Source organism: Natator depressus, chromosome 3 (assembly GCF_965152275.1).
Source record: "Natator depressus isolate rNatDep1 chromosome 3, rNatDep2.hap1, whole genome shotgun sequence".
Taxonomy (NCBI): Eukaryota; Metazoa; Chordata; order Testudines; family Cheloniidae; genus Natator; species Natator depressus.
Genome location: NC_134236.1, coordinates 42,142,924 through 42,402,633, shown reverse-complemented (window position 1 = coordinate 42,402,633; position 259,710 = coordinate 42,142,924). Strand labels below are relative to the sequence as shown.

At 42.2% G+C, this 259,710-nt stretch overlaps 2 protein-coding genes across 2 annotated transcripts; both read right to left on the bottom strand.

Annotated features, from left to right (window-relative positions):
- Positions 1–33,015: 33,015 nt before the first annotated feature.
- Positions 33,016–61,109, bottom strand: KBTBD11 (kelch repeat and BTB domain containing 11). Its single transcript, XM_074947780.1, has 2 exons — positions 60,559–61,109; positions 33,016–40,963 (listed from the first exon to the last, which is right to left on the bottom strand). The coding sequence occupies exon 2, from the start codon at positions 39,951–39,953 to the stop codon at positions 37,968–37,970; it is 1,986 nt and encodes a 661-aa protein (XP_074803881.1). The 5' UTR covers positions 39,954–40,963; positions 60,559–61,109; the 3' UTR covers positions 33,016–37,967.
- Positions 61,110–77,762: 16,653 nt separating this feature from the next.
- Positions 77,763–254,692, bottom strand: ARHGEF10 (Rho guanine nucleotide exchange factor 10). Its single transcript, XM_074947778.1, has 29 exons — positions 254,478–254,692; positions 230,152–230,235; positions 186,663–186,824; positions 184,621–184,911; positions 183,434–183,500; positions 182,787–182,866; positions 180,477–180,533; positions 177,061–177,224; positions 173,020–173,136; positions 171,660–171,774; positions 169,622–169,734; positions 165,740–165,817; positions 165,329–165,508; positions 164,152–164,268; positions 162,492–162,584; positions 160,199–160,369; positions 158,387–158,532; positions 154,992–155,167; positions 134,475–134,590; positions 132,600–132,727; positions 132,313–132,413; positions 130,077–130,198; positions 127,793–127,879; positions 125,408–125,631; positions 124,045–124,202; positions 111,226–111,368; positions 102,757–102,931; positions 88,499–88,621; positions 77,763–79,669 (listed from the first exon to the last, which is right to left on the bottom strand). The coding sequence occupies exons 2-29, from the start codon at positions 230,186–230,188 to the stop codon at positions 79,155–79,157; spliced, it is 4,056 nt and encodes a 1,351-aa protein (XP_074803879.1). The 5' UTR covers positions 230,189–230,235; positions 254,478–254,692; the 3' UTR covers positions 77,763–79,154.
- Between the last annotated feature and the right edge of the window lie 5,018 nt (positions 254,693–259,710).

Here is a 259,710-nt window from a genome sequence, read left to right as displayed (position 1 = left end):
GCCACCCTCTTGCTATAGGCCTCTTCCCTCAGCATTCTCCCTTCTTCTCTGCATCTTGCCAGCCCACTACTTCTCCTGTTATGACAGGTTTCATAATCACTTGAAAGCCCTGCCCATGTCACTGGACCACTTTACTGGTTCTGAGCCATGTTTGCAAAACTGGATGAGCACACCCATACTTGCACTTTGGATTAGAGCTTCTGACCCATTGCCTGGAAGGGCAGTGACTTGTGGTAGTCCAGATAATGTTTGCCGTGTGCACCAGGCTTAAGCACAATTCGGTACCCTGCTTTTCCAACTGTTTTAATGCTAAGTTCCTTTTTTTTAATATGGATAGGGCTATATGCAGCTATTTCATCTTTTAATTACTGATCAGAGAAATAAGGATGTGCTAGATTGTACCTTTAAGTACTTACCTGTGTAGGGTTGGTCCAAACATGTGCTGTCCCAAAGGAAGCCCTGACACCAAATGCACATCATGAGCCTAATCCTTCCCCAAGGATGGTGCAACTTGTTCCCTGTGTTGCCAGCCAGCTCCCTGGGTCAGTATGGTAGGGGTGCTGGTTTATAACTCCACCTCCCCACATTTACCTGTCATCTTTATGGTGATATGCATCCACACAGGGCCTATGAATAAGGGTAGGATTCTTTCACAGAGGTCACGGATTCTTGGACTTTCCGGGACTTCTTCTGGGGCAGAGCTGAAGCAACTGTCAGCCCTGGGCTGCCAGAGCAGCGACCCCCAAGGCTGGAGCAGCAGCCAGGGTTGGGTTAGCCCCTACTGCAGGAGCAGCAGCGGAACTGGAACAACTGCCAGAGGTCAGCCCCCAGCAGTGCTCTGACTATCACTCCCAATCCCCAGGGTATTTTTAGTAAAAGTCAGAGACAGGTTGTAGGCTTCCGTGAATTTTTGTTTATTGCCCGCAACCTGTCATTGCTTGAGACTTATTCCTGACTTTTACTAAAAATATCCTTGACAGAATCTTAACCTTAACTATGACTGAGCAATCTCTGTACTCCACCAATAGCAAGCACTGTTAGTTTGCCTGGCACTTGCATGGGAGTACTAGATGGGCAGGGCTTGTAGGGACTTTTGTTCTTCCTAGCAATCAGTGTTTGTGTGGCTATTAAGGATAGGCAGAAAATGGTTTTCTAATCCTGGAAAATTTTCAAGATTTTGAAATATTTCCTATCCCAAATTGGGATAAGAAGAAATCTTGAAACTTTTCAAGACTCGACAACCAGAAAAAAACCCGTAGTTTGGGTCAATCTAAATGCTTTATTTCAATAATTTTGAAATATTTGGTTTCAATTTTGACCTTTTTTAATTATAATTAGCTTATACTTCAAAACAAAATCTTTTTGACCAGCAAAATTGATTTTTTTTTCGTTTTGAAAATGTCAAAGCTTTTCAAAAGTTTTTTTAAAAAGCAGTTTGGCAAAACCTACTCTTTCCCACAAGAAGTTCCATTTTCAATTAATTGACACTTTCCAATGAAAAATATTTTGTCAGAAGATTCCAGACATCCATAATGGCTATGGATAAATGCTAATTAAACCCTTACAAGGCAGCAGTTCCATTTTGCTGGGATAGTCTTTTCCAGCATGAGAATGGATCGCAGGCAATTTCACCACCAGTTTCCATGTTTTCTCTCCCAAACAAAAGCACCGTTAAAATTACATCTTTTTTTAAGCTAAATTTGAAGCAATTTTCCTCTTCCCTTTCTTTCTATGATTCAGCCCAAAGAACAAAAAATAAAAACTGAAACACTGGGATAGGTATAAAAGAGCATTATAGAAACTAATAGCTGACCAGCACCTTGAATTTTAAAGTTGATAGTTTGTATTATTTGGTATTTTAAAAATAATGAGATCACAATTCCCTACTCTGATATCACAACCATGAATGACAAGTGTAAACTATAGATTAGAATTATTTTACAGTAGCTGGCCATGAATTACAAAGTAAATTAGATAGAGTTAGAGCAATTGTGACAATCTGGGGAATTTGTCTATGTACAATTTATGAATTCTATTTGATATTATCAAGTTGTTAGTATGAAATTGCTGTATCATGGAATGCTTTGATGTGGATGTGGAATCCACCATTTGCTGACAGGGCTGTAGCTTATTTCTCCCAGACCAGATACAGTGGTGGGTCATTAGACCTTTAAATGGTCATTTTTTTAGGTGGAAAAGCTAGAGAAACCTTGAAGGCTAGAGAAACCAGTTCAACCAAGTTTCTCTGCAGGGGAATAGAGAAATAGAGTGAGAAAAATTCCCAGCAGCAGAATAAGGAACCAGGTATTGTTGGTGAGACATAAACTCAAGAGATTCACTGAGACAGGACGCTTTGGGGAGGAATTTTGTAGCAGGAGGGTTTGGTTTGACTGTGGGACTGACCAAGGGCAGAGAAAGTAGCTGACCTAGAGAGGTACTGTGATTCTGAAGAGAAACCACCAACTTCAAGAAAAGGATCCTGTCCTAAATTCAAGAACTGTCTGGAGTGGGGAGGAACCTGAGGCAGGGAAATGCCTATAGGTGTGTTTATTGTTTTGTATAGGTCTGTGTATTTCTCGTGCTACCTAAGTAAACAGTAATGATGTTTTACAAAGTTTATCTGTTTGTTCTCACTTCTGCGTCCCCCTGAAGAGGCAAACTGTAACGCAGAACGCTCCCACCTTTGTTGGGATTCTGGGAAACATGCAAGAGGTGCTGGAGAGGGTTGGGAAGATGGCAATAGTTTCATGGCCTTGGCAATTGGACTATAGTGTGCCCACTGCCAAGAGGGGTGTCAGATCTGGAGTGTGTGCTTAGAGGCCCAAAGCCAGGGACAGTGTCTATACCCTGCCCAGCACCAGCAGATATGTGGGATTCAGCATTGGGAAACTCTTTCAGCAGTTTGGCAACTGTCCAGCAGAGGGAGCTCAACGAAATCTGTTACATCTCTATAGGCAGATGAGGTGGTATGAGTGCATATGCAATGAATGTAGGTTGTTGCCACAGAGACAGCTGTTAGAGTAATTAACATGTAATATATAAGAGCAAGAGCTCACCCGTGGCTCCCTCTTGTCTCCTGTTGTATTTTTGGGTGGGGGTGTTGGTTTTCAGGGGTACTGTTAAGTTCTGATTACACCCTCTGCCTTTTAGTGCCTTGTTGTATATTTACTGTCTTTAAAAATCTGACCATAGGAATGTACAGCCTGCCCTGTCTTGGATTACACTCAGGATCTCTTCAACTGCAGGCCCTTTATTCAGGGTGTAGTAGGAGATGTCAGTTGTGTGCAAACATGCCCACAGAGCTGTGGCTTCTGGGCTGCAACAAAGGACCAGAGTCCAAAGGACACAACATGCAGCTAGGCAGGCCTGATCCAACTCCTGTTGAAGGCAGAGGAAAGAGACCCCTTGTCCTCAGTGGGTATTCAATCAGGTCCAATGTGAAGCGGCAGACAAGCAAAGAACATAAGCTAGAAGGCATTGAAAGAGTGAGGGCTAGATTCACACAGCTGACACAGGCATCCAATGCCCAGAGGTCCAATGCCTAAATGCGAGGCACCCTGCTGCCCAGTGGAATTCACAGTCCCAAGTTCAGTGCATAGGCTCCCCATGTCTTGTGTGGGTAGAGTTAAGCATCTGAGAAAGGGATTCACAAAAATCAGCGAGCTGAGAAGGAACTCACCTAAAGTAGCCAGGGGTAAAATGCAGAGGAAAGGGGTGGGACTTAAGGCCCACATCCACAAAGGGCTTGAGGTACCTGACTGATGGGCTGGAGGGAAGCACCTTCTCTGCTGGGGATTCTTAGCTGAGAACATCTCCTGGAAGTAGGCACCTAGGTCATGTCAGCCCTGTCCTGTCCTGTGAAAAAGCAAAGAGACTCTATAGTCTAGTGGACATGGCACAAGTCCCTGCCCCAATGAATAGCTAATTTTACAAAGTGGAACAGGTTCAACAGGAGAGATTGAGGGAGCTCTACCCCATAACACCCACTAGCTTGGTGGGGTTAGGGCGCTCACTGGGAATGTGGGAACCATGACTTCAAGTCCCGGCTCCAAAGGAGATAATTCAAATCTGGATCTTCCACATCTCAGGGGAATGTCCTATCTGTGAGGCTTTTGGGAATCCTGGGGAACATGCTTTTGGGTATCCTGGAGAAAATTCCTGACCTGCTTGTTCCCAGCTGTCTTCTGTGAAGATTAGGTGTGCTGTGAGCATGCCTACTAGATTGGGCCCTGCAGGCAAGATAAACTGGGGAACACATGGTTTGAGAATCCCACTGGGGTTTAGGCATGAGCTTAGGCACCAAGCAGTTTTGCATATGCCTACCGGCAGAAACTTTTGCACCCACAGGGTTAGGTGGCAGCTGAATGGTGGTTTCGTGAATATCAGTGGTGCCTAAATGTTAGCCTTAGGTGCCTTAAGAATACGGCTGGCTGTCACCTCCTGGTTATCACTACAAAAGTACTATCCACTGTTGTGACCTCACTTATTTTCTGTGTTCCTGGCTGTACATCAACATGACACTAGGAACAGGGTGTGGGGCAGAAAAACAATATGGGAAGCTCATGGGGAGGGATGCGGCATGTGGCATAACAGGGATATTGGCAGCTACAGAAGGGGATGGCAAGGAAACAGCATTTGTAATAATGGTGGTGTCAAGGTTCCTCCCCACTCTGAACTCATGATTCAGATGTGGGGACCTCCATGAAAGACCCTCTAAGCTTATTCTTACCAGCTTAGGTTAAAAACTTCCCAAAGGTACAAACTTTGCCTTGTCCTTGAACCTTATGCTGCCACCACCAAGCCTTTTTATCAAAGAACAGGGGAAGAGACCACTTGGAGACATCTTCCCCCAAAATATCCCCCCAAGCCCTACACCCCCTTTCCTGGGGAAGGCTTGATAAGAATCCTCACCGATTTGTACAGGTGAACACAGACCCAAACCCTTGGATCTTAAGAACAATGAAAAATCAATCAGGTTATTAAAAGAAGAATTTTAATTAAAGAAAAGGTAAAAGAATCACCTCTGTAAAATCAGGATGGTAAATACCTTACATGGTAATCAGATTCAAAACATAGAGAATCCCTCTAGGCAAAAGCTTAAGTCACAAAAAGACACAAAAACAGGAATATACATTCCATCCAGCACAGCTTATTTTACCAGCCATTAAACAAAAGGAAATCTAACGCATTTCTAGCTAGATTACTTACTAATTTAACAGGAGTTGTAAGGCTGCATTCCTGATCTGTTCCCGGCAAAAGCATCACACAGACAGACAAACCCTTTGTTCCCCCGCCCTCCAGACTTGAATGTATCTTGTCCCCTCATTGGTCATTTTGGGTCAGGTGCCAGTGAGGTTATTTTAGCTTCTTAACCCTTTACAGGTGAAAGGGTTTTGCCTCTGGCCAGGAGGGATTTTATAGCACTGTATACAGAAAAGTGGTTACCCTTCCCTTTATTTTTATGACAGGTGGTGATAAACTTTAAGCACGGGAAGTGCCTGCTATCCAGAAAGAATCCAGACTGGTATCATCAAATGTGATACCAAAAGGAGATTACTGTCTCAAATATACCAGGCTTCCTCTGAAAACTCAAGGTTGCTTCCACCCAGATCCCTGGCCCTCAGAAATGTAGAAATTCATCTTCTTCCCCAGGATGCACTTTCTTTGGCCTGCATTCAACAAGGTAACAATAGAATTATTCCGGTGCTTGAAGTTGAGCATGTGCTTAAGTACCTTGCAAAACCTGGGCCTTTGTAATTACCTTTGCACCACTGATCTCTATGAAGACCTTCCAAGCTGTACCGGGTAGAAAGATTTTTAGTTCTGGGATGGTTAAGCAGTGGTAACCTTAACCAATGGTGAAACCACACATGAAAATCTGGATGGTGAGGACAGGGAAGAAACCAGGAGAGAGAACATATTAGCCCTGCAGGGGCTTAGTAGGGGACATCAACAGGATAATAAAAATTTGGCAAGGAAGGGGAAAGTGTCCCTGTCACCCCACAGTGTTTGCACCAATTATCCCAAGGTGATCATTGGGCATCTGAACGCTGCTAGGTGCACCTTCAGCTGGTTTTTCAGGTCTTTATATATATCCCTTGGTTTACGTCTCTCCTGTTCCTAAGGAAGCGACGCATCCTCCCAGATTATAAATGGATTTTAAAATTCTATCTTTTAACTCTTGATTTCTTCAAATGTTCCTAGCATATTGACAGTTTTCTATGATTTGGGGGATGAAGTATTTGAAAATACATTTCAAACTGTGCAGTAATACTAGTTATTCATGTGGTCATTGGATAAGGTTTTTGGGGTCCATTTTATGATAGTGGGTGTTGTGCACTGAAAAATCATGGAAAATCCACTTGGATTTCCTTCACAGCTGCTTAGCTTGTAGTAATTCCCTTGGTGTGAATGTGACAGGGAAAAGTGACTGCAAAGTTCATTACATAGTCAATAAATCAGGCTCTTCTCTTCTCCTCTCCCTCAATCTGCAACTCAGTATTATTATTAAATCTGGGGTCCAGGTGGAGAGCCAGAGAGAATGTTCTATCTTATTTGAAAGAGGAGAGGGAAAGGTTAAGTTTCCTAGGACTGATTACCTCCTGCTGTGTCTGTCACCCTCCCTCTATGAGACATTCAGTTCCCTGCAGTTTCCTTAGGCACTGTTCCTGTTTATAAAGGTTATCTAGGCAGCAAGCAGCAACCACCCCCATGTGACTTAGGTGACAGCAGTGCACAGCAAATACGTTAGCAGATTAGCACTGGGTAGGAATCCTGGTGAGGAAACACTCCTCATCACCACATAAGGAAAAAGGAAAAAATGAACAGGGAGTTTAGAGAGTGGACCTTTCACTCACGCCACCCATCTCTTTGGAAGTTCTCACACACGCTCCACCACCTCCTTGCTGCCACTGCTGCTCATTTGTATTTTGTTTACAGCCATTCTCCTCCTCATCTAAAACTAGCCTCTTTCCTCTTCACCTCCTCACTCTGCAAGAGGGTTTCGGGACGGTGACGCAGACACTACCACTGCAAATACAAAAGTGTACTGAATATACAAAATGCTTTTTCTTTCTGTGAATTGGATCACGCTCATACAAATGTTCATGACGAATGAAGGGGCTAGTGAATTTTATCAAGGTCAATTTCAATTTAGAACACAGTGAATGTTCACAAATACATTTTCCCAGATCTGATACTTACCGAACTCATTCATGTGTGCGTAAAGTGCCTCCAGACCACCAATTAAATGCAAAATATGATAACTACTGTATCCCTTATGTCCGATGCCCATATTCTCTGTGGATTGGGCACAGAGGAGAACCTGTAATACTCACTAACCAGTTTACACAAGCATAGGCCAATTATTTTTAGATAAATATATGTTAAACTCTCAATTGCCATTCTGCTATCTAAGGACCTAATCCAAAACCCACTGAAATTAGTGGGAAAACTACCACTGACATACCTAGGGCTTCTGTTTTTGGGGGTTGATTAATTTCATTTGTCTGGGTGTATTTTTAGCAATTTGAGTTTTAGATAGATATCCAAAAATTGAAAGCAGAGTGTGGGATTGGTGTTTTCTCTTTGTATATATTATAATGAGTAATGTATATACCTTACTTATTACGGTAGTATACACTATAATGCATAATCGGCTTGGAATGTTTCCTAGTGCACTTCAACGTAGTACAGTTTCAGACAGCACTATGTTAAAGCACAGTAGGCAACCTTTAGTGCACACAAGCAGGTTCTACACAGACAACTTATTAGGCTATGTCTACACTAGAGAGCTTCCAGCGGCACAGCTGTACTGATGCAGCTGCGCTGCTGTAAGATCTCTTGTGTAGCCGCTCTATGCCAATAGGAGAGAGCTCTCCCGTCAGTATAATTAATCCACCCCAAATGAGCAGCTGTAGCTATGTCAGCAGGAGAAGCTGTGCACACTAGCACTTATGCCAGCGTAATTTAGGTCGCTCGGGGGATGAAATATTCACACCCCTGAGCGACATAAGTTTTGAAGAGGGGTGAGGAGGAAGTTGAAAAGCTGGACTCAAATAAGATGTATTTTGACTCAAAAAACTTCACAACCTGAAGTGTCTGACAATAAAGGTCAGAATTTTGACTAGATACTGTAGGGCATTATGCAGGTTTAATCATATTCCCATTATTCAGGTCCATTCAGGTAGAGCCCTGCAGCGGGAGTTGGAGCCCACAGGCCCCACAAGACCCACTTCCATAATAGCAGGCGAGGGTAAAATGTACTTTGTTTTAGGCAGGGTGGGCAAAAAAGACAGACCGCAGTAATTTGTGGAAAAACACTAAATCTTTTTTTTTTTTAAATAAAGGTTTTAGAACTTAAATTTAAATGAGGGATAGAAAGAGATTTGATGTCTATTATAACAGGAGTTAAAGTATTTTTACATGGTTTAAGCAAGATTTGTTTTATTCTTTTAGTGGTAAAAATTGTGTCTGAAAAAATTGTGGTTTTTTGTTTTTTGATTTTGTTTTGGGTTGGTTTTTTTTTTTTAATTAGAATGGGGGAATCTCTCTCTCTTATAGGATTTGCGAGATCTAAGGTTTTTGCAGGTGGGAGGAAAATAAAAATGCAACAAACAATGCAGGAGTGGGTGGGCGTCAGAGTGGGTATTGCAGGGCAGGATGGGAGCAAAATTAAAAAAATAGTTCCATGCAGGGCTCTACATTCAGGTTTCGTTTAGCATGTACATCAGTGCATGTCATTTACAGCATGTGGATAGTCCAATAAATTACCTCACACACTTTCGCCATATTTGGGCTCAGGAAGGAATTTTCTTCCAGGGCAGATTGGCAGAGGCCCTGGGGGGTTTTCCCCTTCGTCTGCAGCGTGGGGCACGGGTCACTTGCTGGAGGATTCTCTGCACCTTGAAGTCTTTAAACCATGATTTGAGGATTTCAATAGCTCAGACATAGGTTAGGGGTTTGTTACAGGAGTGGGTGGGTGAGATTCTGGGGCCTGCGTTGTACAGGAGGTCAGACTAGATGATCATAATGGTCCCTTCTGACCTTAAAGTCTATGATTCTATGATTCAGCACTGGATGAGCTTACAGACATACACAAATGTGCTCTAGAATAATGAACTGTTAGTATGCAGCCAGCAGCTAGTAGCTCTCCCCAGGACAACTGGGTATGATGCAATTCTGCAGAGTCACCTTTGGTTCAGGGACTAAATGATTTCTGTCCATAAATGTCTGAAGGAATAAGGTGGAAGCAAAAGTTTAACTCATCAGGATTTCTTAATATCTGGACAAGATCTTCAGCCCAGAACAGACTCCTTAGACCAGTTTAGGAATCGCAACAGCTGGAACCCTTAATTCCTACTCTTTGCTACTGCTGCAATTCTTTAGAATAGCTTATTGCCACTGGCCAGCTGAGTTCAGACCAAGAATGAGACAGGAAGTGAGCTCAGGTCCCTGGCACACAAGCTACTCCATTTTAACTGGATAACATTTCTACTTCCATGCTACCATATCAAGGAGGTAGAGTAGTCTCACACTGACCTGGCCCACACAGTGCCTTTGGCTTTGAGTCAAACTTCTGATTCTTCTCTTCTCTTCCATCCTGCAGCTTTTTTTCACTGACCTCCCTTCATAGGCCAGGTCCTCTTCCAATTCACATGCAGCCACTTCATGCAGAAATTGAAATCTCTGTCCATATCATCACATGCATGTCCATCTGCACGGATCCCCACATGACTTAACAGGTAACAACTATACAACTGGTTTCACGCCATTAGTTAAAATGCCTTTCAATCACAGACACAAGGTGGATGAAATAATGTATTTTATTGGACCAGCTTGTCTCCAGTAAAAGATATTACAGTCGAACCTCAGAGTTACAAACACCTCAGGAATGGAGGTTGTTTGTAACTCTTAAGTATCTGTAACTCTGAACAAAACATTGTGGTCGATCTTTCAAAAGTTCACAATTGAACGTTGACTTAATACAGCTTTGAAACTTTATGCAGAAGAAAAATGCTGCTTTTAACCATCTTAATTTAAATGAAACAAGGACAGAAACAGTTTCCTTACCTCGTCAAATCTTTTTTAAAATTTTCCTTTTTTTAAAAAGAAGTAGTTATGTTTAACACAACTCTACACTGCACAGTGTTTGCTCTTTTTGTCTCGGCTGCCGGAATGTATACTTCTGGGTCCAAATGAGGTACGTGGTTGACCGGTCAGTTTGTAACTCCGGTGTTTGTAATTGAGTTTCTAATGTACTTACTTATCTTGTCTCTCTATGATTCAAAAGCATCTCTAATATCGAGGGACCAACACGGCTACACCACCACAAATAAATTTGAATCATAGAGGCAAATTCTGCCATGAATTCACACCTCAATCAACTCCTTGAAGTGGCATGGGGTGTAAATAAGGGCAAAAATTGGCTAGTTTTCTAGCTCCCAGGTAATGAGCTACCATTTTGCAATTATTCCACAATGTTCTACTATAGCTGTCCATGTCAGAAAGCTTTTGCTAATTCTTCTTTCCTTGCTATTTAACTGTTAATTATTCTCCCTCTCAGGGTCTATCCCAAATGGTTATGTTCAGCCACCATCAACCACTCTGTGGTCTTTAGTCTCCTTTCAAGAAAAGAAGCAATGATTTCAGTGGGAGTTTTACCCAAATATGGACTGTAGAATTTTGCCCCCCATCGGTGGCTTAGCCATGTTATCCATATTTCATTGTTTTAATCTTTCCTCATAAGTCACCTCTCCAGCTTCTTAATCATTTATGTAGTGCCCGTTTGAATATTCATCCAAATCTGTCTGTATTTTCCTGACACTTCGACCAGAATTGAAGGTGGTGTTCTAGATGCTGACTTAAATCCTTTCTCAAATTAAAAATGCAACATTTTAAACAAAACTTTATCAATGACAGGACAATCTACAGGCAAACATGACTTGAGCAATGCCCCTCAGCTATCTTAATTCTAAACTGCAGAATGCACACAGACAGCTTGATGTTATTGTACTAGAGTGTAGCTATTAAAAGTACTTTTGTGCCAAAAAACAGGGGTAGTATGATTCTCATATGTTATATTTCTATTGTCTTAACACAGCAGTATCAATTTGGTACCACGCTTCAGGATATTACAGCAGAGTACCTGTTAAATGATAAGACAGGCAGAGTAAGCAAGCTTCAAAACCAAAAAAGGCTTCCTTCCAACATAATAAATGTCTCGAGGCCTTGATCACATCACAGCTATGTAGAATGTAACACTCTGAATGCTTAGAACAGCTGTTCCTCTCCCCTCACCCCCTTCGAGTGGCCTGTCTGGTTACACTTGTACCTGATCTTATGCACTGGCAGTGTTCCCCAAGTGATGCAAATACTCTAGGAGTAGAGAGGGAAAGTGTTGAGCCTAGAGAGGCCCTCTTGATGTCTGAGTACTTATGGGGGATGACAATTACATCATAAATCCAGCTAGGTACCTAGAAAATCACTGTGACTCACAAAGCCTGAGTTAGGTGCCTTGGCTCCGTATACAATGAGCGGGGAGAGATGGGTGCCTTGGAATGGAATTCGCATGAGTCAGTATACTAGGAAGGGAGACACCTAAGCTAGAAGACAGAGGGCCTGGCTTTATTCCACCCACTCACTTCCTTAGCATAGGGGGCATTTCAGAGGGAGGGGAAAGCAGAACCAGAGCACTCAGCAGTCCATGGCCAGCAAAGCAGGCCCTGTGGAACCACTCCAGCTGCTGTAAGTGCAGCCCTCGACTGCAACAAATTATGCTGGAGGCGATTTTGGACACCAGGATCAGTGGAGCACAGAAAGGTGGCTTAGAGCTCCATCCACCCAGATGAGCATAAGCTCATCACAGCTAAGGATCTGGCCCAGAATTTCCAACCACCATGCCTCTCCAGACACACAAGAAAAAACCAAAACAGGAGATCGAGTTGTTAGCGTGCTGCAGCTGATAAGATCAACAGGGACATCTACTATAGATGCCACACACCACAATATAGAAGTGAGAACAGAAGCTGCTAAAGAACCCGGGAATTAGAAAATGTTAAAATAGAAAACAAAAATATAAATGAATGTATAACTCAGCCCTGAGGCATGGCTGTAGCCTTCTCCCTTTTCTCCTCAGGGGTTTGGGTCCTGGCTTCACCTCTAAAGGTGCATGGTCCCTCCACCCAAGGAAACCCTTCCTATGGCAGAGAACATAGAGGGCCTGCCCCTTGGGAAAATATTCAACACCAATCTTATACAGAGGAGTGTCAGTCAGACCACACCAAAACGAAATAGCTACCACAATTGCCAGAGTAATAAAACAGTACCTGGGCCTTTAATAGTTATGGCAAACTCAGAATAGCGAACAGTGGAAAAGGGGATCAGGAAAATAAAATAAAAAACACTAATACATAAACTCTGTCTTGCCAACATTTACAGCCAATACAAACCATGCTGTGCTCCCTCTCAGCACCTTCAAAGGCAACTAACAAATTTAGGCTCAGTCTTTGACAGGTGGTGCAGTGCTGAAGATGGGTGGATGGTAAAATTGTCCTTCTTGCCCTGTGGTCTGGATTCAAATGTGCAATTAGACTGATTCTTGGTACCCTGACTGTGACTCTCTCCTCAGCCTCCCGGGTTTCTGGTCTCTGCTGAGATGACACTGTCCAATGTCCCAGAAATCCCAAAATGACTCAAAAAGAAAAGGAGTACTTGTGGAAAATACAGTGGGGAGATTTTCCACTGCATGCATCTGATGAAGTGAGCTGTAACTCACGAAAGCTTATGCTCAGATAAATTTGTTAGTCTCTATGGTGCCACAAATACTCCTTTTCTTTTTTGCGGATACAGACGAACACGGCTGCTACTCTGAAACCTGTCAAAATGACTCAGTCTCCTTTGGGTAAGAATGTGGAGGGTAGAAGGGTCTTCCCTGGTTGTGATGTTTCTTGCTCTGCTCTGCTCTGCTCCAAACACAGCCAAAACCAAGAGTAAAACCAAACCCTTTGCCTCTGAGTTCTGGCTTATGGTTGGTTCTGGGAGTGTTGCTAGCTGGTTCTATCTCCATTCTGGACCCTAGGCAATCTGGGAAACAGAGTCCTCAGCCTCTGTAGCCATTGCTGGTGTAATCCAGGAGTAAATCCCCGGGCCTAGAGGCTCACTGTGGTATTTGAGGAGCACCCCCTTTAATGGGGTTATATAGAACTCACAAGACGCAGAATACACATCACTGCACAATCACTTGCTTTTCGATTGCTCCCCTTCCCCCTCCATCCAGGCAATAAACTGCCTGTTTATATTGTAAGCTCTTCAGGGCAGGGAGCTTCTCCTGGTACCTGTTTATAAAGAGTTTACCAAATTTTTGGCACAAAATTAAATTATAAATAGAAAAGGAAACACACAGTGAAGCTAGGAGGAAGGTAGAGTGAAGAGAGATCACACACCTAGACATGGCACAACAGTCAAAAAGTTAAAAAAAATTCTACCCCTTTTCTTCAAGTCTTCCAATATCTTTTCCTTTGTGAATTTCATGTTTGCTAGATACATATTGTATGCTGTTAAAAGAAAACAGCCCACACTGTGGAACAACTTCTTGTCCTGTTGTGTATAGATATTTACATATACTTTAAGTTTATACAAGTCTACTTCCCCTCTGTGATTCTATCTTAGGCCATGGGGATATAAATACATGTCAGAAAATGCTTAACACATGGCTTATATTTATATAGTTTACATCTCCCCAGTACAATGTTACAGGTACTGACTTGAAAAATACTACTTTAGTAAGGCATTTCTGAGAGCAACTTTACTTTTACAAATGTTTAGCTATACTGTCCAAAGATTTCTGTTTTGAACCATTAGAGCATTGGGGTCATATTGTCCTTTTCCTTCCTCCACACCATCCCTCCTGGAGTTACTCTGAAATTGCTCCAGTGTGAGAGATCAGTCATCAAACAGAAGATCTGGAAATGTGACTTGAAAGGTGATGTGTCTAGCAATTAAATCAAAGTTTATTTTTCTATTTTAAAAAAATGCAGTACAGCAGACCATAAGCCTTCACTGAACATGGTTACAATCTCAGGAAACAGAATTCAGAGGTTATAACTAATTCTGTTCAACATATAAGTCAGGACTGTGAGTATTTGGTTCAGAAGGAGCTACAATTCCACCAGTTCTCTTGAAGTTCTACCTGCTTATACCAAGTCTGAATCTGACCTAGGAGGTGCTAAGTACAGCATTAATAAGTTTGATAAATGGAATCTGGGTAAATTCGAAGTCTCCCCATGAGTCTCCTGTTTTGCAGGTACCTTTTCTATGGATGGTACATCTATTAACCATTTACCTACCATTGTGGGACTCTCAGATTTCCAAATAATGCATCCATTCACAAGGAACAATGTAACATGCACAGGCTTATGGTATGTTTGGAGACTTGGTTTTTTTTTCCAAAATGCTGCAGGCCTGCTCCTGCTTTCAATTTCACCAATGTGAATCAGGAGTAACAACAGAGATACACCTGTGCATAGCTGAGATAAAGCAATTGCTGTCCCATTTTCAGTTATCAGGTCAGACATTCTAAGCAGAAGTTGTCATTTCAGCTCCTGCACATCCCCTCTATTTCTCAGTCCTCAGCAAATATAAATGAAATAATGCTTTGGTTTTCATTTTTGTTATTTTCAGTAAACCACCATGTCCACTGGAGGGAGCCACAAACCATCAAAAATTTCAGAGACTGCTGAAAAGCAAGAATTTGATGCTGGTGTCAGATCCACAAGAAGAAATTGCATTTCTAGGAGTGAAACAAAGTATCAGGACAAGAAAAAAGCTATAAGAACTGATGTTCTAAGTAGAGTTTTAAAAACTTAAAGTACAAAACAAAAAGTAAGAACTATTGTGCTTTGTTCCCTTATATACTTGATAGGAAAAAAAATACATTTCCTTTGAGCTGGAGGAAGGGAGGAACTGAGAGTAGCTGGAGAGTTCAATTCTGTCCCTTCTTAATACTTGATGCAGTGAAAAAAGTTTTAATCCTTTCCGTACTAGCTGTCTAATGAGCAGAGGAGAGTAGAAATTGTTCGATTTCCCACAAAGAGCAAACATTTCACTGGGGGGCAGAAACAAAGAAAGGCCAATTCTCCATGATGAGTATGCCCCTCACTCTGTAAGATCCTCCATCTTGAATGCTTTTCATACACACACCCTGCAATTCAGAGAGGCAGATTTTTAATTTACAATTTAAATTTAATCTACTAGGAATCAGCAGGCCTAGATCATTTGAACTCATGAGTCCTGACAGCTGGGAGAGGACATCTCTGGCCCGCTGATATAAGTTTTAATAAATCTTAGAATATCAGGGAAATTCCAGAAGATTGAAAGTGTCATGTGTCAATATTCAAAAAGGACAAGCAGGCTGACCCAGGTATCTATAGACAGACTAGCTAGCTGTCCGTGCTGGGCAAAATCAAGAAAAAGCAAATATTGGATTGAATTAATTTGATGCGATTCCAAGTTTGGTTGATAAAAGTAACTGTAGATGTAATAGACTTTTGTAAGGCATTTGACTTAGTACCACGGAACATTCTGATTAAAATATTCACACTATATAATATCAATAAAGCACACGTTAAATGGATTAAGAACAGGCTAACTGACAGATCTCAAAGCATTCCACAAGGTTGATACTAAGCCTGATGCGATTCAATATTTTCATCAATGATCTGGAAATAAATTTAAAATCACTGCTGATCAAATTTTGCAGATGACAAAGATTGGCAGAATGGTAAATAACTATAAGGGCAGGGCATTTGGACCTGGATCTTTTAGTAAGCTGGGCCCATTCAAACCAAATGCATTTTCATACAGCCAAACACAGAGTTACACATCTAGAAACAAGGAACGCATGCCATCCCTCCAGAGTGGGGGACTGTATCCTGGAAAGCAGCGGCTCTGGAAAGGAGTTAGGAGTTATAGAGTAGGTCTACATTGAAGCTGGGATCATGCCTTGGGTAGACCAATACGTGCTAGCTCTGATCCAGCTAAACAAAGCAATATAGATGTTGCTGCACAGGTGCCAGCGCAGGCTAGCAGGCAAAGTACAAGCCACCTGGGTTTGAGCTCAGGAAGCTAGCCTGAGCCACCACTCATGCCGCAGTGTACTCACTCCTATCAGAGCTAGCATGTGTTTGTCTACCTGGGCTAGGAGGCACACTCCCAGCTGCAGTCTAGATTTACACATACATAGTGGACAAGCAGCTCAACATGAGCTCCAAGCACAATGCTATGGCAAAAAGGGCTAGTGTGATCCTTGGATGAATAAACAGGGGAATAGCGAGTAGGAGTAAGGACACGATTTTTATGAATGTGGCATTGGTGAGATTGATACTGGAATACCACACACGATTCTGGTGTCCACGCTTCCAAAAAGATGTTGAAAAATTGGAGAGGGAACAGAAAAGAGTCACAAAAATTATTCAAGAGCTGGAGAAAATGCCTTACAGTGAGAGACATAAAGAGCACAATCTGTGTAATTTATCAAAAAGAAGATTAAGCTGGCCAATCAGCTGCTCTGGAACTCGGCCAATAGGACCCTGGGGTGGATCCTCAACCTATGCTGGACTTCATCAGTACTAGGTAAGCAGTAGACAGGAGGCTGCCAAGTGGAGGGTTGGAGCATGGCTGCTCCTATATACCTGGGTTTGAAGCCTGTGGGTCATGACTCTACAAGTACCTCTATTTGTTTTGTCTACGTGGAATCTAGATTGCAGGTCAGGAAGAATGGCCAGAAGCCTTCTACAATACATGCCTGTCTCCTTTCCCCTCACAGCCCGTGGCTGAAGCTTGCTGCAAAAGGAACCCCAGCCAAACCTAGGCTTGGAAGACAATTAAGGCAGCCTGAAGTAGTTAATCTACTGGTTTTCCTTATTAATTGTGTAGATGTTCATTATCTAGTCAGCTTTTTGATTTTTTCTGCCTGATTGCCTCTTTCATTGTTTTCCTTTGTTAATCGTTCCCTAAGCTCTAGGGCCTTGTCTTAACTAAGCAAAGCAGCCCACTTCAGGACAGGTTTAGCTAGCACATGATCTAACCTCAACCTTCTCCTAGTCAAGGTACGATAAGAGAAAACACAAATACCTGCCTTCTAGCTTAGATTTGACATCTTCTCTCTGAGGGTATGTCCACTCTGGAGATGGAGGTATAATTTCCACATCAGGTAGACATATCCACTCTAGTTCTGAGTGCACTGGTGTGCTAAAAATAGAAGCATAGCCAGCCTCACATTTAACTGTTATTGAAATAGACTTTCTTCAGCACTCACATGGCCCTGATTCTCCTCTCACAGCAGTTTTACCCCAGTGTAAATCAGTGTTGCCAATCTCACGATTTTATCATAAGTCTTTCACAATTTGGTGCTTTACTGAAAACCCCAGGTGCTGGAGTCATGGGATTATATGAAAATCTCAGTTTTCATTTAAAAAAAAAAGAGTTTCTAGACCTGGTCATTGCAAAGAGCAGCCTGAAAATGGGAACACTAAAGGCTCATGATTCTGAGGGCCTTACACATATATTTTGAACACGTGGAATTAACAATACAAATAAATACATTTATTTGAGTGGAATTACTCCTGATTTACATCTATGTATGCACCTGATCTTGCCCCAGCGAAGTCAATGGGAATTTTTCTATTGACTCCAATAGCAGCAGGAATGGGCCATAAATGAGAGGATCAGGTTCATATTTTTTACCTATATTAATTAAATTAATTTTATAATCTATTCTGCACAATAGACAGAGTATGTTTGACCACAGAAGCATAGCGTGAACTCAACATGATGCAAGGGCTAGGACACCAAACTGGGAGTTAGGAAACCTTGGTTGTCTTGCAGCCACATTTGCTATGTGATCTTATTTAAGTCATTTATCTCCCTATATGTAGAACAGGGATAACCCTCCTTTGCAAAGTGCTTGGAGATCTATGGATGAAAAGCACTATAAATGGGCTGAATATTATTTTTATGTTATCACCTCTTTTTCTTTTCTGTTCTTCCACTATTTAGATGGCATGTTTCACAGAAAACTGTTTTTTTCTTCATTTGGCTTCTTAGGGATTCGGTATTGGTGTATGTGAATGAATGAGGAGAGACTACATTGGCTTAAAATCCAGTAGTTCTTTATTGCAGCCAGAGCCCTCACATAGCCAAGACTTGTCTCTCCAGAGCTGTCACCAGGCAGCCTCCCCCGCCCCCTCAGATATGTTCTTTTTTATATCCTGTTCTTTCAAGCAAGATCCACTCTGCAATCCAGCAACTGTGGGCAGAGAGAGACCCATTACACCATCTTCCTGTATTTGCGTAGCTTTTCTTCACTGCTTCCTACACTTCATCTGCCAGCGTTTTCATCTACCCACTCTTCCATTTTCAATTCAGTTCCTTTTCAGCTGATTTCCTTTACCTCTGGAAGGCTTTCCAGCAGATTTTTCCGTTGTCACCTGACTGCTTGGCTTTCCTCAGATCACTTTCTCACACCTGGCATAGAACTGTTCCTTTTTATCCCCGCCCACAGCGTACTTCATATAACTTCTCTTGTCAGGCCTCCTCAACAACTTACCTCAATGACTTGACCAATTATTTTCCCCACACAATGGCCTTTTGGTTATTGTTTTCTTTAAGGGCTTGTGATTTTTCAAGGAAAGATATTTTTAGTTGATTAATCGACAGTACCCCTAAGCATCCAAAGCAGTATGTGGGAATTTAATCCAATTTAATCCTCTAAGACTCCAAAGCAGCATAGCTTCTAGGCCCGAATGAGTGTGATGTCAAGCTCTCACACTGGCACTCTCAAAGCAGCCTCTAGGTACCCATAGCCATAAATGAACTGAGCAGCTAACTGTTTATTCATGCATCCTGCTACGTTTGAAAATACAGGTGCCTGTTTGCATGCAGAAATGTAAGAGTTTGGAGAGGACAACAGATGTGCATATATCACAGGCTAGCCATTATGCCTATGGCTGAAAATTAAACTCCTGTTACTGACCACCTCAGCAAAACTGAAAATGTCAGGGTCAATGGCCAGCTTTTGCATTATTACAGCTGCACTTGTATTTGGTCATCAGGGACTGAAAGGACAATTATTTTCAAGTGGTTCTTTATTTAATGGTGTTCAGAACACTAACTCCTGTGCATCCTCTACCTATCGCCCGTGTATTGGAAAGATCAGAATTCCTGTCTGAAACAACCCAGGAACAATTTTGCATAAGGGGGAGCACAAGTTGATCTGTGAATGTGCAACCCTTCTGCCAGGTGCCAATAGTAACAACAAGGGCTGAGATCAATTTGTCAAAGGCTACTTTTCTAAAAATAAAGACAGTGGCTTGAGCTCTCACCCAGAGGCATACACTTATTTGTGGCTCTGGGAAATAAAGATTCTTTACAGGCAGTTCTTTTCCCCCCGCTCATGAACACTCAGGAGTAGAGCTGAGCACATATTTTGGCTAATAGTTTCCGTTCACCAAAAAATAATTTTTTCAGCAAATTTACTATTCATTTGACACAGTCACTGAATGGTTTCAGCCAAAACCATTTGGGAGGGGAGGGGGGCAACTGAGGCACCATTCAGAGAGAAGGAAGAGCTGCCACATCACTTTTAAGGTTATCTTAGTCATTAGGGCACTCACTTGGGATGTGGGAATCTGGGTTCAGTTCTGCCTGATGTGGAGAAAGGATTTGAATTTGGGCCTCCCTCATTGCTGGAGACAGCCCTAGCCAAGAGGCTATAGGATATTCTGAGGTGATGTTTTCTCAATCTCACCTGTTGAAGCTGTTCCACTGTGTATCAATAATTAGTCATTGGGGCAGGGACATGCACCCAGGTCTCTTACGTCCCAGCTGAGTGCCCTAGTTACTGAGCTCAAACAGGAAGGCAGAAGTAGCACCACCACCCCACTACCTTCTTCTCCAGCAAGGAAAGAAAACGCCAAACCTGAGGAATCTTCATGGAAATGCTCTGGCAGCTTCATGGAAATGCTCTGGCAGCTCCCTCCTATTTAAACCGGGGAGGGGGCATCCTCAGTGTGACTGCTGATCACAATTGCTGTAACATCAACAGCAGATACCTGGAACTCCACTGGGACGCCCAGAGGGAGCCCATGCAGATCACAGAGCACTAGTGCTACATGCTCTCAGGGTGAAACTCCACTGAACAAGCAGGCAGCTGCATTCTGCATCAACTTCAGCTCCCAGGTGGTCTCAAGATGAAGCCTTGTGAAAAACGAATACAGTAGTTTGATCTTGATGTGGAAAAAGCATGATCTGTGTATCTACAAAAATGGTCACACCTGTCTCATTAGGCACAGATGGTAAAAACTAGCTACAGCTGCAACTACCTGCAAATCCAATAGTAGGCTTGAATGTAACAAGACCCCTATGTTGGAAATCTGCGTCACAATGGTTGGTCATATTCACTTATTCAGGGCATACCCTAGTTCTTCCACTTTTTCCATCCAGCCTACAAAACATCATCTCCACCTTGTTTCTGTAGAGTCACAGTCTGTTAGTATGTGCAGGTAATAGGGGATTGAATGTGGGCTAAGGAAACAAGCAAAAGACACAAAACTGATTCACTCACTCCTAATCTGTTAATGAACCAAATGAGTATTCCAGAAGAGAAGAGTCATTAAAATATTACCAGTCATTTGAACTAGCTAGTCTCCCTGTGATATTTCTTTCCATCTGAGCCTAAGGTAATAACTGTTAGCCAATATGGTGCCAAGCCTGCAAATACTTATACCATACTTAGCTTTACAGATGAAAGTAATCCCACTGAACACATCTGGTGAAATCCTGGCCCCACTGGAGTACAGAGAATTTTGCTATTGACTTCCCTTCGGCCAAGATTTCACCCAATGGGACTATTTATGCACATAAAGTTAAGCAGGTGTGTTTACAGGATCAGAGCCTATATCAGTCAAAGGATATTTTTATCTATTTGTAAAAAAGATAATGCACATGTATGGCGCTGTACAAATAATAACTGTAAGGATGTTCCCAATGGTTAGATCTATTCGACCTGGGCGGAGGGAGCCTAAATGTGGTAAAAGGAATAATTATCACCTGATGAATCAAATATGGGTTTAAAGAGTTAATGTACTTTATGTAAGCTGCAATGACTTCTTTGAGGTCACAGCAGAGGACACTTGGTTATCCCAATTTGTTCCTTGAATGGCATCCAGAGAGAAAAACATTGGGCACAGTGAGGAAATTCAGCTTCAAGGACTACCAAAGAGAAAGAGCCTTTTGTCAAGCTGAATAGATGGAATTCCACACACATTTTCACACACACAAAGGAGGAAGAAGAGCACTTATCGCTTCTGTTTTCCTCTTTTTTCAAGGTCTGCAGCGCAAAATCTCTCACAAGCAAGTTGTCAGCAAGGAGAAAGCATTTGGTGTACAGAATCTCTGCTGAGAGATTAGTGTTATCATGTACCGCAACACTATCATAGCAAGAGAAATGCCTCTGAGAAAGACACAGTGGAAGAGAGGGCATGAGAATAAAACAAGCAAACAGTACAGTAGCGAAGGGAGCGAATTTATGTATTTATTAAGTAACCACCTAGGGGCCTGATTCCCCACCCTGTTAATCCAGCCTAAAACCTGTGTAACTCCTCTGCAGTCTATGGGGAAACAACAGTACTAATTTGGTGTAACAAAGTTACATATGGGCCTGAGCCTTCTTTCACTTCCTCTACTTTTACTCCAATTTGACCCCAGACTTCACTGGAGTTACTCTGGGTTTACACTAGTTAAGTGAGGATGTGTCTTCACTACACATTTAACCCAGATGATTGGCACTTGGATCTGAGCATCCCCACAGCAAAGCCCTACCCGTTACTGTGCCCTCACTGTTTCTGCACTTGCCCGTGTGTGTCTGGGGGCATAGCCCATGGTGGTCTGTGCTGAGTTGTTCTAGATTTCTTTCCCAGTTAGTTGCGTCAGTTGTGGGAGAATGTGGCTGTCCTTTGCGGGGATTGTGGGAAAGGCATTGGCGGACTGTCAACACTCAAGTGATTTTGTCTGCATCCTCAGTGCAAAGTGGGTAGGTTCCAGTCTGAGTTAAACTGGAATCTATATCCACAGCCAGGTAAGATAGCCTAGGCTTAAAGTAACTCCAAACCTGTCTCAGAGCTTTTTCTGTGTGGATGGTGGGGGAGAGAAGTTGGGCTAAAACCTAGGTAGGAGCCTGGGTTAACTGTGCAGTGAAGACATACCCAGAGAGAGACTCAGGCTCTACATATGCAGTTAGAGAAAGAGGTGGGGGAGAGAAGTTGGGCTAAAACCTAGGTAGGAGCCTGGGTTAACTGTGCAGTGAAGACATACCCAGAGAGAGACTCAGGCTCTACATATGCAGCCAAACAAATGTAGCTCAAAAGTTTTGATGGACACAACCAGCCACCTCCACAATCTCAACCCATTAGCACCATTCTTGGAGTGGCCACGGGCTGAGTGGACCTGGCAAATGAACTACCCTCTCACTCCTTGAGGGCCATCTAGAAGATCAAGGGTAAAGCAGCTTCGTGGCATAGTGAGGTGCAGCCCATGCTGGTGCTGCTTGTTTTATTTTAGGGACAACTAAAAGACAGCACCCTTCAGGGCTATCACTCAGATACCTTTTGCTAGCACTAAATTAAGCTTCAGCACCTAGTCTGAACGTTGGGCTGTTCACACTGAGGTACTGGGCAGGTATGACTGGGAGCTAGCTCCAATGGCCCATCTTAACTAGTCCTGTAGGAGTTTATCTTAACTCAACACCCTGGGGCCAAGCTTACAATCCATAAACACTCCAAACTCCTGTTCTCTTCAAGGGATGCTTTGGTACATAAGGAATGCAGGATCAGGACCTTTGTGATTCCCCATCAAGTGACCTCTCTAAGGTCCTGATCCAAGGCCTGCCTGTTGCAGTTAGTGGGAGTCTTTCTGTTGACTTTAGAGGCTTTGGAAAAGAGACTAAGGCCTTGTCTATGTTGGAAATGGTTTGCCAGCATAGCTATACTGGTATAACTATACCAGCAAACCATTCTTGTAGAGATTCAGCTTACACCAACGAGTTCTTTTACCAGAATCCCATGGGGTTCCCTGAACAAAATAAGCTATATTGGCAAGAGGACTCTTTGGCCAGAATAATTGCATCCACGCCAGGGCTTTCATGGACATAGCTCTGTTGGTTAAGGGAGCGAGTCTTTTCACACTCCTAACTGACATAGCTATGCTGGCAGAACTTGTTAAATGTAGATAGGGCCTAAGACTTTCCAGCTCTGCCTAGAACTATTTGAATCCGCTTCAGCCAAACATCAATGATAAAAGAAAACGTTACAAAAAAATCCTCCAAAACTTTAGAAAAAACATTTCCAAAGGATTTGTACATAATGCATTTCAGTTATTGTTGTTTCTGGATCTGAAACCACAGAAGAAAAATGTTTTGCCTTGTTTTGATGTAACAAAACATTTTAAGGGAACAGTGCCAGGGATAGCTAACCAACACATGACCTCCAAGCTGTTTCAGTTTTCAGACATGACTTCTGAATGCAGCTTTGAAATACAACACACAATGACCCTAAGGCGTTTATCTAGTCTGCCAAGTCATTTCATTTCTCTGCTTTATTTACTTTGTAAGAATTAGCCCGTCGATGTAGCAGATAGCAGTACTGAAGAAGGAAACTTAACATTGTGAATGGGAACAGTCCCCTCTAAACAGAGTTGCCGGCCCTTGGATGTTAGGTTCTATTAATGCAACAGGAGATCTGGTTATCCCCTCGTAGTGCTCAAATCCACTTCTGCACTGGCAGCATCACTTAATTTTTTTGGTTGTCTCATTTATAGGCTGATAGGTTTATGCACATCTCTGCTGCCTTTTCATAAAATATGCTTTGTTCTTGCTTGCTTGGTTGATTGAGTTTTACAGCCCACAGGGTATCAGTATGGCAATACCCATGTTGTTTGCTTTCATAATTCATTTGCATTTTGAAAAAAAAAAGAATGAGGGACAGGAGTTCTAGTTCTCTTAGCAGTGATGGGACCATCTGCCAGAAGACCCAGATGGTTTTCTGTGTATCGGGAAATTTTTGCTACTGTCCCTCCTGCTCCATCAGGGCTAGTGTAGAGAAGGGACCGGCAGCAACCTACATTTTGCAGTTGCCTTGTGGACCTTTTCTGAGCCTGGTTAGAGAACACACTGCTTAAAATGCCAGCAGTGGTCTGCAGCCCTATCTAGCCAGTGTTGCCACAACTGGTGTCGGTGAACCACTGGCAGTAATACAGAGACATTTTAGCAACAAAAATCCGAGCATAGATGCAGGTTTTGTTTCCTGGGAGATTGGGAGTGTATGTGGGTGGACCAGTAGAATTTGGCACATCATATTTTGCAGCATGAATCCACTGAAGAGTGAGAGGAGCTTCCTTGTTAGTGTGCTTTTTGCAATATTGAACATTGGTAATAGATTTCTTCTTGAAAAAATGCTGGTTTAGGTGACACTCATCTTTATTAAGTGTGTGCTTTATAAATAATAAGAGTTGATGTGAACAATTTGGAAGTGAGGGGAAATTCAAAGGGTCTATAGAAAATGACTGGGTATCACACCTGCCTAACCTCAGATTTGGGGCTGGAGAATCAAGCTTGTGTGTGATTTCTCAAGATCTTGAGAATGCCTCCAAAAATCTCAGGACTTTTGGAAGCATAACATTCATGAGTACCATAGTCACTGGTGCTACGCCCATGAAAATGATACTGAATAGGATAAAGGAAGAGAAAGATTAGTTATCCCAAATCTAGATAGGCAATAGAGAAGATAGCTCTTGAATAATTGAGTACTATTGTCAGGCTCTGGGTCAGGCTGTCAGGCCTGGTGGTTGAAGCAGTGGTCGAAGCTGGACATAGAATCAGGACCGGGCCAACAGCAATGCTGAAACCGGAGTCCAGGGACAGCTGTGAGTCAGAACTGAGGTCAGAGTCTGTAGGCAAGTCAAATTAGTATCATAGTCAAAGTCCAGCTGCAGGTCATAGGTCAAAGCCAGGTTGAAGTCAGTCTGAGGGTAGGAGCAGATGTAGGGTTGGAGCAAGCTCAGAGTAGGGGATGGACAATGCTGAAGTGGGCTGGAACAAGGCTGGAGCAAGAATGGGAACCAGATCAAAGGCAGGTTGGAAGCCTAGGACAGTGACTCTCAACCTTTCCAGACTACTGTAGCCCTTTCAGGAGTCTGATTTGTCTTGTGTACCCCACGTTAAACCTCACTTAAAAACTACTTGCTTACAAAACAGACAAAAAAATACAAAAGTGTCACAGCACACACTTACTGAAAAATTGCTTACTTTCCCATTTTTCCCATATAATTATAAAATAAATCAATGGGGATATAAATATTGTACTTACATTTCAGTGTGTAGTATATAGAGCAATATAAACAAGTCATTGTCTGTATGACATTTTAGGTTGTATTGACTTCGCTAGTGCTTTTTATGTAGCCTGTTGTAAAACTAGACAAATATCTAGATGAGTTGATGTGACCCTGGTTGAGAACCACTGGCCTAGGGAGTCTGTTACTTTGAAAGGCAGCAGGAGGGTCCTGGCCAGGTAGTGCTGTTACACAGACTAACTTGCCTGTATCTGGAGGTCATCTGACCGGGGCCCCGCTCAGGAATAGGCTTCCACAGCATGCCTGAGGGCTGAGTCACTGCAGGCTCTGTTGGAGGTTGGGAGTTATGGCACCTGTTTGAGCAGCCCTAGTCTGGCTACAGGTTTGCCTCACAACTATCATCCACGTAAAGCAGGGAATATATTATTTTATTTAAAACTACATAGTGTCCTTTTCAAATGGCAGAAAGAAACCCAGAGGAGCAGGGACCCCTTATTTCTGTTTGATATGTGTCAATGTCGACATAAATCACTGCTCTGTAGACCAACCTTTGTACTTTGAACCTGATAAGGAGAACTCCTTCAATTTTCCTAGATCAAAAAGGAGCCAGCAAGGAAGACAAATACATAGCAGAGAGGGTGAGAGGGAAATAATATGGTCTTTGTTTCCTCAATAAAATACCCTAGGAAAACCACAATCAGGACCAGAAGACTTTTCTATTTACAGATGCAAAACTGAAGATGCTGCATCAAATGCTGTCCTCGGTTACCTGATTTTGTATAGTTACATATGTATAAATGAGAATAGAATTAGGTCAGTGGAAAGCTTAATGAGTCTATGGTAAATACTGTTTACAATCACATCCCTGGATCAATAGGTTCTTTTCTGTATCTCTTATAGTCTATCCCAGCAGAAAAATCGCTTGTTTGCTGCATAACTCCTGAAAGAATATGCCTTAGCATGGATATGTGTTGCTCCAGTTTTTGCATAATCCATCTGATTCAGGAGAAATAACTGGAAAATGGGGCATAATAAAAGAAATCAATGTGATTTTTTTCTACCCTCCTCCCCCCACACACTTTATACTATATTTTTTTCAGACAACTTGTGGTTGTGAATTATACAGAAAGAAGGGTGGGTAGAAAATTAAGTCGTAAATTTTGGCTCTCTTTACAATGTCAACTCCTGTTCCACATGAAAGCAACTGTTGATAGTGAAGATTTAAAGTTTGGGGGGTGGAGGGTGGCAGATCTTCAGCTGGTATAAATTTTCAGTTTACGCCAGCTGAGAATCTGGACCTTGGCATCAAAACTGCCTTTAATGGACTTAAATAAAAGCTAATTGCAAGAATTAACATTATTATATTAGTGACACCTTAAGAAATAAGATTTAAATTTAGGAGAAGGAAACCCATCCTTTAAAAGTTGTAATCTCATGAATTTATAGCAACTTTGAGTCAAGCACCCACTCCACTTTGTGCTAAGATTACATCAGGTATCAAAAGCTTAGCTGGGTCAGTCTTTCAATGAGACAGCAATGGTGGGGATTCATGAGATGACCGCCTTTCTTCTGGGTTCAGCATGGTGAGAGGGACTGCTAGAGACAACAGTGCTCAGACTATCTTTATGAGAAGTCCTACAGAATATGGTTCTGTGCTTTTTCAACAGCTTTGTATGGGAAACATGCTAAACAATTTAGAGGGCTGAATCCACTGATTTCAGTGGAGCTACTCTGATTAACCAGCTGCCAATCTGGCCCATAGAACGTAGGAAAGACTAGAGGGTTGGCTGGCTGGCTTGTTTGTTAAACCATCCTGTAGAGTTATATATCAGGCTTTTAACTCTAGTAAATTCCACAGGATGGTAAAATAACACATATCAAGGTTATAAGGCTATCAGAATTTTTTAGAAGGGATACAACTGAGGTCCTGACTATTTGTGGTCTTTAAAGAACCCTTCGTAGGCATATAGTTTGTTTAATACATTTGGCTGTGTGAGTTGTATGGAAGTATAGGTACCTCTACAGCTGTGTCGCAAACTAGGTGTTGCAAAAGGACTGTAAAAGGTAGGTATTTAATAGAAAATTAACATTCACACTAAAAATTATATGCCATCTCTTCTTCTCCAAAAGTATCCAGCATAACCCAACCCAAGGAAAAAGAGAGAGAGTACCAACTGAGCTTCATTCTTCAGCTTTTCCCCCAAACCCTTCTAAGCCCCTCTGTGAGTACAAGCTGAATGGCTAGAGGAGACAAAAGCCATGGACATGCACTATGCACCCAGAAACCCCTGGGTTATTTCCAGGTTTTATGTGTGTGTTAGCATTACCTGGTTCCCTCTCCACAGAAATTGCATTGTCAAGAAGCTGGAGGGGACTAGTGGAAGCTGGGAGTCAGTATGGAGGCACAGAGAACCCTCTGCCTCTTCAGATCTCAGGTCTGAGGGGCAAATGATGACAGGAGAACCCCCAGATTTGCCAGCCTCCAACATGGGTAATGCCAATAAAGCAAATAATATGGCCTTCTTTCAGATCTGTGATAAGGAAAGCTGCTGTTGACATGATATAGACTCTTACCAATGTAACAGTGGAGTGCTTTTTTTCTGGGGAGGAGGGAGAGTTGTTTTTTACAAACTGAAATTGCTCATGACTGTCTATCCCAATGTAAATTGCTATTTGAGTACCATTTTGTGTGAGATATTGAGTACATTACTCTTATATGGTATTTTCCATCCAAAGAGCCCAAAGTATTTTACCAATCAGAGGACAAATTCATGAATAACACCTCTGTGAAATAGAGAAGTATTATCATCCTAATTCTGCAGAGGAATTGAGGCTCAGAGAAGTTAAATGACCTGTCCCTGATCACACAGGAAGTCTGTTGTAGAACCAGGAATAGAACCCACATTGCTTTAGCCACAAGACCAACCTTTCCCTTTTAAAATATTTCATATAGGAAAATATTGAAAACTATCTGTGCTTCATTTGCTCAATAATTTCCATTATTTACCTTCAGATTTTAGATCTTGTATATGTATGTGTGGGAGCAACAAAAATTGAAATAGCTGCAGCATACAAGGAAAACAGTTTGCAAAGATTTCCCTTCAGTGATGCTCACTTTCCATATTCCTTCTTCTCAATTCTTCCCTTCCCCTTTTTATCCCTGTTACTCTTTCTCCTCCATTGATGTCAGCCAAGATGTGTGAAATAAGTGCTCTGTGTGTGTCTGGATCTCTGTATATCTCTCTATGCAAGGTAAACTAGCACTAAGGCCTGAGAGGCTGGGGCAAGTTTTCAAAGAAAAACAACAAAGAGTGGGCATAACTAGTCAAAGATGTACTGAGCTCTATAGAAAGAGCTGTGAAGGCAGCAACAGATGAACTCAAGCAAATCTCCTCAGGTAGGGGGTACTTAAATTGAGAAGGTCTTTTCCCAGTGGCACCTTGGCATGGAGAGCCAGGACAACCCTAACAACTTTAACTGCTTTGGAAGGAGACATGGAGGTGAGGCAGGAATTCAAGTACAGCACCTCTGGAATGGATTATTAAGCTGAGCAACAGATATTGAAGTTAAATGCTGACTCAGACCTCACCATTTAGTTAAAAAATAGACAAGAGCATCTGAGAACTGCATGACCAATTCACAGGAAGATGTGAAATTTTTGTTTTGAATTAGATTGTCTGGATTTGTATAAAGCACCACTCCACTTCCATGGTGAAATGACTCTGCAGGGTTCTCAGAATTTTAGGATTTTAAATGATATTTTATAGGGGTCTCACCTACAATGTGTATTTCATGTACTATCTATTGACCTAGCATAATTGCCACCATGATTTATACAATAAACACAAAACAAAACCTCCTGACCCTCAGCTGGTGTAAATTGGCATAGCTCCACTGACTTCAATGGGCCTGTATGATAAAACATGCATTGTAATTGTAGATGACCTCAAGATGAAAAATGTGGATCTCTCTCTGTCACCCTTCTCCATTCCTTCACTACCTCCCATAAACAATGTTTGGACCTAGAGTCTTGGTGTGGTCCATGACAAAGATAGGAGGCAGCTGTGAAATTCAATGTCATATCTGAGACAACCCTCCCAAAGTTCAGGAGGTGTCTCTAATTCTAAGCAAACACTTCCCCTTCTTCCTCTATCAGGGTTGGGTGGGATATCTGATCCACCTCTGTACCTGGAATAGTCATTGACCTGTGACCTGTACGGACTGGGTGTAAAACGCTACCAGAACAGAATTTTCCACTTGCTCATTTTGCACTTACTTTTCACATGTGCAAATGGCTGCAAAGCTAAAGGGAATCAAATCCGGAGCAGATAGATAATCTGCTGCTACTGACTAAGCTCTTGAACAGTGAGATAATGCTTTCTAAAGTGTGTGGGAAAGAATCTAATACTATGAGAGCATGTGTTCTTCCTTCCTTCCCTGCTCAGTAGCTTCCTGCATAGTCTCTGCAGCATCCTGTAGTTATCTTGCCCCTCCCTGCAAAGCCCTCGTTGACCACCTTTTTAATGAATAAAAGCATAGGTTCACTAAATGGCATCATCAAAAAAGACATTAGTTGATACCACCCTGAGTCTGCACTACGATCAATTTGATTTCCTTTCATGCTTTTTTCAAGCAAGCACACTAAACAGCCCCTATTTTTATTTAGCATACCCTTATGCTGGAGGAAAAGATAAACCAATACTCTTCTTCATCTCACCTAGAAAGTAAGTTTTGTTGTTGTTGTTTGTAGGTTAGCATGTATTCCTTTTCTTTCTTTTCTGTAGAACAAAAAAACAGGCGAGGGGAAGAAGAAGTCCCTGGCAGAAAAGGAAAGTTACTGGATTCTCATGGTAATTGAAGGATGTTACTGAGTCAGCAGAGTCCCTTCACCTTCCTAGTGACCTACTGGAAGAATTGTGCAGAAACAGAAATACAATCTAACCTGCAAAGGAAAAGACAAACATCATTTTAAAAATACCTCTGGGTATGCCAGACGATTGGGGGACTACATTCAGAATTGTAAACTGTTAGCACACTCAAAGGGCAAAGTTTTGCGTGGGGAGAAGGTGGATGTAAGACCAGTATACGTATATATTTTCCTCCTCCTTTCCATGGCCTTTTTGTCACCCCAACCACCTTGATGAATTTAAAACTCAGCATCTTCCATAAATTGTAATCCCACTCCAAACTGACAAGCAGGTGTCACTGCTGAGCCACACCTACTTCACCCTCCCCTGAAAAGCTAAGAATATTAATAACTGTTTCTGGTGGCTATCCACAATGTGCTAGACTGCACAAACCTTTTATTCTATCATGATTAGACATTAGAAAAAGTTCCTGTCAGGGTGGTTAAGCACTGGAATAAATTGTCTAGGGAGGTTGTGGAATCTCCATCATTGGAGACTTTTAAGAGCAGGTTAGACAAACACCTGTCAAGAATGGTCTAGATAATTAGTCCTGCCACGGGTGCTCGGGACTGGATTAAATGACTTCTCGAGGTCCCTTCCAGTTCTGTGATTCCAATAAAAAAACCTGCAAACTGATAGTGTCACGCTTACAGACTAATATGGATATAATTGTCATGTTCTATTTATAATATGCATTTGTAAACACAACAGTTTAACTCAGCTGTAAACTGGTTGGGGGTAGGGACCACCTTTTACGCCTGTGCTTATAGAGCACCTAGCACAATGGGATCCTTGTAGACCTTACCACAGTACAAAATGAATAATCAAGAATAATAATGTGTTGTTCCCTTTCTCCCCATCCACTGGGCTTTTTGTTTGTCTCTCCTTAGGGCCTGTCTACACTATGCAGCTTTTAGCGACAAGGCTTTGTCAACACAGCCTTGCCACTAAAAGTCAGCGTGTGTAAACACTCTTTGTCGGTACTTTGTTGTCACTTTTGCTGACAAAATACTTCCAGCCCCGCGAGTAGCATTAGCTTTGGCGGCTGGAGAGCGCTCCTGCCGACAAAGCCACGTTCACGCTGCTGCAGGGGGGCTTTTTAAAGTACCTGTGAAAGACAAAAGTTTTGTCGACAACTTCACAGCATAGACATACCCTTAGATTATAAACTCCTCGGGGAAAAGATTGTGCCTTCTTATATGCTTGATATGTGCTCAGAGGAGCATTGGAGCTGTCAGAAATAAGTAATAATTTACTTCACTTGTAGCCAAGAAACTGATTGACATTCCTCTTATTTGGGTTCTCAGCAAAGTTTCTCTCTCTTGAAGTGACTACAAAGCACACACTATAGGTGTAACCCACACACCTCCTGTGTGTGGTGTTCTGTCCCATCAGTGGCACTGAGACCACTTAGAGATTAATGAGTCTGCTCTACAGTCTTCACTAAGGGCCATATGGCTTTTAGCTCATCCAGTAGAGGATCATGTATTAAGCTTCAGAGGTCCCAGGTTTGATCCCGCTCATCAATGACCGGGCACAAACTACGTTTGGAGCCAGTCATCATTAATTGACTGTAAACACAGCTGAAATTTGACCCTATGGGCCTAATCATACAGGGAGATGGGTGAACACAATTTCCACTAAACTCAATGTAATTTGCATGCATACATCTCCTAGGATAAGGCTTGATGTCAGCACTATATTCCCTGATACTTAATTAGGCTCCAACAGACTTACTTAAACCCACACCGGATGTGAGAGTGGAAACTGGAAAGTGTGTACATTTAAACTGGGTGGAGGAGGGGAAGGTGTCCACTGAACTTATATATTCTTACCCTATTCAGTTAAGTGCTTTTCTTGCTGCATTCTTCTCTTCTGGCTTCTCAGTAAGTTACAGCAGATGAACCACACTTGCAAACCGTGGGCCAAACTCAGTGATGAGGTGTAAGAGTAAGGGAAAGGGCAAACTGCACAGTGGCAAGGTGTGTGTGAGGACAGTTGAGTTATTCCATATTTACACTGGTGCAACTGACAGCAGAATTTGGCCCTAATTAGGTAAACATAAGGGAGTCTAAACTGGTATAGTCTGCCCATTAGGGTAGCTTAGGAAGAGTTAAATTTACACCATCTTTGAATCCATCTCATCTTGCCTGTGAGTTTGGCCCCCTAGATCTCTTTCAGTCTGGCTGTGTTTTAACTTCAATAGAACTGGACTCCAACTTATTCACAAGAAAAACAGCAGCTGGAGACAAAGTAGTAAATTTGAACTATAGGCTTGATTGTGCTCACACTTGTGCCAATCTGCAGTAACTCCACAGAAGTCAAAGGAGTGGCAATAAACTGGTGTAAGTGGAGAATCAGGCCCTATGCCTCCCTTAGATTTGCCAACTATCAGGAATCTGACATATTAAATATCAGAATACACTCAGGCAAACTTAACTGTAACTTTAGATACAGTTAATTAATGTATTTTAGCTTCTTTATGGAAGCAACAGTAAGTGGAAATTAACTGTGCTGTAGCCCCCAAAACTTGTCTCCAGGTTTGGGAGTGATATCACTTCCCCAACCTAGTACCACCATTGCACTTACATAGCAGTCAATTAATTGGGCTTTTTAATAGCAAAAAGTGTATTTCAACCTTGTAGTACAAACACATTACAAAAAGAAAATGTGGTCTTTCAGCTGGAGTAGCAACTGTTTTCAAAGCACGGTGCATTTTTTTCAAACTTTTGTAGCATGATCATGAATACCATTAAAATGTATGTGCCAATTACACTGTACTTAGAACTTCGATCCCCTGCTGTATGTTAAGAATGTACACAACACTGTTTAAGTATTGTAAACGATATAGATTACTGTATATAAAATAATTTCATAAAGAAAGGACACTGACTACCCGCAAAGCCCTAAGGGGAGCTTTTGCGTTTGCATGTATTTATTCCATTACAGCATAAATTAGACTACATAAAAAGCTTTACAGTGATTTTTGCCTAGATATTTAAAACTGAAAGGTTAATAAATACATCAGTTACAAATGTAATTCACCTGAATTGTACACAGTGTCTGAAGCATTTGCATTCGTTAGTCTGTGATAAATGACTGTATCAACGTGGTCATTTTATAGTTTCACAAATTTGTCTAGGGTTTATTCATCACTAACATTAATGCTTAAGAGCAAAGCATGAGCAAATAAACTAGCTCACTGAAAAATACTGTATTTGTTTGAAATGTGCTCCAGTTATGGAAAAAATATAAATAGGAAAATGTGTTTACTGAACTATTTTAAGACGACTGGCCATGTATTCTACACTGGCTAAAATACTACTTTTGGCTCCCCCATTGCTCTCCCCCAACCATTATTTTGTTTGCTTTGGCTAAATATATGGTAATTCAAAATAAACAAACAGAACAGAAGACAAATTCACATTTTCTCCTATCCGCTGGATAAATGCTGGTAACTAGTGAAACTGGGAGTGCCTCTAAAACACAAAATAGAATACTGATTCCTAATTCTGGTAAATTTACTGTAGCGGCTCCTACGACAATACTTTTCTTGGGCCAAAATGAATGGTGTGACATCAGCGGGATTGGACATTTCTGAGTGCAGAATGTGACTCAAACAGTTTGTGGGCCAAATTCTGTTCTCAGTCGTACTGGTGTAAATTAGTGGAATTATTCTATATTTACACTGATTTAACTGAGAGCAGAATTTGGCCCTCTAAGTGTACATAAGACCCTAGCCTCCTACCTTTGGGTATTATGCAACAGGATCTGCCCAGCCTTAGATTAAAAGGTACTTTTCTTAGAAATTACTTAGATCTACATTCTGCTATCACACCACACATAAAAGGCCTTTCAATCCACTGTGAGTTCAGTGCACAGAACAAAGGCAGGATATTATCCCTTACAGACAGATTCATTAAATGACTCACTACAGTTACTTTAATGGTACCTTTCGGATATGATATTAAGTAAGAGTTTCTCCTCTTTTCTTATGCTTTAATAACTGTACCAAAATCAATGTCATTGATAAAAACTGAAACTTAGAAAGAAAGAACTCACTATAGAACTTCTGGTGTTTGTTCAAGTAACAAATGCTAGGTGTCACTACAGAGACACAAAGCAAATCAACGCAGTTTAAGCTCTGTGCTTGTAAAATGGAAAGAATCTGTGGAGCAGTCACTGGAATCAATGCTGTTAAAGCATGAAAAGCAATAAGCTACTCATGAACAATAAATAACCAAAGGTACTGAGAGCAACCACTTTGATACCTAACCAAACAGCACAGGAGAAGTACAGCTTTCATGTGAATAATTTATTCTTTTTGCAGTTGAAATTCTATCAGCTGTTTATTTACAAGGGATTTCATTGTGCATGGAATTCACATTAGCTACTGCACAACAGATTTATTGATTAAACAGCTATGATTAGCATCATTCCCATATGGTTTAGCAATTCTTGGGTTGAGCAAATAGGGATATTCTTTTGAAAATTATTCCTTTTAACTGGTTTCAAGGTATAAACAGGAGTTTTATAAACTGTGTTGCAGGAATTAAGGTTCTTTCTCATGTCATTGCTTAGTAGCTCTCCGTCTCTTGCTAACTTTGCTAGTAAGGCTTGCATTTCATTTCACTTGGTACATTCATAACTGAATTTAGTACTGAATATATAATGGGGGGAAAAATCACAGATCTACTTAGGAAACATGGGACAGAGAATAGGAAACCAGCTAGAAATGTCTTTAAGTTACCAGAAAAATCAGTCATCTGGCTGTGATTATGCAACTAGGGTATAAAGGAAATTCTATTTGACTGACTACTACTAATTAAAACCAGATTGTGCTCTCACTTTCACAGGGTAAATAGTGAGAGAACATTTTGGCCCAATACTATCATTCTTAATCTGAATGAAATAGTGAAAATGTCTTCATGGTGTCTGTAGTACTTTTGATTTAATCTTGTTTGTTTATTTTTGGTTGGTTTTGTTGTAAAGTGTATTTGCAAACATGTTTTCTAGTTATAGACAGAAACAAATATCTTAATTATGATAAAGGTAAATTTCAAACCTTTGCTGGATGTTTGTGGAATATCTTTATACATTTAAGGTCACAGTGGTTTCCCAAAACTAATCAAGCAGCATTTTCATGAAATACCACCAAATTAAAATGCAAAGGGGAAAAAAATTACAAACCTGATTAGCTTCCTCACTAGAAAAGTAGTATAAATACTGTACTAGATAAGGTATTCAAATACATAAACAATTGTATAATTGTACTATGAGATAAAACTGACATTTCAATATGTGCATTTGGTCCTTATACTGGTTCAGGCTCTGTTTCAGCAATACTTGCACGCTGCTTAGCTTTAAGGGTTTGCACTTACAGAACCGTAAGCATTACCTGTGCTACAATGATATGAAAAATAATTCTAATGCACACAAATCATTTTTTCGTTAGCCTCACAGCTCTTCTGATACTTAGAAGGCAATAATATAATTAGGAGCAAAATGCAAAATTGTATTTGTCCAGCTGAGGAATTAACTAATCTGTTACATGTATCAGGAAGTAAAAGATCAATATCTAACTTTTGCATGTATGCGCAACATAAATTCTAACTGCAGTGTTAAATCCTATTTAACCAACTAGCATGCTGACTAGGCTAAAATGTATATAGCCCAGTCATAAAGTCCTTGTTCAGACAACACTTACAGTGAATTCATTGGGGGAGATTATTTGACTAAAGGCTTCATGATTGCACCACTGGTTTCTAAATAGTATTCTAATCAGATCAACTACATAAAACATCAATAAATCATAAAGATAAACTCTGTGGCTTCTGTCTGTCAAAATGATGTCTCATGGTAGAATCTGCTGCCTTTCTTTAGAACTAGCAATGAGATATAAGAACTTTACTGTTAGCACTCTGCTAAAAATAAGATATTTTAATAAAACAAAGATTCTTCTACTGCAGTTCTTTGATGTGAAGTTGCTATGTCTTTCTAGAATGATGAATACTCATAAACAATTTTTTTCCATTATCAAGTGACAATTCCAGGCTGAATTAACAACAGCAAAAACACTGGGTCTATTTTAAGAAAATGGTTTCTCATTAATTACTGTAAAGCTAAACAGATTTGCTGTATCCTTCTATTGGATGTCTACATATAAAATGTATAAAATAAATGCAAGTGTGCTTTTTAATACAGCATGCCTGTCCAGAAGGTCTACACTTTTTTTCTGAATAACATGATAAAAAGTATGCTTCAACTTCCCATTATATCATTTTTCTTCTCTCTATATGCTGCTTCCTAAAAAATTATTCTCAAAAGATTCAGAATCCAAATGAAAGTATATGGCATCAGTAAGAACTATAATTGACAAGTGAATTATTAATTACAACACTCATTTACCTCAAATAAATAAATCAGCCTCTCAATTAAAAGATAGGGAAATCTTAACATTATGCTAGTACGTAAGTATAATCAGCTTCTCTAGCAAACTCTTGTTTTTCTTGTTCTCCCATGATAGCCTTGTTCTATGCTGGAATAGTCTCTTACCACAGGCTACTGGACATAAAGTGTAATATGTAAACTGAATGCAATCAGTTTCAACGAATTCACATTTAGTTTAGGTTCATTTTCATTGATTTGCAGGTAATTAAAGAGCAGTGAAATACAAAATGTTTCCCCCAACACTCAGTGGCATCCACAGTCATTTCAATCTGCCATGAACTGAACAGCTTTGCTTCCTGTTTACTATGATTTAACACTTCTGATAAAAAAGTAAAGCATTGTCTTTTACAGAAATTATCATTTCTTTCAGCCACAATTCTGCTGTGCTATGGTAAACTGACTTTTCCTCTGTATTCCAAATCTGAACATGTGGCAGGCATTTGTGTTGCTTAAAAACTTTAAATCTGGTCTCTGTTAAATCATTCGTTGTGGTTGCAGATTCTTGGGGCTACAGTACCATGTCTTCCTTAAAGAATCTATTGAACCAAAAATGAAAGAATGCAATTCAGATGATCTCCTTACACTTTTCTAACATATGAGCTGTTGAGTAAATTGGATTCCTTTATGTAGCCAGCAGTATTCACAACTGATATCCAAAGGAGAGAAGAAAACGAAAGGCAGAAGAAGCAGCCCCTCTTGTGTATATATACAAGAGCAACACTATTATTAAATATTCCATTATAAGCTTCTGTTTTCAGGGATTTATATAACTCCAGGAGGAAAGGTCTTCTCCAGATTGGGAACTGGCCCACATTATCCCAAAGATTATCCTATTTTAGCAGCTTTTCTTTAATTTGCTTGGCTGCTCACCAGCGCCAAGGAGTGAATTCTTCCCGCATGAAGCAAAGTAAAGATTAGAGTGGTTATAACCAGCACCGGCCCTAGATCAACACTTCAAGAGGGGCACCCCAGCCCTCTAATGCATGCATACCTTCTGAAGGTGCCCCTAGTCAGGGGCTGTGGCTGTCGGGCAGGCTGCTGAGCTAGGGGCAAGCCCAGCTCCCTCTAATCCTGCCAGCTGGTGCGGGCCCCTGGCTGGATGTTTGCTGTACAGTAGTGGAGAGGCCCCAGACCAGCTGATCAGAGCACCACGCGGAAACCAAGCACAGCCCCTTCCCGCAGTTGATCTGGCTGCCCTCACGCCAGGCCCACTCAGAACACCAGGGGGCTCTCCGGCTCCCCAGCTTTGTCTGGCTTCTCTGGCAGGGTGAGCACAAAGGGCAGGAGGACACCTTTGGCCTCGAAGGGGGCCTTCAGCAGCTCTGCGTCGAAGCTGCCCGGCAGCCCCCCGTCGGCCTCCACCTCGCCGTCCTGGGCCAGATTGAAACGTAGGGTGCCGGCCCGGCTGACACAGTAGATGGTGCTGCCCAAGGCGGCGCAGCGGAAGGGCTGCAGGGGGCCGCTGCTGGGCCTCAGGGAGGCGCACTGGCTCCAGCGCTTGGCCACGGTGTTGTAGCGGAAGACCTCGACCCCGCCGGCCTGCCCCTGCTCGCCGCGGCTGCCGCTCAGGTCAAAGCGGTAGATGAAGCTCTTGAAGGCCACCATGTCGGCGGAGCGGCGGCGGCTGCTGTTGTAGGGGCACTCCTGCCACTCGTCCCGCCGGGGGTCGTACTTGAGCAGGCGGTAGAAGAGGGAGCCGCCGGACACGTAGATCTCCCCGTTGCAGGTGGTGGCTTCGTGCGCCACGGCGAAGGCGCCCTTGGGCAGCGGGGCCACCGGGCTCCAGCGGTCGGCCCGCGGGTCGTACCTTTCCACCGTGAAGAGGCACTCGCCCCCCACGGCGTAGAGGTAGCCGTCCAAGGCCAGCAGCTTGAGCTGCGAGCGGGGCTGGCCCAGAGGCCGCACCTGGCTCCACGTGTCGGTGAGCGGGTTGTAGCAGAAGACTTTGTCGGAGAGGCGGGCCCGCTGCTCGCCCGGAGCCACCGCGATGCCCCCAGCCAGGAAGAGGTAGTTGTAGAGGACGCACATGGCGCAGCCCTTGGCGTTGGCCTCCTCAGGCAGGCGGGTCAGCACCCTCCACTCCTTGGCCGCCTCCTGGTAGCAGTAGATCAGGTAGCTGCTCTCCTCCAGCGACACCACGGAGGAGGGGCTCTGCGGCCGGCTGCTCTCCCGGCTCTGCGGCCTGCTGCCCGCGCTCAGCCTCTCGAAGGCGTCGCTGACCTCGGCCACCAGCAGGCTCCGCTTGCCGGCCTCCAGGCGGCGCTGCAGGATGAGGTCCCGCTCGGCGCCGCTCAGGCGCCCGTAGACGGCGGGCTCCCGCAGCACCTGCAGGTAGTGGTCGCTCATGAAGCGGTAGGCGGCCTCCCGCAGCTCCGCCAGCCGCTGCTTCTTGGCCAGGCACAGCAGCTGGTAGCAGTTGTCGAGGCGCAGCTGGGCCCGCATGGCCTCGGCCGCGCAGTGCAGGGCGCAGGGCATCTGCAGCACGCGGGCGCCGCTCACCACCTCGGCCAGGTTGTCGTGGCGCACCTCGCCCATGCGGGCCGTGTAGACGTAGTCGATGAGCAGGCGCAGCGCCCCGTAGCTCACCCCCTTCACCCGCAGGATGTCCCGGGACGAGCGCGCGCGGAAATAGTCGCTCTTGGCCGCCAGCACCGACTTGTGGGCTCGGATCCGCCGGCCGGACACCTCGATCACCAGGTCCGGCTCCTCCGAGACCGGCTGCTGCGGGCTCCTGGGCTGCGCTCCAGCCTGGGGACAGTAAGTGCCAGGCGGCGGCCGGGCGATGTCGCCTCCTCCCGCTTCCCCCTCCTCCTCGGACTCGGACGCCGCGTTGTTAATCTCCCACTGGCTCTTCACCACCCGGCTGCAGGAGGCGGCTGCTCCGGGATCCTGCTGCGGGGCTTTGTCCCCCGCCCCGGGCGAGCTGAAGCACAAGGAGGAGCTGAAACCGCAGGGGGCTTGCAAAGGGAGCGCGCCGCTTTCCCCACCCCCGCGCTCCTCTTCCCCCGCTGCTGCGCTCCCTTCCATGGAGCCGGGCTGCGGCTGGCCGCCGTTGCTGCTCTCCGCTTCCCCCAGCGCTTTTCCAGGTGGCCCTAGCTGCTGCTCCGCTTCTCCGCAGAGCCTCTTTGGACAGGTCTTTGCCTCACTGATATTCCCATCACCTGGATAAAGGACACAGGATAGGACTGGGCTCTCCATGGCTCTAGCAGAGGCTGGGCCCGGCTAATGTCCCCACACACACACACACACACTCCCAGCAGCACAGTCAGCCACCCCTTCGCCTTCCGCTTCTCCCCTCTCCCTTTTTACTTTTTTTCCCTTTGTGGTTTAAGGTTGAATGTTACTGTGGGTTTTTCTTGCTCAACTCTCCTTCTTGGCACATGGTCAATTTCAGCCTTGTTTCCAAGCCTGGACTCCTCTCACATGCTGACAGCAGAAAGGGGTGTGGCGGCAGCCGTCCCTGCAGCCACTCGCTGCTGAACTTTTGAACTTGACTAATTTCAACATTGTATAGATATCTGTAACCATAATGTGTTTGCTACAGCTTGATTGCTCAGAGTTTCCGTGAGTGGCATTGACAGATCAATGAAAAATAATAAAGTATCTCACTGCCTGTACCTTGGAGGATTTTGATTTTTTTTTCCTCGCGCAATTTAGCTTTCTATGAGCTTTTTTCCTATTTTTTCTTCTTCTTCAGAGTAAGGGGTATATGTTCTTTAACAAGTCAAAGATCATTCCGTTTTAACAGTTTTGATTTACCTAGATGTTCATCTCAGCCTACATGCATTTCCCAAGATCAGTTTGACTAATTGCACTGTTTTATTTCAGCTCAAAGAGGAGCTAAAGATTTTCCTCGGACTTTCAGCTCTGATATTTGCAGCAACAGAGTCAACTAAATACACGGATGTGTGATTGTATTCTGCGATTATTGCCCCACCCTCGGAAGCTGTCGTGCTCGATGGCATCCTTTTGTGTTGTTTTTTCAATTGACTGTGCTGAGGAAATTTGATCCTTTAAGATTAGAGTCTTAACTATAGTTATGTCCATAATTTATTTACCTTAAGCAACTATTTTAATAGGAGAAACTAACTGCAGTTATGAACAGTTTTTAAACCAGTCAAGATTTCCTTGGAATTATAGGCTCCTTGAGATTCAAGGTGGTTTCTTCAGTTCACTGTTTCTTACAGGATTCTATGCATTTCTCGTTCCTGTTTAAAAGAAAATGTAAAAAAGTTGATCAGTTTAAAACAAAATAATCTTCAGTTTGTGGTTGTTATTAGAGTTTATTCCAGAGGAGTTTTGTACGAGTATAACTGAATGTTTTTTAATGGTGGATATTGCATCCTGAAATTTGATTATGAAATTGACTAAAATGAGGTTAATGCAAACCACAGTTGTTACAAAATACATACTAGAGAATTGCTTGATACAGTTATGAAAACAAACAAAAAAAAGTAAACTGACAAATGTGTCACTGACTGATCTGGGTTGCTGTGTAGTCCCATATATGGATACATGAAGTGTTATAGTCTCCAGCTCATTCTAGGAGGGTTTAGGCCTCTTGCTCATAAGAATAAGAAGTGGGTAGATTCACAGTATATAGGTCAGTACATGAAGTTTTCACTGGGAAACTGGAGGTCTGTGTGCCATCGTTGAAAGTTAGATTAGATTTCCGAACAACAGTACCACAACCAAGGAGTTTTTTTAAAATCTTTGTTACATAAATGTAGAATTTTAGTAACAGCTTAACCGAGACTTTTTTAAAAAAGGATTTTCCTAGGTTTTGTTTAAGTTCCAATCACTGATAATGATCATATTGTCAATAAATTGTCTGTGTTTAATTTCATATTATATGGAGCTGCAGTACTGACTCCACAGTTTGTAACTAACTATTTATTATAATTTTAACTTGACCACTTTCTACTTCCTCAATCATACACACTAATTTCTGCCCAAAATGTTCCATATGGGACATTGGACTAGATGACTAGATGACCTTCTGGGGTCCCTTCCAACCCTGATATTCTATGATTCTATGATATGGTTTCTTGCCAGTAGGGATTATTTATTTATGGATTTAGTAAAATTTGAGGTAACTCAAACAAGGCATTTTGGAATGTTAGACAAGCCTAACTTACTTTGACTTTCTTTCTTGAAAATATAACTCAAACACCACTTTGCCTGGAAACTCCAAATGTGAGGCTGCAGCTGGCAAACACAGGCTGGCATGGATAATCCTTGTTTACATGACTAGCCTCATTTATTTTAACAAGATGTGTGTTAATAAAGACTATCATGTTTATAAGGGCTTGAAGGACTGGGCTTTCATTTTATTCTGTCCTCACCAAGGATTTGTGTTGCCTTTGAAGGCTGCTTAGAAAGATGGGAGATTAATATTGGAATTATTTGCTATGAATATTTGAACCTGTGAGAACTCCACAAGGTTTTAATGTAACTTGTACATTTTGATAGAATTTACAGATTTCAGAATCTCTGCATTTCTAGTATGGGTATTTTGAAGTCTAGAGCTGAATTGGCCAGGCTCATGGACTTTATGAACATAGTTTGCAGATTCCTTAAATCCAGAGTTGAACCAGTTAGACTGGACTTTATTGCCTTCTGAAGTTTAGCTAAGCAACTCATCTTCTCTGTAGCTTTAATTAAAGAAGAGGAGCTTCTGCTGATCCCCAAATCCCTGGGGAGAGAAGCAGATTTTTTCTTCTTCCCTCTCTGCTCAACAACACACTAGATGCTCCCCTTCACTACCCTAAGCAGCAGCTGATCCATTACACATCTTTGTAACCTGGAGTGCAAATGAAGATTTGCTCTGATCCTCTTCATCCATTGAGAAATCTGGGGAACAGCAACAGACCCCAGTGGACCTGGGCTTCTGCTGTTTCTCCTCAGGTTTTCCCCACACTGGAGAAGTGACACTGGTGAATAAATATAAGATACGTTGACACATTCATAATTCATTGTGAGCAGGGCATTTGATAACATGCTTCTATATACTCTTCAGTCTTCACAATATTAAATTCACTAGGTAGTTGTTTTGCTTTCTAACCCATCCCAACATAGCCATGATGCTAAATCAAGTTACACCCTAAATACGGCAAAGATCATACAGCAATTATGCTGTTAAAAAACTCTGAAAAGCATAGTCTTGAATGTAAGAAGGTTTTCAGATTTTTTTAAGCTAACAACGTAACTGTCAATGGAGTACAATGAACAATCTAAATAAATGAGTGGAGCATTTTGCCTTGGATATGCATTGTCAATACTGCCCCTTTATAGGTCCCTGCAGACCTCTGGGACATCAGCCCTTGGGCACCTTGGCTTAGGCATGCATTGTAGGTTCCTGAGTTGCTAAGGATGCAATGGCCTTAACACCTTGCTGGGTCCCAGTACACACACTACTAATTGCCTTCAATATCACAATCTGATATCAGGCTCCCTGCCTTTGTGATCCACTCCTCCTAACTTCCCACCTCTTGACCTACATCTGCCCTCAGCAGGATGGAAAACGCAGTCAAAGATTGACCCTTAGCAGATTCCTCACACTATTACTGCTTAGTAGATTCATCACAACAGACTCCTTCAAAAAAGCTTTACAGTCACAAGTCTACTACTAGTTGCAAGTAAATAAAGAGAGGGGAAGTTAAAGGAAGAACTAAAATAATTAATATTGACTTTGATGCATGATTATGGGTTGAGTTTAAGAAGTGACTAGATAATGGTTACAAGCATCTACATATGGAAAAATGTGTTCCTGCTTGATACAACATCCAAATATTGTGTCCAAGTTGTAGAAGATGCCATTCAGAGAAAATTATGACAGAAGTCTAATGTCGCTTACTGAGCCCTAAACCTTTCACATATTCACATACGTTTAGCTGGGATGTTCAGCTTACCATTGAAACCTTGTTAAGCAAGAGGTAGAACCTAACACAGTCCTAGCAAACATTGTGAGAGTTTAAAAAAACTAAAATCTTCAGTCACCAAACTGAAAGGATTGATGCCCCACCTTCCCAATGACCACTCGGTGAAACTTTCAGAAAAATTGTCTCTAGATTTATTTTAATTGAATGACTATCAGTATACTGAAATTTGTACTGAGCATGAGGAGGATTTAATCAATCATAGCATACATTTTACATAACAAAGGACACACTAAACTAAAAACTTAAGTAAGAGATTTTGGATGGGCTTGACAGATTAGGCTGATGACAGCTGTTGCAGTGGAAATCTGGTCTAATTAAAAACAAACTTGGAATCACACAAAGATAAAATTGGAAAACAATTCAGAGAAGCTATAGAACTTTTCCCTTAGCCAGCATGAGGGATCCCAAAATCATAGGTCGAGCATAGAACAAGAGGAAGCTGAAAAGCTGATGGAATGTAAAAGTGTATTCTATCCTTGTCTTCCAGCATATAGTTTTGAAATCCAACTTTTTATGTCACATCATAAGTGATGAAGGAGGGTTTTTCATTTCAACAAAATCACCAAGAATTATGGAAATAATAGAAGATAGCTGAGTTCATAATTTTGTCAACTTTTAAAAGATCACCTTGGCTTCAATCAAATGTGTTTTTAGCACTTTTGGATTAGTTTGGTCAAAGCTTTCAAATGGGATAGGTGCTGGAAAAGAAAGAAAGTTGTTTAGAAGTATTTTGGTATCTATGGGCTGATACAGGAGTAGTAGGCCTATCTCAGTAGTAGGCTGGGGCCTCTAATATAGGAATTATATTAAATGGACTCAAACCAGTATTTATTAGGTTGGGTTTGGCCTAGGGTGATGTAATGACAGCATGTTAATGGACACTGGAACTGCCAACAACCATGAACTGAATCCACATGCTTGGCAGTGATACACTTGCGACTTCCTGGATGTGTACCCATCAGTCTAGCAAACAGAGATAAGATAGCTTGATTAAAGACACTTAGACTGCAAGAGGCAGTTTTTTGACAGAGGGAGAGGCCTTGTTCTAAGAGAGAGATGCTATAAGAACATATTATGGGTAATATTTCTTTGTACTGAACCCACATAGCTGTTCTTTCATAACATCCAACTAGATGAATGTTTCCAATTACCTTTTCTTTTCTCTACTTTTTGAGCTGTGCCAATGAACTTTGATTCAGGTTACCTCTTACATCAAGATCCCCTCTATGCCAAGGAGCTGGTTACAGTTTTCTGATTCACAACCCGAATCAGCTTCAGCCCATCCCCAGAATAAATTAGAGCAGCATTTGCGCTTCTTAAGCTGCTCTATTTTACATTGGCTGGCTGTGGTCCACAATGGACCATACAGAGAATTGGAAGAGTGTACATGCTGTCTACCCCGCCCCCACATATCTTTAATGCCAGGATGGGGAACAGTGAGTGATTGGCATAGCATCTTGCTATGCCAGCTTTATACCAGCTGAATGCTGTTCTAGGCTGGGGGAATTCTCAGTTAGATAGTTTGGGCCAGATTCTGGCCACCTAAACAACCCAAAGTGTCCTGAACTGGAGGAGAGAATCTGTCTCTCGTATTTATTTAAAAAAACTAGACTTAAGGAGACCATTAAATTGAGAATAGCCAGTATATGGACTCTTTGGAGTGAAGGAACCTGACTCTAATCTAAGAGAAGGGTGAATCAGGAGAAAAGTGACTGCTTGAAAGGCTGATGTAGGGCAAAGAGCTTTACAGATCTCCTTCCCCAAGCTGTTTTGCAGGAAAGCTAATGAAAGCTAGTGTGGCCACAGGGAGAGCTAAAGGGTGCTAGGCCATTGTACGCTAACTACAGTAGTCGGTCTTGTAAGTTCCATGATCTGCTTCTCATGGAACCAACAAGCTCTGCAGATATGCTCCATGTTATTCCTAACTTGTATGAGTCCTCTCAGAGAAATTATAATATTTGCAAACCTCTCTGTGAAGTTCAACTCTAGCCTCTAACTTATAACTCCTGAATTTTCCATTCAGACTTATTAAAAGTAGTCCTATGCATTAGTGCTTATTGAGGGCTATTGTATAAAACAAACTTGATGTTGTCCATGCAAACCACTTCAAACAAACAAACAGAAAAAGAAAAACAACTATTGTTTTTAAGTTTATATCCTAAAAAATTGTTTGTTTGATTAACCTCAAACTTTTGGGGAAAAAAAACAATTTGTCCTCTAGTGACAGACCCATGAGAAATTTCAGGACGAAAGGAGCTTTTTTTTTTGAAAATTGGGGGTGCTCAAAATTGGGCTTATAATGGAAATTTACTAATTTGCCCTTACTACAGGATGTGTTTCATAGAGTTCACAGCATCGTATCCTCTCTCAAGTTGCTTATAAAGCTTCTTCATGACCTCTCCCAGTTTTATACTTTCAGAGCTCTTAATAGAAATGCATTCTTTCATCTAACAACTCATTTTTTCCATACAACCTTAATAAAGAAAATAAACTTTCATAAAAAATTCTCCTCTGCCTAGAAGACAACACATGATCAATTTCATATAGCTAGGAGCGCTTCCTCAGAAATTCAAGAGGAAAGGGTAGGGGTTATGGCAAAAACTGGTCTTATAATAGAAATATTGTCAAAAATGTAACTATGGAATCACTAATATGGCTGCACTATGAAAGAAAAAAAATATTGACCATTCATAGTGGCCATAAAAAATACAGGCTTTCCTAAATACCATGTTAATAGGGATAAAAATTCTTACAAGGAAGATATTTTATTGAGTTCCTTTTCATACAAACTCTTCAAAAAGTGCGTAGGAAGGAAAAACATCTCTTAAGAGCTCTCACACCATATGGGAAATAATACACCTACGGAACTGAAAAGCTAACAATTTTAAATGTAAATACTGTCTTAATATAATTTAAAAGAAAAAATGTCTAACACAAAGAGCATATGCAGAAACAAGATTTTTTTAAAAGACTACAGCATGTGATGGGAAAACCCTAGAGCTGCCATTTGTGTCACAAAAATAATAAAGAGCAGAATACGAAGGCAGAGCAATAGGACACTGAATATGTTAAAGAGCCTCTTATCTGAAATCATTGCAAGCTCCAGGAGTGACTGCCTTGCAGTTCTACATGTACAATATGGTTACACATAGATAAATTTAAGTCTGGTCATTATTACTTTTTAACCATGTCTGCACATGGTTACCAAAAATCATTTTAGATGACACAAAGCTGGATACGCTATAGTGACATTATAGGGTCATAGTGGATAAGCAACTCAACATGAGCACCCAGTGCAATGCTGTGGCAAAAAGGGCTAATGTGAGCTATGGATGTATAAACAGGATATAATGAGTAGGAGTATGGAGGTGATTTTACCTCTGTTCAGAGGTAAAATCCAGCATTGGTGAGACTGATAATGGGCTACTGCATCCAGTTCTGGTGCCTGTATTTTAAAAAAAAAAGGAGTTGAAAAATTGAAGAGGTTTCAGAAAAGAGCCACAAAAATGATTCAAGGTGCTGGAGAAAATGCTTTACAGTGATAGACTTAGTGATCCATCTGTTTAGTTTATCAGAAAGAAGACTGAGAGGTGACTTGATTACTTTGTACAACTACTTTAATGGGTATAAAATATTGGGCATTAGGGTTTTTTTTATAATCTGGGCCTAACAAGAACCCATTGTTCAGCTGGAAGCTGAAGCCAAAACAAATTCAAATGAGAAACTAGGCATAACGTTCTAATCGTGAGGGAACAAATTACCAAGGAAGTGGTGACTTCTCCATCTCTTGATGTCTTCAAATCAAAACAGGTCCTTTTTTGGAATGCATGATTTAGGCAGAGACAAGCTATTAGGCTCAATCCAGGGGAAAAGGTAAAATTTAATGGCCTGTGCTATCAGACTAGATGAGCTAGCGATTTAAACTCTATGAATCTATGTAGATCAGAAGAGTCTATGTTTGGTGTAAGTATCAGCTAACTGTGATGGAACAGTCAACTTTGGAGTTTAAATCACAGCTGACATGAAACTGAGTACATAACGTTCTGGTCAACACTGTCCATTAAACAGTGTTAATACCTAACTAGGTGTTACCATATTTGAACTAGGATTCAAACTAGGGTTACCATATCTGAACATTCAAAAAAGACGACACTCCATGGGGGGGGGAGGGAATTTGCTCATGCCGCCCCCGCCCCCATTCCAACCACCCCTTCCCCAATGTCCCTGCCCCAACCCCGCCCCCTCCCTGCCCCATTGGACCCCTTCCCCAAATCCCCCCCGGCCCCGCCTCCTCCCCTGAGCGTGCCGCGTTCCCCCTCCTCCCCCCTCCCTCCCAGCCATGCGAAACAGCTATTTCGCAGCGCAAGCACTGGAAGCTAGGGAGAAAAGCAGGCACTCTCTCGAGTGATCCACATTCGCCTTCTTTCTTGAATGATCAACTCTTCTTTGGGGAAGAATAATAATGGCAAAATCCTGGACGTTTTTAGATATTTAAAAATTCCTCTCAGACAGCGATTTAAGAACCAAAAAGTCGGATATAGCCGGGAAAATTTGGACATATGGTAATCCTAGTTCAGACAGGGTAAAATTTCACAGTATAGACAAGGTCTAAGAGAGCCATTTTGATAAAGTTAGGACCACAATACAGCAGGAACAGAATTTTTCACTAAAATGTGTGAAAGAGAAATCCAGCAAATCAGCAGATTTCTTGCAGCCTTCAAAAAAAAAAAATTCATAGATTCTGGAAACTCAAGTAAGAACCGGGCGATTGGTTGTGCTTCCTAGGACTGAAGGAGCAACCAAACTTATTGCATTCTTGAAAAAGTAGACCCCTACGCCCTCATATAGCAGATAAGCCAGTGGTCTAGAGAACTGTACTCCATAGTTACTGTTAAGGCAAGATTTTCCCCTTGACATACCTATAGAAAGAGTACAGATTAAAAAGGTGAGCAGAATCTGAGAACTCTGACAAAGCACAGGAAGAACTATGATATTTACTGTCACAGAAATGCATAACAAAGAGACAATCTGGGCAGGTGCTAAGAAAATGAAAGATATTCCTCAAGAAAACCTACAAAATTTGGTGCTTCCCAGCCTTAAGAGCAGGAACATAGGCTAAAAGGAAAGATGTTGTTCCTAATACAAAAGCTTTTGAAGAAGGGGACAGTGAAGCAGCAATAATCTTCCCAGCCAAACTCTGGGACTCAGAAAAGGAACTTGTTTTTTAAATTGGATACTGATTGGCTCAGTGATTTCTGGGAAAACAAAATGAGGGATGCCAAACCAGGACAGAAATCACAGAGACCTATAGTCTTGTATCTTCTGTCCCCTTCTCTGAGATCATGGGTTCATTCTGTGCTATTTTTACAGAAATATTTTTCAAACACAAGGTTTACAAGCTTTTTTCGCTGCAGTTAAAATAATCTGTGGGTTCTAATTAAGTTTACATAATAATTCCAGATTTTTCCCCTCCAAGAATTTTAGCTCTGAAGAAAGCTGTACTGATTTAGATGGAAAACGGAAAAACAAAGGGCATTCAGTAAATAAAGTTTTGGGGAAGGCTGAACGGTAGGCTTTGGGGGTGGCGAGTGAAAGTGTTTTTTTATTCTTTGATTTAATGGCTGAGCTAACTTGTTACCTGTATAAGATTTTTTTTTCCCCTGATGGGTGGGGGGTTTTTTAAGTGGTGTAAGTCTAACTCTTAGGGTACCTAGATCTTTCATATGAGGATTTTTGTATTGTTGTTTAAATAAATGAATAAATAAAAATAAATAAGAGCTCAGCATTAACGCTGCACAGAGAGGGGAGAATTAGTTGGGCTGTGGCCCCTTTGTGGTGGTAAAGGAGCCACAAAGAGGACATGAGCCTCTCGAGGGGGCTCACTACAGCTATCCCAGAGCAGCTATACCACCAATCATAGACTCATAGGACTGGAAGGGACCTCGAGAGGTCATCTAGTCCAGTCCCCTGCAGTCATGGCAGGACTAAGTATTATCTAGACCAGTGGTGGGCAACCTGCGGCCCGTCAGGGTAATCCGCTGGCGGGCCGCGAGATAGTTCGTTTACATTGACCATCCGCAGGCATGGCCGCCCGCAGTTCCCAGTGGCACTGATCTAGACAATTCCTGACAGGTGTTTATCTAACCTTCTCTTAAAAATTACCAATGATGGAGATTCCACAACCTCCCTAGGTAATTTATTCCAGCACTGACAGTTAGGAAGTTTTTCCTAATGTCCACTCTAAACCTCCCTTGCTGCAATTTAAGCCCGTTGCTTCTTGTCCTATCCTCAGCAGTTAAGAAGAACAATTTTTCTCCCTCCTCCTTGTAACAACCGTTTATGTACTTGAAAACCGTTATCACGTCCCCTCTCAATCTTCTCATTTCCAGTCTAAACAAACCCAATTTTTTAAATCTGCCCTCATAGGTCATGTTTTCTAGACCTTTAATCATTTCTGTTGCTCTTCTCTGGACTTTCTCCAATTTGTCCACATTTTTCCTGAAATGTGACGCCCAGAACTGGACACAATACTCCAGTTGAGGCCTAATCGTGGCGGAGTAGAGCAGAAGAATTACTTCTTGTGTCTTGCTTACAACACTCCTGCTAACACATCCCAGAATGATGTTCGGGTTTTTGCAACAAGGTTACACTGTTGACTCATACTTAGCTTGTGGTCCACTATGACCCTCAGATCCCTTTCCGCAGTACTCCTTTCTAGGCAGTCATTTACCATTTTGTACGTGTGCAACTGATTGTTCCTTCCAAATGCAAAGTGGAGTACTTTGCATTTGTCCTTATTGAATTTCATCCTATTTACTTCAGACCATTTCTCCGGATCATTTTGAATTATAATCCTATCCTCAAAAGCACTTGCAACCCCCCCACAGTTTATTATCGTCCGCAAACTTTATAAGTGTACTCTCTAAGCCATTATCTAAATCATTTATGAAGATATTGAACAGAACCAGATCCAGAACTGATCCCTGTGGGACCCCACTCGTTATAGCCTTCCAACATGACTGTGAACCACTGATAACTACTCTCGGGGAACGATTTTTCAACCAGTTTTGCACCCCACCTTATAATAGCTCCATCTAGGTTACATTTCCCTAGTTTGTTTATGAGAAGGTCATGCGAGACAGTATCAAAAGCTTTATATTAAAGTCAAGATATACCACGTCTACCACTTCCCGCCCCCCGCATCCACAAGGCTTGTTATTCTGTCAAAGAAAGCTATCAGGTTGGTTTGACACAATTTGTTCTTGACAAATCCATGCTGACTGTTACTTATCACCTTATTATCTTCTAGATGTTTGCAAATTGATTGCTTTATTACTTGCTCCATTATCTTTCCGGGTACAGAAGTTAAGCTGACTGGCCTGTAATTTCCAGGATTGCCCTTATTTCCTTTTTTATAGATTGGCACTATATTTGCCCTTTTCTATCTTCTGGAATCTCTCCTGTCTTCCATGACTTTTCACAGATAATCACTAACAGCTCGGAAATCTCCTCAGTCAGCTGATCCTAACTCATTTTCACTGGCATTCACTATGTTAGACGTCCAATCACCACCAACATTCTTGGTGAAAACCGAAACAAAGAAGTCATTAAGCACCTCTGCCATTTCCACATTTTCTGTTGTTGTTTTCTCCCCTTATTGAGTAACGGACCTACCCTATCCTTGGCCTTCCTCTTGCTTCTAATGTATTTGTAGAATGTTTTCTTGTTACCCTTTATGTATCTAGCTAGTTTCATCTTGTTTTGTGCCTTGGCCTTTCTAATTTTGTCCCTACATACTTGTGTCATTTGTTTATATTCATTCTTTGTAGTTTGACCTAGTTTCCACTTTTTGTAGGACTCTTTTTTGAGTTTCAGATCATTGAAGATCTCCTTGTTAAGCCAGGGTGGTCTCTTGCCACACTTCCTATAAGGTGGATAGAAAGCTGGCTAGATTGTCGGGCTCAACGGGTAGTGATCAATGGTTCCATGTCTAGTTGGCAGCCGGTATCAAGTGGAGTGCCCCAAGGGTCGGTCCTCGGGCCGGTTTTGTTCAATATCTTCATTAATGATCTGGAGGATGGCATGAACTTCACCCTCAGCAAGTTTGCAGATGACACTAAATTGGGAGGAGAGGTAGATACGCTGGAGGGTAGGGATAGGATACAGAGGGCCCTAGACAAATTAGAGGATTGGGCCAAAAGAAATCTGATGAGGTTCAACAAGGATAAGTGCAGAGTCCTGCACTTAGGACGGAAGAATCCCATGCACCGCTACAGACTAGGGACCAAATGGCTCGGCAGCAGTTCTGCAGAAAAGGACTTAGGGGTTACAGTGGACGAGAAGCTGGATATGAGTCAACAGTGTGCCCTTGTTGCCAAGAAGGCCAATGGCATTTTGGGCTGTATAAGTAGGGGCACTGCCAGCAGATCGAGGGACGTGATTGTTCCCCTCTATTCAACATTGGCGAGGCCTCATCTGGAGTACTGTGTCCAGTTTGGGACCCCACACTACAAGAAGGATGTGGAAAAATTGGAAAACTTACAGCAGAGGGCAACAAAAATGATTAGGGGACTGGAACACATGACTTATGAGGAGAGGCTGAGGGAACTGGGATTGTTTAGTCTGCGGAAGAGAAGAATGAGGGGGGATTTGATAGCTGCTTTCAACTACCTGAAAGGGGGTTCCAAAGAGGATGGATCTAGACTGTTCTCTGTGCTAGCAGATGACAGAACGAGGAGTAATGGTCTCAAGTTGCAGTGGGGGAGGTTTAGGTTGGATAGTAGGAAAAACTTTTTCACTAGGAGGGTGGTGAAACACTGGAATGCGTTACCTAGGGAGGTGGTGGAATCTCCTTCCTTGGACGTTTTTAAGGTCAGGCTTGACAAAGCCCTGGCTGGGATGATTTAGTTGGGGATTGGTCCTGCTTTGAGCAGGGGGTTGGACTAGATGACCTCCTGAGGTCCCTTCCAACCCTGATATTCTATGATTCTATCTTTCCTGCACAGTGGGGTAGGTTGGTCTTGTGCCCTTAACAAGGTCTCTTTAAAAAACTGCCAACTGTCTTCAATTGTTTCAATGTGTGGCCTCAGCTAACCTCCAGAGGAGGCATTAGTGCAGGACACATTCTGAGGTGGGTCATAGGTAAACTTTGGAGTGGTTAGGGCATTTATAAGGGCTATTGCAACAGGGGTGCAAATTAAACTGGCCTAATTGCACTGGGTGCCTAACTAGTCCCCAAATCAACTGCTCTCAATACCTGTGTTAGCTTTAGTTCTAGTTTAGAGGTGAATCTGGGCCTAAGGGACCAATCCCACACTTGGAAAATTAAAGGGTCTTCTTACCATGTGTTAAAAAAATCTTATGACTAACAGAACCCCAGAGTTTACTCGTCATCCTGAGCTTTAGAAATTCTAGATCTGTGTTTAATATCTCACTATCGGAAGGTATTCTATGCATGGGAATATACATAGTCTTCCAGCATGTAGTACATTTTGTACCACTCTAAGCCTCATATCTAGGCCAGGGATCATGACTTCTTATGTGTTTGCTCAGTGTCTAGTACAATAGTGTTCTGATCCCAATTGGGTCCTATAGGTCCCACTGCAATACAAACAATAAGTAACAATACATAATGAACAATAAAAATAAGGAAATTTACCAGTATGAAATGCTACAACATGTCCATTTTTTCTTGCCTTATGAACATAGGGCATCATGTCATTTTGTTATAAATGTACTAAACCAGTAATACTCAGACTGCGGCTCACGAGCTGCCAGTGGCTCTTTGCAGCACACGATATTAAAACACTGTGTGATTTAATTATTGATCAGTCTAAGTTATTAACCCTTCAGGATGCTTTTACTATGTTATTAACCAATTGTAGTTGATAAAATAATAAATATATGAATTCATACTACTGTCACTCTTTTGGGTAATGTTGATCACTAATTTGGCTCTCGAACCACTGAGGTCTGAGTAACACTATATTAAACAAACAAAAAATATACAGGAAAAGTCAACGTTTTTTTAAAAAGATATAAATGGGAATACTATATATATAATTCCTTAATGTACAAACCTAAATTAAACTAATAATTTGCTTCTGACATAGCACTTCAATTACATTCCCAACAGCCGTAAGTGTCTTACTGATCAGGGGATTGGGGAGGTCTGTTATTTTTGTAATTCTTTAATGTTCGAGACTCTGTTGGGTCATTTGCTTTGTTTGGATTTTTCTTTCTGCTGACTTTGCAGCATTGTGCTTTTCCAAAATGCTCTTCACTTTCCTTTGGCTGAACCCACAGGTGGTAAAAACAACAACGTGCCTAATGTGTATGCAACTTTTAAGAAAAATTAGTGCCAGAGCAGCTTAACAGTTTATTGTTCTTGCCCACTGCACTCCCCAGCTGCAGGGAGTGTCTTCTGAAGACACTGGGCCAGATCCAAAGCTGCAGTAAATTGGCATCACTCCATTGACTTCAGGGGAGTTATGCTGATTTACACCAGCTGAGGGCTGGCCCATGACATCTTGCGCAAGGATGGGAAAAAAAATCACATTTGTTGACCTCAGAACAGCAACACATGGTGAAGTCAGAGGCAGTCTGGTGGCCCAAATTCAAGGGTGTCTGAGAAACCTGCAGGCTGTCAGCTCTGTTCTCAACAGGAGATGGGACTGTATTCAACAGCAACTATATAAGTGAGATTTAACAAAATATGAGCCTAGTCCATCTGGGCAACACAACTGCAGAAGTGGGGAAAAAACATCATAAACATTGTATTGAAATCGATGTTGTTTACATTACAGTGAAAGTTTACCACATATTAAGAAGACAGTCGTAGGCTGGGCTGAGGTGGAAAATCGAGTCTTCCATGAAAATGCTAATATTTACAGGGTCTGATCCTGTGAGTACTTGGGCCCAGATCCTGAAAGGTATTTAAGCACCTAGAGTTAGATACAAAACACCTTTGAGGAGCTGGGCCTTGATGAGGATCATTCCCACTGACTTTAATGGGAATTCCATATGCTGGATATAAATGGTCAAGAAAAGGGTATTTTGTCTATATTACCTTTATTTTTCTTTAAAAATGATTTTAATCCCTGTTTAGATTATGATTTACTGCTACTTATTTAACTGCTGGCCTGATTAAAAAAATACACTCAATTTTCATGGAAGGAGCCAGATTGACAGCACCAAAGACCCATGAATATATAGATTTAAAGGTCAGAAGCGACCACTGTGATCATCTAATCTGATCCCTGCATGACACAGGCCATAGAATTTCACTCCGTACTTCCTATATCAAGCCAGTCACTCCTGGATGAACTAACCGAAAAAGTTCTCTCTTTATCTAGTGGTGTACAGGCCATCTCTCTTGATTCCTAGCTGAACTAATGAACTTTCTGTCAAGTCTAGTCCAGGCGTTATCAAGAGGCAGCATTGTCTAGTGGCTAAATTACTAGACAGTGACTCAGGAAACATGGGTTCTATTCCTGGCTCTGGCCTGCCTGGTGACCTTGGGCTTCCCCTCTTTCTGCCTCAGTTTCCCCAGCTGTAAAAATGGAGATAATGACACTGACCTCCATTGTAAAGCACTTTGACATCTACTGATGAAGTGCCATGTAAGAGCTAACTGCTGTTAAGATTCATCATCATGGCGATCTTGTATTCAATATATTTTCAAGGGATCGAATGTCAATCAGAGCTACCCTGGAATTGTCCCTGGTTAGGACCCAAACACACATCAAACTTATACATAGACTGTGGGTACATAGCAGACACTCCCCTTTCCCACTCTATCACTTCCTTAAAGCAGTGGAAGTTATGGCTTTCAGACAGTCCCCTCTGAGAGGTAGTCTGACTTTGGTAGAATATCCCAAATGACTTGTGTATCTAGTGAGTTTCCATAACACCCTAGTGAAGAATTCACCGTGGAATTAAAGCCGTGGTTCTTAGCCAGGGAGACACATACCCCTGGGGGTACACAGAAGTCTTCCAGGGGGTACATCAACTCATCTAGATATTTGCCTAGTTTTACAACAGGCTACATAAAAAGCACTGGCGAAGTTGGCACAAACTAAAATTTCATACAGACAATGACTTGTTTTATATTGTTCTATTTACTATACGCTGAAATTAAGTAGAATATTTATATTCCAATTGATTTATTTTACAACTATATGGTAAAAATGAGAAAGTCAGCCATTTTTCAGTAATACTGTGCTGGGACACTTTTGTATCTGATTTTGTAAGCAAGTTGTTTTTAAGTGAGGTGAAACTTGGGGGTTCGCAAGACACATCAGACTCCTAAAAGGGGTACAGTAGTCTGTAAAGGTTGAGAGCCACTGGATCAAAGTGTGAACATTCTGGTATGTTTGAAACAAATTGTGACTTTGAGTGATTGAGAGCTATTGTTGAAAATAGTTATACTGCTTCATGCTCTCTTAATGCCAAAGAGTTGGTCCTCAGTTTTTAGTATCCTCCATATTAATAATACAGATCACAAAAAGAGGAACAGTTTAGCTCCAATGGTTAATCCTTGTTGTTCCATTGTGTGTGTGGGGGAGGGGGGCGGGCACAATGGGAGGAAGACAACTCTCAAGGTAATTTATTGAGCAACTTCATTTCAGACCTTCGCTAGAATTGCTTGTCTGAGAAGGCTGATATCCTGAATGGTTCAAGAGCCCATCACGTTCCAGAAGTTTTACCTATTTCATGGATACAAATGCAAAGTCCAGCAGTCAGCTACATGATGTGGATTTGAGACACTCCCTGGAAGATTTGGTGACCAGAAACCAATAAACAGATTAAACTAATCTGAAAATACATAGCTTTGTATCTGTAAAATAATATTGATAATGTCCTTTGTGGCTAATTACCACGTGTGAGTCAACATAACAGAATAGAAATTGCTTGTATAAAGTATGTGTGTATATATGAGGGGAAGTTGCTGTATGTGGCATGTTTCTTTGTGAAAGGCTTGACAGGTGCTGTCCCTTTGCCTAAAACTACTAGCTTGTGGAATGTCACACTGCAAAAACTAACACACGACTGTCCTTTTGTTTCTCGCAAGGCAAAATTTGTAACTCTACAGCAGTTTTTTGCTGTTTGTGCAGTATTGATTATGTGCTGTGTACTGATGGACAGTAGATATATGTTATAAACTTAATTGTGATCATTAGGGTCTGATAATTTAGAATATATAATGTATAACGTTATGTGTATGTTGCATAAGATATTTGGACAACACTTTTCGACAATAATTGTTTGGTTATTACCATATTATACTGGCCCCATCCTGTAGTCCTTACAAAGGCAAAATTACCCATAATATCCAAGGACCATTCCTGAGAAAGGACTGCAGGATCATCCATTATGTCTACAAAAAAATTACTAAGGATCCAATCCTGCAAAGATAAACACATGTATAACTTTGCACACATGCATAGTCCTATTAATTTCAATAGAACTGAACTACTCACACATGTAAAGTTACACATTTGCTCATGCCTTTGCAGGATTGGAGCATAAAAAGTCCATTTTGAATTGGTCATTCACAATGAGACATCTGGTACATACGAAAATGCTTAATTGTAGTCCCATTTATGGGAAAGAGACCTTTATGTACATGTGACACAACTAGGCCAACGGTGAAACTTTGCCTCTTGCTATTGTCTCTTTAAATTAAGCACTAGAACCAAATTCTGCTCTCAGATATGCATCTGTCAATGGGAGTTGTGCAAGGGCAGAAGTTGCCTTATATGTAGCAGATTTTCTTCAATTTAAGTTATTAAAAACATTTTCACATCTCTTTCATGCACCTTAAAGTGACAGAAAGCAGGATTTACGTTTCTAATGTTGGCCTCTTGTGCCAAAGCTAAATGTTGGTCTTGTCATTACACTATTTGTAAGTCATTTTTGAACTGGGATTTTGATTTTCTGTTTCTAACTATCAGATCCCAGGAAAAAATGCACCATGGACTGTGAAAATAATTATTTTTCAAAAAAGAGAACTAGGGATGTTTGTTCTCTGACAAGAACAAATTGTGAGAAAAATTGATGCAGAGAACCCTAAACATGTTGATGGTACTATTTAAAAAAAAAAGACATAGAAACTGTGATGTTCCAATATGGCTAATCAGACTAAATAAAATGAAAAATTAGCTGATATTTCGAAATGAAAATTTCCATGGATCTAGGTATATAAATTTCTGTTCATTGAAAAGAAATAGCTTCCTTGACTGCACTGCTGCAGAATCTCCATAGGCATAAATGGCATCAGTTTCTGATTCAATATCATAAGAAAAAAATTTGCTTGATGGTGCTCTACATGAAAAAAAAAAAAGCTACTGACTTCTATGGGAGTAGGACTGGCCCCAGTCTTGGCCTCTCACCCCAATTCTTAGGAGCCAGCTACCACTAATGAAATGCCCTATTGCAAAAGACAAGCCTGGGAGCTTAAATTCATAACTTTTGTTAGACACTAAAAATCATGGACTCAATAAAGACACTGGACTTAAGGCTCATTACAATGATCTATAACCCACTAACCCTCTTCTGTCCTCTGACTGCAGAGGTGTTATCTGCCCACTTCACCTTGAATGGTCTCTTACATGTTAACTCCTTATGCTAAACAATCTGTTCCCCCTTGGATTTAGCTGTGATGCTCTCAGTACCTTTCCCAGACCTGAAGTAGAGCTCTGTGTAAGTCTGAAATCTTGTCTCTCTCACCAACAGAAGTTGGCCCAACAAAGGATTACCTCACCCACCTTGTTTCTGAATGCAACAGGACCATTTAGAATGTTAGATACTCTACTGAGCATGCTCAGCAGCTTTCATGGATTTGGGCTCTCTACTTTAACTGGATCCCTCTCTCTGTAAACCGAGGACAGTTCTAAACACTATAATCTTACCTTATTATAGGGATTGTTAAAGGCTTTCATTAAATACGCCTGCCAAATACTTGGGACCTAATGTTTATGCAAGTTTTAAATCTATCTACACTAAAAGCTTAAAAGGTTTTGGGTTGTAGAAAAAATGGCTATTTTTATTTGAAGAACAGGAGTCCTTGTGGCATCTTAGAGACTAACAAATTTATTTGAGCATAAGCTTTCGTTAGTCTCTAAGGTGCCACAAGGACTCCTGTTCTTTTTGCGGAGACAGACTAACACGGCTGCTGCTCTGAAACCTATTTTTATTTGGTTTTTGTTGTTGTTTTTATATGGGAAAGTCATGTGAATAATAAACTTGCAGAAGAAAAGGGTTTGTTAAAGGAACCCATATTTTCACAATGCCAAGACCCAGTTCCACCACCCGTACCCATTAACTCACGAGTGTAACCATTGCCTTCAGTAGCACTATTCACAGTAGGAACATTTATTTACATCAGAGAGGGCTGGCAAGATGGGGTTCCAATACCTTTTGTCTTATGAGGGCTTCCTATCATAGGACACCATTAGTATTGGACAGCTGGAGGGCCCCATTGACATGCATTAGGATTTCCTAATTAAAGAATGAATAAATGCTATCTGAGAAGGCAAGGGAAGAATTGGAAGAATTTTACTGGCAGGAAGAGGGATATACTGGCCACCTAAACCATGGAATAAATATGTCTTAATAAATGCCAATGAAGATTTTGTTACAGTAAATATTTCATTTATTTCTTTTGGGACATTGTCAATTTGTGAAATAGCAAGAGTCCTTTAGCTTTGTAGACAGATGAGACAGAGAAAAGGATATATACATTGATCTATATTACTGCCTTTGCATGCCACTGTGGAAAAGCCCTACTGAATTAAGTTACAATCATAACCTTTCTGTAGTTTTAAAGACTCCTAATATTAGTTTAATTTATAATTTAATAAAGTGTATTGCTTTTTGTTCTGTTCTATATGTTTTTAAGAGTAAAATTTAGAAAACCCAATGGGTTTCAACTCTATTAAATTCTGTAGAATTCTTCCTGAGGCGTTACCTGCCATGATGTTAAGTAACATGTGTACGCATACCGAAGGCTTGTACCATTCATGTGATTTTTAGTAGGTTGGGCAAGTGTTCAGTAAAAATGAATGAGGGAATCTACTATTATGCTGCTGTTAAACAGGCTTAAACATGACCGTAAAGGTGCTGAGTCATTCAGATTTCTAATAGGTCAGCAGGAGTAAAGGCAAAAAGGAAAAGGGGGGGGGGGGGGGAAGCCGGATCTTAATGTGGCTTACTACGGGAGAGCCGGAGAAGAGACAAGAAAATATGCCTCTCCATATGGGAGCATGCTCAGTGCTGCTGCGGCCGTGCTATACACGGTAGGCAGTGAACTGGATTAATCAGGATTGACAGAAGAGAAAAGCATGATTAAAACGGACAGAGTTCCAAATCTCCATTAATAAACACACTTAGCTTGTTGTCGGGTGCTTTAAAAAAAAAAACAAATTTAGGAACAAAGTCACAAGGTTGTCTCTCAATTAACTGTTGCGTTGTGATGGATTTTTTTTAAATAAAAAGTCTCAGAGGATCCTGCACAGCAGACTTAGAGGACATGCCTTTAATTCACACTCCGTGAACGGTTTGCTCCTACCTGAGATCCTTAGCGCAAGTGCACCATTAACACTTCGCGGGGAATTAAGTTCTCCATCCAGCCTCAAGAAATCCGCTGGACGGAGGGGGGGGGGGGCAGAGAACCAGGGCCGAGAAGCTGCCAAACCCAGCCCCAGGGGACTGCATTTCCATTCCTTAGGACAACCAGTAGGTTTGCCTCGCCAGCAAGGGCCGCTTGGGCTCTACACCTGAACGGGGCAGCTGCCATGGCCTGGGGATGGGACGCCTTTGCGTGGCGGGGCTGTGCAACACAGGGCTAGCCAAGCGCTTACCTCTGGGCAGCGGGGAGAGTGTCACGTTAGCGCCTCCGCTCTCCGGGAAGGTTGGTTCCGCGTGTCCAGTGCCTTGGCTGGGGTGGGGAACTGGGGTGGGGGGGAGCCTGCCTCGACCCGGTCCCAGCTGCAGCAGCGGATCTGGTCAGTTTCAGCGGCGGGACAAGGCGCTTCCTGAGGCCCTGCGCCAGTCAGTCCCAACCGCACCTCCACCTCTCCTCGCTTTAGTGAGCCAGACAACGGCGCGGGCCGGCCGAGTGCCAGGCCGTGGCAGGAGGCATCGCTGCGCCCTCCCTGCGGTGTCCTGCTCCGGCCGCGGCTGGGGGGCGGCGGCGGCGGCGGGGGTCGAATTTGCAGGCGCCCGGGGAATAGACACGGCAGCCGGCTCTCCGCTGCGCTCCCCGCGCTCTGGAGCTAGCCGCCGGCAGGGCCGGGAGCGGGTCGGGTCGGTGGCTGAGGTGCCGCTGCCGCTCCGGCCCCGTGTGCACACACCGCGGGTCTGCACGTCTCCGCCCGGCTGGGGCTGCCTGCGCGCGCGGCTCTGCCCGTGTGCGGGAGTGTGTGTGTGTGCGGGGCGGGAGCGCCGGGGTGCGGGGCGCGCCGTGCAAATGGCTGCACGGCCACCAGCCGGCATGATCGCCCCGTTCGCGGGAGGGTCAGAGGTTTGGATTCAAAAGGGGCTGGGGAGTCCTTTGTGTGAGCCCACCTACACGCCCCGTGCACACAAAGAGCGGCGCTCGGGGCCCCGGCTGCAGCCCTCTGCTTCGGCCTATTTATCTTCTTGATGCGCCTTTGTTCGGCTGCCCGGCTGGACAGGTCTGCTTTGCTAGGGAGCGATTAGGCGTTTGCTTACATTTCCAGTGTCCCCTCCCGCTAAATCATGGCTCATTCATCTTCAGTGGCCTATAACCCCGGCATTGTGGCTAATCTACACTTTAAATCTAATGGTTACAAGTGACCCCCGCCCTGCACCTATTTGTTCTCATTAGTGGTCAGAAAACAAAGGAACCTGTTGCTGCAGAGTGGAGTGATTCAAGTGTCAACCGCTCTTTCGGTATGTAACCTTAATGGGGGCTGAGCATAAGATCAGGCTGGCAAAGTGCGGCTGCAATGCAGTGGCTTCTCAGCAGCAGCTGGACACCCTCGTGGTCCAGTGGTAGGGTTCCCATGCATTTATCAAACGACTGTATTATCCTCAGTTTCCTCCTGGTGCCAGGATGCTGATCCTGGAAGTGTTGAGGGACCTTCCTTCATGGCCAAATTGTGCTTCCAGCTGCATTCATCCAAAAGACAGCTTCAGTCAACCTAACTGTTAGCATCTACACTAATGCAGCATCTACGCAGCTCCCACCGATGTAACTTGCCCACTACACCGGCTTAACTCCACCTCTTAACTCCACCACAGTGTGATGGTAGACTGTGTTGCTAAGCCCTGGTCTACACTAGGACTTTAGGTTGAATTTAGCAGCGTTAAATCGATGTAAACCTGCACCCGTCCACACGATGAAGCCCTTTTTTTCGACTTAAAGGGCTCTTAAAATCGATTTCCTTACTCCACCCCTGACAAGTGGATTAGCGCTTAAATCGGCCTTGCCGGGTCGAATTTGGGGTACTGTGGACACAATTCGATGGTATTGGCCTCCGGGAGCTATCCCAGGGTGCTCCATTGTGACCACTCTGGACAGTACTCTCAACTCAGATGCACTGGCCAGGTAGACAGGAAAAGAACTGCGAACTTTTGAATCTCATTTCCAGAGACTGCGGGAACTGTGGGATAGCTACCCACAGTGCAACACTCCGGAAGTCAACGCTTGCCTCGGTACTGTGGAAGCACTCCGCCGAGTTAATGCACTTAGAGCATTTTCTGTGGGGACACACACACTCGAATATATAAAAACGATTTCTAAAAAAACGACTTCTATAAATTCGACCTAATTTTGTAGTGTAGACATACCCTTACATTGAGTGTTGCTACCTTTCAGAAGCTGTCCCACAATGCCCCACACTGACAGTGCTCCTAGTAGGGGTGCACACCGTCAACACAAGGAGCATAGCGTGGACTTGCAAAAGCGATTTCATTACTGTGGTGGCTGTACATTGACATAATTTAGGCTGACTTAATTTGTAGTGTAGACTTGCTCTTAGAGGAGCTGTATGGATCCTCCAGTATTCATACAAATACACTATTATGGATCCTCAAATTTCCCCAACCATATTACCCTGAAGTGTAAAAAATAAAATTTTATACAGGCAACCTGTCCTGCGAACTTCCCTTAAAACTTTAGATTAGATATTCAGTACACAAATACTTGCAAAACTTCTTCTGAAAGACATGTAAGTGATCTCCCATTTATCTGAAAGTGACCTAGTCAAAGAGAAGGTAAGTTGGGGTGATGAGAGAATTAACAAAGGGCCTAATACATGTACATAGCTTCTAGCACAGGTGGATGATGCAGTCTATGAAAGATGATGTTTGAGATTACATGACACAACAGATAATTTTGTGGACAAAATACAGGATTTAGCCCTCTGTGAATATATCAATGGGGAGAGAAAATGGCTTCCTGAAACCAAAATGCAAAATGGATTCTCCACATGCCCCTGTTTAGTCACCTCCATTTTTCATTTATTTTAATGTCAACATTTATATAACATATCCTGACCTGTATGTTATATAAAAATAGGAGGAAACACCCTTTGGGTGCATTGGTGGTGTCTACGAGCCCAAGGTGTCTACAGCACTGGAGAAATGTCTTAAATTTGTGCCAGATGGTGTCCCTAGATCTACCCACTCCCAGGCTGGTAGGGAGGACAGCCACTTCTGTGGTACCGTTCCCCCCTTTCTACAAAAAACAAATACGAAAGACTTCAACCCAGATCTTTTAGGCTACTCCGACTTACGCCAGCTGAGAATGTATTTACTTAAGAGCTTGGCAAAAGCCTGGTGTTTTTGATTTTGCTCTGATTTGGATCTGGGTCCAATTTTATCCAAGTCTCCAAAGTTGAAACTAGTAATCAGGGCTTCAGATCTGACTCATCTCTAACTTTTTCCTGTTTCCTACTAAAATCCAATTAGACATCCAATTAGACATTGAGGCTCAGCCTCCTCCCAATGAAGTCAGTGTTACTTACATAGATGGCACTCTATTGCAAGGGCTAACGTGACTCCTATCAAGACAGTGCACAGTGCTACACACACGACTACAATGATTTTGTTTTCAGAAACCTGCTGATCCATGAATGATGTCTAGATATTTTAGAATAATACCAATATCATCGTGTATCCTGCTGGCTTTCTCTCTTATTACTTTTGTTTCTCACCCACTCAGCTCCAAAAGTGACACTACCCTGGTTTGTCTGTTTCTCCCACAACTGCCTATGATGCTGTTCCTTTCCCCTGGAAGGCCCTTCAGGAGCTGATTTTCAAAGCTACTATATTCCCCTCTCTTAAATCCCTCCTGGAGACTCACTTCCTCCATTCTATCAATTGATATAATTTTTTAGCTCCATCATGCTGTATGGTGGCTTAGTAGCAATATCCTCTTAGTCATGTTGCCCCATCTTCCCTACCTCTCCACTACCCACTGTCTTTTACAACCTTTATTGTGTCATGTCTGATATTAGGCCGTAGTCCAGAAAAGCACTTACATGTATGTATGACTTTAAGCCCTTGAAATCAATGGCACTGCTCCTGTTCGTGTTTAAAGTTATGCATGTACTTAAGTGCTTTGCTGGACTGGAACATTACTTGTAGGCAGAGATCTTACCTTTCATCTGTACTAGGAGACACTAAGCACACTTTTCAATGCCACTAAAATAAATAATAATATGCCATGGAAAGTCCCCTGCAATAATTTAATATAATAGGATGTGGAGATGGTTAGAGTTTTGAGCCAAATTCTTAATGTTCTGGTTTTTGTCTAATCCAGATCCTTACTTTATTTAAGTGTTGCAGTTTATTCCCAGCTCACTGAAAGATGCTTCCATATAACATAAACAGATGCATAAAAGCCTGCCAAAAATAATTCTTGTCACTTGACGTCATGAACTAATCTCCTTCCTGATATTGTTCAGTGGTGTATATCTCACGTTCAGACTGAAACCCAATAAGTAATGCAAAAACTCAGACACTCGGGAGTTATTTTCTTTTTTATAAACCTTACCACACTTTTCATATATGGAGTGTTGCCTTCCCTCGATATATATGTTTGACTCCCCTTCCCACTAAGAGTTATGTGACTGTACCAACCAGATCACATATGATCCATCTGGCTCATGCTTGTCACGTACATGATGTTTTAAGCAATGCTGTGTACACTGAGCTTCTCTTCAGGTACAACGGTTACACCATGTTCCAGTGTGTCACTGCGCACATAGGTCTGAGCTACGATTCTCACATACTTAAGAGGTGCATAGACTTTGTGCTGCCCCTCTGTACAGGGGAGAATGTCACCCTATGTAAATTCGGTAACAGGTCGCAGTTCTGCCTTGTGGAAGGTTACCTCAGAGGAAAAGGCTGACCCACTAACCAACCTTTTCTTTTCAATAGAACTGGGGGTGATGTTGGAGACCTTGGGCACCAGTGGATGGGCACACTTCCAGGATCAGCATCCTTGCACCAGAAGGAAACCGAGGATAATACAGTAGATTGATAAATGTACTGGAAGCCTACCACTGAGGCCATGAGGGTTTCCAGCTGCTGCACTGCAGCTGCACTTTTCCAACATGATATTAGCACCGATTAAGGTTATTTGCCCAAACAGCGGTTGATATTTCAGTCATTCCACCCTGCAGCAATACGTTTGTTTGTTTCTTTATTTTTGACCACTACACTGCATATAAGGGTTGCCAAGTATCACACAGTTCATATGACACACATGCATGTAATAGCTCTGTCATGTCATCATGTAGCCCAGCTGGGGTAGGTCAAGCATTCAGTGGGGCTGCAGGAATGACTTGAAACTGCTGGCCACCTGGAACTACTTTGGGGACTGCTGGATCTGCATAGGGAAGGAGCAATCAGACAGCAGCCATAAAGGCAAGCAGAAGAGGAGGCAGCAGTGGTGATAGAGACAGTCGGTTAGGAGCCAAGTACTAGCTTTTGTCTCCCCCACAAGTCCCCCACCCTGCTTCCCTCCAGACACCCACTACCCGCACCCTCTAGCACCTATTGATCCCAGCCATAGGCACTGATTCCGTGGGTGCTCTGGGGCTGGAACACCCACAGAAAAAGCATAGTGGATGCTCAGCACTCACCGGGGGGCCCCACCAATCCGCTCCTACCCTCAGGTAGGATCAGCTGTTCAGCAGCAGGCAGGAAGCGCTGGGGAAGGGGAAGAGTGGGGGCAGGAAGAGGCAGAGGAGGGCGGTGTGCACTCGGGGGAAGGGGCAGAATGGGATGGGAAGAGGCGGGGCAGGGGCAGAGTGGGAGCAGGAAGAGGAGGGTGAGGGCAGAGCAGGGATGGGTAGAGGTGGGGCAGGGGTGGGTCTTGGGGGAAGGGGTGGGGTGGGGGCCGGGCCTGGGGTGAAGCGGGGGTCCAGCACCCCCGGGGAAATCAGAAAGTTGGTGCCTGTGGTCCCAGACACACTACCAAGCACTCACTCATCTACCCTGACACCCTCCAGCATGCATCCAGGCTCCATAGCTGCCAAGTTTCATACAGTTTCATGCCTATGTCTACTGCTGCTTGTATTGACCATAAGCTGATATTTATGCTCATGTCACACATGGAGTAGTGCAAAATTTGGTGCCTGTGCATGAGGATCATATGCAGGTGAACCAAGTAACTTTGGGCCCAGTTCTGCAAGGTACTTGGTGAGTAACTTGGAATCTTAAACTCCCACATAGCATCTCCCAGAGGTACCCAGTCCCAGATGCTCATAAGTATTTATGCAACCTAACTCCTGTTGACATTACTGCGAGTTACATACCTAAATATTTGTGAGGATCTGGGCCTCTGTACATAGCCAGATCAAGCCCTGAAAAATAAATGAATGAATACAATGGGCTCAGAAAACCCTTAGTATCGGAACATGTCCCTAGTATAAAGACACATTTCAGGTGAGAAATGGAAGAAAATGTATCCGCCTTGTGGTGCTTTCTCAGGGCATCCGGAACTGTAAGTCACCTTGTTAACCCCTTGGCCTCAGGGAGAGAGAGGTTTGCTGCTGCTAAACGGTGTGTCAGAGAGACAGTGCTCACGCCAGCCTGTTAGCTCAGCTGAGGATGCATGCTTTAATATATTGCACTGCGAGGAATTCATAGTAAACCCAAGAATGAGCTTATTAATAAAGAACAGAGATTCAAGTGATACGAAGCAAGGATAATAGAAACAGAAATAAAATAAAAGTACAACACATATCCTAGTGACTAAAACTTAACAGGCTACAGTCCTTGTCTCAGGCAGTTTCTCATCAAAAGCCTCCGCTCAGCCTCATAAGCCCCCTATGCCAGGATCCATCTTAATAGGTATTATCTCCTCTATTTGTGAGGTGAAATGTGTTTCCTGGGAGATACAAGCTCTATAACACCTATGTAACAAACGGGCAAGAGAATTCATACAAAGCTGCTGCTAAGCACAATTGTTAGCTGGTGTATCTAAATATTAGACATTTACCGCTCATCAGACAGACTTACAGCAGCTGTAGGCTGCTCTTTGGTATTTCAGGTACCTAAATGTACAACCTACATTAACATATCAGCATTTTGACCCTCTTCATGCTTCATAATTCTGGAACTGACAGAGGTGAATCAAACACATTTTCCTTGTACACACATATAGGAGTAGGCGCGGGATAATGGTGACAAGATGTGACAATGCTGGCCTCTGAGGTGTCTGCTCCACTGCCAGGAGCCAAAATGAAAGTTAAAATAAACAATTCCATATTCTTTCTTTTCTTCTAACAATTTGAAAGCTGTAGACCCTTGTCTGAAAAGCTCCAAGATGTTCTAACGCAACACCATCCAGGGTTTGCCATGCTTTTTTCCATTACTGAGCATCACAAGTGTAATGTTGCCAGACACAAAGAATCGGCTTGTTCTATTTCTGTTGCACAGCTAAATTAAAATCTTAAATCTCTTTGCAAAATTCATACATCTTCTAGATCATATAGGTAAGTGACGTGATTATATTTTCAGAAGTCTACACTTCATACCCACCTCAGCTGATCTGCTTTTTAGCCTTCTGGTTTACTGAATTTCATGCAGCCATGTGACAGACCTAAATTAGCGGAACGAAAAGACAAGGGCGAGTGTTGTGTGTACAAGCATTAGCATCCTGTGACAGATCTAGCTCCAACAGATGGTGGGGAAATGTAGCTCAAGAAAGACTTTTTCCAATGGTGGGTTTCATATTTTTTGTGAAACCAAAACCAGAGAATGCTACAGACGTGGACATTAATATTGATTTAAGAAAAAACATGCATGACATGAGACTGGAACGCCATGTTGGGTTATATAACTACCACCCCTCATTAACCTAAAAAATAAAACAGGTAGAACATATTTTAATTAATACAGTTATAACCTTTGAGATATAAATTGCCAGGCGAAAGACAAGTGGAGGGTATTATTTTCTACAGTTGACTGAATCAGGTAAAATACATCTCAAACCCAACCTGCCAACTTTTATTTTCAAATCATTCCAAAGCTTATTTAAAAAATTAAAAATAACCACCTGCCCTCCTTTCTTCCTCTTCCCCACTTTTCAATATGAAATTATCCATCCAAGATTCCTCCCCAATCATAACTGTCCCTGGAATCCTTTTCTACTCATTTCTCCTACAAAAATCCATAACTATAATTTCCTTCTCCAAGAAAACCAACCTGGTTGTGAATATATATAAGTTAATTGTCTAATGAAACTTCGTCTTCATGAATAGCTTGGTAGGTAATCACCAAGGGCCAGACTGAGAGATCCTTACTCAGACTCATTTCAGTGGCAGCAACTCATGGTGTAAATTGCTCTTCATTGGAATTAAGGGTTTCAGAATCTGCCCCCAAGAGTGTTAATGGCAAAGTTGTTGCACATACCAGTCTTGGTCAGTCCATGATGAGGAATCATCCTCAATGGTACACACAAGCCTGTGCAAAAGTCTTTTTGGAAAGAAAACATGAAAAAAAATTACCTTAAAAAGGCATCTGAGTTGGATTGTAAGGACTGTTCTGTGACCTGCAGTGCAGGCAAAAAAATGGGAACAGTGGGAATCAATGGTAAAGCCTTTTATAACTACCACTGGGAGGTTTGGATCTGTGGGTCAGTGTGCATTCACCCCAGGTGTACTGACATTTAAGATGGCTCGGATACTCGAGGTGCAAAGGCATAGACTCCTAGAGTCAGGATCTGCAGTGACAGTTCTCTGAAAGACAGAGTGTAAGTTAGTTAACCCTATAACTAAGTTGTATCTTGAGAAGGATTTAAAGACTTAGGGTCAGATTTTAAAAGGTATTTATGCACTTAAAGATGCAGACCCAAATGGGAATTAGGCACCTAGGCACGTTTGAAAATCCCAAGAGGTATTTAGTAGTCTAAATACCTTAAAATTCTGGCCTCCCTAATGAATTATCTCACAATTCTCTTCACCTCAAAGGTTTGAGTTTACCTTAATGTCTTCTTCCTCATCTTTAGGGCTAGCAGATGTATTAAGAAAGGTCATGATTACCTCTGGGATATCAGAGGCCACATTCCATAGGAGCGTAGGCCTGCAGCTCTGCAATCGAGGCACCTTTTGCTGGAGGAAAGGGTTCTCTTTATATATACCTTTTGAAGGTCATGCCACGTATGCCTAAGCTCATGGAGTCTGGCCAAGGCACTTAACAGTGCCTCAGGTTTAGTCATAGATTCCAAGGCCAGAAGGGACCATTGTGATCATCTAGTCTGACCTCCTGGATAACAAGGGCAATGGGACTTCCCCAAAACAATTCCAAGAGCATAGCTTCTAGAAAACCACCCAGTCTTGGTTTTAAAATTGATGGAGAATTGACCACATCATAAAAGCGATGGAGAATTGACCACAACCCTTGGTAAATTATTCCTCACTGTCAAAAATGTATGCATTTCCAGTCTGAATTTGTTTTGCTTCAGCTTCTAGCCATTGGATCGTATATATCTTTGTCAGTTAGATTGAAGAGTCCATTATCAATCATTTTTTCCCCATGTAGGTACTTGTAGACTGATCAAATCACTCCATAACCTTCTCTTTGTTAAGTTAAATAGATTGAGCTCCTTGGGTCTATAACTACAAAGCATGTTTTATAATCCTTTAATCATTCTCCTGGTGCTTCTCTGAACCCTGTCAAATTTATCAACATCCTTCTTGAATTGTGGATACCAAAATTCGACACAACATTTCAGCAGTGGTCACACCAGTGCCAACACATAGGCAAAATAACCTCTCTGCTCTTACTCAAGATTCCCCTGCATATGTATTCAACCCTTTTGGCCATGATGTTGAACTAGGAGCTCATGTTCATCTGATTATCCACCATGACCCTCAAATCTTTTTCAGAGTCACTGCTTTCCAGGATAGAGTCCCCCATTCTATAAGAATTGCCTACATTTTCTGTTCCTACATAGGTACATTTAACTGTATTAAAATGCATGATTGTTCACTTGAACCCAGTTTACCAAGCAATCCAGATCACTCTGAATCAATGACCTGTCCTCCTCATTATTTACCCACTCCCCAATTTTTGTGTCATCTGCAAACTTTACCGTTGATAATATTATGTTTTCTTCCAGATCATTGTTAAAATGTTAACTAGCACACGGCCAAGAAATGATCTCTGCAGAATCCCACTACAAACAACCATTCAATGATGATTCCCCATTTACAATTACATTTTAAGATTTATCAGTTAGCCAACTTTTAATCCATATAATGTGTGTCATGTTAATTTTATATTGTTCTAGATTTTTAATCAAAATGTCATGTGGCACCAAGTCAAATGCCTTACAAAAGTCCAAGTATTATTACAAAAGCCTTACAAAAGTCCAGCATTATTACCTTTATCAACCAAACTTGTAAACTCATCAAAAAATATATCAGGTTAGTTTGCCAAGAGCTATTTTCCATACATCCATGTTGATATGTATTTATTATATTATCCTCCTTTAATTCTTTATTAACAAGTTCCATATCAGCCGCTTCATTATCTTGCCTGGGATCAACATCAGGCCTATAATTAACCAGGTCACCCCATTTACCTTTTTAAAATATTGGCACAGCACTAGCTTTTTTCCAGTCTTCTGGAGCTTCCCCAGTGTTCCAAGATTTATTGAAAATCAACAGTCTAATGAGGTCTGGCCAGCACTTTTCAAACTCTTGGATGCAAGTTATCGAGACTTGCTGATTTAAAAATGTTTAACTTTATTAGTTGCTGTTGAACAGTATCCTGAGATACTAGTGCATATCACATCATCTTTTCCCTCCAAATACACAAATATTTATTGAACACATATACCTTTTCTGCATTATTATTGATAATTCTACAATTTTTATTTAGTAATGGACCAATGCCATTGTTAGGATTTTTGGTTTGTTTGTTTGTTCCTAATATACTTAAAAATGCTTACTTATTGTCCTTAACTCTGCTGGTCAGAGACATTTCTCCATATGTTCCTTTACTTCCCTTATCAATGTTCTACAATTCTTAACTTCTGATTTATATTCATTATTATCAACTTCCCCTTTTTTCCATTTGTTAGGGTGGTGTTTTTTGGTTTTTTTTTTTTTGGGTTTTTTTTTTAAATAGATGTTTTTTAAATAAACTTCCTCTTTAAACAAGGTCATTTTTTAAACCACTGTGGCTTTCTTTCTGGATTGTGGCTTTTAGGGCAAATGAGACAGGGCTGCATCCAACTCCTGTCTCTTTTCTAGCCTCAGACTCCTCAGAGACCGTCTCTTTCTCAAACACCTTGTGTAATTTATTTATAGTGTTCTCCCCACCACCTTTACAATCTTGTGCTGCTCAGTATTTACAATAGCATACACTTCCTATCTCTCTCTGCCAAGGATGGGGGAGACAGCCCATATCTTCTCTCTGAGAAATCTCTCCTGGTTCTGGCTCTGAATCACAAAAGCCTGCCTCCTCCAAGCACTTCTTCCCTGTGCCTTTCAGCTTTCTGGGGTAATAGATTTGTTAGCCTTGTATCTCTTCAGTCTATCTGCTAAAAAAACAAAAAAACTCCTCTTGTTATCGGTGACATTAGCTCATGGCAAAAGGTAGAGAATTCCTTGAGAAAGAGGTAATGCAATGAAATTATTCGTGTAATTGATTAGCATACTAGTTTAAAATGAAGAATAAAGATAACTTTTTTTTTTTATTTTAAAAAAAAATCTCTTCAGTCTATCCCCAATCTATCAGTCAGGCACAACATTGCCCCTCCGGTTAACTCTGGGCTGATTTAATTGGTGGTCCAGTGATCAGAGTGCTGGTACAGCTGCTGTTGCCCAGCACTCTATCACAGCATCTAATAAAATGTTCTTTAAAAACTCCCAGTTATTACTCACATTTTTTGGATTAAATTCTTCCTCTCAGGTGTTTTGGCTCATAATTGTTTTCAGCTTTGTGAAATTGGACCTTTTAAAGCACCAAGTATATATATTACTGGTCTGGACTTGACTGTATTTTCATATTATAAATGTGATCAAGCCATAATCACTTGTACCTAAATGATCATTAAAACTTTTAGTTCTGTGATCAGTTCCTTTTTATCTGTCAAGACAAGAGCTAATATCAAATTCCCCTGTGTTGTACGCAACTTTTTGAGCTAGGAATTCATCATGTATAATATTTAGAAAGTCCAGGGATGTTTTAGTAACAGCAGCAAGAGGTCTCCAGCGTAGGTCATCCAAATTGACATCCCCCACGATCACAGAGCTTTCCCCCCCTACACTTTATAGATAGGTCAACCTGTTCCCTAGTGTGATTTGGTGGTTTGTAGTAGACACCAACACCCTATCTTGTGCTTTATCTGTTAGCATATTGACCCATATGATTTCAAGATAATTTCCTTCTTAGCTATCAGTGATTCAGAAACAGGTAATGGCGTTTTTGATGGCATTTGACGTTTTTGAGAGAGAGAGAGCCACTCCCCCTCCCCTTTTGCCCACTCAATCCTTTCTAAATAGGTTGCAACCATTAATTTTAACATTCTAAGCTTGGGAATCATCCCACTAGGTTTCAGTAATACCAACTAGATTGAATTTATGCTCAGAATTGAACAATTCCAATCCCTCTTGGATTTTGTGTGTGTGTGTGTGCGTCCACCTTGTTGATTTCGAAATGGAGTCAGTTATTAAGACTTCAGATGCCTAGTCAGTACTGAGATGCCTTAATCTGAGGCCTGAATTTCATTGCCATCATTACAGTATTTTGATTTTCTCCTCCTGTTGGGTACCAAAAACACTAGCTAGCTAGCCTCCAAGGGACAAGACAAGAAGTGAAAGGAGGATATTGCTGGCAGAGGCAGTTCTCTGGTTGCTAAGCACGCCTTTGAAGAAAATGCTATATTCAGCAAGTCTAAATAAGAGGGAGCAGAAGAAACTGAAGCCACCTGAAGATCTCAAGCTAGTTCTCTCGCATCAAATAGCGGACAAACTGATCACAGATACGTGTTTCACATTTGAGGGAGGCAGGATTAACCAGTACAGCTGCTGAAAACTCCTAATCATGGATGATGAAGTGACTTAATGCTAGCATTTTGTGCTATGGCATAAGATGCCCGGGTTCCTCAGACCCTAGGTGATGTACACTATCTTAAGCTCCTATCAACAGTCAGGTCGAGTTTTAGAAACAGAATCTACATGATGCCTGGGAAGGTGAGGTACTTTTACAGCCATGTAGGCAGCTTGGTCTAGAGGGCTAATCATGGACCCGGGAGTCAGGCCTGGGTTTTAATCTGCATTCACTGTCTGACACACTGTGTAGCTTTGGGTAAGTAATTTAAGCTCTTGGTAACTCGGGTTCTTCATCTGTAAAACAAAGATAATACTAACATACCTCCCTCACTGGGGTGGCATTATACAAATGTACTGAACATGTAAAGCTCCATATAAACACTGAATCAATGCCATAGACAAAGTCACATGCTGCAATTCAAACTAATTCTTGTACAGCATTTGAATTAACTGTCCGTTTCAAACCTATGTGTACTTTGCATACACCCAAATGCACTTTGCTCACAGTAGTGTGTTCATTTAAGAAAAGAAAACCAGATTGGAAGGGAAGAAAGGAACAATGGTCTTGTGAATAGGGCTCAGAAGATGTGGTTCAATTTTGTGCTCTGCTACAGACTTCTTATGTGACCATGGGCAAATCTCTTATTCTTTCTGTGTCTCCGTGCCCCATCTACAATGAGTTTACAACTGTAGATATATGGGGCATTGAGACAAAGATAGAATAAAGGACTTGCCCACGGTCACATATGTCTACAGTTGAAAACTCTTAGGAACAGAGTCTGTCTCTTGCTATGTGTATCTATGGTGCGTATCACTACTGGGCCCTGATTTTGTTTGGGGTCTATTGTTTCTACTGTAACAATAGCAATGATAGGAAAATGTACACAGAAAACTATCAGTGATACCTACAGCCCTTGGAGAGAGAGGAGGGAAAAGCAAGTAAGAAAAAAGCTCAGCACTGTCACAACTGCAAAGAGAATAGTATAACAATAATGAAAAGATAAGCTTTAGTTATAATTCATTGTGGCAAAGAATCAATAGCTCATTGTAGTATTATTTATTATTTGTTCATGGTAGTGCACATACAGACAAAAGGGACTAAGTCTCTTAGGCTCAGTCCCAGGTACCACAAAGTTATGCATGCTAGATGCAAGCCTCATGGCTGAATCTAAATACTATAATCATGAACAGGGCCAGATGAACTCTCCTGTGGGTCCGGGGGCGATTAGATTTTGTGGGGCCCCTGTATACAAGTCTTTTTCCTAATTTAAAACAAAATGATCACAATTATGGCATCGAGGCTATTAACGCTATACTAAACTTGCCTTTTAATTAACATGAAGCCATTCTGTGGTTACATTTCAGTCTTAAAGCATGTAGAATATAGTTAAGTTAATTCAAAATAGCCTACTTCTTAACTTAGAACAGCTGTTATATTAGTTTCTTTCTGGGAGGGAGTTTGGGTGCAGGAGGGGACTCCAGGCTAGGGCAGAGTGTTGGGGTGCAGGGGAGGGTGAGGGATGCAGGCTCTGGGAGGGAGTTTGGTGCAGGAGTGGATTCAGACCTGGGGCAGGGAGTTGGGGTGCAGGGTCTGGGAAGGAGTTTGGGTGCAGGAGGAGATTCTGACCTGGGGCAGGGGGTTGGGGTGCAGGAGGGTGGTGCGAGGTTCAGGCTCCGGCTGGGAGGTGCTTAGCACAGGCGGCTCCCAGCCAGCAGCTCAGCAGGGCTCAGGCAGGCTGCCTGCATGCCATGGCCCCACGTCGCTCACAGAAGTGGCCAGCTGCTGGCACATCTCTGCACGCCCCTGTGGTGAGGGGGACGTGTCTCTATGCGCTGCCCGTGCCCGCAAGTGCTGCCCCCAAAGTTCCCGTTGGATGGTTCCCGGCCAATGGGGAAGCTGCGGGGACGGTGCTGGGGGCGGGAGCAGCACACGGAGCCACCTCCCTCACCCCACCAGGGGCTGCAGAGACGTGCCAGCAGCTGGCCGCTTCCGGGAGCAGCATGGGGCCACAGCATGCAGGCAGCCTGCCTGAGCCCTGCTGCGCCGGGGCTCCCCTTAGCCTGAGCCTCCTAAAGCCCCCTTAACCTGCTGCAGCCCCTAAAGCCCCTGCGTTAATCCAGCCCTGATCATGAACTCCTCTATCTACCATTTAGGGCTGATTAACTGCAATAGAATTATCAGGCAGCCTCTGAAAACTCATTTCCTGTATTAACATGAATTGACTCTCTCCCCATGCTCATTTCCCTCATTAATGGATTTCACTTTTTATGCTCTGTCACAAATGCTCTACAGACTTGGACATTTTATTCCATGGGGACAGTGTGGTGGAAATTTTACTGTGGATCAGCATTAGGGTCCAGACACACTGTGCCAAGTTTTGAAAGCCCACGGGGCCTTCAGTATCTGGCATCCAGAGAAAATGTATTTGGTGGGGACTAGATTCCTAGAGCTGGAATACATTCAAAAATAATCTCTTTGGTCTTTTAGGTATATGTTCTACTTTCCCCTCCATATATCCATTTGAAAAGAATGCACATTCTTCTTGATGTATATTTCTGTACACCACAAATTGTAGCCCTCAGGTTTTCCATTGGTAAAATGATTAACAAAGAAATATATTTTTGAAGTTTAATTTTTTTTATTCACAGTTTTTTTTTGTAATTAAACATTTTGCTGAGTTTACTTTGGACATAAATACACAGTTATGGCTCACATTAGAACATAGATATTATTTGTTAAAAACATAACATGTAATGTATTGTAGTGGTTACACTATTTCCCCTTTCCTCTTAAGTTTTTTCCATCTCTTAAAGTGACATTAGATGCCAAATCTGACCTACCTAGCAACACAGTCAAATGTATCTATTAAGTTTTCTTATCGACTGTAAAAGTACCTTTGGCTTGCATTTGGTGTTAACGTAATACAAGTTAGCAGTATATCACAAAGCACATTGGACATACAGTTTGGTCACTGGCTAGAACTTTGATGTATAGTTTTATAACATGCTGTAAAAGCTTCTCTCTGCCTCATAGCCTAGTAATACTTATATAGTGCTTAGTTGCAAAAAGTTATAATTAAAGAAAGATAAATCATGGGCCCAGTCCTGTTACTATCGAAGTCAGGAGCAAAACTCCCATTGACTTTCATAGGAGCATGACTGTGCTGTGTCTCTACTGTTTATAAACAAAAGAAAAGTATATTTTGGCTAGAATATAAGGGGGTTGTCTCCTAAAATGTTAAAATATATAGTTGTGTAGTTGTGGTGGCGGATCCTGGAAATCTTCCAGGCATGGAATTCCAGTTCAACATGGCGGGGGCTTGTGGACTCAGCCCACTGTTACCAATAATAAAGAGCTGTGTAACAGCGGGTGCAATCCTTCATGCCATGCATGCTTGGCAATGGAATTCCAAACATGGACACCAGGCAGAATCAGAACTGGTTTCTTCTCTTTGCGGAGAAGCAGAAGGACAAGGGTTACATATAGTTTATGAATAAAAGCCTGTCAACATTTGTTTTTTATCCTGAAGTTAAATTTTAATCACAATTTAATACTTTAATAAAATAAGCAAGGGACAACACCCAACTGAAAGAATCAGATACCTTGGCGATGGGCATGGAATAAGAATTTAGGCCCTCACCCTGCATCAGATTTGCACAGGTGGATCATTATGCTTGTGGAGAATTCCACTGAAGTCAGTGGGATTCTGCGCTGGCACAAGGGTCTGCCCACACAGATCTAACTAGTGAGATTAAGCAGTTTACATCAGAGGTGATGGACGTCATTTGAAATATGTGGAAACCTTTTTTTCCAAGCTGGAATAAAAATAGTCCCAAAGTATATGTACTTTATTTAGGTAATCAAAACCCTATGTTGTGTACTTGATTCTAGCCAATGCAAACATTTGGCATTTATTCTGCTTTAGGAAATGTTTTGCTCATATTTTATGCTTACATTCTGCTGATGGTCATGCACTGTAGAGTTTACTACATCCAAATGAAGCTTGATAGGCATAGATTTACATGGCCTCTTATGTTTTCTAGTACTCAGGCTATCCCCTAGTTAGACCCCAGTTCCGGAAAGCATCCATATTCAAGATAAACATGCTTCAGTACAGTCCTTTTCTGAATTGGAGGCTTTGTTTCATTGTCACACCCAATGAGGTGGCTACGCCCTCCCTTAAAGTAATTTGACATATAGCACCCTAAATTCTAATAAAATTCCCACTGCACTCTAACTTAATGAGGCAACATAGAATTCTACTTGATAAATGAGAATATATGGTCAGGTTCTCTTTTGCAATTTGGCCCCTTGCCACTATCGGAGTGGCATAAACTGGCTGGAAAATGCCTGGATCTTTCCAGTTGAGAATTCCCCCAGAATAGTTCTCTTCCACGCTGGCCCTGGACATGGAAGTGGATGAGACAGGATATGCCAGAAGGGTGGACGGGCAGGTGGCCAAAGATCCAGACATTCTCAGCTGGTGGACAGTCCCTTGGGGTTAGTTACCAGCTGATGTAGTCTAGAGAAGCCCCCAGCTAATCCATTTGAACCCTCCCTGCCCTATGACCATCAGCAAAGACTGGGTGCAGCAGAGAATCTGACTCTGTCTTTACAGTACGGCATTCATTTTAGGAAAAGAAGCTATTCATCTGAAATTCTGGTAGGCTTAGGAGGGGTGACTACTGCTGAGAGATGGCCATGTCCCTGCTGCTTGCAGATGAGCACTAGAGCGCCCTTCTATGTACCGACATTACGTAGTGGATTTTAGCCTGTAGTCATGCCTAAAGTGCACATTCATTGATTTCAGATGAATGCCTGCATTAGTATGTGTGCTTCCTGTAGATATTGATATATTCAGATGAATTTATGCTCAGTATTTATTCCCTGCATTACTCACTGTGTAACCATGTACCGCTTCATGTTTTAATTGCTTCACTGCCATTACAGAATGCAAATTTATGTATTGTTAAAACTAGCATTTTTAACATACCCTAGATGCTAGAAGTACACCCCATTGCCAGAAACAGAATGCACGGCCAGCACTGGCACCAAGAAGTTAACCAGAATGCACATCTGTTTTGTATCTTCAACCTGTAGTGTATTTTCTGTTTGTTCCAAATCATCATGTGCAAGGGCCTCCACTAAAGAGTAAAGGTAAACAACACAGATAGATATCACATCTTCCAGTGCTGTTAACACACTTTTTTCCCCCTCCAACATTCTTTTTTAATAATATTGAGCATTAGAAATTAACAACGTATTTTTTGCTTTGAAAGATACAAAACAATTAGCCTATCTGACTGTTAAGTTTTTTGGTCGAAGCCATACACTTTCTTGTGGAATTATATTATATAGTGATTACTGAATTAACCTGTTACCCTTTATTAGTATATTTATTGCTCAAAATATTTGCTACTTTGTTAAAATGTACAGTACATGCAAGAATCACTTTTGAAAAAAGTGCTGACTTAAGAAAGCAAAAAACAGCATGTGAAATGGTATATCTTCCCTGCCTCTCCTAAGTGCTACAGATCATAATAATGACAGATATAAACTTGAATATAAATAAAGTGGAGATTCTAAAACCATTTAAAAGGGTCTGATATATCCCCAATATTTTAACTAGCAGAGCCCTCAGCAGCAGCTAAATATTTTCAATATTGTAATAAGGTAGGATGTTCTAAATAGGTTAGGAATCTATCTTGCAGCCCTTACCCAAGTGATCAATCCCATTGAATTAAACAGGACTGCTCATATGAATAATGGCTGCAGGGTTTGATCCTTGGCATTCACTGTAGTAAGATTACATCAGAAATCCCGTTAAAAGACAAACCATCGTAACAAATTTAGAGTTTAGGAATGAAATCGAATGACTTTGTAAAAAGTCACCATTTAACATGGTTTTAGTCACTTAGATGTTTAATAGCGGAATCTGCCAAACCATCACAGAAGATACCAGTTCATCCTGTCGCTGCGGCTTGGACTTCTTGTTCACCCTTCTATGTCCTTGTCCTCCAGAGATGACTAATACTGAACTTGCTTTCGTTTTCCTGGATCGCTGCCTTTTATTTTTAAGTGAGATGTTTTGATCCTTCAAGAGCTCATAAATGGTGCTGTCCTCCGGCCTACGTTCTAGGGAATTTGATCCATGAGACAATGTTAGGGACCCAGAAGATGAAGACATGTCACTTCTTTGTGCAATGGATCCTACTGAACCGCCTAGCCACACTGCAGTGTCCTGAGTGTTACTTAGGGAAGAGCTTGGTCTGTCATTGTGCAAGACATTTTTCTGGTCATCTTCTTTAGATTCGGAGTTAGGAGGCAGGCTGTTTCTGGACTTGCTTTTGTTTTTCTTGTTTACAGCTGTGACCATTACGAGGAATTTGACTGGGCCATTATGTGCATGATAGGATACCATTCCCCTTCCTGAAGCCAAAGGAAAAAGAAAAGATTATGTAATATTAATCTCACTCATTTTGGATCACTGTTTTACACCTCAACTACCTCATTCTCACAACAAATCATTTCAGATAGACTTGCATAACCCTGTCAAAAGAAACACAGCACGTAACAGGCTTTTCATATATTTACTGAACTGAAACATGGAATAATTTACAAAAAAATCTACAGTACATTGAAGATGCATTCGGGTTAGAACAGAAATCTGCTAAAAGCAGGACATGCAGAGTAAGCTGACATTTAGTTCATACTTTTGTACTCTGTTTTCACAACAGCAAGAATAGAGAAATCCTCAGCTGACTTGTTTTAACTGGCATTGTCACTACCTTAACGTTACATACTTTCTCCAAGACTCCACAACAAAATGAAAGGTTTTCAGTTAATCCTACTCCTCCCCTCTTGAATAGTATAAACACATCAATTCCAGTGCAGGAGTGGAGTGCACTTTACACCCACAGAGGAGGGGGTAGGATTTGCCCTTAAGCACTGATCTCTAGTTGCAGTGGTGCATTCATAGGACAAATGATGAATGAACAATATCAATTTAATTTTTTTAAAAAGGATTTAGGCTGTGGGACATTGGAGGAGAAAAGAAGGATTTAAACTGTCAGTCAAAAGATGGCACAAAAAGCAAACTGTTAGGGCTAAATTCAGAAGATCTTTAATAACTTGAATATATGTGGATCTTTCTACAGAGGGGAGAAAAGATGCAACATTCTGCCATACACACTCCCACCTGGGTGGAGGGATGTGACCATGAGATGTGCCTGTACCTCAGACCAGATCACTGGCCCCAGGAAGAACCAGGCATAATTTGGAATGAGAGAATGCTGTGAGATACCCAAAGATAGATTATGTCAATCTGTGACAAATGCATATATAGTAAATCAAGATTCCAAATAGACACAGGTGGATGTATCTCAGATCAGTAAGCTGTAAAGAGAAACAGAGTTAACATATCTACACAAGGCTTTTAAAGAAGATCAAACCCAGCTGATTCAGTTTGAAAATGGTTGCATACACTGATGTAGATCATCACCATGCACTAACTCCAGATTTGCTGCTAACTCTGGGATTTGCTGCAAATTGAATTAGTGTGGTCTATATTGTTTATGTGGATGCAATTGCTGCACACCACTTTCTCCATGCTTCCAATGGTTATCCCACTGTGCCTTGTGGGTCGACAATTACTGATCTATCTGTTCACCTGTGTGCCTTCCCACGCTCTGGTGTCAAGTTCCCAGGTCATCCCCCCCACCCCTTCTTTAAAAGCTGACACAGAGCCAGAATTTGCCAATTTGCATGTCCATTCCGCCCCCCCGTTATTGAGTGTTTCAATATTCTGCCATACAACTGCGATTGCACTCCAGAAGCCCAACAACATGCCTTGCACAGCTGCTTGGAGATGTGCTGAGACCCTGGATCTCATCACTATCTGGGGAGAAGCCTCAGTGTATGCCGCTTTTGTGGCCAGCCAGAAGAATAAAGACCTTTCTGTGGACATTGCCAAGCAGATGTCCACAAGGTGTCATGCCTGAGATGCTGACCCATGCTGGATAAAGAGCAAGCCATTCAAGAGTAAGTAAATTGAAATGAGGGACAGAAGGAGGCAATCTGACAGGAGCCATGTGACCTGTCCATTTTATGATAAACTGGATAGGATTCTACATAAGTATAGCACAACCCTTTCAAGACACCATGTGGAGCCCACTGGCCGCAATCTCCCCCACCTTGAGGATGACCAGCAAGGTCCAGTAAAGGTTGAGTGGGAAGATGCTGGAGAGGAGCTGTCCCCTGAGAACCAGGATCCTTTTTGAGACCCAGGACCCTGATGCAGATCAGCTGGAACACCAGCCGCAGTCATGCCCTGCTGCAGTGTACTCTGACTACTGCCCGGCATATGCCGAGTTTGAGTCCTAGCCAGAAACCCAGGCTTTACAATTTATTATTTATTTATTTATTATGCTATACTATCATTCTACCTTCTGTTTGGGATGACCCATCGCTGCAGCCGCTGTAGCAGATGTGAGTTAGGAGCCCTTCCAGATATCCAGACCCCACGTCCCACCCTCTTTCCATCAGTCCATGCTGCCCGTTTGCCCCCCACATACATGTCTGCCTGGGTGAAGCAGCCACCATTTTATAATCAGCCTGTCTCATGCTAAAGCCACAACTATCGACCATTTTCAGGGCCATGGCACAGAGGGCACTTGCCCATCTGCCTATTTTCCTTTCCCCTTCCCTCCTCTGTCCTGCCTGGCACACCCCCACCCCGCATCCTGATCTCCACCCCAAAATGGCACCAGTAGCATGCTGCAGAATCCACCTCTAGCCCACTCCTCTCCTGTGGCACATTCAAATAACAACATTCATTTGTGAAAAAAGCAACAGTTTATTGAGACAGTGGTTACAGGAAAAGAAGTTTGGTTAGTGTTCATAGTTTACATGAGGTAGACATGGATACTGCATGACTGGTAAAAGTACAAACAGTACTGTTTCCTGCTGACGTTTAAATGTCCTGTAACACACATTCTAGCTGACAATCATTGCAGGAATTTATCTATTTTTCTCTGCAGGGGATATAAAGCGGAACTTAAGAGCAAGGAATTCCTCAATTTTGGTTTGCACATTATAGGGAACAGCTTGCACACCCCCTTATAGCTCACAAGCCCCTTCCACTCCTGCAGCACTCCTGGGGGATCATCCTGGTGAATAACTTCACAGAGTATCTCTCACTGGTTTGCCCTTTTCCTTTTTGAATAAGACCATTCTCTGCCTTTGTGGCACCCGCCCCAATGTGACATTATTATGAATCAGGACAGTCTAATGTGAATCACTATCTGGTTTGGTCCCACTATTGCCCAATCCCTCCGACACCACAGAAGTGCCTCAAATACACAAACAAAACTGCAAAACAAAACCAGCAGCATTATTCCAACCCATCCTACACCCCAACTTGCTAAGGCACAGCGGCAAATAGCACACACAGCAGACAGATATCTCAATTGCTCCAGTGCTTCCTCACACACAGACAGAGCGACCACATAGCAAGTATGAAAAATTGAGACTTTTTTTTTTCAGGTGCAGGTATAGTCGCATGTATAAGACAAAGCCTCTAATATCAGGGTATCTGGTCACTCTAAGACCCCACTAACCATCTCTGAGGATCCCCCAAGACTGGGAGAGTCTCAGGGAGGTGAAGTCACATATGCATACTAAAAAAATATGATCATGGCTTGTCTGGAATAGGAACAATAAGCAACTGGTTTTTGTTCACACGCCCACAGCCACAGTGCTTGCAACAGTCAGACTGTCAGGGACAGGGCCTCCATCTACTGCTGAGAGGCTGGCCAACCTGAGGGGGTGAAACAGGCAGACTTGGGAGGAAATGTTTGGAGAACTTATGGCAGACTCTTAGAGAAAAACCAAACTGGCTGAGAGGTGGAGACAGTATGTGATGACCCCAAGGGCGAAAGAAATGGAGCTCTCCCAGCAGGGTATGGCAGTGGCCAAGAGAAGTGTGGCTGGAGACAAGGACGGCATTGCCATGACCAGGGACAGCATGGAAAAAGACAGGGAGATGCAGAGACAACTCATGGACGCTATCCTGAGCCAGAGGCCTCTCCTACAAAACATGCTCCTGCTAGGTCAGCAGGTCCTGCAGTTCCATAAACCAGGACCCAGCTGCATCCTTCAGTCTCTGGACAATACTGGCTACGGAAACTAGAAGCGACTCCTCTCCTCTGTACCCACACAGTGCACGTACTAGAGACCATTCCTCTTTCAGGCACAACATCTGCTTACCGAGAACACTGGCTTCTGGGAGCCCAGCACTTTTGAGCCCTCCAATGCACTTGACAATTTTGAGCCATGTACCGCAGTACCTCCGTGTACATGAAGAAGCAGAGGGGTCCTATATGCACCTGTAACTTTAAGACCCCCACCTTCAGCCTTGTTATTTCTAAACTCTTTGCACTGTTGCACTTTCAGTTTGGTTCACACTAATGTTTTATTTAAAGGGTTTCTTTTTTTGGTGAGTCAGTAGATTATTTTGGTAAATGTATTTTCAGATTAAATGTATGGTTATTTATCCACTAGTTCAATGAAAACTTGATTTTTGGCTTTGTTACTGTTGTTTCATAATAAAAACCATTTGAAATCAATTTTGGTCCATTATGACTCATCACTGCATGTAACACGTACAATTAGCTAAATAAAGCTAAAGTAATTCATACAGTTTTACAAAGGTATATGGGCAATGCCCCGCTTCCACCACCCATAAACACTATTACACCGCTCACAGACTATCCCAACCCCGCCTCCATGGATTAGCAGCCGGATGTCCACCTACACATGTACAAGCACGAGACTCAAAACACAAACAATAGGCATCCCTGACAATATTCCCCAGAGGTTAACATTCTCGATGGGATGCTTTACTGGCTGCTCAAACCACCGAGCAAGTCTCTGCACCTCAGTCTCCTGCTCATCACTAAGGCTTTCCTGCTCGGTCTCTCAAATACTGGGGAGAACACAGCACCCAGCTATAACAGTTGGGACTTTATCTGATGCTTCCAAACAATTCCATAAGAAGCACCATCTGCCTTTCAAACAGCCAAATGCATGCTCGACCACCATTCTGCAACTACTCAGGCGGGAGCTGAAATGTTCTCTCTTTCTGTCCAAGTGGCCTGTGTGTGGCTTCCTTGGCCAGGGCATCAAAGGGTAAACTGGATCCCTCAGAATAACCTGACCAATCTCCACACCATTAATGTCCACAGTGTTCCTGGGGGCAAATAGTCCTTTCTCCGTTAATGTAAAGAGAACTGAGTTCCGAAAGATCCTCACATCATGGACCCTTTCAGACCACCCTTCATTTATGTCTGTACACCTGCCATGGCAGTCAACCAGCCCTTGGAGCAGCAGAGAAAAATACCCCCTTCTGTTATAAATTCTGCACCCTGGTAGGGGTCCAATGTTCAGCATAGGTTCCATTAATGGCCCCAATACAGTCCCATGCCTACAAACCCATCAATAATCTCCTGAGCATTATCCAGCTTTGTGACCCAGTTAGACAGCATCTTATCAACAACATAGCAGAGCTGCATGAGAATGGCCCCAACAGTTGATCTCCCCATGCCAAACTGATTGGTTACAAACTGGTAACGTTATGGGATGGCCAACTTTCAGATAGCAAAGGCAACCAGCTCCTCTATGGGTGTGAGGCAGCGCATGTTGGTATGCTGTCACTCTAGCTCTGGCATCAGTTCGTCACAGCTCTCAAAAAAGGTAGCTCTCCCCATCCTGAAGTTCTCTCACCTCTGCTGGTCATCCCAGGTCTGCAGAATGATCCTCTCCCACCAATCCATGCTGATTTGCTGGGCCCAGAAATGGTGCTGCAGTCTATGTAGCTGATGCAGGAACTGGTTCCCTAGCTCCAACTGCTCAGTGTCAGTGCCCTCATCCTGCTGCAACAGCTTCACTGTGTTCTCCTGCAGCTGGGGGAGCTGCCAATGCTGGCATTAAATATCCTCATGGACCTGCACCATCTGCTCGGTGGTGCAGCAGAAAAAGTCCAGTGCCGAATGCAGCTGGCTTTTAATGCTGTAATACAGCCCAAATAGCCTCCATTTATTTGCATTTGCCAGCATAATGCATCTCTGGGTCCATGCTGGCAGAAAGCAATTGGAAAAAGGCACTAGCATGCCCAGAAAGGAAGCATGGGGCAGAGACAGTGGAAACATGGGCTTTTAAAAAAAATTGAACCTGTCTGGCTTCCACTATGTATCCGACAATTCACAGCAAAAACAATCCCATGATGCACATTTCTCAGCCATGAAGCAAAGGACCATGGGATACCCCTGAGAACTCTACTCCCTCAGTTCACTGCAAACCATCGCCATGTGTTCACCTGATGCAAGCTGAAATCAGAACAGGTGTCCCATGTGCATGCTATTGGTACGACTTGCATACTGCGAGTTACCAGACATGCATCAAAAAGCTTTGCATTATCTCCCATGTCTAGACATATCGTTAAGCTGTGATCCTGAAATTCTATCACTTAGGGCTTAGGAACGTATTACCACACAGTGAGGTAATACATTCCACAGGGGCGTGATTTCTAGAGCACACTAATGCGTTGGGCATTAATTGGTCCATGTAGACCAGGGGTTCTCAAACTGGGGGTCAGGACCTCTCAGGCGGTTGCGCAGTTATTACATGGGGGGTCACGAGCTGTCAACCTCCACCCCAAACTCTGCTTTGCCTCCAGCATTTATAATGGTATTAAATATATTAAAAAGTGTGTTTAATTGATAAGAGGGGTCACACTCAGAGGCTTGCTATGTGAAAGGGGTCACCAGTACAAAAGTTTGAAAACCACTGATGTAGACCCTACTGAGCATACATGCTGGAACTAGGAGTGCTGGGGGTGCTGCTGCACCCCGGCTTGAAGTGGTTTCCATTATATACGAGGTTTACAGTTTGGTTCAATGGCTCTCAGCACCCCCACTATACAAATTGTTCCAGCACCTCTGCTGCTGACGCGCAGTAAAGGCTCCCGAGTGTGCTTTAACACAGTACCATTTCAAACAGCGCTACGTTAAAGCGCAATATGGAACACTGAATGTGCAGCAGCACGTGGACTAATTAATGCACACCATGTTGGTGCGCTTTAGAAATCATACTCTGTAAAGCTAGAGTTGCCACCTCTCTAATTGCACAAAAACTGAACACCCTTGCCCCGCCCCTGCCCCGCCCCTTCTCTGAGGCCCCACCCACTCATTCTAGCCCCCCCCCCCCCCCCAGTTGCTCGCTCTCCCCCACCCACACTCATTTTCACTGGGCTGGGCAGGGGGTTGGCGTGCAGGAGAGGGTGAGGACTCCAGCTGGGGGTGCGGGTTCTCGGGTGAGGTTTTCAGGGTGCAGGAGGGGGCTCTGGATTGGGGCAGGGGGTTGAGGTGCGGGAGGGGTTTGGGGCACGATCTCCAGCCGGGCGGCGCTTATCTCAGGTGGCTCCTGGTCGGCAGTGCAGTGGGGCTAAGGCAGGTTCCCTGCCTGCCCCAGCTCCGCGCTGCTTCTGGAAGCGGCCGGCATGTCCAGATCTGGCCCCTAGGTGGAGGCGTGGTCAGGTGGCTCTGTGCAGTGTGCGCTGCCCGCGCCCGCAGGCACCGTCCCTGCAGCTCTTGTTGGCTGCAGTTCCCGGCCAATGGGAAGCTGCGGAGCTGGCGCTTGGGGCAGGGGCATCGTGCGGAGCTTCCCTGATCGCCCCTGCACCTAGGGGCTGCAAGGAAATGCTGGCTGTTTCCGGGCACTGAGCAAAGCCAGGGCAGGCAAGGAGCCTGCCTTAGCCCCGCTGTGCTGCCGACCAGACTTTTAATGGCCTGGTCAGTGGTGCTGACCGGAGCTGCCAGGGTCAACCAGATTGTAAAGCGCATTTCCCCAGAGAATCGCTTATATAGTAAGTGCAAAGGTGTAATGAGAAACTATCACTATTGCTATTAGAGACACACATATGAAGTGAAGCAATTATAAAAATCAGTGTTCTGAGATTCACATTCCCGATACTCAACCTGCAAACTATAAAAGTATATCTTCTCCAAATTTAATATGCTTGGAGCTTTGGACCTCTTAATGCCTATAGAAAAAGTCTCAATCCAAAAATAAATTTAAGAATATATAGTTCAGAGAAAGTAACCAAAGTGGAAATGGGAGGTTAAGAGTTAAAGATTTTTTTGCATGACTTTAACTATGATTTCCATACAATCCATCTATTTTTAAAGTTTCTCCTAAACATTAATTTTTTTAGGTTTGCCATTAAAAAGCACAATGTTGTTTTCTCTTAAGTTATTGATATTGTTATTTTTCTGAATAGTACTCAATCTTGTTTTTATTTTTGTAAAGTTACAGGAGTTTTGGTTTAAAAAAGACTATTATGGAAACTAGATATAAGTTGCTTGGCTTATAAGGTCTGCCTGCTTCCCTCCACAACTCAGAAATTTTAGGTGAAGTTCTGAAACCAAACTGTAGCTTCACATATGTCACATCCAGCACACTTTTTTGAACCTTGCTTTGTTATGATAGTGAAGAGCAGAACTGAAATGTTTCCAAAATGTTGGCAGAGTTCTGAGGTTCCTATCTCAGAAATGAATAGCTCCCAAAATAAGGTATCTTGTCTCTTCAGCAGGCCCCCAAATGCTATAGTTGTCAAAAGCTAACCAATAAGTCAAATTTTACATTTCAAGGACTCAATGTTATGCAGCGATCAGGTCACAAAAATAACCAGTCAGGAAAAACACTGAACTTTCAATACCCATCTCTCCAGATCCAGTATGCCATTTTTCTCCAAATTTGGAAATAAACACCCCCTCTGACTCTCCTCCCCTACCCACATGCCAATTTGCATTCTGATATAACATTTCCAAAAAACTGTAGAGGAGAACAACATTTCTCTTTACAGTGGAAAGGCTGTTCCAATCTTAGACACAGAGGTTTTCCCCCTCCGTAATACATGGCTTGAAGAGCTAACCTCCATCCTACTCTGCCTCAAAAGAACAACAACAGTTGTAGTCATGGATGCTGATTTAATAAAGCAAAAATAACAGAAGATAATAGAAATATGTTACAGATATACTATAAAACTAAGTAGGATCAACAAATCCTCATAAAAAAGCTCAAACCATGTCTATACAATACATAAAATTTTACATACTTACTTGATTTATTGACTAAATAATGTACTGAAAAGCCAGTCTTCAGCATACCATCATACAAAAATATATGAAAAATTTTACTCACCCGTTACTTTTGGAATTCCTTGCAAACGAGGCACTGGTAGTGCTACTATAATACCCAGATTTGTTCCAACTAACAATAACCCATGGCACACCAGCAGACTGGTCACAGAAACACGTTGCTGTCCTGTGAAATTCAGGGAGAGGTGCATTATTTAACAGATATAACCTTTGATTTGGTAAAGGTAACCTACAGTAAACTGCACATAATTACACTGTTATAGGTTCTGATTCAGCAAAACATTTAAGCAGAAGCTTAAATATTTTGCTGAAGCAAGGCCTTGAAATTTTACCTGCATGCCATATAACCCGCATGAAATGAAATTACTTCTGAAATGCTGTAATTCAACTTGTGTTTTCTTATAAAACCCTGCATTACAGTAGAAAGTAATCAGCTATATATTACTTTTACAAACAGGTTACTTTTACATATTCTTCATAGCCACACTACAATATATAATATGACATAATACACAATAGAATTACACAAGACTACAGTGTTACACTGTGTTCAAGCCTCAACCCTGTCCATATTTCCTGAGCATAATTGCATATTTTTCTACTTTTCAGTAACAACTTGGTGCATTTTGGGATTGCTCAAAATCCTCATAGCCTTTGAGGGGGAAAAAAGATAACTGATTGATTCAATGCACACGGACTTTCAAAAAGTCTTTAACAACCTCCCTCATAAATGGAAACTAAGTAGTTCAGTGACAAGAGGAGAAGTTATGTCCTAAATTAGAAACTGGCTAAGAGACAGAAACAAAGAGTTGGACTAAAGTGTTGGCCTGGGTCCCCCAAAACTCCATATTAGGTTCAGTATTGATTTATATATTCAGTGAGGTTCCGGAATAGTGGTGAAGAGTGCGATGGCAAAATCTGCAGAGGACAGGACATTTTTTAGTATGGCCATTACTTGAGAAGATTGTGAAGAACTCCAAAGAGACCTAACAACATTAGGTAAATGGACAGCATGATGCTGATGAAATTCAGCATTGACAAATGTAAAATAGCGCACATGGAAAGGAATAATGTGAACTATTCATGCACATTGCTAGGTTCCACATTAACTGTAACCACTCAGGAAGAAAGACCAGATCTTCAGTTGTGGAGTCATGCTAAAAAAATAAAAAATAAATAAAAAGCTAGGTTACATATAGAAAAGGATAGAAGATAATAATTAGAATATCAGGATGGCATTACATTACATTATTTTACATTTGACAACGTAAAAACTTTCCTCTATGGTGTCATTTCTTCAGAGTTCCCTTTCTTGGTGGTCCTTATAACTTGTATCTCTTTTGTAAAGTAATAGTATGGATTTTTCAGCTATCTGGAGTAAGAATGTATGCCAGAGCAAAATGGCTTCAGATTTATTCATTAAACCAGCAGTTTTCAAACCAGTGGTCCGCGAGCTCCATTCAGGTGGTCCACGGATAGTTCCCTCTCAGATGCACACCTGGGCGGCCGCACACAAGAGAATGAAGGGCCACCCACCTAATTAGTGAAGCCAGGCAGGTGTGGCTCCACTAATTAGGTGCCTGGACCCTGGAGAAGATGCACATGTAAGGTGAGGTGGTGGCCTTGAGGGGGGGGAAATAGGGGGTAGGTGGGAGGGGGCAGTGGGGTGAGAAGAGGGGGTGGGGGGAATTTGGAACGTGCAGGGCTGTGGCGGTCAGAGAAAGAGGCGACTTTCCCCAGCTCCAGGGCTGCGGCTGCCAGGGAGAGATGGCCCTCCTTCCCAGCCTCAGCTCTGTGGCTGCTGGGGGGGGGAGAGAACCCCCTCCCTCCCAGCCCCAGCTCGGGGGCTGCTGTGGCGGGGGAGAGAGGGCACATCCATTGCATTAGAAAGGTAAGACCACTGATATTAAAATATGAGTTGTGTGCTTTTATTTGTAGAACCAAAAAAAATTAAATTATTATTAATGGGTTTTTTATATAGTGCTTTTATCCAAAGTGCTTTACAATAGTTAACTAACAGTACAAACAACATTTGGAAAGATCATTAAGTGGCCCACCGAGACCCTCAGCAATTTTCAAGTGGTCTTCGAAAAAAAAGTTTGAGAACAATAAACAGGAGACAGAAGATTTTGATTAATTAATTGAAAGCCTGGTGAGCACTGGAGAGCAAAAGCACTAGAGAGAAAATGGCATGTTAGAATGTGTAAGGATGAAAGAGACAAAACAGTCATCAAAAAGCATGTGAGAAAAACAATATGGTCTTACAAAGCAACATTTAGCAGTGCTAGTCAAATCTACTTACAAATATAAATCAGGCATAATGAAAAAATCCATAATATTAGTTTCTCTCTTTCTCCCTCTCTGGTATAGCAAACAATAAGAAGTCATCTTAGCATACAATTAAAGTTGTATGTCTACAAGTAAATTATTATGTGTCTTGTGAAAGCTTAATATTTTCAGCTGAAATATTAAGGAGGAGATGTGCTAGGTTTCCAAAGGGGAGTATGTAAGCATGTTCCCTTCACGGCTGATCAGAGGGACACCCTTGAAGGAGACTGAAAATTCTACCCTTATAGTCAGAGGGTAGATGGCATTAAAGTGATGGCAGCTGGATGAAAATTGAGAATAGAGGACATCTATCAGAGGAAAACTCATCATAACCCAGAATGATGCCAGAGCCTACAGCCTTGATCTGTTTGTGAAAGTGAAGGCAAATAAAAACACAAACACATTTCCTTGTTGAAACAAAGAACCTACTAAGCAAAGAACAGTAAGTATTATACATGGTACCCACCAAACCAAACTCACATCTCCGACTATCAGCTTGCCTTTGATACTCAGATATTATGCAGATATTATTTCTATATACTAATTATGATTTTCAGAATTGCACAATTTCATCAGGCTTAGCTTGGGATGGACACAAACCAAAATCATTTCTAGTTATCTCTGAACTTGAGAACATCTCAAAATACACAACTGATTCCAGATGTCCAAATTTGGCAAATATCTTTAGAATAGACCAAAATGAACCAAATCCTTGGTTCCAAACACCTCTGAATTTGGGGATTTTCAAGAGCAGAATCTGAATTTTGTGGCTTAGAATCATAGACTATCGGGGTTGGAAGGGACCTCAGGAGTCCCTGCTCAAAGCAGGACCAATCCCCAACTAAATCATCCCAGCCATGGCTTTGTCAAGCCTGATCTTAAAAACTTCTAAGGAAGGAGATTCCACCACCTCCCTAGGTAACGCATTCCAGTGTTTCACCACCCTCCTAGTGAAAAAGTTTTTCCCAATATCCAACCTAAACCTCCTCCACTGCAACTTGAGACCATTACTCCTCGTTCTGTCATCTGCTAGCACAGAGAACAGTCTACATCCATCCTCTTTGGAACCCCCTTTCAGCTAGTTGAAAGCAGCTATCAAATCCCCCCTCATTCTTCTCTTCCGCAGACTAAACAATCCCAGTTCCCTCAGCCTCTCCTCATAAGTCATGTGTTCCAGTCCCCTAATCAGTTTTGTTGCCCTCCGCTGGACTCTTTCCAATTTTTCCACATCCTTCTTGTAGTGTGGGGCCCAAAACTGGACACAGTACTCCAGATGAGGCCTCACCAATGTCGAATAGAGGGAAACGATCACGTCCCTCGATCTGCTGGCAATGCCCCTACATATACATCCCAAAATGCCATTGGCCTTCTTGGCAACAAGGGCACACTGTTGACTCATATCCAGCTTCTCGTCCACTGTAACCCCTAGGTCCTTTTCTGCAGAACTGCTGCCGAGCCATTCGGTCCCCAGTCTGTAGCGGTACATGGGATTCTTCCATCCTAAGTGCAGGACTCTGCACTTGTCCTTGTTGAACCTCATCAGATTTCTTTTGGCACAATCCTCTAATTTGTCTGGGGCCCTCTGTATCCTATTTCTAACCCCCAGCGTATTTACCTCTCCTCCCAGTTTAGTGTCATCTGCAAACTTGCTGAGGGTGCAATCCACACCATCCTCCAGATCATTTATGAAGATATTGAACAAAACCAGCCCCAGGACCGACCCTTGGGGCACTCCGCTTGATACCGGCTGCCAACTAGACATGGAGCCATTGATCACTACCCGTTGAGCCCGACAATCTAGCCAACTTTCTATCCACCTTATAGTCCATTCATCCAGCCCATACTTCTTTAACTTGCTGGTAAGAATACTGTAGGAGACCGTGTCAAAAGCTTTGCTAAAGTCAAGGAACAACACGTCCACTGCTTTCCCCTCATCCACAGAGCCAGTTATCTCGTCATAGAAGGCAATTAGATTAGTCAGGCATGACTTGCCCTTGGTGAATCAATGCTGACTGTTCCTGATCACTTTCCTCTCCTCTAAGTGCTTCAGAATTGATTCCTTGAGGACCTGCTCCATGATTTTTCCAGGGACTGAGGTGAGGCTGACTGGCCTGTAGTTCCCAGGATCCTCCTTCTTCCCTTTTTTAAAGATGGGCACTACATTAGCCTTTTTCCAGTCGTCCGGGACTTCCCCCAATTGCCATAAGTTTTAAAAGATAATGGCCAATGGCTCTGCAATCACATCCGCCAACTCCTTTAGCACTCTCGGATGCAGCGCATCCGGCCCCATGGATTTGTGCTCGTTCAGCTTTTCTAAATAGTCCCAAACCACTTCTTTCTCCACAGAGGGCTGGTCACCTCCTCCCCATGCTGTGCTGCCCAGTGCAGCAGTCTGGGAGCTGACCTTGTTCGTGAAGACAGAGGCGAAAAAAGCATTGAGTACATTAGCTTTTTCCATATCCTCTGTCACTAGATTGCCTCTCTCATTCAGCAAGGGGCCCACACTTTCCTTGACTTTCTTCTTGGCTTAACTCATCCATAATGCAAACAAGCTAATGTTCCTAAATATATAACATCTTTGGGTATGTAATGTCTGCAACGCCTTTTAGGGTGTTCAACACTGGGAAAAAATTTCAATGCCTGTCTTCACACTTTAGCCTTGAAGCGAATTCCAACTGGTAATTTGCACCTGTGAAGTAACATTATTATTTCCATATGTGAAAACAGTATGTGATTTGTAGGCAACCTATAGTCCTATATATAGAACACAATCTTATGCATGAACCACTAAAAGTGAGGTCAAAAGGAAAAGTGCTTGCTTTGAAATCTTGGGAAAGCAGGAAACATCTGCATGTGAATACGTATTTTTGACATAACTTATAGTAACACGTGATGCTAAATAAAACCACTCATAAAAAGGTTTTACTTGTTTGCAAAATAAGGTTTGCAATCTTGCTATGGTGTGCAAATTTGTGATTTTTAAAGTTTATTTATTTTATCCCAGGGGGAAAGAAATGCAAACAAGTAATGGCCCCTGATTAATTTAATGTGTTCTATCTAAAAACATCTAAAACAAGAAGATATTCACCATTACAGTCTTCGAGAGGAGGTAATAAATATAAAAGCTAAATATTATTATTCCTGTTTTAAATTAAATCTTTCAGATGAAATTGCATTAATACTTAATGGTATTGTTAAACTAGTAAACTTAATAAGACTCTCATCCTGCGAAGACTTATGGCCATGCTTAATTGAGCAGGCTCATTTATTCTGTTTTTTCTGGATTCAGGCCTCCATCTATCTTCCTCAAGTATCAGCTTTTGACCCCAGTCCTGCAACTGGATATGTGTAAGTGAAACTTTTGCCCCTTCACAGAGCCCTCTGCAGTCAGTTCTATGCAAGGATGCCCCTGCACAGATTCTGCTGCAGGATCTGGCCCAACCTGCAAATTAAACTGGCTAAAAGCCTACAGTGCTGCTTATTGTATCAGACTACCCTCATGTCTCTCCCTCCTTTTACTCTTTTTTAGGATGGCAACTTGATAAAAGAAAAACCTTTAACAGCGGTGAGGGTTTATTAACTACAAATGAGTGTACTTTATTTTCTATAGAGAGGAAATGAGAAAATGTTTTTTCTTTGTCTCTCCTTCTCATCAGTTTCCAGGAAGCACACTCGGAATGTTAGAGGATAAAGAACGGAAACCACCCCTTTGTTAAATAGGTAACCTGTCATCATCCATAAGCACAAAGAAATCAGATAGTTCAGGGTCAGCAGAATCTCTCTCAAAGGACAGACCATATTATAAATTTTAAAAACACCTGGGAAACTGTTTGGTTTGAGGATATTTAAATATCAGTGTTCTTTACTGAAAAATAAAATGTGTGACCATGAAAAAAAACACAAGCTAGTTAATAAAAATGTGGCATGTGTATAGTATGACTATTAATTAGCAATACTTTTAAAACACCTTGTGAACAAGGAAGCATAGTATACATGCCTTAAGAAGATTAGATGAATTGTGACAGGGGGTGTTGCAAAGTTGCCTATTTGAACTGTGGACCAAATATACTGGGCACAAGTTTGCCCTCAAAGGAAACTTATATAACATATTGGCAAGAGGTGTATATTCATGTCACCCCTAGTGTCTTTTCTACAAAGGCTACTAGACCTCTTCTGTTGCCAGCTAAAGGGGTTCCTCCTTTGGCTATAGTGGTAGTGGGGTGTACTGAGCTGAAGATCCTGGGTTCTAATCCCTTGTGTTTGCTGGTATCTTGCAATTAAAACAATTGCTATTTTTAAACTTTCCAGTATTCTAGAAACTGACAGTTCTCCCAGCTTCATCTTTTCCCCACACCAGGACCCCCATTAGATCCCTCACCCGTTTCATCTCCTGCAACCTAATCCACTCCCATACGTTCCATTGCATTAAAAACATAGGCCCTGCAGCAGAGAAAGGGATCTATCAGGACATCATTTATAGTTCCCTGATTCCCAGGGCGAGGCTGTGTTGCACTGAGCCCCTGGATAAATCAGAGTAATCTAGGAGCTGCTCTAATTTATGTCAGCTGACTACATGTTTAAACAACAGTACACCCAGAGAACATAGATAGATTGGAGCATGCTCGAGCCACTTCCCCTCCAGAGCTGAAGTGTGCGGGTGCTCGTTTGACACCAACTGAGAACTCTCCTGCACCAGAGGAACTTTCAGCTAGCTGATTCCTGTTCCTTTTGAGTCACATAAGTAGTCTAAAGGGCCAGAATACAACCAACATCCAGCCCATAAATGGCAGTATTCAGGAGCTCCCAAGATTATGGGAGTAACTGTCTTCCACTACAGATCTCCTCTCCCCTGGCACCACCTCCCCAACCAGAAGCTATCAGATACCTCCCTGACACTGTATCAGATGGAGAAAAGCACAACAACACTATTATTGGTTCATGTTTGTTATGGGCTATGTCTGCTTTTTTATTATTCAACTCTGCCAGCTTGCAGTTATTAGGAAGACAATCCTTTCCTCTGCCATTTCCTCCACATTTCACTCTTGTCTTACCCTGCACTCTGCAGTAGGTTGCAATGTTACCTTTCCCAAGGTAGAACAGGAACATTCTTTGTGACAGGAAAGGCAGGCCATGACATTCAAAGCTGTGTTCAGATGGCAATAAAATGGTGATAACCTAATGCTAAATTACTTTGTGTTGTGTTACTTCAGCAGAGCCATATAATTCAGTGATCTTTCCCTCCTGGAGCAGTAGGAGACAGACAAAAGGATTATAATTTTCCTCTCACTCACACTGGTTCTACAGTAAATGTAATTCCATTAACCACAATGGATCTACTGAGGTAAAGAAGAGCAGAATCACAGCAAATCCCCAGGGAGCCAGTTAAGCTGGTTTTACGGCTCCTTCGTGCTCTGAGAATCTGATCCAAGGAGTCCAGATTCTTGAAAGACTTGTCATGACATTGGGTCTATTCTTCCTGTAGCAAACATTCTCTTTCATAGGCACATTAGGCGGATTTTTAGACTAACTTCTTCCCCCTGTTCTTCTCATCCCCGAGTTCAATAAACCATGAGCTTTTACTCACTCTTCTTTTTGCATGTTAATGAGCCTCTGTCAAACTGCATACAATTAACTGGGTTGTTCCATTTAAAATACAAACATTCCATCGCAGCACACATCCGAGCCCTGGATGGACAGCATGAATCAAATGCCCACACACCCCTAAGCATTTCTCAGCACAACACGTTACAATAAAAGACTTCTAAATATGCAGTCATTTCACTCCACTCCTTTTGAGCTCCTAGTATATTACACACAGTCTGACGTGATCTTTGGCTGTTTTTGTTTTTAATTGTAAAAGGCTCTGAGCAAATTTATTATGCAAACCACCTACTTCCCTCTTTTTTACCCTTTTTGGTTACAATGTTGTGGGATCATGCTCAAAGATCCAAGAACTGCTACTGAATAACTGGAATGCATTTCATGTTTCAAATGGATGCTATTGTAGCATTTTTGCTGCACAATTTCCACTCTTAAAAACCCTTTGGCTCACAGGAGAGGTTTTTGAAAGGAAAAAAAAAAACCCTAAAGTTTTGAGAATTACACCAGAGGATATTAAAAATAGTCAAAACTCTTTTACAGGAAAATGTTGGTCAATTACATCAATTACATCAGCCTATTTTATTACCATGGCAATGACAGCTTAAACTAAATATTTTCAAGATGACTTTTTTTTCCATTAGAGAACAAACATTTTCAACAAGGAATTCAACACTTTCTTTGCACCACTGTAGGAAATATTAACTTAGTGTTAATCTTCTGTTTATGCTGATCCTCATCCTTTTGCACAAATAGGACAAATTAAATGGAATGGCCCATTTAAACACAGAGCAAGAAGAAAATTCAGTAACCAGCCTTTAGCGTGGGAGTTACATACAATTTAGAATAGACTCTTAATAGAGCACTGTAAAAATGAAGAGATATTAATGACACCATTTACAGTGGAGCTTTATTTTGAAGCTAATGCAATATATAGTAGGTAGGGTGAGACAGTAAGTTGATAAGAAAGGGATTTATTTTTGAAATTAAAAATTTTATACACTATTCTGTTTAAGGAAAAAAAATACATTCAATGCCAAAAACCTGATCATTGTTCAAATCAAAGCAGGACACTGGCTTCCCCCACCCCCTTCCCCAGTGCTGGGCTAAGCTGCACTTGGGGGCACATGGGTGCAAGTGATCTGAATATCATCCTTACGTACAAATAGGGAGAATTGGAAAGAAAAATGAAACCCTATATTTTAATACCATTGAAACACTTTGGACTCAGAGAACTTTGACAAAGAGACAGACTGGAAATAAATGAATAACAGGCATGAGCCTAAATTCCACTGCAGAGAGGCATGTAGCCAGATTTCAGGCTAAATTCTATTATTCTGCTTTGGCCAATAATTGTTTCCAAACACTTAATGAACTGTGAATAATTGAGGAAATGTCAATCTCCCGACAGAAGTTTCCCCTTCCATCATAGCCAACTCTGCCATTTCCTCCCTCCTCCTCACAGCCAGGTCATGTCCAACCTCTCCTGAGCAATCCTTTCTAAGTTAGGGTTGCCAGGTGTCCTGTTTTCGACCGAAACTCCCGGTCAAAAAGAGACCAGCAGGTCAGGCTCTAGGCGGTGGGGGGAGCACGGGGCTCCGCACACTGTCCCCTCCCTGAGCACCGGCTCCGCAATCCCATTGGTTGGGAACCACGGCCAGTGGGAGTTTGGGTGGTGGTGCCTGCGGGCGAAAGCAGGGCACGGAGCCTCCTGGCCCCCATGTCTAGGAGCCAGACCTGCTGGCCGCTTCCTGGGCACAGCGCAGTGCCAGGACAGGCAGGGAGCCTGCCTTAGCCCCTCTGCACTGCTGACCGGGAGCTGCCAAGGTAAGCCTGCGTCCCAGCCCCAAGCTCTAACCCCCTGCCCCAGCCCTGAGCCCCCCGCAAACCTGGAGCTCCCTCCTGCACTCCAAACCCCTCATCCCTGGCCCCACCCCAGAGCCCATACCCCCTCCTGCAACCCAAACCCCTGCCTCAACCTTCAGTCCCCTCCCACACTCCGAATCCCTTGGCCCCGACCCCCAGCCTGGAGCCCCCTCCTACACCCCAAACCCCTCATCCCCGGTCCCACCCCAGAGCCTGCACCCCAGCTGGAGCCCTCACTCCCTCCCATACCACAACTCCCCAGCCTAGAGCCCCCTCCTGTACCCTGAACCCCTCATTTCTGGCCCCACCCTGGAGCCCGCACCCTCATTAGAGCGCTTCCCCCCCCATACCCCAACCTCCTGCCCCAGCCCAGTAAAAGTCAGTGAGGGTGGGGGAGAGTGAGCCACCGAGGGAGGGAGAATGTAGTGAGCAGGGGCGGGACCTCAGGAAGGGGCAGGGAGGGGGCGGGGCCTCAGGGTAGAGGCAGGACTAGAGTGTTCGGTTTTGTGCGATTAGAAGTTGGCAACCCTATTCTAATTGTTTCCCTCCTTCCCATTGCTTTTCCCTTTCCTGGTACTCCTGAGGCTCCCACTGTCTTTCCTAAGTGAAAGTCTCTCCCTTTTGCTTCCTTCCACGTTCCCAGCAAAAGACTCCCCTTGTCTCTTCCAAGTGTTGATCAACCGCTTGTGTCAAAACCTCCTCCTGCTTACTTTCCAAAAAGGGATGGCATGCATACCAGAGGTGTTTTTTATCAGATAAAATAATGGTTTTTACTGCCATGGGAAAAACTACCAATTCCAGTTCAAGGTATTTTCTATTTTAAAAACTTTCATTAGTGCACACCACATTACACTTCATTGTAGTTACATATTCAAATTGTGGTTACATAAGGTTGGAGATTTGGAGATTAATTTAGGGTTGTAGAAATAAAAAGTAAAACTGCAGGAGGCGTAATATTAATATATGTAATATAATACTGATCATCGGAATGTCTATACATTTTAGTTCAGTATTTTCTCAAGGAACTTTCACATATCATGACTAATATTTCAGTTTTCAATATTATTTAACTATTATATATACTGAAAAACTATTATCAAACTGCTAGATATTTCCCAGTAATTTTCACTAGTATATTCTAGTAATTATTTTATTTTTCCCCGTTTATTTACCAGTGCCCTGTCCTAAACTAGTTTTTCCCTCTTAAATTGCCAACTCTGCTACCAAAACCAGTTCCCCTCTTTCTTTTCAGGAATCCTAGACCCTTCGAAGCATTTCTATCGTCAGTACAGAGGTCACATTTCTTATTCCTAACTCATGCAATCTCTGCTTTAAAACTATTATTTTGCTATCATCTACAAACTTTACTGTTGGTAGCTGTGTAGCTGTGAATGTGAGCACATGGTTTAACACATTAACTTAATCCCATAGGGTAACAGAAAGAAACCTACATAAACAAAAGAACATTTGGAGTAAGGCCTTCAACCTTTTATTTTCTGTAGTAAAACAATTACATGTGTGCTTAAAAAAAACTAAACTGGGTTGCCACTTCAATTGTTACAGCAAAAAAACAATCTTTCTATTACAAATAATTGTTTTCAGAATAGGATTAGATGCCAAGATGTCATTGTAAGAAAAGAGAATAGCTACCTTTAATGAAATTATGATTAAGGATTAGCTGTAATTCTAGCAACCTGTTAAATAAAGAGTAGATGTTCTGTGTGCAGTGCTGCTTTTGCATGTCACGGTGTGCAGTGGGGACACCATCAAGTTATAACCAAGAAGTATTAGGAAAAGTAATCTCTAACTAATTGCCCAAATTTGGAAAGAGATGCATGCAAAAATGCATTTTTGCTTTCAGTCATTCAAGGCCCAGATATAGTGGAATGGACACACACAAATTAGGGTGCCTGTGTGTTACTTGTGCATGTGTATACATATATTTTTACATGTACCCTTTTGAAATATGTGCAAAGCTATTCTATTTTGAGAGTTTATCAGGTGGACTATTTCAGCACTGATTTTATTATTTATATCCTATTGTAGGAAAAGATTGAATGTACAGTGACATATGTAACAGTATAATTTATTGTGCTATCAACTATTCAGTTCTAACAAGAAAATTAATCCTGATTCTTAGGTGGTCAAGCTCAGCACAGGAACCCTGTGTGGTGGGTCAAAGTTGTCTGTAAGCCATTCACCACTGTAGTCCCCCAAATCCCGGGGCAAGTGAGGGCTGGTTCTGTTCCTGGTATATATTTGAGCAGACTTGTGGCTGTGCTAGCCTGCCAATTTGTAACAGCCCCTGTGCCGGGCACCTGGCAGCCAGTGGCTTTATGCCACCCTGGGATTCCCTTATATAAGGGGAATCCCTAGCTGTTCATTGGGCATAAAAGGTTGTCACAAGAAGGAGGGAGAAAAATTGGTCTTCTTAACCTCTGAGGATAGGACAAGAAGCAATGGGCTTAAATTGCAGCAAGGGATGTTTAGGTTGGACATTAGGAAAAACTTCCTAACTGTCTGGGTGGTTAAGCACTGGAATAAATTGCCTAGGAAGGCTATGGAATCTCCATCATTGGAGATTTTTAAGAGCAGGTTAGACAAACACCTGTCAGGAATGGTCTAGATAATACCTAGTACTGCCATGAGTGCAGGGAAGTGGACTAGATGACCTCAAAGGTCCCTTCCAGTTCCATGATTCCATGATATTGGAAAAGACCAACAGTCCTAGCCTGATATCCTGCCTATGACAGTCGCTGGGAACCACAGCGGGGAAAGGAGCAGAATGCCAGCAGCTCCTCTGGTGGCTGTACTGCCCCCAGCCCTGTCCACCCAGCCCTGTCCTCCGGCGGGGCTGCTGCTGTACAGACAGAGGAGATGCAGCTCCGTGGAAGAGCGTGGGTGGGGGGACAGAGGGTGGTACAGCCACGCCAGAGGAGCTGCTGGCGTGAGGCTGCTGGCTCCTCCTATGTCTTTCCGATACGCAGTACCAGCTACAAATATCTTGCTGGTACGGCGTACCGTACTACCATACTTGCACTGCTGCATATCCTCTCTTAGTTGTCTCTTATCCAAGCTGAAAAGTCCCAGTCTTTTTAATATCTTCTCATATAGAAGCTACTCCATACCGCTAATCACTTTTGTTGTCCTTCTCTATACCTTTTCCAATTCAAATCATAGGTGGAGCTAGGGGTGCTGGGGATGCAGGAGCATCCCCTGGCTTGAAGTGGTTTCCATCACATACAGGGTTTACAATTTGTTTCAATAGCTCTCAGCACCCCGGATTCTAATATATCTTTTTGGAGATGGGGTAACCAGAACTGCATGCATTATTCAAGGTATGGGTGTACTATGGATTTATATAGAGGCATTATGATATTTTCTGTCTTATTATCTATCCCTTTCTTAATGGTTCCTAACATTCTGCTAGCTTTATTTTGACTGCTGCTGCACACTGAATAGATGCTTTCAGACAACTATACACAATGACTCCACGGTTTCTTTCTTGAGTGGCAACAGCTTATTTAGACCCCATCATTTTTATGTACATTTAGGATTATGTTTTCCAGTGTGAATTACTTTGCATTTATCAACATTGAATTTCATCTGCCATTTTGTTGCCCAATCACACTGTTTTGTGAGATCCCTTTGTAACTCTTTGCAGTCTGCTTTGGACTGAACTTTCTTGAGTAGTTTTGTATCGTCTGCAAATTTTGCCACCTGACTGCTTACCCCTTTTCTTCAGATCATTTATGAATATGATGAACAGGACTGGTCCCAGTAGACCCCTAGGGGACACCACTATTTACTTCTCTCCATTCTGAAAACTGACCTTTTATTCCTACCCTTTGTTTCCTGTCTTAACCAGTTACTGATCCATCAGAGGATCTTCCCTCTTATCCTATGACTGCTTACTTTGCTTAAGAGCCTTTGGTGAGGGACATTGTCAAAGGCTTTCTGAAAGTCCAAGTACACTATATCCACTGGACTACTCTTGTCCATATGTTTGTTGTTCCACTCAAAGAATTCTAACAGATTGGCGAGGCATGATTTCCCTTTACAAAAACTGGACTGGCTCTTCCCAACAAATCTTGTTAATATATTCTTGTACAGTGCTACAAAATAGGACAAAATTGGAGCCCGCAACTGGCCTCCTATTTGCTCTTTACTATTTTCTCTATGTCTTGTAATGGGGATGGTAGATATGGAGGGAATTAATTGCATACCCTGCTCTGAAAAGCAGACAGTGAACTGAATTATACGAATCCTGCTCTTTAGTTTCTTAATAGATTGTCTTTCTGTTAATGCTCATAGTATCTCACGATCTGACAGACACACACTACCCAACTAGTCAAAAGAGATAGACTCTAGCTGCACAGCTGACATCTAGATACAATTAAAAGTATGAAACTAGGGTTCTAGTTCAGGCCCACATCTATGAGATACTGTAGAAGAACAACAGGGGAGTGACTCAGCCAAAACAAAACCGTGAGGGTAGAATGCAGTTACCTGACAACATATTGTGAACAGGAGTGGCAATGTTAATGTCCTGGAGGTGTTTCAGTGTCTCAGTGTGGAACAGGCGGAGTGTAGATCCAGATGTGAAGGCAATCCAGATTCCCACTCCTGCAACAGCCATGTGCGAAATCACCATCCCTTCTTCTTGATGAGCTTCAAAATGGCGCTATAAAGAAGACAAAGGATCTAGAACAGATTCACCAATGACAGAGCATTCATTTGTACTTATGAACTTCTCAGAGTAGGAAATGTGCCTTTATTCTCTGTGTAGAGTGCCAGGTTGCCTGATCCCATTGCTCCACTATGAGCAAGTCCTGACTCTGCTGCATATATGGTGTTAGTTTTCATTGCCACTTGTTTTGGAAGAAACTGCATAAATATTAAATAGGGAATCCCAAGCTCTTGCCACTAAAATTTTATAGCCCCTCATCTGATTACATCCTGAGAATTTAGAATTTGATAACGTTGATAACGTTGCATTTCTGTTTCGTAGCTCCAGTGGGAACACAAGTACAGACAAGGCTCCCGAGACTTATTTTCGCCATCATGTTAGTTGAATCTGCAGTACAGCGCCCACCAGTAGGGTATTTTGTACGACTCCCTAGTGTAAACATGGCCTGGGTTTGGGTGGAATGTACAGACAAACACTCACTTGGAAGGCAGAACAGAACATCACTGCAGTGAAACTGAATCAGTCACAGTAACTTCTCCTGGTGCATTTTTAACTTCGCTGGGATGGATTTTGCTTTCTGCTAGGAGTTTCTGTTGCCTTAAATCCCCTTTGGACTGGGTTTCTGTGCCTGCCCACCATTTTACCCAGTAAATGGGAAAAGACTCCCAGTCATTTTGAAGGGCCCAGGTGTCTCCACACACACACACTTGCTAATTTCTTCATCTCAATCTCTTTCATACTTCACACAGTGGCATTACTAATCTGCCAAATGGTGACTATAGTGATCCAACCATTATTGTTGTAATTATTAATAGTTATTTTTATTTGTATTACCAATGCGCCTAGGAGCCCTTAGGGCCCCCTGCACTAGGTCCAGTTCAAAGACATAATTAAAAGACAGTCTCTATGAATAATCTCTCCTATTTTAAACTTCTCTTTGAACAAACCAGTCAATTAACTTTCTTTTGAAAGAACAATTTTAAGTTTTGAATATCACCATGATGTACTGAAAATATGGCCTCAGTCTTTCATGGCCCTAAATATATATAGCAGGGAATAGCCTATTAGCGTAAGATTGGTGGCTATGACATAACCTAGCACCTAATCATAAAAATATACAACAAAATGTCCCTGTAGGTTTTGTTGTCACTGAGAAAACTCTGACCTCCCTGAGATAAGAATATCTGAACAAAAGTACACATTAAGAAGGGTCAAATTTAATATTGCCAGTCATTTCATTATGCGGAAAATTCACTCAATTTCCCCTGCTTTAGAGGACACCCTATATGGAGGAGAAGGTGAAACGGGATTAAAAAAATCCTAGAGGCTAAAATTACCTTTGATTTACAAATATTAGCCCTGGGAGGATTCAGTGGGGAACTCAATTATTCCATTTTTATTTCTTTGCCAAAGAAATAAAATACTATTAATAATATCAAGGATTTTCTTTCCGGTCTTTTATTTAATTCTGTTTCTATTGAGTAAAATGGACGACGAGATTAGGGATGAATTGATCTTTAAAAGGTAGATTATTTAAGGATCTAAAGGCATCATTACTTGCTCAATTACATATATTAATAGGTAAGTCTTATGTAATAGTATTGCTTTCTTTTTTATTAAGGTATGAGCTTTATAAATGTTGGTAATGTCTGAGCCTGGTTCTTTAAGATGATGGGTGCCTCTTGCCAGAGTGGTGAGTGCTCTCATCTTCTGTTGAAGGCAAGGCCCTGCACTGTGTCCAGCGGGTTCACAGGAGTACGTAGAAAGCCCATGTCACTCTTAAATTGATCAAAATGCAGGAGAGCTAGTTTAACTGAGATAATTTGTTTACTAGAGAATATAATTACTGTTCAAATTGTGCATGGCCACTTTAATCTGGAGTCACAGTGATTACTCCTGAAATAAGTAACCACTCTGGCCAATTACAAGAACTATCCCCTAGCTACAGCAAGGTTTCCATTATGAGGCAGGACCCGATCTGTGTCCTGCTTTAAGGTATGAGAGAGAACTCTCATGTGTAACTGAAGCCCTTCAATCATTAAAAGCAAAGTTTGGCCATAACATTTGGAACTTGTTTCCTCTTCACCATTATAAGTGAATCGTCTTTGAAGTAAGAGATTGTTGTTGTTTTTTACGTGTTGAGCCAGCAGGCTGCTTACTGGAGTGTACAGAGCTGTTCGTACAATAAAGAATCATTGTAATGCATAAATCACAAATACTTCCCCTGCATGGATTCAGCCTCAAGGATTTACAAGTATATAACTGTTCTGTGTCTCACAATACCGAGACACACTCTCAATTTTATTCTCACGTTTTAAAAATAAACGTTCCCTGTTTATGGTTCTTAACCAGATCGTATTACATTCTGGTCATTTAGCGTCAGCATCTAATCCACACCTTTCTCAAAGATCACTCACATCAGGCCAAATTCTTCTCTCAGTCTATCTTAGGTACTTTTATGGGCCCCATCACCACAGTAGCTGGGCATCTCACAATTTAAAATATCCTCATTAACACCCCTGTAAGGTAGGGAAGTTTTATTATCCCCATTTTACAGATGGGAAACTGAGCCACAGATAGTCTAAGTGACTTGCCCAGCATCACTCAGGAAGTCTGTGGGAGAATAGGGAATTGAAACTGGGTCTCCCAACTCCTCTACTAATGTCCTAACCAATGGGTCATCCTTCCTTTCAGTCACTTGTCACATTACTTGACAACATCCTTGACAACTGTAACTCCACTTATGCCAATAGAATTACTCCAGACCCACATCAGTGTAACAGAGGAGAATATAGTCTATCTTATCTTATTATTCCTATTTTCATGATTGCTCTTTAGTGGGTTTTGAGGGGGAGGTTTTTTTTCTCTTCTTTTGTTAAGGAACTGTAATATTCCTCAAGTGCACAGATTATAGTAAATGAATAGACAAGGTGTCTCTTTGCCTGTTAAGTTATGCTCACATTCTCAATTCTGGTGAGTCAAACTGTATTACCTTTTGGCCTTCACTAGTGACCACACTCTAGAAGGCACGGAGAGCATCTCTGCTGTATGCATTTATATCTACAATTTTAAAGTGACATTTTTACTCAAGTAGCATAGAAAAACTGGACACTTAATGACACATGGTATTATACATTTTCCCATTCCTTAAACTGTCTATCTTACCTCATCTCAGTTTTTCTTCAATAAGATACACAATTTAAAAATATAAATCGATCATTTGTCTAACAGAGCAAGAGTTGGAGACATTCATTTGTCACATTGCCGGCAGAGCCCCTGGGAAAGCTGCTCATCCTTCTTATGAGTGAACTTCCTGATACATCCATAGTACATGTAAAAATTTCATGACAATCATGGCTTCAAAAATAATGTGCTTTTGCTTTATAGTATCACACACAATTATTATAATGTCAAATGTGTGTTGTTAAATCCTCTTAGGGACTGATCCAAAGCCCAAAGCTCATTTCTAGACTTCTGGCTTTGGATCAGGCAGGTAATTAAACTAATGATATAAAATTTAAAAATGAACCATTTCTGAAGCGTTCTGCTCTGACCATGAGCAGGAAGATGATTCTATTAGCACAACTGCAAACAATTCACATCAGAGTCTCTAACTCATCTGTATTTACCAGTTAATTCATTAAACTACCACATAGTGTGTGCTTCTGTTTGTACAGTTATCTGAGACATTTAGGGAAAAAAAATCAATTGCCATGCACAAAAAGCCATTCTTCTCAACCAAATGGTCTTCTAATTTTGAGTAGGAGCAGGAATGTACCGAAAACCTGGACATTCTTTTGCCAGCGCATAAATCTTTTCACTGAAAGTAGCTGCTGGCATCTACATCGATTGCATTGCCCATGTAAAATACAGTAGTTGATTTTTATCTTTAAAGAATTTAGTTCATATAACAAGCAGGGCAACTATTGAGTGACAAAACCGGATCTATCCCCAATCTTTACGTAAACGATCACAAGTTCTCAGTTTAGCATTTTACTTTTTCCCCTTCTTGAGTTTTCATAAGCGCATTCCCTCTCTGCCTTCTATTCAAAGCCCAGGTTTTTTTCCCTCAGACTCTCTTGTTCCAACTCTATAGCAACAACAGAGCTGCAGAACACATTTTGGATGCCACAGTCGGTCTTTCCAACACTGGAGCCTGACATGGCCCACTATTGTTTTGACAGTGTATTGCATAGTTGAATTCTTTCTTTTCAGAGGTTGCCCACTTGCACAGTGCAAACTCAGCTGTGATTCCAGGCCTAAATAGCTGTGCCAAAAACTGAACCATGGTTTCTCAAGCATAGCAGGCTCCACATAATGGGTCTCTTTGTTCATGAAATGGTGATTGACTTTTGATAACTTTAAAAAAATTACAATATTTGGGCAACATAAACATAGGAAATTTCTGTTTGTTTAACACATTTCAGATCATTCCACTTAAATCTTCCAAACTAAAGTAGTTTGTCTATAATTAGCCAAGTCTTGAAAAATAGGATTATTTTTCATTTACACAGTGACTTTCAGCCCATAAAATACTGGGATACTTTACAAGTGAGGCCCCAATCCTGCATGAGTCTGTTTGCACAGAGATAACCACAGGGTCAGGGTCTAGATCCAAGAGCAATACTGAAATGCTGCCACCTTTTGGTGGGAGGTCTGCAGGGAAACAGGACCCAGAATGCTAAATACTACATTAGGAGGAGAGAAAGTAGTGGGCAAGGGCAAACCCCTACACTTGGGCAAAATGTGTACTGGGATCCTTAACACTATGCAACAGCAATTCCTTGCTTTCCAAAGTATCCCTGGCCAAGGGGCTCAGGGCACTGTGCCATTTCCAAAAACACACTGAAAGATTACCATTAAAACATATTATTTACATTAAAACAAAATGAATTTGAGAGAGACCAATCCATACAGAAAAAAAAGGGGGTGGGGAATGAGAGCCAACAGAAATATATAAAGGGCCAACAGTGGCGATTTAAAAAAAAAAAAACAACAGCATGAGAAATGAAGGCTTAGAGTGCTTTGAAAAAGCAGAGAGAGGTGGAGTAAGATAGATTTCAGAGGAGGGGGAGTTCCACACACACTAAAGGCATGGATTGCTGGCTGAGGCAATATATGAAAATAAGATCCCTAAAAGGCAGGCAGTGCCTCATCAGGAAGAGGTGTGGGATGAGGATTTGGCATTATCATTTCTACACATGAACTAGTGATGCACAGATGCACAGCATCCTATCCCAGGAAGTTTGGTCTCTGCCCTGGAGGAATGCTTTAACAATATTACCAGCTGAGTGCATCCAAGCTGCCTCATTCTTATCCAGCTAAAGCAGAAGCTTTGCTGCAGGGTAGAGGATGCTCATTCACGTCCCCTCTCATTGAAAGGAGTCACTCAGGGCATGTCTCAGTGAGAGACAAGGGGATTTATCAAAGCTGTTTAAGAGCTTCAGATATCCCAGGGCTTATGCCCTGTAAAGGTTCCTACCCATAGGTAGTTCACCTCAATTTCCCACCAATTCACCTTTCCCATAACCACATGGAACCATGCACACAAGCAAAAAAACATGTTAAAAGAAAGACAAAATAGAAAAAAATTGAAAAGTGGGAGCATTCACTCAGATCAAACAAGTCATCCCAGCAACTGTAGCCATAGAAAGAAGGAAGTAGAAAACTCACTATCACCCCCCCAAGCCATGAATCCTGCTACCAAGCATACCAAACAGACAACAGTGAGGAGAACTGCGATCAACAGTGAAACAAAATTTATAATAAATCACACAAGCAAGGAGACTGTGGCTCTCTCCGCAGACTCTCATCTGAAAGAATTCCATGTCGTAAAATTCATGGAACATAAAGTATCTTCCTGGCAGGGGGAAGGAAAGACTTATTCCTGTTAGGATTTAAGCCCCCTATGTTTAGGCCACTAAGCCATGCCCCCGATAGAGTGGTGAAAGATCTGGAACAGGCACAGGGTGTAAATCTCTTTGGCAAAGCAATCCTGAATAACTGCCTGGACCCTTGAAATTCCATCTGTCTTGAAAGAAGGGAGAGCTGGTTTCTACAGAAGTCAGCATGATTCACTGGAAGTCATCCTCCAGTATTCCTTTCCCTATTCTGAGTGTAAAAGAAACGTGAAAGATCCTTTCTTCTTCAGCCAGATGCTCCTGCACTAGCCACTGTACCTGTGAAGAGGAACAGCACTTTGGGACTGGGCTACCCAGTCTAACAGCTAGCTTAAGTGAACAGTCTAGAGTGAATTCTCCTCCCGGTCACACACATGCAACTCCACTGAAATCAATGATGTCAGTTTGGCTACATGCAAATCATGTAAGAATTTGGCCCAAGCAGTTCTGTGAGAGGAATGTTAATGAGCCTACTGAGGCAGCGTACAGCTGGGTCCCAGAGTGTGTGGGGATATAAACCTGCAACAAGGAAAGAGCAGTAGGGAGAAGGGAAGAAAGATATGGAGGAACATGCTGCCTGACTCCCTCCTTTCCTTTGACAGCTCTCAGGATGTGAAAAAAGCTGAAACCGTGTCCAAGGACTTTTTGGCAGATAAAAGTCTTCACTTATTGTTGCTAATTTGAACCGATCACTTGGAGAGAGCACTCCACATTGGTGCTTGGCCATTCAGCCTTGTGATGGAAGTTCCCCATACCCCACAAGTATATTCACTGCTTCAACCGGCCTGCCACAATCAGACACAGGAAGATTTTACTGGTGGCTGAGGAGAGAAGACAGGGAGGATTATGGGTGTGTTAAGAAGTCTCCATAAGGCAAAAAGCCACATCTAGCTGCACAGAAGCAGAACAGTTGCCTGGACCCAAGCTTGTCTTTCAGGGTTTGTCTGCCCAGTAGCTTTGCTTGAGCCAGTGCTTAAAGACAGCATTCGAGCCATAGCAGCAAGGGCTCTGGCTTGGGCTAGCCATACAGGGTGTTTCATAAATTCAAAGACTTTAAGGCCAGAAGGGACCATCATTATCATCTCATCTGACCTACTGCATGTTGCAGGCCACAGAACCTCACCTACTCACTCCTGAAATTGATCCCTAACCTCTGACTGAGTTACTGAAATCCTCAACTCTTCATTTAAAGACTTCAAGTCATAGAGAATCCACCATTTACTCTAGTTCACACCAGCAAGTGACCCATGCCCCATGCTGCTGAGGAAGGCAAACCCCCTTCCCCTCAGGGTCTTTGCCAGTCTGACCTGGGGGGAAATTCCTTCCCGACCCAAAATATGGTGATCAGTTAGACCCTAAGCATATGCAAAAGGTCACCCAGCTAGACACAGAGGAAAGAATTCTCTGTAGTAACTCACAGTCCTCCCCATCTAATGTCCCATCTCTGTCCATTGGAGATATTTGCTATCAGCAGTCGTGGATGGACCATATACCATTGTAGGCAATCTCATCATAGCATCCCTTCCATAAACTTAAGCTCAGTCTTAAAATGAGTTAGGTTTTTTGCCCCCACTGCTCCCCTTGGGAGACTGTTCCAGAACTTCACTCCTCTGATGATTAGACACCTTCATCTAATTTCAAGGCTAAATTTATTGATGGCCAGTTTATATCCATTTGTTCTTGTGGCAACATTGGCCCTTAAATAAAATAACTCCTCTCCATCCCTGGCATTTATCCTTCTGATGTATTTATAGAGAGCAACCCTATCTCCCCTCCGCCTTCATTTTGTTAGATTAAACAAGCCAAGCTCCTTATCTCATCTCGTTAGGGGATAGTAGTCAGGCAGCTAGCCCAAGCTACCACCTGTGCAGCTGCAGCTATAGTGCTAATTTTAGTTCTCTAGCTTGAGCAGCATTAGAATTAGCACATATATGTCCACCCAAACTGGGAAACACACCTCCCAATTACTGTATATATGTACCCCAAGAGTCCTGGTCTCCAAATTAGTAGACAACTCATGCTGATTTCCAGCACTCACTCACTCTCTCTCTCAGCTCTCTTGGGTCTAGCTTTTAGAGCTAGCCTTACACAAAATATCCTGCAGTTTCCAGAAGTTACATGACAATTTAAGGGGGTAAAAATCAGACCAAAAATCCATACAAATTATATTGGCAACAAATGCCAATATAAAAGAGAAGTTCAAAGTGCAGAGAAAGTGAAATCTAACCGAAAAAAAGTTAAACAACTCAAAACTACATCTCTTAGAGGATTCAGTGGATTTTATAGGTTCTCTGAACCAAATTTTAATGCTTAAAGTCTATCCATTGTTATTTAGAATAATAGTGTTTCATGGCACAATACGCAAATAATACTTGTAAAAGCATTTACCTCTACAGTATGTGTCTCAGTACTGATTATAAAAATTTGTCCACCAGACGCAGCCCAAATGGTATCTTCCATCATGAGTAGACTTCTAACTGGCAGAACCCCTAATTTCACTACTTTCTGGGGTTCTGAATTCCAGGCTCCATCTTTACAGAAGAAAAGAAGCAAGATGAAATGTTACACACAATAACAATGTACTTTTTGATTTTCAAATTCACTTAAGAACAAATAGTTTGGAAAGCAGTATGCCTCACCCAGCAGTGGCTGAGCTATTAGCATCTATAAAACAAAAGTAGTAACAGACAAACACAGAGACTTACTATATGACTAGCTAGCAATCAACCTGAAACTTGTAAAAGTAAAAATTATCAGTTACAAGAAAGCATTTCCCTACATGCAGGATACAAGTAGTGACACTGCAAGCTCACTTGGTTTCTTGTTGACAACTGTGTAACATCTCTGGTCCAAACTATGGCCTTAGACCTGCGTAAAATCAGTGGGTTGTGCAGGTGTAACATAGGGCACAATTTCAAGACTTTGGGGAGGCAGAAGTGCAACCGAGCATTCAACTGGCCTGCGGTATCTTTACAAATAGTGATGATGTATGAGAAGGAAAGAACACAGTTGGACTTTCAGAGTCCATGCTGAGTTTGAAGAGATGGCAGCCAGAAAAAACCCTATTCGTTTGGTATTTAAGCAAATTTTATATGGATTCAGTTGGATGCTATTAACATGGAACACCACATTGCCATTTTCAAAGTGGCGCTTTGCAGAGCAGAACCCAACTGTTCATCTCATCTAACTCTCCACTAACTGCAGTCCAAATCTCAAAGCATTCATTTATGAGAATTTCACACAACTATAGTCGTTCTCCAGGAAGAAGGAGCCCATAGCTGGCCTATTACAAGATGAATGACCTTTCGTGCAAGGCTCGAAGTCCAGATGTATGAAGCAGTCAATGACAATTTTACTACAGCTTCTACTACCATGTTAAAAGTATCTGTCTATCAGAAACTTGATGGGATGGACTTTCTGCTACTAGATTCTTAACTTTCAGAAATGCATTTTAAAAGAGATTATAGACTCATTTTGTGCCATATCTTCTGTGTATAGTTCAGTTTTATGGAGAATTCATTCTGGTTACAAACCATCCAGAAGTTGATTCAGACTGGATATAGCAGGCCAAAATTAGATTATGCCTAAATGCATGTTGTAAGATCAGGAATACAGTATCCTTCTGCTTCAGCCTCCATGCCACCACTTATCAGAGTGGCCAGACTGCTGTTTGACGTCTTTTTGAAGCAGGAGTTGAAGATTAAAGAAATCACAGCAGATTGCTTTGTCAGAGATTTTGTTTTTAGCAACATGACCTTGTTTTGAATATTTTTTGCATGCTACTTTCATACCTACATTTTGAATCGCATATAGAATTAAATAATGCATCCGATGAAGTGAGCTGTAGCTCACGAAAGCTCATGCTCAAATAAACTGGTTAGTCTCTAAGGTGCCACAAGTACTCCTTTTCTTTTTTCTTTTTGCGAATACAGACTAACACGGCTGTTACTCTGAAACAAATAATAATTTTAATAGCTTTCACATACATTAGTTTATTTCTGTTGTGAACACTCACTCAATATTAAATACCCACAATACTGCACTATCATCTATAATGTTCTCGTAGAACCATAGAATTGTAAAGCTGGAAAGGACCTTGAGAGATCATCTTGTCCAGCCCTTTGCACTGAGGCAGGGCTAAGTAAACCTAGACCATCCCTGACACGTATTTATCTAACATGTACATAAAAACCTCCCATGACAGTATTCCACAACCTCCCTTGGAAGCCTATTCCAGAGCTTAACTATTCTTATAGTTAGAAAGTTTTTTTTCTCGTATCTAACCAAAATCTACCTTACTGTAGATTAAGCTCATTCCTTCTTGTCTTTCCTTCAGTAGACATGGAGAACAATTGATCCCATAGTCCTCTTTATAACAACCCTTGACTTATTTGAAGACTTATCAGATCCCCTCCACCACCAGTCTTCTTTTCTCAAGACTTTCCTCATAGGTCAAGTTTTCTAAACCTTTTGTTGGTCTTTTTTTCCTCTCCTCTGGCCCGTCTCCAGTTTATCCACATCTTTCTTAAAGTGTGGTGCCCAAAACTGGACACAGTGCCCCTGCTGAGACCTCAGCAGGGCTGTGTAGAGCAGGACAATTACCACTCAGGCCGTACATATAACACTCCTGTTAAGACACCCAGAATGATATTTGCCTTTTTCACAGCTGCATCACACTGTTGACTCATATTCAATTTGTGACCCACTATAACCCTCATATCCCTTTCGGCAGTACTAGCGCCTAGCCAGATATTCACTATTTTGTATTTGTGTATTTGATTTTTCTTTCCTAAATGTAGTATTTTGCACATGTCTTTATTGAATTTATCTTGTTGATTTCAGACCAATGCTCCCATAAGGTAATTTTGAATTCTGATCTTGTCCTTCAAAGGGCTTGCAATCTCTCCCACCTTGGGGTCATGCACAAATTTTATAAACATACTCTCCGCTCCATCATCCAAGTCATTAATGAAAATATTGAATAGTATCAAACCTAGGAGAGACCCATGCAGGATCCCACTAGCTACATCCTCTCAGTTTGACAACAAACCATGTATAACTACTCTTTCAACAAGTTGTGCACCCATTTTATTGTAATTTCACATTTCCCTAGTTTGCTTGTGAAAATTTAATGTGGAACCATGTCAAAAGCATTACCAACTTCAAGATATATCAAGTCTACAGCTTCCTTGCTATTCACTAGGCTAGTAGTCCTGTCAAAAAAGGAAATTAGGTTGGTTTGGCATGATTTGTTTGGCTATTACTTATGTTGTGGAAAACGAGTCACACCATCTGTTTGGTTCAAACAGTCTGAGGCCTTTTATTGAATACAAGCATGCAGGGAGAGGGAGACAGAGATGGTCACACGCAGGTGCCACCTTGGTCTCTCTCTCTCTCCTGTCCCTATAAAACCAGTCTTATATAGGTCCAAATCCAAGCCACACGATGCATCTCCTTATTAGTTTTTTTTTTTGCCCCACCGCTCAAGCATTATTAATAAAGCCTTATAAGGAATAATGGAAAGACAGTTTCATAATTAGCACAGTGCTGACGCACCTTGTTATTATCCAGATCTGCGGTTTGCTGTGGCGCATTTTGACTAGGGACTTTTGCAGGGTGGAAGGTGCATATAATGGACAGCTAGGGACTTTTCCGGAGGCCCTTTGGTTCTTTTCTAGTTAGAGATTGGCCTAGTCCATTATCTGGGTCAAGTGCCATAGCCTAGCATACGTAAATGCTTTTAGCTTAAGCCAAGTCATACAGGATACAGGCCTGTAGGCCTCTTGCGTTACAGCTCTTGCATATGTTGCATACAGTGCATAGATTGTGCCGCAGAATGGGAAGGGGTTAGATCAACAGCAATTTCCCCCACACTATCACCCTATTATTCTTCAGGTGCTTACAAACTGATTGTTTAATAATTTGTTCCAATATCTTTCCAGGCATTGAAGTTAGGTTCCTGGTCTATAACTCCCCGGGTCCTCTTTGTTCCTGTTTTTAAAGATAGATACATGTTCACCCTTCCCCAGTCCTCTGGGACCTCACCAGTTTTCCATGAGTTCTTGATAATGATCACTTGATGGTTCTGAGATTGCTTCAGCTAATTCCTTAAATACTTTGAATTTGTCAGCTTCTGCCAACCTGAATACATCTAATTTATTTAAATATTCTTTAACCTGATCTTTCCCTCTTCTGGCTTGTGTTCTTTCCCCCCTGTTGTTCGTATTAATTGTGTTAAACATGTGGTCACAATTATATCTTTTAGTGAAGTCTGAAGCAAAATAGGCATTAAACACCTCAGCCTTCTTAACGCTGTCCATTGTTAGCTCTCCTTCTCCGCCACGTAGCAAACCTTCACTTTCTTTCATCTTTCTCTTGCTCATATGTATTTATAGAACCTCTTCTTATTGCCTTTTATGTTCCTTGTCTTATTAATAAGATATATAAAATTTAGTTGTTTCTAATATCTGTGTGGTTACACTGAGAAAATGTCACCTTACTTGCATACCTATCTGTCGCCTGTGTGAGCTCCAGTAACATTGCCCACTTATTGACATCAACAAAACACATAAGCATGTGCTCAATTTAAGCATATACTTACATAAACTCTTATATAGATTATATTGTCTTTGGGGCAGTGACTCTCTCTTTGCTACCTGCCTATATAGTGTTTAGAACAATGGGGTCCTAATCCCTGTCTGGGATTCCTGGACACCACTGTAATACAACAATAGTAATAATGGTAAACACATGCATAAGCGCTTTGCAGAATCAGGACCCAAACAAAATTGTGGTACTCGTAAACTGTACTGCCTCTGATATCTGCATCTATATAACTGTTCTTGACACATGCTTAGAATGTGGTTCTAATCTGAAAAGTATCTTCGTATAAAAGACACTGAGTTCCGTATTCATTGTATCACAACAATTCCATATCAAATGAATTCAGTCTACGAGTGAGAAGAGTGTTTCCAATTAATAGCCCTGCAAACTCTACCTTTGATGTAAAGCTAATCTGTGTTCCCTCTGACACAGGCATCACCACCAGTAATAACAAAATTTAGTGCCATGTGCCTTCCTCACTTCAACCACATTGTCCTCAAATTAAGCACTGAGGTGGAGATTGAATAACTGTATAATTGAGGACATAATTTGAAGATAACAGAGATGCACAAGTGCCCTACACTTGGAAGTCTATTTACGTTGATTATGTGCAAGTCAAAACAGAATCCAGTTCACTGTCCCCGAGCTATTTTGCTTCTTCAGGGGTAAGAGCAGTAAAAAATGGCATAGTTTTACTATGTCCGCTAAAGTACACAGACTTTGAATTTGCACCATGAGTAGATCTGCTGAGTAAAAAGCTGCTTTTTTTTTTTAAATATCGTCGCTTTTCAGAAATGAATCACATATTAAATTCAACTAGAGACTATCTTGTTCATTGACAACACCATTTCTTCTGAGACATAAATGCACTAGTCTGTTTATTTTCTGCATGTCTGAATTTGGTGTAAAACATAACTGAAATGTATAATGATTCCCAATGTATTCCTACCTCGTTTCTTTCAGGGTCACCATTTATTTTTAAAAGTTAGGCATTTAAGGCCTGATTCAATATAAACTGAAGACAGTGGATGTCTTTTCCACTTACTTCATTCACTGAAGGGCATGAAAAGACTCATTGATTTCAGAAAGTGTCTGGATTATGCCCTTAGTGCTCATGACGACTTCAATACAACTACTCATGTGAATAAGGGATTGCAGAATCAAGTCCTTCTTTAGTTAATTTTGATCAAATTTCATATATAGTCACTACATGTAATATGTCATATATGCATTAAAATAGAAAGGAAGATCACCAGCTGATATCCATTACAGATACTAATTTTGTTTTCAAAAATTTAAAAAACTTTAATCCAATTTGACCTAACAGAATTTGGTTTTAGTAGTCACTCTCTTCAGAAAGCTTATGCTCAAATAAATTGGTTAGTCTCTAAGGTGCCACAAGTACTCCTTTTCTTTTTGCGAATACAGACTAACATGGCTGTTACTCTGAAAACTCTCTTCAGAGACTCTTCATTTATGTGGATCAAAAATTACTTTCCAAAAGTCATTTTTTATTGGTACTGATAGCACAATGGGCCCACATCTACATTCTGTGAAAATCCAAAACTCAGCATTTCAGTGAGATTTTGGGTATGCAAAAAATGCCGGATTGGGACCTAAATGGTCTTGATGCTATAATGTGTTTGTGCAATGTGCTTGATTTTCAATATCATTCTCTAATTTTGTGTAACCCACACACCTCCTGGATGTGGTGTTCTGTCCCATCTAGTGGCACTGAGACCACTGAGAGAGAGATTAATGAGTCTCCTTTATAGCCTTAGCTAACAGCCACATAACTTTTAGCTCATGCAGTAGAGGCTCATGCATTTAGCTCCAGAGGTCACAGGTTCAATCCCGACCGCGACAACGGGGCTCTGTCAGTGTTACATTTGCACCTACAAATAATTATTTTTGCAGTTTTATGCTGCAGTAAACTGAGGATACATGTGGTAATACTTCACCTTTAACTACCTAATTGCACCTGTAAATCAGGTAGGTGGAACAAAAGGCTGGTTGCAACCCGGTGAATGGGGTTGTAACACCACTCAAATTTGGCCCAGCCACCCTTCTGTTCTGATGGAGGGGCAGCTGAGCCAAATGGTGCTGTGACCTGGTGAACAGGGAATCTACTTTTGTACAGCAGAGTCCACTGAGAACTCAACTCCTGGCATCACCAATTCATGCATTGTGTGGGTAAGAGAAGGGAAACTCCCCAGCTGAGGGAGACACGGGTCCCAGTGGATGGGTGGGGAGGGACAAGCAGGGACCAGAACAGCATTCTTGGGGCGGGGGAACATTTTTTTCCTCCATGTAATAGTCTGAAGGCAAACTGTATTATTGCATAATTTAGTTTTATTCTCGGTTCTTGGTATGATACAACATGATTTAAAAAATTACTTTCCCCATCAAAATGTCCATTTATAGCTTGCATTCATTCCACCGCCCCACTCCTGGTGCCGTCAACTGAGCTGAATTTAACATGCATCTTTTTGTTTGGTAACTTCCTGTCTTACTCAGCAGCACCATTGATGATTTCAATAATGCTGCCAGCACAACTCTGGGAATAGGGTTTGTTAGTTTATTTGTGCAGTGGAGCACACACATTTTTATATCACGTGGTATATGAACAGTGGCGAGTGATTTATTTAATTTCTTGAGGATAGGACAATGGATTTAAAAACAAAATGATGTTTGCAAATAATTGCACATTTCCCATCATCTGGGGATAACTATTTTAGGGCTCATCCCTGCTTTCCTCTGAATACAGAGTGCATCTTCATATGCCCAGGAAAACCCTTCACTGCACGTGCACATGGTGAGCACAGTAAACAGTATTTTCCAAATAGGAACCAATATTGCATATCAAATGGCAGGATTCCAGTCGAATATAAAACATCATAGACTTTTTCTGACTCCAACTTCTTTTAAGTCACCTACATAGGTGGCATTGAAAGTACCTGCCTTAAGTAAGTAAATAAGATTAGGTAACTAACTCAATATTTGCAGTATACAAGGTATTTCCTGTAGTATGGATAAGGACATAAAGCCAACACCAGGATAATAGTATTTATCTTTTTCAGTACCACTGCTAGTCCATCGCCCTTGTACAGTTAACAGTATTTTGTTCAGTCCAGGTTTAAATCTCAAACAAAGGGGGCTCCCATCACTTCCATTAGGAGACTATTCCACAGACTGAGTGGTCTCACTGTCAGGAAGTTTGTTATGAATTTAAACTGTCCCATTCCTAATTTCATCCCATTATGTTCCCCTTTAACTCTGCAGGATAATACCTCATCCTCCTTGGTGTTAATCCCCTGCAAATGTTTGCAGATTGTTATCATGGTGTTACTTAGTGGTTGTTTAGCTAAACTCTTTCACTATTTACTCATAAATCAATATTTCTAGTCTCCAGATGATTGCTGCTATTGTTCTCTGAATTCCACACACTAAGTCAACGTTTTTCTGGCAGTGAAGTGCCTAAAACTGAACACAATATTCCAGGTGCAACATACCTAAACTGTATAAAAATTGAGTGTTACTTTCCTGTCCTGAGACACAAAGCCTCTGAGAATGCAAGACAAATGTGCACTGACCCTTTTCTGCTACCATATCTCATAGCTAACACATCTGCTTGGCTGTTCAATCACTCCCAAATCTCCACTTTCCAAGTTTCTTCTGCCTGCATCCCATGAATATCTGTGTTTTGCATAATTATCTCACCAATGTATTAAGTATTTTTGTTTTCTTCCTCCCCAAGTTGGACCGTAATATTATCTTCTGGCCATGCTTCTACCTTCCTATGTATGATTTTTTTATACTGGTGTTTATAGCTTCTCTTAGTTTAGGATCATCACCGTTTCTTTAATGGGTTCTTTACTCTTCCCTGACAAGGCCTCAGTCCTGCAGCTGGATCTGCATGAGTGACCTTTGCATTTGCACCCTGTGGAGCCCTATTAGTTTAAAATCATACAGCAGGAATGGGGTCAAAGACTTGACCTAATACAGATCTCAGCAGTAACCCACTACAAATTCCACCCTTCCCTTCAACTTCCTACTTGGCCATTTATTATCTTTTGTTTATGGTCCTTCAGTCCCTTTCCTATCCACTTGAGAATTTTCATACGCAAGTGGATTTGGATTAGTTCTGATTGTAAGACTGAGATGTTGTATCAAATGCTTTATTAAAATCAAAATATGTATTTCATTTACCACTTTTTCTCCATCCACTAATTCTCATTTTGTAATTCTACCAAAAAAGCAATAATGGTTGACTGGCACATGACATTAGATGACATAAGACACATGGGCTGGTGCTACGCTACTTTACAGCATCCTTTCAATTGCAACAACGATGATACAAAGCCAATACACAAAGTAATAATACAAATGAGATTAACAATTTTGCCCTTTCATTCAATGAGGAAAAGAAAAACTAGAAAAGAGAAGCAAGTTAGCATGAATTTTAAAGCAAAATGCAAAACTTTTGCTAAGTGACTGGTGCATTTATCTCAAATATCCGAAATAACTCAAAGTAACATTGTCAACTTGAAAATCAAGACACTGTAATAGTTTTACTACCTATTACCATTAACGTGTAGAATTATGACAACTGAAAGAGGAAAAATGTTTCCTCTTCCTCCCCCGACCATTCCCAGTTCCCTTGCCCAGCCATTTCCCCCCTCCTGACTTCTCGTCCAATCTGTCTTTCCCCTCCCCACACCTCCAACCTCCAGTTAACCCCGTACTGTCCCTGTTCCCACTGGGGGTCTTTCTTATTCCCTAGGTTTCTTGTCCACCACCCTCACACTCCTTGTCCAAACTTCTGTGCCCAGAGAATCCCAGTTCTCACCCCTATACCCTGGCTCTTCTTCAGATCTGTCTTCCCTCCCCTCTCCCTATGGTTCCCAGTCTTAGTCTCTTTGCCTAGCTAATCCCAATCTCCACTCCCCAGGCTCCTTATCTGATCTCAGTCTTCTTCCTCCACCCATTGGCTTTCAGTCCCTACCACCTCATTTCTCTCCCTGGCTCCACGTCCCAGTCCCAGCTAGTCCCAATCTCTCCCCAACTCCCAGTCGCCGTTTTCCCCCTCCTCCAGCATCCAATCCCATATCCTCTTCCTGTTCCACCAGGTTCCCCCAATACATTCAAACCAGGTAGCTTCCTCCTCTAGCCTGTCTGGGCCCAGCAGGGTCAGGGTCAATGAAAGCACAAGAGAGTCAGGCTTCTTGCTCTTAGTTCCACTGCCTTTACTTGGACCTAGTATGTTCTAGAGCAGCCGGGAATTGCTATTGGATAGAAAGTCCTGCTAAGCCCCAGGCCTGGATGGAATCTTAAGGGAACTGAACTGATAAGCTCTACCAAGTCTCTTGTGCAAACTGTGATTTTTCAAAGACTTATAACTTGGTCAAATTTTGGTGGATTTACATGAGGATGGCAAAAGGCACACCCCTGCCATAAAGGCAACCCTCTGGCCATATTTCAAGTCTCTGCTCCAAAGTAGAGAGAAGCTAAAGCTTTTCAAGAAAGAGCCACAGATTTTTGTAGCCTGGGCAAAACGATGTATTTTTCCTTAACCTCGTTCTCAGTAATGTCTGGACTGTTTTGGCAGAAAATAAATAAATAATCAGCCTCAATCAGATACCCAGCATATAAAATTTCAGCCCGAACAGCTAAAATTTGGCAAAGTTTTAAGCAACTGAAAACAGGGTCTTATAATGGGAAGTGTCAAGCAACCTTAATAAAAAGCAGTGCTACCCACACTGCCTATAACGACAGCGCTTTGTTATGGGCAGTTTCATTTTTTCCCCAGTAACACTACTTTTACATGTGTAAAATAGGACTGTACTGTTAGGATAATGTCCTTTTGTCTGTGTGGCTGTTTCATAGAACATCAGGAAAATAAACTAGGAGAAGTTTGAGGCACAGGCAGTATCTCAAATTACTTATAGCTCACTTTTTGAAATTGATTAGATTTCAAGAAGACCATGTTCCTTTACCTTTGTTCGTTACTTACTGCTGTTTAGCTGATTTACAATGGGGAAGTAAAAACATTTTGACAAATGGTTGTCTAGTTACATAAAACATTGTTGTCCATACAGAAATATGCAAGAGAGGTAGTTTGGCTGTGAAAATTCCCCAGTCCTCCTCCTCATCCCCTCAGTTTCTAAACATGCCTTTTAAATTTCCCTTTAAAGGAACAATTTGGGACAATTCCTGCCCCCCTTCCTGCAGCCACAGTGTGCTCTGACTGCAGTGAAATGGGTAAAAGTTCTGAAGGTGCAAAGAAGGGGGAGGGGCAGGCCTGCAGGAACGCAAATGGGCATCTGTACACACTGGACAATTTGAAGCTGTGCTTTACCAGATGAAAGCAGTGGGGCAGGTCAGAATCATTTTGGGGCTAGAAATAGAATGAGGCAGACCTGGTGGATTTGTGACTACACACATCCACTGCCCATTCTGTTTTTTGTGGGAAGGAACCAGGATTGAACCTGCAGTAGCAGCTGCAAAATGGCTATGCAGCCTGGAAGAAAGATTTTTCCTTCCTTACCCCATGGAACTCCGCAGCGCACTGCCCAATTACATAAAATGTGCACTGGGATTTGCATTTGCCTTTCTCTGAATACGGGCATGCAGATAAGAATGTCTGATTTAGTTGGGGATTGGTCCTGCTTTGAGCAGGGGGTTGGACTAGATGACCTCCTGAGGTCCCTTCCAACCCTGATATTCTATGATTTTATGATTCTTAGTGTAGCAAGATGCTTTTATTTAGAAAATATCCAATATTTCACTTTTCGGTGTAATCTTTTAATCTGTATACATCAAATTATTAGTGCATTGAACTGATGTCTGTGACTGGAAACTGACACACATTGTAAAACTAAAGGGGACATTTTGATTCTGTGCTGATAAATTACGTGAAATACTTATTAGGCCACATTCTCCGTGTCTCTTGTTCCACAGCTCAGAATAGTCTGTCTGATAAAATAGGTCAGTGCTTCATAACAACACTCCTTCAGGACTGACTGTCTGGATAAGCACACTGTGTCTTACACATGACCACAGCAGCAAACTATATGGAAAATTGATGTTAATATGAAAACAAATGACTGGTAACATTTTTTATTAGGCATGAAGAGCTGTAACAACAGATGTGAGGCAAACGGTAGGGGAAGACACTGCAAGATGAGTCAGAAATGACTGGATGTAGATTTTCCATGTCAAAGGTTCAGGCAACCTGAACACAATCCTTGTTAGTTAAGTTCTTTATACTGTACAGTACTGCTATCTGATTGTCCTCTCCTTAATTGCCTCTGCAGAAGTGGATCCCAGAGAATCCATGCATCTCTTCTCGCCTACAAAGGGGTGCAACTCCCGTTTTTGGTGGAGTGCATCCTTGGAAGCAGCTGTGTGAAGACAACTGTAGTCTTAAATGACTGCTCAAACCCATCACATTCTGAGGAGGTTGTCAATTCACTCCTTGTCCCCAGCCCTACAGCCACATATAGCAATTGGAACCATCGGAATGATGTTGTGGGATGCACCTGAGCATGATCAAGTCCACCCCATTGCTACATTAGGGACAGGTTCTTCCCTGACTGTGCGTAAGTCTGAAGTAGAAATGCTACAGCGCCAAAGCGAAAGATGTTCTTCTGTTGCTGTGGTAAATCCACCACTCCGAGAGGCAGTTCCTAGGTCAACAGAAGAATTCTTCCATCGACCTTCCAGGGTCTACACCAGGGCTTAGGTCGGCTTAATTATGTTGCACAGGGCATGACACTTTTCACAGCCCTGAGCAATGTAGTTAAGCTGACCTAACTGTGTAGTGTAGAGCAGGCCTGACATTCAGTTGGGGAACATTCTTAAAAGGGCCTGTGGTCTAATGCAGCTGTCCCTGGAGCAAAGTCCACAAGAGAGCTCAGTGAGGGAGGCAAGGAGAGGGCCATTGGGCTAAACACGGTAGCTGGTGGGAAAGAAGCATCCTTCACACCTCTTGTTTTGGATTCCCCACTGTCCAAATTTAACCATACCTTAAAACCTTCTCAAATAAGAGCAATGGGAAAGGGAGGCCTCTTTGTGAGGTGCATGAGCAATGTATCTAGAGAGGAACTATCTATCCCCCAGCACAGTTTAGTCACCATTTCAATTTGGATTTGCTAAAAGAGCTAGCAAAGAGAAACCATTTCCCTTCTCAGATATTGGGAACTAGATTGACATTAGCATCTGTACTGTGTTAAATACAGTATCTTGATTGTTATCACCTACAGTAAGCTCTCTAGGCAGGGAACAGTCTTTATATGTGTTTTACAGTAGCTAGTACAACAGGGACCTGATCCTGAGTGGGGCCTCCGACAGATAACATAATGTGCATAACAACAATACTGATATAACAATAATAAATCAGGACTAACAGCCAAGCACACACCATCCTTTGGAAAGAACAAAAGCCATAAGGCTATAAAGAAAACATTTCAAAAGTAAATGTTTGCATCAAATTGTAGTAACTTCAGTTCAGAAGCTGTTCAGGAAAGGAAAAATATAGCAGTGGAAATCTGCTCCTGCCAAAATATATTGACACAGGAGTTCCTCAGGATGTTATTACTCTACCTTCTGCTTTTGTGTAGATTGCAATGTTCCCATTAACCAGACCAGCAAACAAGTACTGCGACAGATACGTTAGGCTCATCACAGTTGATTTTTCTGGGGTGAAGAAGTGCTGAAGTCGAACTTTCTTTGAGCCTTGATGACTCTTGTAAATAGAAATGCTACCAAAAAAAAAAGGCACGCAAAAAATGTAAATATGTCTTATTCAGTTCTTACAATAAAGGTCACAAAAGGTTTTATGGTAATAAAAGTATTGGGGAAAAATAAAGTTCCTTTATTACGCTAAAAAATGTTGTTCATCTAGTCCTTTTCATTATTACTTTATGCCCAAACAATAAATTCCCTGTATTATGGAGACTTCATTTCAGATGGAGAGACCTTTCTTCTACAAGATACTGTCCTCTTACGGACCCAGAGCTGTACCTCTCAAGGGCCTGATTGAAAGCCCAGTGAAGTCTTTTCTTGACTTCAGTGAGCTTTGGATCCAGCCCTACCTGACAGAAGAAAGAAGAAAATAGTTCAGTACCAGAAATCAATTTTAATTTTAAATTCTTTGTCATGGTACCTACACACTATCATGATGGATATGCCAGAAATGATAGGTAAATAGGTAGGTCTGACATGAACAGCAGTTTACACATGCAAAGAACTAGTCTGATTATGCTTTATTGCTTTAAATTTAGAAAATTTACAACATTATTTTTATAGAAAGAGTAGTCCCTTATTTACACTGGCAGGAAAAGCACACAAATTCTCATACTTATGTTCTCAACAGTTACATCCTCCATCCTTTGCTTACCATACCAACAACGTCACACAGACCTATTTCTGTTTTTCACTACTGTACAGAGATAACCTAGTCAAAAGACTCAGTTCATACGTGATAAACAACATCAACGTGTTTTATTTTATTAGCATGACAAATTTCTGTCAAATCCTGCAAATGCAGCATTATAAAAGCTAAATAATTACTTGCTTTTCGTGTTGCTAACAGCACTTCATTATTTTCAAACCCTCCTGATTATTAAAATGATGGAATGATGTAATATCCTTAAAAATCTGTACTTATGTCTTTACATTATTTAAAGGAATTAATCCTTTTTCTTCAGAGGTATTTATTAGTCTCTATGGTTTTTATCCCATGTATGATAAGTTTAAAAAAAATTTGTGTGGAGGTTAATTTTTATTACATGTATGTTGTTACTGGATTATGTGATAGGATCTTGGGATAACTGATGCGTCCGTTTACTCATAGGTGTTATTTTAATGAGATTTTCTGAAGTGTACGTAGAATTGGGCGGACAATTTTTATTGTAGAGTAGTAAACAAAGTAAATTATAGGCAATATATTGAAATTGACTATCACCTTCCTTCCTCCATGCCCAGGCAGACAGTAGGCACTTTTGAGGTTTTCGTAGCCACATTTTCAGACTCTGGAGCCACATTTAACTCTCTCTGTTTCTCCTCCTCTGGAATGTAGACCATGCAGAGAATGCGTGATTCCACATTGAAGCACTCAATAACCTTGGGACTGGAGTTTTGAAATGAGACAATTGCAATTTGGCCCATCTGGTTAGTGCAACTGCCAATCTGAATTAGAGAGTAACGAGAAAGGAAAAGATTAACATCCTTCCAGGGCAAGATCACAGTTAACCATGACAAACACATGGCAAACTAATTAAAGACAGCTTCTCAGGTTCTAAGCACTTAAAGGAGCTTTTATGTGTTAATTTAGCACACAAAAAAAGTTACAAGAAAACACCAATCATAACATAGTTTAAAATATTGCAAAAAAACCATGAAATTGGTTTTCTCAGCACACTTGTATACACAGTTCTGACATTTCTGTTTCTAAAGGAAGGTTATTATATACCCTTTTGAGACTTGTGTGTATACATAATGCAATGTAATACAAATATAACACAGAACATTAGTGTGATATAATGCTTCTGTAACTAATAAGTTTTAGAAAGCTCTTGTAGCGGGGCAGTCACCTGCTCCTGCCTTAAAAGGCTTAAAACAGCCCGGGGAGAGGCCTTTGCCAGGGAAGGAAAAGTGGGGCTGATTGGGAGAAGCAGCCTCAGCTGGAGGCCACACACCAATCAGGCCGTGGCTGGCTTAATCAGGGCCCAGCTGGCCCTTATAAGAGGGCAGTGGGCCAGGAGCACACAGTCTCTCCTCTAGCTGTGGAAAATAGGCCTGGCTGCTGGGGAGCGCACCAGGGTACTTGAGGTGAAGCAGGGCTGGGGAAGGCCAGAGGAGCTGGGAGGATCCATACTGGAAAAGCCCCAAGCTAGAGACCTGGCAGATGGCCTAAAACAGGGTACTGGGGTTTGCAACAGGGCAGCCCAAGGGTAGGCGGAGGCAGCAGGTCCAAACCCCCCATTGCCTATGACGACTGGCTTATACAGACTGCAGTCGGCCCCAGTGAAAGGGGGCTAGATGGTGACTGGCAGTAGTCCATAGGCTGAGGCAAGGTGGGGATAGAGGGTGGGGGGTTTCCTGGGGAGGGGAGACCCAGATCTGTGGGGTATTGCTTGGAGGGGCAGCACCCCAGGAAAAAAGGCACCGGGGTCTGGGAGGGACACGGGGGCCAACAACAGCGAGACACCAACAGAGGGCACTCCAGAGCTGGTAAAAAGAGCTAATTCCTAGACAGCCAGCAAGAGGCGCTGCAGGGGTGAGTCGCCTCCCTGCTATTCTCTATAATAGCTTCACTATAAAACCTAGAGCTGGAAGCTTAAGGTTCATTATTTTCTGTAATTTGAGGGCCTGAAACAAGTACTGTACCCTAATGGAAAGGATTACCAGCTCCCCATGGTATTAACTATCCATTTCTATCCCTGTTGGTTAGGGAGGTATTGGACCCTACATATCTCACTGCACAAAGATCAAATATTGCCAACCCTGCATGTCATACCAGTGTGCATTAGGGAGGTGGGAATGCTGGGAGAACTTCCACTTTAGGGCAAAGAAATAAATGTGTACATAGGAATACTTTAACTTTTTATATTATTTTATTATTATAATAATATATAATTTATAAGAGAAGAAGAGAACATTCTGGTGTGGTATAAAGATTTTATTGGCACGATTTTGTGATGACTGTATTCGTAATTAGCAAAGCCATGAGTGAGTTACACCGATCATCTCAAATCAGACCTTTAGAAAAGAGTATTTCCACCTTTTGCTTCTACTACTGAAAGTTGCCAAAATATCAGCCTCTAAAAGAGTGACAACATGAATCTGATTATGTAAGGAAAAGCTATTCAAATTGGCAGAGGTTTTAAAAAAATCCATTAGTTATACTTTCTGGCTTGAAGGAATGCCTTTATAATTGGGATAATAATATTATGCCAGCACAGTTTTACATCTAGAGGATATAAAAAATAGTCCCAATCGAATTTTTTACAACTCTTTAAAACATTTCTAAATTATGGAATGGATGATGGTATGTTGTGGTCTCATATGTAGTTTTATTGCAACTCATTTGAGATTAGCTGCATGGCTATGCTGAGTTCTTGGGCATTTCTAACAAACCATGTCACCAAATAATTTGTGAGCGTGGATGTGAGCTCACAAAGTAACAAGATTATGGGGACAAAACTACTGGATTTCTGTTGTAGTATTTAGCGATTCAGAATGTGCATGCATATCAAATCCATGTAGTGTGAATTCTTACAGAAAAATAAGAAAGAAAAATTGAAAAAGAAAACCCATGCCTCACTTGGTGTCTGAAGACTTAACTTACCCACAGAAAACCATGCTCCATGGAACAGGAATCTGGCTCAGTTTCACTACAGAGGTAAGGGTCAGGATTATAAGCAGCACATTCAATCTTGAAAGAAAGAATGAAAAATTATTCATATTTACAATGAAAAAGATACAGCCATCCTTTTTGAAGGCCCCATGTCAACTAAGCATTTTAAGCATACATTTAAGTTCATCCTAATTCAGCAAAGCACTTAAGTACCACACTAAATGCTTTGCAGAATTGGGACCCTTATGAGGAGTAATGGATTTACATCCTCAATATAACACCACTGGAATTACTCTTTAAAGTTTAGGTATACATTTTAAAATGCATTTAATTAATCCAAACTAACATTTACACATCACAGTATATTCAATTCAGTAAAAATGTATTTTCTGAGGCATTAAATAAGAAATTATGCTTTTAAGTAGATAGTCTCCATCTGAAATGTTCACTAATGCTCTTCTCTCTAACGAAGAAAAAGTTGTGGAGTTTGCTGTCGCTGTTGCAATGTGACAGGAAAAACTCAAGATAAAATTGGAGAATTTAAAAACTAAGAAATAAGGCTATTTTAAAACTCCTTCATATACAGCACTATCTACTCACTAAGGAAAAGACTTTAAAAATGGGTGCATAAATTAGGCTCCTAAAAATCCTACCTTAGGTACATATATAAACAAGTTGATTTTAAAAACTGCAGAGCACCCAGCAGCAACCCCCCTGAAGTCAATAGTTGTTGTTGAGTGCTCAGTACTTTTGAAAATAAGATCACCCATTTTAGGTGCCCACATCAGGATTTATGGATAGTTTTCTCAAAGGCAAGCTTTATCATCTGCATTCTCCAGCAAACCAACATCTGTTTGCATGGCAGCCCATTAAAAGAGTAGAAGGCGGCCACTGAGAGATCAAGAAAAACAAGAGCTCTCCAAGTCCAGTTCAGCGCAATGCTCGCTGACACTTGCTGAAATTGCAAACCCCAGTAAAGTGTATTCTCGTTGCTATAATGGCTACATCCATTGTTGGTGAAAGAGACGGAATTTGAGGTTTGGACATCTCTTGGGCTGCTTTTTGTGCCTTTATTCAACACTTGGTCAAATCTGATGAAAAGTTTTCCATAACTAAATTAGTGGCACTTTAGCCCCCAATTTGGCAACCCTGTAAGTTCAGGGCCTTTGATAGGAAATCTGTTTTAAAGGAACAGCATCCATGTACTATAAAACAGTATGCATAGCATAGTGAAAGATGATAGGCAAGGCCACCAGGCTCGCAGCACAGTGTGGTAGGGGCTCCTGTGGCCTGCCCATATGCTGGGGCCCTGCCTCCATGCAGCGGCAGCAGAGGCAGTCCTTCCCACTGCAGAGAGACAGGGTAGTAGCAAGGTGGCTCCGCCAACAAGTGGCCATGCCTCCGCATGCTAGTCTCAGGAGTGACAGCAGGGCCCCCTCCTCTTGGAAACAGTAGGGATGGTGGTAGGATGGCTCGCTCCTTGGGAGTTCTACACTCTCCTCCTGTCAAATGGTGGCATGGGTAGTGCCCCCTAGAGTAGTGAGTCTTAGAGTTAACTTCCCCTTTGAGATGCATAGAGAAATTGACACATCTTAGACCTATTATTTCAGGCTCTCTGCAGACTCAGGCAGATGTCACTGCACATGTTTCACTAAGTTACACTTTCAAGCTTTTCTTTGCAACTATGAGGGCTAGAGACTTTCCTATTTATTTTAAGTAGGTTGAGATTCTATTGTAATCACATGATCCCAGCAGCTAGGTCTCAATTTACATTTTAAAATTGAATTTGATTAGCATTCAGTAGGCTCGGAGTCAAAAATTATTCAATACAGCAATAGTCCACTGTTTTATGGGACCCGAACATGTATGGTTTTATGGGAGACTGGAGGTTTTACAGTGGATTTTGGTTACTATAAATTGTGGTTCTGCTCTGAAAAGGGACACTGCAAATATGACATCATGGGGTGGTTCATGTTTAACATCTCAATTTATAAATCAAATGTGCTCAGTTTATTTTTGTCACTAAAGTCAGCAGCAAATATGATTTTGAACAGACTTCAGGAAAGATCCATTAAGCACAAGTACCATTTTTATATCACTTTTTAAAGTAAAACTGCATTTTCACATAAGAACCACGTACCCTGGGATACGTTAGCAGAAGCTTGCAGAAGCAAGCCTGAATCAAACCAAACAAATGTATTCCTAAGATGTGATTGTATGTTAAACCCTTAGCAGTGAGCTCACACATATTACGTAAGATACCAAAACTATTCACCTTAAATTCCTGTTGTTTGGCCACCATTACTGGCATGTGTCTAACAAGGAGAGGATGCTTCTCTTTTTTGATCTGATTCCCATCGTCTTCTACACAGAACCACCCCAGGAGGTTCTCCTCTGCTGTAATGGCAAAACGTAAAATACCCCACAGTGCTTTCACTTAATAGCTCCTAACAGCTCACTAAAAATATAGATAAAACAAACTGTTCTATCAATCTTTTAATCTCAAACAGCCCCAGTTTATAAAAGAATATTATTTGTTATTACATCTGTATTTTGGGGGAGTATATGAGATGTAAAATAACACACTAATATGTAAATCTGAACTGAGCTATCTACAACTCTTTAATTTCATTCCATTCAAATTCAAAATGATCTGGACAAACTGGAGAAATGGTCTGAAGTTAATAGGGTGAAATTCAATAAGGACAAATGCAAAGTGTTCCTTCCTAAATAGAGTAATCAGTTGCACATATACAAAATTGGAAATGACTGCCTAGGAAGGAGTACTGTAGAAAGGGACCATCTGGGGGTCATAGTGGACCACAAGCGAAATATGAGTCAACAGCGTAACACTGTTGCAAAAAAAAAAAAAAAAAAAAGCAAACATCATTCTGGGATGCATTAGCAGGAGTGTTGTAAGCAAGACATGAGAAGTAATTCTTCTACTCTACACCACACTGATTAGGCCTCAACTGTAGTATTGTGTCCAGTTCTGGATGCCACATGTCAGGAAAGATGTGGACAAACTGGAGAAAATCCAGAGAAGAGCAACAAAAATGATTAAAGGTCTAGAAAACATGACCTATGAGGGCAGATTGAAAAAACTGGGTTTGTTTAGTCTGGAAAAGAGAAGACTGAGAGGGGACATGCTAACAGTTTTCAAGTACATAAAAGGCTGTTACAAGGAGGAGGGGGAAGAATGATTGTTTTTAACCACTGAGGAAAGGACAAGAAGCAATAGGCTTAAATTGCTTTTATTAAAGAAGGTTTTGGTTGGACATAAGGAAAAACTTCCTAACTGTCAGGGTGGTTAAGCACTGAAATAAATTGCCTAGGGAGGCTGTGGAATCTCCATCATTGGCAATTTTTAAGAGTAGATTAGATAAACACCTGTCAGGAGTGGTCTAGATAAGTGGTCTCCAACCTTTTCATACCCAAGATAATTTTTTTGAATCTAAAGGCAACCCAGGATCTGCCCCGCCCCGCTCCACTCACTCCATCCCCACCTCTCTCCGTTGGTTGCTCTCCTCCATCTTCACTCACTTTCACTGGGCTGGGGCAGAGGGTTGGGGTTCAGGACGGGGTGCAGGCTCTGGGCTGGGGCCAAGGGGTTCACAGTGCAGGAGGGGGTGAGGGGTGCAAGCTCTAGGAGGGAATTTGGGTGCAGGAGGGGGCTCCAGGCTGGGACAGAGTGTTGAGGTGCAGGAGGGGGTCCAGGGTGCTGGCTCTGGGGCTTCGGGTGCAGGAGGGGTTCCAGACACAGAAGGAGGTATGGGGTGCTGGCTCTGGGAGGGGGCTCAAGGCTGGGGCTTGGGGTGCAGGATGGAGTTTGGGGTGTTGGCTCTGGGAGGGGGCTCATGGTGGGGTTCAGGGTGCAGGAGGGGGTATGGTGTGCTGGCTCCGGGAGGGGGCTCAGGGATGGGGGTTGGGGTGCGGCCTCCCGCTGGCCAGCACTTACCTCCAGTGGCTCCCGGTCAGCGGCAGGCGCAGAGAGGCTAAGGCAGGTTCCTTGCCTACCGCGGCCCCACACTGCTCCAGGAAGGGGCCAACAGGCCCCTGCAGCCCCTGGGGGGGAGACGTGGCTCCACGCGCTGCCCCTCTCTGTAAGCACCACCCCCACAGCTTACCCTGCCAATGGGAGCTGCAGGGGTGAGGCTTGCAGGCAGGAGCAGAGCACAGAGAGAGACTCCGACCCCTGGGGCTGCACTGGCCACTTCTGGGAGCGGTGTTGGGCCAAGGTAGGTTGGTGTTGGTTCTGCTTTGAGCAGGGGGATTGGACTAGATGACCTCCTGAGGTCTCTTCCAACCCTACTCTTCTATGATTCTTCAGCGATATACTCTTATTACTATATACTGTAACTTGATTTCCAACTTCTACAGGAAGTCTTTCCATAAATAAATTAATCTTTGAACACACATTATATTGTAACCTAAAAACTATCTAGAGAAAGAGTTAACATTCTCTCAACTTGATACAGTGCTTCAGTTAGCTTAAGGCAACTAAGTCTTACCAAGAGCAAGCTTAGCCATTTGTAAATTGGTGATCCAAGACTGTTTGATAGCAGGAGTAAATGTATTGAACACTGCAGTAAAGAAAGTTGGCCGCCCAGACCTGTGAGACATTAAAGAAATAATAATCACTTTTCTATAAACTCTCTAAAAATTAAATGAAACATCTTGTTCTAACAAGTACAGGACACAGTCAGGGCTAGGAATGCTGAGGAACACGATGAGCTCTTTATTCCTTTCTTATGCATACACACACTGAGAAAGTTTTAGATTTAAAATTTCTACTGACTTGTCCTGCTTCCCGGGAAGCTGCAGCTGAATTCTGCAGCGATCTGCAGCTCTGATTTCATCTTCTTTTTTCAGTATAAGTTTTTGTAAACCTGACGTCCAGTCGTGGGCCACTGATTGGTTTAAGTTCTGCAAGATTAAAAGAAAAGGCGCCCATGTACAATACTAACACATTCTCCTTTAAGCTAACTCTGCCACTAACAATTTATGAATGACACATTAACCTTTTTTCTCTGCACACATTGCACATGAATAATTTACACAGATTTGTTAATGCCAGTCAAAATTATTCGACAAATGTTTGTCAACATGTTTCATCTGATGATGGACTTTCAAACAGTTTATTGCAAGTACAGCTGGGTGAATAGAGCAGAACATATTCACAAACATCTGATGGAATAAAAAATATAAATTTGCTTCAGCTGTATTCAGGACCCTTTAATTACCTTTCACTGAACATTTATACAAGCCAACTTTTGTCTTGTACGTTTTTTGTAGAAAAAAAGTTCAAATCCTTGTGCAAATGCCACATTTGCTCAAATATTCAAACCAGAGGTACTTGTTTAAGCATCTTGAAAGTTCTCTGTGGGGTTGGGAGTTATTTAGTCAGGTAGCAGAGACAATACCATGTAATTTAGGTGATCCGTCATCTTGCAGGAGTATATCTGATACACTCAAAGCAATAATGATGGTGAGCAGTCCATATTCTGAAGTAGATTAATTTCAAATTTTATATAATTTTATATAAATCAAAGTTTCAATCACAAAGAAAGAGAGGCCTTATTCTTCAAATAAATATGAACAGTTCACCCTTTACCACCTGCAAGTAAGTAAGTATTCAATATTCAAAACTGATGCTTCTTTGACTGGCTATGTAAGTGGCATGGTATTGTATGCTCCTAGCTCCTGACTAGTTTCCAGTCTGAATATTTACAATAATGCACCCGAAATTCACCAAAATTTTGCAAAATTCCCATCAAAATCATTGATTCAGTGAAAATTCCTAACAGTACATTAGCAGTGTTGCCATCACCTGCAATGTTATCACAAGTCTTGCAATATTTTATGTTTTACTTAATGCTCCGATAATGGAGACAAGAGATTATGTGAGAATCTCAGCTTTCATTTATCAAAATATTAAGCTTCTAGCCCCCATGGTTGCAAAAGAAAAACTTGAGAATGTGTCCCAAATACACCCTAAAAGGCTCAAACCAGAAGGTGAATTAAAAAACCCTATCTGGCTTAAAAATCATAAAATTGTACAATCTCATGATTTTGGGGGCCTTACTCATGATTTTTGAACATTCAGGGTGAGCAATAGTATAGTTGTTTGCTGGAATATATGGTAAAAAGAAAACAAATGTGGTGTGAACACAGCTTAAGCAAATTAGTGTAAAAATACAAATGGATGTTCATGAATAACTTTGTTACAGTATTCACCCAATTTTAACTCCTGTACCATCACAAAAAGAGTGGGACTAGGTATTTGGGGTGGGTGTTAAGATCCTTAGACAGATATGATAAAGCAGCAGTGTAATGCTGTGTAAAACAATCTTCCCACCCCTACATGGCCCAATCCTAAGAAAGCATTCTTGTACTCATATTCGCTTAGCAGCTACTGGGCAAATGCAGACACTTTTTACCCCCCCCCCCCACACACACACACACAACAGAGAGAAACAAGATTAGAAAGCGAGCTGTAATCTAGTTATAACTCTAAACATTTAACAGTAAATCAATTACTGGAGTTAAAAATGATTATACGCTGTCCAGGGAGAACTAAAGAATGCTGTACAGAGCTCTCAGGAAGGACTGTTTGATTCTACAGCTTTAGGACTGGAAGTGTATTTTGAAAATGTCAGGCTTTGGATGTTACCTGATAGTTTCCTTTAAGACTGCCTATCAGTTGACTAATTTGACTGACAACATTCAAATCATGTAAAAGATTCTGCAAATCATGGTACAGTTGTCCTGGTCCCATATAAAGTTTGTCTGAAATACATAAAAATGTGTGTTATATACAACAAAATATCCAATTCTGCAGCCAAAGAAAAAGTGAAGGTGAGAAATATCAACCTACAAGCTGCTGGTATTTAATTCTATATACAGGCCAGGCTAAACAGGGCTAGCTTGCTCCTTCTCATACACAAAAAAGAGATGAGTGTCCTGCTATGTAGAGACACCGAGGATGGAATTCACAAGGGGGATTTAGGCACTCCAAAGCTCAGCACACAACGTCCACTCCACAGACATGGTAAAATTGACAAGGGATAAAAAATACCAAAAACATAAAACAAGTCAGAATCAATAAGTAGAGAGCGACCACAGCAGCTCCAGTTACATCATCTTCTTGTCAACTGCTGGAAATGGCCCACCTTGATTATCACTACAAAAGGTTTTTTCCCCCCGCTCTCCTGCTGGTAATAGCTCACCCTACCTGATCACTCTCATTACAGTGTGTATGGTAACACCCATTGTTCCATGTTCTCTGTGTATATAAATCTCCCCACTGTATTTTCCACTGAATGCATCCGATGAAGCGAGCTGTAGCGCATGAAAGCTTATGCTCAAATAAATGTTAGTCTCTAAGATGCCACAAGTACTCCTTTTCTTATTGCGGATACAGACTAACACGGCTGCTACTCTGAAATCTTCTACTTAGCGTATGCGCAACATGCCTCAGGTGGCAAGCGATCAGGATTCATCACTGAATTTGATCCACTGGGTGGATCATTAGCTTCCTCGGCCCAGGCTGGGTACTGACAGGGAGTGCGACATGAACACTGATCCAAGACCCCCGCTCCAGTTAATTAACTTTGGAATCCATTATAGTGAGCAATCATGAGAACTCCCTGGATACTTTGGTTTAGTATATAATCCGCTATATGAATGCAACTGCTCTGAACAACTACATATACCAACCCTTTCCCCATAGATATTGTGGGTTCAGTCCACAGCTGTAATTATTTTATTTAACGTGCATTTATTATTTAATGTATATTTATCTACTTATTTAACCATAGGTGTGTCTGACACCTTAGAAAATATAAAACACAAGATTTTTGTGTAGTGCCTGTGAGCAATGATATAGGGAACCGTTGGGTTTACCTCGATTTATACAACTACAGAATGACTGTAACTTTCATCCAGTGTTCTTTTTCCCTGTGCTGCATGTTAATGATAAGTACAATGTAGCCTTTCTTAACCTCACATTCAACTCAGTGTGTAAGAAAGAAAGTGTACATTTAGTTTACTACATAAAATGCAAACAATTAATTCCCAAGTAGAAACTGAGAAGAGGAAGATTTGTATCTGATATCTTTTTACAATTTGCTTTGTACATGAGAAATAACTGAATTAATGCATGTCGACTCCCACTAACTCTGCTTCCAGAAAAAGCTGCATTTGAAATTCCTAAACAGTTCTTTCCCCATCCCCTTCTTTTGTCTTCCTATTCTCTTACGTTTTGGCTAATCAATGTTCATAAGTCATAATTTTTTATTAAGGACCAGAATTTGCCATTCTTATTCCTATGTAGTAGTTGTTTTTCAGCGGGGCTACTCACAAAGTAAAGTACTATGCAATGTGAATAACAGACTGGCAAACTCTAACCCCAAACAGTGAGAATGTGCTGAACACTGTACAAGGCACAAAATGAAACAACCTCTACCCCTCCAGTGCTTAAAATGAATTTTAGCCTGCTCCCAGGTAGTCAGTAATTTAGCCAAGGAATTTGTGATGGATCACATTTACTTACCTGTCTTATTTTTGACCTCCATTTCCCTAACATTCATGTGTATTTGCAACCTTCTCTGATCAGTAACTAGGTATGGACATAAACCAAACACCCATGAAATTTGCTGAAGCTCAATTCTGAACCTGGATACAGTCTAAACTTCATAGATGGATCTATATAGTGGCTTAAACCAGATCCAAATTTCTTTAGACTTCTGGGAGTTTCAAATCCAAATGCAAACCTAACCACTGTGGTTCACCTATCTCTGGTAGAAAACAAACTAGCGGTGTGCCATTTCCATGGTTTGTTAATTTATTATATAATGGATCAAAACATGAGTTTGTGCTAAAAGGGACACCTTCCTGTAGATTAGGCCCACTGACCCATCATTGATGAAGCAGTTGCAGACAAAGATAATTTATAAGTTAATAGATAATATATGCAAATATTTTGTAAGATAATTTGTCTTCATTTAAAACACCTAATATATGTAAATATCTTAATAAAAAACTCTATTAAAGAACACTACAGAGGCTAGTTTATGAACTATACCAGATTTGTTTCCAATATATTCCTAATTACATTTAGTATAGTTAATACATGAGTTGACATCTAGTAGCCATAATCCACTTGTGCTGGTACTTATAAGTATAGCTATTCAAATGCAAACATTTAAATTTAAATTTTAAATATAAAAACTTCATACAAAATTTAAAGCTTGTGGACCTGATTCAAGGGGGGAAAATAGACACTCAGTTTCCATGCTGCACAAGGCTGAAAAAGCAAGTTTGTGCAATTTCTCTTGTTATGTGCAGAGCCATATCAGTTGTAAAACAGATGCCATTTACTGCAACTTTATGAGGGAGGAGATAACTGATGAGTTGCAAATGACTATGCCTCTTCTCCTCATGATGATTTTATTCTATTCTATCCTAGTCATATTCTTATATCACCCTAACCACAGTAGCTAATGAACACCTTCCAGAAGTGAAATTAAGGGATGTGACTAGCATATGCCAAATGTGGTTTTCGTTCAGTCCCTTCTGTGAGGGTTGCTCATCTTATTATTTATTTTATTTTTAAATATCTACAGCACTATGTGTTTTATTTTATGACTGAAGGCAAGCTCAGAGAACAGCCCCGTATACATGGTATGGGAAGAGGTGAAGTTTGAGGCTATTTTTTGATTCTGCAGGAGTTTTCTCCACAGCCTTAGGGGGGGCCACCAAGAAAGCTGTCTCCTACACAGATGAGCTTTATCCTTGCAGTGGACAGATTGTGCCTGAGGAGCACAGATGTTGACCGCGGTCCTCTTCCTGGAGCTTTAGATCTTCTTACAGATATCCTAGCCCCAGACCATTGAATGCCTTGAAGATAATGACAGAGATTTTGAATTTGACTCAATAATTGTCATCTCAGTCTATTTTCTCTGTATTATGATGTTTTATAGGCTTTTAATAATACTTCAAAATAAATGGATGTAATAAAAGTATCAAAACAAATCAATTAACTCAGGGATTGAGAGTCCATAATGCAGAAGATTAAATGAAAGACATTTTAGGCTCATTCATTAAAGACCAAAAGTTTTACAACAAAAAAGAAAAAGCTAATAGGCAAATGGTATGAGTGAGACGCAAATGCTAGAAGTAAGGAAAACAAATAATAGTTTAAGAATATTTGTTCATCTTCTGCTATTCCTAAGAACCTAGGGCAGGGGCGGGCAAACATTTTGGCCTGAGGGCCGCATCAGGTTTCGGAAATTGTATGGAGGGCGGGTTAGGGGAGGCTGTGTCTCCCCAAACAGCCAGGCATGGCCCAGCCCCTATCCCACCCCCCCAGACTCCTGCCCCATCCAACTCCCCTGTTCCCTGATGGCCCCCCCGGGACCTCTGCCTCATCCACACACACCCCGGCTCCCTGTCCCCCTGCCTGCTCCCGGAACCCCCACCCCTGACTGCCCCCTGCCACCCCATCCAACCCCTCCTCTCATTCCTGACTGCTCCCTCAGGACCCTCGCCCCATTCAACCACCCCTTCTCCCTGACTGCCCCCGGAACCCCTGCCTGCTCCCTGCCACCCCATCCAACCCCTCCTCCTTCCTGACTGCCCCCCCTCCGTTCCCTGCCTTCTGACCACCCTGACCCCTATCCACACCACCACCCCCAAACTCCCCTGCCCTCTATCCAACCCCCCCGCTCTCTGCCCTACGACCGCGCTGCCTGGAGCACCGCTGGCTGGTGGTACTACAGCCATGCTGCCCGGCTGGAGCCAATCCTGCCACCGCACAGCCCAGAGCACTGGATAAGGCCGGGCTCTGCAGCTGCGCTGCCCCAGGAGCTCCCAGCCCCACCCCCCAAGCATTGTGGCGGCACAGTGAGCTGAGGCTGCAGGGGAGGGAGAACAACAGGGGAGGGGCCGGGCGAGCCTCCTGGGCCCAGGGCTCAGGGGCAGGTCAGGAGGGTCCCATGGGCCAGATGTGGCCCGAGGGCCATAGTTTGCCCACATCTGACCGAGGGCCAAATTCAGAGGAAATGAAAATGATAGTGTAAGTTTTCATTAAGGGCCAGATCCAAAGTCCATGGTAGTCAATGGGTGTATTGGCTTTGGATGGGTCCTTAGTAGGCATATATTATATCAGGGAACGTAAAACACAAAATAAGCAGGTGTAAATTACATGCCTATGGGACTACAAAGGAGGTGCTTTTCCTGTTACAATTTCCACCCTCTGCCTCAAAACAAATCTTATTCCCAAATACTGGGTTTTAATTTACATGTACATTTACATTACCTCTGAATTTGATCCCCCGTGGGGTTAACCACTACAAGGTAACATGTTTTGAAATAGGAATGGCTTTGCCTATACTATGTACTAAGAGGTGGCTAATGACATGTTAATTAACTCTTGTTAGTTAATGTGCTCTCCAGCACAACTTTATTTTCCCAGTGTAGTCAACGCCTAAATGCGTACGTCACACATTTCAAGCTGGAGATGTAAATTCCAGCTTGGGGAGACACACCTGCTCTAGCTTGGATGGAGCCAGTATGCTAAAAATAGAATGTAGCCAGGGCAGCATGAGCTGCAGGAGGGACTAGCCGCCCTCAGTACATATCTGTGATCTCAGACAAGATCATACTTGGGGCAGCTAGCCTCTCCCAACACTCGCACTGCTGCAGCTACACTTCTATTTTTAGCACAATAGCTCAATCAGAGCTAATGTGGGTACATCTCCTTGAGCTGGAATTTACACCACCAACTCAAAGGGTAGATGTACCCAATGAGCACAGAAGAGGCAAGGATCTGTAAACAGCCTAGCTCTTCTGGACAATGATGTGCATGGGGAGAAAGGATGCGGCAGACCATAATTAAGGCTGCACGTTTGTCACGGAGGTCATGGATTCCGTGACTTTCTGGGACTTCTGCAATGGCCACCCCTCCGCCAGCAGCAGCAGAAGTTTGGGTGGGGGCTTAGGGCTGGGGTGTGGGTGAGGGCTCTGGGCAGCGCTTACCTCAGGGGGCTCCCCAGAAGCAGGACCATTCCTCATCTCCTAGGGGGAGGCACAGCCAGGGGGCTCTATGCGCTGCCTCCACCTGCAGGCACCACCTCCGCAGCTCCATTGGCCACAGTTACTGGCCAATGGGAGCTGCGGAGCCAGTACTCGGGGAGGAGGCAGCACACAGAGCTGCGTGGCTGCACCTCCACATAGGAGCTGAGGGATGTCACTGTTCCTGGGGAGGCGCGGAGCTGAGTAGGCAGCCTGCCAGTCCCGCCAAACACCAACAATACCGGGCTGCCTGCCCCCACCCCCGCACGGGTCCCAGCCCCCACCACAGCACCCGTGGCGCCTCCACGGGCTGCTCCCCACCCAGAGAATCTCTGGTGCCCCTGGGCTGTCCCCTCTCCCCCGAAGATTTAGTCAGGGATATATAGTAAAAGTTATGGACAGGTCACGGGCAGTAAACAAATATTCATGGCCTGTGACCTGTCCATGACTTTTACTATAAATGCCCATGACTAAAACGTAGCCTTAGTCACAATAACCTATAATAACTAATGGTGATGGGAAAAGGTATGAAAGGGAGACAGAATAACTGAATTAGTCTAAACAAAAAGGCCAAGTTGATATAATTCCAGGACTGTGTTGCAAAAATGCTTGTTAGAAACAGGAGATGTATGTGGAACCAGAAGTTAATGAGCCAAAATTGGTATGTCAGATATTAGGTCTCACTGGTGGAAAAAGTAAATGAGGAGATGGGCTATTTCACCCATCACTCCCTTAGTAAGCTGCTGGTGGACAGGAAAATATTCTTGAATATTTGTATGGACCTTCACAGACGCTGACACATGGGGAATGTTCAGACGTCACTGATAAAGACCTCTATGCCAAATTGGACAACATTCATCCCATTCTGCAACACGGGAAGCATTCTCCACTCCAAGTTCTCCAATTCATTTGTGATGCAGAGCTGAAGGACACTTTTCCTTATGTGTGGATAGCTTTGAGGATTCTGCTCAAGCTGCCAGTCATGGTCGCAAGTGGTGAGCACAGCTTTTTGAAGCTCTGGCTCATTGAAACATATCTTCCATCGATGATGGCTGATGAGAGACTGACATCACTTGCTATTTTATCACTTGAAAATGCCATTGGCCAGTCTTTGGATCTCTCTGATGCTGTGCTTCAGTTCGTGAGAAGGCGAGAAAAGCGACCTTTTCAACTAAAGGGTTAACATTCTAAGGCGGTCACCGACTGTAACACTATCTCACACTGGCCCACCCAATACAGGTGCACAGTTCAATTTCTTCATGTTAGTACCTTTCAGTTATTCTTAAAATTAAAACGTTTCTATATGCTTAGAGGAAATAATTTTATTTGCTTATATATGGCATGAATAAATACAGATTTACAGCTCCTAGCATGCAAATTTATCGTCTTACATGACAGGAATATCGTGCATAAATGTCATCGTGAAATGGGCTAATAATGCAATAAAAAATAAGGTATTAAAAAGTTTAACAAATGGAGGGGGAGAGGCACCAAAGATGCTCCTTGCCTGGGGCGCCATTTGGTCGAGGGCCGGCCCTGACGCTGCAACCCTTCCCCAATCTCACAGCTGGCTTGCGTCGGTCAACTGTGCAGCTTCTGCCCCCCAACATGCCTTGTCTCCCCACCACACTGAGACACCAGGCAGCACAATTTCCTCCACTGAGCACAGCAAGCAGCTGCAGCTCCTTTCCTGTGATGGCCAGCACAGGAGCAGTGACATTAATGTGCACTGACAAGCCAGCTGCTCCCTGGGGTCCCCTCTGTTGGGCTCCCCTTTTCGTTGCTCCCCACAGCAACTGTGCAGTAAATGGTGTATGCTATATCCTGGGGCATTGCAAGACTTCTGGATACTACAGCTCTGAGCAGATCACCTTCTCTCCCCCCCCCTTCTTTAATAAGAATTAATCCTTATTTACATTAGTGAGCAATTACTTGCATAAATAGTCCATTGACTTCTATTGTGAGTGGGATGGTTCACAATCTGGCCCTTCGTAATTTCTGATAGATTTATGCTACTTTATGTATTATTATTTTTATTTGAAAAAATCAGGAGGAATCAAATTCCATTTGCATCTCATTTTACACATTTCTAAAAGCTACATTCAGCATTCCCTGAATATTGTGAATGTTTATACAAATATTTGTGTATCGCATCTCACATTAGTACCAAAGATTGTTAGTGGAAATACTCCTGGTTATCTATTATATTGCAAAATAACTTTCTAACAAGCTGCTCCTTGAGTATGATTACATTAATTACTTTAGTTTCATGCAATCAGTACATGAGCATATGACATTGATATAAATTCCTTGGAAACAGATGTACTGACATGAAGTAAAAACACAAGACAGAAAAATAATGCTTAAGAAAAGCTCAACTTTATAATAAATATGAAATAGCTCTTTTTTTTTGAGCACTGAAGAGCACCGTTTCTTCAAAATCAGACCATAAAAATCCAATCAAACTGGATTTGATGATAAATATTCATCTGTTAAAAACAATAGTCAAAACTAAGATGGGATATTTTTCTGACTACAATTACAGTATGTTATTGCGATACAACACAAAGTCAATTGTAAGCTTGAAGGTGATGCCAGGTTTAAATGATCCTGGGAAGGCAGTCAGGCCAATAATTTGACATGCCAGCTGTGGTCTGGATTGTGAGGGCAAGTGTACGTATTATTTCTTCCTCCCACTGAGCCATCTGCTTGCAGTATATTGAAACTTACAAGAATCCAACACTATGAGGGTGAGGAAGATTTAAATCTGATTTTGAACGCAGAAGATCAGCTGAGGTCTGGGGAGAAATTGTATTTTTAAAGGGTTCTGATGTATAGACAAAATTACTGTCTTTGGGAAAACTATACTAAATTTGAACTGTTACCGATTCCTGCACTCCAAAGGAATAAGGCACAGATGAGTACTTGCCACAAAAATTGAATCCAGATTTCAACCACCAAGTTCCAAAGGTGTTCTGGATCCAGGATTATGGTTCAACTCATGACAGACATTGGGACTCTGAAAATTCAGATCTGGATTTAGACTTAGTTAAGGGATGCTCAGATCTCAGGTTTGGGCTAAGAAAATCTATCTCAGGAATGATGCAGCAATAATATGCTCATACTACTTGAATACAACTGCAGATGTTTCATACTTTTCATTCTAAACTTTCTATTTGATGAAGAGTAGCCTTTCTGTGAACATTTTCACAGATAACAGGTGGAGTTTTTTTTGGCTTTATTTTTTAATGACTGGCAGATTTAAGCAGGAGGCAGATGAGCCTAGAGATCCTCAGCTCCATTTAAGGATGTCTGGGTAGGACTAGGATCTTGCTGGAGAGTCAGTATGATGCCCCGAGAGACAGGTGTCTGTTCACTGCACCAAATGGGTGGGACTTAATGAAGGAAAAAATTTAAACTGTTATGGTGAAGCCCCAAGGTTTTGGGCTTCAGACACCTCTTCATGATATCTGGGCACTAGATCGTGCTTCTATAGGTGTTCCACTTTGGAGAGCAAGACACAGGAGGATAAATATACCAGCTGCATGGAATTTGGGAGACCTCGTGTATTAAAGAAAGGTACTCCTCCACAAGAAAGTAAAAGTCTGGTAGAATTATTTACCTGGAAGAGAGTGGCTAAAAAGGACAAGACTTTTATATGATGATTTCAAATACGCCAGCTATTTCCACTACTGATAATTAGGATTAGGGAAAGGAATATAATAATGGGCATGGATGTTGTTATACATTTGGAAACTGACGCTGGCACCCACTGTCAAGTACAGTAGTGAGTGTTCTTCACTTATAAAGGGAATGAGCTATACAACATGACAGACAATCACCTAAAAAGCTAACAACAAATTTCCACACTCCCCTCATTCCATAAAGAGCCACCCCCATTCACTTTCTACTATTAAAATACACTAAAAACAGATGGGGAAAAGCATCATTTGCAGTTAGCTGTGTGTCTCTAATTCCCTGGCTCTGAAAATTCATTATTAATGTTAAAGCCAGGGACAAAGCAAATGAGTTTTTATTTTTAGGCACTGCACTAAAAAGTTCCTGAACATTCTCTTACATAAGCAAGTGCTTTACATCTGCACCACCACCACAATAGTCATTGATATGTGTCTTTCAGTTTAGTCACACACAATGTTACTGTTCCCATGGATACCTCTGTAACTTGTGTGTTTTAAAGACAACATTTTACCAGCTAAGTGGAATTTTATAACAACAATATTACACAACTAGCCCCCTTCAATCCAAAACCTAAAGTTTACCTATGAAGTAGAATCTAAATAAGCTTCTAAAATGTTAATATAGATCCAATCTGCATAAGGATCCTGAAATAGAAGAAAATCTCTATAAAACAATCCCATACGATGTCAGTTTTAAGTTCATGCCACAGACCCAGACTTTCTACCTTATCATATAGAAGGCCCCTTGTGCTTTAATACGTTGTGCCAAATTAATGATCTCAGTAAATTTAAGTGGAGGATGAATTTGGGCATTGTGATTCAAATTCTGCTCACTTTAATTCCATAAAACTCAAAGCCATGCCATATAGGTGTATGTGGTTTAAAATCAACATCTAGAATTGGACACAAGCGAACAGGAAGTCAGTGCTGATTTTAGAAAATGTTTAATACATCTTTCTGGCTAAGCCGTTTGGCAGCTATGTTCTATACCAGCTGCAGCTTTGGAGTGGTCTTCAAGTACAACTCCAAATAGAGTACAGTGGAGTATCCAGTCTAGGTAGAAAGACAGGCTTGGAAAGAAAAAGGATGCAAACACTGATGATATTAGGTGCTTTTGGTCACCAACAAAACCTGGGATTCCAGAAGCACATAGTGCCCTCAAATTGTGACTCTCTTGAGCAGAGATTGGGTGAACCCCTTTAACAACTGGGGCAGGAGGACTACTCACCCTACAACTTGAGGAGCCTTCTCATGAAAATTTAGTTGCATTACCCACTCTAACTTCTACAAGAAAATAAACTCCTATCATACAGAACACCCTCTTCATCTAAGGTACTTATATGGCCCCAAGCATCTCACAATCTTTAATGTATATACCCTCACAACACCTATGAGGTATGGAAGTACTATTACCCAGAGCCACAGAGCCTTGTCTATGGTACTACAAGAAGTTTGTAGCAAAGCTAGGAAACTGAACCAGAGCCACCCAAGTCCCAAGCTAATGCCCTGACCGCTGGATCAACCTTTACCTCCCTGTCAGTGCTACTCTTTCGTCTTCATGTACTATAAATGTGAACATTGGAGAGCTGTCTCAGCATGCACCTGATGTGACAGATCTTAACACTGGAGATAATTTTATATTCACAATCACCCAACCCAGCAATCACTTGCTCAGGCGAGTAACATTACTCATGTGAGCAGCCCCATTACAAGCTACAGGATCTCTTGCAGCTGCAAACACTGTGCAAGGTAGTAAGTGTTTGCAGCACTGGGTCCCTAGTGTGTGAGATTATGTAATAGCAGTGAGGAAACGCAGAGGTTTTTAAAAGGAAGTGAGAAGTAGCTCATGCATTGGGATTGAAGTTTAAGGAACATAAGACACTCCACTTAATCTGGCATGCTAGAAACATTTCTCAGAGAGAGGAGCTGCATTCTGCGAAGGCGAAGGAAGGAAAGTAGTGCATTGGGGAGAGTAAAGGACTGGGAGTTTCAATCTCCCCTGGAAAATTTAGGACCAAAATTCACCAATATTGCAGCCCATAACCGTGGGCACCGGTTTGTATCACCACACACCAAGTAGGGCCAGGAGCAGACCAGCTGGAATTGTGGCTACGAGCAGAGCAAAACCCAGAGGGCACTGTTTCCTTAGGAGGAAGGAAAGCTGCTTCAATCGTTCAGCTGCTCCTGCTCCTTCTTCAGGACAGGAGGAGGAACTGAAAGCAGAATGGCCCAGGAACCCCTGCCCTTTTAACTGAAAGTAATTTAGACCACATCACTAATTTATACATTTGCCACCAACCAGGGATATGAAACAATTTTTTACATCTTGCCTCATTTTTGCTGGACACTCTATTGCAGATGTCCTGCTTTCAGGAGCTGACGAGACAGACGCTCTGATCTTTTCATTTTTATTTCTTCCCCTTCTAGACTCACTGTTCAAAATCAGCCATTTCTACTGCAGCTCTCAGAGTAGTATTATTTCTGCTTTCAAAAGGAACCTTCCTGCCATGTCTGATGAAAATGATGCAAGGGTTTTATATTCTCCAAGCCACTAACAGAAACACAAGTATCCAGTATATCCAGTCAAACTCACTGCTGCATTTGTTTCCATGGTAACTCTTGGAGACATACATAAACCGACTGCAGAAAGCAGAAGGAAACTCAGCAGAGAGAATCATATCTGCATTTTGACATGCTCTTGTTAGTCAACATAACAAATACAAACCACAGAGATCTAAACCACAAACAGATGTGGGTGGAATCTGAATTTTATCCTCAAAAATTTGCTCATGAAGGGAGAAAATATATAACTTAGCTAGGATTAAACCATGGTCCTCACCACCACAGGTGAATCTGTGAAAGTAAAACAGCACCAAACTTCTACCAATAAGACATAATATATTGACTCTTTCTCTCGTATTATTATTTCTTGAGCACTGACAACATGCTCAGCATTGTATGGGAACACACAGGAGAGATGGGCCTCTCTCCCTCCCTCTTTCTAAATCTCAGTTAATTTTTAGCCAGGTAGCCAGAAATGAACTGTGCTGTTGCCTGGGTAACAGTATATACTGTATATCGTTAATGAGCAATGTGGCCAGCAGTGGCAAGCCAAGCAATAGCTGGCAGACCCATGCTTCCCACTCAAAAGAGGCCTTATGACTCACTGGATCACTTCCCCTTTTCTTGCTTTAGAGTCAGTCCTTCTAGGTATTCTTGCCCCAGGTTGCTTTAACCTACACTGGGGCTGGCACAGATCTATCCCAAGAATCAGGGAGCTGTAACAAGCTCCTAAATGGCCTTTCTCTCTGCAGCATCATTTAGAAATGTGACACAGCAGATCCATCACCACAAAAGCAAGCAATATGCTAATTTGGAATCCCAATTGCTAAAGGTCAAGTAAACAGCAGCCACATAAAATTTGACACTTGCCCATAAAGCCCCCCTAAAGAGCAATGATTCTACACTGACATTAATATTACTTGTGCTTCTACATGCAGAGGGAAGAATGTGTAAGTTAAAGCAGCTTGCTCCCTTTGTTAAACTGCTTTTGGAGGGGAATATTCTGGATTTGGTGAATATAAGGGATTCAGCACAGTACATTCATTTTATTTATTTTGGAAAGAGACAACCATTCTCCAACAGGAATACACCAAAAATCAGTAAGTCATATCCACTGCATTCTGACCCGTCCCCTTGTTTATGACAGGAATGTAGGGTGGCATCTTTTTGCTCTAACTTACTGTACACTTTTCTTTGAGCAAACTGGACCTAACTTGCATCCCTTTTATTAAATTTAAATCAAATGGCATTCCACTGGGCCCTAAATGTGTGATCAACCTCTTCAAAAAGCCACTGGACCAAGAAAGAGCAACAAACTAACACGGCAGAAAATAACCCACAAACAAATCCAGTCACCCACAAAGATCATCCAAGAGGAAGAGGAGTGGGCATATTAAAGAAATTCAGAGCATGAGAGTTGTTTAGCATATAACAACACTTAAAATACTAAAACAAAGAATAATAATTCACAAAATACCTAGTACTTGGGCAGCCCTTAAAACATTCAAAGCAATTCATCCTCACAACATTGCTGTGTGGGAAACAGATTAGTATTATAATCCACATTTGAGAGACGGGAAAACTGAGGCAGAGAAGTGACACAACCGTCCCAAGGTCACACAAGCAAGTCAGTGACAGCCAAATATTAAAATTCGGGACTTCTTGAACTTCATGCCCATTCCCCAGACCACATTGTCATGGAAGATAAAATCACTTAGGGAGAGATGGTGAATCCTTTACTCCTACATGTAAACAGTTATGTACAGGAATAGTCTCACCAAAGTTCATGTGAGTCCTGTTCCTAACTACTCACTAGTGGGAGAAAAGGGTTCACTATTTGGCCCTACTGAATGGGAAAGATACATTGCCAAGAGTATCTGGTCTAGTGAGATTTTCAGCAATTTCCTAGTCTAAGATGCCTCCATATTATTTATTTCCCCTGCCTGGTTCTCTCTGGGTCCAAAATCATGACATTTGCTTCTCACCTTTGATACAAAGTCGAACTTTATAATAATGCCCGCTGTGACACTGCACCCCCTCTTCTTCATAGTGATATTATTATGATATGATTATGGTGTAATTATGATTCATTTTGTATAAGATGGTCACGTAAAGTGTCATTGGAAAAGTTCTGATTTGCTGAATGTGATTGTCCTATTTGTATACATGTATTATTTTTGTATCTGAGGTTATGAACTTTGACTATGTATCAGTATTTCACATGTAGTCACACCTGGGTGACGCCCACTAGGCAAGATGCTTCCAATCTAAATAGCTGGTTGTAAAGGGCTCATTCAGGGTAATGGGCCATTAAGGAAAACAATACGCCTTAGGAAAAGCTTATCCCCCACCTGGTGAACCTTGCTGAGAACGCTCCTGACAGCCTATCGATAATGGGGGCTGTGACTTGTAAGGGCATGTGATCAGCCTACATGACTCTGGACTCCATTTTGGGTACCTGTATTTTTCCACAAACTGGTCTGGGAACTGAGTTTGGAACAAAGGGTTCCCACCATATGGAAAGGCTATATAAGGCAAGTAGTGGCATCATCTGTTGTTCTTCACTCCATCACAACTCAACACCTGAGAGAAGCTCCGAAAGAAAAAGATCCCAAGCTACAAAGCAAGTGCAGCTGGTCCTTAAGAATCTGCAAGCCTGCTTGTATCATCAGCCAGGGAGAGAATTTGCTAACTCATAACCTATCTTTCTAGTATCTTAGGCTTAGTTTGCGGTTTTGTTTATTTTACAAAGTAATCTGCTTTGATCTGTTTTCTATCACTGACAATCACTTAAAATCTATCTTTCTGTAGTTAATAAAAGTTGTTTTATATTTTAACCTAAACCAGTGTGCCTTTAAATGAAGTGTCTGGGGAAAAATCTCAGCTTGATTAGCTACCACAAATGTGTATATTCTTCTCCCCATTGAGGGAGGGGCAGGCATATTAATAAGCTTACACTGTACAGATCCCTGTGCAATGCAAGACTATATAATTTTGGGTTTATACTCCAGAGGGGGTGCATGCCAGGGGAGCTGGGAAACTGGCTGGAGTCTACGTTTGCATGTGGGTAGCCCAGTTCAGGTGAGTGGCACCACCTGCTGTTGTGTTGGATGATCACAGGGCCTGGGTGAGGCTGGCTGTGTCCCCAACCCAGCTGTGTGTTGGAGAGGGGCCCCGCGGTTCCCACAGCCCCCAGATTGCACCCAAGGGTGACAAGCCATAACACTCAGATCTTGCAAATATTATGGGGATGAATCAAATGCATATATATCACACAAAAGCTTTCTCTGACAACTCATCCATGATATTTTTAAGCTCCCAATTAAATATCACCATAATTTTTCTGGCATACAATACATCAAGAAGAAGGAGACTATCCAAATTGCATTTCACACTAACAGAGAAGCAGGATTACTCTGAAAATATTTCTACTTTCATGTCTGAATGTTCTGTTCCATATAGTTTCTTATACTGCACTCATCCCCATAGTATCCGAGCTCCTTTCAGCAGTGCAATGAGTAATTTAGCACGTCATTTAGCATGTGTCCGACATTTAGCACACGTCTGTTCTCTCATCCTCTCTCCAGGAGAAGTGTGTGTAGTGGAATGTTTTGTTTTGGATTTTTAAAAAATAATACACACATAGACACATTGCTGCATGTTTGTGTTAGAAACGGCAAGCACAAAGAAATGCACCTGAATGTAGCTTCTTCAGCATTGTGAACAGTTCATTTATGGACTGACAGTTTACTGGATAAGGAAATGAGGATACTAGGTGATGGCCTATATGACCTTGTAGTTGGTGTTTTAAAGACAGAACTGTATCCAGACTGATTCTGTAGACAGTTCAGTAGGAAAACCTTCTGTAACACATTTGCTTGGAAGGATTCAATGGGGAAACCCAGCTGTTAGCATACAGAGTTAAGATAAATGTTTTCATTTGAAATGCTGCAGGTGTGGGTTCTGATCCGTTACACCATTGTAAATCAAGAGTGATTCCAGTGAGATGAATGGAAATAATTCTGATTTGCACCAGTGTAAATGACATCAGAATCAAGCCCTATTTTCAAACTGCAAACATAAAATATTTTGCTTTAAATATAGTTGGAGGATGTAGGCAGTGGTAGCGGCTGTTGGAAATCATAGTATATTGCACTAATTTCATATAGGCAGATCCCTGCATGAAGGATTCTGCAAAACAATGGGGACCTTGTATTTCCCCACATTCACGATAATGAGAGCTACTCAGGAAAACAGGGCTCAAACTAAGGCAACTAAACATGAAATCCAGAAGCCACAGCATAGCAAGGAGCTCCCGCCAAAGGGAAGAATTCCCTCCCTTTTTGCCCAAACTACATACGTTTTCATGCCTAGCGAAGGAAAAAAGCAGATTTGTACTTCAAAGTAGCTTTTTGCTACTATTAAAATTTGAGAACAAATGTCATAAATTTGCTGAGTGCAAAAAGTGTTCACACAGCTCTTGTTTCAGACCAACAATGGCAGTTAACGCAGGCCCTTGATTTGAATGTATTCATAAAACCTTTAAAACGCCCTCCATTAGTGCAATATAACCTATAGGATGAATTTAAATGCAGGCTATTCAATTCTCTGCAATGGCCAAGATGATGTTTTCCTCTTTTATCTCCATCTTTCGTCACGATAGATCAAGCAATAATCTTAAAATGCAAACGACATTTTAGTCAGCATTTTTATGAACCTGAGTGCATTACAAGAATCCCACTGACTCACTGTAGTGATTAACAGAAATGGACTACAGTGAGAGAATAGAATAGAGTACAGAGCTACACAAATTAGGCCAATAACAACAAGATACGATGTGACAGTTGCCCCCTTATACAGAAGGTTTTGTGTGGGTGAAGGAATGATATGGTAAAACAGATGTAATTACCAACAATCCTGGTAAGGATACAGTTGGACCTCATCAAAAATCCTTGCTGAGACAGTCAGTAACATGAGAGTATTAGTCTTATGAAGTCTAAATACTTCACTGCCAAGGCTGCATCTACAATTCTCCTTTTCTCAGTCCTCCAGACAAGGCAAAGCTAATCCTCATGCACTTAATGCACTTACATCTAATCATAATTTCTGTCTCTCTCCTTCTCTCTCTAATTGCTAGTAGTTTTAGAAACTGGAAACATGATGTGAAATAATGGTTCCACTGAAGTCAATGACAAAACTCGCAGTTGCCTTCAATGGGGCCAGGATTTCGCCCATAGGACCCTGAACTGTCTGAATAAGATTTTTTTCTCTCAGAGTTTAACAACAACCTATATGATGCATTTGGGGTTCCACCGGAGCATCTCTTTGAAGCATTCTGAAAGTATAGAGGTAAACTGCATAGCTACTGCAGTATACGTGCAATGATACTCACATGAATGTTAAGAACTTTGCTAGTTTTCTGTCTATGTAGCAAGATCATATTTTCTGGGTTCCTTTAATCTTTAGCAACGAAGAGAGCAAGAAATAGGAAGGAACTTCCTCAGGGTTTAAGCAAGATTCAGACCAATCCAGTATGAGTCTGTATTCAGAGTGGTTGGTAGCGCATAAACAGGCATGCAGGTAGATTGTGGGGTTGCACTCACTTTTCTTTCATGGTTTCTGATTATGTTTCATTAGCTTAATGGGGGGGTGCTCCTTATTTGGGAAGGAAGGGTATGACTACTGTTGAGGACTCATATATTCCTTTGCATATCTGCTATCCTTCTGGTCTGTCTTCTCTCTTTTATCTCCTTCCTCTCGCTATGCCACTTCCCATACTTTTTGATGTAATGTTATCCTGTTTTGGATGGTGGGTGAGAGAATGGGGGTAACAAAATGAACAGAACTTAGCCACTTACCTAATCAATTCCCATCTAAGCTAAGCCTAAGGCTTATTATCAGCAAAGGAGAACAGACTCTGAGCCTGTTGGTGTAAATAGGGTTGTCAGGTGTCCGGTTTTTGATCGGAACACCCGGTTGAAAAGGGACCCTGGTGGCTCCAGTCAGCACTGCTGACCAGGCCATTAAACGTCCAGTTGGCGCAGGGCTGGCAGCTTCCTAACTGGCTCCACATGACTCCTGAGAAGCAGCGACACGTCCCTGTGGCCCCTAGGTGGAGGACGGCCAAAGGGGCTCTGCGCGCTGCCCCCGCCCTGAGTGCCAGCTCCGCAGCTCCCACTGGCCGGGAACTGCGGCCAATGGGAGCTGTGGGGGTAGCATCTGTGGGTGGAGGCAGCACGTAGAGACGCCTGGCCGCGCCTCTGCCTAGGAGCCAGGGGACATTCCGGCCGCTTCTGGGAGCCGCCTAAGGTAAGCACCACCCACACTCCCTCCCATATCCTAACCTTCTGCCCCAACCCTGAGCCCCCTCCTGCACCCAAACTCCCTCCGAGAGCCCACACCCCCCCCATACGCCCCAGTCCCCTGCCCCAACTCTGAGCCCCCTCTTTCACCCAACTCTCTCCCAGAGCCCGCACCCCACACCCCGTCCTGCACCCAACCCCCTTGCCTCAGCCCTAAACCCCCTCCCCGCAACCAAACTCCCTCCCAGAGCCCGCAGCCCCTCCCACACCCCAACTCTCTGCCCCAGACCGGAGCCCTCTCCCACACTCTGAACCCCTTGCCCCCAGCCCAGAGCCCCATCCTGTACCCCACAACCCACATCCCCACGCCCCAGAGCCCGCACCCCTCTGCCAGAGCCCTCTCCCCCCCCACACTCCAACCCGCTGCCTCAGCACTGAGCCCCCTCCCACATCCAAACTCCCTCCCAGAGCCCACACCCCAACCCCATGCCGCACCCCAACCCCCGTCCCAGTCCTGAGCGCCATCCCGCACCCAAGTTCCCTCCTGGAGCCCAAACCCAATCCCCTGCCCCAGCTCGGAACTCCCTCACACACTCCCAACCCCTTGGCCCCAGCCCAGAGTCCCCTCCTGCACCCCAAACCCCTCATTTCTGGCCCTACCCTGGAGCCTGCACTCCCAGCTGGAGCTCTCACCCCCTCCTGCACCCCAACCCCCTGCCACAGCCCAGTGAAAATGAGCGAGTGAAGGTGGGGGAGAGCAAGCGACACAGGGAGGGGGGATGGAGTGAGCAGGGGCGGAGCCGCAGAGAAGGGGCGGGGCAGGGATGAGGTCTTGGGGAAGGGCGGGGGTGGGGCAAGCGTGTTCAGTTTTGTGCGATTAGAAAGTTGGCAACCCTAGGTGTAACACAGAGAGTAACATTTTCAAAAATGACACAGGCTCTTAGGTCCAGTTCCTCAAAGGTATTTAGGTGTCTAACTCCACTGAAAATACCTTTGAGGACTGGGCCTTCGGGGACTAAGTCCCATTGGCTCCTAAGTAACTTAGGCACATTTGAAAATTTTACCCAGAATCACTTAGGAGGGAGTGGCAAGAGAACTCTGCTACCCCTGGTGATCAGGAAAGTGCTATATATTTAAAGATAGATCCCAAACAGCTCTGAGGTACAATATTTCTTTTTGGGCACAACTGTGGTGAATGGCATGAAGCAAAAGCCAAGAAAGCCACATTAAATAAGTACAGAGTGACATACTGCATTGATTCACTACTGAAACTGCTCTAAACCACAGCTCTTGAATAACTCAGAAGGAGTACTGCCAGCTAACAGCGAGGGTTTAGAATGCAAAAAGAGAAGAGCTTAAAATAAATGCACCCAAGCAAAATACAGGATAAAAAATTCATTCATTGCATATGGAAAGACTAATGATTGAAGCCAGTTTACATGTTGTGCATCAGGCTGACCAATTCTAGGGACAGTTGGCGCAGCATGTAGATAGGATGTATATTAAACAGTGTATAAGGGAAATAAACTCTTAAACTTCAGGGCATGAGATCACTTCTTTAAGGAAGAAGATTCCCCTATAGGCAGGTTATCCCATTAATGCCTACTACAGTAAATCTTGCACCTTTCTCTGAAGTACCTGGCTCTGGCAACTGTCAGTAACAGGCTACCAGACTATATGGACTACTGGTTGGATCTGGCAGAGGAAGGGATCTGCACCTGCTCAGTAGGTAGGATTTCTGGGCTGCTTGAATGGGCAGGGAGACAGGGAACTTGTGTAAATAAGCCCCTCCAAGCAGGCCATTGTATATCCCCAGCCCTCTCTTTCATGCCTGCTAGGGTTATGGAGAATGCAGTAGTTAGTACACACTTAAGCCTACAGTAACATCTGTGTGGCTCCAGCAGTAATGGGGGCAAAGGAGAATAGGGAGGGTTGTGGAGGGAAGCCTGTCCTTTTCCAGAACAAACAGAAAGATTTCCCTTTGTGGGAAGGATCTCTGGAGGAGATGTCACCTTTTCATCCCCCACTGCCAAATGCTATGGCAAGCTCCCACCAAACAAGCTCTATTTTGGAGGTGTTGGTCAGGGGGACTTCTTTGGTATATATGGTGTCTCCTGACTGCCACTCAGCTGTGAAGAAACCTCCCAGAAATGTTTCACGATCACCTCTGGAGGGATCTTCCCCACGACTAGCAATGATCTTCTTACAGCCCTGTAGCTGCAAAGCTCGGGGGGTTCCAAAGCTCTTGAAGGCCCTGAACCATAGCTGCTGCTAGACCCAGGACAGGACCCAGAAGTAATCAATACAGTAAAGTTTGATGTCTTGCATTTCCCAATCATAGTCACTATTGAGTGGCATAAATAAAGGTGAGACACATACTAAGTCAAAAGTCTGGTTAGAACTTCATGCATTTTCAGAATTTTTTAAAAATTATTGTACATAATGCAAGAATAAACATACACAGAACGCTTTCCTTTTTGCTTTCAGTCACGCATCTAAATCTGATGCCTTAATCAGAAATAAAATCCATCAATAATGGTGCCTGCCACTTACTTGGCTTAACATTAACGATGACATTCTCGGCCGAGTGCTGAGGTGGGAATCTGCAGTTCTCTCCTGGACCTTCACTGCTGCCATATTCTATTACTTCCACTTGTCCAAGTGGCACACTCCATTTTAATAAATACCTTAGGCCAGTTGCCATGATGCCACTGCTTTCATACGAAGAGCTGGAAGATGCATAATTTTTTGATTTTTTGCGCACCTGTATGTCTTTCATGCGAGTAGTCATTTTATTTACTATTTTGATTTGAAAAATAGGTCTCTGTAACATGTACAACACTATTTTTAAAAAAATCACACCCATCACATTGACCAGCATTGCTGTGTCTTTTGCTCTTTACACAACAAACATAATGTAAAGGAACTACACTGGGTACAGTGGGGTCCAGGTAAACACGTTTACTAACTGTATATATCATGCAAGGCCTAGCTACATAGACACACTGCTGCTCAGGCTAGCCTCTGAGGACATTTGGAACACAGATGACAGAGAGGGTCACTAGAGGGCTCACAAACTATTTAAAGTATATTGCCCAAGGGATTACCTATCATGCCCTCAAGCTCAGAAGACTTGGACTTTGATGAGTGAACTGAACCTCTCGAGAATGCCCTGCTCCCACTGGTCAAACAGTATTAGATTCTCATCTGACCTCAGCTCTCATGTGTAGGGTTGCCAACTTTCTAACACCACAAAACTGAACATCCCTTCCCTGCCCCTTCTCTGAGGCCCTGCCCCTGCTCACTCCATTCCCCGCCCCCTCCATCACTCACTCTTCCCCACCCTCACTCACTTTCGCCGGGCTTGGGAATGGGGTTGGGGTACGAGAGGGAGCATGGGCTTTGGGCTGGGAGTTCAGGCTCTGGGATGGAGCTGGGGATGAGGGATTTGGGGTGCAGGAGGGGGCTCCGGGCTGGGGGTTGGCGTGCAGCAGGTGAGAACTCTGGTTGGGGGTGCAGGCTCTGGAGTGGGACTGGGGATGAGGGATTTCGGGTGCAGGAGAGGGCTCCAGGCTGGGGCAGGAGTTTGGGGTGCAGGGGGGTGAGACCTCCAGGCTCTGGAGTGGGGCTGGAGTGTGAGACGGGGCTACAGGCTGGGCCAGAGTCGTGGGGCATGGGGTCCCAGCGGTGCTTACCGCGGCTCTGAGGAAGCGGCTGCCAGATCCCTGCAGCCATGAGGCGCATGGGCGGCCAGGCAACTCTGCATGGTGCGTGCTGCCTTCGCACCTGCAGGCACTGCCCCTTGAATAACTCAGTTCCCACTGGTCACAGTTCCCAGCCAATGGGAGCTGTGGAGCTGTTACTGAGGGCGGGGGCAGCATGCGGAGCCTCCCAGTCCCTGGCCGCCCCAGTACCAAGGGGCTGCAGGGACCTTGTGGCTGCTTCCGGGAGGACCGCGGAGCCAGTGCAGGTAGGGAGCTTGCCTTAGCCCTGGGGCTCAGCTGTGCTGACGACCGGACTTTTAATAGCCCAGTTGGTAGTGCTGACCGAAGCTGCCAAGGTCCCTTTTCGATCAGGTGTTCCAGTCAAAAACCAGATGCCTGGCAACCCCACTCGTGTGGCACAATACTATGTCTTTTAGGTTTTTCTTTCCTCTGAAGAAAGGAGATTTATCTTTGTCTCCTCTTCCCTGATGAATCCCATCAGCAGATGTGCCAAGAAATCAAGCTTCATGGATAGGAGGGGATAGGCTAGAGGGGCAGAGAGTGGTCACTATCAGCAGTGTTGTTCCTTTGCCAACCCTACAAGAAATGAGCAAGTATTACATTGATCCTTTATGGATTTAAAGTCTATGAAGAAGCCCCAGATCCGGATGCCTCAAAGCTGCAGAATAGTATGGCTCCTGATCTGGATAAACAGCTTGCAGCTGGGCCCATCCCTAAGTGGAATGCACAGCGGCTGGAGGTGGAAAGCCCTATTGTTGACGTGAGTAAAGCCTTTATAAACACATTATTATGGGAAAGGTGTGGGTGGAGAACTTGTGAGAGCTAGTTCAATTCTGAACTACTAGAGAAAAAATAACCCTGTACATTTTAATGAGACATCTTTTCCTGTGTTAACAAAGCCCCATGGCACATGTGTACCACATTAGACAACACCCCCAAGCAGGGAGCTAAGTAATGGTCAAGCCCACAGGAAGAGGAGCATTGTGTTTGATTACTGTAACAGTCACCTTAATAGCAAACCCAGAGACTCAGCAAAATCATGGACTTTTCACATGAGAAAAGAAAACAGGTTGCATTCTGCCACTTTAGGAACAATTACACAGAATCCAGGACAAGGTGTCACAGGAAGGACTAAAATAGGCAAAAGAAAGCAATTTTCTCTCAGTGAATCACAAGAAAATAGCCAGGTGTGACTGAAGGACTGAATAAAAGGGAAAGGAGAAGAATCACAATTCCTGATTAATAGGAAAACAGCTTGTGAACATCTGAAGAGCAAAGTGTTATTAAAAGTCACTTTTCACTTGCTGGTATCGTTTGAGACTTAGCACTAGTAAGATTACACAAAATAGGTAAAGAATACTTCATGGTATTCACATTTCAGAAGTGTACTGAAGACATCACATTGGGCTGAGAAAAGCTGCTAGTTTTAGTTTAGTTAGTTAAAGGCAGACAGATAGTTAGAGACGTTCCTTGAGGAAAGAAAGAAAGAACTTAATGGTCTCTCTATATGTTCTCTGTCACCATGCACCCATACACAAAGGGAAAAAAATTACAATACAACCAACATGTTAAAATGTGTGTGACTTGGCACACGTGAAAGTGACAGGCTAATAGCACCAGTTATAGCCAGCAATAGGACAGAAAGCACTATGCAAAAGATACTTTTTTCTAAGCACCTCAGTCTTAATCCTTCAGTTTTAGGCTTCAGGGATGAAGGCCTGGCCCAAATGATGTTAATGGGAGCTTTGCTATCGACTCCAGTGGTTCCAGGATTTCACCCCAGCTTTTTTATTTTTAAACAGTAAACTCGACCAAATTACAGTTTTGTGTGTGTGTGCATGTGCACACAAAGAATCAACACCAGACTGAGCTCCTGTTAACTCACTTTCACCCATTACCTAACTCAAGGCCAACAATCAGGTCTTCAGAGGTGAGGAGTTAGTGCACTAAGCAATTGTGCCACCTAATCTCCACTACAGAGCAAATCTTACCAAGATCTGGAACCTGGACAAATTGCTTCTGTCTATTGGTAATTTTCTGTTTGTACTTTTTTCTAGTGGTTTATCTTAGTTCTTTAAAATACAATCAGGAAGGAACAACAAAGCTACTGGCACATTATTGAAGTTTATAGAAACTAGTATCTATGGTTAAAGTTTCCATTCAGAGCCCATTCCGGTTCAAGTTTCCGAGTGATCAGTTCAAACAGCGTGAAGTGAGCCTTACCGTGCACTCACTGTTGCACACATCAATACATCGTTCAACATGAAGAGTCGTCGTTCTTTGGTTTTGATAATTTCTCCTTTCTCGTTGTAAACTGTTTCTAACATATCATCAGTCCGTATTAGGTATCGGTTTCCACTGCTGAGTAACTGGAGTTTTAAAATGATCAACATATTAATGTATACACAACATAGCCAACATCCACTGCAAAAACAGAAGCAAATATAATGGGCCACCGTATTCTATACCGTATTAAAAATGTTTATAGGTGTATTTAAGGACATGGATTCAATGTCTTTGTTAAACTCTTAGGACTGATTCCCATTTACGTAAAGACCCTTTTACACCCCTCTGGCATAAAACAGGAATTGGGCCCATAGATTTCTACAATTCCTTTCTCTCTACTCCCTTCCAGTCAATTCACATATGCTCTGAGGTGTCAACTATTACAAGGGGGCAAGAAGGAGCAGGAGGAGACAGGGTCATGGCTACTCCCTCTGCCTGCACTGGTCTACAGAGCTGACTGCAGTTGAGGAAAGCACATAATGCAGTATACAGGCTCCCACTGCGTGCCACAAAGCTGCCACATCTGATAGCACAATGTCACCTGGAACTCCCATTGGGAGCACTGCCCCGCTCTCCCCTGTCCCCAGAGCATGAACCAGTGCCTATTAGGAAAAATTTGTCTCTATGTTTAACTCCTTTAACTACATGTCGATGATCATCATGTTGCTGTTTAGACAAGCTACAGTACAGTGTAAAAATATATAATTAGGAGAAAAGGTTAAAAGCCCTAGGTCAATCCTCTACCTCCAGAGAATCTGGAACTGAAACCAGTGTTCCAGATGCAGCCCTGCTATCGCTGTCAGTAGAGTACACAATTTTTAACCCTTTGGCTATACAGGTAAATAAAGCACATCCATGCTTATCCCAATACTGTGATAAATTCACTGCTTTTTTTCTTTTGAAATATTGATCTTAATGATGCGAAATGCCTATGCTTTGGTTGATTGCTTCCTCTCCAGAAAAATGAGAGGACTTTCTACACCACTTGAGAAAAATATGAGGTGCAGTTAGCATTTTTTTCTCAGAATAGATCTAGGCATTCACCACTCTATACACATGTATTAAAGACAATAAATTGCAATGAGCAGTAATTCAGGTATGTGATACCTCATCTTCCAGAAAGAACAGAGGCATTTATGATGCACAGTAAGACAAGAAGGTTGTTCCTGTCTCAATTCCTTTTAAATGTATCTCACCATTCTCGTGAGGATATTTCTATTTTACAATCCAAATAACTGAATAATACAGGCAAAACAAGAAACTATTAGGTACATCTGTCAGCACATCTGGGACTGCTTTCCTGGGTTGAAATATCAAAGGGAAGAAATGGATCTTTAAATACTTTACACTGCCTATAGGGCCAAATCCTGGATCCTGCCACGAAAACAGATTAGGATGTCCTTGTACAGAGGATCTACGTGAAGGTATGAGGTAGGATAAGGAGTTAGCATTCTCCCTTTACCAGATCATAGAACACCATTGGGCTGCTAGTACCTCCGCTAGGCTGCAGCACTGGACACATAACCCTGCACCCACAGCACACTGTGGTTTTGGCCAGTGGACCTATATTATCCTGGAGATGCCTTACATTTTCCAGCCATTCTATCCCCCAAATCCACGTATGTTTTAAATAAAACCATCACACCAAGGGGTGCAGATTAGGTAGCCACCCCACTAGCTGCTCAGGAGAAGGTATAAGAAATTTGCAACGTATGAGCTTCCACAGTATAAATTATATTCTGTCCCAACCTTGTTCAAGTAACGTTCATTCATGGCTTTTGCGATTTGCTTTATTTCACAGCGCTGATCTGCATCTCTTTTCCTTTCGTTTAATTTCTCTGCCAATGTTTCGAGCTCTGTAAGAGCCATCTGCAGTGGCAGCCTGTCAGGATGTCTTTTAGTAGTATTTTTCAACATATCCTAAAGAAAAAAGGAGCACAGATATGATTTCTGAGGCACAAGTTAAAGATGGTACATAGTGTTGTAAACTTCTCTCTAAAGTTATTGCATTGCTCTGAAACTGATGACTACTCAAGGATAAGCCCAATGCTATTAATGACTTCTGATGCAAATAATGGAGCACTTTGGAATCTTCGTCCCATTGGATCCTTGGTTGGCTGAATATTCTAATTGCTCTTCAAAGAGATGTTAGCCTGTGAAGTTTATTTTCCAGTAAGTAGGTAAGGAGAAGGGAGTTCAAATTGAAGAAAAATATGAAAGATACAAACGACATTAAAGAAACAGTTTGAAAATCAACATGCATTATAATATAAACCTGAAAAACTTTCCCAACCTTTAATTTAATGTAAGGTCATACTGAAACTATTTCTCATCATTATCATTATTATTATTTACTAAATGAGAACAATGAGCTTAATGCTGTATGAAATACAGTGGAGGAAACAGTGCCTGCTCTATGGATCTTGAAATAATTTCTGAACATTTCCATATTTGAGGCATACACTGAAACCATTTGGGCAGTTTCCCTTTGCCGACAATTCTCAGACATTCCTATATACCCACTATTACTTCTTATCAAATTGCCCCATCTCCTCCACTGCATCAATGATGCTAGCCTGTCTATCCACTGGTGAACGCCTTCCCTCATCCATCAATCCACACTTACACATGGCCTACCATCCTCAAACCAGTCTTCCTCTAGAAGAAATTAACCAACTGATCATGGCTAGTGGGATGGAACTGGAGCTGCTCTGTAATAATTTAATAATACTGTATGCTGAGTCAATTATTGGGATCTCCACTGTACAAATATATTAGTTCAGTTTACTAGGGGGCTGTAAGGAAAAAGAAACAGGAAGAAAATGGAAAGGCTCAAGATAAACCACTTCCCTGCAAAAACTTGAGGCTTCTTAAGAGACACTGTGAGGATAGAAAAAGGCTTGGGAGCCAACAGATCAAAAGAACTATAGCAGTTTAAGAAGGAACATTTTTCTCAAAGAGAGTGGAGATGTTCAGGGGATACAGGCAGAGATAGAGGCAACTGCTGGGGGTGTGAAGTAGTTATGCCTTTGTAGGGTACCATCAGAGAATGGTAAGCCTTTGGGTGAAATAGACATGCTTGTGGACTGTTATTTTAAAATCCTTTTTGTCTAAATGCTTTGCTCCTACAGCAAAATAAACATTTTTTTGTTTTAAAAAGGATGTTTGATCACTGTACAGACATCATAAAGACTCCCAAAGAGAAGAACCACTAGTGTCCAAACTCCACAAAGAACAATTGGCCCTTACCTGAATGTAGTGTATTTTGCCCTTTAAAACAACAGCTGTACACAAATACATGGCACAACTGTTTTTGAATCAGGGATACCTAAAGAAATATTTATTGACGTGCAAAGGTAAAGTACCAAGCTCCAGTAACTTTTCCTTCAGTAGATCCTCACAGTCAAACCAAGAGATTACTAGAGCTGGATGAAATTTTTCAGACAAAGTTTGTTTTTTTGTTTTTGCCAAAAAATAAAGATTTGCATTGGCCCAAACAGTTGGTGAATGTGTGTCAGCTTTGCCAAATTGTTTTGGCTGAAGAAAAAACAAAAGATTTGAAAAAAGCTAAAAAGTTTCATTCTGACATTTTCAAAACAAAACATTTTGACTTTTTGATTTGAAATGACATTTTGTTTTGATTTTTATCTCAATTTTATCTTAACAATTTCAGAAGGTAAAAAACCCTCTCAAAAAACAAACTGAAACGTTTCATTTTGGGTTGAAGAAGGCGTTTTATTTGACTCAAGGTGTATTTATTTATTTATTTATTTATTTTTAACTTTTTTGGCTTGCTGAAACTTTTTTAAAAAATTTAGTTTTGAGCTGACTTGAAACAAACAAAAAATCAGTTAACCTCATAGCTCTCATTGTTACATATTTAATTTTTCACTTGTTTGATCCCAAGACTCAAAAACAACTCCAATTTTAATATATTGCTACAGTCTAACATAGATCCCACAGAATCCCCCCAGAGGTTGAGTACTAAGAGAATACAAAAGAAGCATTTATCAGCTAAGCCTCATTGGTAAATATTGTTTACCTGAAGCAGAAGAATGAACTGTGGAAAGCGTTGTATGGGTTTCATCATTAAACCATAGAGGGTAATTCGATCAGGGCTCGACTCCTGGCATTGCTGAAATGAGAAAGTCACTGCATTTGCTCATGTTAGTAGATTTCTATTATTGTCTTTCAGAAACTTAAAATGTTTGCCAGGATTTCTTTATATCAATAACTTTCTTTGTACCAGGAATACAACAAAGATTTCACAAACTCATTTAGAAGTATTAGTTAGGCCTCTGTGAAAAATCTTACCATTTAATTTGTCATAATGGCAAGTGAAAAAAAAAGAAAACTTCCTCCTCAAAAACAAGGAAAGGGACAAATCCCAACAGTACAAGAGTAGCTGAAATGGGAAACTAAATTCTGTTTGAACTAAGCACATTTCTACTTGCCTAGACAATAGATTTAAGCATGAGCTTAACTTTAAGCATGCAAGTGTTCCCATTCACTTGTTCCATGTCTTAAATTTAACCATAAAAGTAACTGCTTTGTTGGATCATGGCCTTACATTCTACAATGGCTGTTCTCTGTCGTGGGATCTGGGGTAAAACCCTACCAGCTGACGCAGTACTATCTATGTTTATTCATGTGTTTTTGGTATTTTAAAAGAGAAAGTCTAGGGAAAACTCTCAATCTCAAAAGGTATGTAAACACAAAGTAAAGTCCATAGTTATCTTTATATAACATCAAAGGACACCAAGGGAAAGGAGGAAAAAACAGATTTGTCATTTTGTTAGTTCTGTGCATGCTCAAGAGGCAGGTTGTTATTACAGCTGGTAGACAAACGGGGAAAATGTCATGATTTTTAAAGATTTTTCTCATTTTTTTCAAAATGCTGAAATATTTTCAACAGTGTGTATTTGGTCCAAAACCGGGGGGGGGGGGAGAATCATAAGAACAGCCATACTGGGTCATACCAATGGTATCCTGTCTTCCAACAGCGGCCAATGCCAGGTGTCCCAGAGGGAATAAACAGAACAGGTAATCAAGTGATCTATCCCCCGTCATTCATTCCCAGCTTCTGTCAAGTATTATATCAGCATTTCAAAATGCAAATAATGTTGAACAGCTCAAGTACTTATACTGGTGCCCATCATTACAGGGCTGACCTGCAACCACTCCTGTGCCCCCTAGCTCTGACCCTCTAAAATCCACACTTTTGCCTGACCAGAATTGAAGATTATGGTCCCAAATCTGCAGTCCTCACTCAGGCAAATATCCCACTGAAGTCAGACTGAAGAGACTGAGTGCTACTAGCCCTGTGTGTTCTGTTACTATGCCCAGAAAGGTTCAGAGTGAGTTTTAATTTAAGACTTTTATATACAATGTAGCTAATGCATAAACTTTGTCGAAAGATGAGGCCTCAGCTTGTGACCTTAGCTAATGTTCATCTGACATGAAAGAGAATCCCAACAGCTTGCCAAGCACAGTCATTCGGAAGATCAATAAAACTGAGGTGCACAGCACAATACTCCTCGGAGCTAAAATCATGTCATCCTCCTGCAACACTAGAATTGTGGGTGAGCTTTGTTCTCTTTGAATTTCATCAGAATCTACACACCACGGGGCCAAATTTTTCCCTAACTCATCTTGTGCTTTGTCATTTTCTTCAGCTTTCTTTCAAGCTTAAATGCACTCACCTTTAAAAAATCTAGAAAGGCAGGCTTCGTGGCACATGTTTTCTTGAGAATCCCCACGGCTGTACTGAAGTTATTTACATACTCACTGTATGCATCTAGAACCATGGATTTAGAAAACTGAAACGCAGACAAGACAAACCTCAGTCATCAACAGGAAATCCAGCTGAAGACAGGCTCATTTTTATTTTTGACATCTAAGTGCCTGGTGCTGTGAGGAGCTGAGTGCTCCACACAGGAGTTGCTGAATACCTTAAACTTCTATTGAGTCCATAGTTGGAACTAACCAATTAACTCCTGATAAGCTACAACATGCAAATGCATTGAATGCAGAGTTAAAGTTGTAAGTTTGCAAAACTTATGAATTGTAAAATGTATGGTTCTAGTAGCCACTTCAGCTCAGCCACATTTAATATATGGGACAAAGTGGAGAGACAACTGCCCAGAAAGGCAAGTGGAGATTCCTCTGATGTACCTGGGGTGCCTTAGAGCACTATGCATTGCAGCATTTATGTCTCCTATGCAAAGGAGGGGATGTCTAGGGGGAGTGGAGGCAAGAGGAGTGGAGCTAACATGTGCTGAACTCCAACTGGTGGAGTCAGCTTTAATACAATCCCTTAGGCTGCTCTAAGTTAAACCAGAGGTTGGTTCAGCCCCTTGTTGGGCTGAGGATTGGGGTAGCTACTTTCCTGAATATCCACTCCCCACCCTTTCCTGCACCAAGCTCGACTTGGACAGACTTGGGAGTCTAAGCCATGGTCTGCAGTATTTCTAGCTATAAGCAAATCTGCTAAGGGCCATTCCATGCTCTCCTGTTCTTCAGAGGTGTCAAGCACCTGCAGCTCATGTTGATTTTGGTGGATTTGTGCAGGCCCAGCATCTCTGTAAACAAAGCCCCTTATTTAGATGCCTAAATGCGGATTTAGGTGGCTAACATGACGCACATATGTTTGAAAAGATTGGCTAAAGCTCTTTCACTTGCAACCAACCAAACAGAAGACATGAGTTGGTGTCAATGTAGTTGTCCTAATGGGTACGCGGGCTATTACAAAAGCCACCAGCAGTGGGGAACATAGGAAAATAATAGGGTATCCAAATTAGATAGAGAAGTACATAGACACATCAACAATTTAAAAAAAATCGACATTTTTCATGCCTCTGCTCACATGTATTTACTTACTGAAGCAACAAAGACATCTCCAATCATTTCAACAGAATCCCACTCAGAGACACGGCTGGCCAATGCTATCTGAAACATTGAATGGCACTGAAGAATCTCCTTAATACGATAAAAGACCATTTTGAGTTTTCTTTCACTCAGTAGCTTTGGTTCCATTTCTAAGAGAGGCTTCTCATATTGCTGAGTAAAGAAAACAGATTCATTCAAACAACCCGAAAAAATAGAGAAAAAATTAGAGTTTAACATCAAAAAGTAAAACCTATGCCAAATCCTGACTTATAGTCAAAAGAAAACACATTTGATCTGATGCCCCTCTAACATTATGCATATGATTCACAGTATAATTAATGAATAATTCTTTGAGGATTTGGTTCCGTTCCAAATAGTAAAAGGCAAACAATATTTCAATACCTCCAGAATTCTTTTGAGAGCATCCACATAATTCTTCTCACTGTCAACCACAGAGCCCAGAATATATCTTCTCACAACCTGTTCAAAGTGATAAAAGTTAAACTGTCAAACTTAAAGTAGTTGATGCTCCCCTCATTTCTGGGACTTGTTGAAAATAATGATGATTACAGACAGACATGTGGAGTTTGTTTACTAAATTCTTTTTTGTTTTCTAGTCTGAAATAGCTAAGTTTGGGGGGGCGGGGGGGAAGGGGGGAAACACAGTTGATCCAGTTGTCCCTATATCTAAAATGGAAACAGAGTTACGAGTATTAGGCAAAATCACAGACTCATATTAAACGTTAACCATAAAGTTCTTACACTGATAAATCAACCCTTGTATTATATGTCAAGCTAAAGTATTCCTGACATTGGAACTATAATAAAATAAATGTCATATCTCTTCAGAAATTCATGAAACTTACTATTACTCTAATTATGTTTTAAATTGTGCATGAAATACTATAATAGCAGTAGTCATATGTGTTTTCTTTTCTGACTGTCTCATTTTAAAGGTTCACTTTTAAAATATGGCCTCTTATTTCCTACCCACAATTTTTGGGGTACAATTAGCTGTGGGCACAGATGGTGATAGGACCTTAGCTACTTGATAAACAGATGCAACATAGTTGGCCAGTTTTCAAAATCAGGCTTCAAGTGTCACATTTTTGTTGTTTTACATCTTCATAACATAGTAACACTGATTTGGAGAAAAAAAAATCCAATGACAGACTCTTGAAGATAAGGACTTATAAACAACAGTGAAAAAGTATTGGTGTAGGGTCAGTGCTTTGTTCCCATTACCTTGACTGTGTTACTTTACATGAGGAAAAACATTCTTGTTTATTCTCATACAGTGTAACAGGATTGTAATAGGTTCCATGATATAGATATATATTAATACCTAGTCCTGCCATGAGTGCAGGGGACTGGACTAGATGACCTCTCGAGGTCCCTTCCAGTCCTATGATTCTATGACTAATTTCCATTGAATTTTTCTCCAAAGCATGTTGTGTTTTGTGACTTTAACTATAATAATTTTCTGACATGTATCAAACCCAGTGGTACATAAAACATAATGCGGTACATAAAATATCAGTGCTTACATATCATTGTGATAGACATCTTATTAATGCCTAACACAGACAGATATCCAGGAGACACTAACAAGGGCTCTGTTATGTACTTGGTGTAATATTACAAGTCTGCTGCATGCATATTTTTGCTGGTATGGATGGGTGGGAAAAATAGTAAATTATGACTCAGCATTTTTTATTCCTAAACGTATAAAACTTGTAAAAGAGATTATGATTGAAGCACTAAAATGACTGATTCAGTGATCCAATATTTCCAGGCTCACAGTATGACACAGTATATAAAAAAGAAAAGGAGTACTTGTGGCACCTTAGAGACTAACCTAAATTGGTTAGTCTCTAAGGTGCCACAAGTACTCCTTTTCTTTTTGCAAATACAGACTAACACGGCTGTTACAGTATATAAATAGGAATTCAAACAGGACCTGGATTTAAACAAAAACTGTTATGCCACCTTGTGGTTGACAGCAGCAGGTTCATGAAGAAAAGTCTAAAAGACCAAATTGTACAGTATCTACTTATTGTATTGCCAAGTGCACACACAATAATGTATTTTTCATTCAAAAAGAAACACCATGTACAAATGTGCATGTGTGTGGGAAGCATATGGATTTTTATGCTCAATACACAAATAATTTAATATTCTTATCACGTAGCCATTAAAAAACAACACCAGCCCTAACTCCCCATCACTAAAAGACACTTCTAGTGTTTTTCCAAAAATATTTCTCTTTTTGATTAAGAGACTATTCACTCCCGTGAGGACAATACGTCCTCTCTTGTCATTTCAGGTCTGTACAGACTGGGACCTAAAGTTCATTCATCATGTCATTGTTGGATCATACTTTCTTCCAATACCAATAATAACCATAACCTCCAGGCACCAACACTTTTCTCATCTTCTCATCAAAAAGGGGAGAATGTCAGAAAGAGAATGGCTTCCTTTAAATTGGATGTCAGTACTGCCCTATACATTGTCCACCAGTGTGCAGTCCCTAGAATAGTGGGAGTTTTAATTCTCCTCTCCTCATAGAGGGTGCCCAGTGTGAATGGATTCCCTGCTTGTTAATTTCTCATCACTTCAGGCATCATACAGTTGCCTGCTTCTATCTGTCTGCTTCCATGTTCCTCAAGCCATTCACCACATTTCTCTGTCAGCTCAGTCTGCATCCAGTATGAATTTCCTTTGCCAGCTTCAACCTGAGCTCTGCACCTTGAACTAACAAAAGTTCCTCAGCAATCAGTTGTGCATTCCCTGGGGACAAACTGGGGGGGTCTCTCCAGCACTGGGCCCAGAGCCCAAGTACATAGGGATTGTCTTTGACACCTTCCCACTATATAGCAAAAACCCTCCTTTAGCTGCCGCAGGTGAGAAGGGTGAACAAATGTTATATTGTCATCCAATTACATCAAATATACTTAATTGATAATACTTAGTATTACATGTGGATATATAATATTTAACATTACTCAAATGACAATGATTATAACCAGAAGACATTTTTTAAGATTCAGGGGGTTTGAGAGAGATTTTCTACACTTTAAAGGGAGAACCAGGAGCAATAGTAACATCTCTCAGGCCAATAGACATGTTTACGGATATCTGCTGTATTTCACTCAAAGTTATGTCACATTCAACTTTAAGTTTTAATGTTAAAAAAGCAAAATCATGGACATCATTCTGCATCCCTGGCTAAGCTTATGTCTAGTGCAACTGCGTGCATGTCTCCCAATTTCCATGGAGCTACTTAAATTCACACCAACTGTATGTTCAACCTCCCAAATCTATCCAAAAATGTGGATATGGATCCAAGAGAAATGTGACTCAAAAGTGGAACTGTACAGAACTGAAGCGGTAAGGAAGAAGACAGGAGATCAGATTACAGAAGCCTAAGAATAAAGAGAAGTCAATGTAAAAGAGACATTACTTCTTGCATTACTGAAGTTGTTTTCAGTCTGGTACTTCACTGTTCATCTAAAGAATGAATATATTATTGGCTCATTAATTTTCTTACAGTATATTACGCTTATCTTCTGTCACTATTTTCTAGATCGTGCTCTGCTTCAAGTACCCCTGTTATAGGAACTGAAACATCCAAAATGCTTGTCTCCTGAGAATGGGGTTCTGAAGAGGGTGGAAAATAATTATATTCTAAACATGCTTCTAGTGCCTGTAATGTTTAACAACTGCAACATTTTATTCTAGAAATCCCACGGTGTATTTATCAAAGGTGGTAATTCTGACCAATAAAAACTCAGGACAGTTTCATTTTGCAAACCTTGTCTTCTCTGATTTAGTTTCAAGTAAACTTAAGTAATTATTAGATTTAAACCAATCCTCTTAAATACAAATTAGTAACTTCCCCTCTGGATGAAAGGGAGACTTTTCTTGTTAATTTGATTTCTGTTCTTCACCTACCTGAACCTAGACTGAAGTATAGAGTAACAGACAGGCAATGGCAGCCAAGTCGGGAAAAAGGATGATCTTGCGGTTTAAGGGCTGGAATCCAGTAAACCTTGGTTCTAGTCCAAGCTCTGCTACAGATTACCTGTGCGAGCATGGGTAAGGGATTTAGGGCATGATTTTCTAAATCAGGTGAACAACCATGCAAGCTACAATGAATGCAGCATTGTCTATTTAATTTACATGCACAATTACTCACCACAAATCAGATTTTTGTCCATGCAAATGCCCTATAAGACATTTACTGTATGTTTCTATAATATTTAAACACACACAAAGTACTACCTGTTGCTGTGATAATCCTTCAGGCATTGGAGTCATAATTGCTTCTGTATGCATACAGTCTACATCAATAAATAAATTTAGTTCCTCTTCTTCCAGACAGGATGCTTTATGATCTAAATATAATTAAATACAGCAGAAAGTCAATTTTTATATATCTTTGGGTAGGAAAACCAGAATCCATTGTCCATGCACAGTCATTATACTGGGGTATCCACAGTCTTGTCTACACCAAGCATGTTAATGAACTCTGTCATCATTACTCTAGCACCGGTGTAGTTCCTTCAGTGCCAGAAACCGTGGGAGCTATGCAGAGAATAACTGCTGATGTTTTCACCATGATAGGGGGGCATCAATGGTATAGCAAGGGTGGGAGAGTTCCCCAGCATCCTCAGTGTAGATGGCAGCCTCTGTGTCTTTTGCTTTACTTCCATTTGTTCTTCCCTGCCCAGAATGAAGTATATGACAGCAGGGGACAAAGCAGTCTTGTTCAAAGGGATGCATCTGTTGAACAAACTTCCACAGGAGATTCGGTGATCCATAATCTGACTGTCTTTGAGAAATGCTGCAAAATCTTTCTCTTAAGAAATACTTTTCACCATAGCAAGAATGACACTCACATACTGACACGCCCAACTAACCCTCTCCCCCCAAAAACAACATACATAAACCTGTAACAAACAAGAAAATCAGCCAACCAAAACAAAAATTCCTCAAGCAGAGAAAAGGAAGAGAGGCAGCGATTCCATTAGGGACTTCACAATTGCTATTGATTTTATCTAGAAAACACTCAGTACAGTGATTGGTAGTATAATACACACAGACATACAGATATGAGAGAAGTAATGCTCCAGGAAACAAAGAGCATAAGCAGATATGGTTTAGAAAAACCTAATTAAGGAAGGAGTTCTGCTAGCTTGCGAAGTCTATGTGTTTCTTCAGAAAGAATCTATAAAACAAACCAGGAAACTGGCTGAGAGCTCGATCCAGCCAGAAATGTACATGCCCTTCTCCTGGGCTACATAGCTCCTAGATAACTAGATATGTTAGTTTCATGGCAGACTAAACAATGACAGGTTGACTTGATAGTGAAACTCCAAATCCACCTGTGCCACACTAATGAATGAGGACTAGTTTATGAGCAGGAAAGTTGTGTAAAAACCCCTCCCATTCTCCAGTACTCAAACTCCTGTGTTCAGGAACCAGTTTGAGTCCACACCAGGGATGTGCACTGTGTGTCAGTCCTTACAGCCTTATGGCTGCAATAATTCTCTTGCCAGGCATCTTGAGAGCTGAGACAGACTAGCTCCCTGCATTTATTCAGGATGAGAAGGAACTTTGTACTCCCTGACACATTCCCCGGCTAAAAACTATCATGGTGATCGGCTGCTGAAGGTGGGCTCATGGTGGGGAGGGCTGTGTATCTGTTGTTACCAAGGACAGGGGTTATTCAGATCAGCAGTGTCCTGGGAAAGCTCCTTCCTTTCCTATCAATTTCCATTTCTTGAAGGATGGTAGGTGGTGGCACTCAGCTTGCAGTCCTTAGATTCCTCTTTCCTGGGCTGACACAATGATCCCCCACAGCATGACATGGAGGTACAACAGTTTCCCTTTATGCTTAGGACAGGAAATAGTGGTGGTAAGTGAAGCAAGGCAATGAGGGACACTTATCCCCCTGACATTTCCCATGGTCCCTTTTGCCATACTGCATATGAGCTTTGGACTAGGCAGAGTCTATGACACTGCTTATTGTAAAGGATCATGCTTACATGGCTGTGCAAGGCTGACTGAAGCATAATATGGCTGACTCAGGTTTCTAGTGGATTTCCAAGGTCCTCAGGATTGCCTTCAAAATCTTAAAACTCTTGGAGATTCCACAACCACAGATCTAACAGAGCCCTGATTGTGACTGAGACATGCTTTATCAATGTAACTCTGCTCTCACGTGTCCAGTATACTGCTGGTAATAAATAACATGCTAAGACAATCACCTAAGTATCTAAGTGAACTTTATAGAGAAACTTAAAGAATCTACACCTACCCTGGGTAATAAAGGATTTGGTTCTGATGAATGACCGACCTTTCTTCACAGCTGCTTTAGTCTTTTCATAGCCATCTTTGGTACCTTCCCTAGCAGCCCTCATGAGATTTTGCATCTGCAAGACAGCAAAAAACATATTCTACATGTTCAGTGAATAATAAGAGTAGAATTCAACATATTGTAGCATGAATCTTCTTAAAAGATGTCACCTTTTAAAAGAACATTGTCAAGTAGTTTAGGCCCAAAATCTAACCTATGGTCAAAAGACTATAATCTTATGGAAGAAAAACTACTCCAGGTGTTATGAATATATATGGATATTTTAAAATATATAAATTGAGGTGGGACTTCAAATCTGAACACTGGTCTCTCCCATTTTTTGGATAACATCTACACCTGGAAGAGACCTATTTTCTGAATCTGCTTTGGATGCAATCCAAGATGGTGGAAATTTTACAAGAACCACTAGATTTCCACCATTCAAGGGTTCAGCTGGGCAGACATATACTGAGAATAGATCACTAAATGTCACTGCCATGAAGCTGAAACCTGGTCCAAGTTCAACCACAAATGCCATCTACTAACCCTATCCCAAACTGAAACTGATCTGAACACTGGTTCCATTTATAATTAATTACATTCTTAAATAAGAACTACATTGCAAGGATGTTTAAATTACATCCCATTGGGGTCTACATTATTTTATTTTAGGCACACATGAAAAAAGTGTTATAATTATTACCCCAAGATACAATTTTCCTAGTAAATCTTCATTCAAAAAACTGCTCTCCCTTTCCTGACTGCAGCCACAGCAAAAATGAACGCTACTCCCACAATTGTGCTGACATGGTCAATTATAACAGGGAATAAACAAAAGTATCTTGTTGTGACAAGGCACTTTCAGTAGATGAGCCGAAGTTGTTATTAAAAAACAACCTTCTTCATTTCAGCTCCATTCTGTAGAAAGCATGAACGTCCCCAATCCTGCAATCTGATCCATGTGGGACGACCCCTCTGCCCACATAGGTCCCATGGACTTTAATGAGGCTCCACAAGGGCAGAAGGGATCTGCATACATGGATCAGGTAGCAGGATCAGGGCCTCAATCATTAAGGAAAGACAATGTTCTAGCTGACCTTGTAAAAGTATTACAGACAGACAGTAAACACTATAGAAGTCCTTGACAATGTTCTTGTAAGACAAACTGTACAATATCCAGTACATTTAGAAATAATTTTAAATAAGTTACTGTTCCATTTTTGATATTCAACTTGCTGTTTAACAAAAAAAGATAACATTGTCTGCATTTGAAGAACAATCATTTTAACACGTAGCGTGTTACAAAAATTAACTACACTACCTTCAGCTCATGTTTTTGCTTTAGTTGCTGAATCTCTACCGCTCCCACAGTGTTTGCCATCAAATCTTTCATCTTTTTCTCATAGTGCTCCTTTAAACGGGTTAGGTCATGAGAAAGCTACAGTGTATAAAAAAATACAATCTTTTCAAAAAACCTGTAGTGCAAACTTAAAACTGAAGTACTTGAAAAGTATCATGCATGCAATTCTATCTGCCTATCAGTGTCCAGTCAATAGAGAGACTGTAACCAATTAGGGGAGCTGGATTTTTTGTTTGTGTGTTCTACACATTGCTGCACTTACTGAGTATGTCTACATAGGGATGAAAACTCATGGCTGTCCTGGGTCAGCTGACTCGGACTCACAGGGCTCAGGCTGAAAAATTCCTGTGTAGACATTCGGGCTCAGGGTGGAGCCCAAGCTATGTGACCCTGACCCGGGCCAGCCACAGCCATGCCATGGGTCTTTTATCCCCAGGTAGAGTACCCACTGAGGCTTAGACTGAGGCCTTCATGATCCATTGGCAAGTGCTTTACATGGTGAAGGAAGAGGAAGCTTCCCTCAATCCAAAAGAATAGCAGTTGTGCTAAGTTCAGCTAAATTTAAAGTTATACTGTGCACCTCCTGCTATTATAATATATCAGCATTAACCTAGAACACCACTCCATTGTGCCAAGTATGAATCCTATCTTCTATATTTCTGAAGATCCTCAAGAATGGTGAACTGAAAGAAAAACTGTCAAAATAGGCCAAAGTATCTACAGAACTTCTGAATATCTTTGAAACTGGAGGTTCATCACACTGCTGTGCTGGGTAAGCATAGTCCAGTAGGGAAAGATGCATAATCTACTAGTTAGAGCACAGGAGTGGGAATCAGGAATTCTGTGCCCTATTCACAGCTTTATCCAGATTCACTGCAGGCTTTGGGCAAGTCCTATAATCGCTCTGTGCATGAATTTGTAATAAAGGGACAATACCTGCCAAGGGCTGTTGTAAGACTTATTAATTAATGTTTGTGAAGCACTCTGAGAACCTCAGGTGAAAGTACAACGAAAAATATTCACTGAAAAAATCCAGTGTAAAACTTCCCATCTTGACATCAATAGCATTGTTTGACAACAAATCGAGGTAATATGAAACGAGATGTTCACCAAGTTGAAAACAAAGGGCAAAATTTTGCCCTCAGCTACACCCTTATAGGTCAAGATGTAATTAACACTGTTGGTACCACTCTTGCCTTACAGCAGTGTAAATGAGAGCAGAATTTGATCTATACACAAGAGGTCATTTCATTTTGCAAACATGCCGCCCCCACCAAAAAAAAGGACAAGGTTTCACTGGAGCCCCACCAACACCTACAAACAAAATTGCACTTCAGAAATCTTAGACCTTTTAATAGGCACAATCCTATGAATATTTGAAAATGGACAACTAACGGAGCCAGCCTATCCCCCCACTGGCATATACGGGCCACAGGATGCATTATGAGACCCATAAAAGCAGGACCCTCTCTCCCCCTTGCAGACTTTAGCAACATTATATAGAAGGTTGGTGAAGATGCAGGAGGAATTTACATGTGGATAGGAATGTGAATAGTAAATGAGAGAGGGGGAGCTTTTATCCACATTACAAACTTTAAGCACTTAAGGATTTATATGTACAAAATGTTAAGCATTTAAAGAATCTTTGCCTTTCCCTGTACTCCTCCAAGCCCCCTTTCTGATTCCCTCCATTCCCTACTATGACTCCTACTATGCCCTGCAACCTATGGCTTCCACTCACCTGCATCTCCTTCATTCCCCATCCCCCCAATCTATTCTTACCAGTCCCTTCTCCCCTCCCTGGCACCTCTCATTCCAGGACCAGGTAGCACAGCTCCTTGCTACCCAGTCCCTTAACTCATGGTGTGTCCTTCCCAGACCACTGCCCATCTTCTCTCACACTCCTGCCTTCCACTCCTGGAAATCTTTTCGCCCACTCACTCTCAGTCCCTACCTAGAGTCTATGCGGGGTGGGGGGAGTCAATGTATATTTATAAGCATTTAAAAATTATTGTAAACCTTGCTCTGTGTACACATGTAAAGAGTTCTTACTGTGTTTCAAGCTGTCGCCACAGGTAACAAGAGGGAAGAAACAAAATATCCTGCCACTTTAGGCACACTCTGTGCAGAGCATTTCTCAACTTTAGCTTAATGTATTCAGAATCTGAACCAGATCTTTCTTCAGCCAGGTCCAGAATTACCCCAGCAAGCATCAGGTACAGAAGCTTAAGCTTGTTTCAGCCAGGGGAAAAAACAACAGCACTTAACTTACAGAGTCTCTTTTAAGTAGATACAGTTCTTCGGTCATTCCTCCTCCCTACCCCAGTTCCTGATCCTGATTCTGCACGGACAGGATATAGTGCAATGGATGCAGCAGGGATATGAAGAGCAGTGGGTTAAGAAATCTGTGAAATCAAAATGTGGATCCTGTGGAATTCTGTTCTAGTCTATTCTATATAGGGTCTTATATCAAATTTGTATAACAACATTTTCTCTTTTTAGTCTTCTCTCCAAGGTGAATTTTTCCCCCTAACTTTGTACCCACTTGAACATTTTGTGTTTGAAAGTGCTACATTATTGGGTTTACAATCCTGGTAGGAGGAAATGCAAGAAAAAAGAGCAGTGTAAAGGCAGAGAGAAAATGTAACTATTTAAATAGAAGGAAAAAAACCTGGAGACAGAGTAGGAGGAAAGACCAAAACAAACAAACAAACAAACAAAAAACCCAGAGGACAGGAGAGATATAACTTGTAATTCAAATACAGATTCAGTGTATAGGCTACATCTCAGAACCTTGATACCATCCCCATCTTTCTGTTCCTCTGCCAATCTGCTGCAACAGCTGGCTTTGCAATATCTAGTCCTGACCAGCTTGGCATACATAGGTGGCTGGAGCATTATGCACTCTAACAAATCCCAGCTCTGAAAAGACCACTAGAGGATCATTAACAGCTGGTAGAAATTAGAGCAGCCTGAGTTTAACATACTCTAGGTGTTGAACAAGTCCATAGCTGCCTCCAGGAGCAATGGAAAACAAAGGTACTAGACCAGAAAATCAGGCACTATACAGCTTGTATATAGACCATCCACCCTCACCAGGCAGTCTTTGAGTCTTTCTATCCCCCAATACATAGCACAGAGAACCCTTTCCTGGGTGTCTGGCTGGTGAGTCTTGCACACATGCTCAGGGTTTAGCTGATCGCCATATTTGGGGTCAGGAAGGAATTTTCCTCCAGGGCAGATTGGAAGAGGCCCTGGAGGTTTTTCGCCTTCCTCTGCAGCGTGGGGCACGGGTCACTTGCTGGAGGATTCTGTGCACCTCCAAGTCTTTAAACCACGAGTTGAGGACTTCAGTAGCTCAGACATAGATGAGAGGTTTGTTACAGGAGTGGGTGGGTGAGATTCTGTGGCCTGCGCTGTGCAGGAGGTCAGACTAGACGATCATAATGGTCCCGTCTTACCTTAAAGTCTATGAGTCAATGAGGCTTCCCTTCAGCTACAATAAACATTTTTTTCAAAGTTGAACAACAGTTGAACAATAAAATAAAGGGTTAAAATCAAAGGGGGCAGAGAAATGTTTGCAAACTGACTAGTTCTGTGAATTCTGCAAACCCATTCATGCGGATTGCACAGCCTCAAAATCCATGAAGGTCACCCAGATCTACTCTTCACACTACTTCCCATACTCATTTTCCACTTACACTATGTCAGCAGCTGCAGAAGTGGAAAAGGTCAAGAACCGTGCATGGGAAACAAACAACCCATTTTCATAGCCCCTGTGCGGATCTGTCTCCCTCTGTGTTTTCACGAGGTTTTTTTCCTTTTATGTTTTGCCTTCAGTCCTCATTCTCTTACTGGTTCAGACTCATTTGCAAAGATGCTCTTTGTACTTGGAAGCTAGGTTCATGAGAGTGTATGGGGACAACTGAGCAAGGTAAATGTTGAGCAATCAGGGTAATTAGAAAAACCGAATAAGGGAAAAGGCTGCTGTGGGTTACATACATGTCTTTTGTGGTTGCCTCGCAAAAAGGAGCTGGGAATTCCATCTTTGCACTCTGGGTCACTTTGTTCTTCATAGCTTTCAAACTCACTTGAACTCCATCCATATTCTAGAGAGCTGTTTCCACCTTCATCTCCATTATCAACATCATCATAAATCATTTCCTCTGCGTGCATTAATACCGAAACACAAAAGAAAATACAACATTTTACTTAAGCATCAAAGAAGTTCCAATGTGTTTTAATTCCAAAGTGCCTGTTCACTATGGGCTATAGTCCGCCCTTTGATACATTACATAGGTAGCAGTAGGAAGCCTTTTCTCAGCATTCAAGCTTCCAGGCAGATATCTCTTTGGTGCACCACAGTACCATGTATGGCTAATGCTCTGGTGCTCACACTATGCTCCCTAGGGAGGGTGGCCTCTTCAGAGAAGGATGTCCAATAAATGTGTTCATCTTTATTGTGCTGGTTTGCTGGTGCTCAGGCAGGATTTGCCTCTATATGTTTTATTTTATATACAGTAGATCTTTGTACAAATGCTGCTCATTGTGCACACAAGTTCAGCGGGATGTCAACATAATTACTCCCATGTATATGGTGAGCAAGAATTGACCCTCTATATGTAAACTCCCCTTGATGTATCTTGCTACCACACATACCACCTCACTTTAGGAACCTTTTCATGATCAATACACACAACAGACGACATATTTTGGCTAGGGACAAATTTAAAAGTTACCACTTTAAGTAAAATGAATTAGACCAAAGTATAACAAGAACTATGCTCCAAAACCCATTTTCATCTCCCAACTACATTCATACTCAGCAGTCATGAATGCCTCACCTCAAATTACCAAGGACCATTACCTTATGTATAAACTAGAATAAGAGCTCAAAACTTTAAGCTTTTTCTGATCACTGACCAAGTGGCTTCATATCAGAAGCCACTCCAAGTTATTAATGAAAAACAGTTTGCACAATTACTTATTGAATACGTTATTAAAATGACTGCATTGTTTGGGGAAATGCTTTTAATGGCTTTATTAATTTCTGTCTCCTACTTTCCATCTTTACTGCAACTGATGTTTTAGCTGGCACAGGCATTAGCTATCACACACTGATTCTACATGAAATGGAAAGATTTTACTGCCAAATAATCAAGAGAAAGCAGGTATTTGCTGCCATAATTATAAATGGCAATATTTGTACCACTACAATTAAGGTAGGCAGGCACTTCTATTACAAATTCCTATTTTCAGGGGGATTATAATTTAGTATTAAAAACTGCTCTGCAGTAAATCTCAGCACACCTGACCAGCACTTCGGAGATAATGTTTGATTTATGCAACAGTCTACAAAAAAGAGACAACATTTAGGTTATATGTAAATGACAAATTGTTTCAGAGAAAAAAATGACTTTTTGCACATTTGAATAGTCCAATACTTATTAAATTCAAAAACTAAAATTTGACAAGTAACAGTTTTGTAATATTAATTAATATTACTTAAACTTAGCATTTGGTATTAACAAAAAGTGAACTCCTGGAAATGCTGAAACTCAACTTTTGAATCTAGCTTGGTTTTTTCCATAAATATAGAGTCTGTTCTTAAACACACACTTCTTGAACGGCACCGTTCAATAGCATTCCAGCAAAACAGAGAATTTAACAAAAAAATCATTGTAACAACAGTGAACTCTAAAATTTGTGGATCACATATAGTTAAATAGCTCTGATTTAGGGACCAGTCCTGTAAACAATCTGTGTGTGAAACTCCCACTGACTCCAAGGGGAGATCTGCACAATAGAGCACTTATGAGAGGGGGCCATAGGCCCCAGTTCCACAATGACAGCAGTGTGGGTAGACCCTGCCCCCAAGCTAAACTCCAGTGAATTCAATGGATCTGCCTGAATTGCAGAATGGGAGCCTCAGATATGGGAAATTCATGAGACAGGGACAGTCTCTTCCTGTTAAAACGCATATAGATTGAGGATTATAAAGGTACAAACATTACTACAAACAGCACACATTCTAAATTCCTAATACCATTCATTGTTAAATATGGTGTGATTGCTTTCAAAATTCCTTATAAATTCAAGAAATTAATTCATCCAATAGGATAAATATGCATTCCCAACCTGTTCTCAATTTAAAAAGAAACACATCCTTAAATGTTAATTGCAAAATGATCAGTTGGTGGTCACAAAAAAACAGGTTTTTTCCCTTATGGAAAGTTTAGATTTTTCAGCTAAAAATAGAAAGCTGAAAATTTTCAGCTGAAAACATTTGATTTAAAACCAAAGAGTTTGATTCAGATTTGATTGCAGTTCAGGTGCCTCATGCCTCATTCTCTTCTATGGGTTGGGCTCAGATACTGAACTACATCTTGGTCTCCTCTCTTGTGGAACCACCATGGTGCATCATGAGAATCCCTGGTCCTGGTGTATGATGGGGGATGTAGTCCAAATGGAGACTTCCCAGTAAGGAAAGCACCTGACAAAGGTGTGATTTTGCAGATCACATTGTCTAATATCTTTAAACAACACCGCACCCAGCATTCCACTACTCACAATTTTCAAGGTAAAAACAAATGGTGCCAGGATTTAATCCAAGTCTACTCTTGTCCCTCTATCCAGTAAAGGAGTTAGGTTAGTCTGGACTTAGAGTACAACTTTTCTACAGAGGTATACATAGGTGGGTTGCAGCCTCTTTGAATTTCTTCTTTGACTGATTGAAGTACAGTAAGCTGTAGTAGTAGAGTAGTGGACTGCTGGGTACACGGAGCTCATTGGCATGAGTACTCCTCCTGATTTATGATGTTACGGTTGGTCAAAGAGCAGATTTTGTTTGAGACTTGGCTGCTGGCTAACTTTACCCTTGAGTGGATTGACTTGCCAGGAAGTCAGCAGCTAGAGCTTTAGACATCAGAAAGCTCCACCGCATTTAGATATCAGATGCTATTCTACCTCAGCATGCTCAGTGACCTTCACCCAAGAAGATCCCCAAGTCTTGTGGTTTTGAAAATACTCTTTTAGGCCAGTTCTCTGTATAATTCTAGATTTTTTTAATAATAACAATGCTCAAGGGCAAGACTGTGACTGTGGCAGAGATCTGAATGTTCAAAATGGTCCCTTCTGGCTTTGGAATCTATGAATCAGGCCTTTGAACAGCATAACAGAAGAGGCTTTTGCAGGCAAATTTTGACAGGCATAGTCCTTAATTTGGAACTTCGTAGGACTTGATGATTTCTGACACAATGTTAATGGCATTTACATGCAGTTTGGGGTATGCAACCTACACCTGTCTGTCTGTCTGATACAAATGCCCCTGAATCATATTATAGTTTTATGTGTGCGTTAAAATAAAACCCTTGATTGTATTAAATCATCATCATCTAAGTTCCCACATAAACTCAAACCTGGTTCAGTGTCTGAATCTTCTTTTGGCACATCGTCGTAAATTACTTCATCTGGGTCTAATAACAAAAAGGAAAAACAGTGGGAAAAGCTTTTCAGATTTGACTCAGACCAACAAAGATCTTGGGTCTTATTAGCAAATATGTGTATAATAGAGACATACCCTATTTTCTGTTTACATAGAAATATCAGCATTTTGCCACTACTTCTATTCAATCAAATAACATAAAGTATAATTATTATAATAATATTTATTATAGATATTATTAATCATAACAGTCATGGCTCATGTGGCCATCATCATGTGTCTGGCAGGAATTTCAGTTAAGCTGCAAAGTGCACTCAGGGGGCTCCCCTGTATATACTGCGATTCCTTTCTTGCTCTCTCCCAGCACTCTCTCATTCCAAATCCCTGCACCAGCCCCAACCCTGCAGCTCGGATGGTAAGGTGATCTGATTTTACAAGGTGAAAAAATAGCCTATTGTCCCAGGGTCTGGGGTGGGCCCAGGGGAGTGGGGAGGAAGGAAAAGGCAGCCCACACTCATCCTTCTCTATTTTTTAAGCTTTTGTTTATTTCTTCCATTTCTTCACTTCCCCCTGACATTCACCACCCTACAGTGTTCTCTCCCCCCCCCCCCCCAACCATGCCAGAGGTATTCAGTTCTTTGTCTGTCTCATTCACGCTCAATCCTACATCTTCCTTCTTACTCTTTTTAGTTCCAACTCCACCCCACACCCTGACACAATCCAGCTGGCTCAGAAGCTGCTGGTCATAATTGTGTACAGCTGGGCCACCAATAGGCTCACCACTTACAGAACTGCCTGGAATCTGACTCCATCTGAGAGGAGGGCTGGCAGGAGGGGTGCTCACTGACAATCTTCATCCACAGCAGAGTGGCAAACGTGACAGACATGGCATGTATGTGCTCCCCCAACCTGCTGTGAATTTCACTGACTCAGCTGGCCCATGGCTCCTTCAGGGGGCCAGGCTACAAGGTTTAAAAAAATCAGGGCAAAACACGGTCTTACATTAAACAGTCTGGGCAGGACAACAGGCCCTGAAAATCAAAAGATTCTTGGTTTCCTGGGACAGAGTCACTCTATCCCCAGGGACCACACAAAGTCGTTCTTTACCGTGACTTTAGATCTGTCTAGCACACACATTATCCATGGTATTTGTCACAAATTTTTTAACAATTTTTTCCTCCTCATTTATAACCTTTCAGGAGCTTGAAACTGAAATCTGTTTCATTGGCCAAATGTTTTCTCCTCCTTTGTGCAAGCCAAGTGGACTGTTACCGTAAGGTTGTCATGAGTGCTAAACTGCGGGCGCTGGTGTCATTGTCAAGAATCCCTGATATAACTGTTCAAGACCCAGACCCTCACTGGAAGTAATTTAATGATTATGTTGTGTAAACTAAGAAATAGGTTGGTGTGATGAAGTATGTCCCCACTCCTCCTAATTTCCATGTGGGGGACATTTGCAGACCAGTGGGAACCATCTCTTTGTCCTGGCTGAGCTATGTAACACCACTCAGGCAGGGAGAATGCCTCTTTTAAGCTACAGGTTTCAGAGTGTTAGTTAGTGTTTCAGAGCAGCCATGTTAGTCTGTATCCGCAAAAAGAAAAGGAGGACTTGTGGCACCTTAGAGACTAACAAATTTATTTTCTCTAAGGTGCCACAAGTACTCCTTTTCTCTTTAAGCTACAGGGCCTCTTTCAATTTCCTGCCCTGAGACAGACTGATTCAACAAGCTAAGAGCCAGTTTCCCACATTAGGATATAGAGGGATTCATTTGGCCTGCCCGGAGTTTTTCACTCCCAACCTCGCCATGATGGATCCAATTGTCATATGTGGAAAATAGACCTGGGCAGTTGTGTAATGTCAGTTTCAGCCTCAAGTGACTCTACCAAGGTACGAGTACCCTCCTTTAAAGCAGGGGTGGGATACCATAACTGTCACTGTAGGAGGCCAACAGGCCTGCAGCCAAAGACAAGATTGGGGACTTAATGGAATCATTAGCGGTCATAAGCAAATTTCTTCCTCAACATACATCCATCAGATGGGGCCAAATTATCTCCCCAGCTACTGATACATGACTCCACTTACTTCAACAAACACTTATTGTGAACAGAACTTGACCCTTATACTAAAAATGGAGAAGTGTGGTTTTTAATTGTTGTTATTTAGCTCTGGAACATGTTTGAAAAATGCAGGAAAAGATAATGCAGATGTTCCCAGGCTGTGACTGATGATGCAGCTGACTCACTTACTGACCCAGTTACACTGCTGGGACTGATTGACACTTACTTTCCATCCATGATGTGTTTGCAGGATCTGCAACCCATTTGGCTAGAGCATCATCTTCTTTACTGGCCTGGTTATCTTCACTTGAAAAAAACCCACAAAATAAATGTATTAAAAATATTGCAATGTTAGTTTTAAACCATGTCAATAAGTAGCGAAGTTCTACTCACCTTTTCCCTCTCATTCTGAAATTAAAAGATACTAGAAAACTGTCGGATAGTTCAGACTTAATATGTAAGTTTTATGTTTTTGTTTTTAAGATCTAAGTGACTTAATATGGAATTAAGAGTTTAACTTTAGCAACCCATTGCTGACAATATTAGCCTAAATAAATAAATCACTTATTCATCATTTTCCAAAGAAATTCTTTGTGTTTGCAGTCTCCCTGTAAGGCAGAAAATTAAACCTCTCTCTTTCACAGTTGTCAAAGGGCCACTTGTAATGGTTTTATATGCAAGAGTTCACTCAGTGCTGATATTGGTACACAAACAGAGATGATCTGGTACCACAAAGCACAATTGAAGCTGAAGTTGTTAAAAACCCAGCAATGATTATGTCAGGCAAGAAAAAATAAAAATAAGAATATAAAAGTAACCAATAAACCATCTCATGAATTAAGGATTTGGAGACAGATAAATGCTGCCAATTACCTATTTGGGGGATCCTCTGAGCTCAAGGAATTACTATTGCCATCTTCAGTTACTGACTGCATACCCACTAAAAAAAGTAGAAGGAAGCAGAGTTACCAGAATGGTAGGACTAAAACATTTTTTTGGTTCACATTAGCTTCTAACTTAAATAATTAACAGTACTGCTACTATTAATCATCATCTGCTCTGATAAAATACCCTTCATCTACAGATCTCAATGTGGTTTATGAACACCTCTCAAAAATAATTAAGCTTCTTCATGTTGTTATATCCATTTTGGCAATGGGGATACTAAGGCACAGGGGCACAGCAAGTCAGTGGCAGAGTTGTTAACAATACCTAGAGCTGGATGAATGACGGGTTTTTCAGTTTGCTAGCAGTTCCAAAAAAAGAAAAAAATCTTTAAAAAAATTGGTTCAGGTGAAACTAAGTCTGAAAATTTAGAAAAATGTGGGTGAATTGAAAAATAATTGACAACTAGTTTGTTTCGAGTCAGACAAAATGTTTCATTCAACCCAAAATGAACTGCTTTGTTTTGATTCTGGACACTTCATAAATGCACAAAATGGCTTTTAGTCCAGTGGTAAGGCAGTCTCCTGGGATGAGGCAGATCAGGGTTTAGTTCCGCCCCGCCACTACCTGAGGTGGAGAAGAGATGTGAACTTTGGTCTCCCGCTTTGCTCTAGCCTATCAAATAATCTGTTATGGGTCTCTCTCAATCTCTCCAGGTGAAACTATTCAAAGAGAAAATAAGTGACTCTGGTGGTCAGGGTACTCACCTGGGAGACCCAATTTCATGTCCTTGCTCCACTGACTAATAGCTGAGAACCACTGGTTTAAAGAAACTGACTATGTAGAAGGATTTTTTGTTTAAAAAAATTGTGTGTTTGGTCGCTTGCTTTGAAGTGAACTAATCCCACTTGAATAGTGTTTTCTTAAATGGCCCATTCCTAATAATACAGAGTCCTTCATGGATTTTCTCTCTCTTTAATAAACAAAAATCTTTCTCAGATGACTGGCAGCGAAGTTCAGCTGTGTACTCTGTGATAGAGATGATTTTCAATTGTTACAGAGTTCCCCACAAATTTCAAGGAAGAGTGCTACATAAAAACGGAGAAGACAATATGGTTCACTGAAATTAAACTAGGTCAGTACCTGAGAGAAAGTAAATTCAAGAGATAGCGTACCTTCTTCATCCACAGAAACACTGCGTATTATGACAGGACTGGAGTATGCCGGCAGCATCAGTGGTAAATTGGATGGTACAGCATAGCCACAGGGCACGGGAACAGAATATCCACCAGACAAGTTAGGGCTTGCATTTTCATCTTGAGGATTGGGTTCTGGTGAGGAGGAATGATCCTTTTCTTGGATTGGTGAAATATTTATGACTGAATACGGGTTTACTTTTGTTGGAGCGCCCTCTGCACGGGATTCTGTTGTTTGTATTTTCTCAGTTCTACCTATGTTGTCATCCCCTTGACAAATAAAAGAAGCATAAGCTTTCATTTATCACATAAGAATATAAGAACGTAAGAATGGCTATACTGGTTCAGACCAAAGGTCCATCGAGCCCAGACAGTGGACAATGTCAGATGCTCCAGAGGTAATCATCAATTGATCCATCCCCTGTTGCCCATTCCCAGCTTCTGGCAAACAGAGGCTAGGAGCACCATCCCTGCCCATCCTGGCTAATAGCCATTGATGGACCTATCCTCCATTAACTTATCTAGTTTTTTTTTTAACCCTGTATAGTCTTGGCCTTCAAAACATCCTCTGGCAAGGAGTTCCACAGGTTGACTGTGCGTTGTGTGAAAAAATACTTCCTTTTGTTTAAACCTGTTGCCTATTAATTTCATTTCGTGATCCCAAGCTCTTGTGTTATGAGTAAATAACACTTCCTTATTTACTTTCTCCACAACAGTCATGATTGTGTAGACCTCAGTCATATCCCCCCTTAGTCATCTCTTTTCCAAGCTCAAATGTATATTGCACTAAATAGTAACTAGTATTTATATGGCTTCTGCCACTGGAGTATCAGAGCACCTTAGAATCTTTAAAGTATTTATTCTCACAGCACCTCTGTGAGTTGTGACCATGCTATTATCCCCAATTTATAGATGGTGAACTGACACACACTGGGCGGGAGGGATGTCCCTTGTACCTTTTAGCCCAGTGGTTAGGGTACTCACCTGGGATAGGGGGAGACTTCTGGTTCAAGTCCCCCCTCCACCTGACAAGGAGAACAGATTTGAACAGAGCTCTGCCACCTCTCAGGTGAGTGTCCTAACCATGGGGCGATGGGATAGTCTGATGCAGAGCTCCCTCAATCTCTCCTGTTGAAGATGTTCCTTCCAGTTCGGACAAATAATGAAAGAGCGATTGGAGCAGGGAGGATGGGATCCTGGTTCTCCCACCTCCTAGGGGAGTGATTCTGTAGCCTGGTGGTTAGATCATGTCTAAGAGTGGATGGACATGGTGAATGCTCTTAACAGACACACAGGTCCACAGCTCCTAATGATCAAAGAAAGAAGGTTTGTTTTCATGTATGGGACAAAAATATGCTCCATTTATTTTTAAGAGCACATCCACTCAATGCCACCAACCAGGTTGCCCAAGCTGAGTGAAGCATGCCCCCCTGCTGCCAAGTTGCCACTAGTTACGTCTTCACAGCCCAAGTCGTCAGATCTGGGCCGTGAGGATCACGCTAGCGCTCTGAAAATAGCCGTGTAAACAGCGCCTTGAAGTGGCTCAGGCTCTCAAGCCCACCCCACTCTCTAGCCTTCAGAGACTAAGCCACATCTTCAAAGCACTATCTGCGCAGCTATTTTTAGAGGGCTAGTGTGAGCCCCGCGGGGAGGCTCACTTCTGCAGACTGTGCAGACACACCCCATGAGGCTTCCCTAGGGATACCCACAGATAATCACTGTAACAAAGACCCTACCGTGACAGCAGATGCCTGCACAAGATAGGGATGAGGAAACCAGTTCCTAGATTAGGTGCAGCAGGGGATTAAGAATCCAGTCAGGGACAATAACTACCCTTTCTCCTTGTTAAATCCACAAGGAACTAAAGTATTTGGGGTAAAATAAATCACTTTCACATTCTGGCTATGGAAATATCTTTGTGACCTACAGCAATTCTGTCAGCATGAAAAGCATCTGATGAACATGGGGCTTGATCCTTACTTGAGCAGTACTGCCCTGGCCTACTGGACACAAAGGCTCACCTGTGGAGTTAGTGTCTTCGTGTTCTACGTTAATCCCAGAGTCTGAAGCAGGTGGCACAAGTGCTTGTCTGTCTGCTTCTGGTATTTCATCGCCACTATCAAAATCGAATTGTTCCCCTTCTTCCTCCTCTTCATCACTGCCTTTTAATTCATTTTCTAGAACTGAGCAGAGAGGAACCATTTTTTATTAATGATTTAATGAGATGAGTAAGGGCTCACTGTTGTGAATAGGGGTTGCAGAATTAGGTCCTAGAATTTTAGGCTCTCTAGGACAAAACAGTGTTCCTTGATATATTTCTAAGATCATGAAGTTCTTAGTAATCTTTTTAATGTAAACCATGCCACGTAAATACATATAATACAACATGTTTCTATTTTTAATAGAGACCAGCCAGAACCAGAACACTTGTTATGAATAAACTTCAAACAGCTTCCTCTGAAAACTTTGGAAAAGTTCAGATCTGAATCCAGATCCAAATCTAAACTTTGTGACGTAAGCCCCTTCTCTCCTTACAGATTCACAAAGTCCAAGGCCAGAAGGGATCATTGTGATCATTTGATCTCCTGTATAACGCAGGCCATACAACTTCCCCAAAATAATTCCTAGAGCATCGCTTTTAGAAGAACATCCAATCTTACTTTAAAAATTGTTAGTGATGGAAAAATTTACCACGACCCTTGGCAAATTGTTCCAATGATTAATTACTCAAAACTGCTAAAAAATTATGCCTATTTCGAGTCTGAATTTGTCTAGCTTCAACTTCCACAACTAGCATCAAATTGTGCTATACCTTTCTCTGATAGATTGAACAGCTCATTATTAAATATTTGTTCCCCATATAGATACCTATAGACAGTGATCAAGTCACCCCTTAACCTTCTCTTTGTTAAGCTAAATAGATTGAGCTCATAGAGTCTATCATTCCAAGGCATGTTTTCCAATCCTTTAATCATTCTTGTGGCTTTTCTCTGAAATCTCTCCAATTTATCAACATCTTTCTTGAATTGTGGATACCAGAACTGGACACAGTAGTCCAGCAACGGTCACACCACTGGCTAGATTCTACAGAGGTAAAACAACTTCTCTAGTCCTACTCAAGATTCCCCTCTTTATGCATCCCAGATCACATTAGCTCTTCTGTCCACAGCATCACAGTGAGAGCTCATGTTCAGCTAATTATCCACCACACACCCCAAAATCTTTTTCAAACTCATTGCTTCCCAGAATAGTCTCCATCCTGTAAATATGACCTACATTCTTTGTTTCTAGGTATATATATTTACATTAGCCATATTAAAACACATATTGTTTGCTTGCTCCAATTTACCAAGTGATCCAGATAGCTGTGTACCATGATCTGTTCTCTTCATTATTTAGCACTCCCGCCAATTGTTGTGTTATCTGCAAACTTCATCAGTGTTGACTTTATATTTTCTTGTAGGTCATTGATAAAATGTTAAATAGCATAGAGTGTCCACTGAAAATGCACCCACTCAATAATGGTTCCCCATTTACATTTTAAGACCTATCAGTTATTCAGTTTTTAATCCATTTAATGTGTGCCATGTTAATTTTAGATCTGCCCACTCAAACTTTGGTTTCTCTACTGAAACTGCCAATAACAGCACCAGTTAGTGCCAGTGTGACAAAAGCAGAAACTCTCTTCACACAGGCCATCAAATATCTATCAGATGGTATTGAGTTGTGCTCAGTATCAGCCTGAGCTGGCTTTGAGCAAGTGACCTAGTGTGAAATGCTCTCAATTCTGTCAGCAAACCTGTAGGTCAACCGCACCCCGCTTTTCTAAACCCTGACCTTTGTAAAAGTAACAGCTGAGTCAATGTAATTACCTCTCCTGCGACCAACCAGACAGGGAGAGCTCCTTGACTCTGTCCATGAAAATCTGGGAGGGATGAAGTGCAGAAGGAGGAGGTGTTTCCCCCATTGGCCCTTCTATCTTCTTGGCAGAGACCAGTCTCAGCAGGGTTTATGTGGCAGGAACTGGGACCCAGCTGCTGTCTGTGTCACTATCCATGTGTGACAGCAGCATCATGGATACCCCATTAGGTTTTAATTCTGCCACAGTAAAGCCCCCACTGTTGCACTTACTGCCTGAGTTCAGAGAACTTAGTCAATGGCAGCCTCAGCTCCTACCGGAGCCATTGTGCCAGGGAAATGGTGGACACAGCAGCAGAAAGAGGAAGTCTGCTCAAGCAGTGGTACCTGCTTCCACCAATCTCTCTTTTTTGTGGGTCACCAGGATACAAAGGGTTGAGACACACCTTACCCCTTTCCACTCTGTGCCTGCCATAACACCCCATTCCAAGCCCCATTCCTCCTGAGGAGAAAACTGCCAGAAACCCCCATGAGATGGAGGTAATAATGAGTGGATTTTTTGCCCTGTTCCCACACACCCACTCTGCCTCCCCCACGCTTTTCCACAGCAGCAGGATGACACATTCCATAATATATTTTTAAAGTACATATTTTTCAGTAACATACTAAGTGTGTAAGAGAAGTAAAATTTACCATTTTTTTCTTCAGGTAATAGGAGGTAAAAGCAAACTCCTGCAGGGCTTATTAAATCTCCTGAGTTGTGATGATTTTATCACCATCTTCACCAGCTAGGACATGCTCAGTATCCTTATGATAAAACCCACACAATTCACAGCTCTTGACTGTTTAAGATTGTCATGGTTATAAACATTCTTGCCAGAGCTTCAGTTTCTTCAGGCTGAGACAGCATATTTTATGATTATACAACAACAACAAGACCTTTCACACAGTCCTTCTCTAGAGGGGAAAAGTTGACTAATTTTTTTAAACGAACAAAAACGTATAAGTTGCCTGCTTACTATCACATCTTATGGTGGAGGCAACAGGACACTAAATTTCAAGCCATTTTAGTCATGTGCTTATATACTGTAAAAAGTTACCTTTGGGGCTGAACCTTTACATATTTGTATTTGTCCAAATGTGATTTCCCTACCCCCCAAATTGATAAAATTCTACAAGGCTGATCCAGTGCTCATTGGATGCAATAGAAAGGCTTTCACTAACTTCAGTGGACTTTGGATTAGGCCTAGGTGATCATTTTTGAGTTATCAGATCATGGGAGGGGAAAAAATAGCTTTCAATTGTTTCAGGTGCTTTACTTGCTATGGGAAAACTCAAATCTCAACTCCTGTGCAAAGTCTGAGTAAACTTTTGTGTGTGTGTATGACAGCATCATGTCAGTGGATAAGTACAGCTGATAACCCACTGGCCACACCACAGCTCTTAATATACATTGCTGCCTATCCTGCCGATCTCCAGCCGATCTCCATCAAACCTCCTGCTGAACTATGCATCTAACTGCTGGTCCTGATGATCTCAGTCTGATTCTCCTGTCTTGCATCTTGTGTAGCCATTTATACCTGAACAATGTTGTGTAAAACACTAGCAGAAGCGTGAGTGGATCAGGCCCATGAAGAGAACTTTGGGGCCCTGGAATAGCATGTGTCTTGTGACCCTACCCCTCCCATTTCTTTATTTACACAGATGTTACAGATGTTTTGAGAGGGCTTGAGCTCAGGGCCATGGTACCACTGTCCCCCCTTTCCCGCTGATAAGTAGAGAATTCTGATTTGGTAGCACTATACACCTACTTTACACAAGGGTAAATGGTGACACATGGAGCCAGGCAGTGGAAAATCTGGCCCACTGAAAAGAAGAGGAAAAGAGAAGCAGAAAAAAGAAGGCAGAAAACAGAGAAGATTAGATGTATTCATCTGGAAACAATAGGTTTAATGCACTATTCCATCACACCAGTTTTACAGTGATGTACCTCCTTTGTCTGTGAATGTAGCCCAGAACTGACAAGAACTGCCATCTCCAGAAAATTTATCTGAGACATTGCGAAGTGGAAGGAGAAACAGGGTGAGGGATTGAAAACGATATAAGTAAATATTATGACCCAATCAGAGGAGAGTGTTCAAAAGAGCCTTAGCGAGTTAGAAGAATAAGTCTCATTGACTTTCAATGGGACTTCTGTTTCTAACTTACTTAGGCACTTTTGAAAAGTCCAACCACAATTTTTACAGCAGCCCCTGCTTTTTAAATAGATCGATTGCCCCATACCACATTTCTCAAATGACCTCTGCACAGAACTTGAAGAGCACCGACAGCTGAAGCTCTCCCACACACACCAGTCCAGTGATGGGGCGAAATAAAGAGAGAACACTCCTTACAATATTACACACATTTTAGAAACACTAAATCTGTGGACCAGTGATTCTCCTTCAGGAAAATTTTAAAACTAGATTCTATCTTATGGCACTGCCACATTCCTTCCTTTCTTCTGTATGAACATGAATAGCTTTAAACTATTTAAATCTTCATTTAAACCTTCATTGATCCCTTGAATCTAATAAGTAATAAAAATGTTACTCCTTTGAGTCTTTTAATCCTGAGGGCACATTGTTTCACTTGATGAAACATAAAAACCCATATTATAGCACAACGTAGAACCCCATAATTATATTTATACAGGAAGCACATCTGACCTTCATATGGTTTTGAAAATAAGTATTCTTATAATTGTTTCAATTTGATTAAAACTATTTAAGAAAAAAATTATTTGTGGCTGTGTGCTTGTGAGCTAAGCAAAGGCCACTACCCAGCAGTCCTCATCAAATAGACAGAGAAGGACCAACTTCTGCGGTGAGAGAGACAAGCTTTCGAGCTTACACAGACCTGAAGTAGAGCTCTGTGTAAGCCTGAAAGTTTGTCTCTCTCTCACTAAACAGAAGTTGGCCCAATAAAAGATATTACCTCACCCACTTTGTCTCTCTAATATCCTGGGACCAACATGGCTACAACACTACATATACCAGAAAGACAGTGAGAGAACCCTCTAACTTACACCAGTTTTAACCACTTCAGTGGAGTTACATATGGTTTACCCTTTCCAGAGAAAACTAATAGTCTTATGCACTAGACTGGGACTCAGGAGATCTAGGTTTATTTTCAGGCTCTGCCACAAGCTTCTGGTGTGACATGAGCAAGTCACTTAAACTCATTTTGTCACAGTTCCTCATCTGCAAAATGAAGGTAATAGTAGTTCTTTTCTGTCTTGTGTCTATAGGTTGTAAGCTCTTTGGAACACAACGGGGTCCTTATCTTGGTGAAGGTCTCTAGATGCTACTGTAAAACAGATAATAGTAATAGTAAAAGGAAAGGAAGACCCAGGCCCAAGGATATTCCATCATACACTGATCCTTTCTTTTCCTAACATGCAATAACAAGACACAAAATTAGTTATCATAATCTTTAGCAAAGCAATTTGTTTTCTTCAAACGTTGGAAATAGATCTCTGTTTATTAAGTAGGAAGAATTTGCCCAAGTAGGGCAGTGTCACTCTTTCCATAATCCTGTCCATTTAATTATTTTATAATTTTATCAGTGGAATTGTATTGGATTGTTCTGACTGATATTGCTTAACTTGTTTGGACACTCAGGCAATCTAGAAGTTGCCAACATACCTGTTTACAAATAGATCAGTTAGAGATAAATTCAAGCTCTGGATCTGAATAGCCTCAAACTTAAAGGAAGTTCAGATACAAATGTTGTAGCCTGTGTGCCTATGATAGATCACACTAAATCTCCAGCCACAAGACACTCCCAAACTTTGGACGAGTTCATTTCCAGGTCCAGACTTTGCACCCAAAGCCTATTTCATCTTAATGCACTGTATTGAAGGGACACCATCTCGTTAAAGAAAATGCTAAATTGAAATCTATGAAGGGAAATCATCCCTGCCCCCTTCTCCCTAGTGGAAGATCTACACCAAGGGACGGCAGGCAGTTGTACTGCTGCTGCTCTCTCTTGGGATTTTCTGCCAAGGAAAAGAACTTTGTTAGAAACGAGGCTCCAAAGACATTCTTCCACTGGGGGAAATGTACTGACTCAGCAAATCCCTCAGCCATCCTGGCCCCTCTTATCATGCCAGTTATGCCAATTTTTTCTGCTGCAATAATCCTCTACACACAAACAAACAGGCCACCAGGATGCTCTGCAAGGATTTATGAAGGCAGAAACCAGATTCAATCCTGAACCAAATCTGGCACTACAGTACTGTCAATTCTCTTGCAATACTTAGTGCATTTCAGAAAGCCCCAGCTCCTGAGAGCTTGTGAAGAGGTGAGACCCTCAGCTTTCTTTTAAAGAAAGTAGATTTTTAGCCCTTGTGGTTGCAGAGAAGAGCTTGAAAATGGGATCCCAGAAGCTAAATAACCACAAGGCAAATAAAAAGACCCAAAATATTTTATTTTAAATTTAGTGATTCTAAAGCCAATTTCATGATGATTTAGGGCCTGATTCATGATTTTGGAATGCTCATAGTTAATAATATGGCATCAGTATAAAATTTCCTTCCCTGTGGGACAACCACCACCTTAGATTATTAAAAGTTAGTTGGGGGGGGGGGGGAAGGGGAGGAAACTAACTTTATGTGTACTTCATACATTTTTCTGAGCCTGAGCAACAAAAATAGACTAATCAGTTTAACTTTCTGACAGAACTGTGCTAGCACAATTCTACACTTACAAACACAGCTAGGGAATGTTTATTTGTTTAAAAACTATTTCCATTTGAAGTCTGAAAATATTATGAAGACATTTCTATTTGTCTGGTGCAAAAGCATATTTTGTTTCCAAACATGTCGTTCCAAATGTGACCTTTGTCCCATGTATGAACATACGAATTGCAGGATAAATGAAGGAATGTTATATTATCTTATAATTATTAACATGACACACATTAGTTATGACTATATTATTATAATTAGTTATAATTATGAGCAGTTTTGTGCAATATATATTTAATGAAGTTACTTTCTTCAGAACAGGCCTCAGAAATAAACAGAGTATGTTTATAGAGACTTGGTTGTGAGTAGCTAAATTTAACATGAACTTTAGTGGTCTCCTTTTGGCTGTGCTGCCAGTTGGTACCATGCCCATTCAGTAATTCTGAATTTTCTTAAACTACATACAACAAATAAAAAGATAATAGGGTATGTAAAGTGAACTCAGGATTCCTTTTTCTTGCTGGGGGACAGAGAGAAAAGTTCAGGGAGCACAGGTGGTGATGTTTTCCCAGAATATTTTTATGATGGTAATTTTTAGGGCTGATTAAAAAATTAAGTGATTTAATTTAAGTGATTAAAAATTCATCACAATTAACTGCACTGTTAAAATATTAATCGTGATTAATCGCACTGTTAAACAATAATAGAATACCATTTATTTAAATCTTTTTGGATGTTTTTCTACATTTTCAAATACATTGATTTCAATTATAACACAGAATACAAAGTGTACAGTTCTCACTTTATATTTATTTTTTATTATAAGTATTTGGACTGTAAAAAACAAAAGGAATGTCATCCACATCGGAATGCTGCTCTTTTAAGACTTCTGAAAGCATGCTCCGCACCCCGTCCCCAACAGATTTTGGAAGGCACTTCAGATTCTTAAACCTCGGATTGAGTGCTGTAGCTATCTTTAGAAATCTCACATTGGTACCTTCTTTGCGTTTTGTCAAATCTGCAGCGAAAGTGTTCTTAAAATGAACATGTGCTGAGTCATCATCTGAGACTGCTATAACATGAAACATATGGCAGAATGAGGGTAAAATACAGAGCAGGAGACATACAATTCTCCCCCAAGGAGCTCAGTCACAAATTTAATTAACGCTTTTTTTTTTTTTTTTTTTTAAACAGGCATTATCCGCATGGAAGCATGTCCTCTGGAATGGTGGCCGAAGCATGAATGGTTAGCATATCTGGCATGTAAATACCTTGCAATGCCGGCTATAAAAGTCCTATGTGAACGCCTGTTCTCACTTTCTGGTGACATTGTAAATAAGAAGTGGGCAGCATTATCTCCCAAAAATGTAAACAAAAGTTGTTTGTTTTAGTGATTGGCTGAATGAGAAGTAGGACTGAATGGACTTGCAGACGCTAAAGTTTTGCATGGTTTTGTTTTTGAGTGCAGTTATGTGACAAAAATATCTACATTATTGTGGAAGTGCAACTTACAAAAGAGATTGCACTATAGTACTTGTATGAGGTGAACTGAAAAATACTGTCTCCTTTATCATTTTTACAGTGCAAATATTTGTAATAAAAAATAATAATATAAAGTGAGCAGTGTAAACTTTGTATTCTGTGCTGTAATTGAAATCAATACATTTGAAAATGTAGAAAAACATCCAATATAATTAATAAATTTCAATTGGTATTCTATTGTTTAACAATGCAATTAAAACGGTGATTAATTGCAATAAAAAATTTTAATCGCGATTAATTTTTTTTAGTTGATCACGTGAGTTAATTGTGATTAATAAATAGCCCTACTAATTTTATAAGACTTTAATAAGATAATGTGTTTGAATAGACTAACAAAGTGCACAGACTTCTTAGTGCTGAATCATTTTACTGTCACCCTCATCCTCCCTACCCATTTCCCTCCTGTTGCTCCTTACCTTTACTTACTGAAGCCTTTTTTTGAAATTAGATAATAAGCTTTTCAAGGCAGGGACCATGCCCTATACAGTTGCACAGCACCTAGTACAATGGGGCCCAATTCCAAGTGGTGCATTTGTGTTCTACAATAATAAGTTACATCCACTTCGATATAAATCAACTGGAACCCAGTCAGTGAGACTACATTGCCAAAAGTGGATGATACACTGTAGATTGCCCACCACAGGGCGAGAACAATGGTGAACAAAATAGTGGTGTAGTGATATCCCTCAGGTGTAAATTGATCAGGCAACGGGTGTAAAAGGACATACAAGACACAAGCATAACTGAGACCTATTTGGAGGATAGTGGGAGTGCAAAATGAATAAGTTGTGCTCATCAATCTTCTTGTACACCCAACCTTTTTTTACCTCTCGGGTGTGTAGCTTATACTTGTTTTGCACACCCACTGAATGCCAAATCAGCACAAGTTTTCTTTGCCACTTAAACGCAAGATAGAACTAACTTACATTTAGAGCTCACAGAAATTTACCAAATTCAGATTTTCTGACAGAAAAAATATTTTTTTTTGTGCAAATGGTCATGAAAAATTCATCCTTGTTTGGGGGACAGTTGTACTTGCATGGCTTTTTTCAGAGTAACAGCCGTGTTAGTCTGTATTCGCAAAAAGAAAAGGAGTACTTGTGGCACCTTAGAGACTAACCAATTTATCTGAGCATAAGCTTTCGTGAGCTACAGCTCACTTCATCGGATGTTCCTCATTGCTGAATCTAGCCTAGAGACTGCCATGGGAGCTGCAGATGCTTATTCCAGCCTGCCTTTTGCCCAATATATTTTTCTTTCTTTTTCATGAAAACCTTTTGGATTATTCAAATATTTGAAATGCTGTGTGCCAAGATTTCCTTCAAATCAATCTCCCTAAATATTTTCATGATCTACTTATGGATATAATGAAAAGTTGAATAACCAACTACATTAATATGTTTACTGGCCAGGAATGCATTTAGCTACCATAAAAATTTTGATGTTTGCCAATTCACCAAGCTGAATCAAAGGAAACCAGCAGGAATCATGATCTCCTGCATGTTACTTAGCCTGGGACTATGCCAGAGATGACTTCATTGTCCCTCTTCCGAGAAAGAGCAGAGAAAGTGTTTACTGACTTACTGGCTCTCTCAGACCATTACTATTAAGGGTCAGATTCTGTCTAGTTCTTATATAGGTGTGCAGTGGCAGGGAGGAGCACAAGAAAATGGAACTGGGCCTTGAAAGGGCAGGCATCAATCAAGCAGCATTGGGGAAATATTGCTCTCAGCCACATGGGAAGTAGTTACAGTGAAGTAACAGAGCAAAATTTTGATAAATGTTGTCTCTTTCCCCACACCCATAGCCAATTGCAGTTCTAGGCAAGTGTCCCTCCCACACATTGCTTTTGATATACGAACAGCACTCAGACTGCCTTATTTTTTTTTTTTTTAATTATTTCAGCCAAAAGAGGTCAGCCGTTTCCAAAAACAAGGCCAGGGAGAAATATGTTGTTCTGCCGATGTTACAATATTCTGGTGACTCTTTCTTCAAAAAGCTCTAGCATCCCCAAGTGGAGCAGGGACTTGAAAATTGGCAGTGCTGGGTGGCCATTGTGTCAGGGATGAGTTTTTTGATGTTCCTGTGAAAATCCACCCCAATTTGGCCAAGTTACAAGCTTCTGAAAAATTCTAGTTTGCACATGCTCTTAGTGCTAACCAGACAGCATATATTCCATCCCCAGAGTGACTGAGCATGCTCCCTCCTCTCACAGCTCCTGTGTGTCACCAGACTGCACATGCGCCATCTCCACAGAGTGACTGAGCATGCTCCCTCCAGCCCAGAGATACCGGGACAAAGCTGGACTTCCCTCATCATTGTTGCTGAGGGCAAGGCACTGGAACTGAGAGCAAAGTTTGTCTCTCCTGCTTTCCTGTTGAACCCCACCCCCCGCTGCCTCCCAGGCATAGGATTGCCAACTGTCTAATTGCACAAACCTAAACACCCTTGCCCTGCCCCCTTCCCCACCCAAGGCCACACCCCCATCCTGCCCCTTCTCTGAGGCCCCACCCCCCACTCCATCCCCCCTCCCTCACTCTTCCCCACCCTCACTCACTTTCACCAGGCTGAAGCAGGAGTTTAGGGTGCAGGAGGGGGTGCGGGCTCTGGGAGGGAGTTGGGGTGCAGGCTCTAGGCTGCAACAAGGGGTTGGGGTGCAGGAGGAGGTGAGGGGGGCAGTGCTTACCTTGGGCAGCACCCAAAAGCGACCAGCACATCCCTCTGGCAGCGGCTCCTAGACAGGGGAGAGGGTAAAGGGGGTCTCTGTGCACCGCTGCCCCTACCTGCAAGCATCGCCCCCGCAGCACCCATTGGCCACACTTCCCGGCCAATGGGAGCTGCGGAGTCAGCACTTGGGGCGGGGGCAGCGCAGCGCAGAGACCCCCTGTGCCCCCCTAGGATCCAAAGAGATGTGCTGGCTCTCCCCGCTGTGCCGCCAGACTGTCGGTGCCAAAAATCTCCTGGTCTGGCTGCAGTAGCCTCTGGGAGATAGCATGTGATTCCGGTAGACTGCCGGCAAAACCGGGAGGGTTGGCAACCCTACCCAGGGACAGACGGAGGAAAAGGAGTAGATTGGGACAAGGAGTCTGGTGACACTGAAATTGGTGTGAGGACATAAAAGCATGAATGGATGTTTACAATGGGAGACTGAGATGGATTCAGCAAGGAGACTGGGAGTAGGGGCTGGGCAGAAACTGAGCTCTGACAAGGAACTGGAGGAAAACGAGCAAACTGGGACTGGCGGGACACAGAGACTGGGACTCGGAACTAGTCATTAAAGACTGTATCAGAATGCACACACACACAATGGGGCCAAATTAAGGTTGTACAAGCAACCTTAATACTGGCATTTCCTAACTTCTGAGTGATGGATTTTGCAACCTTACTAATGATGTTCTTTAACATAGCTTTTGGTGTGTAGTGGAATAAATGTGAAGTCCTTTATAACAACAACATTTTTATCAGTCCTTAATCACAGAAAGGGGGTGGGGGGGAAAAATCACATCCCGATGTAAGACTGCTTTATGCCAGGACAAGAGGGACTTTTTGATGTAATCTTAGGAACTAGCTTTTATTGCAGCTATAATTGACTGAGCCAGATAAAAATCCATTTCTGTTTGCCAAGATAAAATGGATGTGGGCTTAGACCACAGTCTTTTTCAAACACAGTGAAACGTGCTGTGAAACAAACTAAAAACTTACGAAAAACTGACACAAGCTTTAATTGAACTAGTGGATTAAACACACCAAAAAATGCAGAACTTTGTAATAGGCCTGCAGGCAGGATCAAACTGTAGTAAACTCAGAACATCAAGTGGATAGGATAAATGTGAGCAATAGCTACAAAGTCTGTCCAAGGTATTACCCATACCTTGGTTGGCATTGGTACTGAAAGAAGTCTGATTTTAGGAAACCATCTGTGGAATGAGTAAGTTCTGAACATTTTATCTCCCTCATAATTTTAGAGTCCGGGCCAGATTGTACAGCATTTATTCCTGGGTAAACACTTAAAAATACAAGTAATGCCATTGAAACTACTTGCATGAGTAAATTCTCACCAGGGTGAGACAGGAATTCACAAGCTGCCCCTTTTATTGTAAGCTACTTGGAGCAGAGACACTCTGCTGTGAGCTGGTTTTGCACCCATTCCAATAGACAGGAGCACTCCCATTATCATCATTAGTGCAGAATTGAGCTCTGTATTTGTAGAGTGCAATACATTGGGAACACTGCCCCTGACTGGGACCTTTGAATGCTATTGAAATATACATTTTAATAAATAAGTAAAAAATAATACATTATTATTGTCTTACCATATGATAAACTAAATTATTTTCCCTCAGCTACTATTGCATACTCGATTGAGGGAAAACCTGTTCCTTTTAGGCACTTCCTGAAGAATTAGGGTAATTTTGCACTCCTATAACTTAAAAATAACCAAGCCAATACTTTAAACAGATATTAATTGCTAAGATGTAGAAAAGAGTAATATGTTTGTGTGATGTTGCCTTTCAAACCTTCTAAAATATGGGTTTATGGTAAGCTTTTAATTATCTCTCTATGTCCAAAATGCTATTAGAAATGGGAGAAATTGGCACAGATTAATACAGATTGTAATTATCAAATACACTCTTTCCAAAAGGGGAAGAAGAATGAGATTTTAAAATAATTAAAGATGTTTTTATCTGCTCTTGTAGAGAACTATCTTCAATCCTCTTGGTAAGTAAAGTTATGCATTCCACTTTAAATAATGCTTTCAGGCCCTATCAAAAGTCCACTCAAGTCAATAAGAGTCTTTTAGTTGACTTCAGTGTGGTTTGGATCATGGCCTTTGCGCTGTAATGTGACTTTTTAAACTTAAACCAAACTTAAAGTCTAAAAGAAGCAAAATTTAATATCTGAAAGGAACTGCAATTCAAATCAGTCACAGAAGTGTTAATACTAATATAACTCAAAGACTAGCAGAAGTATAACCATTCAAAGTCAGCTCATTTGTAGATGTAAAGCACCAATGACCTGAGATTTTCCTTTTCTATAAAAACTTTTCCTAGGCTCTTTAAACTCTGGAAAGTGTTAAACCCACTAAACAGAGTTGAAGGAACCTGGTAGTGATAGCATATAGAATTTAACCCAGGACCAGATTTGACCATTCATAACCAGAGTGTGCAAGGTCTTTTGAGTTCATCACATATAAGAAACAATACTGATGTTTAATAAGCTAATGAAAATATGATATAATCAATAAAAATGCTTATTTCATAGATTCATAAAGCTTAAGGCTTGAAGGGACCATTAGATCATCTAATCTGACCTCCTGTATATCACAGGTCATTAAATTTCCCCCAGTTACCCTTTTATTGAGCCCAGCAATTTGTGTTTGGCTAAACTATGTCTTCCGGAAACACATCCACTCTTGATGTGAAGACCAAAAAAAAAAAAAAAAAAAATTGAGAATTCACCATCTCCCTTGGTAGTTTGTCCTAAGGATAACCACCCTCATTGTTATAAAATTATTCCTCATTTCTAATTTGAATTGGTCTGGCTTCAGCTTTCTGCTTTGGTTCTTGTTCAGCCTTTCTCTGCTAGCTTAAAGAACCTTTAATTATCTGGTATTTTCTCCCTATGAAGATACTTATACACTGCAATCAAGTCACCTCTAAACTTTCTTCTTAATAAACTAAATTGATGGCATTCTTTTAAGTTTCTTTCAGTTAGGCATTTTCTCCATCCCACAAATAATTTTTGTGGATCTTTTCTGCACCATCTCCCATATTTCACCATTCAAGAGAAGCTGGTTAGTTAGCCAGAGAAGAGACTGTAAACTGCTCTAACTAGTCCTCTGGATTACTTGATATAGAATGAAAGTTTTCGGTCACATTTCTAAAGAGAAAAAGTGCAAGAGAGAGAGGGTCTCTATATAGAGGGTAGAATAACCATAGCACTAATGGAAACAGAAGCATGCCATAAATCAGGCTCTTGTTCTAGACCTGCTCTATGATATGGGAAAAGGACTATATGCTGTACAGGCAAATAGAGACTGGAGCTTTGTGACTGAAAGCCTCTTTAATGGCCTCTGTTGTGACAATTAGTCCTATAAATTTACCCCAGTTGTGAGCTGACCTGTAAAAAGCATGTAAAGGTTCATAAGGTGTTATAATAATCTCTAACAACAATGTTGCTGGGAAAACTTATGAAATAGAGACAGAATAACTGAACTACTCTAAATAGAAAGGTGAAGTTGATATGATTCAAGGACTCAGTAGAAATTATGCTGGTTAAAAAACAGAAGATAGGGAGCCAATAGTTAATGAGCCAAAATTGGTATGTTTGATATTAGGCCTAATTGGTGCACAAAACACTCATCATCCCTTTTGGGGTTCTTAAAAGAAAGATTTTGTAGGGAAAGGAAGAACAAAAGAATGAACAAACAAACAACAAGAAAGAAAGAAAGATTAGACAGAAGCTACTAGAGTAAGCTTCACTATCACGGCTGCCACCCCCACCACTTCCTGAGACCCCAGACCTTCAATATCCTGAACCTAAGAGATGTCCTGACCAGAAAGAGATGGACCCAGATGACACAGGCACATGTACCTGCTCCAGCTGAATCCCAAACACCACCTGGGATGACAGTTATTACCATTTTTTATATCATCCAAGAGGCTGTCAAACAAGTGGCTGTTCCTTCTTAGGCTGGACTTTAACAACAGCAGCAGCATCTCCAGCCCATCTCAAACTAACTTTTTCTCTTTTCCCCAAAAGGACAATTGTTACCATCTTTGATACCATCTAAAAGACTGTCAAATAACATGGGTTTTTTCCACCTAGAAGCTGTCTACAGCTAAAGTGAAAGGGATCAAGGGACGTTGTTAAAATGAAAGCCTTATTCAACACTTTACTTCTCAAATGCTTTAACTGGGTTTCCTTTTTTCTGTATCTTTAAATAAAAGGTTCAAAGGATTTTTAAAGGTGCGTTTGCTGTGGTGCTAAGCAGGCTGAGGTCTCTGTATTTCACGTCCCGGATCTTGTTTAACACTGTTAATGTTAGACAGTGATTGGGTTATGTTAATTCCTTTAGCCTATTTATTCCATTTAAATACATACAATACCTCTCATCGAAATAAAATGGATTGATCCGTATGTCAAAAGTAGAGGATGGAAATCCACTATGCTGTATAGAGAATTGGTGTGAGGGGCGATCATGATACATGGGGAGAGGAGTTACAGACTGGCAAACTGTGTGGACACAACTATTAATTCAAAGAAGGTTGACATCATACATACCTAATTTGTACCGATATATAATGAAGGCATTAAACTATTAGGTGATCTAACAAGTAGATTATACACTTGATTTCACATTTTTAATTGCACTAGATTTTGTTACATTAAAAATAATGGAAATGTCTTATTGGAATTGTGCTAAAATCTAGTCAGCCCACCACTGCCATCATTTGAACTTGTAACCTAGTGACTATTAGATTGACAAAAAGAACGAGAAATACTTGTGGCACCTTAGAGACTAACAAATTTATGTGAGCATAAGCTTTCGTGGGCTAAAACCCACTTCATAGGATGCATGCAGTGGAAAATACAGTAGAAAGATTACACACACAAACACACACACCATGAAAAAATGGGTGTTGCCATACCCATTATAACAAGAGTGATCAGTTAAGGTGAGCTACTATCAGCAGGAAAAAAACAAACAAAAAAAACCACCTTTTGTAGTGATAATCAGGATGGCCCATTTCCAACAGTTGACAAGAAGGTGTGAGTAACAGTAGGGGGGAAAAATAAGCATGGGGAAATAGTTTTATTTTGTGTAGTGACCCATTCACTTATTCAAGCCAAATTTAATGGTGTCCAGTTTGCAAATTAATTCCAATTCAGCAGTTTCTCGTTGGAGTATGTTTTTGAAGTTTTGTTGTTTTTGTAATGCGACTTTTAGGTCTGCAATCGAGTGACCAAGGAGATTGAAGTGTTCTCCGACTGGTTTTTGAATGTTATAATTCTTGACGTCTGATTTGTGTTCATTTATTACGTAGAGACTGTCCGGTTTGGCCAATATACATGGCAGAGGGGCACTGCTGGCATATATCACATTGGTAGATGTGCAGGTGAATGAGCCTCTGATAGTGTGGCTGGTGTGATTAGGTCCTATTATGGTGTCCTCTGAATAGATATGTGGACAGAGTTGGCAACGGGCTTTGTTGCAAGGATAGGTTCCTGGGTTAGTGTTTTTGTTATGTGGGGTGTGGTTGCTGGTTTTAGCCCACGAAAACTTATGCTCAAATAAATTTGTTAATCTCTAAGGTGCCACAAGTCCTCCTCGTTCTTTTTGCTGATACAGACTAAACACGGCTACCACTCTGATACCTGTTAGATTGACAACAAAGTCTGCCAGCACATGTATCCAAGCAACCCATAAATCTGATACTGAAATTGCGATTTTGGGAGAAGTATGACGGAACTGATATTATTTCATTGAGGAGGAAAATGAGAAGTTAGCAAACCAGGTAAAGACCTACTGAAATCATTTAATTTTAAACTGAAATTGAGGCCACCATTTTTTTTTTTAAAGTAAAGGTTATTTTTGAAACAGATTTTCAGAGACAGTTGCCAGTTAACAATATGAGTAACGAGATAAACTGTTGTTCCTGTGCATTGAAGCAATTACTGTTAATGGGCAGAATCTGCCTTAAACTCTCTCACGATGGACATGAAAAATGGCCCGAGCTGCAAATTTGGGATTCCGATTCAGATCTGAACTCCAAAGCTGGAAGGGGTTTGGCTCCAGTGTTCCAGGCATGTTCCTCTCTAATACACACTTAGGGACATATCGCTCTTTTTGCTTTGGATAACAAGGATCTTCTGAGCAAACAGAGTGGTGGAGTGTATGTTTTCAGAAGGCCACAGCCCCTATCAAGGGACCCCCTGTAAAACTGAGCTCCTTTTTCCACTGCATGTAGGGAGACTGGCCCTACTGCTACGAGTCTACTGCTATGTGGACTGCCAATCCTTCTGCCTATTAGAGAGGCATTAGGTCTGAACAGTGCCCTAAACCAATCTCCCCGGAACAGCAGTACTGCACCACAAGCCTACAGAGACTTCCTCCCCGGCCGTAAGCTTGCGGAGATCCTCCACACCCAGCCATCCTACTCATTTTCAGCACTGGGAAGAAGATTGCAAAATCTTTATTAGTAACATGTATTCCCCAAAGGGTGATTTAGCGTTATATACCTGTTTTAACATAATACAACATGCAGTTTTATAGATTTTATGTTATATATAAATAGCTCCATATTTGGGATCAGGAAGGAATTTTTCCCTAGGTCAGGTTGGCAGAGACTCTGGGGGGGTTTCTCCCTCCTCTGCAGCATGGGGCACAGGTCATTTACTGGTTTAAACTAGAGTAAATTGTGGATTCTCTGTAACTTAAAAGTCTTTAAGTCATGATTTGAGGACTTCAGTAACTCAGCCAGAAGTGATGGGTCTATTATAGGAGGGGGGAAAGGGGGCAGTGGGGAGGGTCTGTGCCCTGGAATGTGCAGGAGGTCAGACTAGACAGTCAGACGGTTCTTTCTGGCCCTAAAATCCATGCGTCTATCTCCTTGCACATACTGAATTCCAAGAATCAGTAAATATATATCCAAGTGAAATATTTTAAAATGTTGAATGTAGAAGCACGAATATAGTAGATTTTATTATACATAATTTGTAGGATAAAAATCTCTATTTGGGATTGAATTTACTTTTTGGACTCAGTGCAACAGAAAATTATTTTCCCCAAAGAAAGGTAAATTGAATCCCAAGGACAGATTTTATCCTACAAAACTGATACCTATATATCTCCTATCACGCGGCTACTAAGTGATGTTATGCTGATATTTAATTAAACATCTAGTTTAATTTAATGTTGACATATACTTTGTATTTGCACCTCCTGGTGTAATCTGTACAAGGAAACAATCCACAAAACTTCATGTCCTCTTGTACTGGAGCAGGTTCAGCCATTTATTCTACACAACCCTGAGGCCACACATGTTAATAGTATGGATTTCAGCTGGTTTCTTGCCAGCTCTCTCATCTTTCCCCCCACAGACTACAAAGCACTATAAAGAGCTGACTGATTTATAAACAGAGATAAAGTTTAATATGCACCAGAGTGTGGTAAATTCACTAATGAATGGGGCTCAGAGAACTTTCAACAGTGGGGTAGTGCAGGGGGCTCGATCCATCAAATTCTGCAGAATTTAATCTGTCGCGTAACAACAGGGAGTTTTCTACCCCTTGTGACTGTGATAAACTGATGCAGTACTGCCATCCAAATCTTCAGACAGACAACGTAAAACCTACATCCTGGCTTCAATGCACAATATGAACAGCCAGGCAGTGTGCTGGGGAATATCTCTGGGCCTGGGGAAGAAGGAATCTAGCCACTCTGCTGCTGTAATGGCCTTTGTATTTGTGCTATTGATTATTCCTTCCTAAGTACTTTGCATTTCTCCTTATTGAATTTCATCCTATTTAATTCTGACCAATTCACCATGTAACAGGGACCTTGGAAGGCCAGGCGGCCTAGTGGTTGGAGCACTTTGTTTTTGGCCCCCTATTTGGTCAAGGTGCCTTGAGCTTTAAGGCTGGGGGGGAATTAGAGGGACTCAGACCCTCCCACTCCACGGGTCCCAGCCCAGTGCCCTGAGTAAGTCAACCCCTGAGCAGAGGAGCTCCCAGCAGGGAGTCTATGTCCACTGCTCTGGGCTACTTCCTGGGCTATTGTCCCTTCAGTTTGGGGACTGGCCCCTACAGTCCAAGTCAGAGGTGGGTAAACTACGGCCCACGGGACCATCCTGTCGGGCCCCTGAGCTCCCGGCCAGGGAGGCTAGCCCTGGCCACTCCCCTGCTGTCTCCCCTCCCCTGCAGCCCCTCTGAGCAGCATGGTAAGGGGGCTGGAGGGTTGGATAAGGGGCAGGGAGTCCCGGGGGGCAGTCAGGGAACAGGGGAGGTTGGATAGGGCAGAGGTTCTGGCGGGGGTGCAGGGGGGTTGGATGGGTAAGGAGTTCTGATGGGGGCAGGCAGGGGGCGGATAGGGGGCAAGGGCCAGGCTGTTTGGGGAGGCACAGCCTTCCCTATCCGGCCCCCCAGACAGTTTTGCATCCCGATGTGGCCTTTGGGCCAAAAAGTTTGCCCACCCCTGGTCCAAGTTGTAGTGGTGGCTTGTCTCTAGTGCCCCCTTGTGGGCCATGGGTAGCTTCCTGTTGAGGTCCCAGGTTCCTCCATGGGGCAGCTGTAAGTTTTGAGGGGTCAGAACCCCACAAGATCTCCATGCTTTGGTCACCCCATTCTGTCATAGGCTGGGTGCTCTTTGGCCTCTTCCTCAGTCTCCTCTGGCCAGGGAGATGGTGCTTGTTTCCTGGTGGCTGCCTTGGCTGGCAGGCTAGTGATCCTTTCCCTCATGTAGGGAGGCAGCTACCTCCTGCCTTTTCATCAGTCAGCCACAACTGAGTCAGGCTCCCTTCTTTTCTCTCTCCTCCAGGCTTGGCATTGGCTGCAGGTATAACAGGGTGGGGTTAGCTGGGCCCAATGGCTCTCTTTGACCCCTTCCATGCTGGTGTGTAGTTTCTCTGCTTCATCACACTCCAATGTGTCAAGATGATTTTGAATTCTAATCCTATCATCCAGAGAATTTGCAACCTCTCCCAGCTTGTTATCATTCACAGACTTTATAAGTGTACTCTTTATGCCATCATCCAAATCATTTGCGAAGATACTGAATAAAACCGGACCCTGCAGGACTCCACTCGATAGCCCTTCCAGCTTGATTCTGAACCATTGATAACTCCTCTCTGAGTACGGTTTTCCACCCAGTTGTGCACCCACCTTTAACAGGTTCATCTAAGCTATATTTCTCTAGGTTGTTTATGAGAAGGTCATGTGAGACAGTATCAAAAGCTTTGCTAAAGTCAAGAATAATCACATCTACTGCTTCCCTCCTATCCACAAGGCTTGTTACCCTGTCAAAAAAGGCTATTAGGTTGGTTTGACATGAATTGTTTTTGACAAATCCATGTTGACTGTTACTTTCTTCTAGAGGCTTATACATTGAGTGTTTGATTATTTGCTCCATTATCTGTCCAAATACCAAAGTTAAGCTGACTGGTCTACAATTCCCTGGGTTGTTTTTATTCCCCTTTTTATACAAAGGTACTATATGTTTGACCAAAGATAATCACTAATGGCTCAGAGATCTCTTCAGCCAGTTCCCTAAGTATTCTATCACGCCCTGTGGACTTGAAGACATTTAACTTGTCTAAATAATTCTTAAAACTTGTTCTTTTTCCTTTTTAGCCTTAGCTTCTAACCCATTTATTCTGATCACTATGTTAGTTATCCAATGACTGCTAACTTTTTTGGTGAAAGCTGAAACTAAAAAAGCATTTAATGCTTCAGCCATTGCTGCTTTTTCTGTTATAGTCTTTCCCTCCTCATTGAGTAATGGGTTTACCCTGTCCTCTTGCTTCTCATATATTTGTAAAATGCTTTTTGGTACCCTTTAGATCCGTAGCTTGGTTAGTCTTGTTTTTGCTTTGACCTTCCTAATTTTGTGCCTACATGGTTGTACTTTTAGATGCATCTTTTGTAATCAGACCTAGTTTCCAATTTTTATATGGCTCTATTTGAGAGTTTCAGATCATTGGAGATCTCCTATTTAAGCCAGGGTAGCTCTTACCATATTTCCTATCCTTCCTACGCATTGGGATAGTTTGCTCTTGTGCCCTGAACAATGTCTCTTCAAAATACTGCCAGCTCTTGAACTCTTTTTCCCTTAAACTTGCTTCTCACAGGATCTTACCTATCAATTCTCTGAGTTTGCTGAAGCCTGCCTTTTTGAAGTCCATTGTCTTTATTATGCTCTTTTCCCTCCTACCATTCCTTAGAATCATGAACTCTTACTTCATGATCACTTTCACCCAAGCTGCCTTCTACCTTCAAATTCTCAACTAGTTCCTGCCTGTTTGTCAGAATCAAATCTAGAACAGCCTCTCCCCTAATCTCTTTCTTCACCTTCTGAAATAAAAAGTGGTCTCCAGTGCATTCCAAGAACTTATCTGGATAATCTGTGCCCTGCTATATTATTTTTTCAACAGGTGTCTGGATAGTTGCAGTCACCCAACACCACCAACTCCTGTGTTTTACAAAATTTTCTTGGTTATTTTTAAAAAGCGTCATCCACACCATCTTCCTGGTTAGGTAATCTATAATAGACACCTACCATGACATCTCCCTTGTTTTTTACCCCTTTTATCCTTACCTAGAGATTTTCAACACTTATCTCAATCTCAAGGCAAGTATACACCTCTTCAATATATCAGTCAACACCTCCTCCCGTTTTTCCCTGCCTGTCCTTCCGGAACAAGCTGTATATCAATGCTCCAGTCATGTGAATTATCCCACCAAGTTTCTGTGATACCAATTATGTTGTAATTGTGATTACTCACTAGTATTTCTAGTTCCTCCTGTTAATTCCCCATACTTCTCACATTAGTATACAGACATCTAAGATGTTTATTAGATTTCCCCTCTATATTCCCTCTTGTCTCTCCTTTGTCCATACTGCGATTGCCCATGTTCCCCCCAGATTCCAGCCCTTCACCCAGGTCAATGTGTTTTGGACTTACCTGTGGGCTTGTCTCCTTCCCCTGTCAAATCTAGTTTGAAGCCAGCCTCACTAGGTTAGCCAGTCTGTATCAGAAGACACTCTTCCCCTTACTTGACAAGTGGACCCCATCTACGGTCAGCAGTCCTTCATGGAACAGGATCCCATGGTCAAGGCACCTGAAGCCCTCTTGGTGACAGCATCCATGCAGCCATGTATTTACCTCCAGGATGTCTCCATATCTTCATGGGCCCCTATCCTTGACCTGAAGGCTCAGTGAGAACACCACCTGTACCCCCAACTCTTTCACCCTCACTACAAGCCCTCTCGTCACTTCTGATCTGCTCAGGGTTATATGTTGCAGTATCATTAGTGCCCACATGGATGAGCAGCATGAGGTAGTAATCAGAGGGTTGGATGATCCCCGGCAATCCTTCCATAATGTCTTCCATACGGGCCCCTGGCAGACAGCCCACCTCCCAGTTCAGGCCTGCAGTGGTATGCCTCCATCCCCCTTAGAAGGGAGTCACCTTCTCAACCCCTCTCACATCCGCATAGAAAGAGCACAGTCACAAGATGCCTCTGGCGAGGGAGGGATTTGACCGGTAATATAGTCAGTACTCAGATGACAAAGCTTTATCTGAAGGTTGGCCACGAGCACTGAGACACAGAGCTAGGAGGAACAATTGGATGAGTGCGGCTTCAACCTGAGCCTCCTCCCATCAGCAACAGCTGAGCAACAGTTTGAATTAAACTGGCAGGCAGACACATTTGCAAGGCTTCCCTGGAGCTTCTCCAATTCAGATGGATAGTAGGAAAGTTGATTTGTGGATATAAAATATCTCACAAGCTTGCCAGATGCCTGAACTGGTACTAGGAATGCCATCATTCTTTAGTGGAGGCAGGGTTTTTTTTGCCTGTCTTACTTTTCCCCCTCAGAACTGCTGTCTGTCTGGAGCTTCGAGGCCGCTTTAACTGACTCCCTCCCAACATCCACCTTTTCACAATATCGACTTTTCCCAGTAGTTGTGCTCTTGTCCTATCCGAACCCTACAACAAAATATTACAGTACAGTAATATCAACTTTTTGGCAACCACTATATAATAGATTATTCAGTCTTTTCATAGGGCCTGACCTTGCTTTCTGCTCTGTAGCTGTGGAGAGGGCCTGACCCAGTGGAATCTAAGTTCTTGTACCACACTCCTGACCACAGTAATGGAGAACCCACATTTTTATTCACAAAGAGAGAATCTGAATACAGGTTAGGTTGAACAAGTGGAACTTATTAAATCCTATACACTGCTCTGGTCCGTGTAGCTGAGTTGCTTCCAGCCTAACTCTCTGGCATTCCCTGGTGTCCCTGTCAAGGAATAAGGTCCCGCAGCTGTGCTTGCTCAGTCTCCTGACAGCCCAATGAACACAGTTGGGTTGCATCATAGAATCACATAAATATAGGGCTGGAAGGGACCTCAAGAAGTCATCAAGTCCAGCTTCCTGCCCTGTGACAGGACTAAGTAAACCTAGACCATTGGTCTCAGGTGTTTGTCCGACCAGTTTTTAAAACAGCCTATGATGGGAATTCCAAAAATCTCCCTTGGAAGCCTATTCCAGAGCTGCACTATCTTTATAGTTAGGAAGCTTTCCTAATATCTAACCTAAATCTCCCTTGCAGCAGATTGAGCCCATTATTTCTTGTCTTTTACTTTCAGTGGATATGGAGAACAATTGATAACTATCTTCTTATAACAGCCCTTAAGATATTTGAAGGCTATTATCAGGTCCCCTCTCAGTCTTCTTTTCTCAAGACTAAAAAAAGTGGGCATGTTTAAACTTTCTTCATAAAAGGTTTAGAAAACCTGTCCTATCTTTTTTGTTGTTCTCCTCTGGACTCTCTCCAAGAAAAATATGGACAAATTGAAGTGTGGTGCCCAGATCTGGACACTGTTCTCCAGCTGAAGTGTCACCAGTGCCGACTAGAGCCCGACAATTACCTCCCACGTGTTACATACAAACACTCCTGTTAATTCACCCCAGAATGATATTAGCCTTTTTGGCAACTGCATCATATTGTTGACTCCTATTCAATTTGCGATCCTCGATAACTTCCCGATCCTTTTCAGCAGTACTACCACCTTGCCAGTTATTCCCCATTTGTAATTGTGCTTTTGATTTTTCCTTCCTAAATGAAGTACTTCGCACTTCTCTTTATTGAATTTAATCTTGTTGAATACAAATTCTCCAATTTGTCAAGGTCATTTTGAATACTAATCCTGTCCTCCGAAGTGTTTGCAATGCCTTCCAGCTTGGTGTCATCTACAAATTTTACAAGCACACCCTCCACTACATTATCCAAGTCATTAAAGAAAATATAGTACTGGACCCAGGACTGACCCTTGCAGTTTGTCAGTGTACCACCGATAACTCCGAATACGGTCTTTCAACCAGTTGTGCACTCATATTATAGTAATTTCATCGAGACCATATTTCTCTAGTTTGCTTATGAGAATGTCACGTGGGACTGACAGATCATCCTGCCTGACTGGACTGAGGAATTGCTTTAAGCCAGGATTGCTCTTAACCCCAGCAGCAGCAGCAGTTCACTGGCTGCTCAAAAGCATTCACCCACAGCTGTAATAGCTCCTGTGCCTGATTGTTCCAGTCCCACTCCTACCTTGTCCCAGCACTACACCTACCTCTGACCCAGCCCTGCCTCTATCTCACCTCACTCCAAGTAGCACCGTTCAGACTCTCAACTCCACTTCCCAACCTGACTTTGGCTCTGGCCTCTGGCTGATTCTGACCCTCAGCTCGGATTCCTGGCTCTTGGCTCCTGCTCCAACCACGAGGCATGGACACCTACATTCCAGTCTGACAGTTTGAGCAGCCCCAACAAAAAAAAAAAAAAAAAAGGGAACAAGCACTAATAAGAGGCCTGTCCAGCAGCTAGAACTTTTCCCTCCCAGGCCAATATTTCCCTGCTAGAGTTAGTGGGTGCCTTACTGACTCTGCAAATTGAGGTGGCCCCCCTACAGGCACAGAATGTAGTTCTTCAAGGGTAGGCAGTGCCTCTCTGACCCCAGCTCCCTGCAAACCAACTGTTCCCCTGTGGGACAAGTTTAATGGCGATCATAACAAATTTTGAGGTTAAATGCCAGCTCCTATTTCTGCTGCACGCACAGTCATTCCCCACTGATCAACCCAGGGTAGCACTGATTATCAGTCTGTTAACTAGGGAGGCTCTGGCCTGGGCATCCCCACTCCTGAAGAAATCAAGCCCACTCCTGGGCCAACTTGAGAACTTCATTCAAACCATGGCTGTGATCTTCGGTGACCCAAGTCATGAATGTGAATATGCAGCCTCTCTTTGGCACCCAGCATCAGTACCTGTCTGCTGATACCTTGGCAATGAATAAGCAGAACCCAACACTCACTGATTCCACCCCACCATGTCCGAGGTCAACCTGAAGGCACCGGCGGACTCTGAAACCCCAACCCAACCATGGAGACCATAGACTGGGAGCTCTCTACAGTTTGGTTTGCCGTCCCTGAGTTTCCAAGTCTGAGCAGGTTAATCCACAAGGAGTCTCAGCACCCTCCATGGCCCCTTCCACTGCTTCTTTGCTACCTCTTAAATACAAGGACTTTGCTGATGCATGTGACAAAAAGTATGCAGTGAGCTTGCCACCCCATTGCAGCTATGACTTCCCCATTGATCTCCAGTCCAGAGCTGAAGTTCCTTTCAGATGTATCCATTCCCTTTTGGAGCCTGAACAGCATGCTCTCTACAAGTACCCTCCAAGAAAAGCCACCCTCTGTCTGAAGATCCAATTTTATTTGTTAAGAAAAAAGATGGATCTTTAAGGCCTACTGTTGACTACCAGGCATTCAACAGGGTTACTAAGCAAAAATCAATACCTTTTCCCCTTTCAGTAATGAACTCTTTGAAAGACTCTGCTCCACCAAGATTTTCATTAAGCTGAACCTTCGTGAGGCTTATAACTTGGTCTGGCTTAGAAAGGGAGAGGAGTGGAAAACTGTCTACCATACCCAGTAAAGTCGCTTTGAATATTTGGTCATAGGAACATGAGAATGGCCATACTGGGGCAGACCAAAGATCCATCTAGCCCGGTATCTGGTCTTCTGACAGTGGCCAATGTCAGATGCTTCAAAGGGTACAAACAGAACAAGGCAATCAAGAGATCCATCCCGTCATCCAGTCCCAGCATCTGGCAGTCAGAGGCCTAGGGATACCCAGAGAATAGGGTTGCATTCTTAACCATCTTGGCTAATAGCCATCGATAGACCTATCCTCCAGGAACTTATCTAATTTTTTTTTAATGCAGTTACAGTTTTGACCTTCACTGCATCCCCAGCAACAAGTTCCACAGGTTGACTGCATTGTGTAATGAAGTAGTTCTTGTGTTATGTGAAGGGGTAAATAAAACTTCCTTATTCGCTATCTCCACCCCATTCATGATTTTATAGACATCTGTCATATCTCCTCTTATTCATCTCTTTTCCGAGATGACTAGTCCCAGTGTTTTTAAATCTCTCTTCCTGTGAAAGCTGTTCCATACCCTTCATAATTTTTGTTGCCATAAGGCCCCAGCGACACTCCAGTACCTCAAACAATATCTTCAGAGACATGCTTGACCAATATGTAGTCATTTATCTTAATGATATCTTCACCTTTTTCATGATCATCAGGTATGCAGCATCTCAGAAAGACTTTACCAACACTATCTATATCGGAAGCCTAAAAATTGCAAATTTGACTGGGATACGATAGAATTCCTTGGGTACATTGTCTCCCCCCAGTTGCAAACCATGGACCCTTGCAATGTGGCAGCCATATCCAACACGGTTGCACCAAAGGACATCCATGGAGTACAATGTTTCCTAGGCTTTGCTAACTTCTATAGGCAGTTCATTAAGGGGTTTTCCAGCTTAGTTGTTCCTATGACTGCATTTCTATGAAAGGGAGTCTGGTACACCTGGTCCTCAGAAGCCCAAGCCAATTTTGATTGACTGAAGGAGAAGTTCATCATAGCACACATCCTGATCCATCCAACCCTGCAAACACATTTCCAGTTGAAGCAGATTCAGCCAGTTTTGCCTGAGGTACAGTAGTGTCCTAGCCAGTGGATCTTGATGGTTGACTTCACCCCTATGCATTTCATTCTTGCAAGCTAGAGTCATCAGAAAAGAATTATGACATATGGGACAAGGAATTCTTAGCCATCAAAGTGGTGTTTGAGGAATGGCATCATCTACTATGGAGCCAGGTGCCCCATTCAGGTTCTCACGAATCATAAAAACGTGGAGTATCTTCAAATGGCCAGACACCTTAACCAATACCAGATCCACTGGTCCCTCTTCTTCACTTGCTTTGACTTTGTAGTTTACTTATCACCTGGGAACAAGAAACGGGAAGGCTAACAACCTGTCCTGTAAGGACAACTACCTGGACCCCGGTGGGAAGATTCCCTCCATAATTTTCAAGGTATCCAGTTTTATTAACGGCACAATAGACAAGAGTTGAATTGTGTCAATTTGTTCCTGGTTGCTCAAGACCCCTTCTCTGTTTGGATCTACCAGACCCTAGACAAAGCTGGCACCTTACCAGCCCCCACGTTCAGGTTCCAAGATGGTGTTCTCGGACACATGTGCCATATCTACATCCTGGAGGGACAGCCACGGCTTCAGGTTCTGAAGTTATGCCATGACATGCTGTGATGTTCCCCTCTGGCAGCCAGCCTTACCCTGCTCTGCTGTGAGATCCCCCACTCCTGGGCTGTTCACGCACAGCCTCTGGCATGTAAACTGATCCCAGCTACTTGCAAGTGAATGACACTAACCAATATCTCCGGTCCCAGATACAACCCTAGGAACCTCCATCTTGTAGCATCCTGTTATGCCCACTGGACGCTGCAAGCTTATGAGTTCGTCAATTTAACAAAGAAATTGATATGTACCAGGCTCGTTATCCCAAGGGGAGTCTCTGACATGCTTCAAACCAAACATACTGCTTCAGGTAGAACAAACAAATTTATTAATTATTAAAGATAGATTTTAAGTGATTATAAGTCAAAGTACAAGTCAGAGTGGCTACCAAAATAAAATATAAGCACACAGTCTAAACTCTCAACCCTATTAGACTGGCAGCAACTAGATTAAGCAGTTTCTCTCACCTCCCTGGACACTGCAGTCCTTAACATATAGGTTTGTTCCTTAAACCTGGGCCAATCTCCTGTGTGGGAGTCTTGTCTTCTTCTAGTGTCTTGGTTGCTTGCAGCATAGGTGTGAGCAGAAGAAGGGACCAGTATGTGTCCACTCTGTCTTTTTTATACTTTCAGTCCATGTGCCTGGGGAGCACAAATCCAGGCATATCTGGAGGGCATTGCTGAGTCTTTCCAAGCAAGGTTGAGCTATTCCCCTGCTGTGGCCTCACACAGTTGAGTCATTGCATTGTGGCTCCCTTGTTGGTTACTTTCTTTGCTCTTGCCCCTGGGGAGCTAATATCTGACTGATTCCCAAACTCATAGCATGCTTTAGTGACCATCATACAACACAATTCTCATAACTTCATATGCATTAATGATACACACATATGGATAGAGCAGGGGTGGGCAAGCTTTTTGACCCGAGGGCCACCTCGGGGTGCAAAACTTTGGAGGTCCGGGTAGGGAAAGCTGTGCCCCCTAAACAGCCTGGCCCCCGCTCCCATTCTCCCCCTCCCACTTCACACCCCCTGACTGTCCCCCTCAGAACCCCCGACGCATCCAACCCCCCCTGCTCCTTGTCCCCCGACTGCCCCCTCCTGGGAACCCCTGCCCCAAACCATCACCCCCCAGAATCCCACCCCCTATCCAACCCCCCCTGCTCCCCATCCCCTGACCGCCCCAGAACCTCCGCCCCATACAATCGCCCTCTGCTCCCTGTCCCCTGATTTCCCCCTGGGACCCCCCGCCCCTAACCACCCCCTGTCCCCTAATGGCCCCCCCGACCCCGCTACTCAACCCCCCCACTGCTGTGCGCTGCCGCTCCCTTACCATGCCACTCGGAGCGGCAGGAGCTCACAGGCCTGCTGCCTGTGCAGCAGCGTAGCTGTGGGGGAGGGGGAACAGCGGGTGAGGGTCCGGGGGCGAGCCTCCCAGGCCAGGAGCTCAGGGGCCAGGCAGGACGGTCCCACAGGCTGCATGTGGCCCGCAGGCCATAGTTTGCCCACCTCTGGGATAGAGAAATGACTTTCAGCAGATCATAACCTTTTTCTCCTGATACCTTACAAGGCATGCTTATGTGTGAGATCACGATTATATGAAAAATGAGGAATATGGGGGTTACAGCATGCTCCCCAAAGGTATAGAATGTCACACATACCCTTGCGGAACGGTTCAGCCACCTAACTCCAAGGAGTTTCTGGTGGCTGAATTTGCACCCCTCAGTCAAGAACTATATAAGATCCTGAGACCTTTGCGCACAGAGCAAATGCCAATGCTCAGTACCACTCGGCCTTCTCCAGCCCATACCCATTCCATCTCAGCATGGGCTTCCATATCCATCGACTTAATTGTGGAGCTGCCATGTTCCCAGGGGCATACAACAATCCTAATCATGGTCGAGCTCCTAACCAAGATGACACTTCCATCCCCTGCCACATCATCCCTACCGCCTTCTCTTCATGGAGAAGATCTTTCATCGTCTCCACAGATTACCAACAGGCATCATGTCAGACCACAGTTCTCCGTTTGTTTCCTGGTTCTGGTGGGAATTTTTAAGGCTTCTGAGGATTGAGTTCCTCCTCTCATCTGCCTTCCAGCCACATGCCGATGAATAGATGGAGCGTATCAACCAGATTATCAAGCAACACCTTCACTAATTCCTGAGTTATCAGTAGAACTGGTTGTCTCTGGTTCCGTATGCCACCCACAACATCCCCGGTACCACTGTCACAGATCTAGCTACCCATCTCCACCAAGTACACCAGGAACTCAAGAAGCAATTACAAATCGCTAAGGAGGCATATAAGCATCATGCTGACCAGGACAACCAGGCTGCGCCCAACCTTGCTGTAGGAGACAAGGTATGGCTATCCACCTACAATCTTAAAATCAACTCACCTCTCGGCCAAACTGGACCACCAGTATCTAGGCCCTTTCAAGGCTGAGGCTCAGATCAACCCAATAACATTCAAATTGTAATTACCCAAATCCCTGAGATTCATTCCATGTTTTATGTCTCCATCCGGAAATCATATACCAAGAACCCCTTCCCATACCATTCCAGTCTTCACCCCCACCTGTAGGTCCAAGGGCAAGACATGTACATAGTATGACAAATCCTTGACCTCCAACTTGTTAAGGGACTACTCCAAAATCTGAACGAACGGTCCTGGGAACCAGAAGATCACATCTACACCCCAGATCTGCTGTGACCTTTCCAGTACCTTCTCTGAGAAGCTTGGCCCAGGGGCAACGAGGAGGCACATGCCATGGATGTGGGGGAGGGAGGGTACTGTCTTGCTGCTGCCTTGACTTACTCCAGGTAATCCAGATCTGACCCTTGGCTCCAATTCCTGGCTCCGGATTTCAGCTCTGGCCTTTGACTCCAGTTCTGACCCTGGACTCCAACTTCTGGCTGCAGCTCTGACCCTTGGCTTTGGCCTCTGATTCTAACCCTATGCTCCAATTCCCAGCTACCAACTCCTGCGCCAACCATGAGATAAGACTGCCTATGTCCCAGTCTCTGACAGTCCCATCAATAATAGTTCCTCCAGGAAACATGGGCCCTCTGACTCCATTTCCACTGATCGTGATACATGGACCTGGTGTGGCTTTGCTGGGGGCAGCAATGGGTGGTGGAGCCAAATGAATCTGCAACCATGCTGATCTTCTTTGCCTAAGCCATTCTTCCCATCATAAGGGAGTGCACCAGCTATAAGAGCATTGTGGCCCTGTGACTGCACTAACAGTGGCTCCATTGCTACTCTGATCTGTGAAGGAAGATTCTCTTTCCTCTTCTCCCTAAGGCCATCTCATTTGGGCCGTGTGTATGTTCTGGATTTGACACATCGTTTGAAAAAACTTCCTGGAAACAAATTCTTAAACTAGCAGAAGCCTTTTAAACATGTTCAAATTCACAACAGTCAAATGAAATCACAGATAACAAATGATAAAGCAGGGTTCTCTCTTTTCAGAGCATTTATCCTTTAGTCTTCTATTTAAAAAGAAGACTCGAAGAAATGCTAGGCTATTGTTATCTTGGATATAGCATCACCGTTCTTAGCATTTGTATTTGAATGTGTTTGGGTAACTCTTTACCAGAGGAAGCTGCAGCTCTATTACACTCCAAAGAGCACATGCCATGGTATTTATGCAAACTCAGGAAAATCTATTTCAAGGAGTTTAGTCCTTTCACTAAGTCTTTGAATTTCTGAAGCTTTATACCAAATCCTCACTTAGCTTTCATGCTGACAGAAATTGTAGATTCACTTTTCCCAAATCATTTGTCTTTGTATGCTCCCAGCCTAACCATGTGAAGGGTAAAAGCCCACTACTTTTATCCCTGAATGCATTTCTTGCTTCAACAAGCTCCTTCTCCAAGGTCAGAGTAAGTGGTCTTAAATGAAAGAACATTAACTCTTTCGTGCCTTAAAAAAGTAAATTTGTTTGCTCTCTGGCCTATTTTAACATCTGTCCCTTTCTCCAATATCAGATTTTTATTATTTTGTTTATTGATAAGGATACGATTGTCACAGACCTCTGCTCAGGCTCCCGCTGTCAGACCCAGGTGGCAGGGCTGTGACTACAGCCCCGCTGTGACCAGACCCTAATTTTGTCCTCCCCCACCCCCCGTGACCGTTGGGTGAATTTTGCTTAATTTTACCATGATGTTATCGTATCCATATTTATTGATAAATTGGGTTTTCTCCAATATGAACACACAGAAAAGTTGTAGGTTGTAAATGTAAAAGAAAATCAGGGCTCTTTATACCTTAATCTTCAATCACAAAGCCAGAAATCTGAGGTAAGATTGTGAATGACCCTTACACAGGCGAGCAAGCAAAAGAAGGAACATGCAAGGAGAATTCAAACCCTTTGCATGCCATGCATAAGGGCCACCTATGATAGCCACCCATGATAGCCACCCCTCTGCATATTGTCCCAAAGGTGGTACCCACTCCCTTCAAATGGACCGCTCAACACATTTTCCTTTTTCCCCACCCCCTAGGTACTCAACCACTCAGGGGGATCCCTTTAGGCACAGTCCTTCCCTGAACTCCTCCCAGTACACTGTGGCCCCAATCGGAGGACACAATTTGGCCCTGTATTTTTCTGGCTCTCAACTGAATTATCTGTCTCCAACAGAGCTGGCAGAAAATTTTTCAACAAAACAACTCCCATCAGAAAATGCAGTTTTGTCAATATCTAAATATTTTGTGGAAACATGTTGATTTTAATGAAATTTTTGATGGGAAATGTTAACAGGAAGAATTATGAACAAATCACTTTCATTTTCTTATTCTGATGATATGAAAACATTTCATTTCAATAAGGTAAAAACAATTAGTTGACATTTGACTGTCAATTCAATTCACAAACTTATTTATAGTAAAATTAAATACATTTACATGATTATATTTAATAGAATATATTTCGTACAATATAGTTAGTATTTTAATATCATAAAAGTCCAAGCTAAATTATTCAGTGGTTCCAAATATAATTTTTTAATTTTATTTTGCATTCTCTGGGAAATTTCAGAACTGCAGCAGTTTGTTCTGATTCTGAATAAAAAAAAACTTTGAAATTTCAGAATTTCCTGCAGAAGAGAAATTCTAGTTACTGACCATCTCTAGTCACTAAACTCCTCTCTATACTGCAGTTGGAAGGTGTGATTGCAGTACACCCACACTTTAATCAAAAGCTAGTTAAAAAAGAAAAATTATTTATTAACTCAAGTAAAGCAGCTCAAGTAACAATAGCAGTGAAGCTGCAGCAGCATGGGTGGTGGCCCCTCAGGTATGTACCCAGGGTCCCAGGTGTACAGGACTAGGCCATGCCATGACCTGTACAGCCACAGCTTCACCGCTATTACTACTTGAACTAGCTTTGAGCTAGCTCAAAGCAAAGCTATCTTGGGCATGTCTACACTTGCTGCAATTCCATATCTTGACTGCTGTGTAGTCATATCCTATGTCACTGATTTATCCAAGTACCTAAGCATGCACTTTAACTTTAAGCACTAGTTCAAATGGGACTATTTGTAGCTTAAAAGTGGGTAGTGCTTAAATATCTTGCTGATTCACGGTCTACATGGTAATTTTTTTAGTAGCTTTAATATTACTGTGAATCACTGGGGATACTAATACAGATGGCTTTGCTAGTTCTGTTTATGTGAAAGTGTAAGCAGGTAGCTGTTCAAGAAATGCCATCTCTTGAGGTTTCATGTTTTGGATACTATCAGCATATCGCCTGTAAAGCCTGTTCTTTCTCTCTGAATTTTTTTTTTTTTTAAATCTAGCTTCTGCCTATAAACTATCCCAATGCAAACAAAGAAAAAAATTACTTTGTGCCAAACCATTGCAGTAAAACACTTAGTAAAGACCATATCCTCTCAATCTGCTTCTTCAGCACTGCAACCTGCTCTCAAGTATCTGTATATTCTCCCATTGGTTTGTCCAGGCAATCATATTTGGTAGACTGTGCTTGAAATGACCTCAAAAGTTGTGACAGTGGTCTGGAGTATATCCAGTTTCTCTCTGTATAGAATCTACCAGAGATTTAAAAATTGCTTTGGGGTGGTAAGCCACAGAAATTGGGAAGGAAGAGGGGGAAAGAGGGATACATTTTCAGACTCCATTCACCGGACTTCTCACCTCTGCTTTAGCTTTAATCATGCTCAAAATTTTGTTTATTTCTCATCTTCCCCATCTAAGTGTCCAGTAAATTGCAAAACGTTACCTTCTCCTCTTCTTTCCCACAAGGCAGGGGAGGAATGTTCTGCCTTTACAATAATGTTAACATTTGTAACTATAAATCAATGAAAAAGGAAATTTAGCGTTACAACACCCGCTGCCTCTTTGATTGAAGGTGTACACTTTGAAATGATTTCACCACACCCTGATCTTACTTTGTATATCTACTGAAAAACACAGACACATGTAGACATCCTCAACCTTGAATTTCACTTAACATTTACTGTTACATAGCATTTTGTAGAGCTGATCCAAAAATAATCAATTATTTTTCTAAGAAAACTTCAAAAAAAGGTTTAATTTTTTCATTTGTTGTAATTTCCCCACTAAAAATTAGATTTTCTATACAGAAGTAAAAATGGGGAGGGGATCACTTTTTAACAAACACTTTTGGCAAAATTTCACCAAAAATGAAATTTTTCCATTAAAGAGGTCTGTCTAGACACAAAGCCATTTTTTGTCAAAACTGTTTGTTGGCTAAAAAAATTCAGTATGCTGGAATATTCTGTATGTTCATAACCACGTCTGCAACCCCAGGGGCAATTCATTTGTCCCCATGTTCACAACAGCTTGTTTGGTATTGTTTGGAGGAGAATTTAGCCTAAACCATCTCTGAGAATCTGTACCCAAGATTGCTGGCTGAGAAATTTTTTTTTGATCCTGCAGAAATTTTTGATGCAAATGAATTCCCCCCCCCCCCCATCACCTAATTCATCTAAAATTAAATCAATCAGGGTTTGGGTTTTATGATAAAAACAGCACAACACAACATTGAGGAAAGCAGACTGTAAAAATTTCGGATTCACCGAAAACTTGAGTTTCCATCATAAAAAAGGGTTAGATGGGAAAATGTTGAGAAGCTCTACTACTCATGCAGTTATCTACTTTTTCCTCAGCCATCCTTAAAAGGCCCACGTATTTTATTTCCTCTCTGGTGTCAGGAAAACAGCACCAACAAATGCCTCATTCAATAGTTCAGCTACCATCTTCAGCTTAACTCAAAGAAGCTTTAATTGACAATCTTATACCTAGAGAGAAAAATCGTAACAATAACACATAAGAGATAACACCTTGTCTATGCAAATTCTACAGAAAGCACCACTTGATTGGTCCTAGACTTAGTTATGGAATACTGAAATATTGACCTGAACCTACAGTATAGCAGAAAAAAATTATTGCCTATTGCAAAACCATCTGCTCTGCCTCCTGCCAATGAGTCCTGGTTATGTGCCCCAAAGTACGGGAGGGAGGTAAGCTCAGCTTCCCCTTATACAGTAGGATGCCGGTTTTACCAACTAATTGGGGATTGAGGAGTTCATAAAAATAGAAAAGCTCATAAAATTGAACACCTTAAAATTACAGTAGGTACCGTGTATACCTTTCAGCACAGGACCCTGTATCACTTTCTTCTTGTCCTGGAAACAATTGCAAAGTAATTCCCAATGTTTTGAGGGCATCAGAACGTGAAGGAATGTCAATTTGTTCTTCGGCAACATCATATCTGTTATGCAATTTTTTTCCAGTCAGGATAAATGGTTCTTCTAAGTCTGGTTAATAAAAATCAAGGTTCTACTGTACTCTGGTTTCGCTGTTGGACTTCAAATGTCAGAAATATCTTTTAACATTCTCCCATGAATACACAAATCAATAAAATTTCCCTTTATAAATATATTCCCTTTTCATTTCAAAAACAAATTAATTATAATTCTACCCAGGCCAGACATGAGTTCATCTTCTTTTCCCCTATTATTAATGTCTATCAGCCTCTCTTTGGTCTCATGAAGCCAAACAGATTTCAATTCAGATCTCTGAGACTTGTTCCAGCATATTTAGTTCACTCAAGTTCAGTCAGGCAACAATAGCACATTACGGAGCAGTACAAAGATTTACTCGGACTAAAGATATCAATTAAAAATTATTTAGCAGAGAGATATCAGGAAACATCAAAATGGACAAGCTAGCCTTTCTTATTGCAATACTAATGAATGGTCCACATCTGATAAGTTTCAGAGTCACAAATGAGTAGTGACTGGTTTGCTGGCTTCTTTCAAAGGGGTGGAGTGGGCGAGGGTTGTAAATATTGTATTGTAAATATTGTATTTGGAAGTAAATCTTTACTTCGCAAATTTCTTTTTGTCTTTCTTAACTCACTTGATTAGAGGAAACACACGTGACTGGGGTGACGTAAATTTGTAGATGTATTGCTGACCATCTAAATATTTTTACTGCTCTTAGAGACCCTGAATGTACTGTTCAATTAATTAATTGATCCTTACTTTAACTGATTTATTTTTCCTGTTATTTATTGAGAGTAATGTGATCTTTTAAGTTTTTCTATTCTAAATGGGATTCAGACATCAAGCTGCAAACAGCTTCCGAAACAAAGGACTATTCATAACTACAATTCATATTCTGTTCTCATTCTTCTCCAATCTTGGCTTAATTTTTTACCATCATTTCTAACTGTCTGCTGAAAACAGACGCCTCTTACAAACAATGCAGCATAGCCAAAGACCAACTCCCTTTATGATTGCAGTTTAATTTAGGCAATGATCTTATTAAAACCCCCAAAGCAAGCATGGTAATGCTGACATTCTGTTTTAACATGAAATATGGGCCCACTTATCTCACAGCCCCTAACCTTGATAAACCAAATCACAAGACACATATCAATTGATTTTCTTACCAATATTATGAAAACTCCAGTTTAACTGCCTCGTTTCAGTGTCATTCACAACACAAGTTTAATAAAAATATTTCTTGATGCTGCCAGAAATATCATATTATTCAACTGGAACTGAACAAGGTAAATGAATAATGATATATATACACACAGCACCTTTAATCTCACAGTGCATATTGTAAACAATATGGAATTCACTTCATCTGGCAATGACATACAGCCATCTCTGGAGCAAAGCGTGGCAGCTGCTTAAAAGCTCACTACAATAGCACAGAACAGTTGAAGTAAGGAAATGCAGAAGAAGAATACACTCAACTGGAGAGTTTTTACACTAAACATCATGAAATTTCAACGCAGTTTTAAACAGATATTTAAGGAACAAAAGAACGCACTATATAGGCATGGTTCTGGAGTTTTAATACAACTAGAAGAGAAATTTTTTAGAGCAATCTGACAAAGCTAATTGCTACTAAGCAGCCTATCTTGCTGCTCTGCAGCTACACTATTTGGTTAGGATGATTTATTTTTAGGACAACTCTGATTAGCGCAAAGTATTGAGGGCTTGATCCAAAGACTCTCATTGATTTCAATATGTTCTGAATCTGCCACTGATGAGGTATGCTACCTTGCCCCAGGAATAAGAGGTAGCAACCAAATAAAAGGTGGGGAAACACACCAAAAAAGGTCTGTTAAAAGCAAATCGATGATTTTTCTCCTTCAGGCAGGCAACAATTTCTGGTACCCATTCCTGCTGAGGAAGCAGGCAGGTCAGTTTCCTTCTCAACAGGGTCCCAATAAGTATCTCTAATTCCTCCCAGAGGGAAGGGCAAGTAGCAGAGGGGATCCCAGTTTACAGGGTCAAAAGGACTGTTCCCATGTGGGTAGGAAGAAAAAACAACCTTTGTGACAGGGTAGTAGGAGAAGTAATACCCTTTTCAACATAGTACCATAAACAAGTACAAAATAGATGGCATCAGAGCAACCAGACCCAAGTCCTTGCTGGTCAGTGTGAAGAAAGCACAGCTACAGGGAGAAATGCAGTGCGCAGAAATCACCAGTCCATCTGTTTCTATGGCTGCAAGTCTTTCCTTCCAGGCCTGGCAACTACTGCAGTGTCTGCATTCCACAACATGTCCCTTCACTGTCCAGATGGGTGTGGACCACATACTTGGCTACAGTAATTAATAAGAAACATAATAGTGCATTGTACATGGTCTTCATTTACCCTTAATGCTTAATCTTTAAAGTCTCGTCTCTGCTGGTGGGGAGGCCACCAGTATATTTTAATTATTATTATTGTCTCAAACGAATCAACAAATATTAAAAGCAATGTTCCACCTCTTGTATATGCATGCATGAGCACACATATATGAGAGCAGTGAACATGGGCTGGCAGTATCCGAGCTCAGAAGTGCCAGGTTTTTTTGGTTTTGCCTTTTTTTTTTTTTTTTTTTTTTTTTTTTAAATAAGAGTCCTTTTTCAATCTCTTCCTGCTAATACATATGCCCACTGAAAATAAACAAAAACATAAATACTGGGGAATTCCTGATGTTTGTGCCTCAAAGGAGAATCACTTTTAAAAAAAGTCAAGTCACTTGGGAGGGGTAAGGGAGCATGACAACCATCTTTTAAAATTTTCTGCAGTGCCTCCATTTGCTCTGTGGGAGTTAACTGATGTAAACTTGTCATCATGAAATTAAATTGTTGCATGAATGGAATGTCAGTATTACACACACACACAGACGAAATTCAGCAGCATGTGTTTGCTACAGTTAGTTATGTTGTATGAGCACAATAAAGGGAGGAGGAGATGAAGGAAACACATGCACCACTTTCCCAGATATTGTTCCTCCTGTAGACCTCAGCTGCCTCTTAAACATGCCTCTAATATGCCTCAGTTGGGACAGAGTTACTGCCCACTCTGCGTAAGAACTTCTCCACACGTTATGTTAATCCACACCAGAAGTGTGTGAATTCTAATGTGCACTAGTGTATTGCACACTAACCGGCCCGGATGGACCCTGCTGGCGTGCACTAGAAGTTCCCTAAGCGGTGTTAATGTAATCTTGTTTCAAACAGTACAACATTAACATGTTAGTGTTAGTGTGTGACATGCTAATGCACCCTAGAATTTACACCCTTCTGGTGCAGACTAATGCACCAGGTAGACAAATCCTAAAACAATCATACTTTGCATTGACACGACAATTGTAATTCACCCTCATATCACCCCCACGAGGAAGATGGGGATAATATTGCTAACCTATTTTACACATGGAGATGCTGAGGTAGAGAGACATGGTGAAGTTACTTGTCCAGGGCTACACAGGAAGTCAGGGGCAGAGCCAGGAATAGAATTCAAGACACCTGATGCCCAGCTTTGCACTGCAGATCATGCTGCCTCCCATCAACAGGAAAGAATCCAGATAACTTTCAAATCTCAGGCTGCATTTGTGGGGGTGGCAGACAGAGATGCTGAGTAATATCTATTGACTTAGATTTTTTTCCCCTCCTCTAATAATTTGGCCCTTAGACTATAGTTCAGGACTTTAAGATGGCTGTGGATCCTCCGAGAAAGAATACCACCATGTACCAGAGGCCACTGGAGTGGCCAGTGCACAGCATGGATCTCAGTGCCACCCCTGCTCAGCATCCTAGCAATGTGCTCATCTGTTGAATGTTTCTAGCTCCCTTTGTGCTGTTGTTGTGTGTCTATGTCCATCCAGAGCCAGAGAGAGGGGTTTACATGTTGACCACAGGCCTTACCTCCACCTCTCAGGCACATGAGTTTGGGCAGGGGGACTTAGCCACCTCCCCAACTAATCAGCAGAGGGAAGGGGAGAGAGACGTCCAGTTTGCTAAGCGTGGACTTAAGTTCCTCCCCATATATCTCCTGAGCAAGTGACAGGGAACATCTTGAGAGCCCACCTTCTTGCCCTGCACCCCATGATATTCGAGTCATGCCATTTTAGTAGCTGCAATGTGAACAGGAGAGCGAATAACATGTGGGTTTTGATGGGACAGAGCAAAAACATAGCAAGGTTAGTATGGAACAAGAGGGTAGGAGGAGCAAAAATGCCACCCTAAAGATCCCAGTATAGAAAAGGGGAAGAAAGGGAGTTGGGAAAATAAGGCCAACATTTTACAAAGATCATTAGCATTAAAAAAAAAAAAAAAATCACAAGGTTTGCCATGCTGCATCAGATCCATGGTCCACCTAGCCCTGTATCCTGGCTGCCTGGGATAGGAGCCAGAATCACACGCTTCAGTTAGGCACCTGCATCTTCATTTAGAGATCTTAAAGGAGGGGCCTGAGCACTCTCAAATACATTCTACAGGGACTGTCTTTCAGAAAGTCAGGTCAATTTCATTCAGGTGCCTAAATATGGATTTAGGTTCCTGAAGTTCAGCTCCCAAGTTTGAAAATTTTGACCCAATTGCTTAAAGTGAACTTTTTATTTGAGTTTCTTTTCCCCAATTAACCATCATCAATCTTTAGATCAGTATCCAAAAGAAACTCAGATATAACCTTCCCAGCACCCAAATTCATGACTGTCTCCTGCTATGAGCACTTTGGGGGAAAAGATCCCATGAGCCCAGTCATAAGTGAAACGGTCATCCTATAACATGGTCATCCTCTCCCCCGTGAGGCACAGGTCACTATATCTTCTTAGCAACACTGGTGTCTGAGCTGGACAACAAGGGCATTTTAGGGCAATTACTGAGATTTCCTATTGTATTCGGCATCATGGAATCTTTCCTGTAATTTAACTTCCAGGCCTTCTATTAGCATCGGGTTTTCTCAAGTGAGAAATCATTAGTAAATTCAAATCTGCTCGTTCATTAAAGTCATTCACATCCTGGAGCTCATATAAATCACCACATTAATTAAAAAGTACTCTAGCTTCAGGAATCTTTAGACTGTAAGCTCTTCGGAACAGGGGTTTTGTGTTCATTGGCAACAGTGTCAGTAAAAGTAGGGTCTAGAGCAACATCTTGGCACATTTTAAATAAGTCAGACCTCAGTAAATAAAGGAACTAAAATTTGCTGTTATCTGTCTAAAATGTGAGTCAGAAGTTAGGTCCTGACTCAACAAAGCACTCCAGTATGTGCTTAACTTTAAGTACGTAAGCAGACCCATTGGCACACATGCTTAAAGTAACACATGGGCTAAAATGCTTCGCTAATCGGAGCCTTAGATGCCACAACTACAATTATTTAGCTAGATCTCTTTGTTCAATAATAGGCTCAGCCCATGTGCAGAATGGGTCTTTCCCCCCGCTAACGTACATTCGTTAGATATGGGCAGTCTGATAAAGGGATTTTTTTCATCTTTCTGTAGTAACTGGATATCCTGCCAATGCTCATAATTCATCACTAAACAAAACCAAGAGTCACATCCAGAGCAATAATAGCAAGGATTTAAGAGAGAGAGGGAGAGAGAGCGCGTGTGCATTTTGGAAGGATCTAAACCCTCATGCTTCAAGGCAAAAGTCAACCTCAAAATAGTGGGGCCAGATGAAATCTTTCCTTATGGGCACGTTATTCCATAACTGCAGAGTTTTTTCACCTTTCTCTAAAGCATCTGGTATGCAACACTGTCATAGATAGGATACTAGACTAGATGGAGCACTGCTCTGATTCAGAATGGGAATTCCTATGTTCCTACCTAGTCACTCAACAAAACCAAGACAAGTGATTTTTAATGTTTGGCAACTGGAAAATGTTTATAGATTTACAGATTCCAAGGCCAGAAGGGACCATTGTGATCATCCAGTCTGACCTTCTGTATAACACAGGCCATCAAACTTTCTCAAAATAATTCCTAGAGCACAGCTTTTAGAAAAACATCCAATTTTGGTTTTAAAATGGTCAGTGATAGAAAATCTACACTGCTGGAGAATCTTCTCAGCTGGTATGAAATAAAATGAAGTTTTAATGTAATATATATGAAAGAGAGAAAGATTCAGACAATCTGAAATAGTTACATATACAAATAGTTAACTCACTCAGGGAAGAAACAAGATGGTGATCCTAACTAGGGAAACAATGTAGAAAGAAACTCCTCTGGCTGTCCTGTCAAGTTGCAAATGGTGCATAATGGACACAAGTGCCTACATACCTTACTGTGCTCACCATAAAAATCCACAAATGAAACAGAAAAAGCCTAAAGGTGAATTCTCTCTCCAGCACAGTATACACAGACCAATGGGAGAGGGAGGGGCAAAGGTAGCTTTGTATGTAATGCCATCTTTGAGCTCTCAGGATTCTGGGCTACTCTACCCCTCAGAATAAATCAAAGCAGCTAGAGGCCTGCAAGAGCTTCCTATAGACTCCTCCACAATCTGGAGCACCCAGAATTTTCCATAGTGGTCCATGCTATAGTGGACAGCCCCATCCTCTCCCATTCCTTGCTCCGCCTTTGCATGCCCCCTGTGCCAAGTCTTGTCAGAGGGCAAATGTAGTCTCTGCACCTAGTGAAGTCTCCCTCAGCTTCCATTAGGCCACATTACAGCAGCCCCCGTTAGACCACAAAAATCATAGATCAGACAGGCTGAAGGACAGAATCGGTCCCCAAGATCTTTGAGGTAGGAAACTTGTCCTATTGCATGTTCTAAAGAGCTATGTAAGTTGAAGGCGCTATGTAAATTATTTCCATTTTTACTTCTAATAATACTAACAAAAAGAAAAGTTTACATCCAAATCAAACCAGCACTGACACATTTCTGAGTGATTGATTGATTGGCAATCCCTCAATTTGAGATGATCTCTACCATGGATGTACATATGGGTCCTGAGATGACTCAGGGTCCGATCCTGGAACCACAAATCCGCCCACAGTAGGTACAGACATTTTTTGGCAGGCCAGCAGCCTACCGGGAGAAAGCTATTTCTTTTTCCTTCCTCCTCTCTCACTCTTTTCAGCTTCGAGGGCAAACATTCCATATAGCAGAAGTCACTGTCTTTTTATAGCTTTGACCGAAGGCAGAATGATCCCACTGGACGTGGTAATCCACCCAGGAGTGTATGAGACAGCCTAGGTTTACAGCACCTTTTCTAGCCCTCTCCCCACGCAGGGTGAACAGAGGGGATCCTAAACAGGACTGCTCAGTCGCGATAGTAGCTGCCGAACTGCACCCCTGTCTCAGTCCAGGTGCCAGATGACCATCTAACTACCACCGCCTGTGTGCAGATTCATGGCTATGGACTACCAAATTCACTAATCCTGTCCCTGTCACCACAGGGCTTGGAAGATTGGAGAGATGTTATTTCCCATGGTAAAAGCTTGTGCATGATTTTGTTTAACATGGGGAAGCTGGTGCACCTACAGCGACCACACAGTCACGACAAGTTGGAGGTCTGGGGCCCAGTGGCAGAGAAAGTCCAAGATGACTGTGGATCTCCACTTGCTGCAGCCTTCATCCGCTTTCACAGCTGTGGAGATCCCCCTTCCGCCTGATCCATCATTGAGGACTTGGGGGATTGGACTGTGCTTTGTCTGGGACCTCCCCTCAGATCTGTTTGCCTTGGAGATCCTCCCAGGAACATGAAGCTCCCAACAACTCAGCTCTGAGGATCACTGGAACACACAAGCCCCTTCACCACAACAAAGTGAGAGTCCTCAAAGAGGATATTTCTGAGTATAATAATAATTGTGTATCAGTCTAATCAACTTTTAACACCTCATATTGGAGACAGTAACTGGCAGAGCTCAGAAATCAGATCAACAGATGAGGAAATTCATAGCAATGGAGAGACTGTTAAAAATGAAACTTCATTCTTGATCCCGTGCTCACAGAAATCATTGGAAAGAATCTGACATAATGCGCCAGCAATTAGGCCTTAAATATACATAACCCCTGAAGAATGGCTTAGGAATAATGGTTAAAGAACACACACAAAATGTGTTTATGAGGATAATGCCAACATGTACAACAAAACCACCGGGGGGGGGGGGGGGGGGAGATCAAATTGACTAAAGATTTTGGGAGTGATTAGTGGGGAGGGGATATATCTGTCACACTGTGAGTAACTAAAAAGCTGGAATATTCCAGTTACCTTCAGGTGGTGGGGGAGGGAAATCCTCTGCCTCCATACTGCTGTGTCCACTAATTTTCTGTTCCTTTAACAGAACGAATACCTCTGCAAGAAAGCACATTTTTTGAAGGTAAGCATTGTTTCCAGATTTAGCAAGTCTGCTTTTTGATTTAGCAGAGTCTCATACTTTAGCCATCGAATACCATCGTTAATTTCTTCGGACAAGAGAGGGAAAGCAAAAGGCCCTGGAGCCTGATTTTCTTGTGCTCAGCATTCACAATTGTGGTCAGATTTTCTGATGAGCTCAGCTCTCATTTGGGCACCTAAACGAGAGCCAGATTTTCAAAAGTGCCCAGTACCGCTAGCTCCCACTGTAACACTGAAGTTCATTTGATAAACTGAGCATGTTTTAGCGCCTACTTGCTTTGAAAATCTGCCACCAAACTATGGGTGCTGAGCCCTTTTGTAAAATCCTTTCTCCCATCACACACAGGGTCAGGAGTGCTAAAATAATCATAAAGGCATGACAATTCATTTTCCACTTGGCAGTTAACATCCAAAAATCACCAGTCCCAACACCATGGAGTTAACTTGCTTGTTAGCAAACACCACATTGATGTATCTGTTTCCTTGCAACAAATAACTAACTTATGTTGACCTTGCAGTAATAATTTGCAGTGCCAGATAAGGCTGCCTTTGTTCACCTTGAGAAGTAACAACCATTGCATTTTACCACTTTGACAGTCTTTCCCTAGTTTTTGTTCAAGTTGTTGACTTTTAAAGAAGTCCAGAAAAAAATGGTTCTGTTTAACAAGTTCTAACAAAAAACCCCTTTTAAACTCAGCTTTTCTGGAAAGTGTGAAAAAATTGATTAAGCCCCACCTCTACCTCTATTTACCTTTAGGAAAGGAATGGAACAAGAAGGGTGTCTGGGTATCCCACTTCCAGCCTGAGCTTCTAAAGGCAACCTGATCACCCTCATCTCTTGTGCAATACAACTACTATGCACTCCAGTGGGCCTAATGTTCTCAATGACTTAAGTGTAACAAGATTCTCTGGATCATCTTCACATTTTGACCCAGAGTGCACCATGGAAGAGAAAAATCCCAGAATACGAGAGAGCCTTTTCTCTCTTCCCAAAACATTATCAATTATTATTGTTTGTATTATAGCAACGCTTAGATGGCCCAACTGGGCTTCATTGTCCTAGACGCTATGGTAAGAGACAGATCTGCCCTAGAGAGCTTCCAGTCTAAACAGTCAAACGGGAAGAGGGTAAACAGAGGCAGACAGGGGTGAAGTGACTTTCCCAAGATTACACAACAAGTCAGTGGCAGAGTCAGGATGGGAACCCAGGTTTCCTGAGTCCCAGTCTCAAGAGGCCCATTTCTGGTTCATTCAAGAAAGCAGTGAGTGGAAAGGATTTCACAGGGTTTGGGCCTAGATCATCCCACAATGCAAGGAGTGGGAAAGACTTCAGAGTCTATAAAAGTATGGAAAGTCAAAGGGCTTGTCTACATGGTGTGGTAGCGCACTGTACAGGGCTGTGATTTATACATGCACTAACATGTTGTGCATTACTTGGTATGTGTAGATCTAGCTGGTACGTACAAAATGTTCCTGAGTGTACTTGCCATACTGTTATAGATTTAGGAGGGAAGCTGCTGGCAGTCCCAAAGTATTCAGATAACTCAGATAAGCATTCCCATTTCTACATGAAAGAAACACTCTTCTCAGTTGCTTTGCGTTCTACCCATCATTACTAATTCTCAATCAAGTCATAGATATTTATTAAGTCATTTGGTGCTTAAGGCTGAAGAGGTTTGACATCCATACACAACATCTATCCATTAAGAAGGAATTGTGTTTTCCCTTAAAATATAAAGGAAACATTTCCCCACCCTGTCTCTCCTCAAACCTCTCTCACACCCATATATTTCCGTGGAAAAGAAAGGCATGCTTATTAAACTTTCAAATGGTGTCATCAGGAATGCATTTTTTCCCCACCAAAATTACCATGTGAAATAAAGGAAGAGAGTTATGGTTACTTGATACGGTTATTTTTCCATTTCTTTTTAGCTTGAGTAGTAACTGGAACTCACATTTCCAAAGATGAAACACATAATAACTAGTTACATCCTGAAGGTAAACCCTGTATCTCTGGATATTTTTTGTCAAATATGCTAAAAATGCTAACTAGAAGGCCTCCAACAGATTACTGTATGTTCTTTTCCATATATAGTACACATACAGCTTAATTCCAGTGGCTACAATAGTTTAAATGATTTGCGTCCTTACAGCCAAATATTAGTAAAAATGTAAAAAACTAAGCTGAGGAACTTTTTAATACCACTGCCATTTTGATACTTCTCATTAGAATTTATAGTGGTCTCTGTTTATCTAAGGAACAAGGTGGGTGAGGTAATATTACCTCACATGCCTTCTCTCTCTAATATCCTGGGACCAACACAGCTAAAACAACACTCTACTTAACTAAGATACTTACATAGTCCCCTTTGCCTTGATACCTGAGTACCTTGCAATCTTTAATCCCTCACAACACCTCTTTGAGGTAGGAAGTGCCCCATTGTACAGAGATGCAGAGAAACTCAGTGACTTGCCCCAAATCACACAGGAAGTCTGTGGCAGAGCAGGGACTTGGATCCACGTCTCCCACCACTCCTAGGCTAGTACACTACCCACTGGACCCTGCAGTTATCAATAGAAGATGCAGCTGCTCATGGAAGAATGTCTTATGACCCCGATAGATGTATCCTTACAATAATTTGACTTTCCTTCCACACATTAAAAATTTTGTTTTATGTTTTTGTGCAATTTGGATTTTGGATGCAGAGCCTGATGTTCCATCCATAGTCATACAAGAGAGATTGTATTTTGGGTTCAAATGACTCCCTCAGCAAAACAAACAATTCCCTCCCCACCTACCTAAGGCCAAACCATCTATAGTCATGGAACACCCCTTAAGGACCCACAGGTGGCAAAATCAAAAGCCATACTCTACATAAAAAAAAAACAAAACAAAAAAATGGCTAAGGACAGCAAGCCTTTTTTGCTGTGTTGTCTGGACATCCCAGGACAATGATTGCTCATTGAGGGAGTTCTCTGTCAACATAAGCAGAACCATCTGACAGGAAAGTGGAGCCAGAAAGCTACCAAGATGGTTTAAAGCAGCAGTTCTCAAACTGTGGGTCAGGACCCAAAGTGGGTCCCGACCCCGTTTTAATGGGGTCACAAGGGCTGGCATTAGACTTGCTCAGGCCCAGGGCCAAAAGTGAAGCCCAAGCCCCCCACCCTGGGCAACAAAGCTCGGACTTCGGCTTCAGCCATGGGCAGTGGGGGTGAAGCCCATAGGCTTCGGCTTTGGCTCCCCCATGCCCCCAGGGCAGCAGAGCTCAGGCTCAACCCTCCGGGGGTTGTGTAGTAATTTTTATGGTCCGAAGTGGGTCATGGTGCAATGACGTTTGAGAACTGTTGGTTTAAAGCAATAGGATGCTGGAATGATCTCCAAGGATAGCCTCCTATCACAAGGCAACAAGGTGGGAATTCCAACCCCAATTCAATCTAAAGCACTAGGCTTTGACCATGAAAGACACCCGGTGTGGCCTAAATTTCAGAGGTGCTGAGCACTTGCCCTTCATGCCTTAAGGTTTTATAAAGGCTAACTAACCTCTTTGTGAAAAGGTCCGATTTCCTGGTATTGAAAAGACTAAAACCCTGATAGCAGTAAGTGCTACTTGGCAGGGTAACAAAAACCCAACCATTTCAAGTCTTGCCCAAAGGACACTGAAAGAAAGTCACCATTGCTTTCTGTGGACCAATTCCCTCGTAACTATGTCAAGATTATCACTGGTGAGTCCTCACGCTATCCAGTAGTACAGCTTAATGAACGTGTTTAATCTTACTGCTTGAGAAAGCTCTCAAATTTTGGCATAACCTTGGCAGTGAGCTCCTACTGGGGTGCGGGATCTGGGGCTTGCCCCGCTCTGGCACTCCGGCGCTCCAGCCAGGGAGCAGGGTTGGGGGCCGCACCACTTAGCTCCCGGAAGCAGCGGCATGGCCCCCCTCCAGCTCCTACGCACTCCAATGGCGCCCTCAGGCGCTCCAATGGGAACTGCAGGGGCAGCGTCTGCGGATGGGGCAGCGTGCAGAGCCGCCTCACCGCGCCTCTGCATAGGAGCTGAAGAAGGGACATGCCGATGCTTCCAGAAGCCGACTGAGGTAAGCACCGCTCGGAGCCTGCACCCCTGAGCCTCCCCACGCCCCAACCTCCTGCCCCAGCCCTGATCCCTCTCCCACCCTCCAAACCCCTTGATCCCAGCCCAGAGCACTGCCTACATCCCAAACTCCTCATCCCCAGCCCCACCCCAGAACCCGCATCCCCCAGCTGGAGCCTTCACCCCCCCCCCCGTACCCCAGCCTGGAGCCCCCTCCCACACCCTGAACTCCTCGTTTCTGGCCCCACCCCAGAGCCTGCACCCCAAGCCCTATTTTTTGAGCATTCATGGTCCATCATATAATTTCTATTCCCAGATGTGGGCCTCAGCCCAAAAAGATTGCCCACCCATGGTTTAAATGTACCACCATTTTTCAGCTGGGAGTACGGTGTTTCTGTGCCCTGTGTGGGTTTCCAGCACAGGAAAATCCCTCCATATTGATTCTAGGCAAATAGATCATGTGAGCACTTCATAAAAAAATCTCATCCAAAAACTTACTTGTGCAACAGAAGGAAGGCCACAGAAACAGGAGCTGTACAAGTGTCTCCAAAACTGTAAGGGGCAATCAGACACTCAACTACAGGACTGTCTCCTGCACAGGCCATTACACATCAAACTGCCAAGTTTTCCATCTCCACCAAAAGGGCCATTTCTACAAACTTGATAACGGCACAGACCATATTTTACACGGCAGCCCTTTAAAACACAGAGTAAAATCACAGTTGCAGTCATAGCAAGATTCTTTATTGGTAAGGGTGCAACAGGTATGAGCAGTAAGCATACCCTAATTCATGAAAAGAGGGAAGCAGATTTTCCAAGCAAGCCTGCCCCTTGGGGAGAGAGAGAGTGCTGTGCACGTGAGCTGTAGAATGACTGCTGTGAGACAGCCGGTAAGGCTAGAAGAAAGGTTGTAGGGAGTGGGGCTGGGAAGGGAAGAATCTGCCCACACCAAGTATGTGAATGTCAAAAACACCATTGTGCCTACTCCAGCTATTGAACATGGTCTGGTTAATGACTAATTGTGAGCCTTGTTCACCCAACTATAGAACTCCCTCTGAGAGATAAATCTTGCTGTATAGAGTTTGGGGTTTGTTTGGTTTTGTTTCATTGTATTTTTTAATATCTCTAAAGTTGAAATTTCTGCAGAGAGAAAATAAATATTTCAAGCACAGTTTGTTCTCTATGTAAGGCCATAATTAGGAACCATGGATCCTGTGTATTAAAGCAAGATTCATGTTACAAAGACAGTGTCTATGAATGCATCCGATGAAGTGAGCTGTAGCTCACAAAAGCTTATGCTCAAATAAATTTGTTAGTCTCTAAGGTGCCACAGGTACTCCTTTTCTTTTTGCGAATACAGACTAACACGGCTGCTACTCTGAAACCTGTCTATGAAGGGTGACTTAAGCAGGCATGCAGACTGGGGCAGCTTTTTTCAACAGTGAGAGCCCTATAGCGAGAGTATATGAAGAATGAATCACAAAATTTTCATTCTTAATTATTTTATTGATATTTGGATTGAATAACAAATATCTAACATATTAAAGGAAATACCAAGGGCTACAAAATAAAAACATTAATAAATTCAGGAATAGAACAAAATCCTTGTAAGAGAAGTTTCCCAAATCACCATAGGTGGAATGAATTAAAATAAGGAAAACATTTCCTTAGCAATATATGCATACAATAAGTATGAGACCTAATGTTTCAGTATCCAAGGTCCTACCCTGATCCCATTAAAATCAAAGGAACTATTGCTATTCACTCCAATGGCAGCGAGTAAACATTTTTCAGGAGATATTTTATACATAATTCAACTACCAGAAAACCCCTTCGAACCTTATTTTGCCACTTTTATACAAACACTGAGTAGCACCGTGCTTTAGGATAGATTATGGCATGGCAACGAGCCCTAAGCAATGAGCAATGCAGATTTTTTTCTGTTCAAGGGGTGGACTGAGAAACATACCGAGGCTCAGATTCATACTTTGTTTCTTGGCTCCCCCCTTGCTCCAGTGGAAGATATTATCTGCAGCGGCCCTGTGCCTGTTACAGATTATCTTCCCTAGTACTTCAGCTCATGTGATGGCTCATATGTTGGGGAAAAAGGAGAGGATCGAAGGCTCTGCCCACTCCCTGCTCACCTGTGTAGGAGAGACTGGAGCAATTCCATGGTCACTGTTATCTCTCACACACTGCTACCCATGAGAGGGGTAGGAAGTGCTGTGGATTATGGAGTATTTATATCTCCTTACTGCCTTGTGTTGGCAGAAAAGATGGGCCAAAGCCTGGCCTTTTGTGAATGGCCTCATTGATTTCAGTGGGACTATTGATAAGAAATAAATAATAAGCTCTTATGTAGCGCTTTTCATCCCTCGATGCTGAGAGAGGTCACTTTCATTATCCCCAATTTACATAGGGGAAAGCGGAGGCACAGAGTGAAGAAGTGACTTGCCCAAGGTCACACAAACAGGCCGGAGGCAAAGCCTGGACTAGAACTCTGAGGACCAGTGTGGTGTTCTATCCACTAGGCCATGCTGTCTCTCAGAAATAAGGCACTACTCACCATCAACAGCAGCTGCAGAATTTGAACCCTAAATAAGTAGAATTCACGTTCCAGGAAAAAAAAAAAAAAAACTAATCAAGTCATCCAGGTTACCATCGTCCCCCACCCCTATTTCATTCTCTACTTTCTACCCGAGGAGAGAGGATGGTCCAAAGGTTAAGGCACTGACCTAGGACTTGACAGAATTGGGTGTCATGAGGATAACTCTATTAAAGATTGTGAGCTGATGGTGACCATATTAGTATTTAAAATAGCACAGATATCTATTTATCTGCCTAACCGAAACAAAGAGAAAAAAAGACTCTTGGCACCCTGGAAGGTAAAAAAAGAGCAAAATTAGATCAGAAGCTCTTGTATGCAGGAACCATGGTTTTTTCCCCCCTCTGCTTCTACAGAACTTAGTGCAATAAGGAACATGGGACTTCTAGGTGTTACCTCAATACAAATAGTAAATAATAATACAAGAAATCTTCTCTTTTATCTAGTTATTCTCAGTTTGGCTGGAAACTGAAAGAGAAGTCTGAAGACTTAACTCATGAGGAAGAGTCAATAACTTTATATGTCTCTTTCAAATGAAAATAACTATTTGGAAAAATATAGATTATTTTCCAAATGTATTCAATGTTTTTCATCCTCCAAATGCTCTTGCTCTCAATACTTTGACGTCAAAGTACCAAAGTAACTAAATTGTTCTTGTAAGGATTTTCATTCTTAATTAGGTCAGAAAAATGCTTCACACCACACAAAACATTCCAATCACAATGTGGATCTATGCACTATTTGACTGCATACATATTAAAAAAAGACATGATAAGTCAAAACTTATTTTTATTAGTATAAAAACCACATCAGAACCAAAATTAACACTAGTTTTTTCTGTTCTTTCACAAGTGACTTGTGATTGCTGTGAGAGAAAGAAAAAGTTCTGTTTTGAGAACAATTCTACTTCCCCAGCAAATCACCCAGTGACTCCAGAATTAACCTAGGCTTCCAGAATAAAACAAAATGAAAAAAAAAGCGTATGGATGCAATACATGAAATTTACTTATTTTTTTAAAACAAAAGGAAAATAAGTAAGGGCTTGCTCCAACTTCCCATTCAAGTCAATGTGAGTCACTGACTTTTATAAAGCAAGGATGAATTATCTTCTAATATATGTACGGAGGTTTCACTTGACTATTTCTGATGAGAGAGAACGATACACTGAATTCACCAAAGGCCTAATTCTACTCCCATTGATTTTAGCAGATCAGGATCCAACTGAGGCAGTTAATGTAAATATTTACAGTTCTTTTGGATCTGATCGCCTTTGGAAAAACGAATTGTCTTGTTTCCTGTCAGGAAAAGTAATGTTGACTACATCTGAAAAATTACATAGTTCAATATTTTCAGCAGCCTCATTTAAAGAAAAACAAAAAACAACAACACAGGTCACTAAGAACATAATAAATAAAATCTCTCATTCTCCATAGCTCTAACAAAGAATTTGAAGTAAACAGGGAAGTGCTTTTGCAACTTAGTCCTACAAACAGGATTGGAATGTGGAATCCAGAAAACTATCAATAATTGCATTCACTCAATTATCTGTAATATTGAAATGTTATCCAAACAAATCAGAAATATTGTAGCAATGCAGACATTGTTTTTCTATTGTAACTAAAGCAAGGAAGAACACAAAAAGGAAATACTAGCATACAGTATATTGCATCTTCAAAAAGCTTTACAAATATTATTTTAAAATATTGGGACTTCTGCTCCTAACCCCGATACCAACAATCTTCACTTCTTAATTTACATGCAGATGGACCCAGTGGTGCGCTGGAGCCAGTTCGCGTGAACCAGCTGTTAAATTTAGAAGCAGTTTTAGAACCGGTTGTTAGGGCTCCCTGAGCTCCCAGCCCGGGGGGGTGCTCCCCCAGCCCCTCCCCCACCTTCCCCCCTCTTGCAGAGCCTCAGCATGCCGCGCCGCCAGTGCCAGCGCTCTGGACCACTCCTGGGCAGCTCTGCAGCACCTGCCACTTTGAGCAGCATGGTAAGGGGGTGGGGCTGCGAGCTCCAGCGGGCCACACGGCATCCATACATGCTGCTCAGGGCAGCATGGTAAGGGGGCTGCGCCAGGGCTGGGAGGAGGGGTTGGATAAGAAGCAGGGTGCGGTTGGATGGGGAGGAGGTTGGGGGCGGGGGGAAGAGGCGGTCAGGGGAGGGGAATGCGGGGGTGGGTTGGGTAGGCAGTTGCCGCCCCAGAAAGTCCCAGCCAGGCTGGGGCGTGGCTAGGGCAGTCCCCCAGGCCAAGGGGGCCCCTACTCACAGCGCTAGAGAGGTGCATGGTGTAGGGCTTAGTGTTATAGAAGGGGGCTGTTGGAGATAGGGCTGGCTCTAGGCACCAGCAAAACAAGCAGGTGCTTGGGGTGGCACATTTCTAGGGGTGGCATTCCAGGGCCAGCCATGACGCCCCTAGAAATGTGCCCCCGAAACCCCAGCTCACCTCCGCTCCGCCTGCTCCCCTGAGCGTGCCGCCGCCACTCCGCTTCTCCTCACTCCCTCCCAGGCTTGCTGCATGCCAAACACCTGTTTGGCGCGGCAAGCCTGGGAGAGAGGGCGAAGAAGCAGAGAGACAGCGCGCACGGGGGAGGCGGCGGCACACAGGTGAGCTGGGGCAGGGAGCAGTTCCTCTACCCCCCCATTAGTTCCTGCACTCCCCACCCACTCTTGCTCACCTCCGCTCCACCTGCTGCCCTGAATGAGCTGCCTCCCCCTTGCCTGAGAGGGAGCGGGAGAAGCGGAGCAGCGGCATGTTCAGGGAAGCAGGCGGAACGGAGGTGAGCTAGGGCAGGAGGTTGCAGGGGGGAAGCTGTAGGAAGCAATGGGTGGGGGGAGAAAATGCGGCATGCCGGGGGAGGAGGCGGGGCAGGGCACAAAAAAAAGCGGGGGCAGCCAAAATTTTTTTTGCGTGGGGCAGCAAAAATCCTAGAGCTGGCCCTCATTGGAGAATGGGCTCAGTGCTAGAGGGGGGTGCATGGAGCAGTACCGTTTGGGGGGCGCGGGGCTATGGAAGGGCTGCGGGGCCCCACGTCCTGTCTCAGGGCAGGGGCCACGCTGCAGCTGGTACCTACACTGAGCCGCCATCCGGGCGACCACTCTGGGGCCCTGCGCGCTGAGGCTGATCCGATGCTAGCCGAGCTCCATGCTGCTTCCTGCCCGGCCCAGGAAGCGCGACCGGCTGCGCTGGGCAGGGAGATCAGGCACCATGTGACTGGGAGCCACGTAGGGCTGGGGAGCCAGGCCCCTGGCAGCAGCAGCAGCAGCCTCCTCTGCCCCAGGAGCCGGGCAGCACCAGCTGGTGCCATGGCTGGGGGCTCCTTGGGCATGCTGGGGTGAGCCCCGCCCCAGTCTCTCCCGCTCCTGCGCTGTGGGGCTGTCCAGCCTCCACCGCTCGGGAGCACTCACATCCCGCGGTGGGGAGTCGGGCCGACGGCTGCCTGCGGGAAGCCGCCGCCCCACATGCCGGGAGCGACCCCACTGAAGGAATGGCTGCAGGACTCCTGCTCCACCAGCAGGCACCTGGGATGGAGAACAGGCCTGGGGAGGGCAAGGGGGCAGGACAGAGGCACATCCCTTAAATCAGAACTTTTTATAGGTAACCGGTTGTTAAGATTCTGGCAGCTCATCACTGGATGGACCCAATGATTGGGTAGAGTCTTTTCCATATCTGACATCTATTATTCGATTCTTAAAAGTACAGTCACCAATGCCAATAGGATTTTATTTCAACCACAGGTTGTTTGACCAACTGGTTTGCATCAAGAACAATTATATAAAATAGTAAATGCAAAAAATTTGCTTTCCTGTAATATTAAGGTTGAGAAATTGAGCACCCAAAAAAAGTAGGTAAACTACAAAGTTGAAAGCTCACAATTAAGTCTGGCCTATGAGAGAGAGAGAGAGAGAGAGAGAGAGACACACACACACATCCATGTTATACCTTGGGCTAGGTCAACAGCTTGTTTCATTCCTTTATGCCTTATTTCCTTATCTGTAAAATGAGATGATAATGTTTATCCTCCCTTGTAACGCATTTTGAGATCTACGGATGCATTATCCACGTTTAATTAGATAAGTGAAGGATGAAAGAAAATATGGTAACATCAGAGAATGTTTATAGTCTATTTTCTTAACTAGAAAATCTCAGCTTAACTTTTTTATTCTTTGAACAGTCTTTCAAATCTTGAACTTGGAACCAAATAGCACACATTCAGAGTTTAGTTCCAAGTAACAAGTACTGTACAATACAGTAAGTCACTGAAGCAGATTTTCCAAAAATAGGACTCCTATTCACTACCACTTCAACAGAACAAATTTCTTTTGGTCTGGTTAACTATTTGCCCACGCACATGACATTCAGCTTAACTTTTCATGATTGAGCAGCTAATGTGTAGGACATGAATCAACATTATGCAGTTATGCATTGCTTCCCACACTTTTGCTGATTCATGCAATTAAGAAAAAAAAATGAATCCATGTTCTTATTTGGGACTGAGAAAGTCAGCAAAAACATTTTGCATTTCCCCGGTTAGCATCATTCATGTTCTTTAATAAAAAATAAAATAAAATAAATAAAAATACTAGTCTTGCTTACTCAACCTGAAGTTCAAAAATACCATTCACTAAGTCTTTTACTTCTAATCATGTCAAGATTCCTTCTTATAAGAAAATGTATAATTGGTTTAATTTTGGATAGAAATTAAGGGCAAAATTCTCCTCTCAGAGATACACAACAGATCTTGACTCCAGGATTCTGCTCTTCCTCAGGACAGGAGCTTCCTACCAATATCCCTGGAGATAGAACAGAATATTAGAGTCCTGATCCATTATATAGACCTGAGAAGGGAATTTTGCCCTAAACTGACTAATGCATCTCCCTTCCTCATCATGTATGAAGAACATAATTACCACAATATGTCTGTACATTATATTAGTGATTCTCAAGCTGTGATCTGTGAACCATTGGTGGTTTTCCAGACATTTGCTGGTGGTCCACGAAAAGATGGCTTTCCTCCATTTTACACCCTCTAAATTACATTAACATACAGATAGGATGCAGTAAGCACTTTCTCGATATTAATTTTCTGTGAAAGCAATTGAAGTTACAACAGGGATGTTCTGTGAATAGGAATGGGAGAAGAAGACATCCATATGACAATCTCTGTGTCTATATGAGGTCCACACTAAGAAAAATTTGAGAAACCCTATACTACATCCATAACTTTGATCTTATTAAAATGTGCTGTATATCTAGCACAAACCTTATTAATTGACAAGCATCAAGAAAACAAATATACCTGGGGGTTTGGTAACAAAATAGGGATTACTTACTATAACTGGAAGTTCTTTGAGATGTGTGGTCCCTATCTGTATTCACACATGGGTCCGTGCGCCCCATGCACTTGAGTCCAGATATTGTTCAAAGCAGTGTCTGTTGACTAATACATGTGCAATAGCTTCCTTTGTGCTCTCAACTGTGGGTATAAGAGGCAATGTGGGTCAACGTTTCTCCTGTTGCTCTTCCTACTGCAATCCAACAGGATCCAAAGCAGAGGGAAAGAAGGGCGCGTAGCGGAATGCGGATATGGACCACACATCTCAAAAAACATCTAGTTACAGTAAGGAGCCTCCATTTCTTCTTCGAGTGACGGTGCTTATGTATATTCCACATGTGGGTGGCTGGCAAGCAGTGTTCAGACTAGAGATGGGTGCGAGGAACCCAGTAGCAGAAATGCCTGTAGTACTGCCGTTCCTAAGGTTGCCTCTGCCACTGTAGCTTGAGTTAGAGCATAGTGTGTCGCAAACATGTGGACAGAGCTCCAAGTTGCTGCTCTACAAATGTCCTGCAGTGGAACGTCCTAAAAGGATGTCATGAAGGCCATTTGTGTGTGTGTGTAGTAAGCTGTAAAAATCCCCAAGGAGGAGGAATTTTTGCTATTTTGTAGCATTCTAAGATGCATCCCAAAACCCACTAAGAAATCTCTGTGAGGATATGGCTTGCCCATGCACTCTTTCTGCTACAGCAACAAGGAGTCTCAGATTTTTTTTTAATGGGTTTGGCTCTTTGCAGGTAGAATGCACCTGACATCAACGGAATGAAGTTTCTTGTCTTCAGAAGAAGCATGGGGTTTCGGCAAAAACAGAGGCAAGTGTATTGGCTGATTAATGTGGAACTCAAACAATCCTGAGGAGGAATTTGGGATGTAACCTAGGGGAGACATTCTCTTTGTGGAATTGTGTAAAAATGTCTGTCATCATGGCTCCTAGCTCATTGACCCTTCTGGCGAAAGCGATGGCCACTAAGAACTAGGGATGTAAATAACATAACATTTAAACTATTAAAATTTTACTGGTTAAACATTAGGCTCCACTGTCTCCCTAGGCGCCTGGGATCCCGCTGCCAGCCCCGCGCAGAGCCCGGGGCTGGCAGCCAAGACCTCAGGGGTGGGGGGGCAGCCAGGACCTGTGGCTTATTGGTTAATCGGTTAACATATTACATCCCTACTAAGAACGCCCACCTTTTAGACGAGTGGGTCATAGCACATGTTGCCATAGGTTCTAAGGGTAGACATGCGAGTGTTGACAGAACAAGGTTAAACCTACACCTCAAAGGGACCTTAATGATGGGGGGAAATGTCCTGATCAAGCCCTTCATAAATTGTACAGTAGCCAGGAGTATTAAAGACAAAACACCCTTCCAACAGAGGGAGGAAGGCACAAATCGCTGCTAGGTGCGCCCCAGTGAAGGGCCAGACCAGAGGTCTTTAAGGAGACGAGATAGTCTAGGATAACTGGAATGCCCACAGAATCAAGCAAATGTTGACGACAATGTGTCAAGGCTGAAAAGCAGTGTCATTTAGCCCAGTAACATGCTCTGGTAGAATCTTTTCTACTTTGGTTAAGGATTTCCTAGGCAGGGGCAGAGCATACGCATTCTATTTCTAATAAGAATGGCCATACTGGGTCAGACCAAAGGTACTGAATACCCCTTGCCCTCATGATTATTGACCCCCTCAAAGAATTCTAGCAGATGGGTGGGGCATAATTTCCCTTTACAACAACCATGTTGACGCTTCCCCTAACAAATTATGTTCATGTGTGTCTGACAGTTTTGTTCTTGACTATAGTTTCAACCAGTCTGCCCAATACAGTAATTGCCGGGATCACCTCAGGAGCTCTTTTTAGAAATTAGCATCACATTAGCTATCCTCCAGTCATTTGGTACAGAAGCTCATTTAAATGATAGGTTACAGACTAGTGAAATTGCAAAACTACATTTGAGAACTCTTGGGTGAATACCATCTGGTTCTGGTGACTTATTACTGTTTAATTTATCAATTTGTTCCAAAATCTCCTCTAATGACACCTTGTGATGCTCTGTACCTCGGGGGAACACCCAGCACCCCCATATTCATCCTTGTAAAATGATTGTGTGGTATTCAATGCAAAGTTTGTCAAGTCAGGTGTCTTCAGAAGGCTCATGATGTACTAAGCATTGTTATTACCGTAATGTTATAGGTTGTAATTTCTTGTATATAGTTATGAGTCTGAAAATGTGTCCTCATGGCTTTAAACAAGCCCAGGAAAAAACTCTCCAAGAGCAGAGGGGCAGTTCACACCTCATCAGGGCATGTATGGGACAAACCCAGCCCAGCCTCATAAGAACAAAGGACACTGGCCTAGGCATCAACAAAGGATCTGTTGGACTCTCAAGTGAGTCACCCAACTTCCTTTGGTCAGTTTGGGACTAAGATGCAGTAATGCTCACCTGACTCAGAAAGGGGGGGTGGGGGCAAAGCCAGGAGGGAAGAAAGAACATGATAAAAGGGAGAGATGTTTACCATGCTCTTCCTCTCTCTTCCACCTCCATCTACAGACATCACCACCAAGCAACTGAAGCGCTGATCAAAGGGGAGAGCCTGGCTGAACAGCAACCAGCCAGCCTGTGGTGAGAAGTATCTAAGTTTGTAAGGGCACTAGAAGTGTAAATATCAGCTTAGAATGCATTTTGCTTTTGTTTCATTTGACCAAATCTGACTTTTATGCTTTGATTTATAATCACTTAAAATCTATCTTTCATAGTTAATATGTTTGGTTTGAAACGTGTCAGACTCCCCTTGGGATAACATGCCTGACACATATCAAATTTCTTTGTTAAACTGACAAACTCATAAAAGCGTGCAGCATCCAGCGGGCATAACGGGACACTACAAGACAGAGGTTCCTAAGGTTGTGTCTGGGACCGGAGGCACTGGCTAGTGTCATTCGCTTGCAAGTAGCTGGGAGCACCTTACATACTAGAGGCTGTGCGTGAACAGCCCAGGAGTGGGGGTTCTCACAGCAGAGCAGGGTAAGGCTGGCTCCCAGAGTCAAGGATTGGAGTGACCTAGCAGATCACTGGTCCAGATAACACAAAGGGAACATCACACAGCTGGATGTCCATCCAAAACCCAGGCTGGGAGTTGCTTGATTTTCCTATCCTGGGTTAGGGGATCCTGAAATGGGCAGATCCTGATAGGTGGGTTTGCGGACATCGTTAGGAGTTCCGTGAACCAGAATTGTCTGGACCAGTAGGTTGCTAGGAGAAGGATGGGAGCTCTGTCACAACAGATCTTCTGTACAACTTGTTGTAATAGGGGGATGGAGGGAAAGGTATCTGAGGTCATCCATTCAGGAAAGCATCGTATTGAAAACTGCAGTCTTGGGCTCCCCTAGAGCAACACGTGGGAAGGTTTCTGATCATCTGGGATGCAAAGAGATCCCATAGCAGAGTTCCCCATTGTGCAAATACATTGGTTAGAGCTGTGGTCTGCAGGGAAGGTTCTGCAAAACTTGTCTGCCAGTGAGTTGTGAACACCCAGAAGGTACACAGCCTGTATCATAATGTGGCATCTGATACACAAATTCCAAAGTCTGACTGCTTCCAGGCAGAGGGGACAAGATCTCGTTCCTCTGTTTGTTTGTTTATATAGACCACTGTAGTTATACTGTGACATCTGTACATGGAGTGAGCATATGAGGGGAAGGAAGGCCTTGCACACAAGGTGGACCTCTTTCAGTTCCAGTAAGTTTATGTGTAGCCTGGCCTCTCTTGGGGTCCAGGTACCCTGAGCAATGTGGTAGTCCATATGAGCACCCCATGCTATAAGGGAGGTATCTATCAGAATGGTGGCCCTTGATATGAAGGGCTGAAGGGAGTCCCCTCCATGACTTTGTTTGAGTTGGACCACCAACCATGGAAGGTGAGAACTCTTTTGGGAACAATATCAGAGGGGTAGTCATGTTCATCACCTCTTCATCAACTATTAGAAGTGGACCACATCCACCCTGATTGAATTGGTCCTGTCAACACTGGTTCTCCACTTGTAAGGTAACTCCCTTCTCTTCATGTGTCAGTATATTTATGCCTGTATCTGTAATTTTCACTCCATGCATCTGAAGTGGGTTTTGTACCCACAAAAGCTTATGCCCAAATAAATGTTAGTTTTTAAGATGCCACCGGACTCCATCACTGTTCCCAAAAACAACGAGGAGTCAATACGATCTCTATTTGGTTGATATGTTGAGTGGAGGCAAGCTTGAAGACACTGCAAGTGGAGTCACATAGGGGCATGTGGCCTAATAGAGAAAGACATCAGCACACTGTAGTTTGCGATTTGCGGGTGGCACAAGAGATCAGGTTGCTCATTATGTAAAACCTGTCTTCAGGGAGAAATGCTCTCACAGAGACTGAGTTCAGCTGTGCTCCTATAAAAATTATGGGTGACAAAGCAGACTTTTCTTCTTTTATGCAAATGCCTAAGGTAACAAGAAGGAGCTGAAGAGATCAAGCTGCTGACATATTGATTGGCCTACTGTTAGGATATAGATATTCAGGCCTGCCTGTAAAGGCCTATACTTTAAGAATTTAGGTATATGTTTACCATTTAGCTAGTAATAGAGGTATACAAGAAAGAATCTGTGTCATATCTTGGCTGCTACCACAGTGAAAAATTTTGTTAAAACTCTGGGTGCCATGGCAAGCCCAAGGGAGCATGCAAAACTAGTAGTGCGTCTGTCCAAGTATGAAGCCCTGTGAGATGGGTGAATATTTATGTGGAAATATGAATTCGTGATGTCAAGAGCCATGAACCATATTGCCTCCTGAAGGGAGGGGACTATAGATGCCACCATAATTGTCCTGAATTTCAGCTTTTGAATAAAGATGTTGAGTTGCATAGGTCAGGATGGGTCTCCACCCTCAGTGTTTTTTGGAATTAGGAAATACAAGGAGTAGATCCTTCTCCCTTGGTACTGAGGCGGGATGCATTCTATCACATCTGGCTTTAAAAGGATTCAATTTCCTGTTGAACAATTGACGAGAGTGGTACCCTAAGGGAGGATAGGGAAGGTGGTTTGTGAGGAAGGAAGGAAAAACCCCTATGGAGTAGCCCTGATGGATAATCTCCAGGATCCAACTGTCTTTGGTGATCTTGTTCCAGCTGGGTGAAGAAAGTAAGACAGCCTCCAAAGATGACAGGAAAGAAAGTAGGTGGCAACAATGGTGGCACATGGGTTTCAATCAGTATGTCAAAAGTGGCCCTTGGCCTGTAGTTGGGAATAAGCAGAAGCTGTGGCAGTAGAGGGAGCCAAGAAACAGGACCTCTGAATCCTCGGTCATTTATATGGAGGCTCAAGTGGACGCTGGCTAGGGTGACCAGGATGTTCCGATTTTATAGTGACAGTCCCAATATTCAGGGCTTTGTCTTATATAGGTGCCTATTATTTCTTCACCCTCATCCCGATTTTTCACACTTGGTATCTGGTCACCCTAACACTGGTAATATGGACAGTGTGAAGCGAGGTGGTTGTAGTCTAAAGGACTCTCTGGTGTTTCCTTCTGGGGACTAGAGCATAAATCCCCTGAGATCACAGAGTGGTCGAGTCCTTCAGAGAATGAAAGGATTCATCTGTCTTTTCATTAAGAAGGTTGAACTCAAAGGGAATGTGTTGGATGGTGTTTTGGACCTCTCTAGGAAAGCCCGACAACCGGAGCCATGAGTCCCTTCACTTCTGGATGCTGTATCTGCAGCATCTATGGCAGCCTGGAGAGCCACCTAAGCTACTAAGCTCCCCTCATCCAGAAAAGACTGGAATTGGACTTGGTCTTCCACGTGAAGTTTGTCTCTAAAGGCCACGATCCTAACGTAGGTGCTGAAATCACATGAGCTCTTTCCATAGCTGCCGGTACCACCAGCGAGTTAGGAGCAGGATGGGAAAACGAGAAGTCAGCTTCTTTGGCAGGAACAAAACAACGTCTTTTTGCTGTACGGGCACAAGATGCTGGTTTGTGCCAAACCACTCTGGCTGGTTCTAATGTGGCCTTATGAATTGGAAGGGGCCACGCCAGTCAGTCCCTGTGGTTGCAAAATGTCCAAGAGCCGGTGTTGAAGGTTCTGGACCTCTTTTAATGGATGTGTAGATCATTAGCAACCCTTTGGAACAGCTCCTGATACTGATGCTGGTCTTCCAGTGAAGAACACAATGAAGGAGTGATGGTATCATCCAAAGATTATGAGAAAGCCCCTACTGGAACCGTTACTACTGGCAGAACTGGTTCTGGCTCTTCTTCCTCGTACACCTATGGAACTGGCTTGTGAGAAGGGAAAGAGCAGTATGACTCCTGAGAGGGGTCTGCGTGCCTGCCATATGAGCTCCAAAGGCCCCGATAAGGCCAGGAGGTAGGGTCCATTGGTCATGGTGATCCTAAGGGAATCAGTACCTGCTGTTCATGTCGGGGGGTCATATCTGGAGAGATGGTAAGTACAGCCTTTGAACTGTCTGTCAGGGTTCCTGTGCCTTTGCAGAGATACTGGTGCAACTATCTCTTCTGACTCCTCAGATTCCAAAGGATGGTTCCATCGGTAGCAGTGGTACTGTTGGTACCAGGGTGCTCCTGCCCGATGAGTGGAGATGGAACTGTTCCTGAGAAACCAGTAACGATGCCTCCTCCAGACTAAGGAAGTCCCTCAGGAGGGAAGGGCCTGAAAGGAGTGGAGATTGCAAGTAGGGGAGGAATATATCCCCCGGTGTTACAAAGGTCTCCATACAGCCCCAAGTCCAGGGAGTTCCAGCAGAGATGCCTGAAGGATGCAGCTTGTTTGTCACAGCCAAACAGTTTTTGAATAAATGAGGTGGCACCGATGAGGAGTCCAGATCTGTATTCATAGATGGGACTGGCAAACGTCTGTCTTTCTGCTTTGGTACTGCAGTCACCACCAGAATTAGAGATCCTTTTTTTAACATGCCTTGCTCTCCAACCTGGGGCTCTTCAGCAGAGCTGGTTCTATGGGTACAATATGTGACAGCTCAGGGAGGAAACATTTCTTCTGGACAGTCCTCTGTGGGGATCTGTCCCTGCACCCATTAGAATACCCCTTACTCTCATGGGGAGCCTTGTAGTAGGAGTCCTTGGGCTTCGGTGGTAAAGGCTCCACTCCAAGGCTCGTGCTTGGAGGGGCATGGCTGGTCAGTTGAGGCCAATGTACGGGGGGACAAGGTCTCCTGGCCCACGTCGGAGTGGGGGCTCATAGCAACTTTTTTTAGTTAGCGCTCTTGAGCCTCTCTAGTTCTGGGTGGAAAGAATAGACAGATACTGCACTTTTCAGAGATATGTGCCTCACTCTGTTAGTATAGGCACCATTGATGCTCATCAGTGACGGAGAAGGAGCAAGGGAGGAGACCATTCTTGCATCTTGGGACTCTGGGCATAGTTCCAGGGCGGGGAGGATTTTCCGATGGCAGGGAAGGGGAAAGGGAACCATCCTATACTAATTAACTAACTACAACTACTAAGCTAAGATATAAAACTATTTACAAAAATTTTACTTTACAAATTATGCATGGAGTGAAGGACAATTCCTACTCAGGCCACGAAGCAGTAAAAAGGAACTGGAGAGGTGTTGATCTGCACTGCCTCTTGTGCCCTCAGTCAGGAGCATGAAGGAAACGACTGCACATGTGTGGGTCAAAGGACACTGCTTTGAAGAATTTCCAGACTTGGGTGCATAACATGCATATGGAATACATACAGGGACCATCACTTGATGAACTTAAAATTCTGTGAGCCCATGTGTACATTTTTCAGTAATCTGACTATACATCTACAACACAGCCTTAAAAACACCCATTCTCTATGTATGCTCTTTAAAAAAATGCGTGGAACACTCATTAGTACCGCTACCATTGGGTTGCAGGGTTACTGACTAACTTGAAAATGGTAAAAATTCAGAGTAAGAGACATTTACATTTTCATTCATAGTTGTTAATTTAACAGTGTCCATCTTCCATATGAAGCAGTCACACGGGACAATTGCTCCAGGGCACAACAAAACAGGAGCTAGACTTGAGAAAAGGCACATGTGGCCAGACAAGACTAAGGTGCACTTTCAAAAGTGTTCTTAATTAACAAGTGCATTAGAAGGGTTCTGGAGTCGCTTATGCAATTTTAACCTGGAACTGCCACTGGAAACTATTTATTTTAAAATAAATCTGAGATTGTCTAAAGCAAAATAGAAACGGTGTGTGAGAAACAGAACGAAAAATCTCTTCCTCCAAGTGTAGCGATGAAGTAAGGCATGAATTCCACAAAACCAATTACTTCAGCACATACAGTGCCCTCAGTTTTGTAGGAATGAAAAATATTTGAATAATCCAGTTGATTGTAGCTCTGAATAAGAGACTTCTTTTAAAAACAGAAAGATCTCATCAAAATACCTTCATATCGAGATTATGTAATTTGGCTTACGCACTTCAGAACACAGTGTTAATGAAAAGTGATCTCTATAAAAATCAGATTAGAGGCAGATAATTTTTCTACAAACACTAGAAAAGTTCTGTCTACTTCATTATAGAAAGACACTAGCCTTTCTATAGCTAAGGTTGTAAGCAATTTTCTGTTATAAGATTGTTTAACATAAGTACATACTATTAAGCTCCAGTGAGCATTATCATGCTTTATTTAGTTTTTTAAATATTTACAAGCCATATAGGGGCTCCAACAGGACCAAAATTCACAACAGGAGCATGTGTGGTGTTTATATTACACACCATTCATACTTGATGATGCACAGGTAAATACCATCAATGTCTGAAGATCAATAACTAAAGTGTCCTGGGAGGGAAAAATTCAAAACAAGCATTTACAACAGAAGGAAATTTCCAGAGGAAAAAACCTGTTAAAATGGATTTAAGGATGAAATACACATCAATAAATGTAAGGGGGGAAGACCCAACGTTTTAAAAGAACATTACAGTTTTAAAAATCTAATCTTAGAAAGTCAGGAAACTGAAAACTAAGGTTAGACATAAATATAAAAGCTTGGAAGTATGGCAATACAGAGTTAAAATAGCCAAAACAACTGTAACTCTGTCCCTATATCCTCATCACAGTGTGGGCCATCCTTATAACATAGACACGGGTCTAGGATAAGTATTTAAACTATTGGGCCTGCTCTTTAGCTAGTGTTAATTGACATAGGGTCATTGAAGTGAGAGAGACTACACTGATTTACACCAACTAAGAATTTGGCCTCTTTTCTATTTTTAAAAATGAACAACAATGAAAATGTAATATAATGGATTTATGTCAGCTCCTCTAGGTCACAGGGTGTCTAGTCAGCTTCCAGGAGAGTTACTTTGGGGTATTTGCAAAAAGAACAGGAGTACTTGTGGCACCTTAGAGACTAACAAATGTATTGGAGCATAAGCTTTCACGGGCTACAGCCCACTTCACTGGATGCACAGAATGGAACATATAATAAGAAGATACATGTATACACATACAGATAAGTTGGAAGTTGCCATACAAACTGTGACAGGCTAATTAATTAAGATGAGCTATCATCAGCGGGAGAAAAAAAAAACTTTTGTAGTGATCATCAAGATGGCCCATTTAGACAGTTGACAAGAAGGCGTGAGGATACTTAACTTAAGGAAATGGATTCAATATGTGTAATGACCCAGCCACTCCCAGTCTCTATTCAAACCCAGGTTAATGGTATCTAGTTTGTATATTAATTCAAGCTCAGCAGTTTCTCATAGGAATCTGTTTTTGAAGCTTTTCTGTTGCAAAATTGCCACCCTTAAATCTTTTACTGAGTGGCCAGAGAGGTTGAAGTGTTCTCCTACCGGTTTTTGAATGTTATGATTCCTGATGTCAGATTCGTGTCCATTTATTCTTTTGCGTAGAGACTGTCCAGTTTGGCCAATGTACATGGCAGAGGGGCATTGCTGGCACATGATGGCATATATCACATTGGTAGATGTGCAGGTGAATGAGCCCCTGAAGTAGAGTGGGAGGGGTCTGGGTACCTACCCGGTTATTGGGTGGTAGAATCGCAGACCAATCTCAAGAAAGTAAGTATATTGCTTGTGGAGAGGTGGTGAATGAGGTAGCCTGGTCTTTGCAGCTTAGAGTAGAATTGTGGATAGCAGAGCATTGGATACCCGTAACTTATGTTGGTTTTAATGGAAGTTGAGGTCATGTAGCACCTTGCAGGATCAAGCTCTAAATTATTTTATAAGACAAGACTAAAACAAAGCATTTTTTAAAAAACTACCTTCCTTTCCATAGCTGGGCTGCTCATTCCATTTGCTAGTTTTCCCCTCTCCTCCCTTACATCTTGAGGAAATCCCAAGATTTCAGTATAATACAAATGCAGGCTATAACTGTGCTCAGATTTTACTTTAAACCTTGGAGTCAGTCCACTGAAATAACTTTTGAATGAAGGCTATTTGCTTTTGCTTTAAGAGTCAATGATTCAATTATACTAGGGATTGCTTTACACATTTTTGAGTTGTGAAACAATTAGCAAGATTACGGGTAGAACATTTAAATAGAATACCTCTAGTTCTACCAAGGAACTGTAGAAGGAACCAAGGTACCATTTAAGATATCAAAGGTAACTTGGAATTCAATTACAGACTTGGTTTTCTCTGTAAGCAAATATCTGTGGATATTCTTTTTCATGTGTACACGCACAATATATAGCATATTTTTTAAAAAATATGCTATATATTGTGCGTGTACACATGAAAAAGAATATCCACAGATATTTGCTTACAGAGAAAACCGTGTGTTGTACTGCTGTGCTAACCTCTACTTTAAAAATGTTAAACTCCTGTTCGTACAACCTTCACAAATATCAAATGTCAAGTTGGTGTCTAAAGAACTACTGTCCTTGACCAGCTACACATGTAAACAGTTCATGGGCTACTGAGCCTGGGGGTGGAATGGGATAAGATGCATTAAACTGAACAATGCCCGAAGTCATATAATCAAAGCTAAGATCAAACAGATCACCCAAGTGAAAAGAATGAAGGGGCTGATACAGAGGAGAAAGCAGCTGAATGAGCACAACTCTCCTAGAAGTGGCTGACTACAATGGCACCTCTCAGGATCAGGCAGGAAATACATATACTATGCATCCAAAAACGGAAAATGCAGGACTTTTGTCTTTAGTAAACCCTGATAAACCATGCTTTCTGCAGTAAAACCAGAGAGGCTTCTGGGAAAATATCCCATTTCTTTACAAGAATAAGTTGTTTATAGTTATGACATTTTCCTATTCCATTAATAAAACTGATTTATGCCAGAAGAGGAAAAATCATTTTTAGTAGAACAGTGAAATTAAGAAGCATCAAATTTAAAACAGGTAAAAGGAAATACGTTATGGGGGACTCCGCGCATCTACCTGTCTGCCAATCATCCTACAGCTCACAAATACTTCCTCTCTGGGAAAGTTTATTAAAAGAAGAAAAAAAAAACATCTTCAACCTGATTTCAAAAGGGCTGGGTTTTTCATTTCTACAGAAAAAGGTGATCGTTCTTCTCTAAAGACTTAACTTAGGAGGTTATCCCCAGCACTCCAGTGTCAGAGAAGCACTATTTATTTACATATTCAAAAAATAAAAAACAGATGATTTGCTAGGAATTAAATATACAAAATACCCTGCACTCAGACAAAGCAGGACTTATGTTTTTTTCTTTTTTAAACAGAACCGATGAGAGCAGAAGAACACTAACGTGCAATGTGTTTGTAGTTTGGTGTTCTTCGTGTGCGTGCCCATCCTGAAGGCAACTCTGCCCCCCAGTTATTTTAGAATCCACAAGAGGCGACACACACAGACCCACAATCCATGATTTAAGACACACTCACTTGTCCACGAAGCAATGCAAGGGCAAGGCTTCCATTACAACAAGCTTTAAAAACTTTTCCACACAAGGGGAGAGAGCATGTGTGTAGTTGAGGGGGGGGCGGGGGGGGCAGGACCTCAGACATCCATCTTCAAGGGGATGCCATCCTGCCTGCAAAATACGTTAGTTTCCCTCCTCAGACACGTCACTAAACTTTCTCCCTGCCCCCCTCCCCCAAATCTGACACCCACCCCCGCCCCAGCGTACAGAGCTGCCTCCCCTGAGCTGCCCACCCACGCGAAGAGAGCCGGTCCCGGGCAGCACTCACCATCCGACACGCACCGAGAGCTGCGGCTTATTCTGAAAGCCGCCCGTTTCCTTGCGCCTTTGGAGCCCCCGCAGCCCCCTCCCCACCGCGGCGGCGGCTGCGCGACCAATGGTCTCGCTCGCCCCTTTTTAAAACATATCAAATGTCTTACAGCGCAGCACCACCCAGCCCGCCGCGCAACCCTGGCACTAGCCTCCCCACGATTGGAGGGGCGGGGAGCCCTTCCGCCGGCCGGTTGGCTCCTTCTCCTGCCAGTCTCTGATCCGCCGCTGGAAGGGGCGGGGACGGCTGCAGGCCGGCCTCTCTCTCCCCCTCCGCCGGCGCTACAGACACCCCATTCCTGCCGGGGCACGTGACCCGCCTGGGTGCCCCGCGGCGCACAGCTGGGCAGGGAGGCAGCTGTCAACGTCTGCGGCCCGCCCGCTGCCGAGCTTCGGGGCGCCTTCCGCCCAGGCGGCCGGCTTCTCCGGGGCGTTTCGTCCCCGCGGAGCCTGGAGCTGAGCAGGGCGACAGCGTCAGCCGCGGACCTGCAAAGCCTCAATCGTTCGGCAAGAGACACCGCGGTTGTTAACGATGCTGTTGTGGAAATCGAGGCACCGCCCACCCACCGACCCACGCAAGAAAGGTGATGTCTGGCTGGGAAGTTATTGAAATCAGAGCCAGAGACGGTATCCTGGGTGGTTTGTGTTCTTTAGAAACAGGGCACAGCGATGCACTGGTCACCTTCCTCAGCAGCTTCAAGGATTTTAGTAGCAGTTCGACATTTAGGCCAGAATCTGAACTTTTGACCAGCTGTTTTCAAGGGCGGCTCTTTCAGTCAGCTTCTAGCGGGAGGGATTCAGGCAAAGGCAGCTGCTCTAGTCGCCCAGAGGATGTGACACACATATTCCAGCAGTCACCTCCACAGCCTCAGCAGAATATCAGAGAAGGCACCCCACCGCATTTCACGGAACAGACCAACAGCAGTGTCTGCAGTAAATTAGCACATTTTCTAACCATGGGGAATTATGGGTGTGAGAAGCTTCCCCCAGGGTGCCACCTGGAACTGGGGTACCACTGAGCTCTCTGACCCACCAGCCTGGGATCCCTCTCACACTCTGCTGCTGTGATAAGTTGCAAAGCCCTCCCAGCTTGCACTTTCACCAGCATTCACACAGGTAGGGACACACCCAGCTGCAGTTACATGCAGGATCTTTAACTGCCAGCCTCAGACCCCAGAGCAGTACTGTCCTGCCCTGGTCAGTATATGGGTTTAATACCCAGTCTGCCTCTCCCTCAATGTGAAGAGGACCATGCGCACTTGTGGTAATCAAGTTGAGATTTTTCCCCAGACCCCTTAGTCAAGCGCATGCTGGTTTGGATTAAAACATAAGATACATTTATTAATTACAAAAAGATAGATTTTAAGTGATTATAAGTGATAGCAAACAGATCAAAGCAGATTTCCTAGTAAATAAACAAAACTGCAAACTGAGCTTAACATACTAGATAAGTAGGATATGAATTAGCAAATTCCCACCCTGAGTGATAAAGAGGCTGACAGATTCTTAAGGCACAAGCTGCCTTGGCTTTGCAGCTTGGGTTTCCCAGGTTTTCATACACAGGCTAGAAATCCCTTCAGCCTGGGACCATCACTTCCTCCAATTCAATCTTTTTTTCTCAGGTGTTTCCAGGTGTGTCGTTGTAGGAAGAGTGAGGTACCATTATGATGTCTTTTATATCTTCTTCTCACTTGCTGGCAAGCTCTTTTGCTGTGACCTGGGTCAAACAGTTAGAAACATAGAACAGAATCATAGAATATCAGGGTTGGAAGGGACCTCAGGAGGTCATCTAGTCCAACCCCCTGCTCAAAGCAGGACCAGTCCCCAATTAAATCATCCCAGCCAAGGCTTTGTCAAGCCTGACCTTAAAAACTTCTAAGGAAGGAGATTCTACCACCTCCCTAGGTAACACATTCCAGTGTTTCACCACCCTCCTAGTGAAAAAGTTTTTCCTAATATCCAACCTAAACCTCCCCCACTGCAACTTGAGACCATTACTCCTTGTCCTGTCATCTTCTACCACTGAGAATAGTCTAGAACCATCCTCTCTGGAACCACCTCTCAGGTAGTTGAAAGCAGCTATCAAATCCCCCCTCATTCTTCTCTTCTGCAGACTAAACAATCCCAGTTCCCTCAGCCTCTCCTCACAAGTCATGTGTTCCAGACCCCTAACATTTTTGTTGCCCTTCGCTGGACTCTCTCCAATTTATCCACATCCTTCTTGCAGTGTGGGGCCCAAAACTGGACACAGTACTCCAGATGAGGCCTCACCAATGTCGAATAGAGGGGAACGATCACGTCCCTCGATCTGCTCGCTATGCCCCTGCTTATACATCCCAAAATGCCATTGGCCTTCTTGGCAACAAGGGCACACTGCTGACTCATATCCAGCTTCTCGTCCACTGTAACCCCTAGGTCCTTTTCTGCAGAACTGCTGCCTAGCCATTCGGTCCCTAGTCTGTAGCTGTGCATTGGGTTCTTCCGTCCTAAGTGCAGGACCCTGCACTTATCCTTATTGAACCTCATCAGGTTTCTTTTGGCCCAATCCTCCAATTTGTCTAGGTCCCCCTGTATCCTATCTCTGCCCTCCAACGTATCTACCACTCCTCCCAGTTTAGTATCATCCGCAAATTTGCTGAGAGTGCAATCCACACCATCCTCCAGATCATTTATGAAGATATTGAACAAAACCGGCCCCAGGACCGACCCCTGGGGCACTCCACTTGACACCGACAAGTTCCCATTGTGTAGTGCTATCTCTGAGAGGTTTCTATTGTAAGCAGTTCCTGGGGTAATCCTGGTGCTTGTGTGCATTTCCTTAGTAAGGCATTAACATTGTTTGGCCTTTTTACTGTTGTACCTGAAAGGCTGCTTGTGAGTGTTTTCAACCTCAGAACATGTTTCAGTAACACATACATAGTCATATGTATGTACTTCTCATACGACAATAGCACATACAATCCAATGAGAGATGAATGTCTAGCAGATCAAGACTTTTAAAATGATACCTCACAAGCCATACTTCGTGCAAAACATATCCTACTTAAACGACAGTGGTGAATAAGGGGATTCTAGGGTGTCACAATGGGGGGGGGGTCTACCTGCATTTTTGATCCTGAGCCACCGCTAGATTGACTCCTGTTACAGACAGGCTGGTGCCACTCCAGAGGGGCAGACCATCCTTCATGATTTAGAAAAGCCACAGAGTGGATCTCTGATGCTCCAATTTAGGGTGCATGAAGTATAGTAGCTCCCAAATGACTTAGCAAGGCTGCAATCTGCGAAGCATCACTTTCCCCATTGCCACTTGCCCCGTGGCCATGCCCTTGACATCCAAACCTGCACACAGCTCGCCTTTATAGCAGTGACTTTCAAGGAGACAGACAGCTGTCCAGGGGAGGAAGTAAATGCTCCCTGGCCCTTCTCACAACCCTCCTCTGTTGGATGTGGTCCATTGAGCTCCACTCCACTTACACAGCGAAGAGGAAGGGAGACAGAAAGTGGCATAGGCTTGTGCCAGTGTGACTACCTATAAAGCCAATGAACATGCCTGAATATCACTAAGGACCTGATCCAAAGCCAATGGAGAGACTCCCACTGATGTCAATGAACACTGGATCATGCTTTCAGGGCAGAATTGTGAGACAAGTGCAAGTGAAGGCATAATTTGGTCTTTAGAATCTTTTCTACTATTGATGCATGAGATGCAGAGCATGGAGCTAGGCTTTTAAAACCCAAGCTGAGTTTGCAAGGCCCACAGTAAGGAAAAAGACCAAATCTCTTTACCTAGATGCTGAACCTATTTAATACAGAAATCCTTGTAAGACAATAAAACATGGAACACCACAGGGCCATTTTTACAGTCACATCTCAGAGAAGCAACATGCTTTAAACAAGACTTGGGAAAAAACTTCACAATATTTTCACAGTGGCTCAGTTGTTGCTCCTGTTCTGATTTCAGTTTTTAAAAACATTTGACAGCGTGCTCCTGCCAAGTGCTGAGGCCTCCTGAAGATTACTTAGTACCCTCTGAAGTCAATGTCCAAACAAACCTTCCTCTTCTCACTACTGATACTCTCCCACTTTGTGAAGCCGTCCAGCCTCCTTCCCTCCACGCTGACAGACAAAAGCAGAACAGACCATGCGGCAGTTCCCTTTACATTTCAGCAGTTGCAATTTATGAAATTTTAATTTCTTGACAGCATGGTGTAGAGTTATGTCTTCCACGCTAGATTGTGGCTGGAATTTTAGGGCCAAATGCTGCCTTGGATCTACCTTATCTATCAAGGTATCTAAAAAAATACCTCTGACCTGAATATCTAAAACTTACACTCTTAACAGCTATTAGTGGGTTTGGTGGCCTCAATTTTTGGGTCCCCAAATTAACAAACCTAAAAGGAACCAGATTTCCAGATATGCTGAACAACCCATCTTCTGTAAATCAGGTCTTTTAAGGTGTCTCAAGCTGGGCACCCAGAATCACAAGCCTTTTTGAAAGAGTAAGTGTAACTCCATGCAGGATGGAGGCACACATGTCTGATTCACTCTCACTTCACAGTGGATATTGTGTGTGCACAGCATAGGCCAGAATTTAGCCTTTATTGGGAGTTTACCTGGTTAGAGGCCTAAAGCTTTAAGCTGAAGTGCATGCATGAGTTTTAAATGTGTTGGCTACTGTCCATGCATGCCACTGGCTGCTCTCTACTGGACAGAATGTGAGACTTGCTCAAAAGTGTTTGTCATATAATGGCTGATAGTTAACTCCCACCTTAAACTTAAATCCCTCCCAATACAAGGCATTCCACTGTGCATTTCTCTCCCTGAGGAGAAGATGAAAGAACAAACAAGTTCCTGGTTAAATCTACCATATTACAGTGCACAATGGATCTGATGATTTCAAAGCCCTGTGTCACTATGGCTGCAAATAATTTGTTGAAGCTCTAGTTCAAATATAAACCCTCTTCCCCTCACTTCAGTGAGATCTCCAGTGGCCTGGTAAATTGAGATTAAAGTGCCATGGAGGTATCTTTCACTTATGCACAATATTGTTTAAACAGATATGAGAAAATGTGCTGCTTATTTGCTTGGACCGCTACTTCTCTCTTCTGTCTCAGATACATTACCACAAGATACTCCTGCAGCTTTCTATTGCTGACCTATGAATGGAGTATGATTTCCTGGTTCTGGCCCCC

What these genes read in the sequence shown, in the direction of transcription:
- ARHGEF10 (XM_074947778.1), bottom strand. Translation starts at nt 230,188, where the DNA reads ATGGAGGCAGAGGATTTCCCTCCCCCACCACCTGAAG. An exon ending in AAACACATCATGGATGGAAA is followed by an intron (nt 180,534 to 182,786) that starts GTAAGTGTCAAT and finishes TTTTGTTATTAG; the next exon opens with ACCCAGATGAAGTAATTTAC. An exon ending in ATGAACGTTACTTGAACAAG is followed by an intron (nt 158,533 to 160,198) that starts GTTGGGACAGAA and finishes TTAAAACTCCAG; the next exon opens with TTACTCAGCAGTGGAAACCG.
- KBTBD11 (XM_074947780.1), bottom strand. Translation starts at nt 39,953, where the DNA reads ATGGAGAGCCCAGTCCTATCCTGTGTCCTTTATCCAGGTGATGGGAAT.